Source organism: Pinus tabuliformis, chromosome 5_1 (genome assembly GCF_031772625.1).
Source record: "Pinus tabuliformis cultivar Carrire ecotype Pingquan chromosome 5_1, CPIR1, whole genome shotgun sequence".
Lineage (NCBI taxonomy): Eukaryota > Viridiplantae > Streptophyta > Pinopsida > Pinales > Pinaceae > Pinus > Pinus tabuliformis.
This window is the reverse complement of record NC_142305.1, coordinates 698,825,710-699,114,067: the sequence shown is the minus strand read 5'-3', so window position 1 is coordinate 699,114,067 and position 288,358 is coordinate 698,825,710. Positions and strand designations below refer to the sequence as shown.

Sequence of the window (288,358 nt, the reverse complement as noted above, 5' to 3'; positions counted from 1 at the left end):
AGGGCCAAAAGAAAAAGAAAATTCAAAGCTTCTTTCACAAAATAATAGTCATTGAGTTTCATACCTTTTGAAGGAGAGATATAATTTATTGTATAGATCTAGAAGGGGATTTTAGCGGATGCAATAAGATCCTATTTTGTTGGTTTCATATTTTAATTTTAATTATGGAGGGATATCTAAGGAGTTAAACTTTCTTTTGAAATTTAAATTTAATTTAAACTTGACATTAAAGGATATAATCAACATTTTTTAGGAGATAGTCGAAACCCAATTACATATATGTGATTTAAAACTGAGATCCCCTTGTAGATAATAAATTGTCCTTAAAAGCCCTTAAATTTAGGTGAAATTCCAATACCCATGGTTGGTCCATGAAGAATTCTAAGGAGAAAACTCCTTGAGGGTTTTAGGTTTTTTAAATATGTTTGACTTTAGATCCAAAATACCTTCTCAAGCCCTGATCCCATATACAATCCACCTTTATCAATTACTAGATCCTTTGATCATTTGAATTGATCACGAAGAGCAATCAAATCATTTTCCTTTTGGGGTTTTCGCCCAAAAACTAGGGCCTTCAACTTCGAATGTTAATATCTCTCAAACTAGGAGGCCTCTTGGGGTGTGCCACATACCACCAAAAACATATTGATGAGGAAAATCCAATGACGAGGATATATAAGGAAATATTAATGATTTTCCATTTCAAAAACCTTTGACAAGTTCAGAGTATGTCCTTAGTCCAGGGAACCTGAACCTAGAACTCAAGGTTTTCAACTATCCAACAATGTAGCTTCCAACTTGATTTAATATAGAAAAATAGAAGAAGCATTAATTAAATGTTTGACACCAATGATAGGTGTTTTAGTCAAATTCAAACCATAAAATCAATGACAACACCATCTAACAATATCCCCCTTTTTCATTAATGGTAGCACACATACTCCTTCTGTGAATAAAACCCCATTGACTTGATGCCTTGATATCCTTATTTTGATTATTTCCCCCCTTTGACATCAATGGAAAAGGGTGACTCCCCTTGGAAAACTACCTCTTCTTGTGGACCTATAACTTGCTTGTGCTCCCCCTGACGAGAAGCCTTCTTCTATCTTCTTGTCAATATGGATCATTTTTCTTGCCAAAACTATTATTCCAATGAAATTTCCCATGGCACTTCTTCATATATACCAATTGTCATCCTATCAATGATTTATCCTCAAATGTGCTAGTGCTATTGCTTAGACTCCTCCTCTTCAATATTCAGGGAGTCATCTTGTTGGATTCTTCAAAATAATGTATCACCTAGCTTGTTGGCTGGATCATCTTGAATTGTGTCATCATCTAATGTACCTGTTGATTCCCCATGATTGTTTTCCTTTACAAAACTTGAAATCATGACTATTGAGAATTTCTTATATGATTGATCTTCTTGTACCTATTTCCTTCTCTAGAATTTCTTCCACATGATGTCAATATTGTCATTCATGATTGATTCCATCTTATACATGCCATCATGAGCTATGTGCCCATAGTTATGACATTTGTAACATTTGATGTTAGAGTTGTCATTCATGGAATATTCCATATTATACCTACAATCTCGAGCTATATGCCCATAATTATGGCATTTGTAACATTCAAGGATGGTCCTAAATAATGTATCAAATGACATATGATTTTTGTTGTCCTACAAACTTGATTCTAGGGTTTTGAAAATACCCTCGATATTTGTACCTATCAAAAAATTTACAATCCCTAGAAATGTGTTGAAAGTTAGTAAATGAAAAATAATAATCATTAAACAAATTGGCGTACCTAGATGAGTTATCTTTTCTAGATGGTCTTCTGTATTCATTCTTCTTCAAAGGCAATGGTGTAGTCTTTTGATGTTATTTTTCTTTGATTGATTTAGCATCATTATTTGTAGCCATAACATTTTTAATCTTCTTCAATATTTCATATTATTCAATGTTTTCATCAATCTGACCTTGCGAAGTCCTAGAGCTTGTGCCTTCGTCACATGGATATTTTCCCGTTTCTTCTACCTTAATCTTAAATTGAGCCAATTCTTGACTTTTCATGTCAATAACATGCAAGTGTTCTTTTTCCCAATTCTTGAACTTGCTAATTTCATTAAGAGCCACGTTAAGTTATTCTTTCTTTTGAGCTAAGTCTTCTTGAAACTAGATTTTCAAGGTATGTCTTCTCCTTTCTGCTTCTTCTATTTGTAGCTTTAGAAGAGTGACATTTTTTGCTTCTCTATAAGGACTTGTACTTTTCTTTCAGCTTCTCATCTTCTTTCATGAGCTTGCCTATTTCTACAATGATCATATCCAATTCATTTAGCTTAGATACATACTTTTGATCAGATTCTTTTAGTTGTCTTGTCAGATCCTTCTCTTTCCTATCTACTTCCTGCACTTGGAGTTTCAATAGAGAAACTTCTTATTTAAGTGTTCTATTTACTTTATCCATGTTCTTCCATTCTTATTTGTCAACTTTTCTTGCTTCTTCCAGTTGCATTCAAAGATCACTGATGATTTCCTCAGATTCTTCATTCTTTTTATTAAGACTTCTGAGACGTCATTTTTGCATCTTTAGTTGTTCTTCTAGAAATTTGACATGTTATTTTTCACTCTTAATTTCCTTTATATCTCTGATAACTTCAGTTTGAAATTCAATCTCAGTCATTTCTTCATATTCTTCTTTAGGTTCTTCCTTCCTTTTATCAGTATTAATAGGATTTGAAATCCTTTCAATACCTGGAACTTATTTTGGATGCTTTGCAGTTTGCTTCTTTGACTTCCCCATATTTACACTATGAGACTTTCCTTCCAACTATTAAGCTACTATCGAAGGAACCTTCTCCAGTACCAATTACTTGAAATACTAAGAGGAGGGTGAATCAATATTTCTAATCAATTAGTAATTTTAATATTTTTGAGCATTAATTTTCTTTAACATTTCATCAACATAAACAATAAATAACAACATTCAATAATGCACAATAATAATGACATTAGATACGTATATTTTTTGGTGGAAAACCCCCTTCGTGTCAAAAACTACTAAACACTTCTTAATATTTATATTCTTCTTCAAAAGAAATAATTACATCAGGTTTTTAGCTCCAATAGAAGGAAGGTCCAACCCCCTGTTTTACAAGCTCCAACTTGTAGCATGCTCCAAAATCCTATTTACTAACTACAACTGGGAGGATGCTCCAACGCCTTAGATCTCAGGCTCCAACCTTATGTATGCTCCAACACTTTGTGCATCATCTGCAACTTGACGAATGCTCCAACCCCTTATGTAGACTCTAACCTTCCCTAACACGTCCCTGCTACCTTAAAGTGTTCTCAAGATCCAACCTGAAGGTAAATCCAACCGCTTTCCTTGCACCACCTTGCCACCCTAAAAAGATGATGAAACATCTTTCATAATTTTTAGATTGGGTCCCCCTATGCTCTAAATCAATATAAGAAAACCGTAAAGAAGATACTACTACTCTGCTCGGTCAAGATATCATTGAAAAGTCCTAATATCCACAATTCTCAACACTACTCTAAGAGACCACTATAAACCATTGACATCAACTCAATCACAATGGAAAATCAAGCCACTACACAAAATTCACATCAAACCTTGACTGTAAATATAATTACATCCACTGATTATTGTATAATACACCGTCACTTTTGTTTCCACTGCACTGCACTACTCATGAATTAATGTGCATTCAAAGGATCATGAAGTAGTATATCCAAACCACTATGTAATGATGACTCAATCCCAGATGCCTTAGGTTATCCTTATGACCTTCTAGCAATTCTCTCAAACTATGCCCAAGGAAGGTTACTAGCATGCATCTTATAGTTTCTTAGATATAACTATGAAGCACCTTCTAGAATGCTACAATAATGGAAAAACATGAAATATTACTTCAAATTAATGAATCATCTTACTCTTGCTATATAAGTCACTAATTCAGGTATCAACGATCATGTATGGTAAAATCACTATCAATAGGTAACAAGAGCAATGTTACTCTCTAAATATCACTGTAGTCAACAAAGTTCGTCTAGATCTCCTTATGCATATAGATCACCAATTCAAGCCACTGTTGTAGTTACACACTCAAGGTTGAAAATATATCATTATCAAGTCATGTGTGATTAATGTTACTTTATCACTGAAGTGTTTTCATATAAACTAGATCACTGTCCTAGGATGTTGTCACTCAAAACAATCTTATTAACTAAGATTGTGGGTACAATCAATGTCACTGTCAATATGTCAAAATTTAGCTACACTCATATATTGTGTGATTAATGTTACTTTATCACTGAAGTGTTGTCATATAAACTAGATCACTATCCTAGGATGTTGTCACTCAAAACAATCTTATTAACTGAGGTCATTGTGGGTACAATCAATGTCACTGTCAATATTTCAAAGTTTAGCTACACTCACATATTCAAAGTGTTGTCATCAAATACAAAGGTAGTTCATTGTATTACTATAATTGCAACATATAGGTCATTGTAGTTCTAAGTAAGGTCACCGTTATATAGGTATGAAAATCACTTAAGAACTTGGGTTTATATGCATCAATAATTGACCTAGATGAAATGAGCAATTATTCTTTACGAATAATATGTCACTATCTAATATTACAAGAAATATTTTTGTTATTTAAATTACTATAATTCGTATCATGGATCATCGATATTCTATAGTTAGTGCTCTTTAGTTATGTAATGATAAGTATTCACCATCACTATACATGAAATTTCCATAGGCTTATTAAAACATGTATGCAATCTTACACTAAGTATCTCAATAAAATCAGAAATCAATCATTGGATAAGTGCATTTGATCCTACCAATTTGTTGAATCATGAAATCAATGATTGGCTCAGTGCATTTGATCCTTGAAGTTTTTCATTGATACAGTGAGATTACTGCCACTTTCTTATGGTGAGAATCAATGTCATTTATTGACAAGGGGACCTATAACAAACGTGGCATCATTCATATATCAAATATGTTACTTTCATTAAAGCCGATGAAATTTTTATTAAAACCCAAACTACAAAACCATGATACAAACAAACTACTTATTTCAAAACATACCACTACACATCTATCCCTTGACACACTTTTATATAAGAAATTTGATGCCCTAATAAGGTTGTAGGTTTAGTTAACTTAATGAACTGTTTGCATATATATAATACCAAAATCACTTAAATTTTATGTCCTAAAATAGTTCTTATCCTAGTCCACACAAAACAAGTTTGTTTAGGTATGAAGTAAAAACCCATTTTGGCATGTGTATAACTCTTAAAACAAAGCCACAACTATATGTTTTCTTGTGACTAGGTCAATTCCCTAGAGAGGGTTGAATAGGAGATTCCATTTGGGTGTAGAGGATCCATAAGCCAAACAAATTATTGTGTAAATTTTACGTTCAACTTGATGCCCTAAATGAAATGATGTGATTGACTTTCTATACAAACAAACCAAAAAGAAATTATAAAATTAGTGTACTTACTATTTTTCAAGGAATGGATCCTAAAAGGACCAAATTTTGAAACCAAAAAGAACTTAGTATTGTTGCAGAAGCTCTTGTATGAGACAGTAGGAAATTAGGACTGGGATAGGGCCAAAACTGTTGATCTGTACTACTTAAAAGGGCCGCAAAATTATCCCTTGCTAATATTCACTTCTGAAGAAATAGGTATCAGGAAGTATTGATCTAATGAACCACTAAAAAAAAGGAAAATATATCAACCTTAACCCTATTCTTTGATCTCTACAATTCTTCTTAAGGGAAAAAAAAAATTCAAAGCTTCTTTCACAAACGAATATTCATTGAGTTTCATACCTTTTGAAGTATGGGTCTCATTTATTTTATATATCTAGAATGGTATTTTAGTGGATGTAATAAGCTCCTATTTTGGTGGGTTTCATATTTAAATTTTAATTTTGTAGGGATAGCTAACAAGGTAAACTTTCTTTTGAAATTTAAAATTTATTTAATATTTACATTCGAGGGTATAATCAGTATTGTTTTAGGAAATATGTGAAACTAAAGGAGATAGATGGGATTTGATTTCGAGAACCCTTGTAGATAAGAAATTTCCCTTAAAATACCTTAAATTTATGTGACAACCCAATACCCATGGTTGGTCAATGAAGTATTCTAAGGAGAAAACCGCTTGAGGGTTTTAGGTTTTTTAAATATGTTTAACTTTAGATCCAAAACACCTTTTCAAGACCTTGATCCCATATAAAATCGACCTTTAGCCATTACTAGATCATTTTATCATTTGAATTAATCAAGTAGAGCATTCATATCATTTTCCTTTTGGGGTTTTAGACAAGAAACTAGGGTCTTCAACTTCGAATGTGAATATCTCTCAAATTAGGAGGCCTCTCGGAACGTGCCACATACCACTGGAAACATATTGACCAGGAGAATCTAATGACAAGGATCTCTGAGAAAATATTAATGATTTTACATTTAAAAAAGCTACACAATTTTTTATGCATGTCCTTAGTCCAGGGAACCCAAACTTAGAACTTAGGGTTTTCAACTATTGAATAAGGGAGCTTCTAAATTTATGTAATCCAGACAAATATAAGAATCATTCATTAAAAATTTCACATCATTAACAGGTGTTTTAGTCAAATTCAAACCCCAGGGTTGATATCAATGACAACACCATCCAACAATAAAAACAAACAACATGCTTCATATCAACATGCTTAGTGCTAGCATGGAAATGTAACAAGTCAGTATGTTTATGTTGATATAACTAAAAAATATTTGTGTGTAACAACACATAAGAAGACACAATTACAACAAGAGATAAAGGGACGGACAAGAGATAGAATAGAATACATAAGGGAGTAAACATGTTCCAGGAGGGATTTTAATATCCAGCTTGATAAGACGTTTTAGATGTGGGTTGTGTTTAGAATATTATGAAGCATGTTTATGATGATTTGTGAATCTCCATCCACTGGGAGCTTTTTGAAGCCTTCAAAATGAGAAAACTCCAATCCTATACATAGACACATAAGTTCAACAACATTATTGTTAATGGTGTGAATTGTTCTAGAATAAATGAAGATTGACAGATCTCTTTGATGTTTTTTTATTTTCCGATACATCATTGGCCTTCGATTACTTTTGGAAGCCCGTCAAAATTAAATTTCAATAAATAGGGTGGTGAAGGGAGCCAATTAATATGACTAAATGTGGGGAGGAGGGAGGACTGTAGGAGAATAAAAGGATAACCCCACGGGGGAGGGAAACCACTCATGTAGAAGTGTCACTTCACTCCCTAAATATTCCCAATAATATGGGGGAAAATAGAGGGCTAGGATTGATTCCTTAACTTTGCTTATAATATAATTCCAAGTGGATTTCGAGGGGATAGACTATCTTTTAAAAATTATTCAATTTCATTATTTCCAAATCCCCCAAAGAAGGACTCAAGGTGAGAGGTTCCAGATGCAATGAAGAAACAATTTGAAAATGGTTTGAGAAAGAAAAATGACTAAAGTACTTGAAATAATCAAGGTATGTTTGTCCAATCTCATGAAACAATCATTTAATCTATTCCATAATATCATAGAGAATATGCAATATTATAAGTCCTCCAAATTATCTAAGTGCAGAAGACATAGAATATATCGAGAGGGACCCTGGTAGTTTCATTTTTGAATACTATCCCACGTTAATGGCTTATTTTGCATCAATAACCGAAGGAAAATATATACTTTTTTGAAAGCATTGTTTTCCATATTTTAAACCGAACTCTTCCAATTTCATATCTTGATGCCCCACATCTAATTCGTATTCTCAATGGTAGAAAATGTACCTATGGATTTTCACCCCCATTGTAATTTATCCTCTTGAATAAAGAAAAGGATTTGTCTAGTTTGTAAATTTCTCCCAAAATTCTATCAAATTACACCTTATGGTTTAAGGTTCCAAGTTTCTCGTGGGACCGATTGATGCCATCACTAGTTTGCTTCCCCCTCTATCTAGTAACCTGGAATTGTGATTCTACCTCAAAATAAGATCTATTGGCTTAAACATTCTAACTCAATTCGTTTTGCTAATTGATCATTTTAGGGCTAGATTTTCCTCTAATGTAGATAATTGCATTTTTTAACTTTTTCAACATTTTCATATAACATTCACTCCATAACTTCATATGATCATTATCAATTATGTAGAGATAAAAATAAGATCAAAAATGTGTCAGAACAATAAAGAACAACATAATAAAATCATACATAATAGAGACACCAGGATTTAGGTCCAATACCATTACAAAACCCCACAAGGGGGAAACACAACCAAATTATTTTTCTTTAGATATTCATCAAATGTTCAACTGAGATACAAAGCATAATAAGTATGAGACCCATCATACAAAATATACTACATTAGTCCTACTAGGACAATCTAGCAGTAGGAAGACCTCCAAATCACATTGTCACTGTCACAGAGCACTAGACACTTCAGTGTTGCTTTCATCACTATCATATCCATGTTATAGCTATATCAAAGGTTATTGTCATATTCCTCCAACTCTCTATCATATAAATGTCTCAAATTCATTGTCATATAAATGGGTTCAAGTCACTATCATATGTATTATTGTCTCACTATTATACATATCACTGTCTCACTTCATATAGATCATTCTCTCATTGTTGTATAGATCATTGTCTCACCATTGTATAGCTTATTGTCTCATGACATATAGATAATTGTCTCACTATTATATATATTACTGTCTAACGTCGTATATATCATTGTCTATCTACTTTATAGATCATTGTCTCACATCATATAGATCATTGCCTCGTTGGTGTATAGATCATTGTCTCAAGTCAAGTTCACTATCCATACATCACATAGAGATAGAGTGCATGCCATAGAAATATAGATCAAGCCTTAGAGAAATAGTGAGCCACAAAAGTAACAAAGCGAGCCTCAGAGAAATAACAAGCCACAAAATTAATCAAAGCAAGCCTCAGATAAATAGTGATCCACAAAATTAATCAAGCTAATCTTGAGAGAAATAGCAAGCCACAAATAACAAAAACCACATAAAAATTAGCTACACTGTAGAGAAAATGAGAGCCATAGAAATTGTAATGTGATCACTGAGATTCAGTACGATCCAGTGGAAATAATGCAATCCACTAAGATAAATCGAGCTATAGGAAATAATGTGACCCACTGAAATTTGATACGAGCCAATTGAAACACCTCAGATCAAAAGGGATCGAATGGCCTTGATGGACCACATTTATGAACCATGTTGCCACAAAACAAACATAGAGAAATCCACATAATTTTCTATGGAGAAATCATAGAGACAATTCACCTTTGCATGCTTGAAACAGGGTATCATTTTCCACCAAAATATCAGAACAATATGTGTGAATTTTGTGTTCTAAAAGGAGGCACAAAGGATCAAATATATAGGCTTCTATATGGTCTGAATGGGTGCCTCCATTTGTGGAGATTTTCTGAGTTTGTGTCATAACAAATTATTATTTTCCACTTAATTATTTTACTTGGATTCTTGATGGGATGACTTAAGAATTACTTTTCCCAATATGGAATTGTCCACATCAAATATTAATGAGAGGAGTTCCAAACCAATTTCCACATATTAATGAAAATATTTCTCTTTTTTTTATTTGAATTCTCCTTTGGGAAATATGGGCTTCTTTTGGCATGGATGGGTTCATATGGGGAAATTCATCTCCTAGCTGCCCAAAATTTCAACACTCTCTCTCTTCTAGGGAGGAATTTATATCTGTATTATAAGTCTCATCTCAAATGTCTCAACATTATTACATCATGTCTCATCTCATTTCATCTCATCTTATCTTGTCTCATAGAAGAAGAATAATTAAAAACTAATGTAGGGGAGATCAATTTATCACAAGGATAATGATACCCCAAACCTTACTAGTCTTTAGATCAAGTTCCATGACCTTCGTCTAAACTAAATAATCATGCCTTGATATAAAGAAGAAGAATCATCATAGGGGAGATCAATCTCCAACCCTATATCCAATGACAATTTGGGAGATAAATTTACCATAGGGGTAAATATCCTCCAAACCCTATGTCCAACTGGCTGATCAAAAAATCCACTGAGATAGTAAGGGACATCAACTTACCGTTAGGGTAAAGATCCTCCAAACCCTATATCTTTGACAATAGGGGAGATCAACTTTCCACACCTTACAAAGATCCTCCAAAACCAATGTCATCCAAATTGATACTTAGTGATCAAGTGTTTGAACACCATGCATCGCGTACTTAGGGAGGTCAATTTACCAGATGTATCTACCATGGGTAAAGATAATCCAAACCTAAGTCTCCTCACTCATTGGCTAGATGAGTGGCAATCCCAACACGTCCAAATTGTGGGTAGGATGCATACTAGGATATACTTGGTCAAGTCCTAGACTTGATAGTAGGTGGAGATACACACTTACCATTTATGGTAAGGATCAGATACATCCCTACAATGATAAACAACATATACAACTTTCCATAATGGTAAGGATCATACATGCATAATAATAGAAGATAGATACAAATTTCCATAAGTGGCAAGGATCAAACACTTCCTATTGTCTAGTGTGCCCTCAACACCAAGAGATCCCAGAGCTTAGTGTTCGTGATCAACCAAGATTCCTTCCCAGAAATGATACTTTCTCCACAACTCTAGGCTTCTCTTATAATACAAAGAACTTCCCTTCCGACAAAGGCTTGGTGAGAATGTCAACAACCTGCTCTTTTATTGAACCCTCACTACTTCAATTCCATAACAAATCACTATCAAAGCCTCACTGCTCCCTCTATGTTGAAGCCTCATTGCTTATTATGTACATTATATCCCATATATAGAGTTATATAATGCCAATGTGCTTGGACCTATCATTGGACACAAGATTCGTAATATATCATAGTCATGTCTAGCATGCTCAAACGACTCTCCTCAACCATACTTCCTTGTAACTAGCCATGCTAGAAGTAATGTACTCTACCTGAGATGCACTCAGAGTAAGAGACTTCTACTTCCAGCTCTTCCAAGAAATCATGGTAGACCCCAAGCTAAAGAAACACCCAGATTTTCTCTTCTTGTCAGTAACATTTCTACCCTCACCAACATCAATGTATCCAATAAAGTCTGATAATGTATCTTAGTCTATCATAAATATTTTTCTTAGCACATGTTTAGTAGTGATATAATATATACATACATGCTCTATCTGGATTAGAGTACATAATGCAAAGCAAGGACCTATCTGATATCCTTCTCATAGTAGGATACATCATATATGAATATGACGAGGAGTCTCACTCAACTTCTTTTGTGATATTTATCATGACAAATTCTTTGACAACGTAATTCATTAACAAGGAAGTCCTTTCCATTTCTTTGTTACACTCCTAATCTCAAGTAGCATATCATCAGGGCTCATAGGTCAATTTCCTCTAGCACTAAACATGGAGATGATCTGATATTTTCAGACATAATTTGTTAGCATATATAAATTGAAACATCAAAGACATACCTCCAATCCAAGCATGTGCACTCTAGGGGACTTTCTTGTGTTCATATGTAATCATAAGTCTCCTATTCATATTATTCTTCCTCAAGAACATCATGGAGGAAGCCAACTTCAAATTCATATGATAATACTATATTTGGAAACAAGTGATAAGATCTTATCACAATATTCTTCCTCTTAGAGCATGTTCCTTATCATAGTTGAACTTAATATCATAGGAGCATTTAAAAATACTACATATTGTCATTTAGAATGGTCCTTGCATGAAGGACACATTGCTCTCATCATCTCATCGGACTGTTGCATTCAACTTGACAATCTACTACCTCTAAATAGGAAGCCTCTTCAATTTAATCCTTAGTATGGAAGACTACAATCCTTCCTTTAGGATCTGAGCTCTTCTACATTTTACGCTCATCACTCTAATCATGGGATGTGTTTGTATTCTTCTCGATCTCGGTATTGAGGAATATGTCCTTACATCCATCTGATGTAACTGTAGACCCCATAACAAGAGAAACTAGAGTAATAATAATAAATTAAATAAACATAATCAAAGTGTACCTGATGATGAGGCACAACTACTTTTCTTCTCTAGATATTAGAGTGGCTATTTTATTTTCCTACACTATCTCCCTCTTCGAACTAACTCTTCCCACATTACCCTACATCTTGATGATCCTCAAGATGGATCATTTCCTCATCCAAGAAGCATTCAAATTCTCATGCATGGAGAATAAACATAAATCAAATTAAACAATTCCATAAAGAAATAACATGTCTTAAAGTACTTATATTTAATGAGGGTAGGAAGGGATCAACTCTTTCTTGATCCTACACCATAGACCATCAACCATATGACAATTTCATCTTCAAAGGAAATGCATCCTCTTGTAAACCACCTATATTCTCATTCCAGATCCTTCCAAGCCTGACTATTAATGTACAAGATGATCACTCGATCTGCATCATATCATCTCCTATTGGGAGCCTATCCCATCTAGGGTTACACTAAGTATATCATCATAAAAAAATTATGAATCACACCAGGGATCCAATGTTATAGAATCTAATCCTTTTCAATATTCAAGGCCAAATCCAATGTGTTTTTCTCAAAACCTAACTTTTAATTGCAATAATAAAAGGACTCCCTAGGGTTTCCTTCAAACCCTAACATTATTTCAGGTCTCCAACATATTCATCCCTTTCACTATGGTTTCTCAAGAAATCCATCATAGGTGTTTATGAGGGTGATCTCAATGATTATTCTTCAACCCAGCATTGATTCCATGTTAATTTTAGGGCTAGATTATTCTCTATTGTAGATAATTCCATTTCTAATTTTTCAACAGTTTCATATAACATTAATCTGATAACATTATATCATCATTAGAAATTATGTAGAGAGAACAATAACATCAACAATGCAACATAACAATAAGGAACAATAGAAGAGAAACATACACAATAAGGACACTAGGATTTAGGTCAGAGACCAGGGGAAAACCCAACTAAATTCTTCTTCTTTAGATATTCATCAAATATTCAATTGAGATACAAAGTACAATAATTATGAGAAACATATTACAACATCTACTACATTAGTCCTACTAGGAAAATCTAGCAGGAGACATACACCCAAATCACATTGTCACTTGATCTGAAATGATCATATGCCAAAACTGATGTAGAATTGATTAGCCATTATTGAATTGATTGTTAACTGAAATTGCGGAAATCAAGGAAAATTATTGAGAAGAAAGACTTTACGATAGCTTATTAAACATAAGTAAGATGCATAATAGAAGTGAAAATAGTAAAAACACAGAAATGCAAGAAAACAAAATTGATTACAGAGTTCGTCCCTGATGGACTACGTCTCCGGGTCCGCTTTCAAGATGGGTGACTGCTTTATTACGATTGAAACAGAAGATGTAGATTACACAAAGATTTTACCAAATTAAATGTGCACACAGGCACTTCTGGTCACTATCAATGTATAGCTCTCTGAACCAGCTTTCCAACACCTATCACGATTCCCAATTCCGACTCTGGATGCTCTTGTTATGCTCAAAACAAAACTGCCTATAACCTCCAGAATCTGCATACAAAAACCAAAATCACTCTCCCCCTCCTTCAATGAACAAAACTGCCTCTTATAGGCCTGCAAATACATTCAAACTCCTTCTTCCTAGTTTTAGGAATGAATGGGCTGATTGTTTGGGTTCAAGTACTCGGTCTATTCATGAAAGGACACTTAGGGTCATTAGCCATGGTCCTCGAATTAACAATTTCATATTTAAACAATATAAAACCCAAAATAGACTTTGGGTTATCCTAGTAGTTAATAAACAACACACTGGCTTAACTGCCCATGTGAACAGTTGTTTCTTCTTGGTGGTCAACTACCTAACTGCCACCTAGTGGCTTATCCACCCGGCAGTTATGACTACCATGATGGCTTTACATGTTTCCACTTACCTCCATCGTTATGCTTACACCTGACAGCTTTCCTCCGACGCGGTTGCATAAAACTCTGTGTTGAACCCTGTGACTTGTATGTTGACATCCCGCACGGTTTGAAGACTGACGGTTTAAACTTGATGCTATGGTTAACTCTGTCTCCTCTCACATGAATCTGTGGTTCTGCTGCGGTCTCCTCCGCGGTTAGGACTGTTCACATGTAATATTCTCCATAGTCTTCTCCGACATGGTTACGGTCAACGATTAGGGAATTGATATATGTTTTTATATTGCTTTTACAAATATAATTTGATAAATTACATAGGCCGAGAGTTATACATAGGGGTAAAGAGCATAGGTTTAGAGTTTATGTGCTAGGTTTAACACATAGTTGTAATGTGATAGGTTTAGGATTAGGGTTAGGTTTAGGATTTAAGTTTTAATGTATTTTGAATGTTGCATTAGGTTCTAGGTTTAGGTCTGTATTAGGTTTAGGTTTTATTCATTAGGACTTTTCATCAATAAGAAAAACCCCTTTAGAACTAAATGTCACAAAGTGACATTCACCCAAATACATATTGTTGACAAAGCTTATTTTGCAATGACATCACATGACGACAAACCATATTGAACCCCTACAACGGACGACACACCCATATCGATGATCAACCTGCAAGGTGAATGACAAACACATGCCGACACCAAATCTTGGTGGAACTGACGACAACCACATGTCGACAGCCAAGTACAAAACCATCACCAAGAAAACCATTAATATCACTTGAACAACCTGAACCATAAACAAAAATGTCGAAGCTAAACGACACTAAAATGAATACTGATGAGGACATTGAACACTGACGATGAACCTGTGCAACTGATCTGATGAGATCCTCCTGGATCAATCCTCTCCACTTGAAAGCTTTTGGACCAAAAAATTTTGACTAAACAAATAGTCGATGAGGGTAGATATCCCTCACTTTCCACCTTGACTTGATGATGTACCAATACATTTGATCAATCACCTACAAGTGATGACCCTGATGATGCTAACCATGGCACTTTTTGAGTCGGTGACCTGTTCCATCCATCTGCAATATGTACAACTTGCGATGATGGTTAAACAACCTGTTGTGAACATGGAAATTGTTTTCTTTCCATGAAGAACCATGAGTTAGTGATTCATAATCATCTTTGAAAACAATCTCTGTTGGATATTGTTCAATACCATCAACATGTATTAACAATATATTTTGCGGAATAACAGAGATAATCAAAGATGTTTTTGACATCAAACCAACTACTTGACTTGAAATACTTTCCTGCTTCCTGATTACTAAGTGAATTTGCTGCAATAAACCCATCAAACTGTAAGGTGAAAACTACTGCAACTTAGTTTGTCTTTGAAAGTATTGAATTAGCTATTGATTTGTTTGAAAAACTGTTTCTTCATTTATTAGATGATGTTTCCATTGATTAGCACTTTCCCCTAATGCATAAGTTTCCCTTAGCTGTATTGGATCCTTTGATAATGCTTTAGAAAAGGATTTGATATGAAAACAAATGGGGTTTCTCTCCACTTTAAAAGAGGTTTCCAAACTGTTTGAAACATGAAATGGTGACACGATATAAGAGAAATTTAACACTGATTTTCCCCAATACTGACCTGTATCCCTATAACTGTTAATTTCCAAACTTGAACTGGATTGATTCATTCTGACATTAGGAAGAGGAGCTTTACGCACAAACTGTAATTCATGTTGTATTCCCTACTTATGAGTAAGATGTTTGGTTTCTTTCAATAGAACTAGAACATTTTCTATCTCTTTGATCAAACTATCTTTAAACTGGGACTCATAATTTGAACAAACATCCTGTCGAATCTTACATTGTTCCTTTACACACATGATTACAAATATTTTATTTGAACTTATTAATTGCTTCATCGAATTAGCATTAACTAAATTCAAGTGATTTTTCTTTGATGTTCCCTGACAATAAATTCAACCCCATCTTTCTTAAGGTTATATTTATGTTCCCTCCTCTAAAAAGCTGCATCACGATCATAAAGATAAGCAATTCCTAAGACAACTCCACATATGTCTACTGGAACCACATCTAATTCCACTTCATCAATGTAATTAGCTATAATTGCAAATATTAATCGACATTGTTTGGTGACTTTTATCTGAGTTGATTTATTTGGCCATCCTAATGGGTAAGGTCTTGGATGATTCCATGTTTCCAAACCCAAACTCTTAAATAAATATTCAGATATTAGATTGGCCTATGATCGACTGTCAAACATTGTATCTATCTTTGTATTCTTAGAAGTTATCCTTATGTTAAACAATTCAACTCTTTTATCCTCATTTGAAGGATTTATGTTTGATGAAGATGCAAATGTATTTGAGCTTGAACTAGTGTCAGAAGTTTTACTTGTCGTAACCATAGCAATTATTCTCCTTTCATCACCTGAATCTGAGCCTAGATCTTGTTGGACTGTTGCAATTGCCTTATTTTCATCCTTCTCCTTAAGGAGCTTTTTGGGGTTAAGTTTTGGATGAAGTTTCCAACACTTAGATTCATCATGACTGATTCTCTGGCAATGAGAACAAGTAGGTCTTTCCTTCTGAGCTATCGCTGATTTCTTTCTCTTTAAAATATTATTCCCCTTACTACCATTGGAATCTTTGATTTCCAACTCTTTGGATGACTACGATGAAAACTTGAATGGTTTTCCACCTGATTCAATATGTATGGCATGAAAACACACTTCATCAAAATCATCAGGATTAAACATCAATAATGTATGCTGCAAATATGAATGTAAAATGTCAATGTATTTTAACAAAGTTTCACATGTATCCAATGAAATACCAAATGCCAATGCTTTATTTTTGAACTCCTGAGTAAACTCCTAAACACTCTTCCCTTTACCTTACCTTAGATGCTGCCAATCAATAACATCTTGCTGCATGTATCCTAAAGGATAAAATTGTTTCCTAAGAGCTTTTAAAACTTAGACCATGAAGAGATGACTTTTCCTTTATGCTTTACATCTATCTAAGTTTTACTTTCCCACCAGATTAAAGTTGTTCCCCCCATTCTAAGTGTATCTAACTGAATTTTAGTTTTATCATCAAAAATGCTCTGAATACAACAATACACTTCTAACTGCTTAATCCAGTTATCTAACTTTTCAGGATTCATTTCACCATCATAAATAGGTAACTCAAATTTCATATCCAGTTTTAGAAGAGATGTTTTCTTAGGTTTATTTTCTGTTTCAAATTCTACACTGGAAGAAGAAGAAGAAGAAGAAGGGGATGATGGAGATGATGGAGGTGAAGGTGGTTTATCAACCTTGCCTTTACCTTTGTCCTTCTTTGATGTCTTTGAAGAATAAGCTACATCTCTCGCCTTCTTGTCTTCGTACAGTTCTCCCAACATCTACTACATAGTCAAGAATGCTTGCTAAAACTGTTCTTCACTCATCTTAGTTTATGTGTTTTCACTTGCATCAAATCCTCTCATGGTTGACTTATGAACGACTCATCATTTTCCAATCTCCGGATCAATCTGCTCAAGGATTCATTCTCCTCATTGCGAATTTGACCTGGTTAACATTCAATGGAAAATTCTACAAACACAACCTGCTATGATACCAAATTATATGATCTGAAATGATCATATGCCAAAACTGATGTAGAATTGATTATCCATTATTGAATTTATTGTTAACTAAAAGTGGAGAAATCGAGGAAAATTCTTGAGAAGAAAGACTTTATGACAGTTGATTAAACATAAGTAAGATGCATAATAGAAGTGAAAACAGTAAAATTACAATGATACTAGACAACAAAATTGATTACAGAGTTCATCCCTAATGGATTATGTCTCCAAGTCTGCTTTCAAGATGGGCGACCACTTTATTAGGATTGAAACAGAAGAGGTCGATGACACAGAGATTTGACCAAATTGAATGTACATGTAGGCACTTCTGGTAAATGTCAATGGATAGCTCTTTGAACCAGATTTCCAATGCCTGTCACGGTTCCCAATTCCAACTCTGGATGCTCCTGTTACACTGGAAACAAAACACCCTATAACCTCCAGAATCTGCATACAAAAACCAAAATCATTCTCCCCCTCCTTCAATGAACAAAATTGCCTCTTATAGGCCTGCAAATACATTCAAACTTCTTCTTCCTAGTTTTAGGAATGAATGGGTTGATGGGTTCAGGTACTCAGTCTATTCATGAAAGGACACTTAGGTTCGTTAGCCATGGTCCTCAAATTAACGATTTCATATTTAAACAATATAAAACCTAAAATAGACTTTCGGTTATCATGGTGGATAATAAACACCGCATTGGCTTAACTACCCATGTGAACAGATTTTTCTTCTCGGCGGTTGACTGCCTAACCGCCACCTAGTGGCTTATCCGCCTAGTGGTTATGGCTGCCATGACGGTTTTACATGTGTCCACTAACCTCCGTCATTAAGGTTACACCTGGCAGCTTTCCTCTGATGTAGTTGCATAAAACCCTGCGGTGAACCCTGTCACTTTCCTATTGACTTCCCGCACAGTTTGAAGACTGATGGTTTAAATAGACTTTCGGTTATCATGGTGGATAATAAACACCGCATTGGCTTAACTACCCATGTGAACATATTTTTCTTCTCGGCGGTTGACTACCTAACCGCCACCTAGTGGCTTATCCGCCTGGTGGTTATGACTACCATGACGGTTTTACATGTGTCCACTAACCTTCGTCATTATGGTTACACCTGGCAGCTTTCCTCTGATGTAGTTGCATAAAACCCTGCGGTGAACCCTATCACTTTCCTGTTGACTTCCCGCACAGTTTGAAGACTGATGGTTTAAACTTGATGCTACAGTTAACCCTGTCTCCGCTTACATGAATCTGCGGTTTCGTTGTGGTCTCCTCTATAGTTAGGACTGTTCACATGTAATATTTTCTGCAGTCTTCTCCAATGCGGTTATGGCCAGTGGTCAGGGGACTTATATATGTTTTATATTGTTTTTACAATGTAATTTGATATATTACATAGGCCAAGAGTTATACATAGGGGTAAATAGCATAGGTTTAGGGTGTATGTGTTAGGTTTAACACATAGTTATAATGTGATAGGTTTAGGATTAGGGTTAGGTTTAGGATTTAAGTTTTAATGTAATTTTTAATGCTGCATTAGCTTCTAGGTTTAGTTTTGTATTAGTTTTAGGTTTTAGTCATTAGGACTTTTCATCAATAAGAAAAACCCCTTTACAACTAAATGTCACATAGTGACATTCACCCAAATACATATCATCGACAAAGCTTCTTTTGCGGCAACATCACATGGTGACAAACCATATCGAACCCCTGCAATGGACGACACACCCATGTCGATGATCAACCTGTGAGGCGAATAACAAACACATGTCGAGACCAAATCCTGGTGGAGCTGATGACAACCACATGTCGACAGCCAAGTACAAAACCATCACCAAGAAAACCATTAACATCACTTGAACAACCTGAACCATAAAAAACACTATCCAAACTGAATGACACTGAAATGAATGGTGACGATGACATTGAACACTGACGATGAACCTGTGCAACTGATCTGACGAGATCCTCTTGGATCGTCACTAGATCATAGAGCACTACACACTTCATTGTTGTTTCCATCGCTGTCATATCCAAGTTATAGTTATATCAAATGTTACCATCATTTGTATCCAAGTCACTGTCATATATATGTCTCCAAGTTACTATCATATAAATGTCTCTATGTCGTTGTCATATGTATCACTATCTCACTATTGTATAGATCATTGTCTCACATCATATAAATCATTGTCTGACTATTGTATAGATCACTACCTCATGTTAGATAGATCATTGTCTCACTATTGTATAGATTATTGTCCCATGTCATATAGATTATTGTCTCACTGTTGTATGTATTACGGCCTCACGTCATATACATCATTGTCTCACAGTTGTATAGATCATCATGCCATGTCATCACATCACATAGAGACAAAGTGTTATGGGCCTAGGTATTGAAACAAGAATGCTACAACTCCCAGGGCTACCATCTTTACTTATCTGTCTGAGTTTCATACAAACATGGAGGTGATAGTGTTATATGCACAAGTAGAAGTGAAGGTCCTGCCTGTTGTCACTGTTTATCTAGCAAGAGACCCCAGGGGTTCCAAGCCAGACTTCTATAGGGTTAGAATAAGCTTAATTATTTGATGGAAGATGAGAAAACCTATTCTAAGAGAGAGCTACTCTACTGTATTAATGAAGAAAACAACATGGAATGCTAAAATACACCATAACCTAACTAACCATCTAAATAGCTATGCTAAGCTGAATTTATAAAACAATCACTAACCTAAGGTTTCTATCTAATTTGAAAAGGTAAAGAGCATTAAACTATACTAAGGTGTAAGAAAAGAAACTTAAGCTAAATTGGCTTTCAAGTGGAAGAGCAATCGGAGGTTGAAATCAATGAAAGGAGGACGTAAGGACACAACAACGCATAGCGATCGTTGGATCGATCAACGAACATAAGATGAACGGAAGAGATCTTATCACGAAGGCTTAAGTGACTAGATGGATGAACAGGGTGAATGCACAGGATGAACAATAGAGATCTTATCGCGAAGGCTTAAGTGACTAGATGGATGAACACAGTGAATGCACAGGATGAACAGCTGAGGTCTTATCGTGGAGGTTAAGTCAAGAGATGGACGAACATGGTATCGAAGCAATGAACAGTTGAGATATTATTGCATGGATTAAGTCAAGAGATGGATGGACAGGGTAACGAAGTGATGAACAATGGAGATCGCATCGTAGGAAAATGAAATGTGTGGAAATGATGGAGCGGTTTTTTGAGGCAGTAAGTAGTTTCTCGCGTGCCCTCAAAGTCGTAAGAAAAATTCCAAAATTTCATGCGATTAGCCTTACTGCAAGACACATGGCATGACAAAACCACTTTTCTTCTATGCTCTTGGGCAAATAACGGTCGTACAATAATCCGCGCAAGATTGTGCAATAGCCGCTGGATTAGGCAAGGCTGATCAACGGTGGAGATCGGCCAAGCTAGTTGGTGATCGAGTGATGTGATAGCCGTCAGATCAGGTGAGGTAGATCGACGGTGGGGGTTTAAACTGTATAAAGTGTTGAGGTGACGTGATAGCCATCGGATCAAGAGACAAATCAACGATGGAGATCAAAGTGCATAAAGTAAGTGGAAGACTTTACACGAGGCAGCAGTTGGAGAAAATAATGAATCACACGGTGATTGTGAAGGTTTTTTGTGGATCGGATGGCGAGGAAGTGATGCATGAAGAACGTGTTGAAGGAGGTTTCAAAGGAAAATGACAAAAAAGCCAGTGAGGGTGAACAAATAACTGCATTGAACAATAAACTCCATAGCTCATGCGAGAACCAAAAACCTGCGTTTTTGGGGTTGCTGAAGGGTCTCTTCCTCAAGTCATTGTCCTAGAGGGAGGAGATGAAGCTGAGACACCTGCGCACAACCTTATGGTGATATTTTCTCCTAGCTAACCTGTAAATGAAAAGAAGGCAAAAATGGAAGTAAACTACAATAAATGCAGCTACTGAAGCAAATGAACAGAGAAATCATGAATAATCTACACTATACTACTGTAATGAAAATGAAGCTACTTAAGCAAATAAAACAAAAAACCATGAATCTACTTAAGCAAATGAACATAACCAAGAAGCTACTTAATCAAATGAATAAAACTAGAAATCTATGCTAGCATACATGTATTTGGCTACTCGGGTCGGGCCCTAACCTAAGAGCTTCAACCCTCTGAGTTAACTTAGAGCTGGCTTAAACAGAACCCATTATTATTATGAAAACCATGGATATAGAACAACTATCACAAGTCTCTTGTAGCTCAGAAATAAATTAGAGTTTTATAGTGAAAGTTTGAATCCTACTATGGTCCTAATCCTCTCTACTTATACATCTGATAAACTTTTTTCTGTCACTTTCACTTGCTCGACTATCTTCTAGTCCTCAAAGTGATGGTTTTTTGCACTCCGAGCTAATGGAGGAATATTCTAATGGAGGGGTAGTAAATGAGGAGGATTTACCACCTATAATTACTCTCCCTTGTCCCATTCGAGTTTTTACCAAGGTCTTTTCCATAGTTCCTTGCTTTTATCCTTTATGCCTGCATTTTTCCTTGCTTGTATCCTTTATTCCTGCATTATATGCACATTAGACCACAAAGCAAAATATCCAACTCTAACTCATCTCATAAACAAAATATAATCTAAAGTATGCAATAAGGTGTGAGAATAGTTGGCTTGACTAAGCTAGGAGGTGAATTAAGGCCAATTAAGGCCCATATAATTACCCAATGATGAGGCTCATCATCACCCCCCTACTGAAAGTGTTGCTCATCCTCTTAGCAACTCAGTCAATGTCCATGTCCTTCATGGATCCGGTAGCCTTTCTGACATCCCATTCTTCTACTGTGGTCTCCTCTTGTTGTTCATAGAAGCCTTCTTTCCTTTCTACTTCTTCCCACTGCCTCTTTTCCTCTTCCTCTTTTCTCCCTTCTAGCATCCCTAGGAGTAGTGGTGGACTGAGTTTTAGGCCTATCCAATTGACCTTCAACCTTTGCATTGATTGCTTATACATAGGTGTCCTGTTGAGTGCCTCTCTCAACCTTTGAGGGGAGTGATATTGCTGATCTTCAAGCTATGTGGCAGTGTGTTCCATCTCCTTTATCAGGCATGTATATTATTTTCTCTTAGCAACCTAAACGCATCCTCAGAATGTGAAATTGGTTTCTCTTGGGCAGCAAGATATCTAGATGCCAGGAGAGGATCATTTGCAATTAGATTATGGGTGTTTATTAGGTCCATGGGATTTGATTATTTAGCTCTAATGAAAAGAAGGTACATTTTGGTCTCTGGACAATATTTTTTTCATCTCTGCAGCCCTTGACTTATCATGGTTCATTGATGATGCCAAAGCCATTGATTGTAGGTCTCCTAGCTCTGCATTAGGATCCCAAATATTCATGTCTGTGAGGGCCATGTTGTGCAAGTAAAACTCAGCCATTTTGGCCCTATCCTCTAGTGCACTTTGATCACAAAGATCAATAAACTGCTTGCAGTCTTGAAATGGCATGGTGCCCCTTTGTGCTAGTGTTTTAATATGAAATTGCAGCATCATCCTCCTCTTCTACTTCATCATGTTCCTCTGTGGGTTCTTCACCTTCTAAAAGGAATTTACTTTTTTCCACCTTACTCTCTGCTTTGTCCTTTTTTCTCCATGCAATTCCTAGGGGAAGTGTGGTGACCCTACTGATGAAATCTGGGGTGAGATCTATAGTGAGCCGTCTAACTATAACAGTGGCATGGATTCTAATGTGTGGAGTGAGGGAATGAGAAAATTCTTGAGAAAACAGAGTTTCATGTTTATGTAATCCACCAGCTTTTTAGAGGACTTCTAGTTCATTTGCTTGTAAATGGGGATGGATTTTAGATCCTACCTCTTTAGAATGGTGGCATTGGAAAATTCTCTTGATATTCCATCTTGAACCCCTCTCTGCCTATCCTATAGACTACCTCTGTGTATCCTATAGACTGCTCCTGTAGACTTTTCTTGTAGGAACTCTCTTGCAGAACGATGGATCCTTGCTTCTAGTGGGTGGCCAAAGTTGTGAGAGCTACTTTAGTGAGGGAGTTTCAAGGAGGTGGAATGCATGAATGCATGCAAACGATGTCTTGTTTCCCATTACACCACCTCATCATTCCCACTCCTTGTAATTAGCTCCCACAGTTGTTAAATCCATAGTTAACCACTTCTTATCCTCTCCTCCTCTATTCTTTGAGTTGACTGTAGCCATGTGTGAGAGGACAACCTGCTTTGTATGTGATGACTGAACAAAGGTGGCCAAGTTAATTGGCCACCTTTTCACTTACAAACCAACTACCTCTTAACCTTTACAACTTTTGACCAAATGATGCATACGAGTGAGTGAGTGGGTTACTTAACTATGATCTTGATGCCATGTTGCAGTTGTCAAAGATCAGAGGTGCTACGATGTCTATTTGTTGCATGGTCATTCTTCTTCCTCCTCTGTTGTCTGCTAATGGTTTCTTAGCTTTTGGAGGTGTCTATGACTGGAGATCTAAAGTTGTTGCTGCTGTGGAGCTCCTGGATTACCACTTGGCAATGTTTGGTGTCTCCCTTAGAATATCTTGATCATGTTGCTGGCTTGTGCTGTGAGGATGTTGTAATGAATGGACAGAGGGAGTAGGAGTGTGTGTGGATGTAGGGATGATGGTAATGGATGAGGTGATTGGTTAGATCATGTCTAGTATGAATTTTGGGGACCTAACCTATCTACCATTCAGGGGATCCTATAGAAAACACAATCCTTACCTGAATTGAAGCAATGAAGTGAAAAGAAAGGGAATTGATGAAGGGATGCATGGTAATGAGTGGAGGAGACGAATATATGTGAGGCAGGGTTCCCTTTGGATCTTCTCTTTGCTCCTTGATTGTCTTTCTCACCCACCTGCAAATAGCAATTACATTTTTTTATATATTTATATATATATATATATATATATATATATATATATATAAACACCTAGGTTGCCTCAGAGAGGTTTTCACCCTATATATCTACCCTGGGCGCCTCATGGATGCTTTCACCCGAATCCTTATTCTTTTTTTCTCTTTTTGAGTGCCCTAATGAGGGAGGAGTTGGAACTTGCTCCACCATCATCACTGTCTTATTGATATTGTCAATGAATTCTTGTTTTGATAAAGGCCTCTTATACATTTTCAATCAGTGTCCATTAACAAGAAATGGAATGGCTTCTTCTTCTATAGTTTTGATTTCCATTGAACCATTATCATTGCATCTTTCCACCACATAAGGTCCGAGCCATCTTGTCCTTAGCTTGCCCTTGAAGTCTTTATACCTAGAATCATATAACAATGCCTAATCTCCCTCTTGAAATTACTTCTCCTTAATATGTTCGTCATGCCAGATATTCCTCTGAAGCTAAACTATCTTTGTATGTTGGAGGGCCTGCATTATGAATTCATCCAAGCCATTCAAATGGAACAATCTTTATTTATGTGCATGACTGAGATCCAAATCTAGTTGGGTTTCCATCCTCAATGTGTTATATTCAAACTCAATGGAAAACAAAGCCTTTTTCCCAAATACCAACCCATAGGGTCTAAATCCAGTGGTGGTCTTCCATGTTGAATTATAGGCCCAGGTGGCCTAAACTAGTCTCTCTACCTAATCCTTCCTATTGCTGCTCACTACCTTGGTTAAGATGTTCTCTAGTTCTCTGTTGGTCACCTCCACTTGCCCATTAGCTTGTGGATGATAAGGAGTGGAGGTCCTATGCTTGATTTTGTGATGGTTGAGTATTTCTTCAATCATGTTGGAGGTAAGCTGGTTGCCTCAGTCTGTGACTAGCTCTCTAGGGTACCCAAATTTGTAGAATACATTCTCCCTTAGGAACTCGGCCACCTTCTCTTTTGTTTTTGTCTTAATTTCCTTGGTTTCAGCCCACTTAATCAAATAATCAGTGCACATAATGATGTGTTGTTTTTGCTTTGAAGGAGGGTTGATAGGTCCAATGAAGTCCATGCCCCACTTTTCAAATGGCTCGAAAGTCACTTGAGGTTGTAGGGGCATTTCATCTCTTGAAGTAAGCTTTCCCATCCTCTAGCACCGACCACACTGACTAATGTACTTTTTCACATATTGATGAAGAGTAGGCCAATAATAGCCTATTTGCAACACTTTGAATTTTCTCCTCTTTGTTGCAAAGTGACCTCCTCAAGGCCCATCATGACAAGTCAGAAGGATGTCAAAGACTTCCTCTTCCCTTACACACCTTCTCAAGATTTGATCTGGGCCAAGTTTGAACAAATTGCCCCCAATCCAGGTGAAGGGGGCACTTTTCCTAATTATCTTTCTCTTTTCCTTAGAGGGAAAGTTTGGTGGGAACTGTGCTGATACCAAATAGTTTGCTATATCAGCAAACCATAGGGAGAGAACTTAAATAGCAAACAAATGCTCATCTGGTAACTGGTCATCCACCATTCCTTCTTCACTTGCAGGCAAATTCATCCTAGATAGAAAGTTAGCAACAACATTTTCCTTACTAGGCTTATCAATAATAGTTAGATCAAACTATTGTAATAAAAGCAACCATCTTATCATTCTAGCATTCACATCTAGTTTGTTCATTAAATATTTGATTGCAGCATGATCAGTATGCACAAATGTTTGATAGCTTGTAATGTAATGCCTAAATGTGTTTAATGAATTCACAACAACCTGGAGTTCTTTTTCAGTCAAATTATAGTTTAGCTCAGCCTTTGACAGGTTCTTACTGATAAAATAGATGGCATAGGGCAATTTCTCCTCTTCCTGACCTAAGGCTACTCCTATGGCTTTGTGTGAGGCATCAACATGAATATGAAAAGGAAGGGCCCAGTTTGGGCCTCTCAGTATTGGTACAGTGGTTAACTTACCCTTTAGAATGTCTAAGGCCTCTTTACAGCTCTTTGACCATATAAACTCATAATCTTTGGCCAAAAACCCAAACAAAGGAGAGGCCAACTTGTTGAAGTCCTTTATGAACCTTCGGTAGTATCCAGCTAACCCTAAGAAACTCCTGACATCTCTCTGCTTTTGTGGAGGTGGGACCCTTTGGATGATTGCTATTTTGTTTGGGTCCACTTGCAGTCCTTGCTGAGTTATTAAATGACCTAGCATGGTCCCTTCAGTCATTAAGAATTCACATTTTTCTGGACTGAGAGATAGGTTCATTCCAATGCATTTGTGCAATACTTTGCCTAGGTTAGTCAGGGCTTCTTGAAAATCACAACCATAAGGTGTAATGTCATCCATATAGATTTCCACAACATCATGTACTAATTCAGCAAAAATACTCAGGACTGCTCTCTAGAAAGTGGCAGGAGCATTGCATAGGCCAAAATGAAGGACCCTATAGGAAAAAGTACCCCAAGGATAGGTTAATTTGGTCTTATCCTGGTCTTCTGGGAACATTTGGATTTGGTTGTACCCACTAAATCCATCTAGGAAGGAAAAAAACTTCTTCCCTGCCAGGCCATCTAGCACTTGGTCAATGAAGGGTAGGGGAAAATGATCCTTCTTTGTCACTTTGTTCAACTCCCTATAATCAAGAAAAATCCACCACTTACCATTTTTCTTGGGAACTAACACTAAAGGAGAGACCCACTCAGTGTCAAAGATAGGGTAAATGAATCTCGCATCTAGCAGTTTTTGCAGTTCCTCTTTGATTATGTCTTTAGGGGCTGGATTCATCCTCCTTTGTGGTTGCCTGACTAGCTTGTAACCTTCATTGATGTATATGTGGTGAGTACACACTGAGGGGTGTACTCCCTTCATTTCCTTGTAACTCAAAGCGAAGGCTTCTAGGTTTTCTATCAACATGTTGCATAACTCTTCCTCTTCAAGAGCAGATAGAGATGCATTAATTTTCAATTTTTTCTCTAGGCTAAACTCTATGGTTTTGACATGGAGTGGGTTGGAATTGGCCAAGCATAAGTCAATTGGATGATTGTTCTGGGTTTCCCTTACTTCTTCTTCTAATGGTAATGAACTAGGAGTTGGACTTTGGAGTAGGTGTTCAATTAAGTCATCCTCATCTTGTTGTCCTCCTTCTATGGTTGCTTCCAAAACTTAAATTTGGGCAGAATAAACCTCATCTTCTTCCTCCTCCTCCAACCATAAAGGTAAATCATGCTCTAGAGAAGGTTGAGCAGGAGGGTATAGGAATAATTGTTTATACATATACCCATTCTTGATTGTCATATTCCCAACTCTGCAGCTAATGTAAGCATCAGTTGTGGCCAACCATGGCCTCCCAAGGATGAGAGGGTAACCAGTAAGCTTAGCCTTAGGCTAGACAACTAGGAAATCTACAGGGTACTCCCAAGAGTCAATGGAGATCATCACATCCTCCACAATTCCCTCAGGGGTGACTGTGGAACAGTCTACAAGTTACAGAACTGTTGTGGTCTTCCTCAATGACCCTTGGAGGTTGAGCTTGAGCATGGTGTCCTTGGTGATCACATTAATGGCAGCCCCAAGGTCAATTAGAGTGTGTGGGACAATGGTTCCATTGATGTGCACATCTACTACAGGGCTTCCAAGGTCCAAATATTTTGGACATATTAGTTGCCTCAGCACTAAGTCAAACAACTGCCTAATGAAATTAATGGTAGGGGCATCCCTTTTTCTTCCTGGATGCTTGAAGCACTTCTCCTTAATCAACTTATTGTAAATGGGAACATCCTTGATTTCCTAGAGAAGGGGGATCTTTACACAGAGATTTTTCAATTCTCACAGAAGTTCAATTTCTTCTGGGGTAGGCTAGAGTGGTTGGGCTAATCTCTCAGGAAAGGGTGGATTTATTTTAAGGTTTCTTTCCTCTCTTTCTTCCTCAACCTCCCTATGTGGAGAGGGAGGTTGGTTATTAGGGATAATTCTCCCAGATCTTAGGTTGATCTCCTGGCTTTCTACAAAATAAGCTGGGTATGATGTCTCTCCACTATAGACTTGTTGAGCTTGCCTATTGTTTGGGTTCAGATTTGGCTGGGTAGGCATATGGGGTTTCCTAGGTGGAGCAGAGTGCAGGAGTTGTGGTTGGGTAGTTGGTGGAGGCAATAAGGCTGGAAAATTGTTGAATTGGGGCCTCCACCCCTAGAGTGGTGTATTCCACTGAGGTTGTCATTGAACATAAGGTTGAAATGATTGGTTGGCTCGATATGAATGATATTGAGATGCATAGGACTAAGGAGGGGGTGTAGACCAGGAAGGATGAGCAGGGGGTCACCAAAAAGGTATAGTTGTGGATTGGTTGGGGTTGTAATATGCATGGGATGACCCTTGCATACCCTGCTGGTATGGTCTAAGCCTAGGAGGCCTCCTTTGGTTGATGTAGAAAAGCTGCTCAGTGACCCCTTTAGCTCCTTGGTATATAGCTTTGAGTCCGGGTGAAGAAGGGAACTCGTCTATGGAGTGGTTTTCTTCACAGACTGAGCAAATCTTAATACAGTTCAATGGACATTCGTTCCTAGGATGCCTCCTGGTGCATCTAGGACAAAAGATGGCCAAGGCTCTCTCTACTTCCTCTTGCTTCCTTTTGATGTTCATGGTGTCCAATTGCAAGGCAAGGGTTTTTAGCATATCACTTTTGAAATCTTCTAGCATATTTCCAATTTCACCCTTGATGGATGAGTTGGAGGATGATGTATTGCCCATAGGTTGACTACCCCTACCCTTTTTCCTAGTTTCCCTAGAATGGTTTCTAAAGATAGTCTTAATATCCTCATAGGTTAATTGGTAGATATCTCCTCCTGTTATCATATGTAAGGTATCCAAAAGATTAGGACTCTAAGCAGGACCAACATCAGTGACTCAGGGTCAAGTTTGCACCTGGCCCTTTTGTAACTAAGCTGGAATCTTTCTTCATATTCTTCTAAGGATTCATCCTGGCCTATGGTCATCATAAAAATCTCTTCTTTAGTGTCCTTTGACCTATAGTAGTCCCTATATTTGTTGTTAAAAGACTGTTGCATCTGAGCCCAATTTGTGATGCTATATCTAGGTAAACCCATGAACCAATTCAATGATGCATCCTTGAGGGTAGATGGAAACAATTTTAACTTTTTCTCATCATTTGTATAGTCATAGGTTCGGCTTATAACATAAAACTCAAATAGGAAAATTTCAGGGTCCTCTGTGGTCAGGCCATGGAAATGAGGTAGAGAAGAGGGGCTTATATTCTTCATTTTAGTGTCCCCATTAGTCTCCCTGATGGCGAAGGCACCCTCAATTCTCTCTCTATTTTCTTTGTCATTTCGGTTTTCAGCCATTGGTTCAGTAGGAATGGGTTCTTCCTCTTCTTCTTCCCTTATAGGTTCCTCAAATATGTAAGGTTTCTCACCTAAAGGGTATTCCAATTCACCGCCATTGAAGAAGAGAGAAGGTTGACTGCTAGATGCAGTGGGGGTATTTGACAAGAATTTCCCTGAATTGTCCCTATTTCTACAAGGCATGAAAGGAAATGTTTTTGGGTTGGTTTTCGTAAGATTTTTTGTTTTTCTAAGCTGGAAAGGACTCTACAGAAAGGAAATTGTTGATTGAATGAAAAACCACTAACAAGAAAAACTACTTGTTGAATTGAAATTCTACTTGCAGAATGAAAATGAAAGCAGATAATGACAAATGAAAGAAAGGAAGCTACTAACAAAGAAACTACTTGCTGAGTTGAAATTCTACTTGCAGAATGGAAAGGAAACCAAATAATGACAACTAAAAGAAAGGAAGAAACTAGATTACTTTTGTGGAAATAAACTAATGGAAGAAAATTGGAGACTAGAGAAGAAAGCAGTAATCACATTCTATTTAGACACCTACCCGGCAACGGAGCCAAAATGTTATGAGCCTAAGTATTGCAACAAGAATGTTGCAACTCCCAGGGCTACCAGCTTTACTTATCAACCTGGGGTTCATAAAATCTTGGAGGTGACAGTGCTATATGCACAAGTAGAAGTGAAGGTCCTACCTGTTGTCACTATTTATCTGGCAAGAAACCCCAGGGGTTCCAAGCCAGACTTCTATAGGGTCAGAAGAAGCTTAATTATTTGATGGAAGAAGAGCAAACCTATTCTAAGAGAGAGCTACTCTACTATAGTAATGAAGAAAACAACATGTAATGCTAAACCACACCATAACCTAACTAAACAACTAAACAGCTATGCTAAGCAGAATTGCTAAAACAATCAATAACCTAAGGCTTCTATCTAAGTTGTAGAGGTAAATATCATTAAACAATACTACTACTGTAAGCAAATAAACTTAAACTAAATTGGTTTTCAAGCGGAAGAGCTATCGAAGGTCGAAACCAATGAAAGGAGGATGTAAGGACGCAATAGTGCATAGGGAACGTTGGATCGATCAAGGAAAAAATCTGAATGCCAGAGATCTTATCATGAAGGCTTAATTGACTAGATGGATGAACAGGTTGAACACACAGGATGAACAACAGATATCTTATCGTGAAGGCTTAAGTGACTAGATGGATGAAAAGGATGAACGCATAGGATGAACGATTGAGGTCTTATCGCGAAGGTTAAGTAAAGAGATGGATAGTCAAGGTAATGAAGCAATGAACGGTTGAGATATTATCACATAGATTAAGTTAAGAGACGGAAGGACAGGGTAACGAAGTGATGAATGGCGGAGATCGTATCGTGGGAAAAAGAAACATGCTGAAATGATGGATCAGGTTTCTAAAGAGATAAGTAGTTTCTCGTGCGCCCTCAAGGATGTAAGCAGAATTCTGAAATTTGACACAATTAGCCTTACTGTGTGACACGTAGCACGAGAAAACCACTTTTCTCATGTGCTTTTGGGATAACAATCATGCAAAATTTGCGCGAGATTGCGCAACGGCTGTTGGATCAGGCATCAATGATCAACTGTGGAGATCGGCCAAGCTAGTTCACGATCGGGTGACACGATAGCCATCGGATCAGGCGAGGTAGATCAACGTGGGCTTTTAAAGCACATAAAGTTTTAAGGTGACGTGATAGCCGTCGAATCAAGAGAGATATCAACAGTGGAGATTAAAGTGCATAAAGTAAGTGGAAGACTTCACGTGAGCTAGAAGTTGGAGAAAATAATGAATCAGATGGTGATTGTGAAGGTTTTTTTTGGGTCGGATAGCGAGGAAGTGATGCATGAAGAACGTGTTGAAGGAGGTTTCAAAGGAAAATGATAGAAAAGCCAGTGAGGGTGAACAAATAACTGCATCAAACAACAAACTCCATAGCTCATGCGAGAACTAGAAACCTATGTTTTTGGGGTTGCTGAAGGGCCTCTTCCTCAAGTCATGATCCCAAAGGGAGGAGATGAGGCCAAGACACCTACGCACAACCTTATGGTGATCCTTTCTCCTAGCTAACCTGTAAAATAAAAGAAGGCACAAATGGAAGTAAACTACAATAAATGCAGCTACTGAAGCAAATGAAGAGAAAAACCATGAATAATTTACGCTATACTATTGTAATGAAAATGAAGCTACTTAAGAAAATAAAACAGAAAACCATGAATCTGCTTAAGAAAATGAACAGAACCAGGAAGCTACTTAAGCAAATGAACAAAAACAGAAATCTATGTTAGCATACATGTATAGTAAAGAGGAGCTTTGGCTACTCGGGTCGGGCCCTAACCCAAGAGCTTCATCCCTCTGAGTTAAGTCAGAGTTGGCTTAAACATAACTCATTCTCATTATGAAAACCATTGATTACAGAACAACTGTCACAAGTCTCTTGCAACTCAGAAATAAAGTAGAGTTTTACAATGAAATTCTGAATCATACTGAGGTCCTAAGCCTCTCTACTTATACATTTGGTAAACTGGTTTCTGTCACTTTCACTTGCTTGGTTGTCTTCTAGTCCTCAAAGTGATGGTTGTTTTCACTCTGAGTTGATGGAGCAATATTTGAATGGAGGGGTAGTAAATGAGGAGGATTTACCTCCTATAATTACTCTCCCTTGTCCCATTCAAGTTTTTACCAAGGTCTTTTCCATAGTTCCTTGATTTTATCCTTTATGCCTACATTTTTCCTTGCTTGTATCCTTTATTCCTGCATTATATTCACATTAGACCACAAAGCCATATATCCAACTCTAACTCATCTCATAAACAAAATATAATCAAAAGTATGCAATAAGGTGTGAGAATAGTTGGTTTGACTAAGCTAGGAGGTGAATTAAGGTCAATTAAGGCCCATATAATTACCCAATGATGAGGCTCATAAAAGTGTGTGCCACAGAAATATAGAGTGAGGCTCATAGAAATAGAAACCCATAGAAGTAATAAAGCGTGCCTCAAAGAAATAGCAAGCCATAAAAATTGTAATGTGAACAATGATATTCAATACAAGCCATTAGAAATAATGATCCACTAAGATAAAGTGAGCCATATCAAATAATGCAAACCATTAAGATTTGTTACAAGCCACTGGAAATAACTTAGATTAGAAGATATTGAACTCCCTTGATGGATTGCATTTGATGAACCACGTTTCCATAGAAAAATTATAAAGAAAGCCACATAAGTTTCTAAGGGTAAATCACATAGGCATATCCCATTTTCATGCCTAGAATAGATTATCATTTTTTACCAAAATCTTAGAAAAATATGTGTGATTTTGTGTTCTAAAATGAGGCACAAAGGATTGAATATATATGCTTCACAGAAAGCCACATACGTTGGTAAGGAGAAATCATAGAGGCAAGTCACCTTGCATGCTTAGAACAAAGTATCTTTTTTCCACTGAAATCTCAGAACAATATGTGTGATTTTTGTGTTCTAAAATGAGGCACAAAGGATCGAAAATATAGGCTTCTATATGGTTTGAATGGGTGCCTCTATTTGTGGAGATGACCTAAGTTTGTGTCATAAAAAAAATATTATTTTTCAATTAATTATTTTACTTATATTCTTAATGGCCCAACTTAAGGATTATTTTTCCAATATGGAATTTTCCACATCAAATATTAATGAGAGGAGTGACAAACCAATTTTCACATATTAATAGTAATATTTCTATTTTTTCAATTTGAATTCTCCTTTGGGGCGAGATGGGTTTATTTTGGGATGGATGGGTTCCTATGGGGAAATTCATCTCATAGCTGCCCCAAATTTCAACACTAAATTTGGAAATCATTGCTAAGAGTTAGCCTAGAACAAAGTCGTGAGGCCATTTTTAATCTCAAAAAAATAGTGATTTTGAATTGTATTTATACCTTCTTTTGTTAGATTCTAGATCTATGATTCTGAGGCCAAGGTGTTTAGTATGATCAAGTTTATTTGAGATGTTTGAGGTGCATACTTGTGATTCCATATTCTTTTCTAGAGATACAAATGTTCGTACAACCACATCCACCAGATATTTGCTTGAACTTTAGTCAGCACAATTTTTCCCATCCCACTAAGGTCTATTTCTAACTGTGAGCCATCCTAGAGGAAAGATAATATTATTGTTGTATGAATTCCTCAATCCCTCCACTGCTAATATGGAAAGGAATGGAGATAATGGATCACCTTACCATATCCCTTGGGAAGAAGAGAAAGAAGGGGATGGAGAACCATTAACCAAGATTGAGAGGGTGACTAAGGATATGAGAATATAAATCCATTCAATCCATTCACTTGTAAAACCAAAGGCACTCAAAATACTACATAAAAATTTCTAGTTCAATTTGTCATAGGATTTGGATAGACCTAATTTAATCACAATTCCAGGTTTCTTTGTGATTTTGAAAGAATTAGTAGCTTCATGTGTGACCATGATTCCATCCAAAATTTGTCTCCCTCTACAAATCTTGTCTTCTCTTTAGAGATGATATTCGGGAGGAACAACTTGAGTCAATTAGCTATTATCTTGGTGATAACTTTGTAAACTAAATTGTAGAGGGAAATAGGTCTATAGTCAGGGTTCTTTACCTTATATTTCATGGGCACCAAGGTTAAGAAAGTTGCATGCAAGTCTCTAAGAAGATATTGATACTATCTAGATTCCTCAACTACTTTCCGGACTTCATTCCCAAAAATTAGCCAGAATGATTGAAAATATCAATAGTGAAACCATCTAGCCCTAGAGCTTTATTATGGGGCATTGTGTTGATCATAGTTCCAACTTCCTCATAGGATATATTTCTAATCAGGGCCTCATTATGTTAAATTACAATCATATATGGAAATTAATGAGTTATTTGTTGGACTTCCCTTGTTCTGTCGATTATCAGCTTACAAAGAATATTCAGGAAACATTGGACCAACTCTTGTGAGATCTCTTGATGGGTTTCCAATTTTCTCCCTTATGAATTTTTCAATGAAGATATCCTATTATGATATCAATGTTGGAGCATTGAATGATGAAATAAAGATGTGTTTTTTTACCTTCCTTGAGCCATTGGATACGAGATTTTTTCTTCCATGAGATCTCTTCTTGCTTTATTCTTTCCTCCAACTCCTGTAAAGTTTCTGCCTCTACCATGATTAAGTTCCTAGAACTACCATATAAGATTGCCTCTTGTTGGATTTCTACCATTTTTTGTTCTATATTTTTTCTTCCAGAATTTTCCCAAAGTACCCCTTCTTCCGACCTTTTGGTTTCCATTTGATGTATTTAAATTTTCAATAAAGTATAAACATTGTCGATCCATCTATATGCCTTAACTTTTCATGCCACTAAGTACATGTCCAAATTACTTCCTAAGAAGTATCATAATTTTTTTTTAGTTCTATTCAACCTTCATTTAACCACCTAATATGAACGTAAGGAGACATATACAGTACCTCCAATTATGACCCACATTTTATTTTGCAAGAGATTGGCCCCAAATTTCCTATTAATTTCGTTGTGCTTGATTTTACAAATTTTGAATTGTATTATGACTGCTATTTTAGGATCATAATTGTCCAAAACACAATTGATTCCATACTCCCTTACAAGGAGTCTCCAAAATTATATTTTCCCCCCAATGGCCTTGATTTCCTTAAATGTATATCTCCCATGATGGGAAAGCTTGTTTTCTTGTACCTAGTTATATGAATTTCCACTAGGTGTAGCCTCAACAATTCATCTTGATGTAGGGTAGCAATTTTGACCAAAAATCCTCTCTAATTACTAATTCAGATAGGTGTTTCCCTTAATCAAACTATTCAAAATAATTCCCCTTTATAAGTAAATTGCAATCATGACTTCACAACAAGAATGAATAATTACATAACTAAAGGAAAGGATTTCCATATAATAAAAAACCACTAGATTCAGGATTTATGCCATATACATGTGCAGGCCCCAAAATTGGGTATAATCAACATAGGAAAGACTAAATAACTAACTTAATATATATATATATATATTCATGAATCATGATTTTATAATGATGGTACTCATATAAGAGTGTGAGGAAGAATCCCTTTAAACCTTTTTATTTAAATGCAATCCTAATATTTTTATAATAACCTCTTGCTTATTGAAAAACATTTTTTCATTATGTAGATGGTGTTGGATGCAACCAACATGTAAGGGGACCACCCCCCCAGCCCACGATGTGAATTCCCAATTAAACCTGACATTGTTTGGTGTAGGAGCATCGTTGGAAAGGTTTCATAGATATGCCTTGGTTATAATCACACACAAGATATCACAACACCTCTTTAGGAAACAAGTATGTAAGCTTTCTGAGAGACCCAATGTAAGGTTCACAGGGTAACTTCCATGGCTGGTAAAGGAAAACAAGCCTCTAGTTAGAAAAGTAATAGTATTATCTTAAAGGTGGCCTCAAGAAGGAAGAGAAAGGCTTGCTAATTACCTACATATTAGTCCACACAATAAACAACAATCATGGAAGCATAACGACACTTATTCAATAATAACCATAGCCAAGCAATGAATTAGTTCATTAATCTTAGTATGTAATTAAAGTGACATATACCGCAAACATAACAAGAATAGACCCACTATATCTATTATACATGTATGAAGAAGTGTTGGCTAGAGCTTTAAATTATGAATCAAGATACCAAGTAAACTATTACATAGATGAAACACTAGATCCAGTAATGGAACATGAAGCCACAACTTGCTTCTCCAAAGAATGATCTATCTCCTATGCACTAGAAGAGAAGTCAAGGAAAGACTACAAGAATCCAAGCCCTTAAATTGAGTTATGAGAAGCTATTTATAACTAATGACAATAACCTTTGAGCTTCCTCATGACTTTTTAACTTCTATTAATGTTCATATTCCATACATGACTCTCTACATTCTATATGTCACCATTCACATTCCACATGTACCTCTTGGACTTCATTATATACCATTTATTACAAAAGACAAATTACATATAAAAGAGTGGCTATACAAGACAAAACTGGTAATTGGACAAACTCTTGTCAAATTGGAAAATCATTTGCTTCCTCATGGAGCTCATTTGTGATGTATGTGTGCCATGCTCTCAACTCTCTTGAGATGAATTTGACCCAAATTGGAAATTCCCCTACATAATGCATCTTCACCTCCATTGCCTCTTTCAATATGGTCTTGGAGCTTGACTATACATTACTCCATAGCCATGAGAGTTTCATATCAGCCTTGACTAGTGCAAATGCATACTTTAGAATAATTTATTTGGTGACCTCCAAGCCTTCCCGTTATATTTCTTGCTTGATTTGTTCAATGTATTTCCTAATCTCCTAGAAGATGATTTCTCTGCCTCTTATTTGTTGAAGTGATTCTATTGTGGGAACCCCATGTTTCTTTGTTAGATACTCAAAACCATTGTGCAGTCAATTATAAGCAGCAATAGTGCTAATAGACTGTTCTCAAAGACACATGTAGCTACAATGGTGGAGTCTCAGTTGAACTCTGTCTATCTTAGTGTAAATTTTTTCTTTCCTTTCCAAATCCTACTAAGCATCCAGATACTTGGTAGCCCACTCTTGAAGATGGTCAACCTCTCTATTTGCCACTTTCAAGAGTTTCACAACTTCTTGTAATTTCTTATTAATTTCAAAGAGAGGAGCCACCACTTGTTGTATAAGTATCATCTCATCTTATAACTGTGCCATGGTGTCCTCCATTGGCCCCAGTTCCTCGTGCATGGTTGACTTCCATTCTGCGGTATTGAAATTTTGTGAAGATAACCGTTGATTCTCTACCATAAGATGTTCCTCCTATTGCTTCACTGCAACAATTTATTTCCTTAATCTAGCATTCTCACTAAGTAGATATTCTATGTTTTCTTGTGCTCTTATGGGAAAAAAAAACATTTTTTGCCATAATTTCCCTAATATTCCTTCTAGTATTGGAAATTATCACCTTCTTTGTAGCTACTGGGATTGGGTTCTAAGGATCATTTGAGAAATATCTTTCTCTCTATTGCACGATCCTTTTCTTAAGTTGATCAAACGTGACACTGCACACGTCCATGACTATGTCTATAGACGAAGGTGTGATTCCCATTTCTCTAAATGGAATATGACCATAGGTGAGAGGAGGTTCTTCTAGAGAACCTTCTTCATCATCCATGGGTTGGATGGAATCCTCATCCTCCAACCCTTCCTCTGTCTCCTGAGTCAACTGTTCTTCTTCCAGTATCTACGGTGCATCTTCAACCGGGGCTGCCTTTGTTGTTCCTCTTCTATTCTTATCCTTTCCTCTTTTTCTTCCTATAGCTTCCTAAGAAAATCATTCTGCTTCCTCTTATCCTCTTCTTCTACTTCTCTCCTCTCGTTTCTCTTGAATAATTCATGTATTCAAAGGATCAAATTTCCATTTCGTACTATTTTTTTTTGTCGAATCATACTTGATCCTCTGCCTAGGAGCTACACACTTTGCCTGAGGGGTTATATTTTCTTCCTCCTGCACCTGCATATCTTGAGCTGGTGGATCTTAGGTTGAACTGGTCTCCATCCCTAGGTGTGTATTTCTAACTACATTGTACAAGTTCTTCACCTTCTCATCTTCTACTATGGACATTAATAAATACCCTCAATTGAAATTGATCCTTTCAGAATGTTTCCTGCACACTCTCTTGGGATAATATCGATGAAAGTATTTAGTTGTGAAGTGTAAGTGATCCAGTTCTTATATTTCTAAAGTTTCCACCTTGTTTCTCTTTAACTCATATAACCCAATCCTAAAAGGGAAGGTGGCCAACGGGTTTTAATCCTCCTATGAAGGAGTCCTAAAAATCTCTTGTCCAACTAATACGCTACTTCTTGCATGACCACCTTGTTGGTCACATAATGCGAGATGAAATGAGGGGATATCTGACATCCATAACATTTGATATATGTACCCTCAGATGCTAAAACTAACCTGAGATATCCTATATTGACTCCTTCACCTGATCAGTCAACAAAGGAGGATCGATCTCAAATATCATATGGAAAATAACTGCAAATTTCTCAACCAATCTAACATACACACCTCTGAAGCTTAATTATGACAAAACTCTACATTGGAAGTAAACTAGAAACTTTTCCTTAGGGCTCCAATTCTAGTACAATGTTGGGAAATCATATTGTGCAATTTTTTTAATCTAAAAGAAATGTAGACATATAGAATTATGGTGCCTTATTCACCTCCAAAGATGCTTTTTCTTGCCCCACGTGATGTTTGCAAATCCAATGACAATATATCTACCCAATTGAAGGCTTTATCAAGGGTAACCACCATATTGAGCATATATATCCATTTTTCCTCAAAAGACTCAATGTTATTCGACCCACGCAATCGACATCACATGGAAATAATATACTGATTTAAATATTTGAGAATCTTGGTCGAATAAATTGCAGATGGGTTGTGGAAAAACTTAATAGGGTCTCGACATCAGGATTTGATGATGTCTCTTGTGTCGAGTTCAACCCATCTAGTGTAAAGGTCATTATTTACATATTTTATGGGCCTGAACATCTTGTAGTAGGTTTGCATGTATTCTCCATAATAGGTGGAAATTTTCCCACCATTTTCACTGTGAAGGACAAGATGAGAGTCATCCATGCGTTTAATAATTGGCTCAATGACTTCTGCATAGGGGATGACGAGGAATCTGCATGTGATCCTGTGTATCCTTGACCTCTTAAGATTGATGTATGCTTTCAAGTATTCCATCTTCTCAGCAAACCTTCTCTACATGAATGGGTCATTTATGCCACCAAATGTGACCTTAGTGAACTTATATATGAAGCACTATGTGTCTGCATATACGGGAATGGTTGGATTTGTCACCTCAACTACTTCCTCAGTGCTTTCCTTTGAGCTTCTTTAGAGGCCAATTTATGTGTTGTGAGAGACATGGCTCCAACAAATGAAGAAAGAGTGACAATACTTGCAGCTTGAACACCTATTTGTGGAATCACACCCATGACAACAATATTAGATTTATGAAATCCTAGCTTTGCAGCAATACCTCAGAAAATCATATTCAAAGAGCCATTAAATGTACCTGATAATGTAAATCTGTCAACAACAACACATAATTACTTGCATGTGTAATCAAATAGGCATGCAAACAAGAAGGGCACACTTTCAAAGCACGAAGGGGGTTCAAGGGTCATTCAGGGCTTTGTAGTGCACTCATGCACTCAAGAAAGAGAGACAAAACCACAAGGGCACAAGCGTTTTCTACAAAGAGATGAAGGTGAATATTAAATCCTTCAAACCTTCATGGTGCACTCATGCGCTCAAATAGATAGAGAGGGCGCACTCTGAAGGGACAAAGGGGCAGGGCTTTGGGCCTTTAGGTTGGCTCATGCACTCAAGGGCAAGGAGGGAGCACTAGTGCATACTGTAGGGATGAAGGGAAATCATTCAAGCCTTCATGGTGCACTTATGCACTCAAGGAGGGAGAAATTTTTCATGTTGGAGTGTGCTCAAGAGGCAGTCTGGTTAATTATGGGTGCAATTTTCAAAGCTAATCATGCTTCGAGTTCCAAAAGTGCACTCTGCCTAAGAATAACTCAAGAACAAGTCTGATAGTAAGATTTCATAATAGAAATGAGAAGAAGAAGGATATACAAGCTTTATGGATGTTGTTGCAATCATGGTTAGAATGTGAAGATAAATAATCATGTAAAGTTTCAACATGTGACAACAAATTAACACTTGTAGAAAAGGGTTGAATAGAAATGCCAGTAAATAAATGAAAAACAAAGAAATGGCAACAAGGAAATCAATATTGAAAGTGAAATCATGAAAGGAAATGAATAGATTCAGCATGCAAAAGTTACTTTTGAAGTAGATCGATGAAGATTTTCTTGATCCAAAGTTGTTCACCCAACCCATAATAGAATGATTGTGAAGATGAATGATTAGCTGGGTTAATTTAAAAGATACTACATGAAAACAAATTCATGCATGATCGCCACTTGTCAACCAATGGATGCGTTAGTTAATGGAAGTTAAGTGGACTCCTATTTTCTAAGAGGGCACCCACATGTAACAAAAATCTCATGCATGCATTTAAGAAGGGTGCATGTCTTTAGCCCAAAGGAGTGTGCTCAAGTGGAGCACACTTGTTCAACCCAAAGCAGTGTGCTCAGGGAGGGCGCACTTGTTCATCCTGAAGGAGTGCACTCAACACAAAGGCATGTCTTTATGATCTTGAAGTGCACTTTTTCCTTTCAGGGTGATTTTATTGCTTTTGTGTTCTTTTGTGATCTATTGAGTGCTTTTCGAGTGTGTGCATGACATAAAGGCTAGTTTCTAGGTCAAGAAACATCACGAGTCCACCTAACCATGGGATAAATGACACAATCACCTCTAAGGGCTAGGTTATGACACTTAGGAAACATTGACTTAGGATGATGAAACAGTAGGAGAAGGCACACAAATAACAAATCAAACAACATGATGACACTAAGGGGCTTGAAACGACAATTCATGTAGGCTTCAAAATAGACTTAGGCAACAATTTTGGAGGGTCGTTGTCACAAAGACAACACTTAGAGACACATTGGGATAACCCCAACTTCTATAAAATGGTTTCATTTTAACGAAGTCTCAATTCTCCTGGAAGTATTGATTCAATCAGTGAGTTATCTTAGCTCCCTACTCTTACCCAGTTAAAGATATAGTGTTCCTAGTTCCACTGCTCAGTGTAACACAATCATAAAGCAAGACATATCATTACAGTGTTGATGTAAGTAAGGGTAATATAGCATGGAAAAATAAAAATAGTTAGAGTATGAGTTTTACATCTTTAATGTTGCTCCACTACTAGCAGGCCTGGACATTACCCCAATGGAGCTACTTCAGAAACACAAATGTTGCTTCACTTCCAGTGAGCCTAGAATATACACTGACGAAGTCACTTTCTTCACCTTCCCGCACAGGAATCCTTTCTCTTTGTTCACCCTTTATTTTTCTTTGTTTTTGATAGAACTATGCTTCAACACTTATTATTTTCAACAGGCAGAAGAGGGATCCTCACTTATTGAGAGCATAATAGGTTGCTCCTTCAAATACAAGTTTAAGACCACCGATGCTTTGTTCACTAATTGTTTCCCCTTATCTTACTCTACTCATACATATAGGAAAGAAACCACACTATTCATAGAGAATACCAAGTGGAGGAATGAGAATCCTAAATGGATACAGACATCATGGTTTGATTGCAACTTCCTGACTGAAGGATCATATTTTCCATCTAAAAAACATCGACTTGAAAGATTTAAACCAAAACAAAGAAGAAGGTAACATATAAGCCAAGGGTTGTGTGTTACCACAACTTAACTTTCAAAAAAATTAGCCACATCATCTTGAAGCTCAAAATCGACTTTATTTAGGGACAAATGGAACATAAAAAAAAAAAGTGAGGGAAAGAGAAACAAAACAGGAATGCATTGCATCTAAATCATTGAAGCATATCCTATACTAAAATAAATAGTACAAGGTTGGGGCATGTGAAATGGAACGTCCAATGTAGCCATATAAGCTACTCCCGACCTTTGGGTCGAAGGATGTGATTATGTAAGACTAGAATGAAAAGCAGTGCAATAAAAGGGATAAACAACACTAACATCTGCACTTAAAAATAGAAACAAGAGGTGAAATCACAATGGTGTAACATGCTCAATCACTCTATCAAACAAAATAATCCACAACAATAATAATTACTGGGTCCATGACCATACAAGATTCGATTAAGAGCATGGAAGAATAGGCCATGAGACATAGGTCCTAGCCGGTACGATTCATCAAGGGACTCTACAATGGGATCATGGAAAAAACCTTTAGAAAAACTTCGATAAGAAAAATTGATCTAACACAATCAATATCATAAGAAATATCAGTAGGTTGAACATAATTTTTACTATCGTGTGAGTTAAATTCTTTGATGGATGATGCAGAAAGCAGGCCAAATTGAAAGACCTTACCATCATTAAGATCACTCTTTGTTTCCACATCACAGATTAAATATTTGCTTGAGGTGGGATGTATTGATTTAATTTCAATAGTTAGTTTAAGTTTTCTACCTTAAGGGTTTAAAAATTTAACATGTAAAAAATAAGAATCCCTCAAGAGAGAGTTTAAATCCCACGATATGACATTAACAACAAGATCTTCCGAGAAAATCTTAAACTGGACAAAATCAAAAATATCGTCCAAGTGAAAGGAACCTAACATAACCATCAACATAGACTAAAGTGTCCTACTCACCTTACCTAACTTTGAATCATGATAAGATTGGAAATTAGACTAAGAAAACACGGTCAACTGCTTATCCAAAAAAAAAGTCATTATTGAAGTCATGAGATTTGTAAGTTAATTGAGGTTGATTAGATAGATTTTCGAGATTACCAGAAAAATGCTCAATGATAAGCATGCCACTTTTTTTAATAAAAAAGAGATATACCTAAAAGAAAATCTTCAATCATTAAATCGAAATCCATTTGAAATTTCTACAAATCTAAATCTTCTAGCGGGAACAAAGATTCATCCATGAGACTTGAACAATCATCACCATACAATTCAAAAACAAGGAAATCATCAGGCCCATGGTTGTTTAAGGATTCAACTTGAATAATGGGTTGAGGGTTGACAAGGGAAATAACAATATTTAAAGATGATTGATTTATAGGATCAACTGAATCATCATTAGGGAAAAGATATGAAATAAAAATCAATTCTTCATCAACAAATTGATCTTCCAATTTAGTGATTAGTTTGGGTTGAAAACATGGAACATCAAAAGGAGGGAGACATGGAACAAAAGGAATATCTGGTTCTCCCTTAGGATGGTGGAATTCTTTTTGATCAGGAGGAAATAATGAATCCAATTCAAAATATTTTCTTGACATCTCGACTAAGAAACAAAATTTTTCATCCAAATATTACCAATCCACATCCTCATTCAAAAATTCATAGAAAAGATGGAGGAATTGGTCAGAAAAATGTTCAAGAGATTAATTTGATTCCATTCCAAGATGATCAATTTAATTAAGAACATCTTGATATTCATATTTGTCGAAGACACAATGTATCTCATTAACCAATTTCTTAAAAGATGAGATAGAGGCATTGGGTAAAGAATAGCACCATTGCTTCTTACGACCATCCACTGTAAGATTAAACAACCATGCAAGGATTTATTCAAAATACAAACCACTTGAAAAACAAAATTTAAAAAACTCAATTATGTAATCAAGTATGATTGTGTTATCCTTTCTATCAAATTTCAAATGTGACAAGTCATGTAAAAATTATGTGGGGATTGAAAGATCTAAAGCTTCGTAAAAACATCTCGGGATTATGATCTGGAATGAAGCCATTAAAGGTACGAGATTCAAATAGAATTCACAAGCTCATATTGTCATCTGGCCCTCCTTCTAGCGCAAAAAATGTTGAAGATGTTGGATGTCGCCAATATGTAAGGGGATATCCCCGATGTGAAGTCCCAATTAAATCTCACATCGTTGTGTGTAGGAGCTCCATCTAGATATACGGTTCAGCTACCATTGGAAAGGTTTCAAAGATATTCCTTGGTTACAATCACACAGAAAATATCACAATGCCTCCTTGGGCAGCAAGTATGTAAGCCTTGTGAGACACCCAATGTAAGGTGCACGACAAAAATTCCATGGCTGGTAAATGAAAATGAGCCTATGGTTAGAAAATTAATAGTACTATCGTAAAGCGGGGCCTGAGAAGGAAGAGAAAGTATTTTTTATTACCTAGATATTATTCCACACAATAGAAAACAATCATGAAAGCATAATGACACTTACTCGATAATAACCATGCCAAGCAACGAATTACTTCATTAAACGTTGTATGTAATTAAAGCGACATATACCAAAAACATAACAAGAATAGTCCTATTATGTCTATGATACATGTATGAAGAAGTTCCAGCTTGTAGAGCTTTAGATTATGAATGAAATATCCCAAGTACACTCTTAGATAGATGAAACACTAGATCCAGTAGTGGAACATGAAGCCACAACTTGCTTTTCCAAAGAATGATATTTCTCCTATCCACTACAAGTGATGCCAAGGCAAGACTCCAAGAATCCAAGCCCTTACCTTGAGTTATGAGGAGTTGTTTATAACTAATGATAATGAACTTTGAGCTTCCTCATGACTCTCTAACTTCTATGATTGTTCATATTTTATACATAACTCTTTACATTCTATATATGGCCATTCACATTCCACATGTGTCTCTTTGAATTCATTCATACCATTTATTACAAAATACAAATTAAAAATGAGATGGTGGTTATATAAGACAAAATTGATAATAGGACAAAGTCTTATCAAATTGACGAATCATTTGCTTCCTCGTGGAGCTCATTGATGATGTATGTGTCCCATGCTCTCAACTCCATTGAGATGAATTTGACCTAAATTGGCAAGTCCCCTACATAATGCACCTTCACGTCCAGTGTCTCCGTCAATATGGTCTTGGAGCTTGACTGTACATTATTCCATAGCCATGAGAGTTTCATATGAGCTTTGACTGGTGCGATGGCATATTGTAGAATAATATATTTGGTCACCTCCAAGACTTCATGTTCTATTGCTTTCTTGATCTATTAAATGCATTGCATAATCTCCTAGAAGATGACTTCTCTGCCTCTAATTTTTTCAAGTGATCATATTGCGTGCATCCCATGTTTCTATTTTAGAGACTCGAAACCATTGTGCATTCGATTATAAGCAACAATAATATTAGTTGATTTTTCTCCAAGACACATGTAGTTCTGATCATGGAATCTCAGTTGAACTTTGTCTATCTCTATGAGAATCTTTTCTTCACTTTCCAAATGTTGTCGATCATCTAGATACTTGGCCACCCACTCTTGAAGATGGTCAACTTATCAGCTTTCCACTTTTAGGAGTTTCACCACTTATTGTTCTTTCTTCTACATGTCAATGAAAGGAGGCACCACTTGTTGTATAAGTATCATCTCATCATATATCCGTGCCACGACATGCTCCATTGGCCCCAGTTCCTCCTACATGGCTGCTGCCATTCTGTGGTGTTGAAATTTTGTGAAGATAACCATTTGTTCTCTGCTACATGACGTTATCCATGTTGCTTCACTAGAGAAATTTCTTTCCTTAGTCTATCATTCTCACTCAGCATATATTTTGATTTTTCATGTGATGTTGTGGCAAAAGGAACATTTTCTACCATAGCTTCCATAAGATTCCTTTTGGTATTTTTAATTATTAGCTTCTGTAGATACTAAGACTAGGTTTTGAGGATCATTTGAGAAGTATCCTTTTCTCTGATGCATGATCCTCTTCGTAGGATGATCAAATGTGACACTACACATGTCCATGAATCTTTCTACAGGTGGAGGTGTGATTCCCATTTCTCCAAATACAAGATCACCATCTTTGAGAGGAGGTTCTTCTAGAGAACCTGATTCATCATCCATGGGTTTGATGGTATCCTCATCCTCCAACTCTTCCTCTATCTCTTGAGTCAACTTCTCTTCTTCCAGTCTCTATGGTACTTCTTCCTCCTAGAACTACCTTTATTGTTACTCTTCTATTTTTCTCCTTTCCTCTTCTTCTTCCTATTTGTTCCCGAGCAACTCATTATGATTCCTCTTCTCTTCTTCTTGTACTTCTCTCCTCTCCTATTATGCTTGAATAACTCTTGTATTCAAAGGATCAGATTTTCATTTCCTACTACTTTCTCCTACCGAATCATACTTGATCTTCTTCCTAGGAAATACTATCTTAACTTGAGTGGTTATATGTTCTTCCTCCTAAACCTACATATTGAGCTGGTGGATCTTGGGGCGAACTAGTCTTCATCCTTAGGAGTGTATTTCTAACTACATTGTACTCGTTCTTCACATTCTCATCTTCTGTTGCAGGAATTGATGAATACCCACAATTGAAATTGATCCTCTCATAATGTTGCTTGCACACTCTCTTGGGATCATATCCATGAAAGTCTTTAGTTGTGAAGTGCAAGTGATCCAACTCTTGTATTTATGAAGTTTCCACCTTGTGGCTCTTCAACTCATATATTATGATCCTCATTGGGAAGGTGGGCCAGGGGGTTTTCTTCCTCCTTTGAAGGACTCCTGATAATCCCTTGTCCAACTAATATGCTATTTCCTACATGACCACCTTGTTGGTCACATATCACGGCGTGAGATGAGGGGAGTTCTAACATCCAAAACATCTGATATATGTATCCTCAGGTGCTGCAAACCAATTGTGATATCCTATAGTGACTCCTTCACCTAATCAATCATACAAGGAGGATTGATCTCAAATATCATATGGAAAATAAGTGCAAATAAGTGCTCAACCAATCTGTCATATGTACCTCTGAAGCTTGATTCTAACAACACTATACAATGGAAGTAAAATGGAAACTTTTCATGGGGGGTCCAATTCTAATATAATTATGGGAAATCATATTGCGCACATACTCATTCTAAAAGAAATGTAGACATATAGAATTTTGGTGCCTGATTCACCTTCAAAGATGATTTCTCCTACCCCACATGACGTTGCAACTCAAATGAAAATATATCTGCCCAATTGAAATACTTGCCACAGGTAACCACCATATTGAGCATATATATCCAATTTTCCTTAAACACCTCAACGTTCTTCTGCACATGCAACTGAAAACACATCGAAATAAGATACCAATATACATATTTGAGAATCTTGGCCAAAGAAACTACATATGGGCGGTGGTGAAATTTATAAGACTCTCAACACCAGGATTTGATGATGTCACTTGTGTCAAGGTTGGCCCATTTGGCATAAAAGTCATTATTTTCATATTTTGTGGGCTTGAGCATATTTCAGTAGGTTTGCATGTCTTCATAATAAGTGGTGATATGCAATGACTTTCACTGCGAAGAACAAGATGGGAGTCATCCATGTGTATAATAATACACTCAATCACTTTCGCATAGGGGATGATTGGGAATCTACATGTGATTCTATGCATCCTAGACCTCTTAATATTGATGTATGCTTGCAAGTCTTCCAAGTTCTGAACAAATTGTTTCTACATAAATGTGTCTTTTATGTCTCCCCATGTGACCTTGGTTGACTTATTTATGAAGCATTGTATGTCTACATATATGGGGATGGTTGGATTTGTCACCTCAACTGCTTCCTTAGTGTTTACTTCTTAATAATATTTAGAGGCCACTTTATGTGTAGTGGGAGGCATGCCTCTTATTATGAAAGAGAGATGATACATGTATCTCAAACACCTGTTTGTGGAAGCACACTCATGATGAAAAGATTAGATTTATGAAATCCTAGCTTTGTAGCAATATCTCATCAAATCATATTCAAAGAGATATTAAATGTAATTGTCAATGTAAATATATCACCAATAACACATACTTACTGGCATGTGTATGAAAATAGGCATGCAAAAAGGGAGGGCACACTTTCAAATAATGAAGTGGTTCAAGGGTCATTCAGGGCTTTATAGTGTGCTCATGCGCTCAAGAAAGAGAGAGAAAAACTCAAGTACACACTGTAAAGAGACGAAGGATGAGTCTTTGGACCTTCAAGCCTTGGGGTGCGCTCATGGGCTCAAAGAGATAGAGAAGGTGCATTGGCACACTCTGAAGGGACGAATGGATAAGGCTTCGAGCCTTTAGGACTTCAGGGTTCACTCATGCACTCAAGGGAAAGGAGGGGGCACTGGCACATGACAAAGGGAAATCATTAAACCCTTCATGGTGCACTCATGTGCTCAAGGAGAGCGCATTTCTTCATGGTGAAGGAGTGTGCTCAAGAGGTACACTGATCTATTATGGGAGAAATTTTTAGAGTTGATCAAGCTTTAGGTTCCAAAAGTGTGCTATGCCTAAGAATAGCTAAAGAAAAAGCCTAACAACATGGTTTCATGATAGAAATGAGAAGAATAAGGATCTACAAGCTTTATGGATGATGTTACAATCATGGTTAGAATGTAAAGAGACAAGGAACATGCATAGTTTCAACATGCGAGAATAAATTAACACTTGCAGAAACAGGATTGAATAGAAATGCCAATAAATAAACTGAAAATAAAGAAATTCCAACAAGGAAAGAAATTTTGATAGTGAAATAATGAAAGTCAATTAATAGATTCAACATGCAAAACTTACTTATAATGTAAATCAACGAAGAGCTAGGTTGATTTAAAATAGATTACATGCAAAATTGTTTCATGCATGATCACCACTTGTCGACCAATGAATGGGTTAGTTAAGGGAAGCTAACTGGGCTCTTATTTTCTAGGAGTCTATCCACATGCAACAAGAATCTCATGCATGTATTCAAGAAGGGCACATGTCTTCAACCCGAAGGAATCTAATCAAAGGGGTGCACTTGTTAAGCCTGAAGTAGTGCACTCAAGGCGGTCACATTTTCTTAGCCTGAAGGAATCTTCTCAACATAAGAGCATGTCTTCATGATCTTGAAGTGTGTTTTTTCTTTAAGGGTAATTTTCTTACTTTTGTTTTCTTTTGTGTGCTTTTGAGTCTTTTTTGAGTGTGTGCATGGCATAAAGGCTAGTTTCTAAGTAAAAAAAATCATGGGTCCATCTAGCCATGGGATAGATAACATAAACACTTCTAAGGATTAGGTTATGACACTTAGGAAACAATGACTTAAGAAGATGCGAAACTAGCAGAAAACACACAAATAACAAATCAAACAACATGACGACACTAAGGGGATTCAATTGATAGTTCATGTAGGCTCCAAAATTGACTTAGGAAAAAAATTTGGAGGGTTGTTGTCATAGCGACAACACATTGGTGGGATATCACTTCACAACCACTGGGAATGGCCACCACAATAAAAATTTTGCCGGACATTTATTCCCTAGCACTAGCACTTATGAGGAGGGTGTATATGACCACGCTTTGTGACCGAAAATTCAGCCCCACTGTAAATTGGGATCGAGCCATGATGGCATTTTAATTTTTACCATTCATTTTTACTTCCAAGGAAATATCTCTATGACAGAGACTCCCCCTTATGTCGACTACTAGAATTTCTTATGTCTCCGTCAACTAACAGCTCCCTTCAATTGCTTAAGTGCTTGGATATAAGGTTATGTGACCACCTACATGGCAATCAGACTTAACTCCGACACCCTAGACCCCGAAATTTTGGGGTGCAGTACCTCTTTCCTCCTTTCGAAAATTCTCGGGTGAAACTTTTTGGGATGTAGATTCATTTACGTTAGTTATCAAACTTTATCTCTATTAATTAACGATCCTAGCACTTAAAAATTTGTCCTGATGCTAAATGTATGTATCGACGCTTAAGTTTATTCACTAATTTCACCTCTAGGAAGGTAATCTTACTGTCAGCTACTATATCTATCTTCTATCTTGTGCTACCAAAATATCGATCCCAACAATTTATAATCTGGTCTCACCTGGAAAACAAAGCGATGGGTTATTTCGAGGAATCTGTTCTAGGATAAAAACTCTTGATGAAACTCACTTTTTGTCACTTTGATCTTTGTCAATTGACAATTTATATGACTTAAACCAAATCTTGCAACTATAATATGTTCTTAGTCTTTATGTTGCACAATTTTTATAATCTAAGAAAAATTATCTCTTAGCACATTATTCTATTCTAAGAGGTACGCTTGTAAGCTTAAACAAAGAATTGGAGACTTTCTACAACATTTTCCTTCTAATAAATTCACACTCTTCCTTGATCCTTCATGATTTCTTTTGGATCGTGGTCACACCACTTGATCAACGATCAACAATCTCAATCAATCATGTTCAAAAGTTCTCTACTGATCCTCCCATAAAGAAAGGATTTGGATCTATTTTAAAGAGTTTTCACCTTCCTATGTGCACTCTAATTCCAACAATAATCTCTAGAGCACACTCCCTCCACAGCTTCACTTGTATCCAATCTGCGTTATACTTGTGTTCAATAAAAATTACAGAGGCCACATAATTAGAGGCACTCACAAACAATTAATAAAGGCCTGGTTCATATATATTCTAAGACACTTGAAAATAGTGTTCCTCCCATTAACATATAACTGTACAAATAATTACATATAGGCCTCTTTGCCTTACTCTACCTATTATTTATTGATGATATCAATGTCTTTCTCTCTTGATGCTATGTTTCCTATAGGCTTACAATCATACAAATGATTTTAAACCTCAATCTATTCAGATCCACAAAATCTTCAACTATCCCTATCTCTAGGATCCTCTAAACCCACATATCTCTCAAGATATCTCAACCAATCCTAAGACCTCTCTAACTTAATCACACAGCCTCGAGATCTACTCAAAGAGGATATTTGATTACATCTTAATTCACTCATATAAGAAACAAAGGAAAATACATTCAATTAAATAGTTAAACTCAAATAGGGAGACAACTCCCTTGGTAAATTAAAGACCCCTAGGTCTAGCCAAAATGTGTTTTGACTTGGAGGTAAGATGCTCCTGCCTCACATCTTCTCATAAAATATTATTTTCTTATGTAGGAATGATTTCCTATATAATATGCATCATAGAATTGTAGTCAATTTTATAAGGGGTTCGACTAACCTATTGTTTTTATTTTATTTTAACAAATTCAAACATGAGTAAAATTATCTCATCTAATCATATTGTATTATTGACAATTTTTATTAATCAATTAGTTGGCACCTCCTGTTATCATTTTTAATAATTTTTTTAAAGTATTTTATTTTGTTTTACATATTCCTTTATGTCTAGAATTTTCCTTTGGTGATTGTTGGGTGCTAGAATTAAAATTCAATTGAACTCCTTCAACACTTAATTTTTCAAACTTGGGCTACGTAAGCTTTGAGGCATAGCATGGGAAATGCCAAAGATTCTAGAATCAACTTCTGCCAATCCTACTTCTGATCTAATAATTAAATCATGCAGAACCAACAAACAATAAATCGCGAAGAAAACCTTTCAGCAAAATGACACCAAGCCACTCTGGGTACTGGATTCACTCAAGAAAAATACTCGCCAAATAATTTGATAAAAGAACAAAGCATGCCTTGTAGTCAAACTTAAAATGACATCAAAAATAATAATTATGTTCCTGTGGTTGAATTCCAATGCTTAGAAAATAGAAAGAAATGATAATCTCTTATGTTATTAAATCTGCTTCATGTACTAGAAGGATTCCATTCCTGTACTAGAACATTACATTCATGTACTAGAATGGGTCTATTCTCACACTATAATACTTTATTCCTGTGTTGAAATGTTATGTTCCTGTACTGGAACACTGGTGCTATATTGGAACACTTTGTTCCTGTACTAGAACACTTTGTTCCTATACTAGAATGCTTTGTTCCTGTACTAGAACACTCTATTCCTGTAAGGAAATTTCAACTTGAGCAATAATGAAAACAACTTGAATCGACTGCAAACTTTCAATAAAAGCAAACTACAAAGATTCAAGGAAATGCTCACACTTACTTTAATGACAAATTCATATGTTGGAATAAAAGATCACCATTCAAATATTTAAAATTAAGCCCTTCCTAAATCTCTTTAACTGTGTGACATATACCTATTATGTATCAGATCAACTCTAATCACATGAAGTCTGAAAACTCAAGAAAGATCATTAACGGTTACCGTACTTAACAATATTTGGTTACAGTCATTCATGGATATTGTAACAACTTCAAAATCATATATAAAGAAATCATCACACAACTACACTTTTAATTTCAACTAAGGTGTGCTTTAACATATAAAAAAATAAGCAGGATTTAAAGCATCAAAACCTGTAACCCTAGCTACTTCTAGAAATGATTTAGGAAACTTTCTCAAAAAAGAAAATACATGCTATAATGTTTAAGAGAGAATAGAAATGCTAGAACTAAAATAAAACACTCAATGCACACAAAACACCTTATATCTGAGATAACACGTAAAGACACTCCTGCGCAAAAAAATATTACTACATCTAAACACACCGGGATAATATTGGGGAGAATGAGCTGGGTTGGTTGGGCCTTAGCCAACCAGCTCGTTTCCCTTCACGAACAAACTTTAAGCTTAAATGAACGAAGGGATAATTAAGAATATTAACACGAACAATAAATGAATGAAATTGACATCAACTCCTTACTTATTCAAAAGTCTCTGCAAATATACATAGTAAAAACCATAGACATAACCCTAGAGGGTTAGGGCAATACAATATTTCAAAGTTTACAAAACAATATCAAAGTATCTTCCAGGTATTTCTAACAAAACCTATCTAAGAATCCCTAATTTATACATAAATGTTTGGCTTTTGGCCGCAATACATGACTTAACAACAAAATGCAACAAATTGTGATAGATCTCCATCTTTGGCATCTCCATAATGCTCCAAGCCAGATATAGGAAGTGGAACAAGTCCCCAGTGGTAAGTTTGCACCAACCCTTAACAACTGTGATATTTTTGGAGTCAATCTGGAGTGAATCGGATAGTTTTCCATCTGGTATAGGAACTACGGTGGGTACAAGAATGTCGAATCCTACATCAACCAACTTCGACTTTGATTAATGACAATTGTTCATCACGCCCTTAAAGAAATGAAAAATAGATAAGTTACAAGGAAATATATGCCTATTCAACCTCTTTAATTATTAATAAGCCCATATAATCCATGTCCAAGAAAATCATAACAAGGAACCAAGAACCATGTGTAAAAGGATTAATTTAATTGTAAAACAAGGGTTAGGGTAGCATGATTTAGGGTAAAGGTAGGGTTAAAAGAAGACAATTATGGCAACCAACATCCCCCCAACCTCATTTCATTGTGTGTCCTCACACAACCACTAACCTCTGCAAAAAAACAAAATTGAAAATCCTCCTTCACTTTTGAATTTGAATATTGATTCCTAACCCTTCTGCTTTCACCTTCTTGACATAGACCTTCTTCAGGTGCTTAGCCAATTTCCTCATATGGGTTTTCAAATGGGCTGCATGAAATTTCCACTTCTTGACACGTTTCTTCCATTTAGACACTGCCTCCATTAATTCTCCATTTCTGCCTTTTAATGCAATATTATGTTCTATGATGCATCTATTTAGAACTTCTAGTTCATATATCTACTGCTTCAACTCCTGAATTTGACTCATCCTATCACTAGAGATAGAATCTCTCTCTTCGTATTCTTCCTACATTGTTGCTTTCTCGGCCACTGACTCATGAAAAACATCATCATTTGCTCCTTTCTTCTCCAACTCTTGCATTCCAAGACTAAGAGGGACATTATCTTCAATTTTCTCTACTATTTGTTCCTTTGTATCCTCTTGCCTTATTTCCTGCTCATGCATCATCTTTTTCTTCTTAGCTTCCTTCATCAAGGATGATAGAAGAATATCATCCTCTTCCTCAATGTAACATGGACTAAAAATCAAATTACTCATAGTTTCCACATCTGCTAATATTGAAATATTTTGCATCATCACATTCTCTGCAAGGGTTTCAATAGGAGGGTTTCCTAGAGAGGCACACCCCTCAGAGTCATCAATTATCTCAACTGTGGTAGTCATCCCTTTACTCAAATAAGCATAATTCCTTTTCAACAAACCCCACGTGATCCTACACGAAGGTCCTAGCTTTTCAACATTGCTCTGTTCCTTCTTCATCAACTTTGGCTTCTTGGACTGGGGTTTACTAGTCCTCAATTTTCGCTTCTTGCCACCTTTTGAAGGTAGTTTCTCATCCTGTCACTGGATGACCCTAGGCTTAACCACCCTTTTTCTTCCTTTCTATGATTGACCCTTACTACGATATATTTTAATGACGCTTTTACCCTGAAATGATTCCAAAAATGCTTCCCATGTAGTACCCCTATTTTCTAGCTCTTTTTTAACCAGAATCTTGATCAAACCATAATGACACAATTTAAACCCTATCTGGTACTTTAGATCCTTTTTCACACTCTTATACATTTTTTCTAAACTCTTTAGTAGAAAATGAGGGAAATTAATCAACTTACCCGATTCGAAATGCATCATAAGTCAAATATGATAAAGGTAAGTCAACGAGTACCTCCCGTCGTAGCTAAGGAATTTTTGAATAATATATAACAAATGTTGCCATCTTTTAGCCATCATGTTTCTCTGCACTCAAACCTTCCAACCCACAACATAATCATCTTTAGTTAAAAAGTGACGCCATGCACCCTTTTCCACTTCTCCTTTCTTGAACCACTTCTCCCTTGTAGCTGGGAGTTCGGTAGCTTGGGAAATAGAGTGTTCTGTCACTTGAAATTTTAGGGAGCCCACAGTGGCCATCCTCCCATCAAAATTCTATGTGAATTCTTGGGCCACAGCAAAATCATACCCATCAAATTTGAGTAGGAAGGGAAGAAATCCAGTCTCTTGCAACAGAGGCAAGCTACCCTCATACTCTGTTGTTCCCTCCAACTCCTTCACATACCAAGAATCAATTCATACCAGCTCCATGATGCTCAAGGATTGAACCTACTCCCAATATTATACATAATCCTGAGGAAATCCTTCTCAGCATATAATTTTTGAATTCAAAGGGTGCACTTACGATTAATGATTCAAATTGCATGCATCTATTCCCTTATTCATGATCAGAACATCCTTTCCACTTACAACGGTCATTAAAATGTCGGTCTCCCTGTTAGTGCAAATTTGATTGGAAAGGCCATGAATTTGGCATGATTTCCAAGGAAAGTTGGGTAATAATGGTTAAAGGCGGTGATTAAAATTATTACAGTTCAAGAAAGGAATTTATGGTTCACACATGGTTAAGGTTGAATCATTAAAAGGTGACAAGGTTCAAATATAATTAACAGGTGATGAAGCGATCTTTTACACATGTACTTGAACATCATCATGACTTTAATTGGAGATGGTTGCGCTTTGTTAGAGTGAGGTTAGTTAGGCTTATAATATCCCTACACTTTAAACATTCATTTCTTTTTAGACTATGATACTAATGTCATTAAAACATAAATACAATAGTGATGACTTCCATAAATAGCCATCATATCTTTAAATGAAAGTTGAAGTTGATCTACTGATGCTCATTATTATCACAAAATTCCTACATTGACAAGCTTCCTGCAGTCAAACCTATCTTCCTATACGAAAACATCAGTGTTCTTACACCACAGTGTTGTGGTTCTTGTACTATGGTTCTGGTATTGCATCAAAGGATCCTTACACTTATGATAAAGAAATCTTAATCAAATTATCTTTGTTATAATAGGCTGGATTTACAAATAAGTTGCAGAATTAAAGGAGTTTATTTTATTTCCAGTTTCCAGGTGTCACTGTGCTTCTTGATCTGATCAAGTAAGGTCTTCAAAAATTTATCAGATCCTAAAAAATTCATGAGGGAAGAAAAGAAGCGGGATAGGGGTATTTAGAAAGGGAAGGAAAATTATTAAGGGCACTTAGAGTGAGATAAACCAATCCAAAGGGATATAAGAAAAAGGGAATAGGAAAAAATTCAGGGATAAGAGGGAGAAACAGAAATCGGGACAAGAAACTTGAAGAATAGGAGGGGTATTTCAATCTAGGAAAAAAGAAGAATTAGAAGGAAAATTAAGAAAAGGGAATAAGAATAAAGATAGAGTATTTACCTCAATCAACAAATATCTCTGCCAAATAATGTTGTATCCCAAATAAATTAACTGCAGCGGGAGTTTTGTGTCACTTTTTATGAAATTTTCCATGTTGATTGCCCTGAACTTGGATAAGGGCTCGGTTCTTCCAGCCATTTTGTTATCACCAAAAAACCTTGCAAAAACCCACTTCTGCTCAATTACAATCACATTTATAATAATCAAGTAACATTCATTTTTATTAAATATAATTGATCCACCTACCAACATGTTGGTTTTCAACCAGACCCTTCCATGACTATGTTAGCAAGCTTATTTTCACAGTCATAGCTAAAAAAAAAATCAATTTGTTATTTTTCTGGTTTTTTTATATATTTTTCTTGGAAAAGAGAACTCAAATCCACAGTAGGTTGGAATCACCACCTACTATTCTCAATTATTATTGTTGTTGTACTTATTGTATGAAGTTTTATTTGGTGGTGGGATGAAAGTACATTTTAAGTCTATGCTCATTCACAAGGAAAACAGATTCTTTCCCATCAATGGTCTTAATTTCTATGCTCCATTTTCAAAAACTTTCACTACTTCATATGGCCCCATCCAGCATGTACAAAGTTTCCCTTTAAAATGTTTGAATTTAGAATCATAAAGGAGTACCCAATTACCTGGTTGGAACTACCTCTTTTTAATCAACCTATCATGTCATTTCCTCTACTATTGTTGCATCAATATATTCTATAGAAAGACATCCCTTCTGATTTCATCAAGTTCATTCAGCTGTAAAAGACACTATTATTGTGCTTCCGAGAGACTCAATCCCAATTGGACTACAATTCTAAAAGTTTTAATCTGGAATTAAATCGACAATAAGGCCTGGTTTCCGTACACCAACCCATAAGGTGTATGACCTATACTATTCCTCCAGATAGTTTTGTAAGCCCACAATGCCTCTGGTAATCAATTCGCCCAATATTTCTTATGAAGATTCATTGTTTTGGTAAGAATGGACATGATCACCTTATTAGAAGGTTCTACCTAGCCATTTTTCTGTGGGTGGTACGGTGTCAATTTCTTGCATCGAATTTTATATTGATCTATCATACCTTTCACCAAATTAGAAACAAATTGAGGCCTATTTTTAGTAACAATTTCTATTGTAACACCAAATCTAGTAAATATCTCATTAAATAAAAAATCAACAAGAAATTTTTCAATGGCAAAAGAAATAGATCTATATTCTACCCATTTTGTTACAAAATTTGTACAAACTAAGATATGTCTTTCGTTTAAGGATGTTGGAGCTATAGGTCTTACAAAATCAATAACCCATTTTTCAAAGGGTGCAATCATGACATGAGGACACAAAGCCATTTCATCGGTTTGACTAGGTTGGCCCATTCATTGAAAAATGTCACAATAGTTGACATACTGTTTGGCATCCTTAAACAAGGAAGGCCAAAAGTAGCTAGCACGGAGAATTTTATATGTTTTTTTTTATCAGCAAAATGGCCCCCATAAGGTTCATCATGGGAAATTTTTAAGATATCAAACACTTCTTCCTCTCTCACACATCTACGAATAATAAGGTCAGGTCTTGTGTAAAAGAGGTCTCCTTGAATCTAGGAATATGAAGCACTTTTTTGGATAATGTTTTGCCTCTCTCGAGTGGATAAATGAGGTGGTGTTTTTCCTGTAACTAAATAATTGGCTATATCAGAAAACCATGGAGAATTTGTTGATACGGAAAAAATATGTTCGTTAGGAAAATAATCATCTACAAGAATTGTTTGACCTGGATTATTTAATCTAAAAAGATAATAAACTACAACGTTTGATTTCTTCGGTCTATCAATAATAGTAACATTAAATTCCTGCAATAAAAGTAACCACCTAGTCACTCTACCACTAGTCAAAGGTTTATTCATTAAGTATTTTATGGAAAAATGATCTGTATGTATAAGCACTTCATAACCCATAATGTAGTGTCTGAATTTGTTAATAGAAAATATCACAACTAAAAACTCTTTCTCAGTTACTATATAATTCAATTCAGCAGGTGACAAGTTTTTACTAATGAAGTAGATAGTGTAGGATTGTTGATTTTCTTCTTTCCCTGAGGCTATGCCAATAGCAGTATCTGAGGCATATGAGGAGATATGGAATGGAAGAGACAAAATAGGCCCCATCAAGACTCGTGCTTGTACTAATTTTCCCTTCAACTCCTCAAAAGCTTGTTAGCAGGCTTTAGTCCAAGAGAAATTGCTATCCTTAGCTAAAAGTCAAAAAATATGGGTGGCTATCCTAGAAAAGTTTTAATGAATCTCTGGTAATAACCTGAATGTCGAAGGATTCCTCTCACCTCCCTTTGTTTTTTGGGTGCAGAAAGACGTAAAATAAGTTTTATTTTGGCCGGGTCTACCTGGATACCTTTATCAGAGATAAAATTACCAAGAACCACCCCTAATTTGCACATCAATCTACATTTCTTATCACTCAAAGCAAGGCAAGCTTCTTGGCATCGAAAAATCACTTTTTTCTAAATTTTTTAGGGCTTCTTGGAAAGAATCACCAAATAATGAAAAATCATCCATGTAAACCTCTACACACTCAAGGTCAACAAAAATGGCCAACACTGCCCTTTGAAAGGTAGTTGGCACATTACAAAGTCCAAAAGGAAGCACTCGATAAGCGAATGTCCCCCATGGAAAAGTAAAAGTGGTTTTTTCCTGATCCTTAGGTGCGATTTGTATTTGGTTATAACCACTAAAGCCATCTAAAAATGAAAAGTACTTTTTACCGGCAAGGGTATCTAGCACCTAATCAATAAAGGGAAGGGGAAAATAGTCCTTGAGAGTGCCTTTGTTTAGTTCTCTATAGTCAATGCAAATATGCCATCTCCCATATTTCTTCAGAACTATCACCAGTGGGGAGACCCACTGACTATCAGATATAGGATAGATAAAACCAACATCTAAGATTTTTTGTAATTATTCTTTAACAATGTCTCTTAGTGTGGGATTCATGTGCTTTTGGGGTTGTTGAATAGGTTTGGATCCTTCCTGAATATAAATATGATGAGTATAAGTTTCAGGAGGGATGCCTTTCATGTCCTCATAACTCCATGCAAAGGAACCAAGATGGTCTTATAGTAGGCTCACAAGTTGCTCTTATTGGGATAAGTCCAAGTCTGAAATAATATGTAAAGATTTTCTTGGACTAATCTCAACCAGAGTGGTCTTAGACTCAAGAATGCTAGTAGATGCAGCTAAACTCTATAGTGGAAAGGAATGGGAATCGTATTTTTCTTGAAAACCCAGGCTAAAAATGTGAGAAAGTGAGTCAAAATTTGGCATTGTGTCCAAGTTGTTCCAGAAATCCTAAATCTCACCCTCCTTGGTCGACTCAGCATATTGATGGATCAAAGAAACAGTTCAAGTCTCCTCATCACTACTATCATATTCTAGCCATAAGGTATCTCAAAGCTCGTGGATGGATCTAGTAGGTGGGTACAAGGTGACCTTTTTCCTAGCATCTCCATGGGAAATATACATATCATCAAAGTACATCCTATATAAACATCCTCTCTAGCAAGTCATGGTCATACCAAAATGAAGGGATGTCCCCCAATAGGATTTTTTGGCAGAAGCACAATAAAATATGCGGGATAATCCCAATAATCAATCAAGACAACCAAATCATCCAACACACCATCTGGCTTAATTTTAGATCTGTCAGCAAGTTCAAGCACAGTAGAGGTAGGACGGATGTGGTCCAACTGATGTTGTTCCATGGTTTTCCTAGTCATAACATTGATAGTTTCTCCAAGGTCTATTAGTACATTGGGAACAAGGATATCACCTATCTTGACAGAAACATTTGGGTTTTCAGGATCGGTATATTTTCCATTTTAGCACTTCATGTCATTAACTCAGTTGCTATTCCAATAAACTAGATAGTATGAGGCTCTACTCTTTTCCTCTCTAGATTTTTAAGACATAGATCCTTAACAATTTTAGTACAAATAGATATCTCTTTAATAGTCCAAAGCAAAGGGACCCTTATGCAAATATTCCTAAGTTTGGAAACCATGTTAGACTCAAGAGTGGGGTCATCTTTCTCCATAACCAACCTCTATAGAAAGGGAGGTTGGCTTGAAGAAGATGGTCAGGGCTTTGAGTGTATGGGAATCGTTCAAATGGTGACATCTTCTTTCGAATGATTGGGAGGTTCCTCCTCACTTTTCTCCTCGATGATCACCATGGGTCATTTTTTTTTTTTTGCTTTTCTAGATTTACTACCCTTCCTGATCTCAGTTGAAGGTCATTAACCCCAACTGGCATAGTCTGATAAATAGGGAAAGGAAGTGGTCTGATAGAATGAATCATTTGCACCACTTTATTATTTGGGTTTGGTACTAGTTGCACAGGCAGTTGAGGTTGTCGGAAGGGTGGTGGTAATGGTAATGATTGCATGACCTACGTCTGTTGAGGCAAGCTTGTGGGCAATATAGGTTGCGCCATAGGATAAGGTGTATAAGTAGTAGGATATGACTGTGTTGGTGCAGGATAGGGATAATGATAGTGTGGTGATCCTCTCCATCCTTGTTGCCAAGGTGGAGGTGATTGTCCATACTGAAAATGATGCCCATGCTACCAAGGTTGAGAGTAATTTACATTTTGATAGGAATATGGTGGTGCATTATAACCAGAAAAATATGGTGTATGTTTAGGAGTCATACCTATACCTACCTGAGGCCATGATTTACATGCTCGCATAGCATGCAATGGCTCAGGTTCTTGATGCTCTCCTTTGAATGCCGCTTTCAATATCAGTATAGAAGGTCACTCCTTGGTAGGGTGTTTTCCTATACATATCACATAATTATTATCACTCTTAACATCTGTAGGGTAGTCATAGAAAATATGTTTTTTTCTACATTTAGGGCAATAAATGGAAAATGTATCTTTCTCTTCTACTATTTTTTGTTGAAATTTTAAAGAATATATTTGCTTGCTAACATTATTCATAATTTCAGTTTTCAAATTCTCCATTTTATTTTGCAAACCAATAATCATAGCATATGTAGATCCAAATCTGCTATTTCTAGAATTACTTCGAGTTCCTTTACCAGATCTAGATTGATTTCGTGAGAACTTCTTGGACAAGTCACAAATCGGTTCAAAAGTCTTTTGGGAAATATCCCCTAGTCCTAGCAAGTTTAAATTATTTCTAGAATCATCAGTAAGTCCTCACGAAAACAAGGTCCTAATAGTTCTTAAATCAAATTTAGGTTTTGAACTTTGAAGAATATATAAAAATATTTCTAAATAATCTTCCAAGATCTCATCTTCACCTTGTGCAATAATGAAAATATCATCCTACATCTCTCTCATTTTGCAATATTCCTAATATTTAGTTAAAAAAAAACTCTCTTCATTTGTTCCAAAGAAGCCATAGTATTTTATGTGTTATGCTCTCGCATTGTTTATTTTCTGTGTTTTAGAATTCGTATGCAAGTAATTTCTGTATGAGGTTAAAACCTACATTTTGTATCGAAGTTGTTTTGGCTTCAATGGGCTGCCTTTGTTGTTGACGGGTTTTTCTCGAGCCTATGGTAGACCCCGTTTAGTTGGAGATCTGCGGGATCGATTCTGGTGGTGAAAGAAGATTGCGAGAAGTGGAAAGATAGAGATCGAGAAATTTAGTGGTCAGAGTTTTCAGTTGTGGAAACTCAAGATGGAGGATCTGTTGGTGGATAAAGATCAGTGGATCGTGGTAGATCCGAGTAATAAAACAACGGGAGTGTCTGATGAAGAATGGAAGAAGTTGGATCAGAAGGCAAAGAGCACAATACAATTATGTGTCTCAGATTTAGTATTGCTGAATGTATCAGGGGAAGCTACGGAGAAGGCTTTTTGGGACAAGTTAGGGACTTTGTACCAATCTAAGTCTCCGGTGAATAAAATTTTCCTACGAAAAAATATGTATAACCTAAGGATGAAATATGGAGACTCGGTGACAGAGCATCTAAATGTGTTTAATACTATGGTAAGTCAGCTATCGTCTGTTGATATCAAAATTTCAGATGAAGATGAGTGCATTAGTTTGTTGTATTCTCTACTAGATTTGTGGGATAGTCTGGTTATTGCCATAGGTAGCAATGCAACTACCTTGCAATTTGATGAAAAAGTCGCATCCTTGCTGACGAAGGAGATGAGACAGAAAAATATGGAGAGCCAGAATGTTGATGCTTTGTCTGTATGAGGACAGTCCTAAAATAGAAACAAAAATAAGTCATCGAGTGGGAGATCTAAATCTCCAGGAAAACCTGTAAAGGTGGTGTGCTGGAAATCTGGAAAGGAAGGACACTACAAAAGGGACTGTAAATCTAAAGCTCCTAACAAAGGAAGGGATTTGATGATGCTCCTTCTACAAAGGCGAAAACCACCTTAGATGAAGGTGGGCATGTGTACTTGGCTTCTTCAAGTACACATGTAGATCATGAGGCATGGTTGATTGACTCAGGTGCATCCTTTCACTTCACTCCACATAGAGAGTGGTTCTGCGAGTATGAGAAATACAAAGGTGGTGATTTATTCTTAGGGGATGATAGGAAGGCTAGAATAATTGGTCATGGAAAAGTAAAGTTGAAGTTACAAGGTGTAATGGTTAGAACACTTCTGGGTGTTCTACATATTCCTGGATTGGCCAAAAATATAATTTATGTAAGCAAGATGGATGATGCAGGTGTAAAGACAGTGTTCGAGAAGGATACCTTCAAGATGGTTCGGGGAGCATAGGTATTGATGCGAGGAATTTGGATTGGAACTCTATACAAGGTGCAAGGTAGCACTGTTGTTGATGGGTGCAATAGTTATGTGGTTCCTGAAAGTGGAGCAGAAAATCTAGTGGTCTCTGGATAGAAGACCATGTTGTGGCATCAAAAGCTTGGACATATTGGAGAGAAGGGCCTTCGAATACTTCATGGTAAGGTATGGTAGAAGGTATGCATAATAGCTCTTTGGATTTTGATTTCTATGAAAATTGGGCATATGGGAAGCAGAATCAGGTGAGTTTCCCCTCTGGTGGTAAGAGGGCGAAACAGATATTAGAGCTTGTGCACAGTGATGTGTTTGGCCCTGTGAAGATTCCGTTACTGGGTAATTCTGTGTACTATGTATCATTTATAGATGACTTCTCAAGGAATACATGGATATATTTCCTTAAGAAGAAATCTGAAGTCCTTGACAGGTTTAAAGAATTTAAGGCTCTGGTGGAAAACTAGACATTGAAGAAGATAAAGGTGTTGAGGATAGATAATGGTGGAGAGTTTTGCAGTAATGAATTTGAAGAATGCTGTAAGAAGTGTGGTATAGCATGGCAAAAGCCTACTCCATATACACCTCAGCAAAATGGAGTTGCAAAAAGAATGAACAAGACATTGATGGAAAGGGAAATAAGCATGCTCAGTGGTGTTGGGTTAGGACAAGAATTCTGGGCAGAGGCGGTGGAAAAAGCATGTTACCTGGTTAATATATCACCTTCATCAGCGTTGGAGCATAAGACTCCACAAGAGGTATGGACTGGTAAGAAACCCTCTGTTTCACATCTAAGGGTATTTGGATGTGATGCATATGTACATGTTCCAAAGGAGAAACAAACCAAGTTGGATAGTAAATCTGAAAAGTGCATCTTTATTGGGTATAACGATGGTTTAAACGGTTATAAGCTTTGGAACCCAGTAACAAGGAAGGTTGTGTACAACCGAGATGTGGTGTTCAGAGAGGTGAAAGATGTTATTAAACATGAATTTCAATCAAAGGAACCTGAAAAGATAGAGTTTGAGCTAAAAGAGGAAGAATCAGACTCTATAGCAGAGGAGGAATCAGAAGATGAAGCACCACAAACTCCGGGTGTGAGAAGATTAGTTCGAGAAAGAAGGTAGCCAGAAAGGTATAGTCCATCTGCTTTCTATTCAAATTTTGTTTTATATATTCCTGATGATGATCCCAGAACTATGAAGGAAGCAGTAGATTCAGAGGATGGAAAACTCTGGAAAGATGCCATGGTTGATGAAATGGCATCTTTGCACAAAAATGAGGCTTGGGATCTGGTGGAGTTTCCGGCTGGAAGGAAACCCATTGGTAGCAAATGGGTGTTCAACAAGAAGACAAATTTAGAAGGAAAGATGGTGAAATACAAAGCTCGGTTGGTAGCAAAAGGTTATTCCCACGTGTTGGGAATTGATTTTGGTGATATTTTTTCTCCTGTTGCAAAGCTAGCTTCTATTAGATTACTTTTATCTGTTGTTGTTGCTTTTGATTTTGAGGTAGAATAGATGGATGTGAAGACATCATTTCTTCATGGGGATTTGGAAGAGGAGATCTACATGAAGCAACCTGAAGACTTTGCAGTGAAGGGTAAGAAACAACTGGTATGCAAGTTAAAGAAGTCTATGTATGGGTTAAAACAGTCACCAAGGATGTGGTATCAGAAATTGATACATCTATACGGGGACTTGGCTTCACCAAAAGCAAAGTAGATCACTGTGTGTATTTTAAATTAATTGGTGACCGTGTTATTTATCTGGTATTGTATGTGGATGATATGTTGTTGATTAGAAATGACAAAGAAATTATCAAGGATTTGAAGACCCATTTGTCCTCCAAATTCAACATGAAAGATCTTGGTGTTTCAAACTATATTTTGGGCATGGAAATTAAAAGAGATTGGACAAAGAGGAAGCTCTAGTTAAACCAGAGGAAGTATGTCAAGACAATATTGCAGAGGTTTAAAATGCAGGATAGTAAACTGGTGAAGGTTACTATTCCTGTAGGTGTAAAGTTATCTGCTGAACAGTGTCCCAAGACACAAGAAGAGGAAGAGGACATGTCCCATGTTCCATATGCAAGTGCAATCAATAGCCTGATGTATGTGATGGTCTGTACTATACCAGACATTGCACATGCAGTGGAAGTATTGATCAGGTTTATGTCAAAATTAGGGAAGGAGCACTTGACAGCAATGAAGCGGGTTTTCAGGTATTTGTGTGGCACTAGTGATTATGGTTTGTGCTACCAAGGAAGACCAAGATTGGACAGAGTGTTGGATATTCATGGCTTTATTGATGCAGACTGGGCAGGAGATCTGGATCAGAGAAGATATACAAGTGGGTATGTGTTTAACCTATTCGGAGGTGCAGTCAATTGGATGAGTAAGAAACAATCTGTAGTGGCACTATCAACTACAGAGGTAGAATACATGGTAGCCACTCATGCAAGCAAGGAAGCAGTTTGGTTGCAAATATTGTGTTCAAGTATGGGGTTAGTACATGGAGGTATAAGGATAGACTGTGATAGCCAAAGTGTAATTTTCTTAGCAAAAAACCTTGCATATCATTCAAAGACAAAGCACATTGATGTTCAATATCACTTTGTGAGGGATGTGATAGTAGACAAAAAGGTGTTGTTGGTAAAGATGGACACTTTGAAGAATATTTCAGATGCATTGACAAAATCTATGAGCTCTAAGAAGTTCTCTTGGTGTAGAGAAACAATGGGCATTGCAGGGCTAGATAAATGACTAAGCTCTCTTGTGGCCCCCTGTGGAAAGAAAACAATAAGTGGGAGAATGTTGGGTTGTGTTATATTCTTTCCACGACTAGCCCACGTAGTTAACCGATGGGTTAGAAGGGGGGTGGAGCCCCCCCTTCGTTGTGCCAATTGCGTAGTGGGGGGAGTCACAAGGGGTTTGAGGGGTGCAGGTAACCCCACTCTATGGGGTCCTGGGCAACGCCCCTGAAAATTTTGGTTTTGGATCCTATATTAGGTTGGGCAGACCTACCTATGGTTTTGTGCACATTTTTCACACATGGTCTTGGACGTGATGGTTTTCTGTCAATGGTTTTGGACACGATAGTTTTCGGTCCATGGTATTGAATGCTTCGGCATGTATAAATATGTATTGTAACATTGAAAGGAACGTAATCAAAATACAAGATGGTAGTCCCGGTTTTGGGATCCAGGGGAAAATATTTGTGTATATGTGTTTTATGTGTTATGCTCTCACATTGTTTATTTTTTGTGTTTTAGAATTCGTATGCAGGTAATTTCTGTACGGGGTTAAAACCTACATGAACTACTGTCTCTAGAGTCCAGATGAACAGTACCTGTGTGGTGGGTCTGCATTTTCTTGGACTTTCTGCCTGCAATAGAAGGCCCAATATGAGAAAATTTCTTCGATTTATCATTGTTTCTTCAGCCCTTATTGGGATTCAGACCCCTACCTCTTCTAGTCATACATTTTAAAATAAATCAACCAAAAAGTAATAACTGAAAAACTTGCTGGAAAAAACTCAATCAAATGTTGCAGTAAAGAAAAAACAACACACAAATTAATTCAAATAAAATTCCTTCAAACAATAGAAGCACACTATGTAATAAAAATAAACCAGACTTACCCCTATGTAATAAAAATAAAGCAGAAAAATCAAAACCTTTACTAGATTTCTTTTACCGCCTCCCCAGCAACAATGCCAAAATGTTGGATGTTAGAATTACAATTCAATTGAACTCTTTCAACAGTTAATTTTTCAAACCAGGGCTACATAAGCTTCGAGGCGTAGCACAGGAAATGCCAAATATTCTAGAATCAACTTCACCAATCTTACTTTTGATCTAATAATTAAATCATGCAAAACCAACAAACAATAAACTACGAAGAAAGCATTTCATCAAAATGACACCGAGCCACTCTAGGTATTGGATTCACTAAAGAAAAATACTTGCCGAAGACTTTGATAAAATAACAAAGCACACCTTGTAACCAAACTTAAAATGACATAAAAAAGAAGAATTATGTTCCCGTGGTTGAATTCCAAAGCTTAGAAAGTAGAAAGAAATGATAATATCTTATGTTATTAAATTTGCTTCCTCTACCAAAAGGATCTCATTCTTGTACTACAACATTACCTTCCTATACTAGAATCGGTATGTTCTCACACTAAGATACCTTGTTCATGTACTGGAATGTTCTGTTCATGTACTGGAACACTGTGTTCCTATACTAGATTACTATGTTCCTGTAATGGAACACTTTGTTCCTGTACTGGAATGCATTGTTCCTATACTGGAACACTTTGTTCCTGCACTAGAATAGATTCACATTCGACAATCCTTCATTCCTAAATTAATGTGCCAACACAACAAACAGTAAAATAACAAATGCAGGAAGGAAACTTCAACTTGAGAAATAATGAAAACAACCTGAATCAACTACAAACTTTCAATAAAAACAAACTGCAAATATTCAAGGAAATGCTCACACTTGTAGAAATGAAAAATTCATGCGTTACAATAAAATATCACCATTCAAAGATTTAAACTTAAACCCTTCCTAAATCTCTTTCACCGTGTGACATATATCTATTATGTATCAGATCGACTATAATCACATGAAGTCTGCAAACTCAAGAAAGATCATTAATGATTACCGTACTTAACAATATTTGGTTACAATCATTCATATTGTAACAACTTCAAAATCATATACGAAGAAATCATCACACAACTACACTTTGTATTTCAACTAGGGTGTGCTTTACCATAAAGAAAATAAGTAGGATTTAAAGCATCAAAGCCTGTAACCCTAGCTACTTCCAGAAATGATTCAGGAAACTTTCTCAGAAAAGAAAAGACATGTTGTGATGTTTAAGAAAGAATAGAAATGTTGGAACTTAAATAAAACACTCAACGCACACATAACTCAAGTCTGAGATCACACATAAAAGAAACACATTCACAAAAGATTCGCCACACCTACAAACTCAAGTAGAAGAAAATTACTCCTGCACAAAACAATATTACTGCATCTAAACACACTGAGATAATATTGGGGAGAATGAGCTGGGTTGGTTGGGCCTTAGCCAACCAGCTCGTTTCCCTTCATGAAAACTTTAAACTCAAATGAACGAAGGGATCATTAGAAATATTAACGGGAACAATGAATGAATGAAACTGACATCAACTCCTTCTTTATTCAAAAATCTCTACAAATACACATAGTAAAAACCATAGATCCAGCCCCAGAGGGTCAGGGCGATACAATATTTCAAAGTTTACAAAATAATATCAAAGTCTCTTCCAGATATTGCTAATAGAACCTATCTAAGAATCTATAATTTATACATAAATGTTCGGCTCTTGGCCACAATAAATGACTTAACAATAAACACAGCAAATCATGACCGATCTCCATCTTTGGCATCTCCATAATGCTCCAAGCCGAATACAGGAAGTTGAACAAGTCCCTAGCGATAAGTGTGCGCAAACCCTTAACAATTATGATATTTTTGGATTCAATCTGGAGTGAGTCAGTCGATTGTCCATCTGTTACGGAAACTGCAGTGGGTACAAGAATATCGGATCCTACACCAACCAACTTCGACATCGATTAATGAAAATTGTTTATCACTCCCTTAAAGAAATGCAAAATAGATAAGTTACGAGGAAATATATGCCTATTCAACCTCTTTAATTATTAATAAGCCCGTATAATCCATGTCCAAGAAAATCATAACAAGGAACCAAGAAGCATGTGTAAAAGGGTTAATTTAATTGTAAAATAGGGGTTAGCGTTAAAAGAAGACAATTATGGCAAGCAACAGTGACCACCAAGACTCTTATGCCACCAGTTATTCTACGTATTTAATTTCAACATCGAAAACTTTGCACCATCAATCCTTATTTTTCATCCTTCTATAAGTAATACTATGCCATCCTTATTTTTATTCTCCAAAATGTCACTAACATTATAAGAATTCCCCTAACATATTAGTTCCTTGTTCATTTTATATCACATGCTTATACTTTTGTGGAGCCTCACCTTCAGTGAAATCTTAATGACTATGTTCTGTTTCAATCAAGTATACATAAGAGTAAAGATGAGTATTCTAACAAGAATGGTTTCCTTAGTTTGATCCTCATTGAATCCTTTATTTAGGTTATTCAAGTTATAGAGTCATTTGTCATCCTTATCCCCGCCTAGGATTGTAAAATGTAACAAGATAAATTTATTCCATCCTTGATTATACCCACAGTTATTTTCTTGTTATCAATTTTATTTATTAGTGTTTTTCTCTCTCTTTTTTTCAATACAATTTACTTGCATGCCCTAGTACATTTTTACTATAGGAACCACATATTCTATCAAGCCATAATCTACTAAGAATCTAATAAAATTTCAATCATGAGAATGTTCTAACATTCCAAGATCTACGCTTAGCTAAAAATATTCGTAGAAGGTTTTACAAATTCTTAATCAACATCCAATGTAAGAATGCGAACAAATTTTCTTATATCACATAACTTAGTCAAGAGGAATGATTCCCTTATTTCTTGATGACTTCTACTTCAATTCCCTAGGGGTAATTCTAATATAATCTTGAACATCTATTCACTTATAACAATCTATTACATTATCCTCTATCAACATGGAAACCACCTTAATCTCACTCTAATGGAATACATTTTATAATTTAAATTTACAAAAAGGGAGATACTTTGACCTTCCTTAACTCATTTTCTAAATATATCACTCACCCTTAACTATGTAATTTATCCTTGGATGTAGTTTGTAAGTATCCTACAAGCCTCATATTGTCAAATAGAGAATAATTAGGTATTAATATACATATATGTGAATTCATTAATATTTAGAATTTTCATCTAGATAATTTCCTTAAATGACAATATCACTGCATCTATCATGTGTTAACCTATTCAAGGATTATGTTGACTAGAAAAACTAGAAAGCTTCTTTGATTTATTTAATTAAATCAAACTTGTATTGTACTTTAAAGTTTTGATGCAATTATTTCTAGCATCAAATATACATACATAAATTAATGTGATCATCTAATCGACTATATCTATAGAGATTCATGATTATTTATAAATGGAGTATAAAAATTATGGGACACGCAGTGCATAAATGATAGGATAACTTATGCCTATCATTATATATGCCTTACCTATTTTTCCCCTTTCCAGTCATTTACTCATATTATCAAGTGTGTAGTTGTATATAATAGAATAGTGAAATTTTCATTTCTTAGTAAATCATACAAGGCTCTCTTCATTCCTTTCCTTGCCCCAAACCCTTTTTGGACATGAATACTCCTTGAAAATTTATTTCCCAATTTAGGCTATTATAAGTTGGTCATGACCCATAAGATGTATGTATGTATCTATATATATATATATATATATATATATATATATATATATTGTTCTCCATAAATTTTTATATTCCCGTCAATTCCCTACTCTTTACATGGGTAAAACAAAGATGAAATTCCTTTATACTATGATGGTTGACCATATTATAGTAACTACAAATGTTCCTCATATATCAATAAGATTGATTTAGAAATGCATAGGATTTTTAGGCACAAGTGTTGTAGGTAGGATAGATACCACCAATAATGGCCTACTTCACCTTATTTGCCAATATTTTTGGAAAACTATTTTCCAAGCATTTTGACAAAAAAAGCGTATTCAACATAAGGTCCACAATGATAAATTAGAAATTTACAATTTTTATCTTTTATTTTTAATGTGAACAATATTGTTCTCTTAAAAGCATACATCCATAATACATTTTTCATTACTTTCATGTCCTTATACATCATTTACTTACATGTATATTTATATATAGTGTGTTGTATATTGTAAATTCATAACCCTACAAGGAAAATACCTTTTAGCGAAGGTTATAACAAAAGTTTTTAGTGTTACAAAATTGGAAAAAATTGGCAAAAATTGTCAAAAAAGCCTTTGTTAAAACATCTATTTGTAGTAGCAGATGTTTTAGTGGATATTATGATCGAACTTCATCACAACTGAAAAAATTTGGGTGGCTAGAGGTTTTAGCGGCTATTTTTGTAGCGGTGCACTTCATGGAAAAACAACATCGATGTGCTAAATACATAAAAGCACCGAGGCGTTGGATGAAAAGAAAACCGGTGTTTAAAATGTACACCGCCCTAGTGCATATATATTAAGAATGACCCAGGGTGTTATTTTCAGGAACAATACCAGGTCAGGAAAAAATATATTGCAAACCCAATGCTTTTATTTAAACTCGCAACTCTGATGTGTATGATTTGTATAAAATCACCAATGCACTATTGATATAAAATAACTGGTGCTATTATTTTGAATAATACACCAAGGCTGGAAATAATATTTTGTAGCATGAGGGCATTAGTTCTATGAAATCAATGGTGCTTTAAGAATTACAATGCATCGGGGCATTAGATGAAAACAATACGGGTGTTTGAATAATATAACATCCTGATGCTATAATTTTTATAAAAAAGCATCGACCATGAAAAAATCCATGCCATAACAGTGCTTTTAGATAAAATAACACACTAGTGTGTGTGTTTCTGTTATAGATGCACCAATTTTTTGTATGATATTTTCTCTATTTTAGAAACATCGACCTGTAACAGTGCAATTATTGTGATTTTTTAAATCTGTTATTCATCGAAAAATCAACATATATCTTAGAACAATATTCACATAAATTAAATTTTGATTAGTGCATTTGTATATGATGCTTGGATTAATTTTTTATATTATAAAATTTCTCACCTCTTCATTATAATATTTAATCATCCATATATTTAATCAGTAGTGTAACATTTCACAGCGACATTGGATAATGCAATAGAATACATTAAAATGTATTTTATTATATATCAATAAGAGGCTCTTTGTCATAAAAATGGAATGGTTATTGGTAATAATTTGTCTTTCAATTGGGACACTATACCCATTACATTAAGCAAAATACTTGATTTTCATAGACAATTATTTCAAAAAAAACAATAACTTGCATTGATATCCAAATAGATCACTATTCTTCACAAGAACTTCTATTAATGCTCAAGCTACTTCCATGGAAGAAGTTTTGATGAATGTTTTATTGATTGCATTGATTGTATTCGTCTTCATGATCTTGTTCCATCTGCAAACATAAAAATAAAGTGTAATGAGTGTATCTACATTGGTGAGAATAATGAAAATTGAAATAAATAATATAAATCAACGTAAATCGAATAGAAATATACCATAACAAGATGTGACTCATGAAATGTACACATGGTTTCAAAACCAAGTCTCATGCCTTGTTGCAACAACTCTTCTGTTGGCATAGTTCCATACTTTCTTACCTAAAAGTTTTATACCCCATTCTAAACCATAGATTTAATATATTATGAACTCAGAGAAGAAAATCAACATGCATACTTACAAATTCCATAATTTATTTTTGATATGCCATAAATATACTCAGAACCCATATTTAACCCAATGTATTATGTTAATCAAATATTCTGATGGATTTTCTTTGTATGTTAGCGCATATTTGAAGACATTAAAGGATGGTTATTGCAAAATAATTTAAGATATACTAAAATGAAACCTTGAGTTGTTATAAGAAAATATTAACAATTACTCACAAACTTTGATATCAACCCTTTTCTTCCTTGTCGTCCTATTTTATGCACTAAATGAGTTCCATTTTGTTTTATTTTTTGCAAGAAACTCCTTCAAATTTAATATTTAATGCTAAATTATTTGTTTATATGTATAATGTCAATGATTACATACATTTGAAGCATATTTTTCTTGAGATAGCTCCTCCTGTGATGCAACTATGCCCATTTCTTTTACCATCTTGTTGTACATTTTTTTGAATGTTCCTATTGGCATGTTTCAGATATCAACTCATCAATCCTTTGGGATTTTCATAATCTTCCTCGATAAAAGTAATAAACTATTTTTATATTGATATATGAAAGCTAAATATAAATGAATGGTTTGTAGTAATATATACATATTATAACACCCCTTCGTAACCTCGCATAAAAACATGTAGAACTAGAATTGTTTTACATAAGTTACCCACATGTATCTTTCATAATTGCTATTACACAACCATTTGCAACCACTGTTGTAGTATACTAACATAAACTTCTTGATGTAAACATGCATCATTTCCATGATTCTTTTAACTAGGTTAGTTAATCACATAATTGATAATTTAAATGCCATGTCATGCAAGGAATCATTGTCATTAGAATGGAATAATGGGAAACCACATCATTGAAAACCAATATACCCTGGAAACCCTGTAGGATGAAAACCAACAAACATTTAATTTTTATTAAATCCTCATGAGGATGTTCACCCCTCACTTAATGGCTTGTAAGGTATCTCATCCCTTGGCCATTGTCATATAATATCACAAAGAACTATAACATTAAGTACAACACAACCAACTAGAAGCTATGACAATAATCATGGTATCATTTAACCATAAATCCTCAATCTCTATGTCTTTGTGGTCTAGCTATTCCCATGAGTGGATAATCTCATAACTAGCAGTCCTCAATATGCATGGATCAATATTATTTACCTGCCACAATGTTAAACATGAACAATCATTTGCATGAGTCACCATACTTCTCTGGCATTGTTGTTGTTAGCAAACTTTGATATTATCATTAAATAAAATATTAATCAACTAGTTAATCAATCTTGAATAGTAATTCTTTAACATCTATTCATGTGCATACATATAACATAAACAAAATTTCATGACATGCCTTATTGAAAAACATTGCACACACATTACTTTAAAGCACTTAACTAGCAAGCATGTCTGTTTGTTTTTACATGTGTGCGATTATGACACATGTTTATCTATATGTGTAAGGTAAAATATTACCAAGGAAAACTTACTTGTCCCTACTCCAAATGTATCACAAGAAGGAATACATAATAATACTAAAGAACCTCAATGGTTATGAATATCTCTTCACAATAAGAGGAGGAAAATTCTTCCAAGATAAATATAAATATTACATTAACTGTTATTCCCTTCACGCAAACACAAAAAATAAAACCACTACAAATATCCATATTCCTTGCATGCAATTACACAAACACTATCCAAAAAGATCTAACCCATCAACTATTATAATGTAACCACATATTATCATTGAAGAAAATAGTTATTCTTCTTTCACATGCAAATACACTTTATCCTATTATAAAACATTCCTTTCAATAAGTCAAACATTATATGCATGCAAATACATATTCACTTTCCCTTTTCAAGAAGTCAAACATAATAGTCATTCTTCTCGCAAATGCAATTATATAAACTTTATTCAAAATAACCTACTCCCTCAGCTATTACTTTTGGTACATACGTAAAAGAAATCTAACACAACAGTTATTGTTCCTATGCAAGCAAATGCATATACTTTTCCAAAATAATATTTCTAAAAGAAAGTTTTACACAATCTTGTATGCAAATGCATAGTATTTCCACAGGAACACTAACATAATATTGTTTGCAAATGCATAATAGTTATAGAGGAAAGCTAACATAATATTATTTGGCAAATGCATAATATTTCCAGAGGAAATATAACATAATCTTTCCAAGAAATATATCTTAATCAACTATTATTTTTAGGTATGAAAAACATGTTTCTCTCTCTAGAATCCTTCCATCATTAGCCGTTCCTTTTATGTAAAAAATACTTACTTCCCTTTCCAAAAGGAAATTAACCCACAACTATTATTTCTATGCACAAAGTTTCTTATTATTTTTCACAACAATCATAATTTTTTATGCACAAAAGGATTTACCACAGTCAACTAATGTTTTTTGCATGTAAATACAAATTTATTTTTCCAAAGATTTGGAAAGTAGTTATTCTTTTGTTGTGCAAGGTTAACATGTAACCCTTTTCAAGGAAAACAACTTAGATAATTTAATCCTCTTCCAAAAAAAATCCATGAAAACTTTCCAACAAATTCATAACTAATATTTTCAAGAAAATACATATATTTAACCTATGCTCATGCACACAAGAACCATGGAAGTTTTCCATGAATTTTAACACAAATAAAACATGCAAACACATGTTTTCTTTCCAAGAATTCTAACACAACAATTATTCTTTACCTTGCATGCAATTATATTTTTTTTCCAAGGAATCTGAACACACTAATTATTCTTTTCTAAAATATAGCTAACTCACTAGCTAATATTCACGCATGTAAATACATATTTTTTCCCAAATAAAGCTAATGACAATAGCTAATATCCATGCATGTGAACCCATGTTCTTTCTTAAGAATCTAACATGAATCCTTTGACATTTTATGACATTTGAACACAGGGTATTTAAGAGTGCAAGAGATAACATAACATGATAGTGAAGGTATGAAGACATATGATGAGAGTGAACTGAGGCCATAGTAGTCAAGAATGTTAGCCACATGACCATCTTACCAAACCTTACTAAGAGCTTTTCCACGGTTTGTAATGATAAATTTCCACCTCAACATGCATGCTATGCATCCAAGACCCATGCCTTCGATCATACTCAACGATTACTCCTTCAATCTCAGAATTTAATAATTTGGGAAAGTTATCTCCTTTGGGCTATAATCTATTCTCACCCCCATCCAATTGTTTCTTGACAAGTTTTGGTTTAGAGGATCTCTATGTAAGACATGATTCATTTGCTAAAGATACCACTGAGTTTAAGGAATCTGAATATGCTTTTCTTTGACAATTTTATAGTGGTCAATGATATGGAAGAATCTGCTATATAACACAGACCATTTAGATTGGGTTCATGAATGCAAAAATTATTGAAAAACTTTAAGAGCACAGTTGCTTAGATTTTTACTGTGCCTTTCCAGAGAGAATTTTTTTTGGAGGAAGAGTCCTCATTGCAAGTGGATAGATCCAAGACAAAAAAATAATTCCAAGATGGTTACAAAAAATCTATTTAAACTTCTAACTATTTCTTGATTCCAACCACAACCCAACAATGGAGTAACTAGGCATAAATCTAGTTAAAATAATATTTCCATGAACACCAAATGGATATTACCATATATATATATGGTGACTAAGGAGGGTGATTATTAATTATCTTATTCTTAACACTCATTAAATTTTTAATATCTTCAATTCGTAAATATATTAAGATCTTACAGGAGCTTGTACAGTAAGGATTTTACACATATAATTCTAGAAAATCATTTTAATTAGGAATATTACCCTTTTTAATGATTCTTTTTTGTTCTTGCATGTTTTTTCTATTGCACGTATGACAAGTCTCATTGACCATTGCTCTCGAAATGCTTCCTATAATTTAGATATAACTTTGTTCTTGGAATCACTAGATTGGTTTTTGTATTGTGAGTGGAAAGTACATCTATACGTTCATTCCACTATATCCCTCATAGTTTTGTAAAAATTTCCTCCTTTCATTAACCTCTAGCACCACTCCAAATGAGCTAAGGACCAATTCATCATTATTTACATGTTCTATATTTTTTCATTTCTTTTAACAACATTGATATTTTCCTTCGTTGTTTCTCCCTATAGAACAGTAAACATATATGAATTAGTAGATTATTTGAAACATATTATCTAATATTCTTAAATATATTATTAATAAAAAATAAAAATAAAAACTCATATTGACTAATATTTTTTCATTCCCCTGATTTATACTTATAAATATTTTCTATAAAGCTTTTGCACTTTTCTTCTCTTAAATTAGAAATAGCCTTATCGACCTTCATCATTTTGTGGTTTTTCATGACACACACTAACCAATACATATTAGTTAAACATATATATAGTTCAAACATATTAATTTTGTAAAGAATTTACAAAGAACATGCATTTTCTGCTTTTTTGGATGTCATATCATTGTGCCAATCAGTATTTTTGTTAGTTGAAAACTTCTCAAATTTTTTTATTCAATGTAAAACTTGTACCATTTAATACATAACCCATTAAATATATTTTATACATAAATCAAATAATTTTCAACCAAAAAGAGTTTTGGTAACTGATGCAATTATTTGAATAAATGCACTTGTGCATTTATTCTATTAAATGCACTGGAAGTTTAATTGTTCAACACTGATAGTGAAAATTAATTTACTAAAATAATTTTAAATTATGACCGTGTGATTTGCAATAATAAAAGCACTGCCATCGCAGTAAAAATGAAAACATAAAAAAAAAAAAAAAATACAAGTCACTTAACAACACTATTTGGCAGAGGCGAGTCGATGTGTTATATTGCACCGAAAAACAATTGACGTTTTTTTTAAAAAAGACGAGGCCGATATGATTCAATTCGATATGTAACGATAAAAGCCCAATGAGCACTGATGCGTTATATTACACAGGGTGCACTACGATATAGATGACGTTTAAAAAATATATATAGGGATGACTGGGTTTGGATCTAATTCAATAAGTGATTCCCCTACTTTACATGTCGAACACCCTATATATAGTAAGTACAAAAACCCATTAAATCTAAAATGCCTAAAATGAAAAACCCTAATTGTGAAGTTGTAGAGGGAGTGAAACCCTAAGGTGGAATTTGTAGTCACATAAGTAATAAAAAACAAGCGTTTAAGGTAAGTATTGATTTTTTTTGCCTGAGTTTTAATTAAATCTAAATAGGAACAAACATTGTAAAAAAAATTACTAATAAAACCAAGAGTGAAATTTTTATTATGCAAACTTTTAATTTTTTTATTTTTTATTATTTAATTTTTTATTTTTGTCTGAAATTTGAATAAATCAAAGAGAAATTTTTTAAAAAATTAACATTAAAATCAACATTAAAAAATTAAAAATTTTGTTATGCAGGTTTTTGAATGAATCACCATACCTTTCAAATTCTGATCTTTTTGTGTTTCCAAAATATTTTGCTGCTCCACAGTGCCCCCAGTATGTCTCTCTTGCAAATGATCTCTCTTTTAATTAAACTTAATAGAAATTGTAAAAAAAATTGTTAGTAAAATCAACAATAAATTTAATTTTTTTACTATGCAGGGTTTACAGTGAATCACCATATCTCTCAGCTTCTAATCTTTTGTTCTAAATAGTTATGTTGTTCCAAAGTATTATGCTACTGCAAAGTGCTCTCGATATGACTCTCTTGCAAATATTTCCCTTCAAATTTTGGGAAAAATAATGAAATAGTGAATAACTTTATAAAGGATTTTTTGGCGAAGATCACATGAGACATCATTTGTCGACGCGTTTCGAACCAACCAGTGTGGTTCATCGTCAGGACAAGTTGAAGAAACAGATCGAGCTTAGCAGGTTAAATAGACAGAGCAAAGCCTCCAACGGCTAAAAAGACAACAACTACTTTTGACTAGGTCCAGGGATCAAAAACCTATTATTAACCTGGGGGGCTAGACCAATAAATAAAATAATAATATGATAAAAAATATTAATAAATAATTAAAACAATAAAAATAATTAAACAGTTATGTACGATTAGTACCTAAAAATAATTCCTAATAATAGTTAGTTAAAGATAAATAATAAAAATTATATCTAGGAAAAAATAAATAACTAAATAAATAAATAAATAATTAATTAATTAATTAATTAATTAATTAATTAATAAAAATTAATCTAGAGAGGGACCAATCCCTTAAAAATAATATTATGATAATAGTTAGTACCAATATTAAAAAAAAATTAATAAATAATTAAAAAGCAAATAGGTCCCATCAGTAACTAAAATTAATTCAGAATTAAAATTCTATTCAATTATTAAATATAATTAAAATTACATATAATTAATATAATTTTAATTAATATAATATATATAATATATATAATTAAAATTATTTTAATTAATATGATATAATTAAAAAAACTTTAATTATATTATATTAATTAACCTTATTATATTATTTAAAATTATGTGAAGTTATATTAAAATTAAAATATAATTAAAATTATATTTAAAATAATATTTATATTAAAATTATGTTTTAGAATTAAAGTTATATTATCCTAGGGGGACCAACCCCTAAAAATGATTTAAAGAAAATATAATAATAATAATAATAATAATAAAAAAAAAAAAAAAATAAATAGATAAATAAACAGATAAATAAATAAATAAATAATAATAAAAATAAAATAAAATAAAATAATACTAATGATAATAATAATTCAGAATAATAATAGATAATAAATACATAATTTAAAAAAAAAAAAAGACTAGGACGAGAGTGTTGGGACCCAACACCGATTGATTTTCTAGCCATCATCTCTATTGAGATTACTCGGCCTCTTTTCAATCTCAAGCGCCTCCCTAAATTTTCGATGATGGAAGTGCGAAACCTTCGCAATAACACTAGCTTCCTCAATACAAACATGATGCTTGGTTTTCTCAGCGTGCTCATGATGCGGGAGCATCCAGCCAAAAAGGAAATTATTGTAAATAATAGGGGTCATGCATTAGTTCCTAAATTCCAAGTCAATTAGATATTCTCAAATAAAACTAGGAAAGCTTTTAGGCATAAATGAGTGGATGTGAATCTTTAAGGTATAAGGATAGCTTTTCTATTTTAGAATAGGAAAAAAGATGGAAAAAGACAAAAAGATGCTTTTCCATGTGTATGCATTGCATGTAGAGTTAGAGCTTTTAGTTGAGTGATTTTGAGATTTTTTATCATGCTAAGTTTAATAAATTATGGAGGCTCATAGGCATTGAAGGCAGAGAGGAGAGTGAGGAGTGAGTGAAGAGTGAGCAAGGTTTCTCCTTGAGAGCCTTCTGGCAGTGTGTAAAAGGGCCATAGATTGTATATCTGGCCATGAATGTAAAGCTCTTCTGAATGTTGTTTTAATGTGAATATGATCATGTTGAATTCGAATTGTATGGACATCGGATGGTTCTAATTCCCAACGCATGAATACTGTGTATTCATGGCTATATTGCTTTGATGTTTATTTACTGTGGTGCATATATAACTCTGGTAATTTTATTAAATGGCGCAGCGGAATCCAATGGTTGATTGGAAGGCGTGAATGACCTTTTTTATTCTCCGCTTAATTATTTGACTGTGCATTCTAATTTGCGTTCATTAAAATCAGATGACGAAGGTGTAACGCTATATGATATAGCATATGTATATACATCTATTATGTGTTAAATCCACCCAGCATAAGGATTATAAATTGTTGTATGGTTATGTTGTATTCTGGGTGTGGTTTATATCACTGTTCTTTTGATATCCAATTCATATAGGGTATTGTTCTTGGTGTACCACCGAATTCCGGTCAGAGGAAATTATTTCAATTCCAATACAGTGTAACAAAGTTCTGGCGCAGCGGAAGTCGTGGTCTGAGCCATCATTGACAGCGGAAGTCGTTTTGCATTATATCTGCGCTATATATGTATGAGCCTTTGGGTTAAGTAAGAGCCATGCCAATTTAAATCAAAGTTGCAGTGGAACCGGAGGAGAATGTGCGTAGAAACAGATGTCTGTGCTGAATACGTATGAAATTACGCTTATAACCAGCGCCGAGGGTAAGAAGATGCAGTAGTTATGTATACGGTAATATATATATGTTCATTCTGTTGTGTGACCGAGACTGTCTCGCTGTCGGCCTGTCATATCAGTGTTATATCTGCGTTAAATGTATGAGCTTTTGTGTAGAGTAAGAACTATGTTATACCTATGCCAACGTGGGAAAAAGGGACTGCTATAGCTATATAACCATGGTGCGAAGAAGATTGGAGGAGCGTTGCGGTCATGGTAAACATTACATTTGTAATGTTGTAATTGAATTCTAGTCCATTAAAAGGTAATGCGCCCTCTCTGAATGTGAATCCAGCAATATATATGTGGATATTTATGGGAATGTCTGAAGAATTCAGTTGTGAATTGGATTAAATTCCATGCATAGGTTTTTGTAAGTCATGAAGATTACACTATAATGGAAAACGCTTTTATGTGTTTGATGATGGGAGAAAGATCCTGGTAGTAGCGGCTTGGGAGTGGCCTGGGCTGCATCAGCTCAGCTAAAGCGGAAGACTTAGTACGCCTATGCTTGAGATCTGCTACATGCTCACTAATCCGTTGATTAATGGAGCGACCAGTTTCCCCAATGTAGGGGGTCCCACAGGAACAGGGGATCAAGTACACACCTTTCATATCTTTGGGGTCGATAGGATCCTTCGCTGATCTGAGGGATCTAGGATAATATAACTTTAATTCTAAAACATAATTTTAATATAAATATTATTTTAAATATAATTTTAATTATATTTTAATTTTAATATAAAATCATATAATCTTAAATAATATAATAAGGTTAATTAATATAATATAATTAAAGTTATTTTAATTATATTATATTAATTAAAATAATTTTAGTTATATATAATTTTAATTAATATAGCAAAGATTAGAACGAAATCTCATGAGCTCCATAGTGAAACTGGCCGCTGGGTAGTTCCTAAAACGCCATGGATGGAAAGGATCTGCCATATTTGTGAGAATAGGAGCATCGAGGATGAAAACCACTTCCTCTTAGAGTGCCCTGCATACAACCACATTAGATCTCAATTTCACAACCTTTGTTACAATACTGACCTTCCTAGCCTTTTACAATGCCAAAATTATAGTGAGCTCGAGAGGCTTCTCTCCAAGCTTTTTGAGCATAGGAATAAAATCTTAAATCAAAATAAATAATTTGTCTTTTTAGGTCCGATAGATCATTATTTGGTCTCAGTGGACGATCATCATCATCATCATCATCATCATCATTAATTAAAATTATATTAATTATATGTAATTTTAATTATATTTAATAATTGAATAGAATTTTAATTCTGAATTAATTTTAGTTACTGATGGGACCTATTTGCTTTTTAATTATTTATTAAAAATTTTAATTTTCTATTAATATTGGTATTTAACTATTATCATAATATTATTTTTAAGGGATTGGTCCCTCTCTAGATTAATTATTAATTAATTAATTTATTATTTGTTTATTTATTTATTTATTTATTTATAACTAAATAAACATAATTTCAATTTACATAATTTTATATAATTCATTAATTCATTAATTAATTTATTTATTATTTATTTATTTATTTATTTATTTATAACTAAATAAATATATTATAACTTTATATAATTTTAATTATATTTAATAATTGAATAGAATTTTAATTCTGAATTAATTTTAGTTACTGATGGGACCTATTTGCTTTTTAATTATTTATTAAAAAAAATTTAATATTGGTACTTAACTATTATCATAATATTATTTTTAAGGGACTGGTCCCTTTCTAGATTAATTTTTATTTATTTATTAATTTATTTAATTTATTTATTTATTATTATTTATTTATTTATTTTTTCCTAGATATAATTTTTATTATTTATCTTTAACTAACTATTATTAGGAATTATTTTTAGGTACTAATCGTACATAACTGTTTAATTATTTTTATTATTTTAATTATTTATTAATATTTTTTATCATATTATTATTTTATTTATTGGTCTAGCCCCCCAGGTTAATAATAGGGTTTTTGATCCCTGGACCTAGTCAAAAGTAGCTGTTGTCTTTTTAGCCGTTGGAGGCTTTGCTCTGTCTATTTAACCTGCTAAGTTGGATCTGTTTCTTCAACTTGTCCTGACGATGAACCACACTGGTTGGTTCGAAACGCGTCGACAAATGATGTCTCATGTGATCTTCGCCGAAAAATCCTTTGTAAACTTGATATGGATCACAGAAGCCTAAACTCTACTAGTGAATAACTTATTACTATTTAAAAGGCTTTAAGAAATTATATTTTGAAAAATCAATTGTCACTCATATTTCAATTTGAAAAAAAAACTCGTGCTTTGTTTTTTCACTTTTTCCAAACTTTGGTGCATTCGAAAGTAAACAACATCGACCTGTTTACAAGTAAAGTGCACCAAAAAATTACCGATGCATTTACAAGTAAAGCGAACCGATAAATTACTGGTGCACTAATTTTTCTAAATGCATCGACATGATTTTTGTTTCTTGAATCCCAGAAACGACGTAGTTAATATTTTAACGCAATGGTGCAACTTTTATTTAAATGTGTTGATGCGGTAGTTATTATAAGATCACTCACATGTTAGAACTCCCTTTTATTTTCGAAATCCCAGAAACAGGTGCGGATTGATGCAATTTTTATTTAAACACATTGGTGTTTCCTTGTTGACAAGAGCATCGATATGATAAAATATTTTTTTATTTTTTATTTTTGAAATCCTGGAAACCAATGCAATTATTATTTTAATGCCTTGGTGTGGTTGTTCTTTAAACACATCAGTGAAAGTATTTTCGAAAGAGCACCAATATGATAGAATTGCTTTTTTATTTCATGAAATCCTAGAAACAAGTGTGTTTTTATTTTGAAGGATAGATGTGGTTTCTATTTAAACACATTGGTGTGCATTTTTTTATAATAGCAAGCATATGATACAATTTGTTATTTATTTTTGAAATACCAAAAACTAGTGTAGCTATTATGTTAACGCATTGGTGCGTTCATTATGTAAATGCATCAGTGCAATCAGTTTTGATAAGAGCACCGATAGGGTTTAAAAGTTATCTGAAATTTTATTTTCACATAAAATGCCATATTCATCTCAAATTATCCTTTAAGACACATCCACATGAGTTAGAGTAGTTCATAGTATGCATTTTCCGATTAAAGTCACCTTATTCTTAGAAAATGCTTTGAAAAGTAAATTGAAATTTAGATTGTAGTTATATGGTTCTCGAAATTAATTTTAGGCATGTACAAAAAAAAAATTATGTTTTTGCTCAAATGCAGGGAGAAAATCTCATAATATCAAATGGCAAATTCTTCAAATTCCAACTCATTCCATATTACTCAAATTCCTTCACGGAGTTCTCCCTTTCCATCTCTAGTAAGTTCATATTTTATTTATATTTTTATTATCTAATTGATTTTTTTTATCCATGTAAATTTGAATAAAAATGTATCCAAATTTGCAGGATCCTGATTCATAATCAAATTCAAATGCATAAATTATTCTTCCATTTCAAAAATGTCAGAAGCTCTTATCAAGAGAAGCATATCATAAGTAGTTGGTAGATGAGAATGGAAAACCACTTTACCCTGCCAATCGGAACATGGCATATTCCAACCACAATCTTGGATCAACAATGGTAATAATTATTTGGTATCATGTAATTTCAACAAACCAATTGCATTGTGCTTACTAATGTCATTAATGCACTAATGTTCAATATTTTTTGAAATTAGGATTCTAGTGATGATGAGTGACCCACCTACCATCTTTCGATGCACCCCACTACAATGTCAAATCGAGGTAAGGTTGCATTAAGAGCAAGATTCAGAGAGGAAGCATAGAAATAATGGTTGAATCAACAACCTATTCAATTCCCACTACTTCTAGATTCATCAATTAGGAATGAATAGAAAAATAGTAGCACTTCATCACAAGTTGGAAATGGAGGCAATGAAATAAAGGTTGGTATGGATGATTACTTACGGGATAGGACTTCGATGGAGGTTTGTATATAAATGTACTGAATTTGGTGCTCCTCTTACTCTCCATCTTTTGATAACCTCCTCATTGCGTGTCTTTCCAATTTTCTCAAACGGTGGTTGTTATACAAGATTTATGATTGCAAAAAAAAGTATCTCCCCTAGGTCGGTGGCTAACCTAGAACAATAGAGAGACAAGGAACACCATGCTTTTTCTTAAAGTAAATAGGTGACAGAGTGAGACCTACCTGAAATCATTCACACACTTTGCTCCTTCTTTAGCTTGGAAGCTCCAATTCCAGCGTTGATTGCCAAAATTAGAACCTTCACAGTCAGATAACACAAGCCAACAAACTACGAGATATATGCAGTATCACCTAAATACTTCATTCAATATATCAACATGGTATTGAAATATATGAAATAAGAACATCACATATAGGAAAACAATCAATTCTTTGTATTACTATAAATGGAAGGAAATTACAACCACAAGTAGCAGTTGATCTTGAAGAAGAGCTCTTCCAAGTTGTTGACTTGTCATTTCCTTGTCACAATATGCACCTCCAAACACCCTAAATGCATGCGATAATGACCACTTACTACAACAGTATAAGGGAAAAATCAATCTCCAAAAGCCAACCGCCAACCACATGAAGATAGGAAATATATAGAGAAGGAAGGTAAGTTGGGAGTTCTTATCTAGTTACCAATCTAGGGTAAGAGATCCAACTTTGATGAAGGGATAAGATCAAATGATAAGAGGTGAAAACTCCAATGTAGAGAAGGATAGGGTACGATCTAAGGTAAGTAGTTGAAACAACTTATGGGAACTCCTAGAATGGGAAGCTTCTAGAATCCCGATCATTCTCCTAGATTTCTAGAACCAACGTAGGTGCAAAGGAGAGCAACCTATTGGTGACCAACACATGCCATAGTGGAGAAACCTACTGGTGAATGTGCCCCAGTAGGCCTATAGGGGTCATTGGTCCTCAAACTGGATCAGATGAAGAAGTTTAGGGTTGAAACACTGGGGGATGAAGGGAACATGCTTAGGACTTTGTGCAAGATGGTGACAAGGGGGAATAGGGTCTTGATTGATCGCATTAGGAGGCTTAATGAATGGATGTGACAAAATTTCCTATAACAGAATCCCCCCTAAAGCACAAATTCATAGATGATAACTGATGATTGAAGTGCTTTACCTTGTGACAAGTCAGGATCAAGGACAATCGGTGAGCTTCATTTGTTACATACATTTACAATATGACAACTCCACCTCATTGGACCTCAACTAAGTTGCACTATGCAGGCTCAGCCCTTAGTGGTGTTGCTCTGCTGCCTAGAACTGTGTAGTGATTGAGATTGTCCTCCGAGTCAGTTGCACTACCTAATCCTAGAGGTTAGCAGCTTGTCTTCCTTCCTAGAACTACACAGAAACTGCCTCAAAGCCCGACTTGAACAACGCACTTCGCAAGATCATTTACCAAACCTATTTCCTGCTTGCTAGAACCCCACATTGCGTAGAGAGATAAGCCTGCACTACTCCTGGAAACCGCACAGAGGTGTCCTCCCAGTCACCTCCCTCAACCAGGACTCACTGCTTTCAAAAACTACGCAAAACTATCCTCTGGTCCTTCTGTTGTCCTGCCTTGTCTTCCCTCAGGGAACTCCATAGAGGTTCCCCTCAAGGTCCCACCTTTCAGTTGCCATTGGTGTCCTCAATTTCACAATCCTCCCTCCTATTGGCCTCTACGCAATTTTCCCCAACAATGAAGACTATGCCCTAGAGTTCCTCATCCAAGCCTGAGTTTCACTCTGTGTAGACTCAGTGACTAGTCTCCTTCCCCGTCACCTGGAACTGCGCAATACACAGTTACTGGTCCCTCTTCCCAACCTATCATCTGTCTCGGGCCCATACCATGGAAAATAATGCAACATCATAGACTAGGATGTTTTGGATTTGATGTCATCCCGTCATTAGTGAATTGCAGGAACAGGTACTCTGATAGATCATGGCAAAGATAGTGAATTATATGAAGAAGGAGTGCACATGCTAGAAGACTTACTTGCAGCTGGACAGAAAAAAGAATCCCATCAAACAACAAGCAAAATGAACACATGCATGTAACCATCTTGTAATAACAAGAACATTGAAGACCCCACAACATCAACCCATGTGGAGGAGAAGAAAAAGCAAACCCGAGATTATATCCATCACTTAGCAGCACAACAATTTGACATTGCCACCATAGCCAGGCAGTCCATGTCAACAGTGTCATGTCAGCTTGTGTCATGAGTTTTCAAGGCCACATCACCACTATGAGCCATATCTGTTGTAACCGAATGTAATGTAAAGTGAAATTCCAATGGATGCACACATGAAGTTGAAGAGTCATGTTAGTTGAAACATCATAGGAAGTTTAATAGTCATGATGGTAGTCCAAGAGTCACAAGATTCAAGCATCACATTTGGCTATATATACCCCTCACATTGTATGACCAAGGAATTTTCGGCTTTTCTCCTCCCACATAGCATTGAGAGTTTTTAGTTTATTCTTTGACGAGCAAGGAGTGGCTCCAATGTCCCACTAGTGGGACTAGTGATGTATGGTGTAAAAATGTGTCTTGGGACTTTTTCTTAATTTAGAAGCCTGTAAAGGCCAACATGTTTTCCCAGATGTTTGTAAGACTACTATTTAAAAATTTGTAATGCATGTTTTCTTAACCTGTGCTAAGATAGTTGAACTACTTTGGTTGTTTTAGTACTTACATTGTTGAGAATGCCCTACATTTCTTATCATTGTTATCTCGTTCTTGTAGACTACTCTGCAGGACATTATAAAAACATGTCTTGTTTACTAGTTATAACAACCGTCACATTCATGTGGACTACTCTGTTGGATGGTGTATGTGTTTTCCCTTGCACTTTGGTTTTAACAACTGTCGCATCAACTGTGGACTAATTCATTGGATGCTAGATATACCCTTTCTGGTTCACGTGTGTCTCTTCTTGGGTGGTACTACTACCTCTCACCTATAGGCTCAATTTACTCTCCCCTTTTGTAGTAAGAGAACCTAGACACAGGTTACATTATGCACCCACCAGGCATACTCACCTCGCCTTTTGAAGATACAAGCATAACACTCTCATGTGTTGAACAAAAAGAGCTAAGGAAAATCTCTAAGAGAATGGAAATTGGGCCATCGTACCGGATGGGACTCCTACACCAAATGTTGTGAAGTCTAGTTGGGACTTCATACGAGGAGATCCCGTGAATGTTGGTGGGTCAAGCACCATCAACATTTATAGTGCTAGAAGGAGGGCCGCCAATAGTTTATGGTTGATTGTCCCATCGACCCCACTCATCCATCATCTAGTCAAGGTAGTATCACTCACTCCCTCTCCCCTAAACGCAACTCTGAAGTTGGTCATTTATCACCTCCCAGACTCGAACATGAAATCATGTATCAGCATATCCGAGTTGTCTATCCCATCATCATCAAGTTGCTATGTTTTTGGACTGATTCCAGGAGTGTACGCTCTTCCATATTCTCAAAAGAAGCAAAAGACTACCCCCATGGGAGTGGTAGTTTCATCTATGGAAGAAGTGATCTTTGCCACTCTTGAAGACTTGGTAGAAGCTATGGAAAAAGAAGAGGAACCTCCAATCTTTCTAAAGGAAGAAGAAGGCAACCTCTTACTATATTCAATAGTTAGGGTTTTGCCAATCGGGTGAAGGGAATAGGGTTCCATTTATATTTTGCATTGGGTTGCTGCTAGAGAGACTTTGATCTATCGACATTTCAAACCCTATTTCACATACCTACCACCATAAAGGTCTTACCACTTCAAGGCACATCGTCCATGTCACGGCTTGGCATGACAGACGTCAGTAGGACAACCTAACAACAAGGCCACCTTATATCGTCTATGTATAGGTAAAGGTGTTTCTCAAGTTAGGGTTTATTTTTCTTATGAAGTCCTTACTTCTTCTCGCAGATGACATTAACAATCTTTTATATTCTTGTTCACTTGTACAAGAGAGGTCAGATTTGAAAATATAGGGTATACGATCCCCATTCAGGTTTTCAAGTTATTCTGGCTGGAAATTTCTAGACATGAAGCCTATAGGTGCTAATGTCTCATTTTATCTAAAAGCATCGTTGTGCAGGCTCGCCATTGTTTTGGATTTGAAGAAAAGGAAAACCCTCGACTATTTTTTTCCCGGGTTCAATTATTTTTGTTTGTCACCATTTATGGTAGTCTTTGTAGGGGGAATTTTTTTCAAAACCCTCTCGGTGTCAAACCCTCAGTTCTTGACCTCTAAGAGTACAAGTGTTTTTTTATCAAAATCAGTCATGTCTACAACCTCCTCTATTCAAGTTTTGCTTGATAATAGAAACCTTTCACTTGATATATTATATATTATATATTATTATTTTTTTATACATGGGTATAGGCCCTAATAAGTTTTCGCGGAGGTTTTTTCTGTGCATATAAAATAGTAAAATTCTAGATATTGTATTCAGTTTTACGTTTCTTATAAATTATACACAGTTTTTCTATTGTCTTTATGTAAAAGACAATAAAGTTTGCATGTTCTACCAAGCTTTATCTTGTCGATTATGTGCATTCATGTTTTTTAGGTTGCTCGAAAGTTATTGGTTATTTATTCCTACATTATGGTTTACAATACTATTATCTTGATGGATAGAGTATATTTTTTCAGAGTTCCTGTACTTATCATTTTGCTACTAGTTAATTTCTTTTCCTTCGAGGACTTTAATGAAGATGTTAAATTAATTTGATTTTCCTATTCTTTTTTTTATAGAAAAATAGCCTAACCGCACTAGGACTGCACTGAGCTGCCATGGTTGAATCAGTGCTAAGCCTAAGTGGAAAAAGGGGTTTCTCTTCTAGTTACCTCCTGCTAGCTTAATAACTAACCTATAAAATGCCAATAAAAAATATAAATGTACTTTGTAACCACAGTGTCATCATCACAGGGTTAAAATTTGGTACATAAATCTTTTATGAAGGAATTAATTTTCAATTTTCTTCAATATGTCACTCCTACCTTTGATTCCTTGAGTCTCATTCTAGTGCCTGACTGCGTAAAATATGTACCTACACTACAAAAACATTCTATATCCTACATACCTAATTTATTAAAGAAAATATACATAGAAGCAATGTTAGATTAATATTTCTAAGGTCTGCTTTTTTTTATCTCTTTAGAAATACTTTTCCATAGCACCACTTCCCTTCTATCCAAAATTGTATAGGTTCAACCATGAACTGTCCTTCTGGTTTTACCTATATCACATTATATTTAATCACAAAGTTAGAATTTGGTACATATTTTTTTAATAATGAAACATGAAACAAATTATGTGCCTTAATATGAGTAGGAAACGCTACAATGATATGCTATTGGGACAACCCAACCTAAGATTTCAATTCGTCCACAATATCATGGAGCTAGATTCACACAATTTCCCAATTTTAAGGAACTTCTCCTTGGTTATACTTTTAATTACACTTGTTCCCCCACCTCGAATTCCCAGTATGTAATAATGACCTTAAGGATGTCATGTAGCCTAAAAGGTTTCCTCATAAATACATCTGCCACTTGAACAAATTTGAATTTGGATTGTATTGGTACAAAATGTGCATATTTTGTTAACTTATCCACTACTACCATAATAGTTTCATGTTATTTCCACATTCAAGCCAATTCGGTAATAAAATAAAAGTTTATTACTTCCCACTTCCATTCAGTGATGGGCAAGGGGTTCAACAATCTTATAGGGTGTTGGTGGTCCACCTTAACCTGTTGAGGCTCTTGACACCTGACCAAGTATTCGAACACCTCCCTTTTCATTCTTAGCCAAAATAATTCCTTTCTCAAAGAGGTGATCATTCTTTGGTAACCATGGTGGCCTGCATATGGTTGTTGATGGTATTCATCCAAGATAACTTGTTTGAACTCCTGTTGATTAGGTATGTACAATTTTCCCTTATAACTTAGCAACCCCTTGTCATTAACAATATATTCAAATGAATTTTCTTGATATATTCCTTTCTTTAGTTTTTCATATATCAATTTATACATTGGGTCAGTATCAATGATTTTTTCAATTAGACCCCACAAATTTGTTTCACTCTGAATTACAATAATTTTGTTTCTTTATTAGTAAGCTTTGACTCAAGACATTCACCACTCTATTTTCCTTACCTTTAATATACTTAATTTCAAAGTCGTACTCGCTCAGAAAATCCATCCACCTAGATTGTTTGGAATTTAGATATGGCTGGCTAAAGAAGTACTTAAGACTCACATGATCTATAACCAAGTTATACTTTCTCCCAATTGAGTAATTCCTTTGCATCTTGAGGGTGTGAATTATTGTTTCCATCTCCAAGTCGTAAAATGAATAATTCTTTTCATTCTCTTTCAATTTTCGTGACTCATAGGCTACAACATGGCCTTCTTGTATCAATACTCCCCCTAAAATGTTTAGGCAGGCATCTGTAAAAACCTCAAAATATTTCTCTAGATGAGTTATTTCCAATATTTGGGCCATAGCAAGAAATTGTTTCATGTTTTTGAATTTTTCTTGACACTTAGGAGTCCACATGAATTTCACCCCCTTCTTTTGGAGAGATTTTATGGGATATGCTAACTTAGAGAACCCTTTTATAAACTGATGGGAATAAACGGTTAATCCCATGAAGGATCTGATGTCCACCATGTCTTTAGATAACTCTTGTAACTAGATTTATTAATTCTGGCACTGTCATCCTATAAGGGGCTTTATAAATTCGAACGACTCCAGGAACCAATTCTATAGATAAATCTATAGCCCTCATTGGTGGTAACCTTATAATTTCTTCCAGAAATACATCTGGAAAATTCATTACCACTTCTATCCCTTCTAGATCCATTGTTTTATTCTTGGTGGGGTCTTCTATTTTAATAGAAAATAATTAGCAGCCCCTCCTGGCTCCCTTCTTTAGTTGCAATGATGATATCTGTCATAAAAAGGCAGGCCTAGGAATCCCTTGAATAATCTGAATCTCTCCATTATCAGCAACATAGGTAACAATTTTCTCCAAATAGTTCACCACCACCTTATGTTTCTCCAGATAGTCCATACCAATCAGTACATCATACGAGCCTAAAGGTAATACATTTAAACTAACTGAGTTTGAATTTCCATTCATCTCCACTCAACAGTCCTTGATTACACTTGTGACTCTCCTCTTTGCTCTATTTGCTAATTAAACAATCCATGGGGTCTTAAATTTTGTAGATACTAACTTAAAAGTTTCTACAATTTTCGGGTTAATATAACTTAAACTAGCACTCAGATCTATTAACATTATAACAAGTTTCTCTTGGATTTTACCTTCGACCTCTATCATTGTGGATTGGTGCTCCACTTGACAATTTTCCAGCGTAGCATTGAATGGGGGAATATTCATGGCTACATCGCTCACAGTAGAGGCTTCTTGTATGTTATGAAGATTTTGCACAAACCTTGGGTTGTAGGGACAATTTATTAGTAGGTGGGGTTCCCCACATCCCCAACACTTCAGAGTTTCTTTATCTTTCCCATTTGTTTCTTTATTGTCCTTTGTTTGTTTTAATCATGTTCGTGTCTACATTTGGGTTTTCTGCATCTACCCATTATTCCTGTGAAAATTTTGATTAGACCCTCCTTTGTTGTTTTGCATGGTCGGGCCATTCCTTATCCCTTTATTGTTTTGTTGGCCACGGTCCTTCCTTTTATTACTCTATTATTTTGGATTCTCGTTCCTCTGCCTTACTTGCTGGTAGAAGATCCTTTCTCTCTGAATAACTTCATCCATAGTCTTGGGGTTATCATATTCTATTTGTTCTCTAAAGGAGGGTGGAAGAGGACCTATGAACCACTGGACTTTCACTTTCTCTTCTTTAATATAAGGCACATATTGTAGCAAGTGTGTGAATTTTATTATTAATTCATCCATAATCATTTGCCACAACTTTAGATCATAAAACTATTTTTCATGATCATCAAAGTAGAATTTTTTCAAGTACTTCTCTTTAAAAAATCACTGGAATTCCTTCCATCATACTTCTTTTCCCTGTAAATTATGCATTGTGCAGACTTCCTCCCACCATAAAAATGCTTTGCCTTGTATTTGATAAGTAGCCAATTTAGCTTTAAGTTCCGGTGTATAATCAAATACTTGGAAATAATGATTTATATTGAACACCCAAACCTCTGCATCCTCCTCAGAATCACCATTATATGCCAAGGGTCGAATCCTCTTAAATTCACCATGTAGCTCCACCCTTGGTTTCTTTTCCCCTTGGTTTATAGATTCAAATGTGATATGCTCTCCATCTTCATCTAACCTTTTCCTACTACCAATCTCCTCTCCCACATTCCTTATTCTATTAGATTCCTCTCTATTCCCTACAACTTATGTTCCGTCTATTGTATTTTAGTGAAGTCTATTTGATAGGTTCCTAATCACTTATCCCTGATTTGTGTTGGCCTTTCGTAATCTCTCTTGATCTGTTTAGAGATTAACCACCTAATTACATAGTTCCCTTATCATGTCTATCATCTCCCTGGTAGGAATTTGCACCCTTTGTCCCAAATGTACATATATTTCCTTTTCTCCAATAGGATTTCCCATGAGGTGTTCTACCATGTTAACTAATTTTTCTAACTTTTCTTCCTGTGTATAATAATTAAATAGAAATGACAATTACTCATATTGAGCTTCATGGTTTGCCAACATCTCCAGCTTTGAAACCCTTGCTTTGATACCGTTTGTGATGTCTCCTTCTCCATACACCAATAAAGTCAGTTTCTTTATTATTATTGAAATAATTACCTATTCCAAATATTAAATGATGAAATATGAAAATGACGGGCGAAATTAACAACATGAATGATCAAAGGCAATTGTGGCAACTTGGTGTAGTAATATCATAATAGTTCAACTAATAATTAAATTTTCATTTTTTTTCCCTTCAATGTGATCCATTTAAACCTTAATAATAACCATCTAGCAATCGATAAATTATGTCCTTTCATTCGCAAAGCTAGAACCATGAATGAAAAATCTGAGGCACTTGTAATTACAATTTTAATTACTTCTCCATTTCATTAACAAATAATAGTTTTTTTCTATAAAAATATCTCTCACATTTTCCTCTGTTCGAGAGGATGCCTAGCATAAAATTTTCAACTTATTCATGAGGCACTATTCCCTTTTCTCTAGTTATGGGACAAATCATGTGCTTTATACTCATGTGCAATTTTGGAAAATGCCTATCACCCCAAGAGGGATCCCGACATGGCATGAGGTGATATTGGTTTTTCTTTTATACAGCTAACATATTGATGTTGTTATTTGGCTCATACACCTCTTGACATCCTAAGATAAGGTCATATACACATACGATAATTAAGGCATAATTATTAATATGCAAAGTCCCATTTATGTCTTTCAAATTATCTATAAATAGTGGATGAGTTGTCTCGCTTATGGGCATGATTTTCTGGGAGATGGGATTGCTCGATTGATCTCATCTATTCATACATGGCCACCTTCATCTAATGACAACTATACTCAATAGTTAGGGTTTTTCTAGTAGACTGAAGGGAATATGGTTCCATTTATAGTTTGCATTGGTCTGTCGCTGGAGAGGCTTTTGTCTGTCGACATGTTGAACCCTGCTTCACTTTCCCGCCACCACAAAGGTCTTATCACTTCAAGGCGCATCATTCACATCACGTCTTGGCATGAAAAACATTGGGAGGATAGCCTAGTGACATGGCTTCCTCATATCGTCTGTGTATAGGTAAAGGTCTTTCTTAAGTTGGAGTTTATTTTCTTTTGAATCCCTTACTTCTTCCTGGACACATTTATCGAAGAGACAACATTTGAAAATATAGGGTATATGACTCCTCGTTATGGTTTCCAAGTTATTTTGGTTGAACATTTCTAGACATGAACTCTACAAGTACTAATCTCTCTTTTTATCTATAAACATCATTGTTGAGGCTCACCACTGTTTCGACTTTAAAGAAAACGAAAACCCTCAAATGTTTGCTTTCTTCACGGGTTTGATTCTTGTTGTTTGTCACCACTTATGGTAGTCTTCATAGAGGGATTTTTTTTTCAAAACTCGCATCTTGTTGAAACCCCAGGTCTCGGCCTCTAAGAGTCCAAGTGAGTTTTTCTATGTAAATCAGTTCCGCCTATGACCTCATATGTTCAGCCTTTGCTTGTTGAGAGCAACCATTCACTTTATATATATATATATATATATATATATATATATATATATATATATATATCTTATTTTTTGTTTATCCTCTATGTAGATTGGGTTCATGAAAGCAAAAACTATTGACAGGCTTCAAGAGCACAATCGTTAGCTTTTTACTGTGGATTTTTGAAGAGGATATTTTTTTGGTAGAAGAGCCTTCCTTGTAAGTGGATAGATCCGTGATGAAAAAATAATTCCAATATGGTTACCAATTTCTTTTTTAAGCTTTTAACTGTTTCTTAATTCCAACCACAATCCAACAATAGAGTAATTGGACATCATTGTAGTTAAAATAATATTTCCATGAACATCTTATTGATATTACCACATATATATATATATATAGTGAATGAGAAGGGAAGTTATTAATTAACTGATTCTTAACACATTAAATTTTTAATATCTTCACTTGCTAAATATATTAAGATTTTACAGGAGCTTGTATAGTCGGGATATTACACATATATTTCTAGAAAATCATTTTAATTATGAATATTACCTTTTGAATGATTATCTTTTATTGTTGTATGTTTTCCCTATTGCAATTCTGACAGGTCTGATTGACCATTATTCTGGAAACGCTTCCTGCAGTTTAGATATAACTTGGTTCTTGGAATCACAGGATTTATTATTGTAAGTGGAAAGTATGTATGTACTTTCATTCCATTATATCCCGCATAGTTTTGTAAAAATTTCCCCTCTTTCATTAACCTCTAGTAACATTCCAAATGAGCTAAGAACCAATTCATCATCATTTACATGCTTTATACTTTTTCTTTTCTTACAACAACATTGATCTTTTTCATTTGAACCATGATCATACTCTAAAGGCTTCTGTAGGGCTAGGTCCTGGTACAAACAACTATGCTGAGCTATCTGCGTTGCGCTTTCTCCTCTGCTGGTTACTTCAAAGAAATATCTTCACAATTCAAATCTTCGGAGACTCTATGAATGTCATAAAATGGGTGAATGGAAATGCATCCTGTAAAAACCAGATCCTGAAGACTCTTGTAGAAGAAATCATGTTTTTAAAGTCTTCTTTTAACAGTTTATCTCTTTGCCACATCTACAGGGAGAAGAACGAGGAAGCAGACCAGCTTTCTAAGGCTGGTCTACAGCAAGATCTGGGCGTATGGTCAATAGCAGAATCCAGACAGGGGCAGACTTTCTTTTCACAACAGGCTCCTTTTAATCCTCCACTATGATCGAGACAATATCATTTTTTTGTCAGCAGTCCCGCAGGCTAGAGGGAATTTTTTGCACTCTGTTATTACTATGTCTTTTTCCACGTTTCTGTCTATATATATGCAGCACTACAAACATCAAAAAAACCTTTATGTACAGCTTTCAGTTTTTACTCAAAGACTCTTTATATATATTTTTTTGTATGGGGTTGTTTTCCTTTTCGAAGGAGACCCCGGGGGATGTATGCTCTCTGTTTTTTGTTTTAAAAGCCTCCTGTAGGGAGGAAGACCATACTTGTTTCTTTTAGCAAGTTACAGGACAGAACAGTCAGTCGTATATGGACTGAGTTTTATGCTTTGGTTTTTACTCTTCAGAATGTACAAAACAGCACACATGGGTGCCAACAGGCCTGCAAAAGATAGCATCAGTTTGTAAACTTTTTATATGCTTAATAAAAAGTTTATGCTTTTTTCTTCAGAAAAAACAACATTGATCTTTCCCTTCATTGTTGCTCCTTGAAGAACATTAAACATATATGAATTAATATATTGTTTGAAACATGTTATCTAATATTCTTAACTATATTATTAATAAAAATTCAAAAAGAAAAAAATCATACTGAAAATTATTTTTTCATTCACTTGATTCATTCTTCTACAAATTTTCTATTAAGCTTTTACGCTCTTCTGCACTTAAATTAGAAATAATCTTATTGACCTTCTTCATTTTATGGATTTGCATGACACACACTAAACAATATATATTAGTTATACTTATCTATAGTTCAAACATATTAATTTTGTAAAGAATTTACAAAGAACTTGCATTTTCTGCTTTTTTGGATGTCCTATCATAATTTGTGCCTGTTAGTATTTTTGTTACTTAACAACTTCTCAATTTTTTTATTATCAATATACAACCTTTATCATTCATACATAAGCCATTAAATATATTTTATACATAAATCAAATGTTTTTTAACCAAAAATAGTTCTGGTAACTAGAGCGATTATTTGAATAAATGCCTCAGTGTACTTATTATATTAAACACACTGAAATTTTAATTGTTCAATGCTGACAACAAAAATTAATTTACTAAAATAATTTTAAATCATAAAGGTGCAATTTGTGATGATAAATCCACCTCCATCACAGTAAAAAAACGAAATCATAAAAAACTAAATACAAGTCATTTAACGATGCTATTTGGTAGAGGCGAGTCGTTGTGTTATATTGCACCGAGCGCACTGATAAACAATCTACGTTTTTTTCAAAATGGACAAAGATGATATTATTTAGTGAAATATGTAACGATAAAAACCCAATGAGCATCGATGTGTTATATTACATAGGGAGCACAGCAAAACAAATGTTGTTTTAAAACAAATGGATACGACCAACCGAGTTTGGATCTAATTCAATAAGTGGTCCCCTTACTTTACATTTCAAACACCCTATATATAGTAAGTACACAAATCCATTAAATTTTAAATGCCTAAAAAATGAAAAAACCCTAATTGTGAATTGGTTAAAGGTGTTAAACCCTAAGGTGAAATTTTCTAATCACATACGCAAGAAAAAACAAGGGTTTAAGGTAATTATTGACTTTTTTTGTTTTTTTTTGTTTAAATTAAATCTAAATAGGAACAAACATCATAAAAAAATTTACTAGTAAAATCAATAGTAAAATTTGTATTATGCAAGGATTTATTTTTATTTTAAATTTGAACAAATCTAACAAAAATTGAAAAGAAAAAATTAACATTAAAATCAACAGTGAAATTTAAATTTTTTTCTATGCAGGGTTTTAAGTGAATTACCATACCTTTCAAATTTTGATCTTTCTACGGTTCCAAAATATTTTGTTGCTCAACAGTGCTCCAAATATGTGTCTTTTGCACGGGATCTCTCCTAACAAAAGTTGTAAAAAAATTTATTAGTAAAATCAACAATAAATTTAATTTTTTAACTATGCAGAGCTTTGAGTGAATCACCATACCTTTCAACTTATGATCTTCTCTTCTGAATAGTTATGTTGTTCCAACGTATTTTGCTGCTACATGGTGCTCTCGATATGTCTCTCTTATAAATGTTTCTATTGAAATTTTGTAAAAACTAATGAAATAGTGAATAACTTATTACTATTTAAAAGACTATGAAATTAGATTTTGAAAACCAATTGTCACTCATTTTCAATTTGAAAAAAAAATCACTTTTTTTTTCACTTTTTCTGAACGTCGATGTGTTCAATATTAAACACTAGTGGGTTTACAAGTAAAGCACAGCAATCAATTACTGGTGTGCTAATTTTTCTAGATGCATCAACATTATAGATTTTTCTTATTTTTATCTTTTGAAATCCCAAAAATGGTGTGTTTAATATTTTAACGCAACGATGTGATTTTTATTTAAATGCATCAATGCAGGAGTTATTATAATAGGTGCAGATCGATGCAGTTTATATTTAAAAACGTTGGTGTTGTCCTCTTTACAAGAGCACCGAAATGATAGATTACTTTTTATATTTTCGAAATTCCAGAAACAAGTGCAGTTATTATTTTAGCGCCTCAATGTAGTTGTTCTTTAAACGCATCAGTGTCATTAATTTCAGAAGAGCAATAACATGATATAATTCCTTTTTTTATTTATCAAAATCCTAGAAATAGGTGCATTTTTTTTCTTTTAAAGGATTAGTGCGGTTTTTATTTAAACTCGTTAGTGCGTGTGGTTTTACAAGAGAAACGATACGATAGAATTCCTTTTTTATTTTCAAACTGATGCGGTTATTATGTTAATACATCAGTTTGTTTATTATGTAAACACATCGGTGTTGTCAATTTCGATAAGAGCACCAATAATGTTTAAAAGTTATATGGAATTTTCTTTTCACATGAAATGTCATATTCATCTCAAATTATCATTTAGGACACATCCACATGAGTTACAGTACTTCATTATATATATTTTTTGCTTAAAATCACCTTATTCTTGAAAAATGGTTTGAAAACTATATTGAAACTCAGATTGTGGTTATATGGTTCTCGAAATGAATTTTAAGCATGTACACAAAATTTTATTTCTAATTTTGTTCAAATGCACGAAGAAAATATAATAATATCAAATGGCCAATTCCTCGAATTCCAGCTCATTCCATATTCCTCAAGTCCTTCCCAGAGTTCTCCCTTTCCATCCCCAATAAATTCATATTTTATTTATACTTCAATTATCTAATTGTTTTTTTTTATCCATGTAAATTTGAATAAAAATGTATCCAAATTTGCGGATCTTGTAGACATCATGTATCCAAAATAGGGGATCCTGTAGACATCCTGTAGGAAAACCTGTAGTGGCATGTTTTGAGCCCGAATTGAGAAAAATCATCACTAAAATTCAGGATTAGACCCATACTTTCCCTCCAAGCCATCTAAACCATTCTACTCATTTTCCTCCACACTTGTCTCCCCTGTCAAAGAACCAAGCAAAATTAGCATTTACATTTTTCAAGCAAAATATAAAAAGGAAAAAGTTATTTTATATTTATTCATGCACACAACAATTAGCACTCTCTATATCATATTCCATGCTCATTAGTTTAAATCATCACATGTGATAAATAGGGTTAAGTTATGTTTCTTTTACATTTAGTCCATGATCTTTATGCAATTAGAATATATTTCTTTCCTTGTACTTTATTTCTTGCAATAGGTTAGGGTTTCCATTTCAGTTCATTTTCTGCAATTAGTTTAGGGTTTGATTTCATTACATGCACTCTATTACATCATGACAGCAAAGGAAGGACACATTGTATGCTGCACATATAGTGTCGATACCTCTTAAGTTTGTACAAACCCCGAGTTGATAATTAAAAGTCGGTAGCCTTGGGAGTTGCAGCATTCTTGCTGCAATTCCGAGGCTCATCACCTTTTGGCGTCGTTGCCAGGGAGGTGTCAAAATATGCATTTCTTTCTTCCCTAGTTGATTCATTTTTTTTTCTTTTTGTAAAAACAAAAAAATAATTGCATTAAGCATATTTCATTTCAAAAACAGAAAAGTGTATTGCATTAGTGTTTTCATTCAATCATAAAAACAGAAAAAATATCCAACACCAACCCACCCCCCCATTTGATCACGTGATGTGGTAAGAGCCACATCACCATTCACTTTGTAGGTACAAGAATAAGATGGAAAAGAATGTAGAAGAAATGGATGGAAATGACGACAATGAGGAAGATCCTCTTGGATTTCCCATTCAAGATATTAATGGTAGTGTGCACATGAAGAAAATCCCTCCATATTTTCTTCCAAAATTTCATGGTCTAAGGTCAGAGGATCTGGAAACCTTTCTCTTTAAATTTGAAATTATTTGTAGATCTTATAGTTACTTATTAAAAACTCAAAAGCTGAGATTGTTTCTGGCAACATTGAAGGATAGAGCTCTTAAATGGTTCATGAGTTTAGGGACTAATTCAATAAGATCATGGAATGATATGCAAAATATATTTCTAGAAAAATATAAATATCATAATCTTAAAGAATAAATCTTTAGAATGAATCAAAGAGAATATGAGAGTCTAGAGGATCGAATAGAGATGTTCATGTATAATGTTAAGATGACAAAGCTACATCATTTAGGATATGACACACTAAAAACCCTCTTACTTAGAAAAATTAGGGATTAGTGGATTGATCTCCTTGATCTCATGAGTGGAGGTGATATATACCAACTATCATTTGAAGAAATTTTTGAAACATGCAAACACATATCAAGAGGAAGGGCAAGAGTAAGTAAATCAACATCAAGATAAGTAAGTCAAGCTAAACTTCGAAATTTGTTAGATAACTTTAAAATATAAATTTTTAGCAATCTAAGTGAAGAAGTAGAAATGTTAAGAATTCAAATAGAAAAAAGAAGATATTGATATTTGTGTCATCCATGAAGAATTAAATGATGTTAAATATTGCCCCTCATTACCAAGCTTGAAGGAAGTTTACCAAGAGGACAATGGAGCAAGTCAATTACCAATTCAACTATGTTATGTAGCTCTAAGAGGACCATGGCAGCCTATTCTACCTGGTATGATGCAAGAACCTAATTCACAATTTAAAGTTTATGCACATCCATATCAAAGTAATTGCAACACACCCTTTCCTTGGCAACATTGGTTATCTCAACCCCAAAACCAATCTTGGCAACAAAGTTGGCAAGGAACTTATTGGAGCCATCCACAATATCCTCAATATCCTTCATACCCAACTCCATGTTATCCCAACCATTCACCTCCACCACAACCACAACCCCAACCACATCCATCTCAAATATCCACTCCCACTCAACTACTTGTACCACCATTTCCAAACCCACACCTCCTTTTGATCTCAATGGTATTCATCTCATTAAGTGCCTTTAAGAGTGGCGTGTTTAGCAAGAATATTAATTTAGATATGAAGCTCACTTGCAATACACAGTATTAGTTACATTTGTCATAAATGAGAATTCCACAAGAAATGGATTTTCCATATGACCACAAGAAAAAATATAATCAACTTCAATTATGCACTTAATGTGATGACAAGTAAAGATATTCCTTAGAACCAATGTCAAAATGATGCTAGCTATCAATGAGAGAAACATATCATTAAACCACAATGTAATCTCGATATTTTTCAATTTAATTAGCATTTTAGATCACTTAAAAGGGAGCCACAACACATATTCCAATTTTTTTCTTGAAGCAAAAATTCCAAACCAATGAAGAGCACTTGTATGCAAAAAAATATGCCAAAATATGAATGCCAAAATATTAATGCAAAAAAAGACATGACACTAATGGACTTTTGACCAAATTCTAAGCCCAAATCAATTCAACAATGAATGCTCATGAATTAGATTTTTTCCTTAGTTACTTTTAGAGCCTCTAATGCAATTTATTACTGCTGCAATCTTATATTCAGAGGTCTGCAAATTTATATCAAACTTTGAAATTATTATATCAGCACTTAGAAGATGATGCAAGATGTCAAGAATGAACTAGAAAATCAAAGCAAGAGACCTTCTAATGACTGCCAATTAGTTTTATGACCACTTATAAGCTATAGATCAAACTTTTAAATTTCATATCAAACCTTAAAAGAGCATATATTAAACGTATATCAACTCAAAAAACTAGTGATTTAGCCCTCCAAAAATCCAACAAGACGTCAAACAATCAATGCCAAATGAGCTCGAATGATTAGTTCATGAAATTAAGTGATTGCTTAATGACTTTTTGTCACTTTTAATGTTTCTTATTAGTGTTATGGGACTGAATGAATGATTGTAGCAAATAAAACAAGAAAATGAGGAATGGAGAAGCAAACCTAAAGGCCTAAGGCCTAGTTGAGGGCTAGAAGGTTTGGAGATGAATCTACTTCTTGTAACCACAATGTTAGCAAGAAAAATTAGTTCAACCCAAGATGTTAGTCCATTAAAACAATGCAAAATTCAAATATAACTTAATATAGAGCTAGGGAAGGGCTACAAGGCTAAGAAAAGCACCAACACTAGCGTTAGAATAGGAAAAAATGGGGCTACAAGGCCAAAGAGAGGAAATAATTGAGGCCACAAGGCCGAGAAAGACCTTGGATGAGGAAGATAAGCTAACAAGGTCTGGTGTCAAGCCCAAGAAGGCTAATGCATGGCAAAGGCAAGTCCCTAAAGGGGTTACGACTAAGGGAAATGCCATTTAGGGCTTGCAACAGGGCTCAAAGGGAGGCTGAGGGCTTGGAGAGTAACCCAAGGCTATGGCTATGGGAAAGAGGGAGGATGACAACTATTGGAGGTTCCCCAATGCATGCGGCTAGGCAAAAGGATGAGGCCATGGGCCTAAGAAGGCCCTGCTACCAAGGGGAAAGGCCTAAAACAACCACGGTAAGGGAAGCAAGGTAACCGCAACATGATAGAGAGGAAGGGGGGAGTCGTCTATGTTTAAGGAGCCTTCATCTAGGCCTTGTAGGCCTTAACAAAAATTCAGACCCCTGCAATCATAATAATTCATGTAGAAAATGCCAAAAATCACTTCCTTATGGCCAACATCTTTCCTCTTCAATTGGACGTTGAGTTTTTGGAAGTTGGGGAGGCTAGATCTTACCCTCAAGGGCCTATATCAGCCTTTCTTGCTTGGATGAATAGCCCAGAAAATAATTGTTTCTTCAAACCCTTGAACTATCACCTGCACAAATGAATGAAATAATTCCAAACCCCAAATATATACAAAAATTTCAAAACCCAAAAACCCTAAGATATACAAAATAAAACAAGGTTAGAAATAATTTACAAATATTTACAATATTTAAAAATTAAAATTACAAGTTCTCATTAGCAAACTAATTATTTTTAGCACAAGATCAAATAAAAACAAAATTGAAACTTTTGAAATAAAAAATTTGGATGAATAATTTCGAAAGATAGACCAACCAATACTCTCATGAAAAAAAAATACAACATTGAAATCTTAAAGCTCAAACAAGGTCAGCGCTTCCCCACAGTCTGTGAACTTGGAGCCCAAGGGCTAGCATACCTGTAAATATCTATAAAAATTCTCAAGGTAAAGTGTTAATCCATGTAATGAATCTCATCACCTAAGATAACTCATACCAATAGAATGTTCTTATCACTAACAAATGAAATAACAATTTAAAAATTATTTAGCACAATATAAGATAAACAAATACCTACCACATACCACATATCAGAAGATAGAAGAACACCATGAATTGAATCCCAAATTCTTCTTATTATGATAAAAAAAACGTTCCCAACGTAGTAGCAACTCAATAAAAGTGTTAAAAATTTACCTCATCCAAATATGGGAAATAGAAGCCCAATAGCTTCTTTATATAGAGAAAACCCATCCATGTGGAAAAGAATGGCTAGTTGGATTATTCCTCATCAGAATAATATCGACTGTCGAAAATAACTTGATCATCTTTTAATCTCCATCGTCGAATTTTTATTTTTGAGGAAAAAATTGAATTTATCTTAAAACTCATTTTTATTAATCCAAAAATTAATATTTTGGATTAATTTCCTCAAAAAAATGACTTTGACTTAACTACCACTGTCCAAGGGCTTAAATTATCTTAAAATATCAATTTTCCCTTGGTGTGGGTTCCTCCAAAAATTGACTTCTTTTTTCAATCTCAAGCGCTTCCCTGAATTTTCCATCATCGAAAATTCAGGGAAGTGCTTGAGATTGAAAAAAGACCAAACAATCTCAATAGAGAGGATGGTTGGAAAGTCAATAGGTGTTGGGTCCCAGCCCTCTCTTCCTAGTCGTTTTTCCGTCCTCTTTGGTTTTTTTTGTGTCTTTTATCTTTATTTTTACTTATTTATTTATTTTATTATTATTATTATTATTATTATTATTATTATTAATTTATTGATTTATTTACTTTTCGATTTTTATTTTTAATTTTTGGTTATTTATTTATTAGTTTTTATTCACGTGATATTTATTTATTTATGTATAGCAACCTATTTCTTCTGATATTTCAAGGTCCTTTATGCCTATTTTTCCATTTTAATTCCTATTATTTTTATATATTGATTATTTTTATTTAAGGGCCTTCATATAACTAATTTTCCTTTCAAATCCTTTACAGCTTATATTTTTAACTAATTTCCGATCTAACATATCATCCTTTGATTTTCTTTATTATATTCTGAACTTATAAGGTCCTTTTTATAGCTTAATTACCTTTTATTAATTAACATACAATTTTTAATAATATTTTTAAATAAAATTAATTTATATATTACTCTATACATCTAGGCATTTAGCTTATCCTTTATTATAAGGTCATTTAATTAACTAATTTTCCATTTAAGTCCTTTTTATAACTTAATTACCTTTTATTAAATAACATACATTTTTAATAATACTTTTATATAAAATTAATTTATATATTACTCTATATATCTAGGCATTTAACTTATCCTTTATTATAAGGTCATTTAATTAACTAATTTTCCTTTTAAATTATTAACTAACTTATAATTTTTATTAACTATGATTCTCTTTATTACCTTTTATTATTCTTAATTAACATACAACTTTAATAATACTTTTAAATAAGATTATTTTTATATATTCTTCATATATTTCTTAGGCATTTAACTTATTCCCTTATTATAAGGTCATTTATTTAACCAATTTTCCTTTTTAAATTATTAATTAACTTTTAATTTTTAATTATTAGGTCTCGTGCCAAATACCCTCAATAATAATATTTTATTTATTACTCTATATATCTAAGCATTTCACTTATCCATTTATTATAAGGTCATTTAATTAACTAATTTTCCTTTTAAATTATTAATTAAATTATAATTTTAATTATTAACTTTGATTTTCTTTATTACCTTTTATTTTTTAATACTTTTAAATAAAATTATTTATATTTTTTAGGCATTTCAAGGTCATTGTTTTGACTAATTTTCCTTTTAAATTATTAATTAACTTATAAATTTTTAATTATTAGGTCTCGTACCATTTACCCTTAATAATAATTTATTTTTTTACGAATTAAACTATTATAATAATTTTGACCCCAGTCCTTGAGTCAAACTAGCCGTTAGGGAAGATAGCTGTTGGAGGCTCTACTCAGACTATTTAGCATGATGAGCTAGATCTGTTTCTTCAACTTGTCCTGACGATGAACCACACTAGTTGGTTCGAAACGCGTCGACAAATGAGATTCCATGTGATTTTCGCCGAAGAATCTTTCTCTAACTTCTCTATAATTATTTTTTTGACTCAAAATTAATTAATATATTGGCTTAAGATTTTAATTTAAATTAACCAAAAAATTAATTAATTGATTCTAAAGGGGATTAATAATTTTTCCACCCTAGAATATTTTAGCCATGGTGTGTGATTACGAGGGACTATGCACTAAAATATTTTTACATCCAAATATTACAATTAATTCAACCATCAGAAGGGGAAATACACATAGACCCTCAACAATTTACTCAATTATGTGACACAATATGATCTAGTATGAAACCAATTGTGTTTATAATAAAATAATTTAGCCATCGTGTCTGACTGCGAGGGACCATGCATAAAATTATTCCTAAACACACTTTTACATCAGACTTGATAAACACTAGAACTCACATAAGACCTCGTCAACGAATTCCACCCTAGCTCTTTGGTTTAAGATGGAAGAAAAGCTTTGCCAATTAAGCATGTTTACAAACACACATAATTTGAGTAGGTTAAAAAACTTCCTAGGATGAAATTCTTTTCCAAACTCAGAGGCTTACCTAGGTGTTTTTACATAATTAAATGGTCATACTAGGATAATTTACAACATAACTTACAGAAATTGGGTTCACAATGACATATTTATGTTGGTTGATGACTTATGCTGGTTGATGAATTTGATCTTCAAAAAATTGTGTACATTGTTTCCTCAAATTGTTGACAAAATTGTGGATAACATGCATATTAATTAATATTTAAGCATATTGTTTGCCATGTCATAAAGATTTAGATTTTAGAAAAAAAAATTAAGAATCAATAAATTTGAATGCAGCGAATGTTTACAGAGTGTGAAGTTTGCTTTGCACTCCACACAACAAATGCCATTTCTGCCTCCACACACCCTGCATTCAAATTTATTAACTCAAAAACAATGTTGATATGGCTCTCCAAGATAGAATTTTTCACTAGCTTCTGTAGAACGATCGAGATCCCACATGCAACATGCAACTGTAGGGGATTACAGAATCCCACAAAAACAAAAGACTGTAGCACATTACAACAACATTTACCGGATGCCATAGAAAGTGAATGAGTGAGAAATAGGAATAACTATCGCATCCAATATATTACTTTTTTCACATTAAACAAGCTACAAAAATTAATATACAATGTCACGAACTAATATAAGAAAAGTTGCTCCAACATAGGCTTCTAAACTTTTAGTACATTATTAGAGTTATGAAATTTGACATTCTCACTCCATGATCTGTCATGGTAATCAATATGTAAATTGGAGATGGTGTCAAATCATCACGAGACCAAATCAATCGGTTTCACTTTCAAAAGGAAGAGATTCAAGCAAGTTGTACATAATTCTAACAATATGAAGTGTGAAAAGAAGAGGAGAATATGTAGTGAAAAAGAGGGCATGCAATCACATCTTATCTACAGTGGGCTTCCTCGTCTGAGACTGTGTAAATGGGTATCTGAAATTAGCAAACCAAGAAAGGATTTTGTTGGGCTCTTATGATACTCCATAGGTGGAAGCTCTAGCCCACAAAATGCTAAGGTTGCCTTCCTCAATTTTCTAGATTTAGTGAACGCATTTTCTCTGCCATCTTGGTTAGATCTGTGTGACATATTATGAGAAGATGTGAATGCTATTTATGCTTTTAGCATAGACATGTTCTCTTCAATTTTTTTCACTCAAATACTATTGAAACAGTCATGGGGAGTCCCAACCATTTTGTTGCAAATGTACTTGTGATTTCGAAGTCTACACATAGAAATCATGACGGAAACCTATACAGTCATACTACATGAGTCCTTGTGTGAATCTTTCACTGTACAGAGGAAGCTTCCTCCACATAGTGAAAATTGAAAGTTGTGCACAATGAAACATAATAATTTTCATTGGTTATTTTTTCAAACCCCCCCCCCCACCTTTCGCATATGTAAAGGAGCTAAAACCAAGCCAATTCTGGCATCATTGGTCAGAGCAGTAGCATAACAATGTCAGTGTCAATATTAGTGCTAGAGCACTCACCAACATAATGGCCACTAACAAAACTAGTTTTTTTTAAATGAATTGTCAGACACTAACAAATACCAAAATAAAGTGCCATCCACGAGAGGAATTATGTCACATCAGAGATCGTTCAACCAATCAAAATTTAGAAATAAGATTTCTAGGAAATTAAAGAATTATTTTTTACTTTGCCGGAAAATAGGAATATTAAGATTTTTCCCAAAACCTTGGTTAAAATTTGAAAAACACGGCAAAATAATGCATAGTCAATGCACTTTGACTGCAAGGTGGATGTTATAGTCCCTAGCAAGGCAAGAACTAATAAATGAGTATAACGTTTATGAATTATAAATGTTATTATAGGTGCATAAAAACGTTATTACGGATCATATGTTCATTATGACATTGTTGGTGTTGATTAACTAGAGGTTCACCATAGCACCATGTTTTCTACACTAATTACCAATCATGATAATTATATGTATATAATTATATGTATATAATTATCGTCAACTGAATTTTTCATTAATAAAAACTTATATCTTATATGTTCATATAATATGAATGGTGTAACCTTTTAATTGTTTTCTTTTATTCTATATATGGATCCTACTAATAGCATGCATAAAGGTGTCTTTTGCATTCTCAACAACAAACAACATATGGTCATTAAAAGAAGAAGAGCATCAAAATGAGGACAACAACATTACAATTATTGGCAGTAATGAAAAGAAAAAGCAGGGAAATCTATGACTACTCTTATGTTTTGTGATTAAAATGAATTGACATAGAATTGGTATATTGGATGATCTTTTATGCTACTTTTAATTGGTATATATGTTGTTCTTATTTAAATTTTTCCTACCTCCCACTATGATATGCACATTTGATGCAATATAATAAGACTAGATACCAACAAAATGAGAGTGACATGGGGGTTGTAGGAACTATATGAGCTTCTATAGTCTAATGGTTGGCCTTGTCAATAGAGAATAAAGCATCCTCAAAGTCAAGAGAAGATCATCATAGTAACACAAATTTCAAATGATATCTTTCCTTCTTGCTAGTCAATCTCTTAGGACGAATATCTATTTACATCCCAGGCCAAAGAGGATTCGTTGTTTTCTTTAGCACAACATACAATACATAGGCCAAAACTGATTATTGAGTAGACAAAAACCGCATCTGTGTTGTCAAGATGGTGTAGTTTCAAGAGTTTGGTGATGTTAATATATCATCAATAGTTAAATTTGATGGATATTTAACTTGGTGGACCGAGGATTATCTAGGCAAGTTTCAGTAGTGTGTGGTCACAAAAAAACTGTTTAACATCTAATTATTCAAATACTTTTAAATATTTTAAATTTCGCTAAGATAAATCTATTCATTTTATTTGAAATTTTAATTTTCTCAGTTACCTCAGTTTATTGAGATGACAGAGAGTTAATAACTTGAATGATGAAATAAAAAACTTGAAAGCAAAGTGACAATATAGCATTGTTGATTGATAGACAATGTGAGTAATAATAATGGAGTATCTTACAAATAGTCTTCATTGTGATCAATCTCAAACTCTTTTTTTATATTGTTCTTATTGTCACACCTATTAGTTTTGTCATCTTTTCATATCCATCAAGTGACTGAACCATTCAAATCTTTAATTCGAGCTATTGTGGTAAATATCATACCTTGTATCTCTTGCTCCCCAATATTAATGGTAGCTTTCTGCAAAATCAACCATGGTGATTTGTGGAGTGTTAAGTTCCAATTAATTTTTAATTGGAGTTGTTCTTTATTACCTAGCTTGAATGAAAGCTACTAACAATAATGAATGATGGAAAAACAGGAATAATAAGAATGTAGTCAATTACAAATAGTTTATAGTTTCAAGAAACAAAGATTTCAAGTGAACTTTTAATTTAAGATGAAACTTCAAGTATTTTATTTATGGTTGAATAATTGTAACAAGAAATCAATGCACATTGTCAATAATATTCTTGGGTTTCTGATGAAATCAATACCCACAATTAATTTAATTACTTTGAAATTAAAGTATATTATATATCTAATTACATGAAATTAAAAAGTCACATCTAAACTAGAATCAACAATGAAATCAATATATCTAATGCAATAAATCAAATAAAATTAAAAATTAACCACTACACTAAAATTAACAGATCTTATGCAATCAATTAAATATAATTAAAAATTACATTTACATTAAAATCAATGCATTGCTTTCAATTAAAACCAATAAATAAATTATCTTGTAAAATTTCTCATATCTAACCGGAAAGCCGATTACCCGATACAAAGAACACTCTCCTCGTGTTATTTTTTACTGATTGAAAACTATGTCATCGATTCCTTATGAATAATGAAGTAATAATGTTTGGAGTTATATTCGTTTTGTCTATAGGGGAGTTTATATTAATATTGAACGAGAAGTTGGGAAGTTGCATATTTAATGCTGAGGATATATTTAATTGTTGTATTATTTTTCAAATGCTGAGGATATATTTAATTGTGGTAATATATTTCAATATTTGTTGTTAAAATAGTATAAAAAGGGGTATGGTTTAATTTTCTTATAATTAAGAGGTTTTATGGTTATTTTTTATAGTAAAATTTGTTTAAATTTTATTAGTAAATAGTTGGAATCAGGAATTTTGCACAATTTTTATGTCTCAACAAATTTTCAAGTTCATGAATCTATTTATTCATTCCAAAAAAATATTGAATAATAATAATAATATAATTTTATCAAAAAAATCACATATCACTAATTAAAAATGTAAAATAGCTATTCAAACATTTCTAATTAAAAATAAGTAAAATATAAAATAGTTATTAAATAAAAATCCATTGCTATCTTCACAACAATAAAAGCTATCGTATGCTCTTAGCATATTAATGATACAAATGCCATTCCACCCATAATGATCCGTTAACCAAAAAAATATTAGATGAAAATAAAGAAATATTAGATATTAATTTTGCACAAGAAATTTTGTTACAAACTAAAATAAATGTGAGGAAATACATGCCCAAATATATTTTGAGGCATCTTTTGATTTGTGCGTAAATATTTATGTGTTGATGAATACTGGTTACTGACCTATCATATAACTTATCTAGCCACGGTACTTTATGGTATGATGTTTAGATCTCTGTCGACTATTATGGGGCAGAAAAATGAAGGAGAAGAGGGGGATAACGATTTCTTGTTATAAAAATTCACTATCCTTAAAACTCAATCCATACGTTAAGACTTAGCTTGTTGTTCCTTCACCACAAACTCGTATGTTTGAATAAATCTTAGTGGCATATTATTAACTCTTTCAGTCGAAAATTTCCACGGTATTATCCCTGAGCTTTCTCTTACATGCTACCATTTTCATGGGCTATATAAACCAATTTTACTTTTTTCCAGGAGAAAAAGCTGTATAGTATTTCTATTATATTTTAAAAAAGTTCTATTTACAAATGAGACAGCTATATCTTCGGATTGGTATCCAAAAAAACATCATGTACATCCATACTATATAAGACGAAATGAGATTTGTCTATAGCCCTATTCAAGAACTAGAGAATATATTCTGTATAGGATGATTGTACAGCCTGACCCTTTTTAAAAAACTTATTCCAAAATAATGAAACCAGGTGCATACCAGATATTGCCCTTTTAAATCCCTGGCATAGAAAAAGGCTGTATGGCGTATGTACAATGTTCTATAGAGATGCATAGTTGCCATTTTTCATCTCAAGACTGTATACCAGATATTGCCCTTTTAAATCCCTGGCATAGAAAAAGGTTGTATGGCGTATGTACAATGTTCTATAGAGATGCATAGTTGCCAATGTTCTATAGAGATGCATAGTTGCCATTTTTCATCTGAAGACTGTATAACTTGTTGGCTTGTTCATTTTGACCCCGCTTTATATGAGTGGTAAAGAACTGTGAAAGCCTCCATAGTGATTTAATTCTATCAATCCATCCAGAGAGGTTTTCATTTTTGATATTATGGTTCCCTTGATGGAGAGGTTTTCATTTTTGATATTATGGTTCCCTTTCACAAGATCAATGATTATTTTACTCGTGAAAGAGCAATTGACGGAATGTAAAGCCGTCGCACAATCTATACGCCTAAACCTAGCTTATTGACGAGGAACACAAGCATAATAATTTTGTCACGAGTTAAAGCCCAATTACCTGGAAAATTAATGTGTTTTTAAATTTTATTGCAAGGCATTGATCTATCACTCCTGTTCAGTCGGTGAATTAACTAATATATCTTATGTGTTAAATTTTCCCAACGAAATTGAATCAACTCAATACAATCTCAAAAATCTCGAGATTAATTGAGTGAATTTCGATTTATTTAACAAAATATTTCAACCAATTGTACACTTTTGCAATTTCGATTTATTTAACAAAATATTTCAACCAATTGTACACTTTTGCGAGTGTTCTGCGTCAAAGAAACGCCTTGGAGCTGCTGCACCAAGCAAGAACAGTAACGGAAAAATAGAGGGAATTCGATGACTGCATTGAGAAACCTTATGTACATCAGCCTGAGGTTACGAGACCAAAAAAACCAATGTACATCAGTCTGAGGTTATGAGACCGATAAGCTTCCATTACTCTCTAGGTCAAAATGGCACCTTCAAGCTTCAGAGTCTCTCAACACTGGAAAAAGAAAGGAAATATGATTACAAATGTCAATCTAAGGTTATGAGATCAAAACACTACCTTTAATCTGTGCTATTAGATGAAATGATCATGGTGAGTTAGTCATTTATCTAATCGTTTGTAGAATATGAAATGGATAAACCAACATAATTATGAAGAAAAACACATTAAAAAAAACAAATTAACAAATAAAACACACTTACTGTGTGAGTTCAAACATGTAAATCTCATATTTAATTAAACTATTAACTACATTGTTATATAGTAAACATATTACTAATATGATTAACAATCAACTTTCTAATCTGAAACAAATCTCACATTCAATTAAACCATTAACTACATTGTTATATAGTAAACATATTACTAATATGATTATCAATCCACTGTCTAATCTGAAACAACTCTACAGACACTACCAATCTTACTGACCACCCTAATAATTTGTTGTCCTAATTTTGCACATAGAACACAAAATTTGCTGACTAATTTGTCACCAATTTACATAACAAAATTAAACATCTCAACACTCCCCCTTAATTATTAATGAGGATTTACTATCTTATCTCGTAGTGCCAAAAAACGAGCTTTTGCAACTGCTTTGGTAAAGATAGCTACTAGATGAAGCTGAGTATTTATATGCTTCAATTCAATATCATTCTTTTGCACCAAATCTCGAATAAAGTGCTATTTCATGCAATGTTTTAAGAGCCGGAACCGGTGACTAGATTGGTCCGCCTAATGAACCGGGACTTGTCAGGTCTAAACGAACCGGTTTAAAAAAATACATTAAATAATTAATTTTTAATGAAAAAAACTATTTTTAAGATTTAAAACCATGATTCTAAGCCAATAGAAACAAAATTTGCAAGGTTTGCTCATCTATATACCATGTAAAGTTGAATATATCAAAATGGCATCGAGTGCAATATATATCAGCAACAATATACATAATAAATGAAGCTCTAAATGGCCTCTTGAGTCCGAAAACAATGCTCTAAGCTATGGGGTCACTGAACTACTACAAGTCTACATATCAGTGATCAACAACATGATCAATCAAAATCATCACCACAACTAGACAAGAGATCATCAACACGAGCTACATAAGTAATATGTCTCCGAGTTTGAGGACTCCTATAACTCCTCTACAACTTTAATAGTAGCAAAAATAGACATCAAAACTACAAATCACTGATCAACATGGTCACTCATGAAACTCATCATTGATTCAACGCCACTATAAATACATAAACATCATCAACAAGAGATACATGAACATCATCTAGCTCAAAGTCTTCAGACTTGGATTGCTCAACCTTATAGCATGATAGAAATTGAAAAGGTTTAACATGCCTAACCAATGACTTTGGTTTGACTGAAGGGTTCATCTCCTCAACCTTATAATGTAGTAGAAAAAGATTAGCATGCCTAACCAATTGTTTTCCTTTGAGTGAAAGGTGCATTCTTGTTAAGGCCATGGTAGAGGAGTTCAACAATTAGTACTGCCAACATCAACAAAGTTAAACAATCAATGTCACCACAATCAAGGTTCTTAAAGAGCTTCATGCTCTTGATCAAACGCCAATCTCATGCCCTCGCGCATGATAGAATCAAATGGAAACATTGCGAACCCCCAAACCATGATATCCTAAAAACCATTAAGTCTGTTGACTTTTGAGTGAAATCTAAAATTCTAGTTTTTGCATATGAAATCCAACGAGTTTGAAACCACTGTCAAACATCCCGATACATGTCATGGTAATGTTAAAAATTTAAGTAAAATGATAAAAATGAAAATTAAAGGAAATGTCAATTTTACTTTAAGAATTTAACATTACCATTAATTGCCAACATTGTTAGGGTCGAGATGTGTGAAGAAAATGAGAGGGTAGGCATGTTTTTCTTGGAAGGACTATTTTTGGAGGAGAAGAACCCCAAATTTCCCTCAAACCAGCTTCAAAACTCACAAAAATGCATTTTGAGGGGGTTGTGGTTGCCCTCGCAATAAACCGGCCGGTTTTGTCCTAAACTGGCCGGTTAGGACCGGTTAGGGAAAAAAAAGGTGACATGAGAAGGTAAACCGGGTTTTTAAGTCGGTTTGACCTGGTGGGTTTGCTAACCTGCCGGTTTGACCTGGTGGGCTTGCTAACCTGTCAGTTTTTAAAACATTGATTTCATGTCGAAATGCTTTGTCCTACTGTGATGAACTGGGTTCTTTGCTAACTTGATGGCACTTACATTATCGCAATAAATCACTGTAGGTTGAATTTGTTTTTCTCCAATTTCTTTAAAAAAAATTCTTATCCAAAGAGCTTGTGTACCTGCTAAGGTAATTGCAACATACTCTGCTTCTATGGATGAGAGGGCAACAATGCTTTGTTTTTTCGAGCTCCATGTAATCAAACCAGAACCAAAAAAGAAATAATTTCTAGATGTGGACTTACGGTCATTAATACTACCTCCCAAATCTGAATCACTAAATCCAACAAGATTGAACCTTTCATAATAGTAGTAACGAATACCGAAATTTAGAGTGCCTTTCACATACCTTAAAATCCTCTTGGCTGCCTTCATATGTATTTCAAATGGATTTTCCATATACCTTGAAACAAATGAAACTGAATATGTAATATCAGGCCTTGTGTGGGTTAGAAATATCAAGCTCCCCACAATACTTCTATAAGTTTTCTCATCAACCAAATCAGCACCATCATCTCTATACAACACATCTCCATGAGCACTTTGAGTAGGGGATGGATTACAATCAGGCATATCAAATGTATTTAGCATATCGTGTGCATACCTTGTCTGACAAATGAAAATCTCATCCTTACTTTGATAAACCTCCATTCCTAGAAAATATTTCATGATGCTTAGATCTTTCATCTCAAATTCATTCATAGGAACTTTGAATTTATCATTCATCGTAGAACTACTACCCATATACAATAGATCATCAACATACAAACTTATGATTAGAATATCAATACCTTCATGTTTGTAGTAAAGGGTAGCATCACTCTTACTTCTCTGGAAGCCATTTTCCTAAAAGTATCCATCAATCCTTGCATACCACACTCTTGGTGCTTGCTTGAGTCCATACAAAGCCTTCTTCAACTTGTAGACATTATTTTCCTTTCCTTCCACTTCAAAACCTTGTGGCTGCTCCACATATACTTTATCTTCTAAGTACCCATTCAAGAAGGCACGTTTCACGTCTATATGATGTATCCTCCACTTTTTATGAGTTGCTAACGAAATCAACATTCTAATGGTCTCCTGTCTTGCTACGAGTACAAATGTCTCTTCATAATCAATTCCATACTTTTGTGTGAATCTTTTATCAATTAATCTTGCTTTGTGTCTTTCAACGCTCCCATCACTGTTAAATTTAGTCTTATAAACCCATTTCATGCCAATATTTTTCTTGTCATGTGGAAGCTCTGTCAACTTCCAAGTGGCATTCGTTTGAATGGAATCCATCTCTTCTTCCATGGGTTGCATCCAAACCTCATTAGTACATGCATCTTCAATTCATGATGTTCAAAATCAGCCTTGGCTAATAAAGCGAAATTGACTATCTCACCTATTACGCTTTCTTCATGTGCTTGATTTACACTCCTCTGATAAATATCTCTCAATCTTCTTACCTTCCTTGTAGAACTTGGAGAAGAAGTTGGACTTGAAATTGATGTTGAAGAAATTGATGAAGGGTTGCTTGGTGGAGTTAACCCACTTGTTACAGAAACATTAGTTGGCTGCTCATAATCAATATCAACAATTATATCATCATTCAAAATAGATTGTGTCTTCTCAACATGGCCTTTTTTATGACCATAAACTTCCCCTTCATCAAAAATTACATCTTTTGTGACAATAAGCTTGTTACTTAGAGGATTATACAATTTATAATCCCTGCTTGTCTCACTATACCCAATAAAAATACATAACTCGCTCTTTTCATCTAACTTTTTTCTATTCTGATCAGGTATATGCACATAAGCCAAACAACCAAAAACTTTGAAATGATTAACATTAGGCCTTTTTCCATACCAAGCTTCATAAGGAGTCATCTTTTCCAGTGCATTGGTGGGGCTACGGTTAAGGATGTACACTGTTGTAGTAATTGCATCTCCCCAATAAGAATTGTTCAACCCCTTAGTTTGTAACATGCATCTTTCCATTTCAACCATAGTATGATTCTTCCTTTTAGCTATGCCATTCTGTTGGGGTGTGTATGTCGTAGTATGATGCCTCCTGATGCCATTCATATCACAATAACTCTGGAAAGCTTTTGAGCAGAATTCTCCTCCACGGTCAGTCCACAAACATTTGATCTTGCACCCTTTCTCATTTTCTACAAGGGCTTTGAACTTCTTGAATGTATCCAGGGCTTCACTTTTGGCCTTCAAAAAATATACCCAACAATTTCGTGAGTAATCATCAATAAAGGTCATGAAATATGATGACTTACCCAAACTTTTAGTCTGCATAGGATCACATATGTCTGAATGAACAAGATGAAGTGGGATGAGCCCTCCATTCAATTCCCTTTGGAAACCTTTCCCTTGCATGTTTTCCTTTAGCACATCCTTCACAAGCGTCCTTATGCTCTTCTACCTTGGGCAAACCAGAAACTAATGCATGTGAGGTTAGAAACTTCAAACTGTGAAAATTTAAATGTCCATACCCGAGATGCCATAGCCAACTTGAATCCTCATAAGCCATATTTGCTAGATTGTTGTTATGTTCATCAAACCTCAAGGGAAACATCCTATTTCTTGTCATAGGCACAATAGTGATCACCCTATTTTCCTTATTCTTATCATAGATAGTACATGTCTTATTTTCAAAGACTACTTTATAATTTTTCTCACATAGTTGTCCAATGCTCACCAAATTATGCTTCAATTGTGGAGTATAATAAATTTCATGAATACTTTGAAACTACCTCTTCCTCTTGAGCCACTTCATCCTCTACCTCTTGAAGAATTTTGGCTTTGCCATTTACCTTGACCTTGATTGCTTTTGGCACTACTGCTGCTTGCATCTTCATTCTTTGTAATTTGTAATTTAGAGGAAAAAAGCTTTCTCTACACCTTCAAAAGTGTCCTTCAATCTTTCTTCATGAGACATCAAGGATCCAACCAATTGATCAAATTGTAGTTTTGTCAAATCCTTACTTTACACTTCATTACTTACAGTTTCTCCAAGTGTAGCCATTTTATTGACCACATCTTTGACTCTCACACAATAGTCACTAATACTTTCAGCTTTTTGCGTCTTCAAATTCTCGAACTCTCGCTTCAATGTCTGAAGCTTGACCACCTTAACTTGATTACTACCTTGGTAAGCTTCTTGTGGAGTCTCCGAGGCATCTTTGGCAGTTTTTGCTTTTGATATTTTTGGAAATAAGCTCTTATCAAGAGCTATCAAAATGTGAAACAAAGCTTGATAATTCTTTTTCCTTGCTTCCTTTCTCGCTATTCTTTCATTGGTTGTAAGGGCATTCCAATCAACTCGCTCCTCATAACTTGACTCAACAATCTCCCACAAATCTTTTCCAATAAAAAAGGTTAGCATCTTAATACACCAATAACCATAATCGTTCCCATCAAATTTTGGAACGAGCATCTTGTTAGAATTCAACATGATTAACTTTGGCGAAATTCCAACAATAAAACTTTAACCCAAAACAATTTTACCTGCTCTGGTACCACTTGTAGAATATGAAATGGCTTCTTTATTCCAGCTGATAATCCAATATAATTATGAGGAAAAATACATTAAAAAAAAACAAATTAACAAATAAAACACAACCATTGTGTGAGCTCAAACCTACTGTAAACCTCATATTCCATTAACCCATTATCTACATTGTTATATAGTAAACATATTACTAACCATCCTAATAATTTGTTGTCCTAATTTTGTGTAGAGAACACAAAATCTGCTAACTAATTTGTTAGAAATTTGCATAACAAAATTAAACATTATTCCCAACATCGTCTAGCTGTGAACATTGTAAATGGATAATTAATTAGGTTGAATGTAAACATTTCTGTTATACAATTTAATGTTTTAGCATTATGCAAGCATGCATCACAATTTTAAAATTTTGATCACCAGAAAATGGAAATAATCGAGAAACCTTCACCACATGAAGGCTCCTCCCATAACACTTCACTTCATGTTTCAGCTTATCTTCAAAGTTTAATTTTCTTTTCATCGCACTATACAATCAATTTCAATATAATCAATCTATGTCTAAATGATTAACTACTAGAAAAGATTTTTGTTCACTCTTTTATTTCCTTTGGAAATTACAGGAAGATCAAATAAATAAAAAACTACTAGTTAAGAAAAATTGTTAAAATTTCTTGCAATAATGATTTTAGATCATTTGATCAAATTGTACTCGGTTAAAATTCGGATGAAAGTTGAAATTATATTTAAATGGTTAACAAATTGTACACTTTGCCAGTGTTCTGTGTCAAGGAAACGCCTTGAAGCTACGTACACCAAGCAAGAACATTAGTAGAAAAGTAGAGGAAATTCGATGACTGCATTGAGAAACCTACAACGTACGTCAATGACACCTTCAAGCTTCAGACACTAAAGATCATTACGGGAAGGAAGAAAGGAAATATGACTACTGAATAGAGAAGCCTACAACAAATGTCAGTCTGGGGTTATCAGATCGAAACACTTCCTTTATTCTGTGGTATCAGATCAAAAGATCATGGTGAGTTATCTATCTATTCGTCTAAAACTCTATACATGGTCAATCCACAATATATTAGGTTGGAAGGAAGTTAAAAATAACATAAATTTACTTCTGCACTCAAACAAGGATTTCTAACATAAAATTTAATGTTTTAACATTATGTTTCCGCTATCTTGGAAGTTTAATTTGCCTTTCATCGCACAATACAATGAACTTCAGTACAATCAATCTATGTATAAATAATTAAATACTTAAAAAGATATTTTAAGGCTTCTCCCCTAAAACTTCACTTGAGGATTCCGGTGATCTTGGAAGTTTAATTTGCTTTTCAATCAATTTCAGTATAATCAATATAATCTAAATGATTAAAAACTAAAATAGATATTTTAATTACTTAAACCCACTGGAGAGATCGTATAGGCTCTATAAATGAGAACTAAAATATACCTTTGCAGATCTTGTAAGCTCGATAAATGGTAACAGTCATTTATATGAACGATGTCTCAACTGCAATTTTTTAAGATGTTTTAAAACATCTTAAACATAATTATATTTTTTCATAGACTTAACTACCTATGCAAATTACTTAAATCTTCACCTAAAATTAAATGCTTCTCTCATATATGATGATGTATCTTGAAGCCACACCTCAAATCATGTTACCATCAAATGAGTATCAATGAAGAAAATTGCTTGGACATCCCATCAAGTTTCCATCAAATGTGTCATGGCCTCACGCTGTGGTGACTTCGTTCAACGTTGGTGTTTTGCGGCACTGTTACAATTTCACTTTTAGAATTACTCTTGCCAAAGACTATGCCACTATGCCTACTACCAACCGTTAATTTATTTTCTGTTCAAGTGTTCTTCAATTATTTATGCAGCGGAATTAATATTAAATTCAATTATCTTCTATATGCGATGACTATATATACAATAATAATGAACAATATTGTGATATGACAAAAATTGAAAACTATAGAGTAAAGGATTTTTTTCTCAATATTACGAATCAGTTAAATAAGATTACATTGGAGACATCAACAATAAATGACTATAATGAAATTGAACTAAACTTGATTAACTGAAACTCAAGTAGGAACCACAGTTGGATGAATGGTTTTGACACCTAGCATGTGGGTTGAATTTGATTCTCCAACACTCCCCCTTAATTACAACCACATAAAAATTCCATTAAGATGCTTGTTGGTCTAACTTCAACTAGATTTACTTTTTTTTCTCTTTTTTCACATCTTGTAGCCTCTAACTTGTTTCAACGTTTTATTCTTGTTGTATCCTTCAAACCTTAGTTTCTTAATTTGTTGGTGCAAGTCTTCCATTGTTCCAAGCTATCTAAGCATGTCCTTGACTTCTTCAAAAATAAGCTTGTATGTGGACTACTGCCACATGCCATCTTTTGTTGTGTTCTTTTCATCGTCAATCTATTGGAACATAAGACCATAATACAATTTCATCTCTTCAGGACTCCAATATCTGAAAATTTCATTAATTTGTTCATTATCCAAGTTTTCTTCAAAGTTCATTTCTATAGCTTATGTGGAGACTTTATCAAGACATAGTGTTGCAAGCCATGCTTTGAGGAAATTTAACTCTTCTATCATAATTACCTGCACATTGGAAATCAATAGTAAGTGTAAATACAGATGCAAAACCACATTGGTTATGTTCCTTCTACTCTACAATGAGAACTTTCTCACGTTGCTATTCCTTCTCTGCCTTTGCCCTCTATCTTTGTCTTTGTCTTCTCTTTGTGGGATTCCTTCTTTGCCTTTGTTTCTTCAGCTATTTCAAAGAGGTTTTGTTCCACTTGGTGTGCAAACTCAAGTGGGATTGTCTGAATAAATAGCATCATGTCGATATCATGTTTTTGTTGCATCATCTACAACCATTCATCTTTAGCCAATAATTCTTCATCAAAATTTTCATCGGCAATATAATTGTTGGGTTCACAATAACATTAACTCTTCCAATGGTAGCTTCACTATCATCAAAAAGCTCTCTTGTTGGATTCACGAAATTGTCATCACCAAGCTTTGTTGCTGGAATCAACAAATTTTCATCCACTTGTGGTTGCACATAATGGGGTTCAACAATTTTTTCATCTGGTTGTAGATTTCTGCTATAGATCCACCTTCATTTTCGCCTTCAATGCTCCCCCTTACATCAAAACTCCTCTCAAGGGTATCCCAGGCTTCCTTGGTTGTCTTGGCATCTAAAATTAGGTGAAGAATGTTGTTATCCACAGATTCTTTTATGTATTTTAATACAAAGAACCTTTTGCCTCTTCACTTCCAATTCTTTCAAAAAGATTTATACATCTCTAGTTGTTGCTTCGACTTGCTTAGCCTCTTGGATTTTCCCATTTGTTGAGCAATGGCTCATTGCGGCTCAACAAGCAAATCGAACTGCAAACATGGCTATTGCCTGCAATAAAAACATCTTTGCGCTAACTCCCTTGTTCAGCTTCTACAAAAAAAACAACAGATCTACTAATTCTCTATGAGGGCAACGCTTTCACAAAAAAATATTGCAATTCTCACAACTGATCTGATAAACGCCCCCTTCAAACCACACAGAGCTCACTCCCTCTTTACAAAAAATAAATGTATTTTTTGAAAAGAAGTTTCAATGGTCCTTTTGAAAAATCACATAAGTCTTTCTAAATTTTTGAAACAAATTTAACAAAGTGTAGCTTTTATAGAAATTACCCTTTTGTTTCACAAAAATTAAGCCCTTTTTTTATTACAAAGAAGTTATCTTTCAATAAAAATGAAGCCTTTTGAATAAAGTCCCTTTTACTAAAATATGCACAATTTGTAGCCGAAGAGTCGACGTTGACTTTTTTTAATAAACAAAAATTGGACGGATGAGATTAAATGTGGGGAAAATATGCTTCCTTTGAGAAGCATATCTACTGACATGTAGCTGACATGCGGCCACGGAACATTAAGTGTGTAATATCCCTCCCCTTAATAATATAATAATAAATAATACAAAATAAATAATAATAATATAAATAATAAATAATAAATCACTTAATAATAAATAATAATAAATAATAAATGTTAAATAATAAATGAATATACAAGAAAATAAATAAAAAATAATAAATAGTAATAACTATACTAAAGCTCTAAATAAGAATAAATAGAAACAAAACAAAAAAAACAATAAAAAAAAAATAGTAAAGCTATCAAAAAGAAGAAAATAAAACAAGAAAGCTAAAAATCAAAAGAAAAGTAAAGAAATAAATCAAGAAAGCTAAAAATCAAAGTCGCATGTAGACACATGGAGTGTGTGCAAGTGGTTCACATCCAATGTTTGCTCTATTTATTAGATGGTGAGGAGGATGGGAGGCATTCCATCTTTCCGAGATTCTATCTTTCATTCTCTTGGGAGAATGGTGTTCTAAGACATAGGAGTCACTGGCAGTAGTACATTGATTGAGGGCTCGAGGGTGGCCAATGGTAGCAAATCCTTGCACAATTGAACCTACGGTTGGGTGGAGAGTTGTCCCCAAAACCTTGTTGCGGTAAGCCTACTTCTACCACAGGTAAACACTATTCATAGTTGAATTTAATTACATGTTTATTTGGCTAGATAAGTGCCACTCGGATTTAAATTTAATGTTAATTATAAAAGGTAATTAGATATTTATTTTTTGACTGTTACATATGGTATTAGAGCATGGCTCAACCCTTAGGGCCTATGGGCATCTTAGAAAAAAATAAAAATAAAAATAAAAAATAAAAAATAAAATTTTTGGAATTTTTAACTTGACTTGTTTTGAAGTTACAGAATGGTTACTTCCAGGAGGCCGCATATTTTTCTACAAACCCTTGCTATACACGTAAATCTTTTATTTAGTGCACACTTACTACATAGTTATATTTTGATGGTGTTCATTTTTAAAGTCATTCCTATGAGTAATTTCCACGGCTAATCTTATCATGTACATATTTTCATTTCCGGCTCCTTCTTGCTGTCCCCTGCATCTTTACTAGTTGTTTATTCCAATTTTCTTAATCCAGAGACCACCCAATTATTTATAATCAAATTTCTTGGGAATTGTTGGGGATTCTCAAGTAGAGCCCATGGAGGCATGGAAAGCTTTGTAATTGTACACAACGTAGCGAAAAGGCATTATCCACAAATTGAAATGCATAATTATTGGGTGGGTAGTTCTTCTACTAAGATGTTATTGCAGCCTTTACACGGCTCATTTTCTTTAATCGTTTTATAGTTTAGAGTCTAGAGATATTGCTTATGTTGCTTTATTGTTATCTTGCTATTATCTCTTTAGCAGATGTGTGGAATTACTGTGATCTTTGGCACACTGATATCACACTTAATCTTGGAAGTATCAGGTTTAACTCGTACTTGAGAAAAGTATGTTTTTGAAATTAAATCAATCACTCTTTTTGGACGAGGGTGGCAGTTTGACGTTTAGGGCTTGTGTTAATGGGCGTCGGTCCCTTAGGCATCTGCATGGATAAACTCTAGTTTTCCTTTTAAATAGTTGCCTTTTTCTATATTTTCGCTTGGTTGCGCTCGAAAGGTTGATTAAGAAACATAATTATTCTTGTAAGAGAGTAAATACCAGCTCTTTAGGTTTATGGAGGTTAACATTTTTCTGTTGCTTTTTCTCATTCACAATTTTGGGCATATTTCTTTCTGTTTAAAGGCCATAGTTCATTTCTGCAAAAGAGTTTGTTTTGCAATGAGGGAGTTACAGATTAAACATGAAAACACAAAAGCCATCATTGCATATTAGTCTTTTCTAAAAATAATCATTTCTCGGTCTTGGGTAGTTCTACGCAATGTAATGTAGGGTACTCAGAGAAATGGATGGCACAATTGGCCTGATGAATAATCCTTTCATTTCATTTTCTTTAGAATTAGATTGGGGATACACATAATCCAATTGTTCCCTGATTATTATAGCGCTGAGCAATAGAAGTTTATCGCTTTTTATGAAAACTTTATTTGTGAAATAACAACAAATTAGTTGCAGAGCAGAGATCGTGTAAAAACCACTTTTCACCATTCTACCTTTGCCAAAACCTTCCTGCACAGATAGGTGACTGTGTGACCACGGTTTTACCATTGGAAACCGCAAGATTGGCCACAGATGCTGAAGCAGAGATTTAAACAAAGTCAACCATACACAACAGACTAAAAAAAATAAATAAATAAATAAAAAATTAAACCCTCGTGATTCCAAGATTAGCAATGCAGAGATTCATCACCAACAAATGAAAGTTAAAAATCCAAAAACAGAACTCTCCCCTAATTGTGCAGCAAAGAATTCCTATCTGTGCAGTAAAATAAAATCAAAGCCTCTGTACAATTGGACTCCGAGCTCACCAAAGCTTAAAAATCCGCACAATTCAAGTCCACACGCATGTCTAGCCACAATTGTCTCTGCCATATTTTTCAAATTTCTTTTGTCCTTCTTCACAGCTCAGCTCAGCAATGGGTAGAACGAAGCGCTGGGCTTTAATATTTTAAACAGATGTTTAAATTCCCCAAAGGCAGATGTATGAGTGGGCAAACGTATAATTGCTTTAAGTGCTAGGATTGCACATTCAAACCACATAGCGCGTCGCTTAATGTTAACAACAGAGTTTGATTCATTCTTTACACTGTTTGACTTTTCGATGTTAATAGAATTGTAGCGTGCAGTATGTATTTGGCATTGTAGCACAATTTATTGTTCCTTTTGGGTACTGTTTAAAGTTTCCATATAGTCTGCCACAGGGTCTTCAAGATCATAATGGATGACCAAGTTCTGATTTGCAAATAAGAACTCCTGTATAACTGTTGAATTTTGTGACAGAGTGTTGTCCTCAACAGCTCTGAAATCTTCCATTAATCCTGTATCATTTTGCTGGTGTATATCATACAAATATTCTGCTCATAATTTTTTTTTGGCAAGCTAGAAATATCTCCTTCCATGAGGCGGCCAGCAATGTCATCATCGAAGAAACATGTCATGCTTATATGTCCATTCTTCATCTTTGGCTTTCCTGAAAATGGTTTTCAACGGTAGCTTCAATTTTTTTTTAAAGGCAGTTCTATGTCTTCTTTTAGAGAAATAGTCCAAGACATTATGAGAATTATCTAGAGCTGTTTGGAGACTGTTACATACATCAGCATCTTTAATTTCTAAAGATATATCCTCAAGAAAATCGATGAAGAAATCATCTTCTCTATCCCATTCAATAGTGAGTTGATTGCTGTAAATATCATCAGCATGGTTTCATTTATTTTCTGTGATTGATTTCTTCTGGGTAGCTGAGTTACGATTCATATACAATTCTTCATCATGCACATTCACATGCATTTCCTCTTTCTGTTCTTTGCTTTGGCTGCAAATATTGTCCTCATCTCCATCAAGAATACATATGAGATTACCATCATTAGCATAAACGAGTATAAACAAATACCAGTTCTATATAATTTGTTGAAGGAACAATTATCTACCTTGGATGAGGAAATGGTACTATTGATTGTGTAAATGGTACTATTGATCTTATAGTCTGTGCATATTTCTCGACATTATTGTCAAACGAAACAATGGAATTGCAGGAACACGCATAGCCATGGCCGCAAGCTTACAAACTTCTATCTTATGCAGGAAATTTTATGGCTAAATGTATTGCAATTTAAGGGATTCGAAATGGTGTTGCCTTCGCGGGTGCGCTTGTAGGCAGACCATATAATTAATAAAATGATTTTTTTTGTGTTGGGGAGGAATAACCTTCCCATTCATCCGATCCGGTTCTGGGTCGGGTGGCAGTGTCTCTTCTTTATGGTGTGGAATATTTCTTTGATTGTTTGATTTCTTAAATCCCCTTAGAGTAATCATTTAATGGCTAAGTTATGATTGCTTAATCAGATACTCAAAATATTTCACTCTACAGCACAAAATTTCGATCCTTAAAAATCATGAATCTGTAGAATTAATATTGGTGTGACATATAATGATGAATAAATTTTCTTTCGAAGATCAAAGTACTTTCTTAACACAATAATGCCACCAAAATTGAAACAATTCTCTAAGTTTTATTTTTACATCATTACTACCTTCTAATTCATGTTTTCCATGGTTTATACTATAGAAATTTGTGGTTTAATTATGGTTTAAGTATTGTGATTGTTGATAATTTATGATAAAAACATATCTTTTTAAACTCATAACTCTGATAATAAGGATAACTTATTAACATTATTAGACTTTGATAATAATTATTATTGAGTATATTGGTTCTTATTTCTCTTACAAGGTATCTAGATCAACCTTCTTTTCTTTTACAGTTCATCAATTTTTTTTTATCACATTTTGATAACTGATCTGACTTTGGTACACTAAAATACTTTTTAAACTAGCTACAGCCAGCTTATTATATCCTTACAAAAGTCTGATATTAAATTATAGAAGTAAGACCTGATATTAAATTAAGTGTAAGTTAAAGTTTGGTGCACTCATTAGTTCCTCATTGGTTTTTCATACATCATTATACACAACAGGGGTGTAACTACTCACCACCGGTTCATTTTACTACACAGTTTACATAGCACTTGAAGTATTTGGATAATTGAAGTTGAAATTTTCCCCAATTAAAGTGCTCTAAAATAGTGAAATCTGATCCAGTTCACAATGGATAAAACTATGATATCTTATTACCTTTAGATGATCATTGTTCACTAGCATCTGTTCATTATTTTATTGTTCAATCTGATCTAAAAACACAGAGATAACATTCCTTGAATGTTGATCATACTATTCACTAATTATTTGGGTTGGATTGTTGTTCTCATTGCCCTTTAGCAATAGCAGTTGCTTGGCATTTCTTTGGTCTATTATTGCAAGAACACAACTCTCTCAATATGATCTTCTAATAAATTTAATTTTGCACTGCCATTGCCATTCAGATTACATGTATCTTCTCATTTACTACTATATTCTCAATGGCAAATCATACAGATTTGGATTTTAGTTTAGATGTTGAGTATAATATTACACGAGGTTTCGTGATTCAAGTGTAATTGCATATAGTGGATAAAGATGTCTAAAGAGAAATGGAAAGGAGAAACTTGCTAATGATAGTTCATGTGATTATGGCCAACTTGGATCAGATGTTTAAGGTGGTAGAGAAGAAGTATCACAACAGGGGTAAGAAATCAATAAGAAGAAACAACCTATTTTAGAACATAATGGAAGAGTTTGGTATAATCATGACTTGGTACTCTAAAGGTATCACTATAAGGTCTATCTAAGGATGATGCACATAAAGAAGAAAATATTGGCAATCAACTAATGAACTTGAAAAATCAGGGTAATAATGAAGGTTATTTTAAGGAACCTATAAGGTATGATAAATAGAATGATTGGAGAAGATAAGTTGTGTGCATAACAACATCTATTACAATGGGACAGCCACATTGTAAAGTTTTTCATAGGTGACTAATTATATGAATGAATTATGGATAACAAAACGTATGATAAGGAGATTTTATTATGTTGATGTCTTAAAACAGGAAAAGATAAGCGGATTACACTTGGTAGCTATCTTAATGAATTTATTTATCAGGTATTACCCAAGTTGGAAATAGTAACAACATTTCCAAGGTATATCAGTGCTATAGGAGAGGAGGAAAAACCACAATGATTGGAGGTGAGAAATTCAAGTCAATTTCCTAAAATGGAATGAAGTAAAGAAACTTCCATTTTTGAAGCCAATAGACATGGAATAGTAGGAAATCAAGACAGGGAGAAAAAGAAAAATATATCTATGAATATCGGGAAGGAGGAAATGAAGGGATGTTCTATCAAGAAGAAAGTTCTTTTAAAGGTATTAATGAGTAGAGCTAGAAACATGATTGGTAATGGTCATAATGATGATCTACATATTTTAAAAATGTGAAGGTGTGAAGTTGCATGATGACCAAATGATAATAAACGAGGAAGATATAGGAAGGAATGTGGCTAGAAATTTTATACGGATACCTTGAGAAGGATTGTGTACATAGTGACAAAAAAAAAAGTGAAAATCAATTAATAGAGATTGTACTTGACTCATTATTTCATGAGTAGGACTTCCCATAATGTTAAAAGAGGTCATTTCCACATAACACCTCACATTTAAGTTTAACAAATCCTCATGCAAGTATATTAAGCATGATATAAAATTAAATCATGATGAAAAAATGTTTATATGCAATTGTATATAGCAGTATTGGGATCAGTAAGCCAAAGGGTAAATGGATGCAAAATCAAGGGATTTTAATTTTGAGATAGACGATTTAAATAATGATGGTATCACTAGTAATATCTTAAACAAATTTCACCAAAATTTCCTTCTTGAAGGAAGAATATATGATGAGAGATTAAGACTCAAGATGATGAGGCTCATATGAAATTTAACGATGTACTTAGATGATTATACCATTGGTGTAAATGATCAACTAACTAGTTGAAAGAAATCGAACTGATTATTGAAAAGTAATTGACAACTTGATGAAAACATATTGACAATGTTTCATGTTATCATGCTAGGAAGATAATGATGTACATATGGTTCTTATAGTGATAAGGTATCCATACGATAGTAGCGATGTGCATAGGTATTATGACGTTATGTCAAGGTATATTGACATATTCATTTAACTACATGATGATAGGTATTTAATGTTCAATACTCATGATGGATATGATATGCATAACGTGGCAATGAATTATGATGTTATAGTATGAGGATTATCGACATGTGGTTCATTTATGTATAATTATGTTGATGGTATAACTGAAGCATTCGATAGTTCCGTACAAATATATAATGAGCATGCAGTTCCTTATTATTCATAATGTTGTGATTAACAAAGATGAACGTTCTCATGATGACATGCAAGAGTTGGCATGTGGATTATTTCCTATGATACTATGTTGGTATGGTTAATGCATTGGATGCATGTTGAGATGTGATGATTCACAGGGTTCCACAAATGGGCCGAGAGGGATGGTTTATTTGATGATCTCGTCTGAACCCATACGCACGAGGGAGAATAAGTAACACCATATGGGCTGGGGACAAAACTCAATCAAGACTACATATGCCAGTGGTTCCTTTGTCTTGTGTATAGCTCTTGATGGATAACTCTAGAAGAGCTATGTGACCATCTTGAGGAGGCCAAGTGCCTGATGTTCTAGGTTAGGTGCTTATTATTGGATTGGGATGCCGAAGTCTGGAAGGGATGTAAAGGACTTCGATGCCTGGGGTTGTGCGCCTTAGTAGTTGTGGAGGGAGTGGGCCAGCCTTGCGAGATGCCCGGAGTCATGGAGTACCGGACAGGATGCCTGCCTTGGGGCAGATGAGGTCTGAGTCAGGCGCAAGCCTTGGGGCCAGCCTTGGACTAGGATACAGACCGGGTCAGGTTTAGCTTGGTGCCGAAAGTGGGAAAAAAGACAGAGATTCCTTGAAATTTCCCGGGGTGTTGGGGAATTTCGATGCCTGCTGGTTATACTTGTTCAGCAGAGGGTGTTGGCAACCTGAAGTAAATAAAATAATAAATAATAAAAATAATAAATAATAAATAATACAAAATAAATAATAATAATATAAATAATAAATAATAAATCACTTAATAATAAATAATAAAAATAATAAATAATAAATGATATTTAAAATATACAAGAAAATAAATAAATAAAAATAAATAGTAATAACTATACTAAAGCTCTAAATAAGAATAAATAGAAACAAAACAAAGAAAACAATAAAAAAAAAAAAAAAAAAAAAAAAAAAAAATAATAAAGCTATCAAAAAGAAGAAAATAAAACAAGAAAGCTAAAAATCAAAGTCACGTGTAGACACATGGAGCATGTGCATGTGGTTCCCATCCAATGTTTGCTCTATTTATTAGATGGTGAGGAGGATGGGAGGCATTCCATCTTTCCAAGATTCTATCTTTCATTCTCTTGGGAGAATGGTGTTCTAAGACATAGGAGTCACTGGCAGTAGTACATTGATTGAGGGCTCGGGGGTGGCCAATGGTAGCAAATCCTTGCACAATTGAGCCTACGGTTGGGTGGAGAGTCATCCCCAAAACCTTGTTGCGGTAAGTCTACTTCTGCCACAGGTAAGCACTATTCATAGTTGAATTTAATTACATGTTTACTTGGCTAGGTAAGTGCCACTCGGATTTAAATTTAATGTTAATTATAAAAGGTAATTAGATATTTATTTTTGGACTGTTACAAAGTGACCTGTGGAAAGTATGATATGTTATTTTTTAAATTTTTAAATAAAATTTCATCAGAGTGTTGGACAGGCGGGTGGCACAGGAAAATATAATCAGAGTCGCCGACGATCAAAGTCGCCATAGATGCAAAGTCAAAGATTCCCTGATGATCAGAGTCCCTGGTGATGCAAAGGCGAAGAGTACCCCATGAACTAAGTCAGTTTTTCTTATTTTAATGGTCATTGGGATTGTTATGTGATGTCTCTACCTTATTCAATGGCAGAATAGACAGCAATACTATATTTGAATCCAACACTTTTGGCTCCATTCCATGAACCAATCCCAAATATTTAGATATATTGTAGGGAATAAAGTGGAGGATCTGAGTATGAAGTGGACTCCCATTTTCCAAAGGCCTACAAATCGTTGACTCAGTGTCGATAATATAATCCATGCCATATGGATGCGTTGTGTTAATTTGTGCGGCCCCTAAACTCAAATTTTGCTTGAGCCTTAGTAAAATTTTGAAGTTGGGTCGAGATCATGAAAAGTTAAAGGAGCAACAACCAATCGGAAGTTGGCACCCCAAAGCGCTAAGGGAACAGAGCTGTTCTCCTACCATCCACTCCTTTGGGCCACCAGTCAAAGGTCGGGTTTAGAATAACTAGCATAGTTGGGTCGTTGAAATATTTGGCAAGGAGCGTGAATCGGTCGTAGTTCTGAGTCCAGCCTCAGGGATATTTGATAATGGTTGTCCAAATGAAACAATTTACTAATTAAATTCAATTGATTTGAGTTAATTTAATTGTTTTATGATTTTGGGGTGGTATAATTTTTTATTAAGATTATAATTCTTTTTATTTAAATTAGAATTTTTATAAATAAAATTGGATTTTACACATTCTACAATTTTAACAAATTATTACCAAATTTAAAATAAAATAAATTATATAATATGTAAAAAAAAAAATCAATTTAATGAAAATCTTGTAGTACATTTCTTAAAAAAATTATATTTCTTCTTCATTTAAATTACATTTCTATAATTTTATGGATACATATTTCTCACTGCAAAGTAAAATGACTGTGAATCCTCCAAACGTACTGATTTAGATGCCACAACTTTCGTAATCCTACTAAAATTTAAACTTTGCTCCCTACTCCGTTAGATGTACATAATCTGCCACAATGATGGTTGTTCAGAGGGATCCATGTGAAAAGAGCGAGAATTTTGTACTCTTGAAAATGATCTTTAATACCTTATCCTCCACATTGAGCTTCCAAAGTGATCCTCATTCAAGAAATGATCAAATCATAGTGTATTGCGAATGCACACCCAATCACGAACTACGAGAAATTGGCAATCCTCAAGTCATTGTTAGGGTCAGGATATATATTTTGGCTTTACAATTTATGCACTTTCATGCCCTTGAACTATGCCCACTTCGAGAACTATGCCAACTGTATGTTTGTAGAACTCAACTGGCTTTCAAGGAAACTCTCTTTTCTCACACCATTCAATATCTTATTTGGAATAACACATTAAGAAATCCATGCAGAGGTCCAAGCATTACGCTCGTCATTTTCATATTCTAAACGTTTCATCTTATTAAAGGCCACATAATTTTTCATAGGCTCGACTAATATCACTTCCAATGATATGCGAGATCAGTAATATAACAAATAAATATGCAGAATTTGCTTGGGATGTATTTTAAAAAAATCATATGCTGAATTTCTACTTCAATGGGATTTTCTAATGTAAGTTTCATTTTATATGAGCATTTAAGGTTTTTGTGAATTTCATTTTATTTTTATAAAATAAAAGATAATACAAGATATCCTAAATACTTTAGCCACAAGGCTTTCTATTAATTTGTATTTTTTAAATTTGTTTTGCATTTTGGATTTAACATCATTATTGTTTTTGTTGCACCTTATATTTTCTTACAATCAATTTTCCCTCATCCTTTTCTTTTCCCGGAACTTGATTAGTGGCAGGGATTCAACAACATTATGTTTTGCACTAGAAATGACAATCATTACACGCGACCAAGAGTTTCAACAAGGTTGTGGTTTCTCTGGAAATCACAATCATTCAAATACATAGTATAAATGCACCATGAAACACAATGTTTATGTTACGTTTGCACAAGAAGGAGATCTTGATTTTAACGTCTACCCTAACAAAAATAGTAATTAAATTAAAAACTATATAATAAAAATCTTAAAGAAAAATAGTGTACATTGAATGGGATTATTCCTGCATAAGGCACCAGAGAAAATAATACTTAGCCAATAGTGTTGGCCTAAAAAGAAAATTATAATAGATATAAAACTATTTATTGAAATTATTAATCAACGATGTACCTATAAACAAAATTATTCTTAGGGTTTAATATTTTTCCCTTGGGTTTATAGTCCCTTGGGTTTTTAGTATTAATCCCTAGGGTTTATTATTCCCTTGGGTTTATAATATCAGACATGGTCAACTATAGTCAATCGTGGTCAATCATGGTCAACCATGGTTAATCATGGTCAATCATGGTCATCAATTGTCTACCATGTTTTATAAATTCCATATCCTACAGAGGTGGGTTGACCCTTACGCCTCAATATTTTAACCTAGAGCTCCGATAAAATTTCTCACATACCTATTTGACACAATAATAACAACCACCTACTATGCTCCAATCACTATCATTTCACTTCGATTAAATTTATCTTCAGATGTTGTCACATGCATAAGTATTCAATCATCTTATAAACAAGGATAACACATGCAATTATACACACATGCTTAGAGAATTCAACAACATAAAGAGTAAGGAGCCAACATATAGAACATCCCACGCAATTGAATCCAACCAGAGTAGCTAAAAGAATGTCACTTGGAATATCGAGCATCGCCACCCAACCTAGAACTGACTTCCTCGAGTTTTCCCCCGAGCTGAGAGTACTTGGCATGGATCAATGACTCTTGTTGATATCTTCAATGGATATTTAATGCCCTCTTTCATGATATGGTTTCCTTTTGTGGTGTCCCGCTTTTGGGGTATCTTTTTATCCACTTGCCTAGGTTTTTCCCCGAAAAGCTCGCATTTCTCTCCCGCAAAGTTTTTCCCATAAAAGCTTGCCTTTCTCTCCTTCAAGGCTTTCATGTTTTTCTTAAGCTTATCATCTTTCTCCATCTAGGAAACTTAATGGATATTTATCTCCCATTCCATTAAGCTTATCTAGAATCTGATCTAGAAGTCTTACCGTGAAATAATTATCCATTCCCATTCACCAATGGGATTTCATTTGGCAAGAATCTCATCTCTCAGTGTCTCGTTTTCCAAGCAATTAAATTATCTTTATATATTTAATAATAAAGTATTTACTTTCATTGTTAGACCTCAAACCTAGCTTTTTTGTTGCAATTCAGTCTTAGCTTAGGTCCGACATGATAGCAACAAAGTGTTACATACAACGGAGGGGTGTTACATACTCCCCCCCTTAAATTTACACCATCCTCAGTGTATTACTGCATCTTACAATTTATTTCCTCGTTCACAGGTATTTGTTTCTGAATTTACGGGTTCCCATGGCTTGGCCACCTGAATCGGATCTTTTGATATATAGGTTACAAAGGATTTCTACCAGCAATCTCCTTCCATTGCTACCTGTAACATTTGTTTCAATCAATTTTGTGAGAGACTTCAGATGCAAAAACTCAATTTTGTTTACCACAATTAATGTCATAACTTGATATAATAGTACTACTATTTGAGTAACTACAGGTTAATGTTTCCTGCCATTTAACTATGATTCCTCATTTTCATTGTATTTAAATAATAGGAAGAAATGCATGTTCTTCCAATGCATTTTTGTTCTTGTCGAACACTTGCTTCTTGCAATCTCCTTACATTAGTCACAACAATTCAAACTAGCACATTTGACCAATCCACATGTATAAAAGTATCACATTAGGTTAGCTCAAAACAAAACCATCAAAATCATAAATCTCATGTAACCATCATAACCCAATCGTAGATCACATGTAATCATCATAAACCAGAATCATAAATCACATGCATACTTAAACTAAAATAAAATACGAATACTTATTCTTTACTCAATCCTTAGCTTCCACTTATGTCTTTATTCTGCACACACTCTGGATTGGTTTCCACACCAGACAACCACGAAGTGCCTTCTCCTCAACCATATGCACATACACATAGTGTGCATCACACACATATAGCTATACACATAAACCAACATCATGCAATAACTAAATCCACACCCGTACCATATGTACCACATGTAAAAAATACCACATGTACAATGTGTAAACCATACCAAATGTTCATAGCATCACATGCACAAGATGTACCTTATTCACATGTTTTCAAACCATGTTAGTATAATTAACATAACATCAAGTTAACGCCAAAAATTCCTTTATTTATTCACACTACCTTTAGGCAAGTCCAATCAAACCATGCTTGGTTTGTCAATTGGAGAATAAGGAATCCATGGACCTATTCCACTTCTACAACCAAAGCATAACTAGATAATTTTATGTCAAAGTATTCAAGTGCTTTTATTTAGCTAATCATTTTCATGTATCTTGTGGTTGCAAGAAAATTTCAGCAAAATGATAACATAGAGGTAATCATGCATAATACAACTTTACAATACCAAAATCTTTGAGTTTTGGGATTGAATCTGTCACTAGACAAGGTCTTAATAACAACGGAATATGACCTCTGCCAAATCATAAAGCAAGCTTTTGATAGCTAATCTAGTATGGCCTTCAATATTATATTTGAAGTTTAATAACAACCTTAACCTTGTCTTTAGCCAAGAAAATAATTGTTTGGTACTCCAAAGTACACCACACATAATCTAGTTATGCCATATGATTTCCTGTTTTCTCTTTTTACCACTTCTCCCAACACTTTGTTAACCATGAATAATTCAGTGTATATCCGAAACCAATCGAATAATCAGTATGCAAGTACCTACACCTCCTATACATGAATGAGGGTTACACTACTCTCAATTCCACACCCACTAAGTTTTTAGGCACTATGTGTCCCAGGGTGTGAACCTAGGTCATTAACATGTTGATACCCCAACTTAACATTAAATCATGACTTGGTAGAATATAATTCATTTCTTGGAAATCCAATCAATTATTAAATTCCTTAAAATAAATTCCAGAGTAGTTTATGCAATAATTGATATGTTGTCATATTCAAAACCAGACAACACTATCCATGCAATATGACAGGTAGACTTCTCTAAGATTGCTTGGTAGGAAATAGTGGTACAAAAATATGCATCCCAGATTGTACGATTGTGAATTAATTTGAATAGATTTCTAGATATCATTTTATCGAAACCCATTATCTTACAACAATCTCGATTACCAGTACCACTTAGCCATCTTATATGGTTGAAGCATCCTATTGTTTTAACATAGAGTTGTTGCATGGTTTATTATCCTCTCTCTTCATCGTCTAGAACATTTTATATGTCACACCTTACTTGATGCATGCATTATTTTACTACTAGCATAAGATCCTTAGATCATCATAAGTTGTATTAATGTGAAGTCTTTTTTTTTACCAAAAATTTGTTAATTAATTCAGACAAGTCATGTTCTGAGTCTAGTGTACAATTCTTATTAGTTATTAGGCTACTCTGAATTGCTTTATTTCTATTTCCAATGCATCAAGCACCACCATATCTAATTTGTTTGTCATTTATGTTCTCATAATGCACGTATACTTTGTTTATATATAGTAGAAGCATACAGATCATTTCAATCTTATCAATTCCCCCAAGAAGTACATTTGTACGATCTACAATCATTCTACTAGAAGCATCTTCTTCTTGTTGCAGATTTTAAAGGTCCCTATTTGTGAGATATTACTGACAAAACCCCTTCTATAGCTAGATTGATATGCACAATCAAGTTGTGGAGTTTGAGGTTAAAAACATTGAGTTAACAGATTGGAATTTGAGTGAACTTAAGAATGTGCCCTTGAGCTTGTATTTAATACTGTCTTTCTGTTATTAATCGAGAGTACTAGGAGTTGCTTTTACACTCCCATTATGTATTTACACTAGATGTACTTTTGGGTGCCAATCCCATTAACCTACTTATTAGTCATAAATTTATTAATGTATGATGTCTTGACATGCATATAGTGAGTTGTGTTGCATGTGTGCACACTCTTCATAATTCAAACCCCAATTCAATCTAGATTAAATATAATTCGTGCCTCTTACATATCCCAGTTACTTTTATTGGGATATTGTTTTATGCAGAAAGAAACCTGTAGGTTCCAAACTATGAATGTCAAATTAAATATGCACGTTTCTATTGAATATCTGAATAATGACCCGGTAAAGATTTGTTTCCTCCAATAGTGTATATTTGGAGCATTTCTCCCACTAAGGGTGAATTAAACGGTCCCACTAGTGGCAAAAGCACATGCAAAAATGAACTATGTCATTACATATAGATGCACTAATCAACACAAAAATATTAAATTGAAACACAAGTATAAAAATACATAGTCTCCTACCACGTAAAGAGACCTATCTTTCATGATATTAATGATATTTCATGAGAAACTTCATGAATTTGTTCTAAGATGGAAACTATTTATTTAACCATCAATACTAATGTTGATAGAATTTCATGAACTTCTTTCGTATGATCTATATAGATTCCATCTATATACTTTTATTTTTTTATCTTTCCTCATGTTGGCCATGATCTATGGAAAGGCACTTGTCTATTTTATCTATTTTTGTTTTCCAGTTACCTCATAAGAGTGCAACATTTGTTCCCTTCACATCTCTTCTTTTCTTGTGACCTCTATAAGTATAAACTTAATTTGATTGAGCTATGTCCTTACATAGATTATCTTTACCGGTATTGGTTGAATTTTGTTAAGCTATGTATTAGCCCCCTAATTTGCTCTCTTTTTGCCATTTTCCCCTTCCTAAATCATAACCATTTACCATTGTTTTACCTTTTTTATACACCCTCATCTTGCACTAGTACAAGCACAGTAACATATTTCGTATAAACTTTATTTTTTATATTTTTAACTTAACTTAGCATTAATTAATCATTTATTACATGATTTCTTATTTTTAATCACTCTTTGTAACTTATCGATATCTCCAATGTTTATTTGGTAGTTAGAGTACTTATCATGACCACTGATCCTAGTGTAAAATCGGATCTTGCACCGTTGCCAGCACAGCAAATCCTTGCAACAGATTTGAACCTCCTTGATCATCGCCTCGTTTTGAGCAGCTTCAACCACGACAGCAAGATAGATCCAAAGGCAGTCAAGATCAGAGCACCCCGTTTTGAGCAGCTTCAACCACGACAGAAAGATCGATCCAAAGGCAGCCGAGATCAAAATTGTGAAGAACGAAAGTTGGAGATTAGCTAGGGCTAGTTTTGTTAACTATCTAAGTTTAAAGGCCGAGAAGCTAAATTCTGTGGTTGGTTATGTAATTGGTTGAATGATCTATTTTGGCCCTTGGCCAAAGATGCATATAATGTAGAATGTAAATAGGACTAAGGGAGTTTTTTGGATAGAATAGAGACACAGCTAGAGAGGTGGTAACAGGTTGCTATATTTTGTTATCGCTCGAATCTGGGCTAGACGATGTATTAACGTATGTACTTGTTTCAGTGAATTAATAAAAGGGAGCTTCGCCTTATGTGTCACAAATCGCATTTCTATATTTGAGCTGATGAATTGATTAAAGTACTAAGCAGCATTTTTAATTAAAAGGGAAATGCGATGGTTGGCTAGGGCCCAACCAACCCAGCATGTTTACCCTATTTCCTGTTTCTTGTAATTTGTGTTTATATTGTCAAGTGTGATTTAATTTCAAGCACATGCATTCATGTCTTAGTGACAGCGGATCCGTTGTGTGAAGTAGCTAAATTTCCTTTCTTGCACTTGATTTCAAATTGGTTTTCCCCCCCTGGTCCAAGCAGGAGAAATAAACCTGCACCACTGCACGTTGGTGTGATATTTCCTTTTCTGCAGTTACGTTTGGTTGGTTTTCCCCGCTTGGTACAAGCAAGAGAAATAAACCTGCACCAGTGCACGTTGGTGTGACATTTCCTTTTCTGCAATTTTGTTTGGTTGGTTTTCCCCACCTGGTCCAAGCAGGAGAAATGAACCTGCACCAGTGAACGTTGGTGTGATGCAGCAAGCCTTCTTAGTCTACTTCCCACAATCTTCTTTCTTTTAATAAATGCTTATGACAGGATAAATGTATATGGATTGTTTCTTTATTCCTACACTCTGTCAAGATCAAAAGCATTCATTTTTATGTGTGCAATTTGATTTAACAGTATAATAGCACTTGCATTAACTAAGCACTCATTTTAACGATTAAATGCTAAGTGCAAGAAGCTCTGATCTGATGCAAGAACTAGTTTCTTGACACGAGATCTGAGTGCTTTGAACTTGGAAAAGTTCAAGCCCTTCCAGGAAGTAAAAATCCTTTAGTAAAGACACCATTTATACTTTCTGCATAAATCTCTGTTCTTGCACTAGTGCAAGAAGACTGTGATAGTACATGACAGATTAGTGCAAGAAGGAAATCTCTGAAGAAGCAGGTTTAAGGTCCCATCTGATGAGACTGCTAAGTGTCTCTGCTAAAGAAAAACACACGCTCGGTAGTTAAACAATAATTAGCTAGAGTGAATGCAATTTATTTTTAATTCCCTCTTGCAAATGCATTCTTCCTTGTTCCAGTCTTAGATTATTTTGATGGTTCAAGTTGCCTTTTCTCTCTTTAGTTTGATTCTGCAATATTCATTTAAAGAAAGTAGGGATTTATATTAGAAGGATTCATACCATCTCTAGCATTACCTATGCTTCGTCTCTAAGTTTACGGATCCCCCGGGTTGAAAAATTAAGTGTTGAGGAGTTTGCTTAAGTGTAATTCCTGCACCCAACATTTTGGCATTGTTGTTAGGGAGGAAATTTGATTTGGTAAGAATTTTCTGATTATACAATAGAGGTAATTTTTCCTTTATTTTTTCAGTATTGTTTGGAAAATCTTCTTTGAAGGAGTTTTACTGGTGTTGATCGATTTCTAACAGCACTTTTTATTAGAAGTTGTTTGTTATTTTTCTTTCTTTTTTGAAATGAATGCCTAGAAAAGGTAAGGGTTCGAAGCCCACTAAGGGCCAAAAGAATTCTGAAAACAATTCTCATATTGGGTCTCCTTCTGTGAGCAGGAAGCCCAATCCAATTCAAACCCATCACGCAGGAACAGTCCACTTGGATTCTGGTGACAATAGCTTAGATGTGGCTCTGTCTGTTGGGAGCAAAAGGGAAACAATGGCAGACCATGAAGATCATGTGGAAGACACTGGTGAAAACCAGGTAAGTGGAGAACAATCCACTTTTGTGTTTCCAATTGTGGATCCTGATACTGTGGCGCAAATGAAGAATATTCCACCATCAGCTCTCCCTCATTTCCATGGTAAAGTTCATGAAGATCCTGACTCTTTTTTATTCGAGTTTGATATTCTATGTAGAAGTTATGATTATTCAACTGACACTCAGAAGTTAAGATTATTTCCTGTTACTCTCAAGGACTCGGCGCTACGCTAGTTTATGAGGTTAGGAGGAAACATTATAACCTCTTGGGATTAGATGAAGAGAGTGTTTTTTGTCTAAATATCAAGAATATTGCAAAACTCGAGACATGCAGGATGATATTTTTACAATCATACACGATGATGATGAAACTCTTGAAGATTACCTAGAAATATTTCTGTATATTTTACAAAGGTCGAAACTTAAGCTTGATTCTAGTACTATTAGAACCTTGTTCATAAGTGCACTTACTGATAATGCTAGAAATATTTTAAATCTGTTAGGACAAGGTGATATTTCTTAACAAATTTTTGAATAAATTTGTGAATTATGCAGGAAATTTTCAAGAAATCAATATAGATCCGGTAGAGGAACTTGAAACAAAAATAGAAAAATTGAATCTACTGATGCTATGATTATTGGACTAGAAAATAAAATGGAAAACATGAAAATTGATATAATGAATATTGCTACCAAACAGTTGGACTCTTTAAAATTTCAACAAAAACTCATGAAGGAACAAGAGTCATTATGTATTTTCTGTCCTAAATGTAGAGACAAGCAACCTCCTAAAGAGTGTCCTCTTAATTTGAAAGAAACTAATAAGTTTGTTGTTTGTGCAGAAGACCATGTCACATAAAAATGTCCCTCTATACCAAGACTTAAAGCTGTATTTACAAGGGGACAGCCTGAAGCTGAATACTTGTATGCTATGGGAGCAAGAAGGAATTGGCCTCAGGTAGGTGTAGGTATGGCTCCTGAATTTTCTCCACACTATTTTGGTTATAATTCACATGAATATTCTTATCCTAACACTAATTAGCAGTGGCAGTATGGGAATCAATACTAGCATGGGCAACCTTCTCAACAATGGCAACAATGTTGGAGAGGGCCAACTCATTCTCCATATTCCTACCAGCCACCTATGCAGTCATATCCATCTATGCATACACCTTATTCAGTGCCTCAACTTCCAAGTTAGTCTACTCCACTGTTGTCTTTACCTCCACCATTTCGACCTCCTCAGTTGCCTGCTCAACCTATGCCCAATCCTAACAATAATAAAGCAGTGTAAATGATCTATGTAACAAGCCCACCTTTACCATTCGAGTACCAGTCTATTCCAGTTGGGGTTCATGATATTCAATTAAGATCGGGAAGGAATGTCACATCAGAAAATCAGAAGCAACCTAGAGTGATTGTTGAAGAGAAAGGAGAAGAGGAAACTCTTAACCATTCTCCGAAAATTGTCACTAAGCAGCCCTTACCCTCTGAATCCTTGCCATCTTCTTCCAACCAACCTCCCTTCCCATAGAGGCTAGTAATGGAAAGAAGTGAGCCTATTTCTAAGACTAGCTTGGCATCAGAGCTTCAGAATGTTTTCATTAAGATACCTTTGCTTCAAGCCATCAAAGAGATCTCCATTTGTACGAAGATTATTAAGGAATTATGTCTCAAGAAACCTGGGAGGAAGAGATTGCAACCGCAAAACCATTCAATTTGTTGGTAGGGCAGCAGAGTTGATGACAGGATGTGTGTCGATGGAAAAATATATTGATCCCGGAAACCCTATTGTCTCAGTTCAGATTCGTAATGTCCTTGTCTATAATGTTCTTATAGACCTGGGGGCAGCCATTAATGTCATGACTAAGCAAACCATGGATCGACTTCGATTATGTCATCTTCGGCCTAATCTCACTATGCTTGAATTAGTGGATAGATCTAAAATTAAGCCACAAGGAGTATTGGATGATGTGATCATCTCACTAGATTCTTGGAAATATCCTGTTGATTTCATTGTGCTTCAGCCAAAGAACCCAGTAGGAGGACATCCCTTGATCTTGGGTCGACCATGGCTTGCTACAGTCGATGCATATATTGGATGTCATTCTGGTGATATGTATATTTCGCATGGAGATTCTAGGAAGAAAGTTACCTTATACCCCCCTGCCAGATCCATTCAGGACCTTCAAGATACTTTATGGTTGTATCAAAGCAGTGATGAGGAGACTCAGCCTATCTCCCTTATCCATCATTATACTAGGTCTTCACAGGAAGATGAGATTCAAGATTTCCTGAATAATCTAGACACTGTGCCTAATTTTGAGCTATTGAGCCAGATTTTCAAGATAATCATGATTCTCATTCTTATGTACCGCTGCATTTGACCACCCCCTTGAGTACTATTGAGCCTGATACTACTCTTGTTGAGATTTGCCTTTGTAAATCCATGCATATTAGTGCAGATTTGGACTCATCTCAGCAGGAGTAGCTTGTGAATTTGTTGCAAAACCATCTTAGTGCCTTTGCATGGGGCTATGAAGACATGAAGGATATTCCTCCTGAAACTTGTACACATCATATCTATATTCAGGAAGGAACCCAAGCTGTCTAACAACCCCAAAGGTGAATGAATCCAGCGCTAAGAGATATTGTGAAGGAAGAAGTACAGAAACTCTTGGATGTTGGTTTTCTCTATCCAATTTCTGACAGTCAGTGGGTCTCTCCATTGGTGCTAGTACCTAAGAAAGATGGAACATGGCATATTTGTATTGATTATTGAGAATTAAACAAAGCCACTCTCAAAAATTATTTCCCTCTCCCTTTCATTGACCAGGTGCTTGATACCCTTGCAGGAAAGAAATATTTTTCCTTTTTTGGATGGCTTCATTGGTTATAACTAGATACAGATTGCACCTGAAGATCAGGATAAAACTAGTTTTACATGCCCATGGCATACATTTGCTTATAGAGTGCTTCCCTTTGGATTATGTAATGCCCCGGCTACCTTTCAAAGGGAAGTCCTGGCCATTTTTGCTGATCTAGAATTTTTAGAAATTTATATGGATGACTTTTCTATGTTTGGTGATTCTTTTCAGGAAGCTCTCGAAAATCTGGAGAAAGTACATCTTCATTGTCAAGAGGCCCATCTTGCCTTGAGTGACAAGAAATGTAGATTAATGTGCAAAGCAGGAGTGGTACTTGGCCATTTGATTTCTGGTAAAGGTATCCAAGTTGATTGAGCAAAGATTGAAATTATTCTGCATCTCCCTACACCCAAAACTCAAAGGGAAGTAAGAGGTTTTTTAGGACATGTTGGTTACTATAGGAGATTCATAGAAAAAATTTCTAAGATAGATGCCCCTATTTTCCGACTTCTAGCTATGCATAGTGAATTTTCTTGGACCACAGCTTGCCAACAGTCTCTTGAAACATTGAAAGAAAAGTTAGTACATGCACCAGTTTTGAGAGTTCCTAATTGGTCCCTGCCTTTTCACATTTCCTCTGATGCTTCAGATTTGGCTATTGGCACAGGTTTAGGACAAGAGGAAAATAAGCAATCCTATGCTATTTATTATATTAGTAAGAATTTGTCTTCCACTGAGTTAAATTATCCAATTACAGAAAAAGAGTTTTTAGCTGTAATTTTGGCAATTAATAAGTTCAGGCACTATATTACAGGTTATGAAGTATTTGTACATATTGATCATTCCGCAAATAAATATTTGATGAACAACCCATTGACTAGCGGTAGAGTGACTAGGTGGTTACTATTGTTGCCGGAATTTAATATTACTATTATTGATAGACTAGGAAAATATAATGTTGTAGCATATTTTCTTTCTAGATTAGATAATCCTGGTGAAGCAACTCCTGTTAATGATGATTTTCCAGATGAACATCTTTTTGCTATGTCAACAGATTCTCTGTGGTTTGCTGACATTGCTAATTACTTGGTTACTGGGAAAACACCACCCCACTTGTCCGCTCGTGAAAAGCGGAATATTATTCAGAAAAGTGTTGCATACTCCTAGATTCAAGGAGATCTCTTTTACACTGGTCCAGATCTGATTATCCGTAGGTGTGTAAGAGAGGAGGAAGTGTTTGACATATTGAAATCTGCTCATGATGAACCTTGTGGAGGCCACTTCGCTGATAAGCAGACTGGATATAAAGCATTGCGTGTTGGTTACTTTTGGCCTTCCTTGTTTAAGGATGCCAAATAGTATGTCAAGCGATGTGATAGCTATCAGCGAATGGACCAGCCTAATCAAACCAATGAAATGCCTTTGTGCCCCCAAGTTATGATTAAGCCATTTGAAAAATGGGCTATTGATTTTATAGGGCCTATAAATCCAACGTCATTAAGTAAAAAGAATATCTTGGTTTGTACAGATTTTGTTATGAAATGGGTAGAAGCTAAAGCTGTTTCCTTTACTACAGAAAAAATTGTTGTTGATTTTCTTTTTACTGAAATCTTTACAAGATTTGGTGTGCCTAGAGAAATTGTTTCTGACAATGGTCCGTAGCTTATTTCTAATCCGGTACAAGGTGTGATGGAGCAATACAAGATCAAGCACAGGAAATCCACGTTGTATCACCTACAAGCACATGGCCAGGTGGAATCCACAAACAAAATGATCGAGTCCATTCTTAGAAAGATAGTAAGTATGCATCGGAAATACTGGGCTAAAAGATTACCAGAGGCTTTGTGGGCATACAGAACAGAAATAGCACAGGACATACACCATATGAGCTAGTATATGGCAAACAGGTTCTGTTACCAATTGAATTCCAGATCAAAACTTTCAGAACTATAGTTCAGTTAGGACTAGATCTCTCTAAGGCACAACAACAGTGTCTTCTCCAATTAAATGAGTTAGATGAATTTCGTAGGGATGTTGTTCAGCAAAACATACTAATTCAGCAGCAATGCAAAAGGTGGCATGACAAGTCTATTCAGAAAAAACAATTCCAACCAGGTGATTGGGTGCTCCTTTATGATTCTAGATTTAAAATTTTTAAAGGGAAATTCCATACACGTTGGATGGGACCTTATGAAGTGATCCGAGTATTTGAGAATGGATCAGTAGAAGTTAAAACTATTGATAGAAAAACTCAGTATTCTTGGTAAATGGACACAGGTTAAAGAAGTATTTTCAGCCACTTACCAGGAAAGACTTTACACAGCAAGTCCAACAGCAATTCGGGATGGTAGTGGTGAATGGTAATACCAACCTTTTGAAAACATGAATTCTTCTTCTTAAAAAAAAAATTAATAATAATAATAATATAAAAAAAGGTAAAGAAAAAAAACATTTTCCTGTAATTATGAAAATCAATTCGTTGACATGATTGCAGAAGGATCAACCCGAAAACCAGCTTGCTAGCAGGGAGATCAAAAATTTCTAATAAAAAGAAAATGTTGCTTGATCTTTAGATATGCTAGCAACCACCAAGTAAAAGCAAGTTCAGCAGAACCAACCTTTATACAATTGGGGTAATTAGCATGGATATTTTTATTCAAGTAACGCTTAATTTTCGCTGCAGTTATTTTTTCTTGCACCAGTGCAGGCAAACCTTCCAGAAAAGTTTCTGTCTTTCTTCATATTCCACTTTCATAATATTCCCTCAATTTTCTTCTTCAATCCCAAGAATGATTAACCTTCCCATATTCTTCTGAATTTACCCTGTCCACTTTGTAAAATAAAAACCCCACTTTACCCTTGAATTTTTTTCCCTATCCCACTTCTGTTTATCCCCTCTTGTGGTACTATTCCTGGAATCCCTGTAACAGAATTCCTTCCCATTTTGAAATTCCCCTTTTCCCACTTCTTTGTTCCCTCATGAATTCATTGCAGGATCTCACGCACAAAGAGCAAAAGGATATGCTCTGAAGCATCAAGAAAGGGTGAAGCAAATTTCCAGTATAAGTTGAGGAAGTCATGTTGGAAGTTCAGCCTATATTTATTTAAATTCCATGTTCTTTTTAGATATTATGCTTTCACTAGTGCAAGCATGTTGTCCTATATAATAATGCAAGCAGAATGGTACCAGCAGAATAGCATAATTTAAGTGGTGCAAGCATGCACCCTGTCAGAAACATAGTACAATTTGTTCTTTTCATAGTATACGTCATAGGAAAGTGGTCATCATGAAAATTTATAAGAAGTCCTTTCACTTAGTCAATGAATACTTATGCTATCATATTAACTAGGAGAAAATTATTTAATGTATGAGGTGTTTTTAAGTTAAGAGTCATGATCATTTTTTAATGAATGCTAAGTTCGTTTTTGAATTATGAAGGAATGCAAAAGTGTTTAACCATTCTTAGACATAATTGCCCCTTCCGCCATAATCCTAGATGTCCTTCACTCATAATGATTACCTCACCTAGCCGTTAAAGCGTTGCCACAAGTACCAATCTGGCCTCATCTCAAAAATTTCATACATCTACGGCTATTTGAGTGGGATGAATGGGTGATAAGATGGAAAGGATGGTGGACAGTTGGATCCCTATCTATAAGAACCAATTTTCCCAGTGTTGCATGTAAAATTCTCGACTATTCATAGCCGTTAAGCATTGATGCTGCCTGTTTGAAGCGAACCCTCATCTCTTAGTAGGGTAGAACAGACTACCGAGTATCGCACTAGCCTTGCACTATTGCAAGACTCAGGCTTTCTTCAGTTCTTGCAAAATTTTGATGGGCACGATAGAGAAGTGGCCTTACAGTTTGCCAAAAGTTTCAAAAACGGCTGAGTAAAAATTGGGCCTCTAAAATTTGAAGTTACAGAAGAGTTTGTAGCAGCAGCGACAGGCTTGGAAAATATTGGTGAGAAGTGGTTTAAAAATCAGAAACTAGAAAGCAAGTGATGGCAGCGTTTTGTCGTCGACAAGAAGATGAAGGTAGATTGGAAGGAAGGAGTTCCGTGCAGTGCCCTGCTGGGATAGTGGCAGGACCTCCTTTTCATCCTGCAAAAATTTGTAACCTATGAGGGAAGGTACTCTCGCACTTTTGTATATCATTTTAGAATGTTGCAGCATTTCAAAGCCGCCCGGCACATCCGGTGGAGGATGAATTTCCCCTATTTTTTGCTTAAGAGCTTGGAAAAAATGGCCAAAGGTGTGTGGGACGGATAGGTAGACCGGTCCGACACGAAGTTATATCACCACAGTTTGATAAAGATTTTGGTCCAGAAACAACTAGAAGTTAAAGGCATGACCTGGGAGGTGCTGTTAAAACAACTATGTAAAAGGACAGCTACTGGAAAGGAGACAGAGGACCTCGCCAGCAAAAGAAAGGGCTCGAGTAAGAATGGAAAGGGCACTCCTTGCACCAGTGCAAAAAGGAAACGACCTAAAAAATCAAAAGAAGGAAGGGCCCCATCTCCAAATAAGAAGACAGCTAGTGCACCTATTGAAGAGACTCCTCCTACACCACTAGTACAGTCACTGACCCCCAAAAAGGACAACCTGTCAATCCTTATGGACGCAAAAAAATTTGCAGAGGTCAAAGATGACACTCTGTTGCCAGATTTCATTAAAAAGCCCCAAAAAAAGAATAAAGAATATGATGCAGGCAAAGAACCACTGTCTCCACAGGGTGTTGAATCCCCTCCTGCACCAGTACAAGAAGAAGAACCAGAAGAAGCAGGATAAGAAGAATCAGAAGAAGAAGAACCAGAGGAAGAAGAATTTCCTAATGTAACCATGAGGGATATTGAGGTCCCTGAGGAAGACACAGCCCCTATTCAGACAAAAAAAGAAAAAGGTTTGGTAACTCCTGCTTTTCGGGTAGTTGAACTAGAGCTTCAAGTGCAGAACTTAGAACATCTCATAACTAAAGCACAGGAGGATAAAGAACAGAGTAGAGAAGAATTAACTGCAGAGATCCGGAAAAGGAAAAGAGAAGTTAAAGTCTAGAAGTACAGAGCTGTGCAATGTTTCAAACGACTTAAAAGGGTGATAAAGAAACTAAAGAAAACCAGAAAGAAGAACTCTGAAACATTGCAGGCTGATGTCAGTATGCCAGAGCAGAATTGCGCTGGAATGCTCAAAGTTTTGAAGGTTTTTTTGCAAAGGTAAAGAGTTGTGTGAGGACACACAACATTTTAGAGATGGGAGGATGTTAGCCCCCTAATTTTCTCTCTTTTTGCCATTTTCCCCTTCCTAAATCATAACCATTTACCGTTGTTTTACCTTTTTTATACACCCTCATCTTGCACTAGTACAAGCACGGTGACATATTTTGTATAAACTTTATTTTTCATATTTTTAACTTAACTTAGCATTAATTAATCATTTATTACACAATTTCTTATTTTTAATCACTCTTTGTAACTTATCGATATCTCCAATGTTTATTTGGTAGTTAGAGTACTTATCGTGACCGCTGATCCTAGTGCAGGATCGGATCTTGCACCATTGCCAGCACAACAAATCCTTGCAGTAGATCCGAAACTCCTTGATCACTGCCTCGTTTTGAGCAGCTTCAACCACAACAACAAGAACGATCCAAACGCAGCCAAGATCGAAGCACCCCGTTTTGAGCAGCTTCAACCACGACAGCAAGATCGATCCAATGGCAACCAAGATCAAAACTGTGAAGAACGAAAGCTGGAGATTGGCTACGGCCAGTTTTGTTAACTGTCTAAGTTTAAAGGCCAAGAAGCTAAATTCTGTGGTTGGTTATGTAATTAGTTGAATGATCTATTTTGGCCCTTGGCTAAAGATCTATATAATGTAGAATGTAAATAGGACTAAGAGAGTTTTTTGGATAGAACAGAGACACGGCCAGAGAGGCGGTAATAGGTTGATGTATTTTGTTATCGCCTGAATCTGGCCTGGATGATGTATTAATGTATGTATTTGCCTCAGTGAATTAATAAAAGGGAGCTCTGCCTTATGTGTCACAATCGCATTTCTATATTTGAGCTGATGAATTGATTAACATATTGAGCAGCGTTTTTATTTCAAACGAAAACGCGTTGGTTGGCTAGGGCCTAGCCAACCCAGCACGTTTACCCTATTTCCTGTTTCCTGTAATTTGTGTTTATATTGTCAAGTGTGATTTAATTTCAAGCACATGCATTCTTGTCTGAGTGAAAGTGGATCCGTTGTGTGAAGTAGCTAAATTTCCTTTCCTGCACTTGATTTCAGATTGGTTTTCCCCGCCTGGTCCAAGCAGGAGAAATAAACCTGCACCAGTGCACGTTGGTGTGATATTTCCATAAAATCACACAATACTTGTCATGCCACAAAATAAAATATGTGTAGCGCAGTCCTCATCAATACATACAATAAATGAATAATTGTGCACCTAAAACTACCACACACACACACACATATATATATCAAGCCATTAATGTTTTGACATGTATCATTATTTATTGTGGAGAGAGTCTTACCACATATGTCAGAGTCGAACAAATTCATCCCTATGACATTCTAACCTACTAACGCAACAATTTGGTGTATTAATTGCACTAAAAATTGGGATTGGTAATATTTTTACCTTAGCAATCAGACAAAAGTTTAAAGTTCAACTTTATAGACAATAAGGGACCACACCGTGAATTTAGTCTATAAACCGGAAGCAATTCCACATCTTGATAGACTCCATGGGAGAAACAGAACTTGAAAGATAAGACATACATGTGCATTGTTTGTAAAATACGAAAACGAAGCCTGGGAGTGCAGAATTATAGGAATTCAAAACCAATGGCTCGGTTGAAACACATCACCTCCTTGCTCATATTGAATGGCCACATTTTCGTTGAAAATTATCCCCCTTTTTGGCATCGTGCTTCTACAAAACAAATTTTACCAATTTTAAACAAAAAGTTGAACTTCACCGATGTGTCTCAAACATCTCGAAACAAAGTAAATGCAACGTCTTTTGTAAGAAGGAACTCCTTGATACAATAATAGTCTTCCAGTTTCAGGCTGATGGAATGATCTAACCTTTCTCGTCAAATGAGGTCCCTCAGAACCTTACAAATGGTTGACCAACCCATGCTATGAGTTATGTTGGCCTTCCTTCGCACGCATGATCATGGTGGATCAACCTTTACTACCCTCAGGGAACTCTTCTCAGTATCTACTGTTGGGCTCGAGGCCAAAGCTCCAAGTCCTTATTATCTGTTATGGAATATCATCGAACTCCGATGAGACAGTTTGACACCCAAGGCACCACGCCCTAGGAGGATTGCTCATCGTACCCCGTCCTTTTTAGCTTCATTATCGAACTCCTTTATATCAGGAATGTTCCATTTTATTGCTTTTCCATAGAGAGGTGGGTTTAGGCAACCATTAGATTCTCGATCACAAATTTATCGACATCTCCCATATTTATACACGTAAATCACAGTCTATCTCTGTTCCTAGTGGAATGAACTCGAATGAGTTGTTTAACAAAAAAGATATTCTACATGATTTCCTTACAAAAGAGGGTAGAACCTGATGTCAATAATTCAGATCGAATGGATATGGGAGATTTTTACACCAACAAAAAAAACTACCAATCAGTCAATTGGTTAACGATCATGCTAAACATGAATCCGCGTATGTGCACATTTACAACGCAGTGTCAAGAAAAGTTAACCCTACATTGTCAGATGGAAACTGGATAACCATTATAAAACTAAACACGTTTATCGTATGACAGCCAGGATAATAATTATCCATTGAATAATTTTATGGCATGACAACTAAAATGACCATTATCCACTACCTCTCATTAACAAAGTACTTTAACAACTCCACAAACTAAATTATTATTATTATTATTATTTTGTTATTTTCATTATATTATTATTATTAATGAAAAATCCAAACACCATCTAAACCTATTATTTTACAAAACAAACCTATTATTGTACAAACCAAATTGGTACCATGTGACTTAACTTCATTCATTCGTCGATAAGAACGATAGTGTGCATGTCATCAGTAACGCTGTAGCTTACGTAGTAATTTCTCTCAAGTGGAACCATAAAATTCTAATAAAAAATTATAAAAACTATTAAAATTATAAATATCATTTATTAAAAAATAACAAATTCATTCAAATTATAAATATCATTTATTAAAAAATAACAAATTCATATTATTAATAACAAATTCATTAAAATTATAAATATCATTTATTAAAAAATAACAAATTCAATATAATATGAATTATAAGAACACTGAAATATATTTTAATTGAAAGTAAAATTTAATTTAAAAAAAAAAATTACAATTCATAATATTCTTCCATAACTAGATCCACTAATAATTCCAAAACAACATCAAACCCTAAAATGCGTAGACATCTCCCATTCCCTGGAACTTCTGTCCCGGGCCTTACCGCACAGCTAGTTTTTTCGATAAAACTCGTAGGTAACGTCACGCAATTTGTCACTGATAAATGAGAATGTGAATGTCATCAGTAATACAACAGGAACATTATCGAGCACGTTTACAGTGACAGTGACCAGAGAAAATGTTGAGATGCTCTTCTAACCCAAAAACAAATGATCGTTTTTAAAATCAAACTTCCCAAATTCAGTTGAACCTATTTTTTAATTAAAACCTTAATATACGTAAAGTTTCTCTATCAAGAATGTCGCATGCCCTCTATCTTTTCAATAAAAGTTTTGATATTTCCATCTCCACTCATCATGAACATACCAGGTCATTACTTAGTATCAAAAGCACGTATCTATATAATTTGTGTTCAACAGAGCAGAGTATGGGTCGGCAATAACCGACATTTTTTTACAATTGCGTACGGCTGGAATGGTAAAGTTCATTCCTAAAGAGTACAGATAGCTTTTACCCTGGAATCAGTTGAGACAAAATTTCATGTCCTCCAATGGGCAATGAAGGATTACTTTCCCTGCAATGTTCGATTACAGTCAATCAATACTAAAGTTCATTCGTCCTCAGTACAGACAGATTTTACATGGAAATCAGTTGAAACAAAATTTCATGCCCTCCAATGGGAAATGAAAGATTACTTTTCCTGCAATGTCTGACTACAGTCATCAAGGCATGAAATCATAACTCCAACACTGCCGTGATTTCCTATCGATTGGGCACCTCAAATCATGAAAGAGCATCTCTTACGGTCTGCTCCACTTCTTGGACACATCCTCCAATTTCCAAGGTTGATCATTAGGAGTCTGATTATTTTAGATTCTAGCATCACCCATTCCATTGTGGACAAAATTGAAGGATTTAAACCACTACCAAAGAAATTTCCTTAGGCTGACTGTGGATGCGATTTCACTATTCTAGATCTGTGCACTCCAATGACATTGTTAAGGAGAGCATAAAATTCTCCATCAAATATACAGATCAATGTGTTATAAGTATACGAGAATTTGAAATCTAGAGGATAATGGGAACCCGAAATTGAAATCTTTCCGCCAATACCGATTAAATCTTGTTCATCAGTCACTTATGCGCTTTTTGTTTTTCCAAAAGGGTCGTGAAACCCAATCATATATATCATGGTTGCTTTATCAGACAAACAACATTTCGTGTCTCATGTGACTGGAACCTAGGTGGCGAGGTTATCATTAAACCTTCCCAACTACCCGGGATATCTTCCATGGACATCAGTCAGTTATGCTTGTGATAGTTATACCTCCTAGCATACAAATTACAAATTTTAAATCATGAAATTATTTTTTTCAAAACAATATAACTCAACTTAGCTTTACACTTTCGTGAAAATGTTTCTAAATATAATTATAGTGTCTCATGTGACTGGAACCTAGGCGGCCAGGTTATCATTAAACCTTCCCAACCGCCTGGGATATCTTCCATGGACATCAGTCAGTTATGTTTGTGATATCTTCCATGGACATCAGTCAGTTATGTTTGTGATATCTTCCATGGACATCAGTCAGTTATGCTTGTGATAGTTATACCTCCTAGCATACAAATTACAAATTTTAAATCATGAAATTACTTTTTTCAAAACCATATAACTCAATTTAGCTTTACACTTTTGTGAAAATGTTTCTAAATATAATTATAGTTTTGGTTTGGCAGTCTCCTCCTGATATCGAAATGTTTTAAAAGAAAATTTTCATCTTAGAATGGCATGCTTAATAATTAATCTAATGTGATGTTAACCATATAGTGATGTAATTTAAAAGAACAATCACTATTTCTATTTCAAATTAGAACCATAATAAATATCATATTTCAGAATATGCATGCTACATATTCATTGTGAATTTGAAATATCTTTATTCTATATTTATTTATTGTAAATTTGAGAATGCCCAACACTCATGAAGACATCACGGATGAACTAAATAGTTTCTACAATAAACTCTTAGAGGACCCACATATAGACGGGACCCAGGCCATTAAAGAAATTATAAATAACATCCCCACCATCTTTAATCAGGATCACAACAAAATGTTCTTCAGAGACGTTTCTATGCAAGAAGTGGAGGAAGTTGTGATGGCTACACCCTCGAGTAAAGCTCTAAGGCCAGACAGTTTTACTATTGACTTCTTTAAAAGTTGTTGGTCTTCATTAAAGAAGAGGTTCATGCCCTAGTGGAGGACTCTCGGATCCACAAAAATTTCATGGGGCTTTGAATTCCAAGTTCCTTACTCTAATTCCCAAGCAAGAAGGAGTAGATTCTCTAGGCTGATTCAGACCAACAGCCCTCTGTAATGTAATCTACAAGATCATCTTGAAGGTGTTAGCAAACAGGCATAAGGCTTTATTACCCCTTCTGATCTCGACCAATCAACTAGGGTATGTGGAAGGCAAACAAATTCTCGACAGTATTATCATTTCTCATGAAACTATTCACTTGCTTCAGACCCTCCAAAGGCCTAGAATGATGATGAAATTAGATATGTCGAAATCCTTTGACAAAATTAGTTGGGAATATATGCATGAAGTCCTCAAAGCCTTCGAATTCCACCAAGACTGCATTGGTTGGATCATGGCTCTGGTCTTGGGTGTTTTTGTCTCGATATTTCTCAACGTCTCTCCCACCAAGCCCTTTGCCCCAACAAGAGGCATCAGGCAGAGAGACCCTTTGTCCCCCTTCCTCTTAGTCATCATGGTTGGGGGATTAAGCAAATCTCTCCAAGCTACCAACACCAATAATAGCCTCACTAGTCTCAAGCTTCATGACTCTGCCTAAGCTGCCACCCATTAGAATTTGTCGATGACACCCTCTTGATGGGTATCCCAACTGTTGATGAAGTTGTTGCCTTCAAACGTATACTCAACCTTTTCTCTAAAGCGTCTAGAACTTCTATTAACCTTGAAAAATAAAAATAAAATCTTCTTTAACACTCCCTTGGCCATTCAAAGAAATATCACCAGAATCTTCAGATTCCAGATCTCCTCCCTTCCCTTGAGATACATGTGGGTTGCCCTCACTAATAAATCCCTTAGGAATTCTAATTGGTAGCAGCTCCTCAACAGATTACACAAGAAACTCTCTAGTTGGACCTTTCGTTCCCTCAACTTAACTAGGAGGCTCATCCTAACTAAATTAGAGCTTCATACCATGTCTCTCTATTTATTCTCGGCTCTAGCTGCTCCAAAATTTGTCATGAATGTTATCTGCTGCATCGAAAGAAGCATCCTCTAGAGAGGCTCTAATACGAAGAAGAAATGGGCCCTAGTGGGGTGGGATCAACTCTGCAAACTAAAGAATGCAGGTGGGCTCGGCCTCAGAGATCCAAAACTTTTGGGAAGGGACCTGCAGACCAAAGCCTGGATGCAGTGGTTGGACAACCCATGTACGCCTTGGGGAAAGCTCTAGAGAGTGAAATAGGCTTCCAATTACTCCAACGGGGACCTCATCAGGCTCTTAGGTCAAGCCCAACACTTGGCAATATGGAATCAGTCATGGGGAAATAAAAATATTATTCAGAAACACATATTCTGGGAGATTTTTAATGGGGATAATGCCCTCTTCTAAGGGGATGCCTGGTAGTAGCTCTCGATGCTCGACACTAACCAACATGTTTCCCTTCGTAGAATTATGCAAGCAAGGGGGAAAATTCATGTTGCCCATTATTGGGAGCCTATTATTCTTGGAGCTCGCTAGAGAGAATGATTGGATATGCAAGAGTGGTCTCCCTTCCTAGAACAACTAGACTAGAATTCTTTCAAACAACTCCTCAATGAGTGACAAATTCAAGTTGACCATGGGGAAGACAAGTTGCAATGGGAAAAAAAATCAGTCGGGCTCTTCAATCTCAAGGAGGCTTCTAGCTACATAGAAAAATTTGATCAGCTGCAAAAACATCAAAGATGTAAAACTCTCTGAGGGAGGCAGCTCTTACCCAAAATCACCCTCTTCCTCTCACTGGTCATGCACGGTAAAATTCTCACATAGGACAATCTTTCATGTAGAGGTAGGCCTCACAGGACCCTCTAGATGTCCTCTCTGCAAATCGCAGGAAGAGACTACCAACCATCTTCTTAACACTTCACCAATAAGCTCTCAGAATGGGTAGCTAAAATATCTAGGAAACCATATAGAGACAAAGCCTCAATCTAGACCACTCTCGACAATTATTGTTGAAGCATATCCCCCCAACTGAATCTCGACCGGCCCTGGAATCTCTTTCCGGGGACTATCTGTGAGGCTATCTAGAAGGAACGCAACAAAAGAACTTTTAAGAATGTTAAAAAGCCAAGGGACAACCCACTTACGATCATCAAGCAGAGGATCCGTGAAACGGTTTCCATATCCAAGCTTCCTCACATCCTAGCCCCCCACCTGTCCTGCATACTAGCATATTCTCCATCTCTTGGTTTTGCACAACCTCTCCCAAGCCACACCAAACCTTTCGACTACATCCCCCAAAGCTCCTGACCATTGGTACCCCCTTAGAGAACAATGTGATAAAATTGAATTACGATGGCGCTTCCAAAGGTAAATCGGGCGCAACGAGCTTTGGTGGTGTCTTCAAAAATGCCAAAGTGGAGATTCAATGGGTTTACTTTGGGAATTTAGGGACTGCCACCAATAATGCGACAGAGCTCCATGCCATAGAATATGGTCTCGATACGCAAAATAGCAATGTTCTAACCCCCTGATCGTGGAGGGAGACTCGACGTTGGCAACTCTCGTTGCCCACAATCTCCAACAAGGCTTCACGATCAGCAAGGTTACGAACAACTAGAGATTAACCAAAACTCTTCACCGTATTCAACAGCATGCCAGGGACCTTAGTCGGCTCCACTTTCAAGTGGTCTTAAGAAAAGCAAATGGAGTGGCTTACAGGCACACCAACGAGGGCACAACTGGCGGCGAAAGACTGTAATACCTTGCATGGAGGGAGTTAGGGGAAGGCCCCCTCAGCGATGAGAGTGAGACAATTAATGCCAAGGATAAGACAATAACAATAATTATTCTACCACAAGACGGTAGACCTCCTAGGATCAGATGGTACATTCTCCCTAATTTGATGTGATGAACCTTGCCCCTTGTATCAAATCCAATTATTCTCCCATGGGAACTTTGATCTCAATCATGTTTTTGGGTACAAACCACCGCCCTCTCCACCCAAGCACCAGTAAAATCCCCTACACTGCTACCAATTTTGAGAATTCCAAATTTTTAAACTTTTGCATTTCCTTGGAATTTCTCTCCCAACCCTACCACACTCTTACTTTATTCAATGAAATTCATATCTCACAAATTTGTAGAATTTTAGCAAATTTGGTATATTCAAGGTTTTGGTGAACCTTATTGAACTTCATACCCTTTACCAAATCCATAATTCAAATTTCACAACTTTATCTTAGAAATTTGTAGGTTATCCTTACAATTTCCATGTTTATAATAGTAGATTTCATTTCAAGTTTCTACGAGGAAATTTCATTTTAATTTCTCACAGGCTTGCTAATAGAGTTTAATCCTAGGGATGTCAAATAGATTTAACCTCGTAGCCTCCCATTGAAGAGCTAGGCATTGAGTAGAATTCACCGTGTGACCTTGAGAAGGTGTTGAGCTAACCCTGGTTATTGTTACAACAAGTTTGTAAGTTATCTTTGAGTTTGCAAGTCCATAATCACATTTTTTATATTTATTCTTATTTTTTTTACTATTTTATAATATATCTCAATTTAATTTTTTTAGATGAAGATTTCATTACTAGTGAGAACCTAACCCTAAAATATGAATAAAATTGACCTGCCATTACAAAGATGCTTAACAACTTCATTATTAAACTAACCCTTATTATATTATTTATTATTATTATGATTGTTATATTATTATTATTATCATTATTATGTTTTATGGTAATTGCTTTTACTATTAATAATAGTAAAAAATCCCAACTCCATCAAATCCTATCAGTCAAAACCAAATTGGTACTCTAACCATGTGACTTATTTCATTCACTCTATCGATAAGAATGATAATGTGCATGTCAACAGTGATGCCACAGGAATATTGTTGATCCTGTTTAGCTCACATAGTAATTTTTCTCTGGTGGAATGATAAAATTCTAATAAAAAAAATAGAAAATTTATTAAAATTATAAATATCATTTATTAAAAATTAACGATTTTAATATAAATTATAAGAACACTGAAATATATTTTAATTAAAATATAAATTATATATATATATATATATAATTCCCATAACTAGACAGGAATAATTCAAAAAAATTCCAAACCTTAAAATTTGTCGACATCTCCCATTCCCTGGAACCTCTCTCCCGGTCCTTACGGCACAGCTATACGTCACGCAGTTTGTCACTGATAATGAGAATGTGAATGTCTATCAGTAATACAACAGGAACATTGCCGAGCACGTTTACAGTGACAGTGACAGTGATGAGAGAGAATATCGAATATCTCACCTGGCGATTTTCCTTATGTCGGACGTTGAGATGTTTTTCTAACCAAAAACAAATGATGTGCTGCTTTTTCCGAGAGAATCATCGTGCACTTTCTTTTTACTTTATAAATTAAGGCATGTGAATCTGAGTATTTAAAAATCGACGTGTTTTTAAAATCAAACTTTCCAAATTCGGTTGAACCTATTTTTTCTAATAAAAACCTTAATAGACGTAAAGTTTCCCATCAATAATGTCCCATGCCCTCTATCTTTTCAATAAAAAGTTTTGATAGGTCCATCTCCACTCATCATGAACATACCTACTTTGCAGGTCCTTACTTAGTACCAAAGGACGTATCTATATAATTTCTGTGTTCAGCAAAGCAGAGTATGGGTCGGCAATAACCAACGTTATTTTACAATGGCGTACGGCTGGAATGGTAAAGTTCATTCCTAAAGAGTAGAGACAGATTTTACCTTGGAATCAGTTGAGACAAAAATTCATGTCCTCCAATGGGCAATGAAGGATTACTTTCCCTGCAATGTGCGATTACAGTCAATCAATACTAAAGTTCATTCATCCTCAGTACAGAGATTTTACCTGGAAATCAGTTGAAACAAAATTTCATGTCCTCCAACGGGCAATGAAAGATTGCTTTTCCTGCAATGTCTGACTACAGTCATCAAGACATGAAATCATGAGTCCAACACTGTCGTGATTTGCTATCAATTGGACAGCTCAAATCATGAAAGAGGATCTCTTACAGTCAGCTCCACTTTTTGGACACATCTTCCAATTTCCAAGGTCGATCATTAGGAGTCTGACTGTCGATGCGACATGATTATTGTAGATTCTAGCACCACCCATTCCATTGTGGACAAAATTGAAGGATTTAAACCACTACCAATGAAATTTCCTTAGGCTGACTGTGGATGCGATTTCACTATTCTAGATTCTAGATCTGTGCACTCCAATGACATTGTTAAGGAGAGCATAAAATTCTCCATCAAATATACAGATCAATATGTTATAAGCATACGAGAATTTGAAACCGAGAGGATGATCGGAACACGAAATTGAAATCTTTCGGCCAATACCGATTAAATCTTGTTCATCAGTCAGTTATGCTTGTGATAGTCAATCTACCATACAAATTACAAATTTTAGATCATGAAATTACTGTTTTTTTAATCATATTACTTGACTTAGCTTTACACTCTTGTCAAAATGTTTCTAAATATAATTATAGTTTAGGTTTGGCAGTTTCCTCCTGATATCGAAATGTTTTAAAAGAAAATTTTCATCTTAGAATGGCATGGTTAATAATTAATTTAATTTAATGCGAACGATATAGTGATGTAATGTAAAAGAACAATCACTATTTCTATCTCAAATTAGAACCATAATAAATATCATATTTCAGAATATACGTGCTACATATTCATTGTGAATTTGAAATATCTTCATTATATATTTATTTATTGTAAATTTGATATTATATATTTATGTGCAGGATTATATATATATAAGTTAAAATAGATAATTTTTATTAATAAAATTATAGTTTTTCTATAAAATTGTATTTATTTTTTTTAAATGTCTTTACATTTAAATTATGCAATTTTAATTTTGATATCTATCATTTCATCTCTATAAAATGATTTTTTCTTACTTTTTTTTTTTAAGTTTTTTCTCTTTTTCTTCTATTCCCAAGAATTAAATCAGAATGATTATTTCTTTTTTTTTTTGAAGTTTTATCCTTTTTCTAACTATTCCCAAGAATCAATGAAAGAGACACATAGTCAACATAATCATTACATAGAAACTCTCAATGGATGTAATTTTTTTAAGTTTTATCCTTCTTCTAACTATTCCCAAGAATCAATGAAAGAGGCACAAAGTCAACATAATCATTACGTAGAAACTATCAATGGATGTAACAGCCCCAGTGAAAAGTTCATGTGATAAAAGTTAATAAAGGAAAAATAAGACCACGGTTAAGGTACACTTATTCCAAGCTGAATGTTGGGCAAAGATATCCTAGTGGGCATTGGATGTGTATTGAAGCTAAGGATTGGCAAAGGCTAAGACAAAGGCATTAAAAGGTAAAAAATATTTTTTGCACATTTATTTATGAAAATAAAGGAAATTGAGAGAAAAGGAAGGTGAAAGGTCACAGGTTGCATGTGAGAAGGAAATTGAAGGAAAATAAATGGAAAATGAGGAAAATAGAGGCCTCATTCATAAAAAGGCTTTTGAGGATCAGTTGGTAACCTTCTTTCGGTTCAAGTTTGGAGTTTTATCATTATTTTCTCTCTCTCTCTAACTCTTGGTCACTTAAAGTTTTCTTGGAGCACTCTAGTTTGGAGCAAAGGAAAGAGAAATCAAGAAAAGGAAAGGAAAAGAAAGCAAGGATCAAGGAAAAGAAAGAAGGGCTCAAGCAACTTCAATAGGAAGACTTGCAGGTAACCTTTTGCATGTGTGATTTCCTAGCTAGTTTGGACATGCATGGCTTTGCATATTGGTGTATGGTTCTCTTGTTGTCGATGACATGGTTTTACCAGGTTATGACAATCGATTTCAGCCTAGCCTAGCCTTTTTCTGGATGACATGGTATAATGGGATTTTATTTCAGTTTTTGAGCTTTGGAATTGCCAGATGGATTTCGAAATACGGGGCAGAGGTGGTCTCAAGATTCATTCCCAAAGGCCTAGGAATACCTTGACATGTTTTGGTGAGATACACGGTAAAGACTGAGGAAACAATCTCAGTTTAGGGCCTAGTAATTGGGGTTTGGATTATGGTAAAGCCTGAGAGACAAGGAGATGGAAAATTCCTCAAGGATAGTGATGGATTCAGGATGACATTCCAAGTTCGGTTCGGTTGTCATCGAAGCACCGTTTTGGTGTGATCATAGTTTGATGATGGTGGAGGTGGTTTAACCTCTGAATTCCCTTGGTTTTTCTTCAATTGGTTGTTCTATGAAATCTCACATTCATGCTTGGAATATGGCACAAGGGTGACTTGCTGAAAGAGAGATTTGGATCAACCATGTCTATGGTCAGGTGGTACGTGGAAGTCTCGAACCTAGTCAGATTTTCCTATGATTAATGAAAGTTAAGTTCTTTTACTTTTGCACTGATTTATATGTGGATTTAATGACTGTCATATCTCTCATATTTATATGGTTTTATGATGGTTATAAGCAAGGTTGAATGATTGGTTTATGTCATGGTTATTTCATATATTTAATTGTAACTGTTAAATGGATGGATGCAAGACCTAATTGATGATGCAGTAGTTCAATGGAGAAGGAGTTGATCCTTCTGGTTATGTTTCATAAGTTGTTTCAGTCGTTTATGTTATGTCTTGTATTCTAGACCTATAGGTTGCATTGATGCCAAGTGTTAGCAGAATGTCAGTCCTGGTTGGGGATGCTCAAGCCTAGTCCTGAGGGTGATTTTTTATTGATCAACATTGTTATCATGTTTTTAATGAATTTTGGAAGTTACAAAAAGTTCTGGGCAGAGGCCAAGATTCTGAACTAGAAAAGTGGCTTAAATCTTGGGGTCGCTAGCATAGAACTAGCAATTTTGGTCCACAGTCGCTGGCAGATAGGCCTAAGAGCTGCAAAATAATATTGGGACCTAGGGACAGATTTTCTGAGTGGTTGACTTGTTTCCTGAGGGTTCTGTTGATGATGTTGGATGATTGTATGTGATGTTCCGTCGATTCCACTTCTGTAACGTGACATAGGTGGTCAAATATGATCATAGTAGCATATCTCTTCTTGTTTACCCCAGTTGGCATGGTTACTTTGGGTAGACCCCGGAGGGGGTGTTACAATAGAGTAGTACAAATGCAGCTCACAAAGGAGCATCATGTCAACAAGGCTTGAATCTTGGTGGGGATTTTATCATTAAACCCTTCCATCCACCTAGGCTACATTCAATCAACAATGTTTTTTACTTTACTCTCAAATTATTGTGAATAGCTACAGAAGATGTCATTTCCTAGTGAGATTTCCTATTCCCTTAATTTCCACAAGGCAATCTTGGGGCTATCTACCATTTCTCTCACAATTTTTCCAAAGTTATCTACGATAACTTCTATGTATTTTCTCCTTGCATGGGACATAGGATCCTTTGATGAAATTATTGTAATTTTGACTTGCAATGAACAACTAAATACTTGATTGAATCCAATGTCCTCACCTTCCTTAAAATCCTAGATAGAAGCTAAGTGTTATTCGTTTTCTTTAGATAAGGCTACAATGCATTAGTTGTGTCTCATCTATGTGATTTATCCTCCCAACATAATAAAGATATGGGTATCTATTCTGTCATATACACCCTTTCCCCAATCTGTCTCCACATAACCAAGCAAATCCGAAACATTACCACTCCCGCTATGATTGGTAGTGATGTTCCACTTCTTTTATTTTCTAGAAAAATATCTAAAAATGTTATTAATGATAATGAAACTACAATGTAAATATAGATTGGAATTTAAGTATGCCTCTAATATGGCCCTGGAAAAAAGAGACACTTAAAACAGAGAATACTAACTACCAAACCAGACATAGTACTCCTCTAGGAGACAAAGATCGCTATGGAAAACTTGTCAACCTTCCAAAAGCTATAGTTACTCAACCAATGACGCATGTGGTATAGTCAGAGGGAAATTGATTCTATGGAAGGACTAGTTATATGAATTGACCTTTTCAGGAGCGACTACAAACTCTATCACTATTGTCCTAAAAATAATTGGATCCACTGAAATAATTTGTGAACCAATAGCTATGGACCTCACAGGACAGAAGAGAGGATCCAATGTTATCTTCAGTCATGAGAATCCTTGAAAGCATACCCCATCCGTTCAAAATCATACAAGGGGACTTTAACAGGATCCTCAATTTGTCAGAAAAGAAAGGAGGTCTCAGGAAACTAGACAGGGATGTAGATGCCTTCCAAAAAATCATAGACAAAATGGAACTCATGGATGTGCAGACTGCCTATGGAAATTACATCTAGAACAATACATGGGGAGGAAACAGGAAGATCACCTCCAAGCTCGATAGATTCCTCATCTCAAAAGAAGTGTTTTTGGCCTCTTTGGAAGCAGAATGCAAAATACTCACGCAGATGGGATCTAATCATTGGTCGGTATCTCTAAAAATTCATATCTCAACCGCCCCTAAAAATATTCCCTTTAGATTTGAGACCTTTTGGCTGGAGCACCCAGAATTCTTTAGCAACATCAAAAATTGGTGGGCCAACTCTCCACCTCATAATGGTACCCTAATGTACCAAGTGCTAACAAAAGCTAAAGCATATAAAAAACAAAATCAAACAATGGAACAAGGATGTCCTCATTAATATCTTCAAGGATAAAAAGGAGGTGGAACAACACATGGAGGAGCTCCATAAAGAATCATCCAATAGGGTTTCATAGATTAGATGAAGGAGGAGGAAAGAGATATTTAGAAAAGAGAGGAGCAAAGAGCCAAGTGGGTGGAAAAGCTTTGGCAGCAAAAATTCAGGGTTTGTTGGCTCAAATGTGGTGAAAGGAATTCCACATTCTTCCACCATTCCATGATCCAACATAGGAAAACCAACAAAATTCTAAGCCTAAGAACTGCGGATGGGAGAATGGCCAACACCCATGAAGACATCACGGAGGAACTAAATAGTTTCTACGACAAACTCCTAGAGGAGCCACATATAGACAGGACCCAAGCCATTAGAAAAATTACCAGTAACATCCCCACCATCCTTAATCAAGATCACATCAAGATGCTTCTAAGATAGTTTCTATGCAAGAAGTGGAGGAAGTTGTGATGGCCATACCCTCGGGTAAACTCCAAGGCTAGATAGTTTTACCATTGACTTCTTTAAAAGTTGTTGGCCCTTCATTAAAAGAGGAGGTTCATGCCCTGGTGGAGGACTCTCGGATCCACAAAAAAAATCATGGGGCTTTGAATGCCACATTCCTTACTCTAATTCCCAAGGTAGAAGGAGCAGATTCTCTGGGCTGATTCAGACCAATAGCCCTCTGCAATGTAATCTACAAGATCATCTCGAAAGTGTTAGCATATAGGCTTAAGGATTTATTACCCCTTCTGATGTCGGCCAAGCAAGCAGGGTATATGGAAGGCAAGCAGATTCTTGACAGCAATATTCTCTCTCATGAAATTATTCACTTGCTTGTTGACCAGCAAAAGGCCTAGAATGATGATGAAATTAGATATATTGAAATCCTTTGACAAAATTAGTTGGGAATATATGCATGAAATCCTCAAAGCCTTCGAATTCCACCAAGACTGCATTTATTGGATCATGGCTCTGGTCTTGGGTGTTTTTTTCTCTATATTGCTCAATGTCTCTCCCACCAAGCCCTTTGTCCCATCAAGAGGCATCAGGCAAAGAGACCCTTTGACCCCCTTCCTCGTAGTCATCATGGCCAGGGGATTAAGTAAATCTCTCCAAGATGCTAGCACCAATAATAGCCTCATTGGTCTCAAGTTTCATGACTCTGCCCAAGATTCCACCCATTAGCAATTCGTTGATGACACCCTCTTGATGGGTATCCCAACTGCTGATGAAGTTGTTGCCTTCAAACGTATACTCAACCTTTTCTCTCAAGAATCTTGAACTTCTATTAACCTTGAAAAATAAAAATAAAATCTTCTTTAACACTCTTTCGGCCATTCAAAGAAATATCACTAGCATCACAGGATTCCAAATGTGCTCCCTTCCCTTGAGATACCTAGGGGTTCCCCTCACTGATAAATCCCTTAAGAAATCTAATTGGGAGGACCTCCTCAATAGATTGTGCAAGAAACTCTCTAGTTGGACCTTTCGTTCCCTCAACTTAATTGGGAGGCTCATCTCAATTAAGTTACAACTTCAGGCCATGCCTCTCTATCTCTTCTCAGTTGTAGCTTCCCCAAAATCTGTCACAAACGCTATTTGTTGCATCCAAAGAAGCTTCCTCTAGGGAGGCTTTGATACGAAGAAGAAATGGGTCCTAGTGGGGTGGGATCAACTCAGCAAACCAAAGAATGTAGGTGGGCTCGGCCTCAGAGATCCAAAACTTTTGGGGAGGGACCTGCGGGCCAAAACCTGATGACAGTGGTTGGACAACCAAAGTACGCCATGGGGCAAGATCTAGAGAGCGAAATACACTCGTAATCACTCCAACGAGGACCTCATCAGGCTCTTGGGTCAATCCCAAGGCTCAGCAATATGGAATCAAGCATGGAGAAATAAAAATGTATTCAGAAACATAGCTTTTAAGTTTTGGGATATTTGTAACGGGGATAATGACCTCTTCTAAGGGGATGTTTGGTAGTAGCTTTCGATCCTCGGCATCGACCAAAATGTTTCCCTTCATAGAATTATGCAAGCAAGGGGGAAATTTCATGTTTCCTATTATTCTTGGAGCTCGCTAGAGAGAATGGTTGGATATGCAAGAGTGGTCTCCCTTACCGCAACAACTAGACTGGAATTCTTTTGATCAACTCCTCAACGAGCGACAAATTCAGTTTGACCATGGGGAAGACAAGTTTCGACTGGAAAAAAACTCAGTCAAACTCTTCAATCCCAAGGAGGCTTATGGCTACATAGAAAAACATGATCAGCTGCAACAACATCAAAGATGTAAAACTCTCTAAGGGAGGCAGTTCTTGTCCAAAATCACCCTCTTCCTCTAGCTAGTCATGCATGGTAAAATTCTTACATGGGACAATCTTTCGTGTAGAGGCTTCACAGGACCCTCTAGATGTCCTCTCTGCAAATCGTAAGAAGAGACTAGCAACCATCTTTTGAACACTTGCGACTATACCAAAAAGATCTGGGAATGGGCAACTGAAATATTCAAGATGATAGATAGAGACAGAGCCTCAATCTAGACCACTCTTGACAATTGTTGTTGAAGCATATCCCCCCAACCGAATGTCGATCGGCCCTAGAATCTCTTTCCAGGGACTATCTCTGAGGGTATCTAGAAGGAATGCAACAAAAGAACTTTTAAGAATGTTAAAAATCCAAGGGACAACCCATTTACCATCATCAAGTAGAGGATCCGTGAAACATTTTCCATATCCAAGCTTCCTCACTTCCTAGCCCCCCACTTGTACTGCATACTAGCATATTCTCCATCTCCTGGATTTGCACAACCTCTCCAAGGCCACACCAAACCTTTCGAAAGCATCCCCTAAAGCTCCTGACCATTGGTACCCCCCTAGAGAACAAGGTGATAAAATTGAATTACGATGGTGCTACCAAAGGTAAACCGGGCGCAATGAGCTTTGGTGGTGTCTTTAAAAAGGCCAAAGTGGAGATTCAATGGGTTTACTTTGGGAATTTAGGGACCGCCACCAATAATGCGGTAGAGCTCCATGCCATGGAGCATGGTCTGGAGGGAGTCTCGACACTAGCAACCCTCATTACCTGTAATCTCCAACAAGGCTCCACAGTCAGCAAGGTTATGACCAACTAGAGATTAACTAAAACTCTTCATCATATTCAACAACATGTCAAGGACCTTAGTGGGCTCCACTTTCAAGTGGTTAGAAGGAAAGCAAATGGAGTGGTTGACAGGCTCACCAATGAGGGCACAACTGGCAGTGAAAGGTTGCAATCCCTTGCATGGAGGGAGTTAGGGGAAGGCCCCCTCGGCCGTGAGAGTGAGGCAATTAATGCCAAGGATAATGAACACAGTAACAATAATTATTCTGCCACAGGACACTAGACCTCCTAGGATTAGATGGTACATTCTCCCTAATTCGATGTGATGAACCTTGCCCCTTGTATCAAATCCAATTATTCACCCATGGGAACTCAGATCTCAATCATGTTTTTGGGTAGAGACCACCGCCCTCTCTACCCAAGCACCAATAAAATCCCCTACATCGCTACGAATTCTGACTACATGGCTGTGGCAAGCATTCATGGTTTAATTATCCCCACTTTCCTCCTTGACTTCCTCATCTCCATACTATTCTTTGAATACCCCAAGCCTGCTGATTTCACCCATCATTCCCTTTGCTAGTGGGTCCTCTCTACTGATCCCCTCCATACCCTTGCTTTTTGTCCCCTGCTAAGATCTGCCTCCAAGACTTCTTTCACCTCGCTCACAAGTATGGCCCCTCGCCAAAGCAATGCTCTCTCCACCAACCATCATAGAGGTAGGAACATGAATAGGTTGAATCGAGCTAGCATGTGATCGTGAATAAGACTAGAGGCAGCGGCTAGGCAGACTGCCCTCAATTACAAAAGCATTGTCCCCCAAGAGACTCGGTAGCAAATCTCTTAAATGGACAATCAAGCCAGAGTACAAACACTGAGGACATACATGCTCAATTTGAGTAGATTACTGATTTGGGGTTCACCAGGGGCAGTGAAAATCTATATAGTCACACCATTGAGCTCTCTTGGAATTTGAAAACAATTCTTGCACTGGCGTTGTAGGAAGACAATCAAGATAACAAAATCCTGGAGGATAAGATGGACAAGCTTAACGATAAGTTTACTATGTTCGTGGAAACTATTCACCACATGTGTTTCGTCACTAAGGACTCCCCGCATTACACCCTTCTCAAAAGACGGATGGCGACTATGTAGGTTGGACATGAAAGGATGCCCATCATCAAGCGGGAGACGAGAGATGCTTCAACCAGCCAACCTGCTGCTAAGGACGCCCTTGTGGGAGGAACACTAGAGAAGTCGATTCGACTGTAAGAGGACCCCACGAACTGATTGGTTTTATGCATTTTGAATCCCTTTTGTCTTGGTTTTGTGCCCTATGGGCTAGTCATTTTTGGTTTTGCTTACACTACACAAAAAAGCAAGTGACAGGCAAGAGTAAGGGTCACCATGTTAGGGTCACTAATTTTGTTGAAGTCTTTGGTCCTGTCCATTTTGTCAACTAGTTTGTAACAAACACGGCAAGTGCCTGTTGATCTAGAGCCTAGATGAATTTTATGCTTTGTTACAACAGAAAGCCTAGGATGAAATACATGTCTAGTAAAAGTAGAAAGCAGAGGAAGGCACTTTTCTTCCGTTGGCCAGGTCTCGAATCTGACCAACTATACAAGCTAGAAGGCAATTGTAATCTTCAGTTTCATCTAATATAGAGCAGCTACTTCTTACTTACAAAAAAGAATCATTTATTATTATTACTGAAAATTTTCCAAAGTTTGAAATAATTACTGAAAAAATTTCAAACTTTTAAACTTTTCCATTTCCTTGGAATTTCTCTCTTAACCCTACTGCACTCTTGTTTTATTCAATGAAATTCATGCCACAAATTTGTAGAATTTCAGCAAATTTGGTGCAATGAAGGTTTTGGTGAACTTTATTGAACTTCATGACCTTTACCAAGTCCATAATTCAAAAATCATAACTTTATGTCACAAATTTGTAGGTTATCCTTACAATTTCCAAGTTTATAATAATATATTTCATTTTAATTTTTACGAGGAAATTTCATTTTAATTTTGTCACCAACTTACTAGTAGAGTTTATCCCGAGGATGTCGAGTAGAATTAACCCAGTGACCTCCCATTGAAGAGGTAGGCTTTGAGAATAATTCACCGCGTGAAGCTATTGAACTACCCCTTGTTATTGTTAGAACAAGTTTATCCTTAGAGTTTCCAAACCCATAATCACATTTTGTATATTTATTCTTATTTATTATTTTACTATTTTATAATATATCTCAATTTAATTTTTTCTACAAAAATCTCATTACTAGTCAAACCTAACCCCTAGGTATGAGTAGAATTGACCTCCCATTGCAAAAGTGCTTTAGCAACTTCACCAATTAAACTGACCCTTGTTATTGTTGTTTATTATTATTGTTGTAGTAATATTATTATCATCATTATTATGTTTTATTGTTATTACTTTTATTATTATTAATATTAAAAAATCCAAACTCCATCTACACCTGTCGGTCATAACTAAATTGGTATCAGTCATAACTAAATTGGTACTGTGACTTAACTTCATTCACTCTGTCGTTAAGAATGATAATGTGCAGGTCATCAGTGATGCAACAGGAATATTGTTGATCCTGTTTAGCTAACATAGTAATTTTTCTCAGGTAGAACGAAAAAATTTTAATAAAAAATTAGGAAATTTATTAAAATTATAAATATCATTTATTAAAAATTAACAATTTCAATATAATATGAATTATAGGAACACTGAAATATATTTTAATTAAAATATAAGTTTAATTTATATATATATATATATATATATATATATATATAATTCCCATAACTAGATGCAGTAATAATTCCAAAAAAAATTTCCAAACCTTAAAATTTGTAGACATCTTCCATTCCCTGCAACTTCTCTCGCGGTCCTTACCGCACAGCTACTATTTTCGATGAAATTTGTAGGTAACTTCACGCAATTTGTCACTGACAATGAGAATGTGAATGTCATCAGTAATACAACAGGAATCGTTTACAGTGACCGTGACCAGAGAGAATATCGAATATCTCACCTGGCGATTTTCTTTATGTCGAATGTTGAGATGCTTTTCTGACCCAAAAACAAATGATGGTGCTGCTTTTTCCTGGAGAATCATCGTGCACTTTCTTTTTACTTTCTAAATTAATATGAAACTGAGTATTTAAAAATCGATGTGTTTTTAAAATCAAACTTTCCAAATTCTGTTGAACCTATTTTTTTAATAAAAACCTTAATATACGTAAAGTTTCTCTATCAATAATGTGGCATGCCCTCTATCTTTTCAATAAAAAGTTTTGATATGTCCATCAACACTCATCATGAACGTACCTACTTTGCAGGTCATTACTTAGTACCAAAGGACGTATCTATATAAATTCTGTGTTCAGCAGAGCAGAGTATGGGTAGGCAATAACCAACATTATTTTACAACGGCGTACGGCTGCAATGGTAAAGTTCATTCCTAAAGAGGACAGACAGATTTTACCTTGGAATCAGTTGAGACAAAATTTCATGTCCTTCAATGGGCAATGAAGGATTACTTTCCCAGCAATGTTCGATTACAGTCAATCAATACTAAAGTTCATTCATCCTGAGTACAGACAGATTTTACCTGGATATCAGTTGAAACAAAATTTCATGTCCTCCAATGGGCAATGAAAGATTACTTTTCGTGCAATGTCTGACTACAGTCATCAAGACATGAAATCATGACTCCAACACTGTCGTGATTTGCTATCAATTGGACAGCTCAAATCATGAAAGACCATCTCTTACGGTCTGCTCCACTTTTTGGACACATCCTCCAATTTCCAAGGTCGATCATTAGGAGTCTGACTATTGCTGCGACATGATTATTTTAGATTCTAGCACCACCCATTCCATTGTGGACAAAATTGAAGGATTTAAACCACTACCAATGAAATTTCCTTGGGCTGACTGTGGATGCGATTTCACTATTCTAGATTCTAGATCTGTGCACTCCAATGACATTGTTAAGGAGAGCATAAATTTCTCCATCAAATATACAGATCAATATGTTATAGGCATACGAGAATTTGAAAACGGGAGGATGATGGCAACACGAAATTGAAATCTTTCGGCCAAATACCGATTAAATCTTGTTCGTTGTCAGTTATGCTCCTTTTGTTTTTCAAAACGGGTGGAAAACCCAAACATATACATTATGGTGGTGTCATCAGACAAACAGTTGTGTCATGAGACAAACAACATATTGTGTCTCATGTTACTAGAACCTAGGTGGGGAGGTTATCATTAAACCCTCCCAACCACCCGGGATATCTTCCATGACATCAGTCAGTTATGCTTGTGCTAGTCAATCGAGGATACAAATTGCAAATTTTAGATCATGAAATTATTTTTTTTTAAATCATATAACTCGACTTAGCTTTACACTTTTGTCAAAATATTTTTAAATATAATTATAGTTTTGGTTTGGCAGTCTCCTCCTGATATCGAAATGTTTTAAAAGAAAATTTTCATCTTAGAATGGCATGCTTAATAATTAATCTAATTTGATGTTAACCATATAGTGATGTAATTTAAAAAACAATCACTATTTTTATATCAAATTAGAACCATAATAAATATCATATTTCAGAATATACGTGCTACATATTCACTATAAATTTGAAATAACTTCATTATATATTTATTTATTGTAAAGTTGAGAATGGCCAACACCCATGAAGACATCACGGATGAATTAAATAGTTACTACAACAAACTCTTAGAGGAGCCACATATAGACAAGACCCAAGCCACAAAGAAATTACCAGTAACATCCCCACCATCCTTAATCAGGATCACAACAAGATGCTCCTCAGAGAGGTTTCTATGCAAGAAGTGGAGGAAATTGTGATGGCCATACCCTCAGATAAAGCTCTAAGGCCAGATAGTTTTACCATTGACTTCTTTAAAAGTTGTTGGTCCTTCATTAAACAAGAGGTCCATGCCCTGGTGTAGGACTCTCGCATCCACAAAAAAGTTCATGGGGCTTTGAATGCCACGTTCCTTACTCTAATTCCCAAGGAAGAAGGAGCAGATTCTCCAGGTTCATTCAGACCAATAGCCCTCTGCGATGTAATCTACAAGATCATCTTGAAGGTGTTAGCAAACAAGCTTAAGGCATTATTACCCCTTCTGATCTCGGTCAATCAAGCAGGATATGTGGAAGCCAAACTGATTCTCAAAAGTATTATCCTCTCTCATGAAACTATTCACTTGCTCCAGACCCTCAAAAGGCCTAGAATGATAATGAAATTAGATATGTCGAAATCCTTTAACAAAATTAGTTGGGAATATATGCATGAAGTCCTCAAAGCCTTCGAATTCCACCAAGACAACATTGATTGGATCATGGCTCTAGTCTTGGGTTTTTTTTCTCTATATTGCTCAATGTCTCTCCCACCAAGCCCTTTGCCCCATCAAGAGGCATCAGGCAGAGAGACCCTTTGTCCCCCTTCCTCTTAGTCATCACAGCAGAGGGATTAAGCAAATCTCTCCAAGCTGCCAAGACCAATAACAGCTTCACTGATCTCAAGCTTCATGACTCTGCCCAACCTTCCACCCATTAGCAATTCGTCGATGACACCCTCTTGATGGGTATCCCAACTGTTGATGAAGTTGTTGCTGTCAAACCTCTACTCAACCTTTTCTCTGAAGCATCTGGAACTTCTATTAACCTTGAAAAAGAAAAATAAATCTTTTTTAACACTCCCTTGGCCATTCAAAGAAATATCACGAGAATCTTTGTATCCCAGATCTGCTCCCTTCCCTTGAGATACCTAGTCTCCCTTACCGGAACAACTAGACTGGAATTCTTTTGATCAACTCCTCAACGAATGACAAATTCAGGTTGACCATGGGGAAGACAAGTTGCAATGGTCAAAAAACTCAGTAAGGCTCTTCAATCTCAAGGAGGCTTATGGCTACATAGAAAAACATGATCTGTGGCAACAACATCAAAGATGTAAAACTCTCTGGGGGAGGCAGCCCTTGCACAAAATCACCCTCTTCCTTTGGGTGGTCATGCACGGTAAAATTCTCACATGGGACAATCTCTGGTGTAGAGGCTTCACTGGACCATCTAGATGTCCTCTCTGCAAATCGCAGGAAGAGACTACCAACCATCTTCTGAACACTTGCAACTACACCAACCGAATGTCGATCGGGCCTAGAATCTCTTTCCAGGGACTATCTGTGGGGCTATCTAGAAGGAACACAAGAAAAAAACTTTCAATAATGTTAAAAGGCCAAGGGATAGCCTATTTACCATCATCAAGCAGAGGATCCATGAAATTGTTTCCATATCCAAGCTTCCTCACATCCTAGCCCCCCCTGTCCTGTGTACCAGTGTATTCTCCATCTCCTGGATCTGCGCAACCTCTCCCAAGCCGCACCAAACCTTTCGACTGTATCCCCCAAAGCTCCTGACCATTGTTACCCCCCCAAAGAACAATGTGATAAAATTGAATTACGATGGCACTGCCAAAGGTAAACCAAGTGCAACAAGCTTTGGTGGTGTCTTCAGAAATGCCAAAGTGGAGATTCAATGGGTTTACTTTGGGAATTTAGGGACTGCAACTAGTAATGCGGCGGAGCTCCATGCCATGGAGTGTGGCTCGGATATCGCAAAATAGAAATGCTTCGGCCCCCTAATCGTGGAGAGAGACTCGACGTTGGCAACTCTCGTTGCCCGCAATCTTCAACAAGGCTCCATGGTCAACAAGGTTACGAACAACTAGAGATTAACCAAAACTCTTCATCGTATTCAACAGCATGTCAGGGACCTTAGTGGGCTCCACTTTCAAGTGGTCTGAAGGAAAGCAAATGGAATGGCTGACAAACTCACCAACGACGACACAACTGGTGGTGAAAGGCTGCGGTCCCTTGCATGGAGGGAGTTAGGGGAAGGCCCCCTCAGTCATGAGAGTGAGGCAATTAATGCCAAGGATAATGAAGACAGTAACAATAATTATTCTGCCACGGGACAACAAAGCTCCAAGGATCAGATGGTACATTCTCCCTAATTCGATGTGATGAACCTTGCCCCTTGTATCAAATCCAATTATTCTCCCATGGGAACTGGGATCTCAATCATGTTTTTGGATAGAGACCACCGCCCTATCCACCCTAGCATCAGTAAAATCCCATAAACCACTATGAATTCTGAGTACGTGGCTCTGGCAAGCATCCATGGTTTAATTATCGCCACCTTCCTCCTTGACTTCCTTATCTCCATATTATTCTATGAATACCCCAGGCCCGCAAATTTCACTCATCATTCCATTCGCTCTCGGGTCCTCTCTGTTGATCCCCTCCACACCCCCTGCTTTTTGTTCCCTTCTCAGATCTGCATGCAAGACTTCTTTCACCTCGCTCACAAGTATGGCCCCTCGCCAAAGTAATGCTCCCTCCACTAGCCGTCGTAGAGGCAGGAACACAGATAGGTGAAGCTAGAATGCAGTCGAGAATAAGAGTAGAGGCGGTGGCTAGGCAGACTACCCTCAAATAAAAAAGCATTGTCCCGCAAGAGACTCAGTAGCGCATCTTTGAGATGGAGAATCAAGCCAGAGTAATACGACACAGGACTAACACTAAGGACATAGATGCTCAGTTTGAGTGGATACCTGATCTGGGGTTCACAAGGGCCAGGGAAAATCTATATAGTCACACCAATGAGCTCTCTTGACATTTGAAAACAATTCTTGGACTGACGTTACAGGAAAGCAATCAAGCCAACAAAAATCTGGAGGATAAGATGGACAAGCTTAACGATAAGTTTCTGATGTTCGTGGAAACTGTTTACCAGATGCGTTTCGTCACGAAGGACTCCCTGCATTACACCCTTCTCAAAAGATGGATGGCGACTATGTAGGTTGGACATGAAAGCACACCTATTATCAAGCGGGAAATGGGAGGTGCTTCGACCAGCCAACCTGCTACTAAGGACGCCCTCATCAGAGGTACACCAGAGAAGTTGATTCTGCTGGAAGCATTGTTTTAAGAAACAGCCGTTTCGAAACCAAAACGACCGGGTTGATCTGAGCCGTTGCCTATTTCTATGACCCGGCCTTTGGAACAGTTCGACTGGCCGAGTCAGCCATGACTCGGCCAAGTCATTGAATGACTCGGCCGAGTCATGGCTGACTCGGCCAACTCGGCCGTTTCCGTTATGACTCAGCCGAGTCACAAAAAAACGCCCAGCATCACGTCAAACTGCGATTTTATAAAATTTTAATGGATTTTTAAATTGTTTTTTGGTTGGTTTGGACTCCAAGCAGTTATATGAATTTGCTAAATGATTTTTGGGGTCCATTTCCCCCTCCCAAACCCTATTTAACACACCCAAGTGCTCTCATTCACTCACAACAATCTTATGCATTTGAGTGAGAGTCTTCTTTGAGAGTTAGTGAGCAGTTCTTGAGCTTGTTTTGGAGCAGCAGTGAGGAGTCTTGGAGGAGCATTGTAGCTGGAGTGAGGAGCTTCTTGGGCAGCCATTTGGAACAGCATTGAGAAGCTGATTCTCGGAGCAAGCTTGAGGAGGCAGTTTGTGCCTGGAAGTATTTTTTTTCACCTCTATAAATCTGTTTTTTCTTAGTAAATTTTAGGTGCATATCTAGAAATCTTAGAGAGTGTTTTTTGTCAAATAAATGAACATTGAATCAAGGTTTTTTTTTTCATTTTCAGATTGTTTGCTTTCATTTCCTAGTCAAAAAATGGCACCTAGAGCAAGAGATCCTGCTTGGGCATATGTTGAAATGGTTGATAGTCAAATGCAATGCAAATTTTGCCATAGGAAAATTAAGGAAGGTCCTGGGGGCATTAATAGGCTGAAACAACACTTGGCAGGGATTAGAGGCCAAATTACCCCATGTACCTCACCAGAAATTGGGGAGATTAGGAAGAATTTGTTGGCCAGCTTTGAGAAATTTAAAGAAGATAAGGCTAGGCAAAGAGACATACAAGCTGAAATTGGGAGGAAGAGGGAGATACAAAAAATGATGGCTGCCAACCCCCATTATGATTTTAAGGGTTCTTCCTCTATCCCTCAAACTGATACATCCAACCCTTTCCGATATGTTCCTCCCTCTTTTGGTTCTGTTCAAGATAAGGGAAAGGGTAGAATGAAAAAGGGTGATGTGACTATCAAAAGTTATTTCACTCCCTCCTCTCCATCAGATGCACATGGTCCTGAAGTTAGTAAAACTCAAATGCAGCCCACTTTAGATGACCATTGGAAGAAAGAATTGAGGGAGATTGCTTGTGAGTACATAGCTTGATGGTGGTATGATGCTGATATCCCCTTTAATGCTGCTCGTTCACCATATTATGAGCCTATGTTTGATGCCATACATGTTGATGGAAAAGGCTTCAAAGGCCCTACTATGCATGAGCTAAGGGGGTTTCGTTTGTAGAAAGAAATTCAATCCATTAATGAGTATTTGCAAGAGTTCAGGGACTCATGGGCAAGAACAGGGTGTACCATCATGTCAGATGGATGGACTGATCAAAGAAACCATACCATCATAAACTTTCTTGTCTTCTGCCCACATGGAACCATGTTTTTAAAATCAGTTGATGCATCTGATAAGGTAAAAGATGGCCACTTGTTGTTTTAGCTATTGGATCAGGTTGTTGAGGAGGTGGGGGTGGTTAATGTTGTTCAAATCATCGCAGATAATGCCTCTAACTATGTTCTTCCTGGTAAATTGTTAGAGGAAAAACACAAGACCATCTTTTGGACCCCATGCGCTGCACATTGCATAGACCTCATGCTTGAAGATATTGGAAAATTAGATTGGGTCAAAAACACTATAGATCATGCCAAAAGCATAACAAAATTTATCTACAATCATACATTGGTTTTGAGCCTCATGAGGAAACACACTGGGGGCAAGGATATTATTAGGCCTGCCATCACTAGATTTGCTACACATTTTTTGACATTGCAATCTATGCTTTCCCAACATAGAAACTTGCAAAAGATGTTTTCCAGTGATGAATGGAATCAAAGCAATTGGTCTAACAAACCAGAAGGCAAAGAATTGAAAAGGAAAGTCCATGAAGAAACTTTTTGGAGAAAGGCAGCAGAGGTTGTGAAGCTTGCTGAGCCACTAGTTAAGGTGTTGCAGTTGGTGGATGGGAAAAGGTTGGCTATGGGCTTCATTTATGAGGCTATGGATCAAGCAAAGGAGCAAATAAAGACGGTACACAAGGATAGAGTGGCAAAGTATGGGCCCATTTGGGCAATCATTGATGAAAGATGGAACAATCAACTCCATCGCCCTATACATGCAGTTGGGTATTTTTTGAACCTACGGTATCATTATAAAGCTAAGGAGTCAGGAGCTTTGAGGGGGGAGGTCAGAGATGGACTGATTGATTGCATTGATCGCATGATCCCATTGGAGTCTGATCAGCTGGAGATACACCGACAGGCCAATATCTTCAGCAATGCATCAGGTACCTTTGGGAAGAACCTAGCAAAGATTGCAAGAGAAGCAGATGAGCCAGGTAAACAAAAATTTCAATTTTCAAATTCTTAATAGTTTTACTTTTTTTTTTAAGTTTGTTAAATCGTTTATAATTTGAAAGTTGATATAATTTGTAATTTTGTTGAGCTAACTCATTACACTCCCATGTTTTTTGCAGCACAATGGTGGGAGGCCTTTGGTGGCCATTGTCCTGAATTGCAAAGGTTTGCAATTCGTATTTTGAGTCAAACTTGCAGTGCATCTGGGTGTGAGCGCAATTGGTCTATCTTTGAGAGGATTCACACAAAGAAGAGAAACCGTTTGGATCAAAAACGGTTAAATGATCTAGTTTATGTCCAATAAAACCTTCGGCTCAGACGAAACCATTTGCTGAACAAAAGACCTGATTCAGATCCCATTATGTTGGAAGACATTGATCCAACATCAGATTGGGTAGTGGAGAGTCGTCCAGCAGAGTTTGATCCTGATGAGGATCTTGATGTAGATTTAGATATGGAGACATCAATTGAACTTGAACATGTTGTTCAACTTCACCCTGTTCAGTTGAATGCAGATCCCAATCCACCAGCCTCAATCTCATAGCCAGCAAGGACTCAAGTTGTAGGTGTTTCCTCTGCTCAGCCACGACAGAAGCGCAGCCGCATATCTACTCTATCTCAGCTTGCATCTGTTGCAGTTGCACAGCCGGCTAGTGGTACCACTTCTACAGTTGCAGTTGGAGATGATGATGAGGAGGAGGAGCCATGGGGCCCCCTATCTGACTCTGATGATGATGATCCAGAGATTGATCGACATGATCTTGGCTCCTCTGACAGTAGCTACTAGCCAGCAGTACTGTAGTACTAGTACTAGAGTCTGGTCACCGTCACAGTTTACTTTTGTTGTAGAGGCCATTTCTAGCCTCCTTGGTTATGTGTTTTTTATTTTGAGTCTTTGATCATGTATGACAGTTGACTATGTATTGCCATTGGGTACCATTTTGATATAATGGATTGGTTCATGAGCCTACTTTGATCATATGTTGTCTTCCATCTATATTATAATGCTGTGTGTTTGGAAACATGAATGAAAATCTTTAAAATTATGTTTAAAATCAAAAAAATTATGTTTTTTTATAAAAAAAAATAAATATTTAATGTATTTTTTACAACGACCGAGTCATTGAAATCGAGCCGGCCGAGTCATTACCGTTTCGGAGTCGAAGTCAGAGTCGATCCTCGGTCGAGTCGGAGTCGAAGTCGGAGTATTAAAACTATGGCTGGAAGAGGACCCCACGATCTAATTGGTTTGATGCATTCTGAATCCCTTTTGTCTTGGTTTTGTGCACTATGGGCTAGTCATTTTCGGTTTTGCTTACACTATGCAGAAAAGCAGGTGACAAGCAAAAGTAAGGGTCACCATGTAAGGGTCACTAATTTTGTTGAAGTCTCTGGTCTTGTCAATTTCGTCACCTATTTTGTAACAAACAAGGCCAGCGCCTGCCGATCTAGAGCTGGATGAATTTTATCCTTTGTAACAGCTAAAAACCTAGGATGAAATGCATGTCTAGTAAAAGCAAAAAGCCCAAGAAGGCACTTTTTTTCCATTGGTCAAGTCTCAAATCTGACCAACTATACAAGCTAGAAGGCAATTGTAATCTTCAATTTCATATAATATAAAGTAGCCCCTTCTTACTTACAAAAAGGAATAATTTATTATTATTATTGAAATTTTCCAAATTTTGAAACAATTACTGAAAATTTTCCAAATTTTTAAACTTTTCGATTTCCTTGGAATTTCTCTCTTAACCCTACTGCACTCTTGCTTTATTCAATGAAATTCATATCTCACAAATTTGTAGAATTTCAGCATATTTAGTACATTCAAGGTTTTGGTGAACCTTATTGAACTTCATAGCCTTTACCAAGTCCATAATTTAAAATTCATAACTTTATGTCACAAATTTGTAGGTTATCCTTACAATTCCCATTTTTATAACAATATATTTCATTTTAATTTTTTATGAGGAAATTTCATTTTAATTTCTCATCGACTTACTAGTAGAGTTTAATCCCAAGGACGTAGAGTAGATTTAACCCCGTGGCCTCCCATTGAAGAGATACGCATTGAGTTAGAGTTTAATCCCGAGGACATCGAGTAGATTTAACCCCGTGGTCTCCCATTGAAGCAGTAAGCATTGAGTAGAATTCACCGCATGACCTTGACAAGGTGTTGAGCTAACCCTTCTTATTGTTACAACAAGTTTGTAAGTTATCCTTAGAGTTTCCAAGTCCATAATCGCATTTTGTATATTTATTCTTATTGATTTTTTCACTATTTTATAATAGATCTCAATTTAATTTTTTTGGATGGAGATCTCACTACTATTCAAAGCCTAATCCCTAGAGTATGAATAAAATTAACCTCCTATTGCAAAAATGATTTAGCAACTCCACACATTAAACTAACCCTTGTTATTGTTATTTATTATTATTATAATTGTTATATTATTATTATCATTATTATGTTTAATTATTATTATTATTAAAAAATCCAAACTCCATGTAAACCCGTCAGTCAAAACCAAATTGGTACTCTAACCATGTGACTTCACTTCATTCACTCTGTCGATATGAATGATAATGTGCATGTCATCAGTGATGCAACAGAAATATTGTTGATCCTGTTTAGCTCATATAAGAATTTTTCTCAGGTGGAACGATAAAATTCTAATAAAAAATAAGAAAAAAATATTAAAATTATAAATATCATTTATTAAAAATAAACAATTTCAATATACTATGAATTATAGGAACACTCAAATATATTTTAATTAAAATATAAATGTCATGTCCTCCAATGGGCAATGAAGGATTGCTTTCCCTGCAATGTTCGATTACAGCCAATCAATACTAAAGTTCATTCATCCTGAGTACAGAAAGATTTTACCTGGAAATCAGTTGAAACAAAATTTCATGTCCTCCAATGGGCAATGAAAGATTACTTTTCCTGCAATGTCTGACTACAGTCATCAAGACATGAAATCATGAGTCCAACACTGTCGTGATTTGCTATCAATTGGACAGCTCAAATCATGAAAGAGGATCTCTTACAGTCAGCTCCACTTTTTGGACACATCCTCCAATTTCCAAGGTCGATCATTAGGAGTCTGACTGTCGATGCGACATGATTATTGTAGATTCTAGCACCACCCATTCCATTGTGGACAAAATTGAAGGATTTAAACCACTACCAATGAAATTTCCTTAGGCTGACTGTAGATGCGATTTCACTATTCTAGATTCTAGATCTGTGCACTCCAATGACATTGCTAAGGAGAGCATAAAATTCTCCATCAAATATACAGATCAATATGTTATAAGCATACGAGAATTTGAAACCGAGAGGATGATCGGAACACGAAACTCAAACCTTTGGGCCAATACCGATTAAATCTTGTTCATCAGTCAGTTATGCTTGTGATAGTCAATCTACCATACAAATTACAAATTTTAGATCATGAAATTACCTTTTTTTTTAAATCATATGACTCAACTTAACTTTACACTTTTGTCAAAATGTTTCTAAATATAATTATAGTTTTGGTTTGGCAGTCTCCTCCTGATATCGAAATGTTTTAAAAGAAAGTTTTCATCTTAGAATGGCATGCTTAATAATTAATCTAATTTGATGCTAACGACATGGTGATGTAATTTAAAAGAACAATCACTATTTCTATCTCAAATTAGAACCATAATAAATATCATATTTCAGAATATAAGTGCTAAATATTCATTGTGAATTTGAAATATCTTCGTTATATATTTATTTATTGTAAATTTGAGAATGGCCAACAACCATGAAGACATCACGGAGGAATTAAATAGTTTCTATAATAAAATCCTAGAGGAGCCACATATAGATAGGACCCAGGCCATCAAAGAAATTACCTGTAATATCCCCACCATCCTTAATCAAGATCACAGCAAGATGCTCTTCAGAGAGGTTTCTATGCAAGAAGTGGAGGAAGTTGTGATGGCCATACCCTTAGGTAAAGCTCTAAGGCCACACAGTTTTACCATTGACTTCTTTAAAAGTTGTTGGTCCTTCATTAAAGAAAAGGTTCATGCCCTCGTGGAGGACTCTCGGATCCACAAAAAAGTTCATGGGGCTTTGAATGCCACGTTCCTTACTCCAATTCCCAAGGAAGAAGGAGCAAATTCTCCAGGCTGATTTAGACCAATAGCCCTATGTAATTTAATCTACAAGATCATCTCGAATGTGTTAGCAAATAGGCTTAAGGCTTTACTACCCTTTCTGATTTCAGCCAATCAAGCAGGGTATGCGGAAGGCAAATATATTCTCGACATGATTATCCTTTCTCATGAAACTATTCACTTGCTCCAAACCCTCAAAAGGCCTAGAAAGATAATGAAATTAGATATGCTGAAATCCTTTGACAAAATTAGTTGGGAATATATGCATGAAGTCCTTAAAGCCTTTGAATTCCACCAAGACTGCATTGATTGGATCATGGCTCTGGTCTTTGGTGTTTTTTTCTCTATATTGCTCAATGTATCTCCCACCAAGCCCTTTCCCCCATCAAGAGGCATCAAGTAGAGAGACCCTTTGTCCACCTTCCTCTTAATCATCATGGTCAGGGGATTAAGCAATTCTCTCCAAGCTGCCAACACCAATAATAGCGTCACTGGTCTCAAGCTTCATGACTCTGCCCAAGCATCCACCCATTAGCAATTCGACGATGACACCCTCTTGATGGGTATCCCAACTGCTAATCAAGTTGTTGCCTTCAAACGTATACTCAACCTTTTCTCTGAAGCATTTGGAACTTCTATTAACCTTGTAAAATAATAAAAAAATCTTCTTTAACACTCCCTTGGCCATTCAAAGAAATATCACTAGAATCTTCGGATTTCAGATCTGCTCCCTTCCCTTGAGATACCTAGGGGTTCCCCTCACTGATAAATCCCTTAGGAAATCTAATTGGGAGGAGCTCCTCAACAGATTGCACAAGAAACTCTCTGTTTGGACCTTTCGTTCCCTCAACTTAACTGGGAGGCTCGTCCTAGTTAAATTAGAGCTTCAGGCCATGCCTCTCTATCTTTTCTCAGCTCTAGCTACCCCAAAATCTATCACGAATGCTATATGCTACATCCAAAGAAGCTTCCTTTAGAAAGGCTCTAATACAAAGAATAAATGGGCCCTAGTGGGTTGGGATCAACTCTGCAAACCAAAGAATGCAGGTGGGCTTAGCCTCAAAGATCCAAAACTTTTGGGAAGGGACCTGCGAGCCAAAACCTGGCGGCAGTGGTCAGACAACCCAAGTACACCTTAGGGCAAGCTCTAGAGGGCGAAATACACTCCCAATTACTCCAAGAGGAACATCATCAGGCTCTTACGTTAAGCCCAAGGCTTAGCAATATGGAATTAGGCATGGAGATATAAAAAATATTATTCAGAAACACATCTTATGGGAGATTCGTAACGGGGATAACGCCCTCTTGTAAAGGGATGCATGGTAGTAGCTTTCGATGCTCGACACCGACCAACATGTTTCCCTTCGTAGAATTATGCAAGCAAGGGGGAAAATTCATGTTGCCCATTATTGGAAGCCTATTATTCTTGGAGCTCGCTGGAGAGAATGATTGGATATGCAAGAGTGGTCTCCCTTACCGGAACAACTAGACTGGAATTCTTTTGATCAGCTCCTCAACGAGCGACAAATTCAGGTTGACCATGGGAAAGACAAGTTGCAATGGGAAAAAATCTCAGTCAGGCTCTTCAATCTCATGGAGGATTATGGCTACATAGAAAAACATGATTAGCTGCAACAACATCAAAGATGTAAAACTCTCTGGGAGGTAGCTCTTGCACAAAATCACCCTCTTCCTCTTGTTGGTCATGCATGGTAAAATTCTCACATGGGACAATCTTTGGTGTAGAGGCTTCACAACATTGTCTAGATGTCCTCTCTACAAATCGCATGAAGAGACTACCAACCATCTTCTGAACACTTCCGAATACACCAACAAGCTCTGGGAATGGGCGGCTAATATATTCAGGATGACAGATAGAGACAAAGCCTCAATCTAGACCACTCTCGATGATTTCTGTTGAAGCATATCCCACCAATTGAATGTCGATCGAGCCTGGAATCTCTTTCCAGGGACTATTTATGGGGCTATCTAGAAGGAACGCAACAAAAGAACATTCAAGAATGTTAAAAAGCCAAGGGATGGCCTACTTACCATCATCAAGCAAAGGATCTGTGAAACTGTTTCCATATCCAAGCTTCCTCACATCCTAGACCCCCCCGTCCTTTGTACCAGCGTATTCTCCATCTCCTGGATTGATACAACTTCTCCCAAGCCACACCGAACCTTTCGACTGTATCCCCCAAAGCTCCCGACCATTGGTACCCCCCAAAGAACAATGTGATAAAATTGAATTATGATGTCGTTGCCTAAGGTAAACCGGGTGCAATGAGCTTTGGTGGTGTCTTTAGAAATTCCAAAGTGGAGATTCAATGGGTTTACTTTGGGAATCTGGGGACTGCCACCAATAATGCAGTGGAGCTCCATGCCATAAAATATGGTCTCGATACGCAAAATAACAATGCTTTAGCCCCCTGATCGTGGAGGGAGACGCGATGCCGACAACTCTCATTGCCCGCAATCTCCAACAAGGCTCCACAGTTAGCAAGGTTACGAACAACTAGAGATTAACCAAAACTCTTCATCGTCTTCAACAGCATGTCAACGACCTTAGTGGGCTCCACTTTCAAGTGGTTTGAAGGAAAGCAAATGCAGTGGTTGATAGGCTCACCAAGGAGGGCACAGTTGGCGGTGAAAGACTGCAATCCCTTGCATGGAGGGAGTAAGGGGAGGGCCCCCTCAGCCATGAGAGTGAGGCAATTAATTCCAAGGATAATGCAGACAATAACAATAATTATTCTACCATAGGACACCAGACCTCCCAGGATCAAATGGCAGATTCTCCCTGATTCGATGTAATGAACCTTGCCCCTTGTATCAAATCCAATTATTCTCCCATAGGAACTGGGATCTCAATCATGTTTTTGGGTAGAGACCACCTTCCTCTCCACCCAAGCACTAGTAAAATCCCCTACACTACTACGAATTCTGAGTACATGGCTCTGGAAACCATTCATGGTTTAATTATCGCCACCTTCTTCCTTGCCTTCCTTGTCTCCATACTATTCTATGAATACCCCAGGCCCGCTAATTTCAACCATCATTCCCTTCGCTCTCAGGTCCTCTTTGTTGATCCCCTCCATACCCCTAGCTTTTGTCCCCTACTCAGATCTGCCTGCAAAACTTCTTTCACCTTGCTCACAAGTATGGCCCCTTGCCAAAGTAATGCTCCCTCCACCAACAGGTCGTAGAGGTAGGAACACGGATAGGTGAAGCCAGCATGTGGTTGAGAATAAGAGTAGAGGCGGAAGCTAGGTAGACAACCCTCAATTAAAAAAGCATTTTCCCCTAAGGGACTCAGTAGTGCATCTCTGAGATGGAGAATCAAGCCAGAGTGATACGAAACAAAACAAACATTGAGGACATAGATGCTCAGTTTGAGCGGATTCCCGATCTGGGTTTCACAAGGGCCAGGGAAAATCGATATAGTCGCACCAATGAGCTCTTTTCGCATTTGAAAACAATTATTGGACTGGCATTGCAGGAAAACAGTCAAGCCAACAAAAACCTAGAGGATAAGATGGACAAGCTTAATGATAATTTTACGATGTTCGTGGAAATTGTTCACCACATTTGTTTTGTCACTAAGGACTCCCCACATTACACTCTCCTCAAAATATGGATGACAACTATGTAGGTTGGACGTGAAATCACACCTATCATCAAGCAAGAGACGAGAGGTGCTTCGACCAGCCAACCTGATGCTGAGGATGCCCTCATCAAGGGAACACCAGAGAATCTGATTCTGTTGGAAGAGGACCCCATGAACTGATTGGTTAGATGCATTTTGAATCCCTTTTGTCTTGATTTTGTGCCCTATGGGCTAGTCATTTTTGGTTTTTCTTACCCAACAAAGAAAAGCAAGTGACAGGCAAGATAAGGGTCACCATGTAAGGGTCACTAATTTTGTTGAAGTCTCTGGTCTTGTCCATTTTGTCACCTATTTTGTAACAAACACAACCAGCACCTACCGATCTAGAGCCTATATGAATTTTATGCTTTGTAACAACTGAAGGCCTAGGATGAAATGCATGTCTAGTAAAAGCAGAAAGCTCAGGAAGGCACTTTTTTTTTTTCTGTTGGTCAGGTCTCGAATCTGACCAACTATAATAGATGGAAGGCAATTGTAATCTTCATTTTCATATAATATAAAGCAACTTCTTCTTACTTACAAAAAAATAATTTATTATTATTATTGAAAATTTTCCAAATTTCGAAATAATTACTGAAAAAATTCCAGTTTTTTCAACTTTTGCATTTCCTTGCAATTTCTCTCCTAACGCTACCACACTATTGCTTTATTCAATGAAATCCATATCTCACAAATTTGTAGAATTTCAGTAAATTTGGTACATTCAAGATTTTGGTGAACCTTATTAAACTTCATAGCCTTTACCAAGTCCATAATTCAAAATTCATAACTTTATGTCATGAATTTGTAGGTTATCCTTACAATTTCCATGCTTATAACAATATATTTCATTTTAATTTTTTATACGGAAATTTCATTTTAATTTTTGACCGGCTTACTAGTAGAGTTTAATCGGGGCATCGAGTAGATTTAACCTCGTGGCCTCCCATTGAAGAAGTAGGCATTGTGTAGAATTCACGTCGTGACCTTGACAAGGTGTTGAGCTAACCCTTGTTATTGTTATAAGTTTGTAAGTTATCCTTAGAGTTTCCAAGTCCATAATCACATTTTGTATATTTATTCTTATTGAATTTTTTACTATTTTATAATATATCTTAATTTTTTTTTTTGGATGAAGATCTCGTTACTAATCAGAGCCTAACCCCTGAAGTATGAGTAGAATTAACCTCCCGTTACAAATATTCTTTACCAACTCCACCAATTAAACTAACCCTTGTTATTATTGTTTAGTATTATTATCATTATTATATTTTATTGTTATTACTTTCATTATTATTAATATTAAAAAATCAAAACTCCATCTAAACCTATCAGTCAAAACCAAATTGGTACTCTAACCATGTCACTTAACTTCATTCACTCTATCGATAAGAATGATCATGTGCATGTCATCATTGATGCAACCGGAATATTGTTGGTCCTGTTTAGCTCACATAGTAATTTTTCTAAGGTGGAACGACAAAATTTTAATTAAAAAATAGAAGAATTATTAAAATTATAAATATCATTTATTAAAAATTAACAATTTCAATATAATATGAATTATAGGAACACTGAAATATATTTTAATTAAACTATAAATTTAATTTTATATACATATATATATTTAGATGCAGGAATAATTCCCAAAAAAAATAAATCCAAACCTTAAAATTTGTGGACATCTCCCATTCCCTGGAACTTCTCTCCCGGTCCTTACCGCACAGCTACTATTTTCAATGAAATTCGTAGGTAACGTCACGTAATTTGTCACTGATAATGAGAATGTGAATGTCATCAGTAATACAAGTGGAACATTACCGAGCACGTTTACAGTGACAGTGACCAGAGAGAATATCGAATATCTCACCTGGGGATTTTCCTTATCTCGAATGTTGAGATGTTTTTCTAAGCCAAAAACAAATGATGTTGCTGCTTTTTCCTGGAGAATCGCACTTTCTTTGTACTTTTCTGAATCTGAGTATTTAAAAATCGATGTGCTTTTAAAATCAAACTTTCCAAATTCGGTTGAACCTATTTTTTAATAAAAACCTTAATCTATGTAAAGTTTCTCTATCAATAATGTAGCATGCCCTCTATCTTTTCAATAAAAAGTTTTGATATGTCCATCTCCACTCATCATGAACATACCTACTTTGCAGGTCATTACTTAGTACCAAAGAACGTATCTATATTATTTCTGTGTTCAGCAGATCAGAGTAGGGGTCGGCCATAACCAACATTATTTTACAATGGCGTACGGCTGGAGTGGTAAAGTTCATTCCTAAAGTGTACAGACAGATTTTACCTTGGAATCAGTTGAGACAAAATTTCATGTCCTCCAATGGCAATGAAGGATTACTTTCCCTGCAATGTTCGATTACAGTCAATCAATACTAAAGTTCATTCATCCTGAGTACAGACAAATTTTACTCGGAAATAATGGGCAATGAAAGATTACTTTTCCTGCAATGTCTGACTAGAGTCATCGAGACATGAAATCATGAGTCCAACCCTGTCGTGATTTGCTATCAATTGGACAAATCAAATCATGAAAGAGGATCTCTTACGGTCTGCTCCACTTTTTGGACACATCCTCTAATTTCCAAGGTCGATCATTAGGAGTCTGACTGTCGATGCGACATGATTATTGTAGATTCTAGCACCACCCATTCCATTGTGGACAAAATTGAAGGATTTAAACCACTACCAATGAAATTTCCTTAGGCTGACTGTGGATGCGATTTCACTATTCTAGATTCTAGATCTGTGCACTCCAATGACATTGTTAAGGAGAGCATAAAATTCTCCATCAAATATACAGATCCATATGTTATAAGCATACGAGAATTGGAAACCGAGAGGATGATGAGAACACGAAATTGAAATCTTTCGGCCAATACCGATTAAATCTTGTTCATCGGTCCGTTATGCTTGTCATAGATAATCAACCATACAAATTACAAATTTTAGATCATGAAATTACTTTTCTTTAATCATATGACTCGACTTAGCTTTACACTTTTGTCCAAATGTTTTTAAATATAATTATAGTTTTGGTTGGGCAGTTTCCTCTCCCGATATCGAAAAAGAACAATCAGTGTTTCTATTTCAAACTAGAACCATAATAATTTCAATGTTCCACCAAGGCTCTGGTACGAGAGGGCCAGGAAGTGAGGATAAGCGGGAGTGGCCTATGCAAAAGCTCCCCACCAATTTTTAGGAAACGTGGGGGACGTCAGGGTCTTAGAAACTTATAAATATAAAATATAATTTATAAATTAAGTCCACTATGACAATTGGGTTTCAATTGAAAAATTGCAAAGCATGATCATTGATATGAATATCATTATCTAATATCATATAAATTTAAAATTTTAATTTATAATCATACATCATACATTATGATTAAAGTTTAAACCATGTTGATGTTCCACTTCCTACTATGAACATTGAAATTTAACAATGAATATTGACATAAAATTATAAAAGTCAAGTCTGATACATCATACATCAAAAGTCAAAATTTTATAGAATTATAAAAGACTAAAGTCAAGTCTGATACATCAAGAGTCAAAATTTTATAGAGTCAGAATAACATAAGAACATCAACATATCAAAAGATAAACGAGCATACTTTTGCTCAAGCCTCAAGGTAATGCCCCGCTAGTCTCTAGATCCAGCGGTTGCATGAATAAATCGGGATCAACCATATCACCATCTAAATCTAAATCACTAGCATTCTCAAACATGTTAAGTGGCACACCAACCAACCCCATATGTCTCTCATCAAGTCTCTCCTCCATATCTACCTGTGCATCATCCTGTGAATCAACATCCCATCGTGTTGTTGGTCCCTTCAAATACTCAGGTGTCTTCCTATGCTCAAGACGTAGGGCATTGTGCACAACAACTAACTTCTCCGCTTTTTTAGAGGTAATCTTGTTCCTCTTGATAGAGTGGATGAAGCTATATGTGGATCAATTCCTCTTTGCTGCAAAGGAACTAGGAACGTCTTGCGAATGGAGTGAGGGGCCAGGGTGAATAATGAATTAAATTTATAAAAAAACGAATTGAAACCCTAAAGTATTAAAATTAATGCTAAATTTTAATTATAAACAAAAGTTTATTTAAAAAATTGGGCCCCTCGACCCCCCACGAACCCCCACGACACCCTTTTCGGAAATGACCCCTTGGCATGTCTCTCTGCGTACCCTGTTTTTTTGGGAGCGTGGAGAAACGACCCCTTCTCGTCCCCAAGTCCCCGGAGCGCAGGGGAGCTAGGAAACTAGACCCTTAGGGGGGGAGGGGGCGAGTCCCCGTGGAACACTGAATAATTCTCATATTTCAGAGTATACATGCTTTATATTCATTGTGAATTTGAAATATCTTCATTATATATTTATTTATTGTAAATTTAATATTATATATTTATTTGAAGGGTATATATATATATATATATATATATATATATAAGTTAAAATAAATAATTATTATTGAAATTATAATTTATATTAATAAAATTATTGTTTTCCTATAAAATTGCATTCAATTTTTTCAAATGTTTTTATATTTAAATTATGCAATTTTAATTTTTATATCTATGATTTCATTCTTATAAAATGATTATTTCTTATTATTTAGTTTTTAAGTTTTCAAGTTTTTTTCCCTTTTCTGCTATTCCCAAGAATCAAGGAAGAATTATTCTTTTTTATTTTTTTTTAAGCTTTTTCCAACATAATCATTACATAGAAACTTTCAATGGATATGGCAGTCTTGGTGAAAAGTTCATGTAATAAAGGTAAAATAAGACCACGGTTAAGGGCACTTATTCCAAGGTGAATTTTGGGCAAAGATATCCTAGTGGGCATCACCGGATGTGTGTTTTGGCTAAGGAAATTGGCAAAGGCTAAGGCAAAGGCATTAAAAGGAAAAAAATACATTTTTGGCACATTTATTTATGAAAATAAAGGAAATTAGGAGAAAAGTAAGGTGAAAGGTCGCAGGTTGCATGTTTAGAAGAAATTGAAGGAAAATAATGGAAAATGAAGAAAATAAAGGTCTCATTCATAAAAAAGCTTATGAGGATCAGTTGGTAACCTTTTTTCAGTTCAGGTTTGGAGCTCTATCATTATTCTCTCTCTCTCGCTCTTGGTCACTTAAAGTTTTCTTGTAGCACTCTAGTTTGGAGCAAAGGAAAAGCAAAACAAGAAAATGAAACGCAAAGCAAGCAAGGATCAAGAAAAGGAAAGCAGGACTCAAGCAGCTTCAGCAGGAATACTTGCAAGTAACCTTTTGCATGTATGATTTCTTAGCTAGTTTGGACATGCATGGCTTTGCATGTTGGTTTATGGTTATCTTGATGTCAGTGGCATGGTTTTGCAAGGTTATGATAGTGGATTTCAGCCTAGCCTAGCCTTTTTTTGGATGCCATGGTATGTTGGGATGTTATTTCGGTTTTTGAGCTTTGGAATTGCCGGATGGATTTTGGAATCCGCGGTGGAGGTAGTCTCAAAGTTCATTCCCAAAGGCCTAGGAATCCCTTGATTGGTTATGGCAGGATACACGGTAAACCCTGAGGGAGCAATCTTGGTTTAGGGCCTAGTGATCCGGGTTTGGATTGTGGTAAAGCCTGAGAAACAAGGAGACAGAAAATTCCTCAAGGATAGTGATCAACTCCAAATGGCATTCCAAGTTCAGTTCAGTTGTCATCAAAGCACCAGTTTTGGTGTGATGGCGTATTGATGAGGGTGGGGGTGGTTTAAACTCTGAATTCCCTTGGTTGTTCTATGATATCCTACATTCATGCTTGGAATAAGGCACGGGGGTGACTGGATGAAAGAGAGATTTGGTTCAGCCATGTCTATGGTCGGATGGTACGTGGAAGTCCCGAACCTATTTGGATTTGTCTATGACTAATAAAAGCTAAGTTCTCTTACTTTTGCACTGATTTATATGTGGATTTAATGGTTGTCATATCTCTGATATTTATATGGTTTTATGTTGGTTATAAGCATGGTTGAATGATTACTTTATCGCATGGTTATTTCATATATTTACTTGTAACTTTTAAATGGATGAATGCAAGACTTAATTGATGATGTAGTAGTTCAATGGAGAAGGAGGTGATCTTTTTGGTTATGTTTCATACGTTGTTTCAGTCGTTTATGCTCTGTCTTGTATCGTATACCTGTAAGTTGCATTGATGCCAAGTGTTTGGCAGAATGTCAATCCCAGTTGGGGATGCTCAGGCCTAGTCATGAGGGTGATTTTTGATGGATCAACATTGTTATCATGTTTTTAATGAATTCTGGAAGTTACAACAAGTTCTGGGCAGAGGTCAGGATTATGGGCTATAAAAGTAGCTTAAATCCCGAGGTTGCTGGCACAAAATTTTGGTCCACAATTGCTACAGGCAGCCCTGTGAGAGAGACTTTGGGTTTTGGTCGCTCCCTTGCCCATAACATGAGAGCGACTATGGCCTAAGAGCTACAAAATAGCAGTGGGACCCAGGGACAAGCTGTTTTAGTGGCTGACTTGTCTCCTGAGGGTTCTGCTGATGATGTTGGATGACTGTATGTGATGTTCCGTCAATTCTAGTTCCTTAAGGTGACATAGGAGGTCAAGTCTGATCATAGTAGCATCTCTCCTCATGTTTACCTTAGTTGGCATAGTTACTTTGGGTAGACCTAGGAGGTGGTGTTACAATAGAGTAGTACAAAGGCAACTCACAAAGGAGCATACTATCAACGAGACTTGAATCTGGGTGGGGATGCATTGTAGTGGCTACAACAACCCTCCAACATTTTGGCTCGCATGCAAATTTCGAGCCTACCTTCGATCCTTTTGTTGATCGTTCCCTGGTCACTCATTGCTAAGGTGACGATCTCAAGCCTCCTCCTTGACCTTAAGAGTTGTTCACGTTTGGATCTTTATGCAGTGTGTGTCATCTTTGGGCATAGGGATTGTTGTTTGTCATGCAAAGGGAATGTTGTTTTGCTTCAAGGGAAATCTTGTGCGTATGAGTTGTTTTCATTACATAGACATGTTTCACACTCACTTCACGCACTCTTGTAATGAAGGTTTTTGCATCAAGTAAAGTATGTTTTATACATTCTGGATGGTCTACGTTGTATCACTAAGTGTTGTGTGTGGTCATAGTCAAGTCCTACCATTGTTTACATCTGTGTCACTGATCTCACAGTTAACCAATTTCCCGAGCAACCTAGCCTCATCCAGCTTCCCAAAACTATGCACTTTTCTTCTACAAACCTTAAGCTTTTCCCCTTTCCTACCAGAACTGTGCAGAGTGCATAGACCCCAGCATCCCTTCGCATCCAAAACTGTGTATTAGTTTCCTCTAGTGTCCTTCCCTAGTCGGAACCCATTGTATTTATAAGATGCACAGTGTTGTACCTCAGCTGCCCAGCCAATATTACTCTCCAGAAATGCGCAGAGTAGTCAAGCAGTCGGCACTGCTCTCTAGAAATGCGTAGACCAGTGAGGCAACCAACACTGCTCTCCAGAAATGCGTAGAGTGGTTAAACAACCAGCACTTCTCTCCAGAAATGTACAAAGAAGTCAAACATCCAACACTGCTCTCCAGAAATGCACAGAGTAGTCAGAAAACCAGCACTGCACTCCAGAAATGCACAGAGAAGTCCAGCTACCCTGCTTCAGAAATTACACAGAGTGTCCTCCCAAGACCCCATCCTGCAGCATTGCCTTGCTCTCAGAAATTCCACAGAGCAGACAGCCTAGCCTTGCTCTGGAAAACTGCACAGATCATCCTGACAGCAGTCACTATCCACTAAAACTGTGTTGATCTATCTCCCAATGACTATAGGAAAAGGTGACATGTTGCATCACTCTCAAGGAATTGAGGAGAAGGATCAAGAAACCAAGTTATGATTGAGACCTCATGCAAACTTTGTCGGATGCATGATCATATCGAGGGTAAGTATGGTAAGTAAAGAATGTCTTTTGAAGTACATCTCTTAGTGAAGCTTGAAGGATTGTTTCTCATTGTCATATCATTTTGTCTTCGATAACATGCATGTTTGCAAGCATAAATTCATCTCATGTGTTTCCTCTACTTGTCTTGTTTCCTTTTTTCTTGTTTGATCAGTTGTCTTCTTTGGCATGTTGATCACTATGTCGTGCTTGTAAGTTTGTTCTGGCAATTTTGAAGGTTTGTCTTTATGTGTATGAGTTGTTTTCACTCTGTCGACATCAGTAGCACTCACACACAAAGTTGTAAACACTGTCGCGCAAGTGTCATCATGGTCGTTCGAAGACATATTTCAACTGTCGCACTTGTCGCTCTCAACCTTCGAGTCAGTCTCACTTAACACATGTTGTCTTGTTGGTTTGAGTTGTCTTGTGGTCCAGTCATGATAAGTGTGATCACAGAGTCATGTATGCAAGAGTACACTTGCTTTCACACTCAGTCAATTTTCCTAAAAATCTGTCAACTAGAAAACCCTCAGTCAACTGGACCCGATCTCAGTGACCTTGCACTGCTGCCCAGAACTGTGTAGAGCTTGAGGATGTCCTCCGGGCAACCTGCTCTGTGCAATTCTAGAAATGAACCAGCTAACTGACTCCCAGAACTGCACAAAAGTTGTCCCAGAAGCTGATCTAGTCTATGCTTCCCGCAAGACCTCCCATCAAGCCTCTCATTGGTCAGCCGAAAGAAATGACTTGAGCTATGACACAGGGCTATACTCATGTTTAAATTTGCATAGAGTTGTCTTGTCATGCCCTTCCTTCTTGCTCTACAAATAGCCCAGGCATTGTGTAGAGTTGTCCTGCCCTACCAGCCCTTCTTTCCCACTCTGCAACCAGCACAGGAATTGCGCAGAGCTGTCATGTCCATCCCTTCTTCCTCGCTCTACAACCAGCTCAGAAACTACATAGAATTGTCCAAGTCCGGACTGTCTCTCAGGATTCCACAATTTTGACCAACAGCTCCCGCAGCTTGACCTAGTGCTCCTCTGGAAAAACTACGCAGATTTTTCTACCAGTGCCTCCTACTGTCCGCACTATCTTCCCTAGAGAAATTGCGCAGATCCGAGCTAAATGACCTGCCTAGTGCTCCCTTGGAAAATTGCACAGATTGACCCAGTAGTGACACCCTGCCTAGCCTTCCTCCCAGAAACTACACAATTCTACCTCATAGCTGGGTTTTGCCCCGCAACTATCTCGAATCACCAAAATCCGTCTCCTAGTGACATCTGCGTAGTTTTTCCCGGCAATTCTCCAGAGCCTCGCATCCCAACCTGTGTTATGGTCTCTGCAGTCTCAGTGCCTTGTCCCTCTCCCGGCCGCCTACACTGAAATGGAAAACAATGCATCATGGTAGACTAGGAGATTTTTGGATTTGATGTCATCTCGTCATGAGTGATTGCAAGACGAGTACACCTACGGTGGCTTCACTAGAAATTTCATTTCACGTAACCCCAATAGTTTAGTGTAGGAGTAGGAGTAGTGTTTGCTTTCTTTCTTTGCTTTGCTTTCTGGTTTGCATGTTTGTTTTCTTGCTAATTTGGTTTGTTTTTCTTGCTTGCTACCTTTTCTTACTTGTTTTGCTTTCGCTTTACTTATGCTTTTTTCTTTCTTTGCTTGCTTGTATTCGTAGGTTAGCCTCACATGAAACTGTGTTTGGCTCTCGAGACAAGCCAGGACAAATCTAAAAAGACTTATACAACTATCAACATCTAGTTATCTATTGTCCTCTCTCTTTATGAAGAGCTTGTTGTTTTCAGTCGATGATACCCTGATGGAAAATATGTTCTATTCAGAGTGAGTCTTGGTGAAAACACAACGCTTGCACTGTTAACTAGTACCACCTACTCTATTCGGTCCTTTGGGTTAACCCTTGTCAACTCAATCAAGTAGAGTAAGGTGAGGGGGAAAACCTTAACAAGTATGTCAGAGATATATATAACATAATTCTCTAAAGGAACAATCACTTTTGCTCTCAATAAGTCGAGATCCATCTTCTGCCTCTAAAATAAATAAGTAGCTATGCATAGTTGTTTGAAAATGGAAAAATGGAAAAATAAAATAATGTGAAAGAAGAGAAAGGCTTCCTGTGAAAAGAGGTGATGCAAGTAACTCCGCCAGGGTATTGATGAGGCTCGTTGGTAGCGGAGTTATGCTTGTGTTTCTGCATGACTCCATCAAGGCATTGTGGAGGCCTACTAGCAATGGTGCAACACCGGAGATTAAACTTAAACTCTGGTAGATATATTACTTGTGCACCCATATACTCCTCATCCCGAATCAAAACAACTTAGTTGACTTGGCTTGGAATGTGTGCTGACTGATCAAAAGAATGGTAGGGACTACATCTTTCACACAAGCTAGTGCGGAAGACAACAGGATCAAAGAATCAAACAATACTTCCAAAAAAGTTAGACTCCCTTTTCACGAAACAAGGTCTATACAGAGAGTTGGAGTTCTAACAGTGTGTCGAAAATGTTGTAGTGGCTACAACCTATGTCACACGGTTCGAGTTCGAATTCGAGTTCGACAACGATTAAGTTCGATTCGAATTCGAATTTTCCGATCAGGTTCGAATGAGGTTCGGCATTAGGTTCGACTATACATATTTTTCAATATATATATATTTATGATGAAAAACTTTAGATTTCACCATCATAATGCTCATTTCTTTAACCTATACAAAATTCTATTATATATTTTATTTGAAGAATCGAGAATCTCAGTGTAATCCATACATTATAAATTAGTTTAATAAGTTAGATATCTCATTTTATAGCCTTTGATACAATTTTATAAAGTTAATTAACCAGAATCTGTTAAATATAGACTATAGTCGAGCAGACCACCGGTTAAATATAAAAGAATATACAGATACCAAGTCACAGTCAAACTTCATCGTTCTTTTAAAAACCCAGATCCCAGAAGTCGTTGGAAATGCAATTTTCGTAAAGTTGACGAACACAAATTTGTTAAACACACAAATAAATTGTAATTGTCAATTAAAGAAAGCCAGTTGTTTCACGTAATTATCTCACCTGCAACAGTCAAATTTCAATGTTCTTCAATATTCAAAAGTCCGATTTCAAATAGGACACTGTTAAATATTTTGAGTATATTATTCATAATCAAGGAGGCACGTTGCAGGTCTCGACTGTTTCCCAGATTTACATTCTCAAAGCAAAGTAATCAGTGTCCCTTATCTATAAAAGCCACCCTGCGTAGTGAGCTCATCCCACACTTCTTCTCTGCGTAGTGAGTTTACCCGTTTTCCTTTTTTGGGGTGAACAACAAATCAATGGAGTTTTTAGATTCAAACAGTGCAATTATTCGGTGTGCAATTGCACTTTTATTTATGAGTTTTATGTTGTTTCCTGTAGCATTATGTTGTGATAGTTGCCTTCACAAAACCAAGCTCGTGTACCACAGTCAGCCAAGAAAACTGTCAAGAAAACCGCCGAACTTCAAAAAATTCGTTTAAGTTCGCGATTAGGTTCGATTAGGTTCGTTGAGGTTCGATTAGGTTCGATGGAGTTCGATGAGGTTCGAGTTCGACTTGAGGTTCGGCGAACCTGAACGAACTTTCAAATTTTTTTACAGGTTCGCCGAATTTCGAACCTGAAGCTTCAGGTTCGCCGAACCCTATGACATAGGCTACAACCACGCTCCAAACTTTTGGCTAAATATCGGAACCTACCTTGGATCCTGTGATCGATTGTTCCTTTGTGACTTGTTGGTAAGGTGACAATCTCAAGCCTCCTCCTTGGTCTTAAGAGTTGTTCACGTTCTCATCTTTATTTAGTATGTGTCACCTTTGGGCATAGGGATTGTTGTTTCTCATGCAAAGGGAATGTTGTTTTGCTGCAAGGGAAATCTTGTGCATATGAGTTGTTTTCATTACATAGACATGTTTTACACTCACTTCACGCACTCTTGTCACGAATGTTTGTGCATCAAGAAGAGTATGTTTTATACATTCAGGATTGTCTACGTTGTACCACTAAGTGTTGTGTGTGGTCATAGTCAAGCCCTATCACTGTTTACATCTATTTCACTGATCTCACACTTAGCCAATTTCCCGAGCAACCTAGCCTCATCTAGCTTTCCGGAACTATGCACTATGCTTATGCAACCCTTAAGCTTTTTGCCTTTCCTGGTGGAACTACATAGTGTGCAGAGACCCCAGCCTCTCTTGGCATCCAAAACTATGCAGTGGTTTCCTCCAGTGTCCTTCCCCAACTGAAACCCACTATCTTTAGAAATTGCGCAGTGTTTTCCCTCAGTTGCCCAGCCAGCACTGCTCTCCAGAAATGCACAGAGCAATCAGGTAGCCAACACTGCTCTCCAGAAATGCGCAAAGCAGTCAGACAACCAACACTACTCTCCAGAAATGCACAGAGTATCCAAACAGCTAGCACTGCTCTCCAGAAATACATAGAGCAGTTAGACAACTAGAAATGCTCTCCATAAATGCGCAGAGTTGTCTGGCTGTCGTGCATTCAAAAACTGCACAGAGATGTTCTCCGAGGACCCCATCCTGCAGCATTGCCTTTGCTCTCAGAATTGGGCAGAGCAAGCTACCTAACCTTGCTCTAGAAAACTGCTCAAATCATCCCGGCAGCAGTCACTCTCTGCTAAAACTATGTGGATCTATCTCCTAATGACTACAGGAAAAGGTGACATGTTGCATCACTCTCAAGGATTTGAGGAGAAGGAACAAGAAACTAGGTTATGATCAGGACCTCATGCAAACTTCGTCGGATGCATGATCATCTCGAGGGTAAGTATGGTAAGTAAAGAATATCTTTTGAAGTACATCTCTTAGTGAAGCTTGAAGGATTGCTTGTCATTGTCATATCATTCTGTCTTTGATAACATGCATGTTTGCAAGAACAAATTCATTTCATGTGTTTCCTTTATGTGTCTTGCTTCCATTTCGCTTGTTTGACCAGCTGTCCTCTTTGGCATGTTGATCAGTATGCCATGCTTGCAAGTTTGTTCTGGTAATTTTGAAGGTTTGCCTTTGTGTGTATGAGTTGTTTTCACTCTATCGAAATCGATTGCGCTCACACAAAAAGTAGTCAACATTGTTGCGCAAGTGTCGTCACGACCGTTCAAAGACATATTTCAACTGTCACGTCACTTGTCGCTCTCAACCTCAGAGTCAATCTCACTGAGCACATGTTTCCTTATTGGTTTGAGTTGTCTTGGGGTTGAGTCGTGCTTAGTGTGATCACATTGTCATGTATGCACGAGTACACTTGCTCTCACACTTAGTCAATTTTCCTGAAAATTTGTTTACCAAACAACCCTCCGTCAACCGGACTCGATCTCAATGACCTTGCACTGCTGCCCAGAACTGCACGGAGCTTGAGGCTGTAGCAACCCTTATCATATTTCTTGTAGTCATACATCTCCACAAGTAATTGCACTGAGTTCATTTTCATTTTAGACCTTTCTTATTGCACTTGAATCAGTTTTGTGATAACTTGGTATTCAAAACATATCAATGCTTTAACCTAAATACTCCTACATTGTCCTATAATAACAGTGATATATATTCACCAAACTTATTTCTGAAATCACCTTGAAATTAATACGAACAGTGAACTAAGATACACCGAAGTGCATCTCTGTTTTATTCGAACTGCTTCGATCTATTCTTGACAATGGATTCAATCTCAAATAGTGAATTTTCTTCATTACCAAAACCTTCTTGCTAATAAGTTTTTTTTTCAACTCTTTTCCACCATAGTTATGATACCATGTTGAGAAATCCAAGGAGGTGGCAAGTTAATTGATTTCTCTTATTATGACATTATCTTGTGATGGTTTATTATTATTATTCTTTCATTCAATTTATCTTTTCATTATCATCAAGACTAATGCCAATCAACAAATAGAAGAGGACACAAGATGTAGGCACGCAGCCAAGGAAAAACCCCACTCTAGGGGAAAACCCGGTCAAGAATTCTTCCTTTAGTAGATTCAAAACAAAATGAGATAACCAAGACCCTCACAACCTAGACTAAAGACTTCCTCCATCAATTCATCCTTGTTAGATCTTCTTCATTTTTTCATCCATGTCACTGTGTGAGCATCGAGTCTTTATCACTGTGATAGTATCGAATTTTTATCACTGTGATAGCAACGAAATCATATTCACTATGATAACATCAACACCTTGTCATTGTGGCAGCACTAAAACCTTGTAACTACACCTAAACCTTGTCACGGTGGCAGCACCGAAACCTCATCACTGCACAGAAATCATCTTTGCAATTTACAGTGAAGTTATCTCTTCATTATATTGTGCCTTCAATGAAATTCTATGAACCCATTCTCTAGAAAAGATCTGAACTGTCTCACTGTAGTAGTAGAGAAACTTTCTCTCTAAAATCTGAACTTGTCTCCACATAATTTGAGTGAAGTCCTTATGCTTATATATATAGTTGTTTTTCCATTATAAACGAGCCGACATGAGTCTTTTGAAGAGAATTGTCTTTAGGCTAACTTGATGATGATTTATTTGACAGTAAGGAGACTTTGATGGAGGAGTCTTTGACCAAACAAAAATTGACTTTGACAACCTAAAGCCTACAATGGAGGCTTGACTTAAGACAATTGACCCAAGAATGAAATCCATGCTTTAACAAGTCAATTCGATTAATAAAAAGGGTTTTTCTTTCTTTTTAAAAATATATTACATTTTGACTCAAGTACAATTATGAAGACCAAACCTAGTTACATTCTTCAACAAATACCCCTAAAGATTTTGATCATTATGTGATTACCCCTAAATATGTAAGTCAATATAGCTTATAAATCCTCATCCTTGCCATCAATGACGAACTCATACTAATCATCCATTTAAAATGAAAGCATAATCTCGGTAAACAATCAAAACAATGTACACTTTAATAAAGTTTCCACATCCTATACCCACATACCATAATTGTATCAATTTAGAACCAAATGTTTTTCATGGAAATCATGATATTAATCTATAGATCTAAACCTTGATCAAGTCATGACTTATAGTCAATATACTACAAAATATTTCTACAAAAACCAACAGATTTGACACCCTGTTGGAGAACAAGGGAAATAGAAGTTCGAGAATATACAAATTCCACAAAGATATGATCTCATTAATATCAATTCTATGGGCTAGCCATCAATATCAGTTCTTCACTTGAATAGTTGATTGCTTGTTATGAAGTGAACATCCCTAAAGATGTAAGTAATTATAGCTTCTAAAACCTCATATTTCCCATCAATGACAAACTCATACTAATCATTAATATAATATTAAATCCTAATCTTGGTAAACTATCAAAACTATTTACACTTTAATAAAGTTTCATATCTTTTACACGCATAACATAATTGTCGCCATTTAAAACCACATGTTTTTCATGAAACTCGTGATCTTCATCTAGATTCTATAGATCTGAACCATGATTCAATGTTCAAGTCATAACCTAGATATAATATACTCCAAATGACATGTTTAGAAGACACCAAATCTCAAACCAATATATTTGATACCTTATTAGAGAACAAGGGAATTAGAAGATCAAGAAGATACACATTCCACAAAAATATGATGTCCAAAACACACTTCCACCCCTTTCACACAAGTCAGCATTGCTCAACATAATCCAACTTTCATGTATTTCATCAAATAAAGCCCTCCAATCTTCATGTGAATAGTGCATTCCACTACTATGAAGTGAATGCCCCTAGATATGTAGGTTATTATGCGCATACCCCTAAAGGTGTAGGTCTTATGCGAATACCCCTAAAAATGTAAGTCATTATAGCTTCTAAAACCTCATCCTTCCCATTAATGACAAATTCATACTAATCATCCATCTAATATTAAACTGTAATATTGCTAAACTATCAAAACAATTTACACTTTAATAAGGTTTCCATATCTTTTACCCACATACCATAATTTTGGCCATTTGGAACCACATTATTTTCTTTAAACTCATGATCTTTATTTATAGATCTAAACCTTGATTCAGTGCTCAAGTCATAACCTAGAGTTAGTATACTCCAAAAGACTTTTGCAAAAGACAACAAGTCTCAAACCAATAGATTTGATACCCTATTCGAGAATAAAATGAATTAGAAGATCAAGAAGATAAACATTCCACAAAAATATGATGTCCAAAAACACCATTCCAACACATTAGCGCAAGTAACCATTACTCAATGTAATCTAACTTTCATCCATTTTGGCAAATATGGTCCTAAACTCCTCATATGAATAGTGGATCACCCTATTATGAAGAAAATACCCTTTATGATGTAGGTCATTACGTGAATACCCATAAAGATGTAGTTCATTACAGCTTCTAAAACCTTGTCCTCCCCATCAATAATAAAATCATACTAATTATCTATCTACTATTAAACCATAATCTTGCCAAACAATCATAATAATTTACACTTATATCTTATAACACCCCAATGTAATTGTGGCCATATAAAACCACATGCTTTTTTGTAAAACTCGTGAACTTGATATATGGATCTAAACCTTGATTCAATGTTCAAGTCATAACCTAGTGTCAATATACTCCAAAACACTTGTATAGAAGACACCAGGTCTCAAACCAATAGATTCGATACCATTTTGGATAACAAGGAAATTAAAAGATCAAGTCCAAAAACACCATTCCAACACTTGAACACAAGTAAGCATTACTCAATGTAATCTAACTTCATCCATTTTATCGAATAAAGTCCTCAACTCTTCACTTGAATAATGTATCCCCCTGCTATGAAGTGAATACCCCTAAAGATGTACTTTGTAATATGCATACCCCTAAATATGTTGGTCATTATAGCTCCTAGAATCTATCAATGAGAAACTCATAGTAAGCATCCATATAATAGTAAACCATAATATTACTAAACTATCAAAACAATTTACACTTTAATAAGTTTTCCATATCTTGTAACCACATACCATACTTGTGGCCATTTATAACCACATGTCTTTTACGAAACTCATGATTTTGATCTATAAACCTAATCCTTGATTTAGTGTTTACATCATAACCTAGAGTCAATATACTCCAAAATAATTGTACATAAGACACCAGGTCTCAAACCAATAGATTCAATAACCTTTTGGAGAACAAGGGAATTAGTATATCAAGAGGATACGCATTCCACAAAAATATGATGTCATCAATATCAGTTCTATGACCTAACGACCAATATCAATTCTTCACTCGAATAGTGGATCCCCTTACTATGAGCTAACTATTAATATCAGCTCTTCCCTTGAATAATGGATCCCCCTACTATGAAGTAAATACCCCTAAAGATGTATGTCATTATGTGAATACCAATTAAGATGTAGGTCATTATAGGTTCTACAACCTCAACCTTTCCATCAATGACAAACTCATAATCATCCATCTAATATTAAACCACGATCTTGGTAAACTATCAAAAAAATTTACACATTAATAATGTTTCCTACCTTGTACCCACATACCATAATTCTAGCTATTTAGAAACACTTGTTTTTCATGAAATTGATAATCTCGATTTAAAGATCTAAACCTCAATTCAATGTTCAAGCCATAACCTAGAGTCAATATATTCCAAATAACTTATATAGAAGACACCAAGTCTCAAACCAATAGATTATATACCTTATTGGAGAACAAGGGAATTAGAAGATAAACAAGATAGACATTTCACAAAAATATGATGTCCAAAAACACCATTCAAACACTTCAATGCAAGCATTGTTAAACATATAATAGGGAACATATAAGACCAAAAAAAATCATGAAATACCGAAATGTAACTTTCTTCAATTGAAAAAGATATGGTAAATTTTGATTAGCTAGGGTGTTCATTGAATTCCTTGAATTCTACCTTAAACTTTGCACTAGTGGACAACCTTTATGAACCGAATTGATACTCAAATGCTCAATTAGTCTCATGGTTAAATTTTCTAGTCAACCCTTGACTAATTGCTTTTAAAATATGTGATAAACCAAAACACTTATTTCGTGATACATCTCACATTACCAAGATGAAAAAAAAATCATAAAAATGAAATTTTAAATTTTTTTTGTAAGCTTGGTGGGACTACATCTTCATCGTGTCCAATATATCACATCGGGTAGGGAATTGAACCATTGATTTCACATCAAAGAGTGTCTTAATAGAGCACTAAATTACCGTCTATCCAAGACTTATGGACAAAATTATTTTAAATTATTATTATTAGTAGTAGCAATTATAAAATGAACTAATGTATGAGTTAAATATATACACATTTTAAGATAAATATAACAAGATTCTTAACCATGGATATTGACCATCGCTTTAATATGGAAACTTTTATCTTGTAAATAGGCTTTGTTACAATACCATGGACCAATACCATGGCTTACAAAAACCGCATGCCTAATATGACACATGTTCATATGATATATTTTTCAATTAATCCATTCAATTAAAAGGTCAAAAAGAGCATAACTACTTTTGAAATAAATCTCAACCTTTGATCTGTGAATAATATTAGGAATATTCTAAAATATTATGTGGTGGTTAAATTTTTACTATCCACCAAATAATTATTAATTGTTCCAAGCAAAGCATTCTACAATCAAGTATGTGGGTGATGTGCCATTTTGTATGCATTCAATGGATTTGACACGTGTCCCTTAAAAAAAAGTACTCTAAAAAAGAGTTTACTATAATAATAAGAGAAATGATCATACATACCCATAGGGTTAGCTCAATTGGTCAAGTTTATGTCATTAAAGTGCCTCTCTATTGAGATTTCACAATGTTAATTCTCTTTGATGCTCTGGGGGCTAGGCTCCATTAATGAGCCAACGTGAAGTGATCCCTTTGGGTGGATCTACCCAGAGTAATGTTTTTGTGGACATATAGCACTCAGGGATCTTTAGAATCCATGAATCAAATCCGAAAATAAACTCCAATGGTTAGCTAGATTGGCTGAGCCCCCATCGTTAAAGCACCAGATACAAATAATCTCATTCTCCTTTTTCTCACTTGCTTATTTGTTAATATTACAATTCAGTATGAAAGAGATGTGGTAAAAATATTTGACTTTCACTCTTGGAGTTATAAATAATATAAATAAAATATTTAGAAGTCTATGTTAAATAATATAATTTTATATTAGCTTTATAAAGATAAAGTAATTTAAAAAAAAACTTATATTTCTCTTATAGACATTTCAATATAGAATTTAAATAAACTATTGAATAGGATCCAAAAACAAAACTCCAATGGTTAGCTCAATTGGCCGAGCCACATCCGTTGAAGCACCGGGTACAAATAATCTCATTCTCATTTTTCGTACTTGGTTATTTGTTAATATTACAATGCAGTATGAAAGAGATGTGGTAAAAATATTTGATTTTCACGCTTAGAGTTCTAAATAATATAAATAAAATATTTAGAAGTGTATGTTAAATAATATAATTTTATATCAACTTTATAGAGATAAAGTAATTAAAAAAAATCTTATATTTCTCTTATAGACATTTCAATATAGAATTTAAATAAACTATTTGAATTTTCATATATATATAAAGAAGATATGTGTGTATATATATATATATATATGTATATATATATATATATATATATATATATATATATATATATATATAACCACTATAAATATTATAAATAAAAATATGTAGATTTCTATGCTAAATAATATAACTTTATATCAACTTTATAGAAATAAAGTAATTAAAACTTTAAAAAACAAACTTCTATTTCTCTGGTAGATATTTCAATTTAGAATTTAAATAAACTATTTGAATTTTCATTTTCATATATATATATATATATATATATTTGGTGGTTAAGACTTATCTATATTGGTAATTAAATTCAAATTATCGAAACCTTATTCTAAAATAGACGTTTAATTCAATAGACATGTTTATTTAAAAATAGAGTTTCTAGAATTTTACTTTAATTATCAATAATTAATAGGTGGATGGTAGTGATTTAAACTCTATAGATGGAATATTTTTAATATTAGTTTGGATAGAGGATCCGAGATTTATCTCAAAGGTAGATATGGCTTTTTTGCTTTTCAATATAATTAAAAATTAGAATAGAAATACATAAAATATTTTGACTAGAAAATGAGATTTAATAAGCCATGGTACTGTAACAAAGGTCTATTTATAGGTTAAGAATCTCCATGGTAAAGTGTGGTGAATCTCCATAGACATCCGATAAGCCATGATATTATAACAAAGGTCTATTTATAGGTTAAGAATATCCATGGTAAAGTGTGGTGAATCTCCATAGTTAAAAATAAACTTTTGATTGTCATTATATATATATATATATATATATATATATATATATAAGCAATTGAAAATATATATACGTCTATGTGCGGCCTGATCAAGATATATATATATATATATATGTATATATATCACACTCTAGAAAAATTTACACTTAAAGTCCCCTTTGATACTTAATAAATAGGTGATTGAAATACATTTATACTAATAAATCACTTTTTGTAAATATATTTGTTTTATAATTAAATATAAATTTAAGAAAACAATATTTCAACATTATTATTAATATAAATATAAATTATATAAATATATTTCTATTTCATATTTAAATTTTCTTATAAAAATTGATAAAATGGTATATTACATATTAAAAATCCAAAAAAAAAAAATTGAAAAGGGATTGACTCGTGATCATAATCATGTATGAAAAATAATCATATAAATCTTCATAATACCCTACATAATTGTAGCATGTATCCACGAATATTACTTCCACAAAAGTTTCTCGTTTACCAAATTGAAATTCAAGAGATGTTGGACAGTTATTGTGATATCATTGTAGATGATTTGCCTGATGAGTTACCACCCATTAGAAAAATAAGTCATCACATAGATTTGATTCTAGGAGAAAATCTACCAAATAAAGCAGCTTACAGGATGACTCCCACAAAGAATGAAGAAATCAGAAAACAAGTTTAGGAACTGTTAAACAAAGGACTGGTTAGAGAGAGTTTGGGTCCTTGCGCAGTGCCAATAGTTGTGAGCCCAAAGAATGATGGAGGCTAGAGAATGTGCACTGACTTGAGTGCAATCAGTAAGACAACAATAAGGTACAGATTTCCTTTACCTAGAATCTAAGATTTGATGGATTGTTTAAGTGGAGCTAGATATTTTCCAAAGTTAGATTTAAAAAGTGGTTATCATCAAATTAGAATTAGAGAGGGAGATTAGTAGAAAAATACTTTTAAAACCAATGAAGGATTATATGAGTGGATGGTAATGCCTTTTGGATTGTCAAATGCCCCTAGTACGTTCATGAGGCTTATGAATGAAGTTCTGAAGGAATTTATTGGTAAATTTGTAATAGTATATCTGGATGATATATTAGTTTACAGCAGATCTAAGCAGGAACATGTGAGACATCTGAATTATGTCTTACAAAGGCTACAACAAGAAAAATTACTGTTAAATTTAAAGAAATGTTCATTCATGAAGGAGGTGTATTTGGGCTTTGTTGTTTCTGTTGAAGGGTTAAAGATGGATCTAGAGAACATCAAGGCTATCATGGAGTGGCCTTCACCAAAAAGTGTCTTCGAGGTAAGAAGTTTTCACGTTCTTGCTAGTTTTTACAGGAAATTCATAAGGAATTTTAGTAAGATTAATGCTTCAATTATTGACACAATAAAGAAGGACATGCAACCATTTAAATGGACTGTTGAAGCATAAAAGAACTTCCAGCTGTTGAAGAGAAATATCACTGAGAAACCCATTTTGATTTTGCTTGATTTTAATAAACCTTTTCAAGTGAAGTGTGATGCCAACGGAGAAGCCATTGGAGCTGTTTTGAGTCAGGAGGACAAGCATGTAGCTTATTTCAGTGAGAAACTAAATGAATCAAAGAAGAAATATTCTTCTTATGATAAAGAGTTTTATGCAGTGGTGCAGTCTTTGAAGAAGTGGAGACATTACTTGATGTCCAAGGAGTTTATATTGTATTCAGATAACCATGCATTACAGTACATTATGCAATAGCCAAAGCTTAACCAGAAGCATGAAAAATGGGTAGAATACCTGCAAAGTTTTAATTTTGTATTAAAACATATAACTGGTCAATCAAACAAAGTAGCAGATGCCTTAAGTAGAAAAAGAATTTTAGTTCAAGAAAGTCAAATTCAAGTGTTGGTTTTTGATTTCCTTAAAGAGTTATATGAGAAAGATCTAGATTTTAAAGAGGCATTTGAAGCTTGTAAAAATCTTGTTTTCTTAGACAGAACTAAGTGGCTTGACTAGTTCTTGGAAGATGGGTTGTTGTTTAAAAGAAATCAGCTGTGCATACCAAATTTTTCTATGAGGGAAAATTTAATCAAGCAGAAACATAGTGGTGGACTTGCAGGACATTTTGGTGCAGACAAGACTTATGAGCAGTTGAACAGGTTTTATTTCTGGCCGAAGATGAGGACTGAAGTGGAGAAGTATCTGAAAAATTGTAAAGTCTGTCAATATGCAAAAGGAAGAAGCCAAAACACAGGGTTGTATGTTCCATTACCTATTCCAGATAGACCTTGGGATATGGTAAGCATGGATTTTGTTTTGGGCTTACCAAAGACTCAAAGAGGAAATAATTCAAGTTATGTTGTGGTTGACAAATTTTTAAAAATGGCACATTTTATTCCATGTTATAAAACCAGTGATGCTACTCACATTGCTAATCTGTTTTTTAAAGAGATTGTAAGATTGCATGCGTTACCTAAGAGTATTGTTTCAGACAGAGACTCCAAATTTGTTGGACAATTTTGGGGGACACTGTGGAAGAAGCTTGGAACTAAACTGAGTTTCAGTTCTGCTTATCATCCTCAGATGGATGGATAGACTGAAGTTGTGAACAGAAGCTTGGGTAATCTTCTGAGAAGTCTTACAGGTGAACATCCAAATCAATGGGATCAAGTATTGGCAAAGGCTGAATATGCATATAATGACTCTCCTAACAGGAGTATAGGGCAAAGTCCATTCCATATAGTTTATGGAATGCACCCAAGGGGAGTGTCTGAATTAAGAAATCTGGGAAAAGCTGAGATGAGAAGTGTTGAAGGGGAAGATTTTGCTTCAGAGATGCAGGTAATACATGAACAGGTAAAACAACAGTTATAGGACAGCAACATAAAGTACAAGAGCAGAGCAGACTTGAGAAGAAGAGAAGTTAACTTTGAAGTTGGAGATTGGGTTTTAGCCCACATGAGGAAGGAAAGGTTTCCAGAAAGAGAGTATAACAAATTAAAGTTCAAGAAAATTGGACCATGCATAGTATTGAGGAAATTTTCTGCAAATTCATATGAAATTGAATTACCCCCTGATATTGGAATATCTCCAATTTTCAATGTTGCTGATTTGTACAGGTATGAAGGTGAAAATGCAGATGACACAGCAGAAGACCAAGAGAAACAAGAAATTGATTGGGTAAAATAGTTACCTACAACAAAGGAATTGCAGCCAGAGAGGATTCTGGACAAGAAATTGTTGAAGAAGACAAGGGGACATGAGTATTTTCAGTATTTGGTCAAGTGGAAAGATCAACCAATTGCTGATGCTACCTAGGTGACAGATGCCATTCTACAGAAATTGGGTAGTTCTGTAGAAGAGCTCATGGACAGGAGCCCATGAAGAATTTTTCCCTCATGAGTCTAATGCAAGAGCATGAGGCTTAAAGGAAAAAGGCTTCGAACTTATTCCAAAAATACAAAAAAAGTTTACAAGCAAAGGAGTGGGGTCATTTAGCTGTCAATTTACAAAGCTTTCTAGTTAAGATTTGAACTAGGATCTAAGATTTGGATTATCATGTAATAAACTGAAGTAATTAGATGTAGTGGAAATTCTCGAGGAAAATATTATGCAGATTAGATAGGATTAGTTAATTCGATCCTTTGATTTAGGATCTGGTTGCTAAATGGACCAGCACTTATGTAAGTTTTGGATCATTGTAAGGTGATTTTGACTGATTCAGCTTGTTTTTCCATATAATATTTAGTTGTAGAAATCATATCTCTGTGTATTTCCGTGTATATTTGGTCAATCCCGGAGGTGTTGCATCCCTCCATAATATCATTGTGTATTATTGAAATTCCAGTTTAGCCCTGAAAACTTAGAGTTCTGTGTGATCACATTTAATCACTTTTCGACGTTTATTAGCAAATGCGGGGTTTGAAAGCGTACAGATTCCTTGATCGAGTTGAAGCGCTGCAATCATTCCTGATCGTTGATTTCATTTTCAATGCCTTGCATCACAGTCAACAATGGGGGTTGGCCCTGGTTTTAACTCGTGTGTTAATAGAAGTCCCACGAGCTGTAGGATCTAATGGCCACTGTTATCTGATGGATATCGGGCTTAAAAATGAGTGGACGTTAATCTAAGTGTCAGACCCAAACTTTTATAAATTGAGGACTTATAAACCTCATCGGCTCCGTGAGGGTGGATAATCATCACGCAGATTCCCGTGCGATATCACAGTGACTGTTGGATCACTGAAGACTGTTGACCGTTAGATCAATCTCACATCGCATCAATCATAAGTAAATGAACCTTGCCCTGAGGAACTTGCGATTGCGATTTGCGATGTTTTTAAGGACTTGTAAGGCACTTGTTGTTGGGGGAAATTAAGCAGTTCTGCTAATTTAGCAGAATAGATAACTTTGGAGGTAGATGACTGATACTCCGTAGGAAACCCAAGAAGAGATTCAGCCTGAACTAGAAGAAATTGTTTCCAGTTTTGAACGATTGTCACTAACACCTGCACCCATGCCACCAAAGTCACATACCCTTATAGATTCTTCTCACGTCTCCCACTGGTTTATCTCACCCAGCTCAAGGAGTTTCTGGTTTTGCTTCTTCTAACCAAATCTAATATCTTCCTCTTTCAAATTCTCCATCCCCCTAAGCCTTCCTCAAATTTTCCTTTTGAGGAAACAGATGAGTAACCACCTTAACTGTCTTCATGAAATTGAATTCTCCTTTTGAGAGAACATATAAGTATCCACCTTAACTGTCTTCACGAGATTAACAACTGTTTCCAGTTTCATGAAAAATGCTTTAATTATTATTATTCATTATTTATAAATTGTTTTGGCCAACTCAACCACAGGTCTGTAATATTCTCATCAAAATATAACAGTAAGTAAAAATAAAAATAAAACAATATGATACATTAATTGTTCATATAAAACTATAATCAATCATAGTGATACATTTCATTATTTGAAAAATTGAACATGGAAACTTAAAAGGAAAGACGTAAAAAATATTATACAAATGTTTCTTTCATTATAAATAACATTAAAAAATGCCCAACAATGATGACTTAAAAGAGGGCAATTTCATTTTGTGCAATGTGCTTGTCTTTTTTAAAATTATATATATATATATATATATATATAAACTATCGATTTTTAACATTAATCTTTTAATAAATAATTTAATATGTTATAGTACCAATGATTATATGTTAGTTTCACCGCCCAAATATATTACAACTAATAAATCTTGACGTTCAAGAAGACAAAAAGAAACTCAAATCAACTCGCGCCAGAGTTTCTATCATCCCACGACATTAACGTTAATGATCTTTTTGGGTCTATAAATATTTTTATTTTACAATTATATTTAACATATAATTATAATAGTATTAGTAAAATATATATAAATATGAGTTATAATTTTTTTTAATATATAATATTAAAAAGTCATAGTAAAATTTTATATTATAAAATAAAATAAATCTATATAGATAAATATCTTGTTAAACAAAATTTAAATATATATATTTCTATCTATTATATTATTAATTTAATAATTAACAACCTTAATTTTTTAATACCATAAACTCGTATTTTATTGAAATAAAAAGATTGTGTGGAACACCTTCAATGTTGACGGAGAATATATCATGATGATTGAGGTGAAAATGATGTTTGCACAGGCCCCCTTCTTCGTATCAAGACTTTTATGAATTTTGAACTGCAAAGCTTTCCAATAATTCATGGATTGCAATGCATAGCGTAAAAGGGCTGATATTTTATTTTATGTATTCAGGTCGTATTTATTTATTTTGCTGCAATTGCATTCGAATATTGTTGCATGATGTTTAAGTGAATAGTTCGTCCATTGTCCGATAAAGGGAAGAGAAATCATTTTCAAATGAGCAAAATTCAAAAAGGATAAAAAACTCTTACGGATGACAAGGGATGCATGAGAGAGAGTGATGCAACCCAAACAAACAAGGGAACACTGTTAACCAGGATAATCTCAGGTGAGTTGCCTCCATAATGACCATGCATATCCAAAACAAAAGGCCCTGGACAGAAATGTTTGCTTAGCTACGTCTTTCCATGGCAGTGTCCATTCCTGCATGTCAAAATCTTTTCAGGAAAAGTGTATCCACCCGCTGGCTGTGCCGCCTGCTGAGCGAAGGGGCTATGTTAGTTATCACTTTCTCTCACAGCATTCACGGTTTGTGCATGCGGTGTGGAGGTCTTTTTATACTGGGGTAGCCAAGCAGCTGTGTCTGGGAGGGTTTTTTTTTTATACAGGGTAGCGAAGCAGCTGTGTTGCTAGTTGCTCCATGGTGAGTCACCTTTTACTCATAGAGTGCCTCTGGCACGGCAAGTGGGGTTGATGGAAAATATTTATATCTATTTTTACCATGTTTCAAATATTAGAAGTGAAATTTTTGCTTGGATGTAATAAGACCAATTTTGCTGAGTCATAAATTTTTGATAAATTCGTGGTACACCTGACTGATTGTTAAATATAGTCTTAATGTTATAATAACAACACCCACTTACTCCAATGATTTTAACCAATTATCTATTTAAAAAAAACAAAACAAACAAACAACTAACTATCACCGAGAACCAAGAGCCATCATGTGTTGAGCTGGTAGTTGGGAGCCAAGTTTTATCTAACAAATTCCATCTCATATTACAACCCAGTAATATGGTATGCAACTTGTTGTAGCCAATAATGTATGGCTATCTAAGTGCTAGTCAGACGTATCTAATACAGAACAATGTACAGAACTCCGGGTCGCTGGGCCGTAATATGGTATTGGAACTTGTTGGAGCCAGTAATATGGTATGCAACTCGTTGGACCCAATAATGGATGGCTATGGAACAATGTACAAAACTCGAAGTATCTATGATCATCACAACAATATCAATACAGGGAATGATACAATATGTTTCTTCGTTTGTTTGCACAGGTTCTTTGAGGGAATATTCAGTGTAACTCCCCTGTCTAATGCCTCTATTCGAACATCTCGACCTGTTCAAACCTCACTGAAAAATAGATATTGAACAAAAAAAGAAAAGAGCAGGGATAAGACGTCGATCTGGGAAAACAGTCGACGATGTTGAGGCGAAAGTGGCTCATAAATAAGTTCAAACCCCATTAACCAACTGGGAATTGCGCAAGACGCTGTTCATTCAGCAAGGTAGGTGACTTTTCTATAAAGATATTAAGTTATAAATGTCTTCCATATACTGTGAGCTTTTGGCTCAAACAGCATGGCTAGGGCTCTTGCAGGTCTGCTGGCCTTTTTCGTTTTTTTTATATCCAAAGCATTTCAATTTATGGTGATTCGAAATCAATGATTGATCATGTTAGCAGAGAATGCCACATTAGCTGTTTTCATCCTGTCTGGATGATTAAACAGAATCATGTATTTTTGGAGCAATATGAAACAACGCTCAATTCATCATATCCCTTGCTCCCTTAATGATCAAGCTGACCATCTGTCGAAAAAAGGTCTTTCAATGGAGCCGGGTTCCTGGTCTTTGATGATCTCTGATGATGATTATTCTTATCTCATCCAGGATTTCTTTATCTCGGGATTTTGATCCTTTTTTCTCATCCATCTATTTTTCCTGTTTTGCATACAGTTCTCTTTTATTATATATATTTATGACAGCTGCTGTACAGATTTTGATTCCTTTCTGGATCCTATGTCTGTTAAATTTTGAGACATACTTATGCATATGCATACAAGGTATCTGATCCTTGCCGCATCTTATGTACTTAATATAACTCTATGAAGATTTTTCTCTCTCAAAAAAAAAACTTCAGTTATTTGAGTAGATGGATCTACTGCTGGGATGCAAAAAGGGAAAATATCTTTATTTAGTTCAGGCCTGTACAGCCGTGCAGCTCTTTATAGGGTGCATGATATACCTATATAACCGGGCATGGAAACACGAGGATCATCTTAATTTATATGATGATTAGCATTATCAGCCAACCTTATCTCATTGTTGTTCAACTGGGAATTTTTTGATATGCAAATTTGAATCATATTAATTATTTCTATATAAATATGTATATAATTTTTCATTATTTTAAATTATATATTTTTAAATGTATAAATGGATATAATGTTTTGAAAAATTTTTGATTTTCTAATTCCAACAATTTTTATTAGATTTTAAATAAAATTGACCTAAAACTAGTCAAAATGTAAAATAATGAAAATTTTTAAAATATTCTAATTAAAAAAAAATAAAAAAATTAAAATAATAATAATTATTATATATATATATATATATTTTGAGCATTGAAATGTTTTATTTATGAAAAACATTCTCCATAATAAAATGTTTTATGTTATTAATACATATTGATATAGGGTAATTTTGCATAATGAAATATTTTATTTATTACAAAAAATTAATAGTTTTATTATTATTAATATTTTTTTAAATGCAACATATAAATTTTAAATTGAAAATTGAATGAAATGCACATATCCCTTTATTAAAAAGCAACAAATTTATTTTATTTTTAATTATTTCTTCTTTTCCCACATTGAAATATATATATATAGAGAGAGAGAGAGAGATTAGGGTTATCTTGGGTGGTTGGGTAGAATTGTTGTTATCTCTCTCACCTAAGTTCAATTCTCTGCAAGTGACATGGTGATGACAAATATTGTTGTAATGGTTATGTTTTGAAAGTGAAAGTGAAATATTTTTAAAGTGTAAAATATTTTTGAAGCGTCTCCTTGTTATTAGGTTGTAATATTAACTAACCCAAGGGGAATATATTTATATATATAATACATGTCTACTCCACAGATGGAATCACACACCACAATATATATATATAACATGTTTGCTCCACAGATGGAGTCACACACCATTATAGAATGCACCTCCCAGTGCAATAAAACATAAACACAATTCCTCTATCAGATAATTATAACAATGAATATTAATAATATAAATTATATGCTAATATTTATCATAATAATCTGAGATGGGGGTGGTAGGACAAGAAGAAATGGCTGCTATGGCATCCGTCGCCCCCAACTTTGCATGTCATCAGTAGGGGGTGGCATGGCTGCCCTCCCCTAGCATGAGTCGTGTGAAGATTAAATCCATCATTTTACAAAATGTTGTGTCTTGGGCTTTATATTACAACATAATGGATGGGAGGGAGTATGAACCCTATTGGTTGTATTGATCAGGTGCAGGTGGGATTCCTAGTTCCGCTTTGTAGCAAAGTAGGGGGATGTGGTGGTGTTTATCAACCCAGACACTGAAACTAGAGATGGAAAGACTGTATATTGAAGTGGAAGGTTGAGGAGAGCGTCGCGTTACATGCTTTCAACCACTGTAATTCCTGGATTTTTTTTGCTCATAGGGGAGATGTTTGTCAGGCTAGCGTTGGAAATGTTGGTGAACTGGTAGATTCGAGCCTTGGGGTGGTTGTTTGAGCTAGTGCAGTGGTTGGTTGCTAGAGCCGCTGGGAACACAACTTGAGTTCACTAACGCTAAATTGGTTCTTTTTTATGTGTACTTGTGGGTGTTAATGGGTAATTTTCCTTCCCTATGGTAGTATTTATACTTTCATTGATTTTATTTGCCTTTTGACTAGATTAACCTTTTAGGAAAAGCTTGTGCAGGATCCTGGTTTCAATTTGTTTACTAGGAAGAGTGACTTTATCTTGTTTTTTTGTGTGTTCCTTGCTCCTTCGCAGAGCAATTTATGGTTCCTTCATCTTGACAGCAAGTTAGAAAAGTGGGATTGGTCCTGAACCTTGGGTTATCATACATTGTGTAGTAAGTTAGATGACAATTGTGGCAATCCAACTAGTTTTCAGTTGGCTTCTAGAGTAAGGGGGATAGGTTTTCTTGAGCCTCTATATGTTGATTTTGGTCTGGGGAGGCAGTCATTGATGATAGAATTATAGGGTTGGTGGGGTTTATCTTTATGTCGTCGTGTTTGGTGTGTATCAATGGTGGTTTCTATGCCAAAGTATGTGAGGTTGTCATGGGGCTAGAGGGCGTGGCCAGTCTAATTAGACATGGTAGGATTTCCTAGATTGTTTAGAAGCTCATATAGCCCACATTGAGAGACACATCCAATGTATGTTTAAGTCTGCAATGCCACCTAGAACAAGTGTGATGAATCTTGCTCCCCTGTCATCATCAGACACCTTATTTGGTTTAGGCTGTGATGTTTTTGTTTCCGTTCCTAAAGAATTTCCTATGTCATATGGTATTTTTTTTGTAGTGCCTCCTTGCTCTCTATGCAGACATTTTGTATGCTTGATATCAGCCTACAACTTTGTTCCCCTTTATGGTAGAGTGAAGCTAGTTATTTTGAAACTGGTTCAGCAATGATGTAATAAGCGTTTTCGAAAAATAAAATTTTAATTTAAAAAGACAAAAGGCAAAATAAAATATTTATGATAATACAAAATATAATATAAAGGATTATATTTATGTAACTAAATTATTGACACATAAATTTTCCATAAATTTTCCAATAAGATTATTTAACAAGAGAAGAGAAATTGTTGAAAAATGCAACAAGAAAGTCTCAATTTGATTTTGCCTTGGTCAAATTGAGAGAAATTCGAATTTCCACATCAACGGACAACTTGGGTGCAGTTAACTTGTATGGCATGGCTTGTGTCACCCAGTTTACTCATTAAATTCAAGTTAGAGGGCTTGGAGTTTAGTTAATCACGTGTGATTGCTAATTTATAGCAATCAAGGTCATTTATTTCAAGTTGTTTTCAGTTAAACTAGTTCCAACTATTGGAGGAACTAGTGGAAGGTTAGTTGTGCAGTGAGACTTCAATCTAACTCAGTGATCATCCAATTAACTAATTAATCAGCCCAAAATAACTAGAGCATGCAGAGAATTTGAGTTCCCCAATTGTGGTAGAGATTCCAATGCAGTGTACCATCAGTTGTAGACTAGTCTTGAGTGTACAAGTGTTGTTTGCAGTCAGATGATCAACCTTGGGAATTACACAAACAATTTGAGGAATTTCTAAATAATAGGGGCCTAATTTCTCAAGGAATTGCACAAGAAAATAGGGGCTCAAGCAGAGGCATAAATTAACTAAGTCTGGGTTAGAGCTTCTCAGTGAGCAAAGAGATAGGTTATTCACTTGTAGGTTGTGCTTAGTTGAGCCAAGTAATTGTAATACATCTCTATTCATCAGATTAATGCAAGAAGGCATTGGGGTTTTTAGTAGATTGCTTTCCCTGGCAAAAATATTGTTTGTATGTTTGTTATTTCTCATTGCATGTTTGTGATTGATATTCTAAATTGTCAATTGAATTCCCCATAGCAATAGAGTAGGTTTGTGTCTTGTGATTTTGATTAAAACTTCATGAGAAGTTGAAAATTTACACCATAATTTCTACATGGTATTCAAGCAAGATTCACATTAGAGCAGGAACTTCGAAGTCATTTCTCAGGAGAATCGATTTTAAAGTTCAGTGTAGCAGGATCTCTACAGAGTTGGGAAGATGACTTTCAATGAGCTAAGACTAGAGTATGTCTTGGAAGGAAACTCTAATTTCATTGCATGGAAGGATCGCATGGAGGTAGTATTGGATGACAATGGATTGCTAGAATACATCAAGACAAGTGTTGCAAAACCACAAACATCTAATGCTCGTGTTCTCACCCAAAAATGATCACCTAGCCATTTGTAACTAGGTGGATCGAAATACACCACGTGGATTTAATTTTACCATAGTAAAATCACTTTCACTGTGGAAAATTCTTTAGTGAACCATTTTTATTAAATTATTTTCTGATTTAAATCAAAAACCCCATGAGAATAATTAGATACATCATTATTTATCTATTTTTCTCTATGAATTATTATTAAATCATTATTTAATAATTATTTCTTGTCCCATTTGACTAAATCCCTTAGGAATATTTAAATAAATCATTATTTATTTGAATTACCTTATTTCTGTTATTAGAATAATTATTAAATCACTATTTAATAATTATTTTGATTTCACACCTTTCTTTTTTCTTGCGAAATAGTTAATAAATCATTTTATTTGTTAATTATTTCTAAATAAAGGAATTTAACCACTTTAAATTCTTTTGCCCTCTCCAATAAATATAATAAAGTATTCCAAGTAGTTAGATCTGAATTTGGTCAATAATATTTTATTATTCTCCAATTTTTAGATTAACTCCATACTTTGCTAAATAAAGGAAGGTTTTTCATTCATTCCTCACCATGATCATTATCATCCTTAATATTATCGTCATTTTTTCTTGACCTCCCACTTGAATTCTTCACTTTTGTTTGGGTTTTTCACACAATGAATAGAGAGAATCTATTTCTGAAGCATCAAGGATATCAAAGGACCCATCCCACGGAGGGGGACTTACAGACTAATCTATAGATCTCCCTCATCAAGTGTTATCAATAAAGATTTATTTGTTTAAAATAGTCTTTCCACTGGGTTATTATTTTGGATATATCATTCTGTTGTTATTTGTTTTGGATATGGTTTTATTTTACTACAAATTTTCCGTTTGTGTTACAGATCTAGAATGACAGCAGCCATCAACTTGTTGTTAGGGTCACTTGTCACCTAGTGACTTAAGTGAAGTATTTTTGGTACACCTTCCAGGAATTTTCACGCTAACAAATGGCGACTCCACTGGTTTAATAACCAAGTTCTTGGGTGACTGAAGTTCTAGAAATTTCAAGGTTTCTTTAGCCATTTTTTAGGCCTCTCAATTTTATTTCCAATTTTAAACCCTATTTTGTCTTATTTTCAAATTTTGAAGGGTTTCTAGTCTTTTTCGTATGTCATAGGTACCATCTGAGTAAAAGACGACAACATTTGTCTGAAAGTTGCTGACCGAGACAAGCGGGAACAGAGCGCACTTTTTTGCCTGTTTTGTGCACTCCCTCTATCCAGAGCACACTTTTTGCCCCAGAAACTGCGCTAGCTCAAGAAACAGGTCAGTACTTGCACTTCCCAATTTTTCTGAAAATTTTTCAAATTTTTTACAGTTTGTCTAAAAGTGTTGTCTGCAGACTGGTTTGGGTTTTTCAATTCTGTTAATCAGTCTCCCTTAGGCTTGGATCCACTTGTTTTGTCTCTTTGAGGAAGAAAATATCCCCCTAGGGTTTAAAGTACTCCTCCACATTGGTAGGAAGACATTTGCTGAGTGAGGAGTTTAAGGTTTTCAACATTTTCAACCTCTATTTTTCAGATTTGATCCATTACTTTTCAGATCCATTGGATAGGTTTATTTTTTCATTTTCTCACTTTAGAGTTTGGATTTTTCTTTTTCCCCTTAGGATCCCCTTGAGCATCCTAGGTCTTAGAGCTTCATACCTGTCCTTTACAACAGTTTTCACCTCTGATTTTTGTTGTTTGTCTGCACCATTTTCAGTAGCCTAGAGCCTTTAGATCCCAATCCCTTGACATCAGATCTTTTTGGCCTCTTTATGTGTCTTTGAGTAGCTTGTTTTCCTTCTCTTGCTTAGCTGCTTAGTATCCCTTGTGGTTGGGGTTGTGTATGTTTTATTGACTGTTTAATTTATGTCATTTTAGATTCATTTATAGTATTTCAGCATTTTACTTTCAACAGCATATGGCATCATGAAACATGCTTAATTAACTCATCCACTTGACACATATTTTACACACACTCACACCTTAAGCAAACAAGAGCTTGGTTAACACTGCCAAGCCAAGACATTAAACACTACACCTTAATAAATCAACACACATAGATTAAACCCACTTGGGCATCAGGGCCAAACAATCTTTGTAGTGTAGGTGTAGGGTTGGTGGGATAGGCTTCCAATAACACCCATCGGTCACTTTTCATTGAGACATAGAAGTTTTCATATTAGGGAGCTTAAAATCCTTCACCATCCCATGGTCAAAGCCAGAGTGTGTCAAAAACCCGATTCAGAGGGGGTTAGGCTAGGTCATCATGCGAGCAGTTCTCCTCGGGGCTACCCAACTCATGGCAGGGAATTTTGTGCAGTGGCTGACTACCAAGAAGCTCAAGACTCGACCATCCCTATGGGACGAAGGTAACTATAGTGATTGATCTTAGGAAAACATCTTATAGGACTGGTTGTGGGAAGCAGTTGGTCCTCTACCCCACCTTTCTCTGGACAGCTCTGCTTGTGGGGATGAGATTCTATCAAGTAAGAAGTTCTTTGGAAGGCCATCTGAAACAATAGATTTAGGATTGTTTGAGGATTCAGATCACCTATAGGCTAGAGGTATTTTTTATTTGATAGGACGTGTTTGCTTACATTTAGAGTAACATCATTAAAATAGTTAGTTTACACTTGGCACCACTGCACTAGGTGTTTGCTTGTTGTTTGTTGCTCTTTTCTTCCTATCATTATCACTTAGTCTAGACATCATAGTGCCTCCAAGGCATTTTTCGCATTGAATTTAAGGGCTTCACCCTCAGTTCCTATTAGGCCATATCACTCCTCCCCATCGGGAGTGAGTTCATCCTCCTAGTCCTCCATCGAGTCATCATTCTGATTCTGATTCAGATTCTACTGATTCATCCTTTGATTCTGTGCCCCCTCATCCTCATACCGCCATCATGTCAGGCACCAATGCAGGTGCAGGAACCTAGGGTGGTAACCCAAGTGCCAACCAGGGTACCCCCATTAGCGGAACCTCAACCGGTGTGGTCACTTTGACTCCCTTACTTCCTTTTGTCGCTGGTCTAAGTCTCCCAGATTTTAACCAACTTATCAATGATCCTCTTCTCCACAATCCCACATGGCTAACAATGCCTACAAAACTCCCCTCAGACATCCCAAAGTTTGAGGGTAATCCTGGAGAAGACCCAACTAATCATGTTCACTCCTTTCATATGTGGTGTTCATCCAATTCTATTACCAACGACTCCATTTGTCTTTGGTTGTTCCAACGCACACTCACTGGAGCTACTGTAAAGTGGTATGTAGACCAGCCTAGGGCAACCCATTCCACATTAGCAACTCTTGCCACAACCTTTCATATTTCTAGTTACCTCTCCATTATGATACCGGTACCGAACTTTTGACTTTATTCCATCAAACTTCTGTCACTCATCTTTCCAACCATGTTCAGGAATGGCGTAGAAGGAGTGTCTGTCGAGCTCCTAACTTCGAAGACAGAGTCTAAATGGATTGGTTTCTTAGATCATTATTGGCCCCCATTGCAAAAGATGTCGCTTCTCATTTTTCTCAATCCGAGGAAGAATCTCTCCAAATAGCTCTCAAATTCGACCTGATTTACGCCAAGTTAGGTTACGTTTACACTGTTATCCCCGATTTGCCTCGGCCTGGTGCTGCTAATGTGTCAGGGGCATCTCATGTTGTAGATGGCATTGTTGGAACTCTTTCACACCCTCAACCATAGGCTACTCCGCAGATGAGTTATACCTCCCTCAATCCTTATCAGGACACTCTTTATCCAGGTCCCAACACACCATATGCGTATCCCCATCCGCATCAATCAATGCCAGGGCCAGCTATTGCACCGCCCACTTATACCAATGCTGCCCCATCTCCATATTACCTGTATGCACAACCTAGCGCTCTAGCTCCTTCAGCACCAGTGCCTCAGCCCCCCATACTTACTGCCCCTTCGCCACAACAAGTGCCTCCTCCACAAGGACAAGTGTACGCTCAATAGAGTGGTCCTAATCCCCCGCATCCCAAGAAAAAGAATAAGGGGAGGGGAAATAGGAACCAACAGCAGCAAGGTAATCAAGGCAACTGAGGTGCTCAACCCAATGCCCCTTAGGGTCCTCCACCTAACCCTGCAACCCAGTAACAGGGCGGTCAGCCCAAGTAGAACAAGGGTCTACGTATGAACAAACCTTATGCTTGTTGTGGAGTCTATGGTCATTATACTCATGAATGTCCCCTGTTACCTCAGATGCGCCAAGTATGGGAAGCTCAAGCAGCTTCTCAAGGATCTCAACATTTCACTCCTCCTCCACCTCTGGCTTCATCTCAACCCATTGTGCTTACCAACCCTTTTCCTCACCAAGGGTATATAGCTGCCCAACCTCCACAAGGTCAGGTTGCTCAACCATCTCCTCCATCTAGTCACCGCGATTATCAGATTCTCATGATGAACTCTGATGAGGTAAACATCGAACAAGTCAACCTCCAGACTCGATCGCGTCAGTATGACAAGCCACCTGTTAAGTCTACGACTAAGTCCCAACCCAAAGTGTCTATCGAGCCTCTATCGACACCCAATGGTACCTTACAGATCCCTCAACCTAATATTGAGGTCATACCCAAGATCCCCAAAGGTCTGTTACGTCAAAATGCTGCTTCTGCTAAAGTCGTACATACATATAGCATAGTAGATAACTTGAGGCAGTCTATTGCTGCCATGTCAATGCTAGAAGTCCTCCAAACGTACCCATCACAACAAAAAGCTCTGCTATCTGCTCTAGGCATCGTAGATCCTCAAGACGATTAGATGATTGTCTTCCATGTTGACAAGTCAGATAACCCTCCTTTACCTTCATTCATTTCTTTTCAAATTTCAGTCTCTGTTTGAAATGCCATAGTCCAGCGATGTATCATTGATGAAGGCACATCCACCTATGTGATGGTTGCTAGTGTTTGGAAACAACTTGGTTCCCCTGACCTATCTTCATCCACCATCACTTTACATGCATGGGATGGTCATCCTTCACAGCCCCTTGGCTTATATCGCAACTACCCAGTCACAGTTGCTAGCAAGACTGTTTGTATTGACATCGAAGTCATTGATGCTCCCCTTGACTATAACATCATTTTGGGTCGTAGTTATACTTATGCCATGTCAGTTGTCGCATCTGCGGTTCACCGTAAGATGTGATTTCCCCACAATGGAAAGATCATCATCGTCGATCAATTGACGTATTATGATCCAAAAGCCCAGACTTCACCACAGACCAACATCTCGTTCGTGGCTAACAATAAGACTGTCTCGTCTGTTTCTCCTAGAGTCTATAAAGATTCCTCATTACTTGGTGCTTACTATGGCCCATCGCCTACTCCTTCTGAGCCTAGCTCATTGAGTGTTTGCATGCTCCAAGCATTGCAGGCCACCCACAATGGGCCGCTATGTCTACACAATAGTCTGCACCTTCACAACCTGTTGTGCCTGACTCAACCACGCCTAACGATACAACTCCTCAAGGACCACCTCCTTTTGTTGGTGTCTCTCCTAATCCTTTTTCGCCTAGTTTCGTTCCCCCAGCCCTTAACCATGCGGGAGTTGTTCCTCCAGGTCATTACCCTTTTGGTCAGATACCGTTCTTGTTTCCACCTCCTAGAGTTTATTCTACACTGGTCATGGCTACATTGAGTCTACCTAATATCACCCTTAGGATCCCAGTCACAAACACTCCACGTCATCAGTTGAAACCATACACTGCTTTGACCCTAGTCCAACCGGTCGTACCTACCTCTGCCTTTGCTTTAGTTCCACAACATCCTCAGCATGAGCCTACTCCTACTGTGAAATCACTTGGCGAGGGGGCAATGCCCGAAAGAAGAGATCTTGAGAAAAGGCTCCCCCAACAACTCCAGCTGCCCCTAATCCCCCAAAGCCTCTTCCTCCTTGCACTTTGTGTGATGTTGTCAGTCATGCCACCAATAATTGTCCTGAACTCCCTCACATTAAAGAGGTTGTCGTTGATAACTTTCCTGATCCTAACATCCCTGAGGTCCAAGTAACCTTGCCTGCATCGGTTAAGAGAATTTTCACGTTACACAAAAACCACCCTTGCACTTTGTTCTATAACTGCAGCCATTATTCCCATCATTGTCCTTGCCTTGAATATTTTCACGATATACTTCAAGAACTTTGTGAAATATAGGCCACTCGTACTGAGTCCCCTTCTCCTTTACTTGTAGAGTATGGTCCCACCATTACTCCAAAGCAGGAGGTCTCCCAACCACCCATCATGATCCATCCCCCTGATATCGAGATGACGGACAGTTGTGCTCCCATCCTCTACCTATAATCATTCATGATATCACTCCCTGAGAACTCCCTAGATATCTCCTCTCATGATTCTATTGAACCTCCTTCGGCAGACACATCGGTCTCAACATCAGTATATGTTCCCTCTACTAGTCATATGTCTCCTAGTTGTGGCGATGCGCATGTGAACCTTGTTCCTCATGTAGATGCTTTAGGTAACTTTTCCTCATCATGTGGTCTTTCTTCCTCCAGTCCACCCATATTTCACCCCCAACTACCCTTGGAATGATATGCACCATCGTGCATACTTCCTCCCATAGAAGACCCATGACCAATATGTTGCGGAATCTAAAGATTTCATCCATAGTGAAGTCAACTAGTTCAACCACCCCTTACTTCGAACCCATGAATTCGAACCACATCCACCTTGTGGCCATTACATTACCACTCAATGTTTAGGTAAGGGGGCATCCACTTTTGAGAGTCCAGGAGAAGCAATTCTCCCTAACCCTCCTAATGCATCTGGTAGTGTCGACTTTAGTACCATTATTCTTCCCCATTTAGAAGAATCTCTAGAGTCTCATATCACTTCATATCACTCTTGGGATGATCCACTTAATCATTCCTCCATCTTACATCAACAACTCAGTCCCTTAGACATTGTTGTTGTTCAACCATCATGTTTTCTAGGTGAGCATCAGTTCATTATATCTGAAGCCACTCTTTGGTATAGTGACACCATGTATGTGAACCCAAAAATTCAGTCCATTTGATTCATATATGCAATACCAAATGAGATTGGTAATCCACCATTTCCTTTCTCTAACTGTATATATCCATTCTTCCCATAAGAAGATAACCATAAACAAATGGTGAACCACATCATCAAAATGTGTTTGGAGTCCACTACTCTAAATACATCTAGTATGCCCATAGCATACTCCATCCATACCTACTGGGTGGCACATATGCCCCTACATTTCCTCATCATCCTTTGGAGGATCTCGTGCCATTTGGGCCGAGATACTTGAATCACTTATTCACGCACTTAGAACACAATGGCACTCCTCAAACTCCTACTAGGGGCATCATTCCCACCTTCGCATACCAGATCAACCCCCTCCATCACATATGCTTGGGAGCAATATCCCATACTTGGGGGCATGATGGCCCCCCCCAGCCACATTCTTACTTGATTAACATAAGCCTCAGCCTATGCCCCACTGATCTAGGTATGGTTGATTATCCTTTCATTCCCTCGATAGTTCATTCTATCGGCCTCTCTAGCAAGTCATATACACATTGCATATTGTAGATGTTTGATACCATATTTTCAAATATTCTACTCTACGTCATACCACATTTACCATCTAGTCCCCATGACAGACTTGATGGGTAGGGATGATCCTAAGACCTTCTCTAGTAGTTCATTCCTATGTCCTTTTATTCCCTTGATTCTTCATCAGGAACTATTCTTCCAAGAAGCATTAAGGCCATCCTTAGACAAGTAAGGTCATCTACCTGAAAGTTGCAGATCCTGATTCTAACAGTCGGTTTGTTCGCTATGATATACACAAGATTTAGGGCTTTCTCCTCCTCTCCAAATTCTCCATAGCTCATTATGCAAATGAATTGTGATTTGGAGGCAAGAAGCCCTTTTATAAGAAAAACCCTAGTTTTTTCCATCACCCACTACAACCAAATCGTAGCTTCATTTGATGAACTATTAGCACTGTTGGAAAGCTCTCATCAAGTTCTATAATGGGTCTCTCTTGGTTTTTGGTAATTTGACAGTTCACCCAGAAGCCATTTTTTCCATGAAGTTTCACTTTGGTGCCCTTTAAAATCGAAGCTATTCAGTTGAGCTAATCTTTCTCTAGTACTGCTTTACCTTTACACTGGTTGACTCTCGCATCGATTTTATTCATGAGTAACCATCATTTACTCATGTTTTTATGGTCTCCACCGGGCCTCCCCCATGTGGTGGCATCATCGAGTCACCCTTGTTAAGAGCATTTGAGATGTGTCACCCTTGTACTTATGGAGTTTGTTTCAAGTCCACATTATGTCCTGTTACAGTGTTTCATTCGTCATCATGACGCATTTCTTTCATTTTATACATATTTGGCCTCCAGTCCTTCTACTCCATCTTTGTCAAACCCCCATTTGAGTCATTGACCATCCCCTCCGAATTCGAGTCAGTCGCTGCCAGGTCAACCATTTTTATTATGCTCTGATAAGGGAATTTGTTAGTCCACCATCCATCATCTTTCCTTCCATTATCATCCCTGGTGTCAGTCCATTAGTCACTCTGTTATGTTCCCTCGTGCCTTTGTTGAGGATTCCTCATTGCCCCAACTCTGGCGGGCTCTCTTTTATCGTCTTCAACACATTTATTCCAAAAGAGTAGTCTAGAGGACGGTGTACCTTGGTTCCAACTTACATCTGTGTTCAGTGCCTTGGATCAAGCAAAGGGACTCATTATTTCCCTTTGACTTGGTTTTTTCTCATGTGCTCGACATCAAATCCTTATCGCACGATTGAGATTTGTACGCTTGTCGGTTCGGCGATCCAAACAATTGTCTTAGTGATTCCTGGGTGTGTGTGAGATGTTTCAGACCTCTTGTGGGGGTGGCCCTTCAGGTAGCCCCCCACATGCTCGAATGACCACAGTTGTTGATCTAGCCTTCGATGTAGTTTCGTAGATTTGATGGTTTTCACTTTCGCCGCTTGTAGCACCCATAACATGCATGTCTCCTCTAGATGATCCATTCAAAGCCCTTTCATATTTAGCAGGGCTTCCTTGGTTGTGATCCCCCCTCCCTATGTCAATTGGAGGGGCATTGTATCTCATGTACTCAGATATTATTGTATTCAATCCTAGCCTATGTTTTTTCTAGGTGCATTATGTATATGGGATCCATTGTATTATTTTCTGGCCCATTGATGCCAGTGTATCATGTATCATGTATCATGTACTTTATAGCTCAGTCCCACATTGTTGGGCTCACCATTATTCTTTGTACTCAGTTATCTCGATGGGTATGGGTATGCCTCCCCCACCTCATTTGAGATCATGTACTACCACATAAAAGGAGACTTCTATCAGTATTGTAGGTCTTGCCTCCTTCATTATTTGTCCATCCTCGACTTGTTTCATATCTCTCTCTATCTTGCTCCCTTTTTGGTGTCTTCTGGAAGTGTAATCTACAATGTATTTCAGTCATATGATTGGCTCCTAACACTCATATGTATGGAGGAAATTTGTTATCACCAAAAAATGATCGCCTAGTCATTTTTATCTAGGTGGATCAAAATACACCATGTGGATAAAATTTTACCATAGTAAAATCACTTTCACAGTGGAAAATACTTTAGTAAACCACTTTTATTAAATTATTTTCTGATTTAAATCAAGAAACCCCATGAAAATAATTAGATAAATCATTATTTATTTAATTTTCTCTAGGAATTATTATTAAATCATTATTTAATAATTATTCCTTGTCCCATTTGACTAAATCCCAAAAGAATATTTAAATAAATCATTATTTATTTGAATTTCCTTATTTTGTTATTAGAATAAGTATTTAAATCACTATTTAATAATTATTTTGATTTCACACCTTTCTTGTTTCTCGCGAAATAGTTAATAAATCATTTTATTTGTTAATTATTTTTAAATAAAGGAAATTAATCAATTTAAATTCTTTTTCCCACTCTAATAAATATAATAAAGTATTCCAAGAAGTTAGATCTAAATTTGGTCAATAATATTTTATTATTCTCCATTTTCGAGATTAACTTCATGGTTTGTTATATAAAGCAGGGTTTTTCATTCATTCCTCACCATGATCATTATCATCGTTAATATTATTGTCATTTTTTATTGAGCCCCCACTTTAGCTCTTCACTTTTGTTTAGGTTTTTCACACGATTGATAGAGAGAATCTATTTCTGAAGCATTAAGGATATCAAAGGATCCATCCCACGAAGGGGGACTTACATACCACTCTGTAAATCTCCTTCATCAAGTGTTATCAATAAAGATTTATTTGTTTAGAATCGTCTTTCCACTGGGTTATTATTCTGGATATACCATTTTGTTGTTATTTGTTTTGGATCTGGTTTTCATTTACTATAGATTTTCCATTTGTGTTGCATATCTAGAATGACAGCAGCCATCAACTTATTTTTAGGGTCACTTTGTCACCTAGTGACTTACGTGAAGTATTTTTGGTACACCTTCTAGGAATTTTCACGCTAACGGCCAGAACCTTGCACAGTGGAAGAAAGATGTAGCCAAGGTGAGGAGAATAATCTTGGAGGGAGTGTTAGACCAAATTATCACAAATCTCCATGTGAAAGAAACTCCTTACGCAATGTGGTAGGCACTTACAGATATGTTCCAGAATAGTAGCGACCATAGGAAATTGGCACTCAAGGATAAAATTAAAAATATCAAGATGTAGAAGAATGACACTATTTAGAAGTATCTGAGCAGATTCACACAATTTCGTGATGAGCTTGCAAGAGTTGGTGTTACTGTTTCAGATGATGACTTGTTAAGCATAGCCCTTTTAGGCCTTCCCAAGAGCTAGCATAGCTACCAAGATTCGGCGAATGGGAGGGAGAAATGAACAACTTGGGAACGCTTATGACCTGATTTGGTACAAGAGGAAATAAGGTGGAATACCAGAGATGGGACTTCATTTAAGGGCGAGGATGAGGAAAACTTTACATTGGGTGGAAAGGGAAAGAATGGAAAAGAGAAGAGATCTCAAACTAAATCAGAATCCATCCAAGGGGTCAAGAAGAAAGATTTATCCAAAATTAAATGCTTTAATTGTCATGAATTTGGGCATTATGCCACGAACTATCCACACAAAAAGTCAAGCAAGAAGACCTCGGGAGGAGCAACAGGTGAAGCTTTGGTTTTACAATTCGAGCTTGACCTCAGCCTTGTCACATGCATAGCCAACATAGTTATGGGGAGCATGTGGTACTTTGACTCAAGTGCATCGTTCCACATGACAAGGCGTAGAGACTTTTTTAGTGACATAGAGGAGAAATATCACCAGATGCACATCAATCTGTGGGATGGCGGAAGGTACAACGTGATCGGGATTGGTACTATCACCTTTCAGAGGGAGTTGGGCTCCCCTCTTAGACTCAAGGATGTCATGTTTGTTCTAGGCCTAAAGAAGAATCTGATCTTTGTTGCAGTTTTGGAAGATCGTGATTATGATGTGATCTTTAGCAAAGGGAAAGAATTCTTGAGACACATAGCCACGGGACAGGTGAAGCAAATTGGGGTTTTTGTGAAGAATTTGTATAAATTAGATGTGAAAGATTGTGTTGCATTAAACACTAAGGCCGAGAAAGTGTAGAGCCACAATGTCGATCAACTTTGGCACTGAAGACTTGGCCATTTGCATCATGGCGCCTTGAAGATTATGCAACAAATAACCATTGGCCTCCCTAAAAGAGCATTTGAGCAACAGAATATATGCAAAGGATGTACCTTAGGGAAGTACACAAAATCCACATTCCACGATTGGGCCAACAAAGCACATGCAATCTTGGAAGGGATCTACTCTGATGTTTGTAGACCTTTCTTGATAACCTCCACTACCAAACACAAATATTTTGTCATTTTTAATGATGAATTCTTAAGGAAGTGTTGGATCTTCTTCATGCGGAAGAAAGATGAGACATTCTCCAAGTTCATAGAATTCAAGGCATTGGTTGAGAAAGAAACTAGCAAGAAGGTGAAGGCTCTCAGGAGCAATAATGGAGGTGAGTATGTTTCGAATGAATTCAAGAATTTATGTGTGAAAGAAGGCATTCAAAGAGATCTAACATCACCCCACAACCCACAGTAGAATGCGGTAGCTGAAAGAATCGTAGAATTGTGGGAGCTGCAAGAGCTATGTTGCATGACCAAGGCATACCTCTACATTTGTGGGTTGAGGCATGCAACACAACAATCCATTTGCAGAATCAAAGTCCTCATTGGATTCTTGTGATGATTACACCAGACGAGGCCTTCTTGGGGAGAAAGTCAGATGTGTCGCACTTCAGGATTTTTGGAGCCTCTGTTTACTTCCATGTCTCCAAAGAATCAAGGAAGAAGCTTGAGCCAACAATAGAGTTGGGGTATTTGTGGGTTACACAAAAACTCCTTGTAATTACCATGTGTAATTACCTTCCCTCAAAATGAGAGTTGTGCGAAGGGATGTAGATTTTGATGAGAAAGTCATTTGGTGCTTTCTTGAGAGAGAGCTTAAGATCCCACCAGAAGAGAAGCTTTTAGTTCCAAAGGAGGAGCCTCAAGAAGTTGTGGAGCAACCACAAATTGAGGATTAGAGAATGGAGACATCCACTCAAGCAAAACCATCCAGAGAAGGCAGAAAAAGAACCAGGGAAGATGACAAAATTGTGCAGGATGTGAGGGAGAATGTGGCAGCTCCTTCAAATTTGCGTAGGCAGAGAAGGTCACTTGAATGATACATTGCCTACATGGCTCTAATCATTGAGCTTGTAAATATTGAGCCATCCTCTTTCGAGAAAGCAGTAGAGAAACATGTATGGGTTGATGCAATGGTGGAAGAATACGAATCCATTGTAAAGAACTGTGTTTGGGAAGTGGTCACAAGACCAGCAGATAAATTAGTTGTGGGTTCAAGATGGATGTTAAAGGTTAAGCATGCAACATACAAAAGCAAAGAGAGGTATAAGGCTAGATTTGTGGCCAAGGGATACTCTCAAGTTGAGGGAATTGACTATGAGTAGACCTTGCTCATATAGCAAGGTACTCATCCATTAGATCAATTCTTGCACTAGCTGCACAGATGGGGTGGAAGATCCACCAGATGGATGTAAAAATAGCATTTCTCGATGGTGTTATTGAGGAGGAGGTGTACATCGATCAACCAGAAGGTTTTGAGACATTTGATTGAGAGTCTCATGTGTGTAGATTCAAGCGAGCATTGTACGATCTCAAACAAGAACATTATGTTTATCACACCAAGATCGACAATTATCTCACCAGCTTGGGCTTCACCAAAAGTGAAGCATATGCAAACTTCTATCACATATTGGTAGAAGGTAAATTGCTTATTATTGACTTATATGTTGTTGATTTGATTTTAAATGGTGATGAGCAGTTGATTAGATCTTGCAAGGAGAACCTTGCAATGAATTTGAAATGAAGGACATGGGTCTCATGAACTACTTCCTCGGGTTGGGAGTATGGCAAGGCGATGGGAAACTATTTGTGTCATAAGGCAAGTATGCAAATGAGATACTGCAAAGATTCCACATGGAGAGTTGCAAACCCACGGAGACGCCTCTAGCGACCAACTAAAGGAAGGAGGATGCCACTTTAGATGAAGAAATGGATGCTACCATTTATCGGCAGTTAGTGGGTTCACTAATGTATCTTGTGAACACACGACTAGATATGTGCTATGAAGTCAACCAATTGAGCCAAGCTAAGGTTAGGCCAACCAAATTATTTTGGAAGGTAGATAAGCATGTTTTACGGTACCTCGGAGGCACTACCTAGTTTGGACTATGGTACAGACGGACAAAGAGAGTGAATTTGTGTGGCTTCACAGATGCAGATTGGGTAGGTATTCCATCTGACCAAAAAAATACATCAAGTGGAATTTTCAATGTTGTGTCAGCAGTGGTTTCCTGTTACGGCAGGAAGCAAATATCTATGGTGCTTAGCTCAACAAAATAAAAATACATGGTTGCAAGTAAAGCAGCATGTGAGGTGATCTGGATGAGAAAGATACTTGTGGGATTGTTTGGTTAGATGATAGATCCAACGGTGATCTATTGTGACAACCATAGTTGCATCAAGCTCTCTATGAATCTTGTATTTCATGATCGATCCAAGCATATAGATATCTGGTATCACCATTTACGGGACTGTGTGTAGAGGCAGATAATGTTTCTACAATACATTTTGACAGAGGAACAAGATGTTGACATTTTGACAAAGGCTCTGTTAATAGGGAAGTTCGAGTTCCATAGGTTCAGGATAGGATTGGTTGATAATCCCTTTCCTGTTGAGAGGGGGTGTTGAAAAATGCAGCAAGAACGTCTCAATTTGATTTTGTCTGAATTTCCGCATCAACAAACAACTTGGATGTAGTTAACTTGTGTGACATGATTTGTGTCACCTAGTTTACTCAGTAAATTTGAGTTAAAGGGATTGGAGTTTAGTTAAGCATGTGTGATTGCTAATTTGTAGCAATCAAGGTCAATTATTTCAAGTTGTTTTCAGTTAAACTAGTTCCAACTGTTGGAGGAACTACTGGAAGGTCAGTTGTGCAGTGGGACTTCAGTCTAACTCAATGATCATCTAGTTAACTGATCAATCAACCCAAAATAGCTAGTGCATGCAGAGAATTTGAGTTTCCCAACTGTGGTGGAGATTCCAAGGCAGTGTAACATCAGTTGTAGACTAGTCTTGAGTGTACAGGTGTTGCATGCAGTCAGATGATCAACCTTGGGAATTGCACAATCAATTTGAGGAATTTTCTAAATAATAGGGACCTAATTTCTCAAGGAATTGCACAAAGAAATACGGGCTCAAGCAGAGGTAGAAATTGACTAAGTCTAGGTCAAAGCTTCTCAGTGAGCAGAGCGAGGTTATTCACTTGCAGGTTATGTTCAGTTGATCAAAGCAATCGTAATGCATCCCTATTCATCATATTAATGCAAGCAGACATTAGGGTTTTTAACAAATTGTTTTAACAGATTGGGGTTTTGTGATTGATGTTCTAAATTGTGAATTGAATTCCACAGAGCAATAGAGTAGGCTTGTGTCTTATGATTTTGATCAAAACTTCATGAGAAGTTGCAAATCTACACCATAATTTCTACAGAAATAGATTGATAGCCTTAATTTACAATGTAACTCATATAAAATTATTTTTATCAAATCTATAAAATTGAAAAAAAATGCCATAAAATATTTCAATAAAATATGTATAGCAACAATTACAATAAGATGTCAAATTTTATTAAATCAAAAAGACACAAGAGATTCATCATCCCATAAAATGAAAATTTTATAGTAAAACTTATTAAGCAAGATACATTGATACATAACCTCGGTTGAAGATGTAAAGTTGCATGTATTCCATTCAAAACATAAATGAAATATATGTAACTTCATATTTTCAAAATAGTTGAGATATTTATCATCAATGGATATTTTAGCATTTTACATTTTTCTAAGGATTTTGACACAAATTTTCCAATAAACAATGCCTACTTTAATCTTCCACATAGACATTTTCAATGTAAAATGATTATGTTCATATAACTAAATTATTGATACATAATTTCTCCAATAAGCAAAGTTAATGACTTCTTTAATCAACAACAGAGATATTTTATATAAAAAAAAAAATATGGAAAGTAAGGTTTTTAATATTACTATTGTGCAAATATACATAATAAAAGTTTTTCTAGTACTAGTCTGCAGCTAGGGAAACTAGAATAGTAGTATAGATTCAAAATTTCCATGTTAACAATGCCATGGATAATCAAATTATCTTTCAAAACATAAATTAATAGAATATATAAACTACTAAGCATAAACATAAACATTTCAACTCCTTGAGTTATGCTCTTCTTTGACAAGCTTGCTTGATCACATTTCAAGATGGGGATCCACCTAAAAGGTGGCTATTGTTCACTTTCATCATCAGAGGAGGAATTGCCATAATTTCCCAAAGGTTTTGCTTGCCTTGCTATTTTCCTGATCAGCGTGTCTACCTTCCTTATTTCAACGATACAAATTATCATCTCCTATTGTGTGTTAGCTCTATTAGGGAGCACCTTGCCGATTACAATTTTCATGTGCTAATATATATTAACTATCAGCATATAGGATGAGGCATAAGCCTTGGTTGAGCTACCTACATCAAGTATCCAATCCCTAGTCTCTCTTTCCACATGCATGTCAAGTATAAATCTTCTACTCTATCTCACTTGGTCTTCCACTTCAAAAATGGCTCTTTGTACTAGATCAGGGATGATATTCCTATATATATCCACCATGGCATAGGTAGTTAACTATGCACAAGTTTGACCATAGAGATGGAGGTGAGTTAGGGGTGGGGGGACCATGGAACCTCTCCACACAGTGCATGTTGAGCGACATGTAGCCATCTTATTAGACTCAAAAGTAAACACCATCCTAGGATAGGAAACACTGACGAGGGACAATGGATAGTGAGTCATACAATGGGAAATGACCAATGAAGAGAAGGATTGGGCGAGCATAGCTTATAAAAGGAAAACACCAAATGATATCTCTATAGGGAAATAAAAACTCAATGAGTGAATCCCCAACAAACAAGAATGACTAAAATCCCTCAATTGAGGCCAAGCTAAAACGTATTCAACATTTAAATTCAAGGGCTAACTATGATTTCCAAACTATGAAAACCCACTAGGATTTACAGGCCCAGAGTGGACATATAAAAATAGAGTACTACATAGCCAAAATTTTCTACTAACATTAATTTTAACACAATTACAACTATAGAGATGTTGAGAATGAAGACAAAAGATATTGTCAGCCTGCAACACCTTCCTTGTTACAATGCTCTAATCGAAATCCTAAATTGCCTAACTACTAAGGACAGGCGTCGACCCTACATGCAAGGCTAAATCCATTCCCTATCACATGTTGTTTCTCATTTTTCCTTAGATTTCCAATCCTAAGAATAGTAAGCTCATAGATAAAAAAATTTTCCAACAATGTTAGCATAAGGAGAGAGCACATCAATATTATATAAGTTATCAATAATCTTTCCCCAACTAATGTCATCATACTCCATTTTCTAACTTGGTTCATACATATTTGACTTTTGCCTGCACCTTTGATCTGAGCTTGAGGTGGGGTGTCATTCCCCAAACTCACACCAGAACCCTCTCTACCATCCACTCCCACACCCCTTCCAAAGCCTTCTTAGATTGGAGTCATAAAAATTCCCATGCAAGATTACACTCGGTGGTAGCCTACCTCCCATCATTAATTTCTTTCAAGTTAGTCAATGGAGTCTATCAAAGTATAATTTATGTCTTATTGAAATTATAATTAAATATTTATCAAAATATCACGATAATGATAAAAAAATTATAATATTTTTATTAAAATATTAATAAATAACTATAAATAAATAAAAACTATTTTACAAAATTATCCATCTTTCTTTTATCCATGTTTTAATTTTCATTATAAAAATTGCGCTGTAGAAATGAATCGCCTCTGCTAAAAACCCGTGTACATAATGCGTTTGAAGCCATTTTGATTTGTGTTAGTGTTAATAAGAACAATCCAAAACTGTAAAAGTGAAAATTTTATAAGATTTTACTATTCATTATTTTCGAAGTACAGGGTATTTAGTATTAAACAGGAAAAGCCAATAATTTCACGAAGTTGTCAAAGAATAAAAGCTACTCTTTCCGGACTAGCCAGATTTATCACTATCCAGATCATTTTTTAACTATACAAACGATATATACAAAGAATAGATAGAGTTACCAAACGAGTTTATGGAACTGATCGCTCTTCTTCAAAAATAAACAATATCACCTAAAACAGATCAGGAAAACACTGGAATGAAAGAATATTTCCACTTACTTTTGCTTCGGCGAATATCTGTATTGATGCTTATCGATTTGCAAGAATTCTTCACCGTCCACTGTAAATGATCAAAAGGTTTACAGAAAGTAAGTAATCCTGCAAAATAATATTATAAGGATGGTTGAAAAATGTGAATGTCCAGAAACACCCATCCCCCGCTCCCCCAAAAAAAGGATGGTACAGACCTTTTACATGCCGACATAGAACTTTTATACGCTGGAATGTAACGATCAGGAGACTGAGCAAACCCTGCTCATGATATGAAGAAATAGAACTTTTATATGCTGGAATGTAACGATCAGGACACTGATCAAACCCTGATCATGATATGAAGAAATAGAACCTTTATACGCTGGAATGGAACGATCATGACACTGAGCAAATCCTACTGACCACGACATATCAGAAAAATTGAAAAAGGCTCGCTTTGTTCATCAGACATACCAAGTCCTTTTCGCCTTCGAGAGAAGCACTTTCCTAATGTTAACCACCACAAAGTCAAAACGAACATTTTAGCGTGAGAGGAGATTTCAGAAAAAAAAAAACGGCCAGAAAAGAAAGATGTTGAAATGCAATTATCTAGAATAATATCTGGGCATGCCAAGAAAAAAAAAATGCGATAACCTAACTTGTAGAAGTCCTACCGAAATTATTGAGAAGAAACGTAAAAATCGCAACCGACAGATCGCATAACCAAATAACAACCGATCCTTCTGAAATAGTATAAAAGAACGCAGAAAATCCCATCCGATCTAACCGCCGCAATTATTCTCTGGTTGAAACCCCAAATCAACCCCAAAAGCAGGCACGCAACTCTGATGCTGTCACAGCCATTATGAAAAATAAAATTTGTATTTCTCTTTTTGGTTTCTTGCGTGTTAAGTCTCTTTTGCTACCGTGCGGCTATTCTACATAGGGTTTCTTCTAAAGCAGACCAAAAAAACATGTTCGCGCTTTGAATCCCTAGGGAAATTTCTATCCGACACCAACTGGCATCCGAGGAATGAAATTGGTGGGTTTTACGGGTGAAGCCACTCTTTAGAGAGATAGACCTTAGCCAGACGGGGAACAATTTCCACCAAATAACAACCGATACTTCTGATACAGTGAAATGTGGTTTAGATTTAACCTTAAGTTTTGCCTAACCAAATGTGGTTCAAATCCTTCAAATCCTAGTGAGTATATGGCCTTCTATACTCTCGACTGAAGGAGGAGACTCCTCATTTCGCAGAGTCTCGGTTCTTGTTAAATTATAAAATTTAGTGATATCTGGTTTAACTGTTTGGCCCAATTAGATGGTGGTTCAAATCCTAGTGAATATATGGCCTGCTATGATCAAGACGGAAAGAATAGACTCCTCATTTGTCAGATTTTAGGTTCTTGCTAAATTATAAGATTTAGTGTGTTTAAGTAGCTGAATATACTTTTAGTGTTATAATATACGGCCACTAAGGTTGATCGTGGTAAATTAGTCCAAAAAAATCACGCATTCACCGTACACCATAGTAAACAATTTAAAAGAAACCTAAAAATTTCCATCCGATCCACCAGCCGCAGTTATTCTCTGGCTGAAACTCCAAAAGCAAGCAGGCAACTCTGACGCCGTTACAGCCATATCATTAAAAGTAAAATTTGTACTCTATAAGAGTTTCTTGCATGTTATCTCTTTTGCTACCGTGCGGCTATTTCACACAGGGAAAGCAGGCAGGCAACTCTGACGCCGTTACAGCCATATCATTAAAAGTAAAATTTGTACTCTTTAGAGTTTCTTGCATGTTATCTCTTTTGCTACCGTGCGGCTATTTCACACAGGGTTGCCTTCTTCTGAAGACGGAAAACACGTTCACGTATGAAACCTTCCCTTCAACTTGGGGAAATTTGTATCTGACACCAACTGACAGGGTTGATCTTGATCTGGCATCGCATCCGAGTGATGAAGGTACGGTGATCATCGCAAACTCGCGGGGTTTACGGCTAATGCCACTCTTTACACAGATAGACTTCACCCCCCAGTGCCCCACGCTGAACGATATTTACTCCGCTGCGCAGCATTTAATGCTGCTATGAGTCGGTGGAAAGGTCAATTCAAATATGACGACTGCTGCAGCATTAAATGCTGCGTCTTTGGGTGGATATTCCCACTGGTCACGATCTGACTGCAGCTTTCACGGGCTGACAGGGTAAAGTTCGGAAGTACGGGTGAATGGATTTGCTTGATTTCTTTCGTATCGATCGCCATTTTGCCTAAGAGTCAAAACTGTAGGACTCAATAAGAGTACAGACAAACTGTACTGAACTCATGGCGGCCGCTTCGAAGCTCCCTACTACCCTTTCGTGCCAGTCGGCGGTCAATAAAACCTGTTAGCTCTGTTAGCAAAGGAACCCCAAACCCCAAGATTGGACTATTTGAGGCTCTCAAGATTGGACTATTCTAGGTTTTCACGAGCCTCGTTGTTTGAGTAATTCGTTGACTAGTTTGGGAGGGCCAACTTGTTCGAGTGGTTCAGGTTTTTTTTGAGAGCAACGATAAAGCAACCAGTTGTTTTCTTTTTAATTTTTTGTTTATCTATTGCTATTTTCTATTAAAGTTATGTCTAGACTTTTGATCATATATTCACATATCATTGATTGAAAACATATTATTGATCGAAAAGTAGGCTCTGAAAATTTTCAAAAATTATATTAATGGATAAATCAATTTCTTTTAAAAAAAATATCAATATATAATTTAACTTTTGGTGCAAATCTATTTTTTGAGTGTAAAACTTGAGGAAAGATTTCCTCTCGAATCTCTAGAGGTGCAAACCTATTTTTTGAGTGTAAAAGAGGAAAGTTTGCACGAGATTTGATCCCTCTCAGCGCTTAATCCCTCTCTACGCTTGATAGATCCAGTATTAAGACGGATCTAGGTTGGTTTCATTCGTGTGCAGTCATACACAATTTGTTGAACATCTAATTATTTTGATCATTTTAAATATGTTAAATATTTCTAAGATTAATTTGGTGAATTTAATTTAAAATTTGCTTAGTTACCTTAGTTTGTTGAGATGAGAGACAATGTTAGTAACTTGAATGATGAAAAATGATAAAATACAAATTTTGAGTGCAAAGTGTCAATGTAACAATTTTGATGGATAGAAAATGTGAATACTAAGAATATAGTCAATTACAAACAATCTTCATTGCAATCAATTTGAAACTATTTTCTTCTACTATTCCTATTGTCACACCTCATGTCACACCTCAATCTGAAACTATTTTCTTCTACTGTTCCTATTGTCACACCTATTATTTTTTCCATTTTCTCATATCGATCATATGAAAAGAGTAGTTGGAATCATAGACCATTCAAATATTTAACTCGAGCTATTGTAGTAAACAACATACCTTATCTCTGTTGCTCTCCAATATTAATAGTAGTTTTCTCCAAAGTCAATCATTGTGACTTATGGAGTGTTAAACCCCAAATAATTTTCAATGGTAGTTATTTTCTATTACTATGTTTGAATGCAAAGTAATTAACAATGTTGAATGATGGAAAATTGGAATAATAAGAATGTACCCAATTATAAATAGTGTATAGTTTCAAGAAGCAAACATTTGTGGTAAACAAACATTTTATTTAAGATGAAAATTCAAGTATTGTATTTATGGTTAAATAACTTTTATGTGCTTACACTGAGAGAGTGTGTGTGTTTTGGTGGTGAGAAGGAGAGATAAGGAGATATAGAGATATAGATGGGGTGGGGAGAGGGAAGAAGAGAGAGGCAAAGACACAGAGGGAGGAAGATATATATATATATATATATATATATATATATATCTATATATATATATATATATATATATATATATATATATATATGGAGAGAGAACTTAAAGAGAGAGAGAGAGAGAAGGGGAAGAGAGAGAGAGGGAGGGGAAAGGGAGGAAGAGAGAGATAGATAGATATATAGAGAGAGTGTGTATGTTTAGGGGCTGAGATAAAGAGATAGAGAAAGAGAGACAATGGGAGAAAGAGATATAGATGGAGGAGGTAGAGATGTGCTTACACTGAAATCAATGCACACTATTAATCTAATTACTTTGAAATTATTGTACATCATACATCTTGTTGCATCAAATCAGAAATCAACATCTACACTAAAATAAATGCATCTAGTGCAAACAATCAAATAGGATTAGAAATCATCATGTATACTAAAATCAATGCATCTAGTGCAAGAAATAAAATAGGATTAGAAATCACTATCTACATTGAAATGAATGCAAGAAATGAAATATGAATAGAAATCAACATCTAGGTTGAAATCAATGGATCTAGTGTAAGGTATTAAATATGATTAGAAATCGACATCTGCACTGAAATCAATGTGTCTAGTGCAAACGATTAAATAAGATTAGAAATCAATATCTACATTGAAACCATTGCCTCCTGTGCAAGCAATCAAATAGGAGTAGAAATCAATATCTACACTAAAACCAATGCATCTAATGCAAACGATCAAATATGAGTAAAAATCAACATCTATGCTGAAATCAATGCATCTAGTGTAAGGTATTAAATATGATTAGAAATCAACATCTACACTGAAATCAATGCATATGGTGCAAGCAATCAAATCGAATTAGAAATTAATATTTACACTGAAACCAATGCATCCTTGCAAGCGATTAAATATGAGTAGAAATCAACATCGACATTGGAATCAATGCATCTAGTGTAAGGTATTAAATAGAATGATAAATCGACATCTACATTGAAATCAATGCATATAGTGCATGTGATCAAATAGGATTAGAAATCAACAACTACTTTGAAAACAATACATCTATTTTATTGAAAATCTAAAATATTCATGACTTTCTAGATCTAGCTTCTATGTCTGTATTTCTCTCTGTGAGACTCTTTCTTCTTCTCTCTCTCTCTACCTTCCATTCTGTGTCTATCTACCTCCTGCTCTCCTTCTCTCTCTTCCCTTCCTTCTCTCCCACGTCTCAGTCTTTCTGCCTCACCTTAACTTTCTCTGTCTTTCTCTTCTTTCCTCTCTCCCCCTGCCATCTATATTTATACCTCCCTCCATCTCTCCTTATTTGTCTCTCTATCTCATTCCCCTAAACGTATGTCACGCTCTCTCTCTCCCCATATCTATCTATCTATCCATATATCCCTCCCTCTTCCTTACCATCTCTATCTCTTCCCCCCCCCTCCCGTTGTCCATCTATATCTCTATATTCCATCTATCCCTCTTCCTCCCTCCCTCTATTTGCCTCTCTTTTCTACCCTGTCCCCTGCCCCATCTATATCTCTATCTCCCATTACTCATTCTCACCCCAAAAACACACACACTCTCTCTCTCTCCCTCCCTCTCTCCCTTGCCACTCACTCTCCACCTTTCCCTCTCTGTCTTTCTTCCCTTTCCAACTCCATCTCTTTCTCCCCCTCTCCCTCTCCTCTCTCTCAAGTCCTCTCTCTTTTTCCTTCCTCTCTCTCCCCTTCTCTCCCACCTCCCTCTATCTCTCCCCACATCATACACACACTCTCTCTCCACCCTCCAACTCTGTCACAATCTCCCTCCCTCTCTCCTTCTCTCTCTCCCCCTCTCTCCCCCCTCCATATCTATGTCTCCTTGTCTCTCACTTCCCCTTCTTTCCCTATCTTTATCCTCTCCTTTTCTCTCGCTTCCCTCGTCTCCCCTCTCCCTCATTCCATCTTCATCTCTCTCTTATCACTCTCTCTCTTTCCCCCTCCAAATCCATCTCTCTTCCTCCCTCTCTCACCCTCCTCTCTCTCTTCCTTTCTCTCTCTCACTATGTCTCCCACACTCTATTCCCCCTTCCATCTCACTCTCTTTCTTAAATATCATCCCATTGTATTGTATTTAAGAAAGTATCTAAATTAATTAAAAACATAATTGGTTGTAAAATATTAAACCTATATTTTGGATCAATCATGTTAAAGAAAATACAATAATAAAAAATTAAAAGAATCACGCACTATATTTCCTCTATCATTGTTAATCACTTTGCTTTCTCACTTCGCTTGGATCCTTGGTTAAGATGCATCTATCCTAGTTCATTATAATATTATTTATATTATATAAATTTCACATATGTATATATAAAAGTATTCTCATTTTTTAATTTATTAAAACCTCCATTTAATCTCTATGAAAGTATTGTTAGTAGTAGTGAGGATGGAGGGTTTAGATATACCTCAGAAGTATTTATAACGATTTTTCTCTTAGATTTAATTTAAAAATGCTATAAAATTAAATTAAAATAAAAAATTTGTAATTTTATTTTTATTTTTAAGTAAGTTATTGTTTTAAGACATGGTATTGTAACAATTAAAATCCTAGATCCATAACATAATAATCAAAAGTCTAGATGACCCATGGTATTGATAAACCATGGTAGTAGCCCATGGTATTATAATTTTCTTCCCTCCTCTCCCTCTCTATCTTAAAAGTTAATAATATCCATGGAAAATATTCATGATTAAAAATCTTGTCATATTGTAAATATTAAGTTTTTATCTATTTATTAATTAAATTTATAGATGGAACACATCTATATTAATTGTTACAAATATATTGATTACATAAAATATAATATTACAATATTATATGTTACCCAATATTTATAACCAGGCCACCTAATAAATAGTGGCCAGGGGTGGGGAGAAATATTGATTAAAATGTAATATTATTAAATTTTACATAATATTTTAGGTCACACCCCACCCTAAATATTACATTCTAGTCAATATTTCCCCTCACTCCTACAAATGTAATATTATTAAATTTTACATAATATTTTAGGTTACACCCCACCCTAAATATTACATTCTAGTCAATATTTCCCCTCACTCCTACTAATTTTATTGAGCGCCTTCCATTATATTGAGTTTACCTTCCTACAACTAGAAACCTGAAATTTACCTGATTACAGAAATCACACAACCACGAAATTTCTCTGGTTACCTAATTTTCTTTGTTACTCAATGAATAAGCTAATCAATCTCTTTTTAAATTGTATATATATCATTTTCAAAATTGAGTTTGTTAATATTAGCCAACAAATTGTTTTTATTTTTATTTTTTAATTTTTTTATTTTAAAGTAATGTTACACATATCTTCAACATATACAATATATATTAGCCGACACATTTTTTTTTTAATGTAACGTTACGTTATGTGACAACATCTCCGTCATATCTTTTTAATATTTTTTAATGTAACGTTAAGTTATGTGACAACATCTCTGTCATATCTTTTTAATATTTTTTAATGTAACGTTAAGTTATGTGACATCTCCCTCATATTTTTTTAATATTTTTTAATGTAACGTTACGTGACGTGACAACATCTCCCTCATATTTTTTTAATATTTTTTCCCTCATATTTTTTTAATATTCTTTAATGTAACGTTATGTTATATGACATCTCCCTCATATTTTCTAATATTTTTCAATGTAACGTTACGTTACGTGACATTATCTCCCTCATACTTTTTTAATATTTTTTAATGTAACGTTACGTTATGTGACAATATCTCCCTCATATACTGGGCTATAGAGCACCTCTCGGTGCAATAAACTATTATACAATAATATAAAATATATATAATATATCTTATATGGAATAACAAACCATGAAGAAGAAGAAATCACTGTAGATTTGGCTATAATTTTATTATAGCCACAATTTTCTCATGGAATGAAATCAATTAAAATAAATAATTCACGGCAATGGGTGAGTGTATTTGCCTAAAGCACGCAACAAATCTTTAGATTGACTTCTAATGTACATACAGACAACATTTATGTTGCACAGTTAAAAAGAGGAATCTAGTTGTAGCGGAACTTGCACGAACAACAATCACTCCTGCTCTAGCTTCACTAAATTTGTACTTGCACGGTCCAATGGATATGCTAACCCAACAATCAAAACATTTTCTAGACATTCCTATCCACCCAAAACTTTCGAAGTCATAGCTAGTTGAGAAGATATGATAACTGGCTAGACTCGATAAATGTGTAGGGTGGATATCTAATTTTCCCTATTCATTCTAGAAGTTTAATGAAAATGAAATCAGACATAGTTCAATAAGAGTTTACGATAATATGATCAACGCAAACACAACTGAACCACATGTAGTTACTTTCACTGAAAGCACTAATATGAGATAATTCATGCTAAAAGTTTGAGATGACTATATACCCGTTATCGATAAGAAAGTTTTTAATTGCAATACGAAGAGAAGCACCACCACGACTATGGACTCCAACTCCTGCAACAACAAAATATACAAAGAGATGAACTTATGTGTAAGGAACATAACCATTTAACAATTAGAGCACAAAACAACAAACATATACTATTTGAAACTATATTTTTCTGTGAGAGGAATCTACTATCCATAATGAGATGAGAAGTCACATCATACTAGACAACAAACTGAATAAGAAATCAAAATTCATGGATATAATTGTTTTTCCCTTACATATTTCCAATATAAGGACTTGTCCAATTGCTCTATTTTTTCCCTTGTGATAATATCTTGTAAATAGAGCAAAAAATAGAAAAACATTTACTGTTTGAAATTGTACTTTTGCTGAGATAGGAATCTGCTATCCATAATCATATGATGCCCATCACTAGATTAGACTTAGTCACATCATATTTGCAATAGACCGAACAAGAAATCACATTTTCATGGATATAATTATTTTTCCCTTACATATTTCCAATATAAGAACTTATCCAATTGCTCTATATTTTCCCTTGTGGCAATATCTAGCGAATAGAGCAGAAAACAACAAAACATATATTGTTTGAAATTGTATTTTTGCTAAGATAGGAATCTATTATCCATAATCAGATGATGGCCATTACTAAATTGGACTAAGTCACATCATATTGGACAACTGACATAACAAGAAATCACATTTTCATTGATTCAATTGTTCTTCCCTTGCATATTTCCAATATAAGGACTTATCCAATTGCTCTATATTTCCCTTGTGACAAAATCTTGCAAATATAGCAGAAAACAACAAAACATAGTGTTTGAAGTTGTATATTTGCTGAGATAGGAATCTAATATCCATAATCAGATGATGCCCATCACTAGGTTAGAGTCAGTCATGTCAAATTTGACAACAAACAAAACAAGAAATCACATTTTCATTAATATAATTGTTTTTTTTGCTTTTGGAAAATTTTCAAATTGAAGGCTTGTATACCCTACTTGTCTTGGAAATGCAATGTACACTACGAGTGGTGGTGCAATTGATAATTGTAGTCCACTCACTCTATAAGAAGAGGATGCATCGCAGTGATGGTGTAATTGATAGTTGTAGTCCACTCACTGTACAAGAAGAGGATGCATAAATTTTTACATTATATACTATAATTTTGAGAACAATATATATTTTATTCCTATTTAACCTTATCTTTTTATGAGTATCTCTTAGTACCACTATTTCAAATTGACTATCCACCTCTCATTGCTTAGAATGGATTGAAGGTGAAAACGAAAAGGCAGGTAGCACTACCAATGGACCTTGCTCCTACCTGTTGAGACAACAACTCATATTTCATCACAATACCAAAACATTAAAGAGGTAAAGGGATCAACTACATTTGAAACTATGGACTCTGACACTCGATATAGAATCAGGAAAATGGAAGCTGGGGCTTTAATGACTAGCTCTGGTTCAACTGATTAAGTTGGTTTATGATTTATGTGCGAGATATTCTCCTTCGTTCTCTTTGTCTAGGCTTGCATTCCTGGTTAACTCAAAGACCTTATAAAAACCTAAGGAATAAAGCAATTGCAATATAAAAAACACTCAACATCGCTTGTTGTAGAAACCCAGGGATGTTAGTGTCTTCAAACCTGAAGTTAACGCAAGAAGGACTTTCTAGCAAAAGAAGAAAACGAATAGGAGCAGGAGTGATGAGAAATAGCCACATGTCAACTTTGAATAGGTGCTAGGAGGACGAAATTGACAGCCTTTTTGTAGAAATTATCACTATATATTAAACTGATTATGCAATGTACTAAAGCAAAATACTTAATCTACTTCTACAATCAAACTTGCGGAAGCTTAATCGATTTTGAGCAAGATCAAACAAAAAACATATAACAGAGAAGAAGAATCAATAACACATGAAACACAGAAGAATACTCTGGGGAAAGCCTTAGCTAAAAACCTCGCTATCTGTATTATCATACAAGTGGAAATATCTCAAGATTACACAAATCTTTTGCTCTCAAGCTATCCAGCTCTCAGTACAATCCCTCACTACTGCTCATAGACAGAATAGACAACACATATTCCTTCTCCTCTATCCTCCAAGCCTCCTAATTCCTTGGGTTGTTTCTCCTGGGTGATCTAGCTATAACCTGTGTGATTCTCACCTCACACACTGCTCTGACCTCTGTAGAAACTGTGCGATCCTCAAGGAATGAATTCCTTCTGCATGCAAGAGATATTCTCATAGGAATATTCTTGCAACTGATAGTACATTGTCCCTGCCTTTAAACTCAACTGGGACTTTGTCTAAACTAACATGCATGAGTTATTTATGAGAGAATATTCAGTTATGTGGAGAACACTAGTTGCATGCATGCATGCATTAACTGATTGAACTCACAACCAGTTCCATAAACTGTTTGGAACTAATCTAAGTAGAATTAACTCAGTTAACTGAGCTAACTAATTACAACTCATATACAACTCATCCTTATCTCCTTAATTAAGGGATAACTTCCTCAATCAAAGGGATAACTGTTGCATGTCTTCACAAAGACTTCATGTTTGAATTTCTCCAACTAATTAACTCAAGATGAATTAATTAATTATTTTTCAAATAGTTAGTGATACTAAATTCAAATTTTAATTCTCAATTTTAATTCAAGGACAAATTAAAATTGGAATATATCCCGAAATGCTATCTATAGCAATGCTATTTTTAGAATTTATATTTTTAGCATTTCTTGTTGCTATTTTCAACACTCCCTCTCAACAAGAAAGGGATTATCTACCACTATGATCCTGTCTCTATGGAAATCGAATTTAAACTTTGATTCATGACTTTTAGCGTCTTGTTCCTCGGTTGAAATATACTACAACAACATGGTCCTCCTCGCCACACACTATCTGAGATGATGATACTGAATGTCAATGTGCTTGGACTTGTCTTGAAATACTGGATTCTCAGAGAGTTTGATACAACTTTGATTATCACAATAGATCACAGTTGGATCCATCCTTTGATCAAATAAACCAACTAGAATTTTCCGCATCTAAATGGCCTCACATGCTACTTGACTTGCAGCCATGTATTCAGCCTCTGCTGAGCTGAATGCAACTAACCTCTGTTTCCTGCTATACCAAGAAACTGTAGCTAAACTAAGGTTGAAAATTCCTCCTGATGTGCTCTTCCAATCTAATGGACTCCCTACCCAATATGCATCTGTGAAGCCCTGTAGCTTCACTCCCTCTGTCCATTTGTACCATAATCCATACTTAGATGTGCCTTTGAGGTATCTCAAAACATGCTTATTTGCCTTCCAAAACAACTTAGTAGGCTGAACCATAGCTTGAATCAGTTGGTTCACCGCATAGTACAAATTTGGTCATGTGTTCACTAAGTACATCAGTGAACCCACAAGCTACCTGTACACAATAGCTTCTTCTACTTCTCCTAAAGTAGCATCCTCCTTCCTCTAGTTACCTGCTAAAGGAGTCTGCATGGGCTTGCACTTCTCCATGTGGAATATCTTGTGTATCTCATTGGCATACTTGCCTTGAGACACAAACACTTCCCCATCCTTCTGCCACACTTCCATGCCTAAAAAGTAGTGCATGAGACCCATGTATTTCATCTCAAACTCTCTTGCAAGGTCCTCCTTGCAAGACATGATCAACTGATCATCACCTGTCAATATCAGATCATCAACATAAACAACAGTGATCAATTGCTTACCTTCCGCCATGATGTGGTACAAGTTCGCATTCGCTTCACTCTTTGTGAAGCCCAACCCGGTGAAATAGTTGTTGATCCTGGTGTACAAAGCACGAGGTGCTTGCTTCAACCCATACAAAGCTCCCTTGAGTCGGTACACATGCGACTCACGATCGAAGGTCTCAAAACCTTTTGGCTGCTCTATGTACACCTCTTCTTCAATCTTGCCATTGAGGAATGTCGTCTTCACATCCATCTGATGGATCTTCCAACCCATCTGTGCTGATAGTGCCAACGTCGATCTGATAGATGAGTACCTTGCTACAGGAGCAAAAGTCTCATCATAGTCGATTCCCTCGACCTGTGAGAAACCACGGGCAACAAACCTTGCCTTATGTTTCTCCACACTACCATCAACAGCTTACTTTACCTTGTAAACCCAACAGGAACTCACAACTAACTTGTTCTCTGGTCTTGGAACCACATCCCAAACACTGTTCTTTACTATGGAGTCATACTCCTCCACCATAGCATCAACCCAAATTGGCTGCTGCACTACATCCTCATAGGAAGATGGCTCAGTCTCAACACATTCCCTAACAAGGGCCATGTATCCAGTGTACCTATCAGGTGACCTCCTCTATTTGCACTGAGAATATGGTTCTCCCACATTCTCTCTCACATCTGACAATAATCTATCAACTTCTCTCATGCGCTTCCACTCATGGAACCTTTGCATGCGGCTGCTCCACATCAGTCTGAGGCTCCTCCTCCTTAGGAACCAAAAGTTCCTCCATAACCTGTAGTTGGAGCTCCCTCTCAAGGGAAACTTGCATGGCCTTCTTCTCATCAAACTTAAGATCTCTGCGAACCACTGTCTTCTAACTGGTAGGCAAATACACCCGATAGTTGTGGGGTTTATCAGTGTACCCCACAAGTATCCCCAACTCTGCTATTGGCTCTAGTTTCTTCCGGTCATCCTTGGTCACATGGCAATAAATCGATGAGCCAAAGATCTTGAAGTGACCCACATCTGGTCTCTTCCCGGAGAAAGCTTCCTCTGGTGTCTTCATCCCAAGTTTGCAATGCGGGTTTCTATTCTGCAAATAGACCGTTGTGTTGCATGCTTCAGCCCACAAATGAAGTGGTAGGCCTTGGTCATGTAGCATCGCCTGCGCTACCCCCACAATCGTTATGTTCTTCCTCTCGGCCACCCCATTCTGCTGTGGGTTATGAGGTGCTGTCAACTCCAGTTTAATTCCTTCTGCTGCACAGAAGTCCTTAAACTCTTGAGAGACATCCTCTCCACCATTGTCACTTCTCAAGGCCCTGAGCTTCTTCCCTGATTCTTTCTCAACCAAAGCTTTGAACTCACAAAACTTTGAGAACTTTTTATCCTTCTTCTGCATGAAACAGATCCAGCATTTATGAGAAAAATCATCAATGAAAATCACATAATACCTTTGTTTAGCGGTGGAGGCTATCAAGAATGGTCCACACAAATCTATATGAACTCGCTCTAAGATTGCTTCAACTTGACTGTCTCGATCATGAAAGGAAGATTTTTCATACTTACCCAAGGTACAACCTTTGCATGTGTCCACTTGCTCAAGTTCACCTTTGGGAAGTCCGATAGAGATCTGCTGCATTATCTTCAAGGCCCCATGATGCAAGTGGCCTAACCGTCTATGCCATAACTCACCAATATCTTGGCTTTACACCAAAATTGCTTTGGAACTTAATGTAGAACAGTCATCTACCTCCAGCTTGTAGATATTCTTCACTCGAATCCCAATCCTCTTGGTTTGACTTGTGGCTATGTGTCTCAGGAACGCCTTTCCTTTACTGAAGACTACATCATAGCCTTTTTTTTTCCAGCATCGCAACTGATACCAAGTTTTTCTTCAGTCCAGGTGCATACTTTACATCAATCAGGGTGAGAGGAGCTCCATGCTCCCTCTGAAACACAACCATACCTTCACCTGAAACACGGTACTTTCCATCATCGCCCATCTCTATGTGCATCTTGAGGTCTTTCTCCTCCAAGGTATTGAATAAACTCTTATCGCTGATCATGTGGAATGAGGCTCCATTATCTAGGTACCAAACACAAACCACCATCGATGAAACCATGCATGCAATGAGGGTAAAATCCAATTCAAACTGTGAGGCCAGTGCCTCACCTTCTGATCCTTTCGAGGATCCCTTCTTGGATTTCTTCAATGGAAAATTAGTTGCATAATGGCTCACCTCATGACAATTAAAGCATCTCACTTTAGATTTGTCAATCTTCTTCCCACCATGGGAAGAACTCGATTTGGAATGGGAAGCCTTCCCTTTCCCTTTCCTCCCCTTACTTGCTAAGGCTAGATTTACTTCCCAATCTAGAAGTTTCTCTCTTCCATTCTCCAAGTCCTGGTATCTATGCCAGCTCTTATGAAGACCAAGGAGAGAAAGACTCACCATATCATCATCAACTGTCATTATTCCTACACTTCCAAGCTCATCTCTGTAGGTGGTGAGCTTGTTCAGATATGTAGAAATTGTGTCGTCCTTTTCACACTTGATTTTCCGAAGCTTGTCCTTCAGCGCCAGTTCCTTTGGTCGTTGTTGTTCTGATATAGGTCCTTCAATGTCTTCCACATTGAAAACAGAGTCTTCTTCCCATGGAGACCCGAGACAATATGGTCTCGAAATCCCTCCAGAAGAATCCTCCTCACTCTCGCCACACATTTCTTCCATTCCGCCAATTCTTGGGCATTAGCTGCTGGTGGCTTGGGGACTTCTTGATCAATGAAGTCCTTCAAACCATTGTCCTCTAATACCGCTTCCATGCAATCCTTCCATGCTATGTAATTCGAGCTGCCATCCAGGGCATACTCGAGTCTCAAGCCATTGAATGCCATTGGTGAACTTTAAGATGTGATAAGAAATCGATTTTGTACCTGCAATCAAGAACTTCAAACTTTGAACTTTTCCCTTCTTTGTATACTATTCTCCGCTTTGATAACCTTTGCTCCAATACCATGTAGAAATTCTCATTGTAGATTAAACTGATTATGCAATGTACTAAAGAAAAATACCTAATCTACTTCTACAATCAAACTTGCAGAAGCTTAATTGATTTTGAACAAGATCAAATAGAACACATATAATAGAGAAGAAGAATCAATCACACATGAAACAAAGAAGAATACTCTGGGGAAAGCCTCAACTAAAAACCCCGCTATCTGTATTATCATACAAGTGGAAATATCTTAGGATTACACAAAGCTTTTGCTCTCAAGCTATCCAGCTCTCAATACAATCCCTACAGAATAGACAACACATATGCCTTCTCCTATGTCCTCCAAGCCTCCTATTTCCTTGCGTTATTTCTCCTGGGTGATCCAGTTGTAACCTGTGTGATTCTCACCTCACACACTGCTCTAATCTCTGTAGAAACTGCGCAATCCTCAAGGAATGAATTCCTTCTGCATGTAAGAGATATTGTCATAGGAATATTCTTGCAACTGATGGTACATTGTCCCTGCCTTTAATCTCAACTGGGTCTTTGTCTGAATGACATGCATGAGTTATTTATGAGAGAATATTCAGTTATCTGGAGAACACTAGTTGCATGCATGCATGCATTAACTGATTGAACTCACAATCAGTTCCACAAACTGTTTGGAACTAATCTAACTAGACTTAACTCAGTTAACTAAGCTACCTAATTACAACTCATCCTTATCTCCTTGATTAAGGGATAACTTCCTCAATCAAAGGGATAATTGTTGCATGTCTTCACAAAGACTTCTTGTTTGAATTTCTCCAACTAATTAACTCAAGATGAATTAATTAATTATTTTTCAAACAACAGGTGAGACTAAATTCGAATTCTAATTTTCAATTTTAATTCAAGGACAAATTAAAATTGGAATGTATCATGAAATGCTATCTATACCAATGCTATTTTTAGAATTTCTATTTTTAGCATTTCTTGTTCCTATTTTCAACACTCTTATTGGTTGTGGTGAATGGTGTCTACTCACCCCAAGCCCACAGAGTAAACGGCTTCAACATAAAAATATATAAAAATAATTTAATTACAACAAATTAATTAAATTTAATTAGAATGTGTTAAAGAGAATGTTATTATTATCCTCTAATCAATTAAATTTTGCTTGAAAACTAATTAATTGAATTTAGCTTAATTTCTCCTCATTATAATCAATTGAATTTAGCTTGGAACTAATCAATTGAATTTAACTTGAGAACTAATCAATTGAATTTTGAAATTAGCTTGAGAACCATTGAGGAGGGTTTAATCAATTGAATTTAGCTAAAGAACCAGTGAAGGGGGTTTAAACCTTACACATGTGACGCATTGAGGGGCGAGAGGAAATTGTGTTTCTACTTTTAATTTGAGGACGAAGGGTTTACCAATAGGGTTGGGTCGTTGGCCAAGTTTACACCCAAGGGTTTTCTTTACACGCGTTAGTGAAGGAAGCGAGTGGAGGATTTACTTACATGTAGTGATGCATGGATGGAGAAATGCATGGCCACAGAGGGTGGTCGAGCTCAAAAATAGGGAAATTTAAGCTCATAGGTCTGCCCTTTTATTTAGGCGTGACTAACTATGTTACATTTGGGTGGTTGTGGCATGGTCTAATTATGTGTCATTTTTGTTTTTTTGGGTTAGAATTCCGTCATTTAAAATAATTCTAATAATGCCACTTTTTGTTGTTTAAAAAATGATTTTGAATGGTATAAAAATGAATTCAAATCATGTAGATGATAGAGCTCAAACTTACTATTCAGTGGTTTGAAAAAGAATTGGGGCAATCAGATCAGATGATATAGAGGGCACTCAGATCATTCAGTGTTTTGAAAACCCTTGAGGCACTCAAATTAGATCATGTAGATGGCACTCAAAAACCCTTGGGGTACTCTGATTAGATCATGTAGAAGGCACTCAGATAATATAGATGATAAAGCTCAAACTCACCATTCATTGTTCTCAAAAACCTTTGGGGCACTCAGATCATGTTGATGATAGAGCTCAAACTTACCATTCAGTGTTCTGAAAAACCTTTGGGGCACTCAGATCATGTAGATGATAGAGCTCAAACTTACCATTCAGTGTTTTCAAAAACCCTTGAAGTACCTAGATCATGTATATAACTAAGCTAAACTTATCATTCCAAAAAATTTAAACAAAATCATCTAAAAAAAAAAACTAATCAAACCTCAATTTTTTTCGATTAAATTCATAGTGAAGATCAAAATTGTCTTTAGATTCAGATTCAATATTAGATTTGTTTGTGAAGTTCAACAAACTTGAAATGAATTTCTAATCTGAAGATTCAAGTTAAACAAAACCGAACTTCGAACCTAAAGATTCAAGTTCAAAAAAACCATGTGAATGAGATTTTGATATAATATGAATGGACAAATTCTTTAAACCGCATCAACACAGTCATACATCTGAGTTTTATGATGCAAGTTCTATGTATGGAGTGATGTCCACAAGCTTTTTTTCCAACTATGAATCATCCTAAATCATTGAACATTTAATCAAAGCTCCAAATCGATGGTACTCTAGCAATCGGAACTATGATTTTCCATATCACCTGATTCCAACAACCAGAGGACGTTTTTTCCATGAGATGAGATACAGCTCCAAAGAAATGTTCATATTAGCACCTATTGACCAACTTACCTAAGTGTCTGTGACGTTTCATACATTTAGGGCTAGGGACAAATCCTAAGAAAATATGGCAAAACCTTAGTCTTGATGTCTTAGTTGAAATATTGCGTCCATGTGGTCTGCCCCATTTGACGTCTTCGCTGAAGGATTGCTTCCATGTGGTCCTTCCCATTTAAGGATGATGAGGTTGGATGCAAGTCTAGCATATCACCCCTCAGACCTATTAATCCAGTCCACTCTGCAGTGCAACCCATGGCGCCATTTTCTCAAACCATTTCTAATCAAAATTACTAATAATTAAACTACTCAGGTATGACTCCCTATAGGTAATAGTCACTTTAGACTATTTTAAGATTCATCAATTTCCAGAAAATAAAATTAGCTTCTTTGAAATTGACAAGATTGAATTTTATGCACATATTGCAAACCCCAATATTTGGCAGGCAGAACATAGGTGTTAAATAAACGCGATGCATCTACTCCCAGTTATTCACTCCTAGCACAATTTATCCATTGCTTGCTCTCACCTCCAAAATAATTAAGTAGAATTGGTTGTCAAAACAGAAAAGACATGGAATGAATGCACAAAATGTCAAGTGAACATGGCAATTACATAACGAATGAATCAAGGATTCGAACCCCTTTTGATTCAAGTTTTCATATTACATAGTATACATCGAAGAAGGGGCACGGAGCCGATATAAAACCCTAGCGGCCAGCCTGATTAAGATCAGCCTTGTTCACAATAAATAACGATGTCCAAAGGGTCCCCAGATAAATAAAATAGTGATGTCATTAAAATTTCTTACGGGCATTGGAGATTCGAAGCTTGACCAAAATTGGTCGGCCCTTTCTAGAGCCACCATAGGAGGAGCAAGGCTTCATACTGGTATGGCCACATGTAGCATAGCCCTCGTCGCTATCAGACTAGCGCTTGCAGATACACGGAACCCTCCTGGAGCCATTATAGGTGGGGCATTGGGGCATGGGCATGGCCCCTCCTCCCATTATACTCTTCTTGTGATCTACGTCCTCCATAAGAGATTTGAGCATCCATGCTCCAATTATCATTCTTATCCCTGATGCCACCTACGATGCCATTACAGCTAGAGACATGGTGCTTCTTCCACACTTCTCTGCCTCTCTAACCCTAAATAAATGCTTCTCGTTCCTCGGAAACAATCACCGAATGTAATAATAATAACCCTGAAATTCGTTCATAAATGTCTGCTAGGAAGATGGTACCCACAATGGATTCATTGATCACGGACTGAAACTCGCCCAAACTTCTACAAAACTTGCCCAAATGTGTCAAAATATAATTACTTTGAATGGCGCAAATAAAATGCTCAGATTAGGTGGGGTGAACAATGTTTGCCCACCCAATCTCACAAAGAAAATGCCTTTCAGCCTAATTACAATTTTTTTGGAGTTGTTTATCGAGGGGACTTTTTTTTAGAGAATTCCGTAAGTTTTTATTGAAAAATATTAAACTTTTAGCGTTTTAATTATAATTTTAATAATAGAAATAGATTTAGCATCATCAAAAACTTCTAGACACCTCAAGTTCCACAACTTAACAACAATAACTTAGCTTTAACCAAAAAATTGTCGGAAAAGTCATCCTTATCCGGGGCCAATATTAACTAGCAAACAAAACATGAATCCATATTAATAGAATCAAACACGCATTATTAAAAATTAAAAAAAAAAAAATTATTAAAATAAAATTTATTTTAAATTATTATTAATTATAACAATAATTAATATATAAATTAAATACATGTTTTTTTAGAAAATGGAATGAATTTTTTATCCATACATTTATCTTCATTTTATCTTAAATTATTATTAATTATAATAACGTCCCATAAGTATCTCAATTGGTAGACCCTAGAGTATACTAGTACTTACGTGTAGATTCGAAAAATCTACTATGGAAACAGGTTTATCTTGCTGCCCTTCCATCCAAGTTTGTTGATTATATCAGGTTGCAAGAGATTTTTCAGTTTCCATTTGAATCATATACTTGGGGTGAGATTTATTCTCACATTACAAAAACATTAGTGAGCTTATGCACAAGTTCCAAAGTAAACAAATCTTTGGAAAAACTTTCAAAGCTCCCAGACAAGAAGTCCATTTGCAGCAAATATGGACTCACAGTCGATGACCCTTTGGTCAAGAGAAGAAAAGCAAAGAAAAGGGCTAAAAATGAGTATAAATAGAATGCTAAAGGCTATAAAGATAGAAGAAAGCATTCCCAGCGATCTAAAGGTCACTCCTCCAAAGCCAGAAAGGGCTACTATAGGTATGTCCCCAGGACACATTATTATAGACCCTCTGACATTCATCTGCATACATCCAAACAAGAGAAATGGAACAATCTCACTTGTTGGTTGTGTGGCAAAACTGGACATACATCCTCAAGATGTCCAGAAGGAGAAGAATCTAAGAAAAACAGAGGGAAGAAGTCCCAAGCCTCTTTTCAGAGAGGTAAAAATATCAAGCAAGAGGGATAGATACAATGCGTGAAGTGTGGTGCCCGCTCTCACAGAACAGAACATTGCCCAAATGTGGTAATTAAATACCAAATTCAGCAACAACAACTTGAAGAATAATCTTTTGATTCTTTTAGTTCTTCATCTCAAGAAGAATTACACGCACACATGCAAGACTGTTTAGATTCTGGAACAACATCTTGTTCTTGCCTTGAATCAGAAGAATGTGCTTGTCAGATGCATTATGATTCTGATTCAAAAATCATACAGTGATTCCATCTTTGAAGAAATATTCTTCATACCACAGAAAGAGAAAATATTAATGGCTGCCACAGAAGAAGATGAGATAAAAATTCTTTCTCAGATTCGAGCAATGGAAGATGGAGAAATGAAGAATCAGCTAACAGAGGCATTCATGGACCAACTCAAATCCAGTTCTTCTATAAATACAGGTAAAAAGCCATTATTTGTTGATGCTTCTTTTGAAAGGAATACTAGATCCTTCCAGCGACATCAAGAGAAGCCAGACAAGGTGCATTCACTCACCTTGGGAGAAGTAAGTAGAGACATCCATAATGTTAATTCTAAAATCTCTGCTTTGAAATCCCAAATTGCTGAAATAAAGAAAGGTAAGCAAGCTGTAGAAAAAAATTCTCATTCATGGGACACGACAGAATATCCCAAAAATCTTAATCAAATCTTGAAATTCTTGAAGGAAAGAAAGACCCTGTCTTTGGATTTCAAGAAATGAGAATTCTCGCTATCTCCTACCAGCAACATCATGTAAAAGTGAACATCTGCATAAAGGGAGAAATGTTTGAACTCATAGCACTCCTTGATTCAGGAGCTGATGTGAACATTTTAAATAAGAAAGTGATACCAACAAAATATTGGGTTTCTGCAAAAAGAAATGTTGTAGGATTGGGTAATAAAACACTTAAGTATGAAGTTCCTAAGGCTTCTATTTGTTTTGAACATCACTGCATCAATTTGAAATTTGTAGTAGCAGACATCCCAGTTGATTGTATTCTAGGAAATATATTCCTAGCAGTTGTTGAGCCACATGGGTCAACCAGATTAAAAGAAAACAAAGCTGGTTATTTTACTTTTGTTCCTACTTCAAAAGGAATAAAAAAAAGGATTGAGTTGCCTTATATCTGAAATCCTAGAGTCTCTACAATGGTCCAGATTTTCGAAGATTTGGACAAAGCAGAAGCCAAACTGACAGATCTGAAAGATCTGAAATCTACACTTAAGGTATAAGAACAGCTAAAGGATACTCAGGTTAAGAGGAAAAATGGGGAACTGAAGAAACAAATTGAAGATGAATGCTGCTCAGAAGAACCAAATGCATTCTGGCACCGAAAGCAGCATACTATTGAGCTCCCATACAAAGAAGGATATATAGGTAAGCCTTGTAAAAGTAGAGCTATTCCTATGAACAAGGAATATAGAGATCTCTGTGAAAAAGAGATCAAATAGCTCTCAGATAGAAAGCTCATCAAAGAATACGACAGTCCCTAGAACTGTTATGGATTCTATGTCAACAAAAGAGCAGAACAAATCAGAGGTATCCCAAGGCTGCTAATAAATTTCAAACCTATAAAATATGTTCTTGTAGATGACACCTATCCGATTCCTCACAAAGGAGACCTAAGGAGTACAATAGCTAGAGCTAAAATATTTTCAAAGTTTGATTTGAAGGCAAGATTTTGGCAAGTTTCCATTTCAGAAAAAGATAAGTTCAAAACTGCTTTCAGTGTTCCGGTAGGCCACTATGAGTGGAATGTCATGCCTTTTGGTTTAAAGAATGCTCCATCAAAATTCCAGAAGGTAATGGATAAAATTTTTAAGCCATATTTTGATTGGCTCATAGTTTACATTGATGATGTTCTAATCTTCTCCAAGAACATCCAAGACCATTTTAAGCATGTTCATACATTTAAACAGCTGGTGAAACATAATGGTCTAGTTTTGAGTAAGAAAAAGATAGAAGTCTTTCAGACTACTATCAAATTTCTTGGCCATACCATATTCAATGGCCAAATCTCTCTGCAGAAGCATGCACTTGAGTTCGCTGACAAATTCCTAGATGTTATTACAGACAAGAATCAACTTCAGAGATTCTTGGGGTGTTTGAATTATGTTAGTAATTTTTACAAAGATTGTGCCACAGATAGAAGTGTGCTAAATCAAAGACTCAGAAAGGAGCCACCTCAGTGGACAGGAGAACACACCAAGGCTGTTCAGAACATCAAAGCCAAGGTAAAGTCTCTTCCCATTTTATATGTCTCTGATGATAGTGCATTCAAGATTGTTGAAACAGATGCCAGTAATATAGGATGGGGAGGTATCCTAAAACAAAGAAAAGATGGCACTGAACAAGTCGTCCAGTTTGCATCAAGCACCTGGAATCCTGCTGAATAGAATTATTCCATGATTGAGAAAGAAGTAAAAGCTGCATGGAACTGTATCAGCAAATTTGATATTCATTTAATAAACAAATAGTTCTTGCTTCGAACTGATGCTTCAGCCTTGCAAAAAGTCTTAACTAAGGTCATCAAGAAGCCAGGGGAGGCAAAATTTGCCAGATGGCAAGCCCTCTTTGCTAACTTCGACTTTCAAGTCGAACATATAAAGGGCACAAATAATTGTCTCCTAGATTTTCTCAGCAGGGAGTTTATCCAGCTACAAGAACATATCATGGTCATAGTCATAGAATGGGACCAAAATTAGAAATAAGAAGTCCTACGCACCATACCAGATAATCAGGACTAGGAAGAATATAGGGACAAGTGGAAGCCAACATGGCAGTTGAGAAATACCAAGGTGTTAGATGCTAATCTGCAAGCATATACTAACATTCAACATCTTGTACCAGAAAGAACGGTGTATCCAAAGGGGAGTAAATGGATACATGACATGATCTACACAAAAGCCAAAAGGGATGCATTATATGTAGAAGATGCTCTTCAAAGAGACTTTCATGATATTTCAGGAATTTGGTGTCATAGAGGTATCCACCGAGGAATTTATGAAAAATATTTCTGCATCAAAGAACCAGGAATCTGGCATGGCCTATGCCTACTCAGACTTTTGCATTATGGCCAAGAGGAGATCCTAAGCTAATCTTTCCAGACATAGTGTATGATTTTGTAGCATATAAAAAGCTATGGTGGGATTTTCTGATTGTAGATGACAAGGAAGAAACCCATTATACTAAATTAAAATTTAGTACAATGGGAATAATGCAAAGAAATCAACAATGTGAATGGCTGCAAAACTGGTGGACTGATTTCGGCATTAACAGGACAACAATGGATCCACTCTATCATGAGTCACACTGTAGATTCCATTGTGACATATGTTTCGAACATAACATCCCAGATTGCTTCCACATCCCATACAAAACTGTCAAAGAAATGACAGTAGGAGAATGGTCACCTTTTCATGATGACAATAAAACTCTAAGAGAATATATGACCCGTCATTATGAATGGTTAGTTTTAACCAAGGTTAAGCATCAAATCGTTTTGGGGAAACCTATGATTTTTTGGAGAATTTTTACCAAAGCATGGGACGAATTATTGTACAAAAAGCATAGATTCCCTAAAATCATTGTATTCTGACGGTTCTCATGGGCTTGACCGACAAAAGCATCCATTATTGTAATAGTGTTGTCCAGTCAAAAGGAATTAATTGTGGCCAGCTTTTCTCATGGGCTTTGCTGTACAAAAGCATCCACTATGTAAACAATATAGACATCATATTTTCCCGTAGGATTTACTTTTTCGGACTGGAACCTTTGTGTGGATGTCACCTCGGTGTTACCTAAAAGCAATGATTCCATCCAGTTGTTTGATACTCTACAGGAATGTTTGTCCCCTCTTATTTGTTATAAATTGAGGGTAAGGCTCATTCTTGAGGCATTCGAATTTGGAGAGCCTTAGAGTCTTAGAGTCTTAGAGATCTAAGAAGCTTGCATATTAGTGTGCTCGACACTGGTAAGAACCTAAAGTGGCAAGATCTATTAGCACTCTGAAGTCAATCAAGTCTGTATATCAGTCAAATCTATATATTCTGAGGCAGAGCCTATCTATTTCCAGGAATCCTTTGGTAATGCTTATTCCTCTATGAAAAGCAAAATTCCGATAAATGAAACAATAGTCTATCTCTGATAAAGAATACTCTTTGTAATCTGTAATCTATATCCATTTCTGAGAAATAATAAGAGAAGGTATTTTCTGCATTTGAATACCTGTGCACTTTTATAAATCGTCTACTATGTAGTAGTTGTCTCATAATCTTCACTCGAAGTTCATTAGGGGTTCGCCAAAGGTTTGAAGGGACGCCAGACCATTGAAAGGTGAGGAAGTCGTGTGTAAGGTCGCAGAGCGTGAAAGATCCAAGTAGGTTCGCACTAAGTTCACCAGAGGTCGATCAGTGAAGACAAACAAAGAGACACAACAAGGCCAAGACAGCAGAGCGTGACAGCATAGCGCACGGAGTGCGTAGCACTATAGCAGCACTGTAGCAAGCTTTGTGGAAGCCCAAAGCCCCTACTGAAAATTGGTATCAGAGCCAGTAATGTCTGGTTCAAGAGGTTGGTATTCTAAATCATCACTCATATTAATGGATCCATTCAGGAAGTCTGTATCCTTCCATGAATTAGAAGATAGAGAGTCATCCGCTACAGAGAATCCCCTTAGGGATATGTTTGCATCAAGTTCTAGTCGAGTCTTAAATCAAGCAGAACTTGAATATGAAGAGCCACAACCGTCTGCTCGATGGCAATTACCTAGTATCTCTGCATCAGAAGTTTATGATGATTTGTCTATATTCCATTTAAAATCTGCCACTAGAATTAGTATAAAGGAGTCTATTAGTTAGATTCAGGAGAATTCTAACAATATTAAGTCTATCCCTCTTCTGGATCCAAAAACTTTACAGGCTGAAGCTAAAAGGTTAAAAATAAAATATTTGCACTTGGGATGCATAAGGATTGGGATAAACCCTTTGACTCATCAAGGGTTAAGTACTTTTGTGCTAGCCACAGTCTAAGATCTTACTCATAATAAGTATATTGATTCCTTAATAGGAGGTATAGTTGCTCCTTTGTCGCATGGCCCAGTTGTTAGGATATTCCGACACATAGGAAATAGTTAAGTTCAACTTGGTCTAGTATAGAGTTAGGTATAAAGTTAGGTAAAGTGTGTTTCTTTACCGTTGTACATTTTGTAACTTACAATCCGATGGTCACGATATGTAGTGATCTGACGGTTCATTCTCTCCTCGGTATTACCGACACTTGATTCGTGGCTTGACACCCGATTGGTCCATGAGTTCTATTTAAAGCGCATGGAGGGTCATTGTTCGGGTAATCCGTGCATGAGAGAAGCTTATGTAAATTTTCATTCTTTGATTAATAAATTGCTTGTAGTACCCACGTTGGGACAGGCCGTGGACTGTTTCCCTCTTTGAGGGTTTTAACCACGTCAAAAATACTGGTGTATTGATCTGTGATCTGGTTGTGAGCGGTGTCCTTTTGGTATTCTTTCTGAGGAACTTACCCTGTAAATTCCTACATGGTATCAGAGCTATTTGAGGGCCGCGTCCGTTGGTGATCCAAATATGAAGCTGGTAGAACTGCATGCGGCTGTCGTTTCCTAGATCTGCTGTTTCTGACTGCTTTCGGGCCGAGAGGACTGCTCTGTTGCGTTCGAAGCATATGTTCCAGTGAGGAACCCCTTTCGTTTCATGCGAAAAGGTTTCCGGTAGCCCTAGCTGCGTCATTTTTCAGATCGGGAGGTATACAATGTTTTTTGCAGTTTACTGTTATTTTCTCTCTGCTTATTTCGGTTTCGGTTTATTTAGCCTTTTTTTTTAACCGGATCTATACCTTTCATTTCTGCGTATGCTCTTTGCCCTGCGACTCTGTGCGATCTGGGCAAATCAGAAACAGAAAGGAAGGATTTTTCTCATGCGTATGCTCTTTTCCCTGCACCTTAGTGTGATCTCGGAAAATCAGAAACATTGAGAAAAATATTTAGTTTTTCGGCTAAAGCTAACTTTGAGATTTTTTTTAAAAATTTCTAGTTTTTTGGCTAAAGCTAACTTCGAGCCGCAAGGTTCGTTTTTCTTTGCATATTCGTGTTGGGTTTTGTGTTTTGTGTTTTGTAGGGAAAAAGAGCTTTCTCAAGGCAAGCACGCAAACCAAGGCCCCCCCCCTCTCTCTCTCTCTCTCTCTCTCTCTCTCTCAAATTTTTTGTATAGATCAATTGGTTCAAAGCTATTTTAAGAGAGTAGAGGTCTTGGGTTCAAGTCTCCATTTTGTGGGGGCGGATTTTTTCATTCCCGCACATTCGCGCACTTTGCCGGCAACGTCAACAATTTTTTTTCAAAAAGCCATAACTTCTTCATCCGGAAGCCTTTTTCAGAGCCGTTTTTTTTAAAACCGCCTATTTTTTCGAGATCTATCCATTGGAACACTTACTTTCAGCATCTTCAGCTTCAGTTTTTAAAAAAATAAATGGAAAGTCCATGCCAAGTCATTCTTGACAGCACTAACTACTTCCAATGGGTAGCCTACATGGAAGATTTACTTAGAAGTAAAGGTCTCTTCAGAATAGCCACAGACCAAGAGAAGAAACCCAAAGATGAAGACAAGGCTGCAAAATGGGAAAATAGACAAGATCAAGCACGTGGTTCGATAGGGATGTCTATTTCTCCTGATCTTAGATTCCACATTGCAGAACTTGAGACTCCTCATGAAGCATTAGAAAAACTCGCTAAAGTTTTTGGGATTAAAAATGAAATTAGAGCCCATCAACTTGAAAATGAGTTGCTTACTTGGATCCTAATAATTTTTCTTGCATTGAAGATTTCTTGTCCAAATTCAAGACCCTTAGATATCTCTTGGAAGGTGTTAAAGTTAAGAAAGAAGATGGTAACCTTATTTATTCCATCCTTACTAAGTTGGGACCAGCCTACTCTGTATTTGTTTCCACTTTCCATTCTACAAGGGAAGCTTTCATTTGTCAAGGAAAAGACTACAAGGCCCCTTCCTTTGACTCCTTTTGTGATTCCTTAATAAGAGAACAAGAAAAACTCTTACACCTTGGTCTTCTTAATCTTGGAAACTCTTCCACGAAAGCGTTAGCCGCCCAGCAGCAACCAAATTCAAAGAATCCTAAGAAGTCATATCCTCAAAAGAATGGTCCTAAACCAACTCAGCCTCAAAATAAAGATCATTTCAGCAAAATGATAAGACCAATAAAAACAAATGGAAGAAGACTGATAGACATTGTAACTTTTGTAATCGAGATGGCCACTTAGAATCTAAATGCTTTAAGAAGATGGAAGCCTTGGAAGCCGCAATGAAGAAACATAACATCCATGTGGAGCCTACTTCAACTTCAACTTCCGGAATGGCACTTTCTGCATGTCATTGTCAATCATCTCAGTCTGGTTATGCATTAAATGTATCTTCTTCTTCTTCTCATTCTCATGAGTGGCTCATTGATTCTGGAGCCTCTTATCACATGGCCAAAAACCAAGCCATGTTTTCTTCTTTAAATGATTGTAACACCAAAAATATATATGTTGGTGATGATAGATCTCTTAATGTTGTAGGGACTGGAACTGTTCATCTAGACAATGGTCAGTTTAATGATGTATTATGTGTTCCAACCTTATCCTGCAACCTTCTATCTGTCTATCAGATAACTCATTCAGGTGAAGGAAAAATTGTTGAATTTTCACCTCATGATGTTGTAATCAAGGATCTAAAAGATCCTAAACAGATTCTAGCTACTGGTCTTGCTGATGATTCCACAAGGTTGTATAAGTTTCACAACTTTGGGTCATCAAATCTTCCCTCAGTATTTGTTGCTCATAATGATGAAGTGAGCAAACTTTGGCATGAGCGATTTGGTCACTTAAACTATCGCTCCCTTCAGCATCTATGTAAAGAAAATATGGTGACAGGTCTTCCTATGGTATCTTGCAGAGATGGTGTTTGTTCCGGATGTGTACTCGGAAAACATCATCGGGACAGTTTTGACAAACGTGCCTCTTGGCACGCCTCAGCCCCTTTACAGCTTGTGCACAGTGATTTATGTGGTCCTCTTCCTGTTGCTTCATTCTCTGGCTGCAAGTACTTCTTAACTTTCATTGATGATTTCTCCAGACGCACTTGGGTATACTTCTTAAAACTCAAGAGCGAAGTATTTAACACATTTTTGGCCTTCAAAGCCTTTGTTGAAAAACAATCTGGACATCAAATTCTTAAGCTAAGAACTGATAATGGTGGAGAATATGTTAAAAACACATTCATCAACTTTTGCACCGAAAATGGAATTCAAATGCAACATACTGTTCCATACACTCCACAACAAAATGGTGTAGCTGAAAGGAAAAATCGCACCTTAAAGGAAATGGCTAATTGTATGCTGCAATCTAAAGGACTCAGTCTTAGTTTTTGGGCCGAAGCAATTAATTGTGCAAATTATATAATCAATCGCACTCCTACTAAGGTTCTAGAGAATATCACTCCAGAAGAAGCTTGGAGTTCCATTAAACCAGATGTAAGTCACTTTCGTGTGTTTGGAAGTGAAGCATGGGCCCATATTCCAGATGAAAAGCATAAAGCTTTAGAACCTAAGAGTGAGAAATGTACTTTTGTTGGATATTCTGAAGATGTAAAAGGTTATAGACTTATTCCATTTAAGTCCAAAAATGTTATCATTAGAAGAGATGTAAAATTTGATGAAAATAAATCGGCCTGCGAGCCTAGTCCGGCGGATGTGCCACCTCTTCCTATCTCTTCTACTTTTGAAAACATTTCTTCTTCAGATGATGAAAGCGAGGATGATAATCCTCCCCCACCTTCTCAGGATCCTCAACTTCCAAGATGGGTCCGTGCTACTCGGGATGCAGCAGGTGATCTTGCCGGTGATCCTACAGATCAGCGACGTACACGTTCTCAGTTTGAAAGAGCCTCTTCTTTACTGGCTCAAGCTCCAGTAAATCATGATCCTGACACTTTTGCAGAAGCTTCAGGCCATCCACATTGGGAAGCAGCTATGAATGAAGAATATCATTCATTGATGACAAATGATACATGGGATCTTGTTCCTCTACCAAAGGGACGCAAACTTGTTAGATGTAAATGGGTTTACAGAACCAAGTATGGACCAGATGGGAAAGTTGATAAACATAAAGCTCGTCTCGTTGCTAAGGGCTTTTCACAGGTTGAAGGCATTGACTACACTGAAACCTTCTCCCCTGTTGCCAAAATGAACTCTATCCGCCTTGTTCTTTCCCTTGCTGCCTCTTTAAAATGGGAAGTCCATCAGATGGATGTTAAATCTGCCTTCTTGCATGAGGACTTGCAGGAAGAAATCTATATGGAACCCATTGGCTTCATACAAACAGACTCCAGCCTTGTTTGTCGACTTAAGAAATCCCTTTATGGCCTCAAGCAAGCTCCTCGGGCTTGGTATGCCAAAATGGATAGCTTTCTTTTAGAATCTGGCTTTTCTAGGTGTCATTCTGACAATACTGTCTACACCAAGAAAGTGGGCAACTCTCTTATCATCCTTGTTCTTTATGTTGATGATCTTATTCTTACTGGCAGTGATCCCAACCTTATAAACCATGTGAAGTCCAGCCTTAAAAAGAAATTTGAAATGACAAACTTAGGACACTTACACTATTTTCTCGGTCTTCAAGTCTTGCAATCCAAGGAGGGTATTTTCCTTTCCCAGTCCAAGTATGCTTGTGATATTCTTCGTCATTTTCACATGGAAGACTGTAAGCCAGCCCCTTCTCCCTTTCAGTCTGGAGTCAAACTTTCAGTCTCTTGTACTTCTCCTGAAGTTGATGCTACCTTATACCGTCAACTTGTAGGAAAACTCTTGTATTTAACCCATACTCGTCCTGATCTTTCCTTTGTTGTTGGCCTTGTTGCTCGTTTTATGCAAAACCCCCGTGAAAGTCATTGGAAAGCAGCTAAAAGAATACTTCGTTATGTTCGAGGTACAGTACAGTTTGGGATTCATTACAGTGCCAAAGCAGCTCTTCTGTTAGTTGGTTTCACTGATTCTGATTGGGCTGGTGACCCTGATGATCGGAAGTCTACTGCCGGTTATGTCTTCACTCTTGGTTCAGGACCTATTACATGGGCTTGTAAGAAACAGGCTGCCATTTCTCTTTCGTCAGCAGAAGCAGAGTATCGTGGTGCCGTGGAAGCTAGTAAGGAAGCCTTGTGGCTTCGTCAGATCCTATCAGAGTTTGGCTTTGAGCAGCAGCATCCAACCACACTTTGGTGTGATAATCAAAGTGCCATTCAGCTATGCAAAGATCCAGTCCAACATCAACGCAGCAAACACATTGAACTACACATGCACTTCATCAGAAAGCTCATTCATGACCATGTTCTTGAAGTGCAATATTGTTCAACAGATGATCAGGTTGCAGACATCTTCACAAAGGCTCTCACAGAGGCGAAGTTCACTAAACTTCGATATATGCTTGGAGTTCAGGAAGTTGTCACTAAGGGGGGATAGGCTCTAGTGCCTCCTTCCTTCTCCTATTGTGTCAATATTTGAAAATCCTTCAATCCTATCCCAAGTTGTTCTTAAGGGGGGATGTTAGGATATTCCGACACATAGGAAATAGTTAAGTTCAACTTGGTCTAGTATAGAGTTAGGTATAGAGTTAGGTAAAGTGTGTTTCTTTATCGTTGTACATTTTGTAACTTACAATCCGACGGTCACGATATGTAGTGATCCGACGGTTCATTCTCTCCTCGGTATTACCGACACTTGATCCGTGGCTTGACACCCGATTGGTCCATGAGTTCTATTTAAAGCGCATGGAGGGTCATTGTTCGGGTAATCCGTGCATGAGAGAAGCTTATGTAAATTTTCATTCTTTGATTAATAAATTGCCTGTAGTACCCACGTTGGGACAGGCCGTGGACTGTTTCCCTCTTTGAGGGTTTTAACCACGTCAAAAATACTGGTGTATTGATCTGTGATCTGGTTGTGAGCGGTGTCCTTTTGGTATTCTTTCTGAGGAACTTACCCTGTAAATTCCTACACCAGTATACTTTGACTGTTATCCTAATTTTTCAGTCTATGTCTTTGTTGAAACAATAGATCAGATCCTGCAGTTGCAAATCCAAACTTCAGGGTTTGATATGCACCAGAAAAGACATAACATAGCCATACAATCTAGAGGATGTTTCCGACACACAAAAACCTTATGGCCAGCCACACGCCATACACCCAGTCAAGATTCAAAAGCAAGTGTCGTTGTTCTAATAGATTCAAAGAATCAGAAATAGAACATCAGACAATTCGATGGGAAGATCTTACATTCCCTTAACACTGAGTAGTTTCTAATCCCAAGTCTCCAGCACTTAAAATAATAACCTCTCCTGATATCCAAGAGAACCAATCCTTTGTTGTTTTGTCTTTCCCTAGAAGATCTACTATTGATTACAGAGGAATTGAAAGAGCCTGCAAAAGTTCCAGATTTTATAGAGATCCATCCACTGTTGATACCGCTTGTTCTAGCTCAATTTCTTGTAAACATATTTATTTAATTTAATCTAATAAATTAAGTTGAATGCATATATTATATACCATCATATAATTATCTTAACCTGAAATCTATTGCTTTACTTAGCATTATGTAGTAGTAGAAGGTTTGGATTCTTACAAACATCTATTTGAGTTGGTATCAGGAGGTTTTGTGCCTTGTTATATATATATATATATATATATATATTCATATTTACACGTGTTTTTATGATGGGTTTCGCTAGGTAGAATTAGCAAATGGCTGAGGATCAATTTTGTTTTCCTCAATCTAGTTGTAGTTGTTATGTGGCAAAGAATAACTATTAGAAAGTTTCAGATTAATTATGCCTTTTTGAAAATATTTCACTAGGCGTGATTACCCAGTGATTGGCATAGTTACGATTTCTTTTGCCATGGTTCTGTGTTTCCAAAACCATAGGGGGGAAATTTCTTCTCGTTGACACCACATTTTTGGTTTCTATCACCTCCCAGGTCGTGTCAAACTTTTAGTCTCCAATCTCGTAGAATTGTAGAATATATTGCAGGATTTTTACTGCGAAACGAGTCCACCCATAAAACTTTTGATCCCATCGATTGAATTTCTATTTGAATTAGCAGATCCAATTTCCTTATAATCTTGTGTAAACATCCCGAATTAGTTGAATAAGTGTATAGGTTGACCAATGAGTTTTTGCAGCTTTTCATTGCCATTTTATGTTGTGTAGCCACGTTGATTTAGTAATTTTACTTTAGATCGATTGATCTGTAGTGAGATCTATGGATCCCAACTTCTATTTAGCATTGCATCAATCAAACTCTTTACTAAGTATGGGATCATCATGTGATGAATTATATGTTTGGGTAGGCTACCGCTTCAGCTGAATTGATTGCAAGCGAAGAACAAGTGAAACCTATAAAGGAAGTTGTGAAGGTTACCCAGATCAAACTCACGACTAAAAAGGCTCTTGAAGAAGCTCATGCTTGCAATGCGACACAAGAGGTTCTCGTGACTGAGAAAACAATGATTGAAAGCCTCGTCATCATAGAGAAATTTACAAAGGAAATGACTGTAACATCGCTTGCCTCAGAACCTGAAGTAGAATTGGCACCAGTGGAATCTAAGGAAGTGTCAAAACCTGAGGATTCCACCCAAGTGCCTAAACAAGTAGAGCCACCAAAAGAATAACATGTGGGTCAACCTCTCGCAAGGTCGTGGTCGTTGAAGAAAAAGTTGAAGGAGCTGCTGCTGAAGAGAAGGCAAAACCTAAGGGTAAGTGCGAAGAACAGGTTAATAGACATGGAAGGCGAATAAATAGATCTGTGAATGTGTTAAGGGTGGGTATTTATGTAGCAAACTTATATAATGATATTATTATAGAAAATATTCAGTTTGGTTAATAATGTATTGCACAGATTTGATTTATTTTAGTTTGTGGTCACTTCCATTATTTGAATAGGTTGGCAAATCTAATTAGACTTTTCTCATATATTCATAGCTAACTTGTACAATCATTTCAAAATATAGGTACTCGAGGTTGTACAATTTTCATTTTTTTCCTAATTTTATCTGAAATCACATACTTTGCAGTAGTAATAATTGCAATAATTTCAGAGCGATTCTTATTTTTTAACACATACGACATTTGGTCTTCCACCATTGTGATAAAATAGATGTAGAATTATAAGTAAAAATCGTATCAAATTTTGTTCGAAGGGTTTAGGGTGATTTCATAGTTTTAAGCACATAGAAGTAGTAGTATAGCTAATATTTTATTAAATTTTATTGGACAATTTAAGAGTGAGAGTCATTTGTGATGTTAACGCTATGGGTGGGAATAAGTTAATGATAATCTCTCATGATAGGTTTGCACAATGAATTTAAAGATGGTGTAAAAAAGATGAAATGTAAGAAAATGAGTTACCTTTCTATCTATATATATATATATATATATATATATATATATATATATATATATATATATATATATATATATATATATATATATATATATATATATATATATATATATATATATATATATATATATATATATATATATATATATATATTATAAAATTCATGCCTAACTATGTGAATTTTGAGTTTTCTAACTTTGTTATAACATATTTCATGCAAATGTTTCCATTGGTGCATCCTTTGAGTATCTAAATGATGGAAACGATGAATCTTACAAAAACTTGTGGAGCTATAGAGAACATTTTTCTCTTATGCACAACTATATTTTCCATATATATATATATATATATATATAGATATATATATATAAGTAATTATATCCTTAAATTGCAAGGCCTTCCATTAGTGCAACCTAAAAGACTCGTACCATTATTCAAGCACTCCTCCTTTTTTAATGGTTTTTGTGAAGCACAAACTACATTAGGGAAGGAGTTATAAAGAAATACACGAAAGGGGAGGAGGGAGAAAGAGGGAGATGATGGAGAGTGATAGGAAGAGGAAAGATAAAGGAAAGAAAGAGAGATAGGAAAATATGGAGAGAGAGAGAGAGAGAGAGAGAGAGAGAGAGAGATACACACACACACATAGAGACGGGGGGAGAGGGAGAGAGGGATAAAGAGTGGGGGGAGAGTGAAGGATATAGAGAGAATGGAGAGAGAAGAAGGGAGGGAGATTGAGAGAGGAGAGAAAGAGAGGGAGAGGGAGTATAGGAAGAGTAGGAGAGAGGGAAGAAGAGAGATAAAAGTGGAGATAGAGAGAAGGAGAGAGGGAGGGAGGAGTGGAGAGAGTGGAGGGGGAGAGGGAGAGAGACAATACAAGATATTTCATTTTTAATTATAATGATATTTTTTATGCACAACCCTACTTATCATCCCCATGCATATTAACATAAGTGGGTTCCATATTACAACTTTATTAACGTTGATGAACATATATAAAATTTATTTACTTATGTAGTTATGTTAGTAATATTAAAATTACAATTATCTTAATACAATTTCCATGATAAAGATAAATGGATTTTTAAGGAGGTTAAAACAAATGTTCACATTAACATTATGTGCTCTTAAATTCCAAATGTTTCTAATAAAAAAACTATCACTTTCATATTTTAACATTAATGTGGTTGAGACTAAATTGGTTAAATAATAAAGATTAAATAAGTTTTTCTCCCTGGAATTGGAATTCATATTTAATTCAAAAACTTATAAAAGCAAAATTACTATCTTTATATTTTTCTAGTTTAGTACAACTGCCACCAAAATAAGATTTATTATATTTTAAGGATTTTAAATTTTATTATTGAAAGAAGGGTGGTGTAAACTTTTTAGAAAGTCTTTTGATTTTTTTTCAAAGGAAAAAAACACTGAACTTTATTATAAGGTAAAAATTCAGTTTACATGTATCAGTACATATCCATGTATCCATCTTGCATAGTATAGAAGTATTTCTACCAAAAATTCAGAAATAACACCGCATAGATATATGCAAAAGGTGTTGTGTGCATCCACTATCAGCCAAGAGAAAGAAATACCATCCATAATGTCCAAAAAAGCAGTATGAAGAAAAGAAAACATAGTAACATCATATACCTAGCAAGGAAAAGAACTATTGCAACCCATTATGGAAGAGCAATTCTACCATCCTCCTGCATAGTCCCATGAGAAACATAAGTGTAAAACATGTATCCCTTTGCATCCAACAAGCCTTTTTTTGATAGGGAATCAGACACCATATTTGATTCACGGAAAATGCGTTGTATATGAAACCTCTGGAAACTTTGTATCAGCCCTTTTGTGTGCACCCGCCAATTCTGTAGCTCTGGAGGATCAAAATGATTTATACCAGAAATGCCCTCAATGATGGTCTTTGAGTCCACATAAATATGTATATGATGTAACTACTTGTGAAATGCAAACCATAATAGGCCCCAAAGGGCCACCAATTCAGCTGTTGTATTTATACCCCGACCCCCCAAACTAGTGCAACATGTATGTTGTATTCCTATTTATGCAAAGAAAAACACCACAACCACATATTCCATCTTTTGTCACACCATCAAAGTAGCTAATAGACAGTGTAATCAAAGTTCTCAAGTGCCTCCCTAACAAGTCTATTTCTCTATTTCGAATCGGATTCGTATATTCTAGCCATGCCTGTATCTTACAAGTAGTCTTGTAAATGTTATGCAACATACCCCTAAAAATGACATGATTTCTTGTCTTCCAAATCTCCCATAAAACAAAAGGAAGGATAAACAATTGTATACCACACCCCTCCAAACCCCACTTTAGATAATTCTCAATAGAGGAAAATGTTCCAACGAGAAGTTTGCAGAATGTTAGGATCAGTGACCAAACTTGTAATGAAAAATTGCAAGTGAAAAATAAATGAACCGTAGTTTCAGAGTCCATACCACATATTGAACAATGTCTAGGACAAAGGAAACCTCTTTTGCATAGGTTGTCCTGGGTCAGAATTTTATTCTTCCATGCCAACCAAACGAACAGGATTATTTTTAAATACACTTAAAATTCTCGAGATAGCAACAAACCATGATGTATTCTACCCCCATTTTGTGATGCATGATGTATTTGTAATTATCTACAATTACCACATAACCATTTCTATGTAATAGTGTCACCCATAGAGTTCTTGCATAAACCAACATCTTTGAGTGTGCATAGTTATTCCATTCAGTTTCCATATTCCCATTCAATCTGAGCTGGGACACTCCTTTCCAAGATGAAATGTTATTATTCTAGCAGTAGATAGCTTAGATTTTTTTTTATTTCTTTATTTTTTTTATTTTTAAATCGACAAAAAATAATAATTGTTTTGATGCTCAATACTTCCAAGATAAGTTAGATCTAATCCACAAAAATTTTAACATTACATCATTTCCTTTTTAACTTTTAGATAATGTTCACACAGATCCCTAAGTGATATATGGAACTAAACAAGGCCCTGTAGATATTGCGTAGCCTAGTAAAATTTGACGCATACACAATGTGTTCTTTCATAACTGATTGGCATCTAAAAAAACATTCGTTGAATATTGGATGTACGACACGAAACCACATAGTGGTCCTCCTAATGGCTCGATCGTCATGAAATTTCTTGGTGGTATTTGAGCATGGCTAACAACCAGTCTTTAGCAATGGTTTCGAGGCCAAGTCAAATGCGGGGCATTTTGTGGAAAATGGCATAATCATTAGTTTTTTACATTTTAGTGTATAATATTGAAAACCTTTCTTGTTGTCATAATATGCAGATCTTTAGCAAGTGGCACTAGAGAATCAAATTTGTTAAAGATGTTGTAAAAGAGGGAACATAAAGACTTAGCAACAACAAATAACTATGCTTGAGTGTAAGGACATATTTAATTCTTGCATATTAATCATGAAGTAATGTCACTTTTGTTTTGTCTTCTTTTATTTAATCTAATGGATTGGATGTGCCTGTAATCTTTCAAAGCTTTGGCCAAAATCAATGCCATTGGTGTTGCTTTTACCCTTAAAATGGAAAATTATGGGGACTTGGACGGTGATTTGAAGCGTTCAAGGATTGATAGTTTTATTTGCAAGCTCAAGCCTGAGATAAAAAAATGGTGTACCTGGGATTTCACAGGAACCGCCTAGAAATCCATTTGTGAATTCAAGATTGTCTACTATGGAAGATAAGTACTCGTTCAAAAAACAAATGTAGTTCAAGTCACCATAGGTGAGATGTGCTAGCCATTTCACTTGAATTTCCTTTTTTTCCATTTTTTTTTTCTAAAAGGACTTTAAGATTATCACGGTTCCCATATTTACAAAACTAAGAACTTGGAAGTTCAAAAATAGCACATAAATGAACTTAACGAGAAAATGATTAATGAAATTAGATTGCTTTTTCTAGAAAAACGTCCCTCTTTCCAACTCAAGGAAGAGTGTCACTCTAATCTAGTTCCACCTCCTTTGTTGTCATGCCCGTTCCTCTGGCTCCAACACTGGATTGTATCGAAGGAACTGACGATGACGTCTTTTTGAATACCTAAAATTCCTTCTTAAATCTGAATAGAATCCTAATTTTTCTCATCATTCGTTGAAATCTAACAGGTGGAGTCCTCTTCAGATATTTGTATGTCCCTTAACGTCTCTAAGTGGCTTTAGATATCCATCATCTACATGTTCTTATTGGGAAGAAATTTTCCTCCACTCATAGAAACGATTAATGATGCTTGTGTTGGAGTGAGTGGTGAGATAATATTCCCAAATCTTCTATTCCTGTACCTTTGCACCTTTAAGAGAAATTGCTAGTTTTTATGTTTTGTTAAACTTTCAAAATCCACTAAACACTCAAAGGATGGTTTGAAGTTTGAATCTCTGACCTTGTGGTTTGTAGCCACACACACAACTGAACTATTTTAGCAATAACTTTCCTTATATTATTTTACTTAGCATTGTGTAACTAGTAGAAGGTTTGGATACTTATGGACATCTATTTAAGTTTGCATCATGAGGTTTTGTTAACTCAAGTGTATTTTTAGTTGTTATATGAGTGGTTTTATTACGAATGTGGTATAGGAGTATGTATTAATCTATTTTTGATATTTGTAAATGTGTATTTCAATTTGTATTAGATTTTGATTTACTTAGAAGGTTGTATCGGTTGAAAATAACTTTTTCTTGTTTGGTAGTGGATGTGTATTTTAATGGCTTAGTAAGCTTTTATGTTTGTTAAGAGGAGTATGAGAAATTTTTGGGAAAAGTAGAATGTCATTTAAATATTATAATGAATTTTTTGTATTTAAATATATACTTATGTATCATTACATGGAATTATAACTATATGTAGGTGTTATTATATTGAGTATTTTACTATTGTTTTGTGGAAGTGTTATTGTTGTATTATTGGTCTTCCTATTTATTTATTTATTTATGGGTTGTTTTAGACATTAGTGTTGGAAAAGAGTTTCAAACCCAAGATTCAAAAGACATTACCAATAAATATCCCATAAGCATTGGCATATTCAATATTCATTATATGAATAAGGTCTCACACAAGGCACACATGAGAATTAGTAAATTAGGAACTTCATTAACTCATAACAATATTCTAGATTATAAACATTCATATTAAACATATACATAAAGGCATTCACATGAAAGCATTCATTGACAACCTATAGCATTCATTAATGAACAACCAACCAACATTTCATTGTCTTGATTACTAAATCAAATTCAAAGATATCCTTAGTCACACTATTGTCTAAGTCATACAATCAGTCATGGCCTTCTCTCTGATAACATACACCATTGTTTCTACATTCTACAAGCTTGAATATTTTCGCATGCATCTTTTTATCTCATCTCAATCATAGCAAACACAATAATAGTCAACTAGTCAGTTATGCAACAATTACCATTCTTAACTAATTCATTATAATTCTAAGATTCTTTAATGGAAAGTGGTTTCATTACACATTACACTACAATTCATGGCACAATACAAAATAGTTGGTGTCTAGGGAAAAACATTCAGTGCATGATGAAAATTAATAACGTATGAGACAAATCTTGAAAAAAATATTCAACATACATCACATTATATGTTACACTTCTAAAAGTTGCTAACTATGGCACCAATAGGCCACCACCAGTAAGATTTTACTCATCCTTAAGGCAAAAAACTTTACTTGTGAAAAAATTAATAGATTATGGGAAGCTTTGTCCAGAGTTGACCAAAAAAATCATGGAATTGGGAATTCATTTCATCAAACAATTACAATAACACCTTTAAATCCCAACAAAACTTCATGTTGACATCTATATTTGTAGTATACCCACATGTGGGCTTGATTGTTTCTCCTAATTATATCACCTAGACTACTTTATCCTAAATATCATGAGTATGGCATATTGCTATTCAACCTACTCCTAGGACTCCAACACTATGATAGACATTGTCTATTGCTTAGACTAGGTTGAAGCTATGTATTGAGTGAGGAAAAATATTTTAAGGTTAGCCTCCACACTCATCATAAGAGGAAGTTCAGGAAGAGACTCCACTTCCAACTTATATGTGCCTCTTGCACATGAATCCAATCTTATACAATGGGAATCTTTGAAGAATTCTATAGGTAAGTTCAAATCAAGAAATTGTAGTCATATAGGCCTATAAATCCCTTTGTGCGAGCCTTCAATTGCTAAAATAATTCATCGAATTCACTAAAATTCTAGTTTAGTTCCAATTAATTTGGTGTAGGAATAATCTTCACTTATTTTTGAAGCTCAAGGTTCTACATATGTAAGTGCATAATGGCCTTGAAGACCTTGGTGTGCCTATTGTGCACTAAAATATCCTCAAAAACTTCACCAAATGAACTAGGAACTTACACATATAATTTATCCATTATGCTTAATAACAATGTATGTGTTGCAACCTCCTACATGTAGCAATTTTATAACTCTATATAGGATCTACCCAGAGCTCTATGCCCATCACCCAATTCCTCCATCATCTTCAACATATACTACTAAAGGTCACATTAGAGCACTTGCGACAAATCCAATTGTGCATAAGGAAAATAGCACAACCCGATACTAGTAGATGCATAAAAATTTATAAGGGCCAAAGGGTTCAACTAAAGAATCTATTTTCCTAAATTGGTGCATGGAATTTATGATAGAGACATAACACCAGATGTGCTACTAGTGATTATAAGCATAGGTGACTTAAGGTTTAGTGGATGAGTCGACAATTCTTAGCACTTGAAATAGTGATCCGGATTTAAACAGGAACGCACCAAATTACAGAGATAACCATATACACAAAGATGCAATGGAAATAATACTTCATTTCATTAATGGAAAAATACTGAAATATGCTTACAACCAGAAATGGAAATAAACCAGCTAGGGCGATGGTAGCTTATCTCTGAGAAGAGATGTGATGGCTACATGCCTCTGAACTATTTTAAACTGTATTACAATGAGGCTCGAAGGCCTATTTATTGTTGAGAAACAATGGAAAACCCTTCACATCCCGAAACCTAGCCCTAGAAGATGAAACGCCAAATTGTGGGCCCCGTTTGGGTAAATTGGTACATCAATTTCCCGGGGTCGTAACTTTGGCATACGATCTCCGTTTGACGCGTACGATAGCTCGTTAGAAAGATCTATCCGAGTACTACCACTTTGGGAGGCAACATGGGTCCATGGACGACCCATGTTGCCCCAGAATCCCAAAAAAACGTCGTTTAGGGCCTCAAAACGGCTCCGGAAGTTCAGGACCCGAAAAACTGCTAAAAATAGTAAGTTGTGCTACAATTAAGGAAACTGAAAATGTTGAGAAAGACAATGGTGGGGGTCCAGGTGGACTTGGCAGGTGGCCACCAATATCCACCTGGATCATTCCTCCCCCCTTAGGAAGCAATGGTCCCCATTGCGTTGAGCTCCTCCATGAGATGAGGAAACCTCTGCTGAACTTGTTCCCTGGTGAGCCACTTGCCCTGCTGAAGGAGTTGGCCTGCTTTGACAACTCGATACAGTTGGATATTCTGTTGGCGAGTGTTCTTGATCTGTGTGTCCATGATCCGATCAGTTGCAGCTTGTTCCATGCAATCTAGATTTAATTCTGTGGGTTTGAGCTGTTCTGCAATGTCGGATGTGTCTAGCAATGGTGGAAAGTATGGACGAAGGCGGTCCACATTGAACACTGGGTGCAGGCCAAGGAATGGGGGAATGCTGAGCTCAAATGCATTGTCTCCCATAGCCTTAGTAATGGTGTAAGGACCATATCGGAGTGGTCTCAATTTCCGATAGGCTCCAGTAAGGCGTTCCTTTTGCAAATGCAACCAGACTTTGTCGCCCACCTGAAACTTGTGTGGCACCCGGTGTTGATCATGTCGCTGCTTGTACTTGGCATTTGATTTCTCAAGAATGTCATGGACCTGCTGGCGAATATGTTGGATGCGCTCAATGAAGCTGGTGGCCTTATCTGTTTCGGACTGGACATGAGCTGAATTCATGTGAGTAGCTGCAAGGGGCATGGCCACATCAATGGGGCATAGTGGCTGGAATCCCAAACCCACCTGAAAAGGGCTATGGCCAGTGGAGCTGTGAAGAGCTCGGTTGTAGCTGTGCTGAACATAGGGGAGGCTCTCGTCCCATGTGCGTGGATGCTTTGAGTTATACATGCGCAGAATGTGCACAATCATCCTGTTGACAACCTCTGTCTGGCCATCAGTTTGAGGATGGAAGGCTGTGGACTTCGTGAGTTTGGTGTCCACCATTGACCAGAGACTGGACCAAAATGTGCTGAGAAACCGACTGTCCCGATCTGAGATGATAGACTGTGGGATCCCAAAGTGCACCCACACTCGTTCAAAGAAGAGTTTAGCAGTGGCTTCTGCTGTGATATTCTTCTTGCAGGCCATCATAATGGCCATCTTCGAGAACCTGTCGACGACCACAAAAACACAGTCATTTCCATGCTTAGTGGAAGGAAGGCCTGACATGTAATCCATGGAGATGGATTCCCAAGGTCGACTAGGGGTAGGCAACGGGGTATAGAGGCCGTGCTTCTTAATGGTCGGTTTGGCAATGGCACAGGCAGTACATGATCGGATGTACTTCCCAACATCCTGTCGAAGATTCGGCCAATAGAAATAATTTTGCAGTACTGCCACTGTTTTCTCGACCCCGAAATGCCCAGCAGCCCGACTGTAGTGTGCTTCCCAAATCATCTTGGCACGCTCGCTTGAAGGAACACAAAGGTGACCGAGGTGGCATAATAGGGCATCCTGGAGGTGAAAATCTGCAACATGCCGACCCTCCAAGAGTGTCTGGTATGTGTGGCCGAATTCTGGGTCGCTTTTGTAGAGAAGTGGCCAATCAGAAGTCTCGTGCCCACAAGAGTTGAGCACGGTGGTTAGCGCCATGATCGGTGGCCGACTGAGGCAATCTGCAACATTATTGGTGCTGCCCTTTTTATACTTGATATTCAAGTGAAACTGTTGCAGGTATGTAGACCACTTCTGATGGCGATCATTCTGCAATTTCCCTTGGGTCTGTATGAACTGCAGAGGTCGGTGGTCTGTGTGGATGACCGTTTCCTTCCCCAAAATGTAATGCTTCCATTGTCGGCAGGCCTGTACAATGGAATACATCTCTTTATCATAAGTGGGGTACTTCCGGACTGTGTCTGAAAGTGTTTCACTGTGATATGCCACTGGATGTCCATGTTGAGTAAGGACTGCCCCAATAGCATAGTCAGAGGCATCTGTCTCGACCTCAAATGGTTGTTGTAAATCTGGTAACGCGAGCACTGGTGCTGTGCAGAGGCGATCCTTCAATTCCCTGAATGCCTTCTGTTGAGATTCAGACCAAAAGAATTTTGCTTTCGCCCCGCCCTTGGTGACTTGACTCAAGGGCCAAGAAATATGAGAAAACCCCAACACAAACCTGCGGTAGAAGTTGGCAAGACCTAGAAAGCTGCGGAGCTCTGTTAGAGTGGTTGGAGAGGGCCAATCCCGAATGACTTGGATCTTGGCTGGATCGACATGCACCCCCTGTTCATCAATGATGTATCCCAGATACTGAACCTGGGTCATGCCAAAAGTGCATTTCTCCAAATTGGCACATAGCTTGTGTTGCCGCAGTGTTTGGAGAACCTGTCGGATGTGGTGGAGGTGCTCTTCCCAACTCTGGCTGAAGATCAGAATGTCATCCAAGTATACTACTACAAAGGAGTTGGTGAATGGCCGCAAGATGTCATCCATTAGCCTCATAAAGGTTGCAGGAGCATTCGTCAATCCGAAAGGCATGACCAACCATTCGAAGAGGCCCTCCTTGGATTTGAAGGCAGTCTTCCACACATCGGAGGGTTCGATTGGTACCTGGTGATATCCTGACTTCAGATCGATCTTGCTGAAATATTTCGCCCCCTTTAGTTGGTCTAGGAGGTCATCAATCCGCGGGATCGGGTACCTATTACGGACAGTGATCTTGTTCAGCGCCCGATAGTCAATACAGAGTCTCCACGTCCCATCCTTCTTCTGTACCAACACGATCGGGCTCCCACAGGGCGATGAACTCGGACGGATGTGACCTTTCTGCAGGAGCTCCTGAATCTGCCTCTTGATTTCATTGTTCTCCAGAACGGAGCGCCGATAAATTGGTCCATTGGGTAGCGGCGCACCTGGGGTCAGATCGATGGAGTGCTTGACTTGACAGTGCAGAGGAACCCCTGCCGGGGAGGTGAAGATGTCCTCGTACTCCTCCACAACCTTGTCCATTTGTAGTTGTCGTGCAGAGGGACCCCGTTTGGAGGTCGCGGCCACTGTCTTCTTCTTTCCTTGAGGGCGTATCATCAGGAAAACAAATTTCCTAGTTTTGGAAATGATCTTACTGCATTGTTTTGCAGTAATCAAAGAGATGGCGGCAGGTGGTGCTACCTCTGGTATCCTGAACAACTTATTTCCCAATGTAATAATAACAGCACGGGGCCTTGATTCATACACAGCATGTCGCTTCCACAAGTATGGTTGTCCTAGTAATACATCACAAACTTCAAGGGGAGCAATGTCACACAATACCTCATCCGTGAAGGGCTTGATGTTGTATGGAAGGCGACACTGCTGGCTCACGCGAAGATCTCGTCCTTGGTGAAGCCACCCAATGGTGTATGGTTGTGGATGTGCTGTGGTCGGTAAGCCCAACCGCTTCACGACCTCTGCCGAAATGAGGTTCTTTTGACTCCCGCTATCAACAATGAACTGTATCGGGGAGCCCTTTACCCACATCTGGGAGTGGAAGAGACGCTCCTCCTCCTCTGGATCTTCGGGTTCATTTTTCTGGATCTTTGCGGTAGCAACAGTGGCGTTGGGATCCGCATCAATGATCTGCTTCCCTTTTTCATACCCCTTATCGGGTTCTGACTCAGAGTCGGAACATGCATCTGATTCTGAAACCTTTAGCTCAGCCACCAGTGACTGTTTGGCCCGACACTCACTTGTGTTGTGAGTGGAGCTCTTATGGAACTCGCACCATTTTCCAGTGTCCTTTCTCGGCTTCGTGGCGCTGTTCTTTGCTTGCAGCTTCGGCTGGTTGTCTTGGGCTGTCCCGCCTTGGCTTTGTCCTTTGTTCTGTGGTTTAGGGGCACCTTTCCCCTGCTTTGGATTCGCAGATCCAAAGTCTCGCTTCTTTTGTTTAAACTTCTGCTCGACCTTGACGGCATATCGGTATGCTGCGCCGAGCGAGGGGATGTTTAGGAATTGTATTTCTTCCTGGATGTACTTGTGCAGGCAGCCACGGTATTTGAGTATCAAATGTTGCTCCGAATCCTTGATACCCAACTTTGTGCGAAGGGTATGGAAAAGATTGGTGAACTCCGGCACGTCTTGGTCCCTTCCCTGCCGCAGTGTGGTCCACTTTATGTATTCATCCTCATAGCTTCCGACAGGGTAGTACTGCTCCTTGATGGCATCCCGGAACGAATCCCAGGTGGGTGCGGCTGAAAATAGTGAGCCAGTACTTTCATCCTTCTGCTCGCAGTAGGTTTCCCACCAGTCCTTGACGTGGGGGGCTGCTTTGAGAAGAGAAAAGACAATCTTTTCCCGACTCGAAAATTCATGAACAGAAAAATAACCCTCTAGCAGATTTAACCATTTATCTACGGCATCTGCGTCTATCTGACCCTCGAATATGGGGATTTCAAAATTAACCTGTACCTTAAAGGGTGTGGCGTTTCCAGAGTAGCTGCTGGAAGTCGATGCGTTGCTTCTGGGTAGCCGCTGAAGGATCTGGGCAAAGCTGTCCATCATCGCGTTCCGTTGTCGCTCGAGGGCTTCTTCGAGCAAGATTTTGATGGGATCTCCTGCCCCCTCATCTTTCTTCTCGTCCGCCATGGGAGGCCGTCGGGATTTGCGAGGCTGGTCTTGCAAAGGTTCAACCAGTTCAAGCCCTAACTCCTTATATCCCGACCTTGTTGGGGACATGCAAAGAAAAACAGAGAAAAAGCAGACCGCTCTGATACCACTGATCCGGATTTAAACAGGAACGCAACAAATTACAGAGATAACCATATACACAAAGATGCAGCGGAAATAATACTTCATTTCATTAATGGAAAAATACTGAAATATGCTTACAACCAGAAATGGAAATAAACCAGCTAGGGCGATGGTAGCTTATCTCTGAGAAGAGATGTGATGGCTACATGCCTCTGAACTGTTCTAAACTGTATTACAATGAGGCTCGAAGGCCTATTTATTGTTGAGAAACAATGGAAAACCCTTCACATCCCGAAACCTAGCCCTAGAAGATGAAACGCCAAATTGTGGGCCCCGTTTGGGTAAATTGGTACATCAATTTCCCGGGGTCGTAACTTTGGCATACGATCTCCGTTTGACGCGTACGATAGCTCGTTAGAAAGATCTATCCGAGTACTACCACTTTGGGAGGCAACATGGATCCATGGACCTATGTTGCCCCAGAATCCCAAAAAAAAGTCGTTTAGGGCCTCAAAACGGCTCCGGAAGTTCAGGACCCGAAAAACTGCTAAAAATAGTAAGTTGTGCTACAATTAAGGAAACTGAAAATGTTGAGAAAGATAATGGTGGGGGTCCAGTGGACTTGGCATGTGGCCACCAATATCCACCTGGATCAAATAGCTCACAAAGATGTTATGACAAGTCATAATGTAGAAATTCTTGAACTTATAAGTTTGATTGAAATGTTCTCATAAATGATTGAACTAACAATGATGACTACCATAGCTCCCAAAAAGGGGTGATGAATTATGTATACCTACTCTTTATATGTTTGGAAAAGGTGCATCACATAGTTGACTACCTTCGAGTTTGAGATGGAGGGATCATTTCTCTAGGATTTGAACTAGATGATGCTAAAGGAACAATTACATTCCCCTTCCATATGTTGAAATTTCTAGTAGATTCAAGCTACAAATTGTAATATGCTAAAACAATTGACTTGAATCTACTCTACTCATCAGCAGAAACAATAAATGATCGATGAAATCACGAAGCATATAAGAGAATTCAATAAACACATTACACAATGATTTCCTGGGGAAACCCACAACTAAAAATCCCTACTATATGTATATTGAATTAATCAAAGAATTTGGATGAAAAAAATATGCTTTGCTCAACCTTGAGCTCAACCCACACAAGTATTTTCTATCCTCTACCTGATTGACTACCTTTGACAACACTTATCCAAATTTCCAAGCCTCCAAGCTCCTAATTCCTTGCTCTCACAAGCTCCATGCACAAACTTGTGTTTCTTATTTCTTGGTCTCACCAAGTCATGCTCACCAAAACAATGATTAAACTTGTGCCTTCATTCCTCCTTTTAAAGGCAATTTGAATGTTTAAAATTAGTGAGTTTAATAATTAAGGAATTATTTATCTTTTATGCATTCTTCTAACTACATGCACCATCATTTTAATTTAGATGATTTTAGAGTTGATAGTACACTGTCCTTGAACTCCAATCTCAATTAGGTCTATCTCTGATCTGAAATGTATGAGATAATTATGGGTGAATCTTTAGTTTATTAGTTGATCACTATAGGAAGCACCGCATTGCACTTCAGGCAGAACCCCACTATTTGACAAGTTACACCCTACTACTGTAGGGTACACCCCACAACTGCAGGTTACACCCCACTACTGGATCTCCCATTAATTCATCCATCAATTGGAACTAGTTTAACTGACTTTAACTTAGTTAGACTAAATTAAATAATCACAACTCAAATAAACTCAACTAGTGCTCCTAGTTGTAGGAGACACTCTACATGACTCTAGTTAGACCCTAAAATCGAATTAACTAGGCCAACTAAGTAAAATTAACTTAGTTAACTATTACAATTAGTCATCAGATGTGGAATTACAATTTATTCCCAATTTATTTCAAGGACAAATTAAACTAGGATTTTTCTTGATGTTATTTTTAACATTTCTTATTGTTATTTTCAACACCATATAACATAGTACTTAGGTCTACATTATGGAAAGCTCAAAGTAACATTCATACAAAATGATCAAGTTAGCAAGCTAGAGCGAAGAGAGAGATCTCCAATATGCTACCCCAGACTGTATGCAGTGAGGAAGTGAGCTTGTTATCAAAACAAGTTCATGTTCTACCATTCATGGCAGAGCTTCCATACATATTATTATAAGAGAATAACCAATACACACACACACACACTAATATGGTTTGCATCTAGTTGAACAACATGACTATACTAGCCATTCAGACAAGAACCTGTCACATTACTCCAACATTGAGATAACATATAGAATATAACACCCAAGATTGATGAATTCAACACCATCGTGTACATAACAACAATTCAACAATGTGTGAAGTGTAATAACATAAGTCAAATCATTCAAGTCCGTGAAATAGTGCCATCCACAACACCAAATGCAAGGTTCACCATAACTTTAGCTCTTGTTCGCATGGAAATATAAACCCAAATCCAGAAACCTAGAACCAAGGTATACATTACATGCTACAATAATAAAGAGTTCCTATACTAAATATTGCTATGAAATTACTAATAATATTACACATCATCCTACCGCCTCCAAACATTAACATGACAGTTTAGTCACTCCTGTAAATAATCGTAACACATACATGCCTCATGCATTATTAACGCCATCTCAACCATGAATGTAAACATATTTTATTGTGAATACAGAGTATAATAAGCACTTATCTTAGACAATGCATAAATTTTCCAACTGAGAGTGGGACTTCAACTCTCCACCAATCCGTACACAAGCTACAATGACTATTACTTGTAGTTTTCACTCATGAGCTAGATGCCAAAGCTTAAGGTGGAGTGCTTTTAGAGGGAAGCCTTCAATTAATGCACAACTAAACTAAAAAACAACTAGAACACCCTGCCTTCATCCTCAGGGAAAGTCATTTTTCTTTTGTAATGCTTATGTCCATCAAGTTTCAAAAGGGCTCTTCAGTTGGTTTATAACTATGTTCTATGCCCAAAAATGAAACTCAAGTTGCTACCTGTTATGCCTCTTCTATAGCTTCTAAATGCCACTATGTTTGCCTCTTATTTAGCTTTTGTGTGCCAACATGTTCTTTCCCTCTATGTATTCTACGTGTGTCTCTGATCCAGGTGGCTCCAGAAACATTCAGAAAATAAAGAGGACTCAGGAAAAGCTCAAAAATAAAAGTCCTTGGATTTCAATGAAACAAAGATCAGATCAAATATCTCACCATAAGCTTTCCAACTGCGTAAACAACACCTCAATCTGAGTTTGTGTGAAAAATTATGGCTAGTCAAAGTTTTTGTCAAATTAAGCAAAATTCAAAGTCAAAGTCAACCCAAGGTGCTACATGGCACTCCCATAGGCTGCCACATGGCAGAAAAATCAACAAGCCTTGTGGGACCCACAAATCTGATGTGGTAGCCTAGTCATCAAACCAAGTGGACCCGTAAGCAGGCGATGTGGCAACACCACAAGTTGACACATGGCAAGTAGGTGGCAGATGATGTGGACCAATGAGATCCTAACACATGGCCCAATCACATGGTGCCACATTGGATCTCAGTGGCCTTTGAATGGTGCAACCTCCATTTTTGTCTTATTCTCATGGTTTTGGGAGTCTCTACAATATAGGCATACAATTTACATATATTATATGGTTTGAAAACAATATTAAAACCAAAATTGGGCTTTAAAACCATATTAAAGAAAAATTAGGATTATGTTATCACTCAGGTTGTCCCTCAGGTTGTAAAAAGGGATACGACCGAGGTAACCATAGACCAACTTTGGACTACAGGTTCTAGCCAACCTGCAATCAGAGAGGGCTCTCTCTTTATGATTCAGATTTGTTGAAATTGATTTTAGGCTAGGTATTGGGCTTGAGGGTTTTTGTTTTGATTTTGGTGGGAAAATTGATGTCTTCGGGTAGAGAGGCAAAGCATAGTCTGATAAGTTTCAAACCATTGGGCATGGAGTCGAGGAGGAAGACTGATGGTGCGTTTTATTGATCACATGAGAGATATGTGGAGCAAGGTAACTGCACATGAAACAACGTTTCAGGTTTAAAGGATGGAATGAATGCTAAGGAATGAGAGGCAATCAAGAATCTCTCATTCAGTTTAACAGAAGGAGATAACAGAGCTCTACCTAGGGGCAGTAAAGAATCCCTAGATAATTAGCGAACACAGGTGAATTAGGGTAAATATGAGCCAGAAGGAATTCATATTCATTACCAATTCATTCAGATGAAAACATACAGAAACAACAGAAATTGAGCATAGAGTGCTGTAAACAAATTCTAAGCTAATCTTTCTTCCTGCTATTTAGATTGTGGTTAACAATAAAACAGAGGTAAGATGCACTTATTGTTCCAGGCTACAGCACAGGAATTCCACATTCAGTCTTCAGAAATCAACACATCAGACAGTCATACTCCAAACTCTTCAGCAGTCGTTGATTATAGAAAAATTCTCGGGTATACAGTGCGAGTCTCTAGTGAGAATTATCAATCGACCAACCCTTAAAACAGTGCAGAGGGTGGTATATATAGGGAAAACTCTTCAAAATTGCTTATTTACAGTTTGACCTAAACAGGTCTGGAGGAAAGATGATTACTTTAACCTAATCCCATCTAGAAATAAATGCATAAAATATCTTGAGCTGCGCTGATGGCCGCCGTATGGGGACTGAGTATATGTGTTGTCCTCGGTGGCTTGGTGCAGTTGTCTCTGCAATAACTGTGCATGGGTCTCTACTCCATTGTAGTTCGGTGTCCTTAAATGCTTCAACTGTGATTTGAGAGGTGGGATGGGCTTTCACCACCTGATTTGACTTTATTGGTGGCCATTAAATGTTAACTTGCTTTGGGAACTGAAGGTTTCTTTTAAACAATTTAACTGGTACACTTTGCTGCTTCTCTTTCCTCTGATACTCTCTGACAAATGAATTGGGTCGCTTCTCTCCTTTGCCGTGGGTCTAATAAAAAATCAATGGCCACTGTTTGGCTTATGTTTCCTCTAAAACTATCTTCTGCTCCTTTCTGCATGCTTCGCGAAGAAAAACGGGTCATTCGGCGCCTTTCGGGCTTGCTGGGGGCTGCGTGATGAAAATATTCCCCATTCAGGCCTATTTTACTGCCTCAGAAACTGATTTCGGGGCTCCAGAGTGCGATTTTCGCCCTTCGCGCCAAAATTGCTGATGACATCAACATGGTGGGACCTTGTACGGCAGATGACGTGGTAGGATGACGTCAGCATGATGACATCATCACGTACAGAGGTGATGTGGCAGTATGGCAGGGGACACCGTGGCAGGGTGACTCAGCGGTACAGTGGCAGGAGGCCATGCAGGTAGACGATGTGTCATGGTGACTGGGTAGGGGGGTGACGCAAGCGGGTGACGTCACTGGGCAAGAGGCAGTTTCCGGTTTTGGGGCACACCGCCTTTGGACATAGGTGGTTTTCGGGGAGGGGGCTCTGCCACAGCCCCGAAGGTGACACGTGGCGGGAGTACGGCGGGAATACCGCCCATCTCCCGGACGCTAACCTTCGGGCGGCTTGGAGATGGGAAGGCCCGCCCACCGTAGATCTGTGGGGCGGGCGATCTGACGGCTGGCGGCGAAGGTGAGGCGGTGGAGGGATAAGGGGCGAGAATATACATGGAATATTCCGATTTTAATAATGCGTGGCGGTGGGTTAAAACTTAGGGAATGGCGAAGTTTGAGGGTTGTATGGGTTTAATGAGCGCGGATAAATGTTTTTATGAACAAAACTCAGGGTAAGGGAGCCAAAAGGGGGTTTTTTAAGGGTTTTAGGGCTAGGGGAGAGGTTGTTAGCATGACCAGGTGTCATCTAACTCCTGCTATGACACGGATGGGCTAAAAGCAGCCCCTGATGGAGCATTTTTTCCCTGACTTAGAAGAAATATGGCTATAGTGCCAGGGAGCGGATATTTAATATTTTTGGGATTTATATACATAGTTTTAGTAGGGGAAGGGGAAAATTGATAGGGAGTTATATACTAGAGTTAGTAGTTAATATGGAGATGATAAGCAGGCGCTAAGGTGGGGGACCTTAGGGTAATTTTCAAGAGAAAAGTGACTCATAGATGAGAAATAAAGAATCCTTGAGTGAGGCAGATCCTCACTAAGACGAATGACATGGAAAATGATGAAACTAAGAGGAACCAAGCAGATCTTGACCTCTTTGGGGAAATTAGTAAGTGGCTTGGGAAATGAGAAGAAGGGGAAGTTATTTATGTCTAGCTCGAGCTCCTATAGATAAAAACCTGCCTGATAACTGTGATCTGACAAGACAAAAACACTTTGTAACACAAAATTGATCATAAATCATCATTCTGCCACCTTACAGCTACCTACCCAGCCTACTCACCTAACATTTTTTCTTCTTTTTGGTTTGGGTGCACTTAGACTTGCAGACCCAGCTTTACAATTTTTCTTTTTTCTGTTCTCCTATCTAAGTCTACACTTATTTCTGCCAGGGACCCAGATTAGGCAGTTGGGCTCCTTTGATTCTCTACCTATCTACAAATCTGCCAAGATTAAGCTGTTTGGACAGATATCATTCTCTATATTCTAAAACAGGAAATTGAAACCTAGGGAGACCAAGATTAGACTGTTTGGACCTCCCTTTAAAAACTTTTCAAAACTGGAACAATTCATCAAAATTGGAATACAGCAGTGGCATTTGGACTAGCACCCTTCATGGCTTTCTTCTTTGGTCTCTTCTGGAAATATGGAACACTACAGCTTGTAAAGTATGACATATTTGGCATGTAAAAATGTCAATCATGAAAGATGAACACCTGTTGCAACAGGAGGCTAACAGTGGCTCCACTTGGGGATGGCTTTTCCTTGTGAAAAGCCAAGAATAGCAGGTCAGACTGCCTTGATATTCTATGATTTCTGTAGACTGGAAAAATTTGTTCTGGCTGCTAAAAGTGTAAAACTTTGAACTATGAACAACCTCCTCCTCAACTGAATTACTGTGAACTGTGCAGCATCGCCTGCTTTCTTCGGCGTGCTTGATAATTATGTACAATGCTGCTAGAACATGCCTTTGACTGCAAATAG

At 36.1% G+C, this 288,358-nt stretch overlaps 1 protein-coding gene across 21 annotated transcripts; it reads right to left on the bottom strand.

Moving 5' to 3' along the window:
• Nucleotides 1-74,060: 74,060 nt before the first annotated feature.
• On the bottom strand, nucleotides 74,061-237,226 carry LOC149166860 (uncharacterized). 21 transcript variants are annotated; one of them, XM_089432797.1, is made up of 8 exons: nucleotides 236,135-237,119; nucleotides 235,884-235,967; nucleotides 235,676-235,774; nucleotides 235,488-235,548; nucleotides 170,113-170,184; nucleotides 169,921-170,026; nucleotides 110,323-110,359; nucleotides 99,904-100,319 (listed from the first exon to the last, which is right to left on the bottom strand). In XM_089432797.1, exons 1-6 carry the CDS (start codon nucleotides 236,235-236,237, stop codon nucleotides 169,984-169,986), a joined length of 462 nt encoding a protein of 153 aa, XP_089288923.1. In that variant the 5' UTR covers nucleotides 236,238-237,119; the 3' UTR covers nucleotides 99,904-100,319; nucleotides 110,323-110,359; nucleotides 169,921-169,983. The 21 variants fall into 21 exon arrangements, with proteins under 21 accessions (XP_089288930.1, XP_089288925.1, XP_089288923.1 ...); XM_089432804.1 differs by lacking the exons at nucleotides 99,904-100,319; nucleotides 169,921-170,026; nucleotides 170,113-170,184 and adding exons at nucleotides 74,061-74,339; nucleotides 98,682-98,767 and having other exon boundaries at nucleotides 236,135-237,118; XM_089432800.1 differs by lacking the exons at nucleotides 169,921-170,026; nucleotides 170,113-170,184 and adding an exon at nucleotides 103,984-104,064 and having other exon boundaries at nucleotides 236,135-237,121.
• Nucleotides 237,227-288,358: the final 51,132 nt, after the last annotated feature.

Coding starts and splice junctions, on each gene's coding strand:
- LOC149166860 (XM_089432797.1), bottom strand. CDS start 236,237: ATGGGATTTTCTGCGTTCTTTTATACTATTTCAGAAGGATCGGTTGTT. Junction 235,968..236,134: donor GTTTCTTCTCAATAATTTCG/GTAGGACTTCTA, acceptor GGTTAACATTAG/GAAAGTGCTTCTCTCGAAGG. Junction 170,185..235,487: donor AGATATTCGCCGAAGCAAAA/GTAAGTGGAAAT, acceptor ATGATTCTCCAG/GAAAAAGCAGCACCATCATT.